Below are 288,358 nucleotides of genomic sequence, written 5' to 3'. Positions count from 1 at the left end.
GCTTGGAACCGGGTAACCTCCGATCCGTGGATACTAGCCACGGTCCAGGGTTTTCGTATAGATCTGGTGGTATCTCACATGTCGCTCCCAGATCCTCATCCACTAGTTCTGTCAGAATCGGCCCAATCTTGCATGGACCGAGAGCTCCGTTCCCTGTTGGACAAAGGAGCAATAGAGGAAGCGCCTCCTCACTCCTGCGGGGTGGTCAGCAATATGTTTTTGGTGGAGAAGAAAGGGGGCCAATTCCGGCCGGTAATCAACTTGCGGAATCTGAACAGGTTTGTGTGTTACCGCCATTTCAAAATGGAAGGGATTCACTTGCTCAGGGACCTTTTGCTTCCAGGAGACTGGATGGTGAAGTTGGACCTGAAAGACGCTTATCTGACGGTCCCTGTGTCCCCTCAGTCCAGAGCGCTCCTTCAATTCCGTTGGCACGGCCTTCTGTGGCAATTCACGTGTCTTCCATTTGGCCTCTCGTCGGCCCCCTGGTGTTTCACCAAGTTGATGCGGCCGGTGGTGGCTTGGCTTCGCAGGCAGGGAATTCGTCTTGTGATTTACCTAGACGATATCCTCTTCATGGCTCAATCTCCAGGGGAACTGTCAACTCACCTACAGGCTGCGATGTCTCTTATTACAGGTCTGGGATTCGTTATCAACGCCGAGAAGTCCTGCCTACATCCTTCCAGATCGATGGAATTCCTGGGTTTTGTGGTGAACTCCAGCGAGCAGACCCTTTGCCTCCCTGGATCCAAAATCAGGTCCATACGCAAGGAACTACGACACGTCCTGAGGCTTCCGCGGATGTCGCTCCGTCACCTGGCACGCATTATCGGTCTTCTGTCCTCGTCCATCCAGGCGATCTTTCCGGCACCTCTTCACTATCGGGCGTTGCAACGACTGAAGATCGCGCATCTCCAGGCGGGTGCGTCCTACGCCGACTTGGTGACTCTGGACCACGAGACGAGGGACGAACTCATGTGGTGGATCGCCAACCTCGACGCGTGGAATGGCAAGGCCATCGTGGGTCCTCAGCCGGATCTGATCGTGGAGTCGGATGCCAGTCTCCTCGGCTGGGGTGCATACTGCAATGGGGTTTCCACCGGAGGGCCCTGGTCAGGCAACGAGTCCCATCTCCACATAAACGCTCTGGAGTTGTTAGCAGGTTCCTTCGCAATCCGCAGCTTCACCAGCGACAGAGTGTCGGCTTGTATCAGACTCAGGATGGACAATGTGTCGGCCGTGCGTTATGTCAACGCCATGGGGGGCACCTATTCATCAATCCTAACCCATCTAGCGAAGGATTTTTGGTCCTTTTGCCTGGACAAAGGCTTTACGGTGATCGCGGAATATATCCCAGGGCTACACAATACTTTCGCGGACTGGAGTTCTCGTCATTCTTCGGACTTCAGCGATTGGAGATTAGATCCAGCCGTTTTCTCCTCCATCAGATCACTGTGGGGACCTCTCTCTATGGATCTCTTTGCTTCACGTTGGAACGCCCAGCTTCCGCACTTCTACAGTTGGAGGCCGGATCCTCTGTCGGTGGCTGTAGACGCCCTTCTGCAGGATTGGTCGGGTCAACTGGCTTACGCTTTTCCCCCATTTGCGCTCATCCCGAGGGTGTTGTCTCAGGTCCGTCGCCAACTCGCGGACTTAGTACTGGTAGTTCCCTTTTGGCAAGCCCAATCTTGGTTCCCTCAGCTCCTGGAACTTCTAGTGGAGGACCCTCGTCTTCTTCCATCATTTCCAGAGCTTCTCCGCGGGCCTCTGGACCAACTTCACCCGCTGGTGGCGGACGGCTCTCTTCATCTACTGGTGTGCAGAATCTCAGGGACCATTGGGGCGTCGCAAGCTTATCGGGAACGACTCGTACCCTTCTGGAGAACGCGTGGGCCCCCGGAACCCGACGCGCTTATCAGTCAGCCTGGAAACGTTGGTCTGGCTGGTGCGTGGGGCGGAGTCTGGATCCCCTTTCAGCTCCTGTGACTGACATCCTGGAGTTCTTGACGTCTCTTTATGAGGAGGGTAAAGCTTATAGGTCCATTAACCTTTTCCGTTCGGCCATATCCTCTCAACACCAAGGGTTTGCGGGTTGCCCGGCTGGTCAACATCCTTTAGTGTGTCGCCTCCTGAAAGGGTCACGTTTATCTCGCCCTCCTAGACCCCGGTTCACGAGTTCTTGGGACGTTACGTTGGTGCTTCAATTTTTCTCTAGTTGGCCCCTCAATTCTTCTTTAAGTCTACGTCAACTCTCGGCGAAGCTGGTCACCCTGCTGTGTTTGGTCTCCTGCAAAAGGGTTTCGGATGTGCGGGCTTTAGACTTCGATGCTCTGTCTTTTACTCCAGGCGGTGTCTTGTTTAATATATCACGCCGCACGAAGACTAATATTCGAGCGGTGTCTTACCCGGCTTTTCCTGACAATCAAGCCCTTTGCCCGGTGCTATGTTTAAAGGAGTACTTGAACCGCACGATTTCCTTACGTGAACCTTCTAATCCGCAATTGTTCATTTCGTTCCGCAGGCCTTTTCTCCCGGTTGCTAGTGTCACTTTATCCCGTTGGGTTAAGTGGATCCTTTCCCTAGCTGGAGTTGATACGTCAATTTTCACGGCTCATTCGGTGAGGGGAGCTTCGGCTACCTCCATGACCATTGCAGGGGCACGTCTGGAGGATGTTCTTCGTTTGGCCGATTGGTCTAGAGCTTCTACGTTTCGGGAGTTTTGTTTCAGGCCACCTCCACATGCTTTTTCTGCGGTGATTTCGACGCTTTAAACTTGCAATACGAAGCCTCCGTGTCTTGTTATAAAATTGCATGATTTTCCTATTTTATGACGTAAAGTCATGATTTTATTAAAGACACGGAGGCGAGTATTGCCCACCCTGTTTTGTTTTGCCCTCCCTATTTTGCTTGCTTATATGTTATTTATGTATGATAACCAAAGGATTGTGTTATATTATTTATTGCGTTATTTATGATTGACACTTGTTTTCTCCCACATGCTTGGAATGGACTTTGGGTCTAGGAATTACCTTGTATTATCCTGTTTTTTCTTTTCCGTAGGTTGATTCCCGATGCAGACCTAGTGTGCGGTCCAGGAAGTTCTTGGGACCTGTTGGCCGTTGTTCCGGTTGAGCTTGGGTTCCAGTTTCTCGGTTCATGGTTTCCGGTTGGAGTTTCTGTTACAGGATGTTTCGGTCCAGTATTCTAGTGGTCGACATCAAAGAAAGAGGAAGAGATGACGGAGGAGGACCTATTTATGGACTGTATAGTGGGAGGGACTGTTTGGGGTTGTCCTTCATTTTTTATGTTAACTCTTTGCTGCTGTGGTTTTCAGTAAAGAAGGAGTTATGCAATACTCGCCTCCGTGTCTTTAATAAAATCATGACTTTACGTCATAAAATAGGAAAATCATGCAATTCAACAACCATGTGTGCTCTGTGCCTGTTCTGCGGACCACAAATCGGGGTCTGCAGTGCACTGCCACTGGTTGTGTGAATCACGAATTGCGGCACGAACCCATTGACATCAATAGGTCCGCGATCTGATCCATACGGCAAAAGGTAGTTCATGTCCTATCTTTTGTGGTCCGGAGGCATAGAGCGGAAAGCCCATGGAAATGCTTTGTAGTGTTTCCATGAGCTTCAGATATGTGCCTCCGTTTTGCACTGTGCCATATCTTGCGGATTGCGGACCTGTTCAAGTCAATGATATGGGATTCACACGGCTGGTGCCCGTATATTGCGGACCCACTATTTGCGGTCCACAATATGTGCACAGACGGCCTATGGTCTTGTGAATGAGCCCTAATTCACATTGAGAATGCAATCTCACAAGTATTGGATAAGTGATCATGATCCAAATCAAAAACTGTTCCTTGACATTTGCTGATCAAGCATCAAGCAACTGCCTTTCAAAACGGTGATGAGTGCCTCTTCAGCATCCTCAGCCAGCTTCCCTTTCTTCTCCGCCCCTCCTTACCACAATCAGACACTTATTGTCTATCACTCAGCTATACTGAAAAAGGAATGTCAGTGTTCCCGCTTCTAAACTATGTGATCTTGTTTTATGATGCACATTATGTATGGAAAACTATTTTAAGAAAAGTAAATACTGCAATACAAATATTCCTATATGGGTTCGGCTGTGTATTATTTGCTACACCCAACAGAAATGTAGTACATGCAGTCACTATCACACAAGCAACATTGCCATTTCCCTCTGCCTGTTTTTAATGGCATTTATGTTTCCTAGCTCCCGACGGGCGATACGATCCCGGCCAGTGAGGGTGCCGGGCGCATGCGCTGAAGATGGCCGGGGACACTAGTACAGCGCTTCAGAGTAGCCGCCCAGCTCAGTGAATATTGATGAGCTGGGCGGCGCTTCAAACGGCAGTTGTGGCGAGGCTGGCTGGGCGCAAATTGATATGAAGCACCGCCTCTTGGGCAGATTGAACACCAGGAAAGCAGGTTATAAAACGTATTTTTACTGTATTTATGAGGTGGACAGGGGGGATACTTAGATGATTCTAATACCCTTTATAAGACCTATACTGTCATAGATACCCCTAAATATGCTTTTTGGGCCTGTCAGTGTCCCTTTAAGGAGTTTAAGGGGAGACAGCGACCTGAATTGTGTGGACTTGGACTAGAACCAGTGGTGTACATTGAACTGACTGGGCCCCACAGCAAATTTTTGAACAGCCCCCTCCTCCTGTGCAACTCTCACTCCTGTGGCTAGTCAAGATAGCTCTATTAGACCAGGCTAGGCAGCTTCCTTCTGTCCATTTCCTACAAGTATATTGTGTATACTGTCACTATATGTAATGTATTATATAATACTGTTGAGGGAGTCCTGACCTGAACGGGTCCCTTCTGAGTTCAAACCCTGTAGCAGCCGCTTCCCCTATAGCTATGCCCTTGACTAGAATTCTTACTGCCCTGATGTATGTTTAGCATTTTTCACAGCTGTGAGGGCAGGAAAGGCAGTTGCATAGCAGCCACAAAAACCCCTGGAAGAGCAGTGTAATACCCTAAATTTAACAGAAGCACCACCATATGTGGCAAATAGGTGGGGCAGACTGTAGCACTGGGGAGCCCCTCAGAGACCCACAGTGGCATAGTAGTGCAAGATGCAAAGCCTACAAGAACTGTTGTCATACCACCCAAATTCAATAAATGTGTTGAGCTACAATATCTGTGTCTTATTAAGGAGCCACCAACTACATGCCTACTGGACTGGTCATTTTGAAAGGGGCCTTTATTTTTCTATACAAGAAAAGGGAATGTCAGGCAGAAATCATCAGTTCACAACAGAAAACCCATGAGAGACATGGAAAAAAATTATGTAATATTTTTACAGCCTCCAAAAGGTGGATGGACTGAACCATATCTCCATAGAGAAGAGCAGGGACTCCTTACAGCATCAGAAAGGAGGTGAGGCAACAAAAACCCGGCAGTCTCCATAGAAAGCACATGGTCTACCTCCATTCATTCCATACCATTTATGGTGTCCTCAATATTGAGAAAAACAGGCAGATACTTATCCATCATGCAATACCATCAGGGAGACATCTGAATGACTCAAAATGTATTGTGAAGCTGGACAATGACTCCAAACATACAGCCAATGTCATTATGAATTATCTTCAGCATAAAGAAGAACAAGAAGTCCTGTAGTGATGATGTGGCCCCCACCAAGCCTGAGTCTGTCTGGGATTATAGGGAGAGGAACAAGCATTTGAGCAAGCCTACATTTACAGAAGATCTGTGGTTAGTTCTCCAATATGTTTGGAACAACCTCCCTGTCAAGTTCCTTCAAAAACTGTGTGCAAGTGTACATAGAAGAACTCATGCTGTTTTGAAGGAAAGGTTGGTCACACCAATTATCGTGTTGCTTTATCTTTTGTTCATTCATTTTGCATTTTAATTTAAAAAAATAAACTCTTTACACTTCTATTTTTTAAAGCATTTACACTTTACAGCATTTTTCCATACCAGCCTAAAAGTTTTGCATAGCAAGCACTGTATAAAATTAACCACCCAGCTATAGAAAAAAGAAACAAAATCAATGTACGTTCACACAATAAAACGCATGCAGCATCCTACATTAAAATCGTTCAAAACCATTCCATAAAACTGGTTTCAAAATAAGTGCCTTATTAAGTCCATCCAGAGCCACTGTTTTTTAACATCACAATCCACTTGGTTTCCTTTTACAGAAGAGTAGAGATGGCCTTGCGGTTCGCCCGGCGGTTGTTTCGCAGCAAACTGTGCGTGCTCGCGATTCGACGAACATGCGAACATATGGAGATATTCACGCCTGCCATATTCTTTTACATTGTGAAAAACTTTGACCCATGACACATCCATCAGGTGGTACAGGACAGCCAATTGAGATGTTTCAGCACATGGACATACCCCCTACCTTATAAATAAACCCGATCTGGCCGCCATTTTACATTCAGTGTTTTGCCAGTGTAGGGAGAGGTTGCTGTGTGGAGCAGGGACAGGCTGTTAGGGACACCAAACGCTAGCTAATAGGGCCACAAAAGTCCTTTTAAGGACTGGTATATGTGTGCTATCGATAGGTGTGATACACAGAGGGGTGCGATATACCTCTAATATACTTTTATAATGAGTCAAAAACACATAGATCTATATAGTGATCACCTGGAAGTCAGGGGCCTAGGGTCTTACTAGGGTCATTTTTATATAGGGTAAGGTTCCGGACGGGGTCGCTCTTATCAGGGCGGGTGGTCTGTGGTTAGGCTATCAGGGCCAGAATAGCACCCCCTGTAGGGCAATATCAGGGACAATTCTTTGCCCACCCTGTCCTTCAATACCACATCATCATCTAGCCCAGGGATAGATGTTTTTGATTTCCCTCCAGGATTCATGGATGTGCACTGGAACCCCCCGGATTGTGGTAGGACATATGGTTTCTGATTTGGTGCCGCCGAGCACTTGTTATTGCCTACCACATCTATGCTTTTTGCTTAACTTTAATAATTTAATTTATTTTCATTTTGAGGGATATCTTTTCCATTTACACGTCCACAAAATGGGTCCGCATCCATTCTGCAATTTTGCGGAACGGGTGCAGACCCAATCATTTTCAATTGGGCCGGAATGTGCTGTCTGCATCCGCATTTGTGCATCCACACTTCCGCATCCGTGGCTAGGCATTTTCTATTATAGTGCCGGCGATGTGTGGTCCGCAAATTGCGGAATGCACATTGCCAGTGTCCGTGTTTTGCGGATTCGCAAAACACTTACGGACGTGTGAATGGACCCTCATAGTAACATTATTAAAGGTTACGTTTTATCTTTATGTATATTCTAATGGATTGCCTTCCTTGTACAATGTTATAATATACTTTGTATGTTAGAAAGTATATTATAGTGCATTTGTATTGTGTGGCAGTTGTGTGCGGTTCTGCTGCGATACTGCAGGTATATAGAGGGACAAGCGTTATTGGAACAAATAATTTCTACTGGTGATATATACCAGTCGCCCCCCAAAAAAACTGATTGAAGCGGGGTGTTATATACCAATTTACTTTATTTATAGCGCATTTGGGTACTGTATAGTGCATTTGTATTGTGCGGCAGTTGTGTGCGGTTCTGCTGCGATACTGCAGGTATATAGAGGGCCAAGCGTTATTGGAACAAAGAATTTCTACTGGTTTGATATACCAGTCGCCCCCACAAAGAATATATGGAGGTCACTGTTAAAAGGACGGGCACTGTGGAGGTCATTTTTAAAGGGGCGGGTGCTGTAGGGGTCACTGTTATGGGGGAAACTGTTGATATCTTCTTTATGACACACGGAAACATAAAATGAAATAGATGAAATATACCCTGGTGAAACTTATTTACACAGACTAATACCGTGTCAATAAACAGAAAAAAACAAAAACAAAAAATAAACAGATTTCTTCTTTATCACAGGTCGGATTACAAGGGAAAAGGTATAGGTGACACTGGTACAAGTATGTGGGTTACTGATGTAAAAGGGATCAATATGTCCCTAGTTACAACCCTATAGCTAACTCAGCCCAGGGACACCTCCTTATGGTGGGGGTGCCCTGTCCTCGTGCCTAGACCTATTATACCCCTAGAGCGACCCTATATCCCATTTTGTGGGCTGGACTATTTGTTGTTAGTCTCTAAATATACGTATACAGGATACTAAATACATATATAAAAATATACACACCCCAACGCGTTTCTGCCGCAACAACGGCTCATCAGGGGGTAATGATCAAGATGCGTAGCATAGATCATAGATGAAGATCAAAGAAAAAAGAAAGAAAAATGATACTTAGCTCCCATGAGGTTATGGTCAGTTGCAAGTGTCCACATCAGAGTGATGTATGCTGATGGGGACTCTGACCGAGCTTACGCCGTCCGATGGACGAGCTAGCACATTATCATGAACAAAAAAATTAATCGTTTGCATTATAGGTGTGGATCCGTCTGTGCAGATACCAGACGGATCCACACCTTACGCAGGTGTGAAAGTAGCCTTAGCTTGTCACTAGAGACTAGAAAACCTAGAACTCAGAAACCCTCCTACTGGGGATGGTGCCTTAAATAACCAGAGACCACCAGCCATTGGGGAAGGATTTGGATGCACGCACTGACTGTTTAAGAGGCTGTGAGCGAGAGCACGCCCTAAGGAACCAGGCCCGGATGCCTGCAAGAGGCTAGCAGACCAGGCCAGGAGGCTGGCAGAGGAGACATTTAGGCCGCCGCCTGCAGAGGACACTGGCAACCAGGAGCACTACTACCAGTGAGAGGCGAATAGTATCAGACACTAGGGTGAGTAGCACAGTGCCTGTGCCCGCAGGAGTGGTGTAGTGAAGGTCACGGGATGCTAATGCAACAGTATCCACCTACATGTCCCTCACTTTGGCGCTGAATTTTTGAAGAAACTTCTTCAAAAGCAGTGGCATAAAAATATTCTCCAGAGGTTTCCAGGATCTTTCCTCAGTGCCAAAGTCCTCCCAGTCCACCAGAAAGAAAAAGTCTTGCCTCTAACCTTCTTCATATCATGGATATCCTCAGAGACATTTTCAACACTCACCGGTGAGACAGCAGGATAGAACCTCTGGAAAATTGATTAAAGATCACAGGTTTGAGGAGAAAAACACAGAAGGAATTAAGTATTTGCAGAGAGCCAAGAAGATGTAGTTTATAAAAAAAAAACCAGGATTTAATTTCTTGAGAACCTTAAATGGACCAAGGGAACAAGGCGCCAGCTTGTAAGATGGTACTCTGAGCATGATGTTCTTAGAGGAAAGTCAGACTTTTTCACCAGAGAGAACTGAAGGGGAGGTCTGCATTTACGATCAGCAAATTTTTTCATCTGAACAGTAGCTTTCACAAGAGTTGCCTTTATCTCCTGCCAGAGCTGAGAACATTTTTCCACAAAAAAATCAGCCGCTGGTACGCCTGATGAAACAGAAACTGGAAGAGGAATTCTGAGCTGATGGCTATACACAATGGAAAAAGATTTGCCTGTAGATGCGCTAATATGATTATTGTGAAAAAACTCTGCCCCTGGAAGCAAAGCAACCCAGTCATCATGATGTGCATTAGTAAAGTAGAGTATATAGTTAGTCAGAATTTGATTGGTGCACCTGACTTCCCCATTGAACTGGGAATAGTAAGCAGGGGAAAAGTCCAAGGTCACATCCAGAAGTTTACAGACTGCTCTCCAGAACTTTGCAGAGAAGATCCATGGAGATTTAAGATGTGGTTAAAGGGGTTGGCCACTTTCCTGTGAGTGTTAACCAATGTGTTTGTGAGATGGTTATGTGGCACTATAATAGTCTTTGTTGAAATTCTGCACCTTTTTATATTTCATAAGATATGTCCCCTTATTTACAAAGTCTTTTCTGCTGTGCACACAGAAGTCCTGTCCATAAAATGGCTGCTGATGGAGGGTTACGTGACCAGGCAAATCACCTTCATGCAATGCCTCCTCCATTCAGATACACTGCACCTACCGTCTGTACCTGTTCTGTTGGGAGTTTAGTGCAGGTGAAGTATATGTGGATAGAGGAGACATCACATAGAGGTGATTTGCAAAAGCACCACTGCTACCTTGGCACCACTCACATCCTCAAAAAAGCTGCCTAGTGGTGGGATATGGCAGCACCGCCTATGACCTTAGAGAGTGGCATTTATTCTTCCAGGGTGGCTCTGTTCCCTCATCATGCAGGACTGGGATTTATCAACATCCAGTAAATAGAATACATGTTTCTGGGTGGAATACAAATAAACAAGTGTTGATCCATCAGTATTATGCATTAATATGTCCAAAACACAGAAGCCATGGAAATCTTTCTATTTATTTTTTTCTCTGTAGGTTTTACTTTAGATACTTTAGCAGAATAATGGGGTCAAAGTGATGTAACTGCGTGTTTAGAACAAAAAAAAATCTTTCTGTACTGTTGTGTTTGCCCTGTATTTACTAGATGTGCAGCTGTATGTGGGTGGTATTGGAGTGTGATAGGAACTGAACAACCCCTTTAAATTATACTGTAATATAGGAAGCAGCAAACCCGCCACTGTTTCTGCCAGCTGTGTGTGTACATTCATGTGAAGCTTTAAAACAGGGCTAGACATCAACTCACAACCACTTCATATTTGTTGTTTTATGTAACTAAAATGATAACTGTAAGGGCTCATCCATGCAAACATGTGCACCCCATGCCGTGCTGTGAACCGCAAATAGCCGCGTGCCCGTCATTTGCGGATGTGGACCCATTCACTTGAATGGGTCTGCAATCCGCGATATTCAGTCCGCACAGCAAAAAAATAGAACATGTTCTTTTTTTTTTTGCAGTGCGGAGGCACGGACCGAAATCCCACTGAAGCACTCCGTAGTGCTTTCATGGCCTTCCGCTCCGTGCCTCCACTCTGCACAGCTCCGTATCTTGCAGATTAACCACTTCAGCCCCGCTAGCAGAAACCCCCTTCATGACCAGAGCACTTTTTACACTTTGGCACTACATTCCTTTCACCGTTTATCGCTCGGTCATGCAACTTACCACCCAAATGAATTTTACCTCCTTTTCTTCTCACTAATGGAGCTTTCATTTGGTGGTATTTTATTGCTGCTGACATTTTTACTTTTTTTGTTATTAATCAAAATGTAACGATTTTTTTGCAAAAAAAAGAAATTTTTCACTTTCAGCTGTAAAATTTAGCAAAAAAAACGACATCCATATATAAATTTTTCGCCAAATTTATTGTTCCACATGTCTTTGATAAAAAAAAATGTTTGGGCAAAAAAAAAAATGGTTTGGGTAAAAGTTATAGCGTTTACAAACTATGGTACAAAAATGTGAATTTCCGCTTTTTGAAACAGCTCTGACTTTCTGAGCACCTGTCATGTTTCCTGAGGTTCTACAATCCCCAGACAATAGAAAACCCCCACAAATGACCCCATTTCGGAAAGTAGACACCCTAAGGTATTCGCTGATGGGCATAGTGAGTTCATAGAACTTTTTATTTTTTGTCACAAGTTAGCGGAAAATGACGATGATTTATTATATATTTTTTTTTCTTACAAAGTCTCATATTCCACTAACTTGCGACAAAAAATAAAAAATTCTAGGAACTCACCATGCCCCTCACGGAATACCTTGGGGTGTCTTCTTTCCAAAATGGGGTCACTTGTGGCGTAGTTATACTGCCCTGGCAATTTAGGGGCCCAAATGTGTGAGAAGAACTTTGCAATCAAAATCTGTAAAAAAATGACCGGCGAAACCCGAAAGGTGCACTTTGGAATATGTGCCCCTTTGCCCACCTTGGCATCAAAAAAGTGTCACACATCTGGTATCGCCGTACTCAGGAGAAGTTGGGGAATGTGTTTTGGGGTGTCATTTTACATATACCCATGCTGGGTGAGAGAAATATCTTGGCAAAAGACAACTTTTCCCATTTTTTTATACAAAGTTGGCATTTGACCAAGATATTTCTCTCACCCAGCATGGGTATATGTAAAATGACACCCCAAAACACATTCCCCAACTTCTCCTGAGTACGGCGATACCAGATGTGTCACACTTTTTTGCTGCCAAGGTGGGCAAAGGGGCACATATTCCAAAGTGCACCTTTCGGGTTTCGCCGGTCATTTTTTACACATTTTGATTGCAAAGTACTTCTCACACATTTGGGCCCCTAAATTGCCAGGGCAGTATAACTACCCCACAAGTGACCCCATTTTGGAAAGAAGACACCCCAAGGTATTCCGTGAGGGGCACTGCGAGTTCCTAGAATTTATTTATTTTTGTCACAAGTTAGCGGAAAATGATGATTTTTTTTTTTTCTCTTTTTTCCTTACAAAGTCTCATATTCCACTAACTTGCGACAAAAAATAAAAAATTCTAGGAACTCGCCATGCCCCTCACGGAATACCTTAGGGTGTCTTCTTTCCAAAATGGGGTCACTTTTGGCGTAGTTATACTGCCCTGGCAATTTAGGGGCCCAAATGTGTGAGAAGTACCTTGCAATCAAAATGTGTAAAAAATGGCCTGCGAAATCCGAAAGGTGCACTTTGGAATATGTGCCCCTTTGCCCACCTAGGCTGCAAAAAAGTGTCACACATCTGGTATCGCCGTACTCAGGAGAAGTTGGGGAATGTGTTTTGGGGTGTCATTTTACATATACCCATGCTGGGTGAGAGAAATATCTTGGCAAAAGACAACTTTTCCAATTTTTTTTATACAAAGTTGGCATTTGACCAAGATATTTCTCTCACTCAGTATGGGTATATGTAAAATGACACCCCAAAACACATTCCCCAACTTCTCCTGAGTACGGCGATACCAGATGTGTCACACTTTTTTGCAGCCTAGATGCGCAAAGCAGCCCAAATTCCTTTTAGGAGGGCATTTTTAGACATTTGGATCCCAGACTTCTTCTCACGCTTTAGGGCCCCTAAAAAGCCAGGGCAGTATAAATACCCCACATGTGACCCCACTTTGGAAAGAAGACACCCCAAGGTATTCAATGAGGGGCCTGGCGAGTTCATAGAATTTTTATTTTTTTGCATAAGTTAGCGGAAATTGATTTTTTTTGTTTTTTTCTCACAAAGTCTCACTTTCCGCTAACTTAGGACAAAAATTTCAATCTTTCATGGACTCAATATGCCCCTCAGCGAATACCTTGGGGTGTCTTCTTTCTGAAGTGGGGTCACATGTGGGGTATTTATACTGCCCTGGCTTTTTAGGGGCCCTAAAGCGTGAGAAGAAGTCTGGAATATAAATGTCTAAAAATGTTTACGCATTTGGATTCCGTGAGGGGTATGGCGAGTTCATGTGAGATTTTATTTTTTGACACAAGTTAGTGGAACATGAGACTTTGTAAGAAAAAACAAACAAAAAAAATATATATTTCCGCTAACTTGAGCCAAAAAAATGTCTGAATGGAGCCTTACGGGGGGGGGGGGGGGGGTGATCAATGACAGGGGGGTGATCACCCATATAGACTCCCTGATCACCTCCATCATTGATCACCCCCCTGTAAGGCTCCATTCAGACGTCCGTATGATTTTTACGGATCCATGGATAAATAGATCGGATCCGCAAAACACATGCGGACGTCTGAATGGAGCCTTACAGGGGGGTGATCAATGACAGGGGGTGATCAGGGAGTGTATATGGGTGATCACCCCCTGTAATTGATCACCCCCCTGGTAAGGCTCCATTCAGACGTCCGTATGATTTTTACGGATACATGGATACATGGATCGGATCCGCAAAACACATGCGGACGTCTGAATGGAGCCTTACAGGGGGGTGATCAATGACAGGGGGTGATCAGAGAATCTATATGGGTGATCACCCGCCTGTCATTGATCACCCCCCTGTAAGGCTCCATTCAGACGTCCGTATGTGTTTTGCAGATCCGATCCATGTATCTGTGGATCCGTAAAAATCATACGGACGTCTGAACGGAGCCTGACAGGGGGGTGATCAATGACAGGGGGGGTGATCAGGGAGTTTATATGGGGTGATCAGGGGTTTATAAGGGGTTAATAAGTGACGGGGGGGTGTAGTGTAGTGTTTGGTGCGACTTTACTGACCTACCTGTGTCCTCTGGTGGTCGATCCTAACAAAAGGGACCACCAGAGGACCAGGTAGTAGGTATATTAGACGCTGTTATCAAAACAGCGTCTAATATACCTTTAGGGGTTAAAAAAAAAATCACATCTCCAGCCTGCCAGCGAACGAATCGCCGCTGGCAGGCTGGAGATCCACTCGTTTACCTTCTGTTCCTGTGAGCGCACGCGCCTGCGTGCGATATGACGCGTTGATGCGTCCAGGAGGAACAAATCAACCACCTCCCGGACGCATCGGCGCGTTAGGCGGTCGGGAGGTGGATAAAGAAATGCTTATTCTTGTCCGCAAAATGGACAAGAATAGGACATGATCTATAATTTTTGCTGAGCCATGGAACAGAGCAACGGATGCGGACAGCACACAGAGTGCTATCCGCATCTTTTGCGGCCCCATTGAAGTGAATGGGTCCACACCCGAGCCGCAAAAAATGCGGCTCGGATGGGGACCAAAACCACGGTCGTGTGAATGAGCCCTAAGGGAAATATCTGCGCCTGTTCTGTGTTTAGAGCCGCACCTGGCGGCACTAATGAAAATCACTGACCGAAAGCAGACTGTGTGAATAAGGCATTAGGCTGGGTTCAAGCGAAAAAAAACCAAAAAAAAAAAACCAAAAAAAAAAAACCTTTTTGGTTGTGGAAAAGCCAGCAGATTTCATCCTCTTCATTGAGAAGGATGAATTCTGCAAGCGAAATCCACTGTATAAATTTAAATGCCGCAGATTTCAAATCTACAATACTGCAGCTTTTTTTATGCAGTGTGTGGATACTGTACAACACTGTGGACTTGCCACATGAAAATACATGGCAGCAAATCCACAGCATTTCAGTCACATACCCTAAAACTGTATTTTATGTATATATACATAGAAAAAAAAAAGGGATAGATAGATTGCCATTTATTGAAAAAAAAAAAAAGAATGAAAGAAAGAAAGAAAGAAAGAAAGGTGTTTACAGTAAGTGTTCTGTACATACCAGTCTCCCTCACTAGCAGGCTGTGAGGAGAGGGAGATGATAGTAAGTTATTGTTTACTCACAAACTTCTGCATAATTACTGTGACTGGATGTTACAGTAATCACATGCCCTGGAGACCATTCTGATTCTGGAGGCAGCAGGAGTCACAGAGGTACTATGGGGCTATTGCGATCTCCCTCAGCCCTCCCTCCCAAACAGCTGAGTGCTGTAACTGGATACTACCGAGCTCACATGTCCTGGAGACCATGCTGATTGGTCTCCAGGTGAAATCAGCTGCTGGGGGGATCGCTGCTGCAGTGTAAGTGTACCGATCTCCCTCTCCTGCCAGCACTAATGAGAGGGAGACAGTACAAGCATGTCAGAGTGCTGTAACTGGCAATTACAGCGCTCACATGCCCAGGAGACCATACTGATCGGTCTCCAGGTGAAATCAGCTGCTGGGGGGATCGCTGCTGCAGTGTAAATGTACCGATCTCCCTCTCCTGCCAGCAGGGGTCAAGTCCTGGGAAAAAAAGTGTGGGAACTCACCCAAGATCCACTGCAACCCCCCCCCCCCCCTCCAAAAAATAAAAAAGCACAGAAAATCTAGCATGCTGTAATTTGTGTCGCTGCGGACTAAAAAATAAATTAAAAAAATAGCACTTTTAGAAAAGTTTGTCCTGGGATTCGATCTCATGACCTCTACACAGCAGAAGCAAGGCATATGCCCTCACAGCTATGAAAGCTGTCTAGCTTGCTACTTAAAAAAAAATATATATAAGACTTCTACTGTAGGTAACTTTGCCCACTGTGTATGGATGTAGCAGAGCTGGGTGTGTTGGGGCAGCTGTCATGTGTATGGTTGTACACTAGGTATCAGTACACAAGGTATCAGTAGAAGTATCAGAAAAAGAAAAAAAAAACACTTTTAGTTTGTCCTGGGATTCGAACTCATGACCTCTACACATTACAGGCAAGGCATTTACCCTCACAGCCATAAAAGCTGTTGAGGTAGTTGCTTAAAAAAAAAAAAACTAAGACTTCTACTTATACCTAGTGTACTGATACCTAGTGTACAACCATACACATGACAGCTGCCCCAACACACCCAGCCCTGCTACATCCATACACAGTGGGCAGCTGTTATGTGTATGGTTGTACACTTGGTATCAGTAAACTAGGTATCAGTAGAAGTCTTATAAAAAAAAAAAAACACTTTTAGAAAAGTTTGTCCTGGGATTCGAACTCATGACCTCTACACATCAGAGGCAAGGCATTTACCCTCACAGCCATAAAAGCTGTCAAGGTAGCTGTTTAAAAAAAAAAAAATAAGACTTCTACTTATACCTAGTGTACTGATACCTAGTGTACAACCATACACCTGACAGCTGCCCCAACACACCCAGCTCTGCTACATCCATACACAGTGGGCAGCTGTCATGTGTATGGTTGTACACTAGATATCAGTACACTAGGTATAATTAGAAGTCTTATATTTTTTTTTTTTAAGCATTTACCTAGACGGCTTTCATGGCTGTGAGGGTAAATGCCTTCCTCTGATGTGTAGAGGTCGTGAGTTCGAATCCCAGGACAAACTTTTCTAAAAGACATTCTAAATGATCTCGTAGTGAAGGAGATGATGTCATTAGGGGGCGGGGCGCCATGAGAGGAGTCGCAGGCAGCGGCACCGCACAGACAGCTTCCTCTCAACTGAAGCCGCCCCTCCTCCCTTAACCTGTGCGCTCCGTCTCCCCCTGTGAATCTGATTCAGCCGTGTTCTCCTGGCTTGAGGCTGAAAGGGAACGGCGTTCCTGCCATGAAAAAAGTGCAGGAACGCCGTTCCCATGCGTTCCCCCTCCACTCGACCCCTGCCTGCCAGCACTAATGAGAGGGAGATGGTAGATGCATTTGTGATCGCTCTGACTGCTTGTCAGAGCGATCAAAAGAACAGAGACCAGGAAAAAAGGTCTCAGGGTAAAGCTCCATGTTCTTGGCTGTCAGGAGGCAGCTGAGTCACGGAGTTTCTGTGTACAGGGGCGGAGCACAGGGGGGAAAGGAGCACAGGGGGGAAAGCTGCAGGACGTTTTAAAACGTGCTGTCAGAAATAGAGATCCACCTCCTGGACGTTTATAGTCAATGGGCAGACGGGAGGTGGTTAAGGACCTATTCAAGCTGTTTGAGGGCTGCAATACAGGCTTGGGCCTCACACGTTTGTGAGCATGAGCTCTAATAATGATTTTTTATTTTTATTATGTGCGCTCCTGCGACTATAATCACTATGGCCGGCTAATAATAGATCTGGTATATATTGTAGAGGGATGTTCATGGACAGTTTTCTTGATGCATCATTTAATATATTTTGTGACCTTATGGGGTAATGTATTAAAGTCTCTATGCAGGTTTTCTGGCACAGAAGAGTCGCAAACGTACATATTTTGGGCAAACATTTTCAAGTTTTTCCTGGTTACACTGTTCTCAGCACTTTTTTTCAAATTCAAAAGTATTATAGAATTTTTAAGAGATAATAATATACAAAATGCAAAATATAAGAATGCAAATACAAACCGGATTCCCAAAAAGTTGGGACACTATACAAATTGTGAATAAAAACTGAATGCAATGATGTGGAGGTGCCAACTTCTAATATTTTATTCAGAATAGAACATAAATCGCGGAACAAAAGTTTAAACTGAGAAAATGTACAATTTTAAGGGAAAAATATGTTGAATCAGAATTTCATGGTGTCAACAAATCCCCAAAAAGTTGGGACAAGGCCATTTTCACCACTGTGTGGCATCTCCCCTTCTTCTTACAACACTCAACAGACATCTGGGGACCGAGGAGACCAGTTTCTCAAGTTTAGAAATAGGAATGCTCTCCCATTCTTGTCTAATACAGGCCTCTAACTGTTCAATTGTCTTGGGCCTTCTTTGTTGCACCTTCCTCTTTATGATGCGCCAAATGTTCTCTATAGGTGAGAGATCTGGACTGCAGACTGGCCATTTCAGTACCCGGATCCTTCTTCTACGCAGCCATGATGTTGTGATTGATGCAGAATGTGGTCTGGCATTATCTTGTTGAAAAATGCAGGGTCTTCCCTGAAAGAGATGACGTCTGGATGGGAGCATATGTTGTTCTAGAACCTGAATATATTTTTCTGCATTGATGGTGCCTTTCCAGACATGCAAGCTGCCCATGCCACACGCACTCATGCAACCCCATACCATCAGAGATGCAGGCTTCTGAACTGAGCGTTGATAACAACTTGGGTTGTCCTTGTCCTCTTTGGTCCGGATGACATGGCGTCCCAGATTTCCAAAAAGAACTTCGAATCGTGACTCGTCTGACCACAGAACAGTCTTCCATTTTGCCACACTCCATTTTAAATGATCCCTGGCCCAGTGAAAACGCCTGAGCTTGTGGATCTTGCTTAGAAATGGCTTCTTCTTTGCACTGTAGAGTTTCAGCTGGCAACGGCGGATGGCACGGTGGATTGTGTTCACTGACAATGGTTTCTGGAAGCATTCCTGAGCCCATTCTGTGATTTCCTTTACAGTAGCATTCCTGTTTGTGGTGCAGTGTCGTTTAAGGGCCCGGAGATCACGGGCATCCAGTATGGTTTTATGGCCTTGACGCTTACGCAGAGATTGTTCCAGATTCTCTGAATCTTCGGATGATGTTATGCACAGTTGATGATGATAGATGCAAAGTCTTTGCAATTTTTCTCTGGGTAACACCTTTCTGATATTGCTCCACTATCTTTCTGCGCAACATTGTGGGAATTGGTGATCCTCTACCCATCTTGGCTTCTGAGAGACACTGCCACTCTGAGAAGCTCTTTTTATACCCAATCATGTTGCCAATTGACCTAATTAGTGTTAATTGGTCTTCCAGCTCTTCGTTATGCTCAAATTTACTTTTTCCAGCCTCTTATTGCTACTTGTCCCAACTTTTTTGGGATTTGTTGACACCGTGAAAATTTGAATCAACTTATTTTTCCTTTAAAATGATACATTTATTCGGATTAAACGTTTGATCTGTCATCTACGTTCTATTACAAATAAAATATTGACATTTGCCATCTCCACATCATTGCATTCAGTTTTTATTCACAATTTGTTTAGTGTCCCAACTTTTTGGGAATCCGGTTTGTAAATGATGTACAAACCTAGAGTCTCTTCTATTTTTTCAAAGTGCAGAAAACCTTGGAAAGGTATATTAATATATAAGAAGGATGTTCATACTGTAATGCAGGCATAGTATGAGTAAAATAAAAAAACATGTTAAATATAGCAACATTAAGAAAAAATTAATAGACAAGCAAGTGTAAGAAAGATACCATAATAGAAAGGGGGATCATGTTTGAATAGATAGAGATAAGGATGTGGAGCACAATGCATCCCAGGCAGACCAAATATGTATTTATAGCTGTCTCCAGGAGTGATAGCGATGAGCTCCTCCATCCGCTGGGTTGCAGCTATTTTCTCAAACCACTAGGAGGCACAGAGGAGCGCGAATGACGGGGAATAGCTATTTTGGCTACTTGCAGTAGATGGCAAGAGATTTCTTGAAGGAAGAGGTGGACATTGGAAAACATAAAAAATAAGAATGTTTCAGGCTCTTTGGGAATGTGAGTCTCATTAACCACTTTAACCCCGCTAGCTGAAACCCCCTTAATGACCAGGCCACTTTTTACACTTCTGCACTACACTACTTTCACCGTTTATCGCTCGGTCATGCAACTTACCACCCAAATGAATTTTACCTCCTTTTCTTCTCACTAATGGAGCTTTTATTTGGTGGTATTTCATTGCTGCTGACATTTTTACTTTTTTTGTTATTAATCGAAATGTAACGATTTTTTTGCAAAAAAATGACATTTTTCACTTTCAGCTGTAAAATTTAGCAAAAAAAACGACATCCATATATACATTTTTCGCTAAATTTATTGTTCGACATGTTTTTGATAAAAAAAAATGTTTGGGCAAAAAAGAATTGTTTAGGTAAAAGTTATAGCGTTTACAAACTATGGTACAATAATGTGAATTTCCGCTTTTTGAAGCAGCTCTGACTTTCTGAGCACCTGTCATGTTTCCTGAGCTTCTACAATGCCCAGACAGTAGAAAACCCCCACGAATGAGCCCATTTTGGAAAGTAGACACCCTAAGGTATTCGCTGATGGGCATAGTGAGTTCATAGAACTTTTTATTTTTTGTCACAAGTTAGCGTAAAATGATGATTTTTTTTTTTTTCTTACAAAGTCTCATATTCCACTAACTTGCGACAAAAAATAAAAAATTCTAGGAACTCGCCATGCCCCTCACGGAATACCTTGGGGTGTCTTCTTTCCAAAATGGGGTCACTTGTGGCGTAGTTATACTGCCCTGGCAATTTAGGGGCCCATATGTGTGAGAAGTAGTTTGCAATCAAAATCTGTAAAAAATGACCGGTGAAATCCGAAAGGTGCACTTTGGAATGTGGGTCCCTTTGCCCACCTTGGCTGCAAAAAAGTGTCACACATCTGGTATCGCCGTACTCAGGAGAAGTTGGGGAATGTGTTTTGGGGTGTCATTTTACATATACCCATGCTGGGTGAGAGAAATATCTTGGCAAAAGACAACTTTTCCAATTTTTTTATACAAAGTTGGCATTTGACCAAGATATTTATCTCACCCAGCATGGGTATATGTAAAATGACACCCCAAAACACATTCCCCAACTTCTCCCGAGTACGGCGATACCAGATGTGTGACACTTTTTTGCAGCCAAGGTGGGCAAAGGGGCACATATTCCAAAGTGCACTTTTCGGATTTCGCAGGCCATTTTTTACACATTTTGATTGCAAAGTACTTCTCACACATTTGGGCCCCTAGAATGCCAGGGCAGTATAACTACGCCACAAGTGACCCCATTTTGGAAAGAAGACACCCCAAGGTATTCCGTGAGGGGCATGGCGAGTTCCTAGAATTTTTTATTTTTTGTCACAAGTTAGCGGAAAATGATGATTTATTTATTTTTTATTTTTTTCTTACAAAGTGTCATATTCCACTAACTTGCGACAAAAAATAAAAAATTCTAGGAACTCGCCATGCCCCTCACGGAATACCTTGGGGTGTCTTCTTTCCAAAATGGGGTCACTTGTGGTGTAGTTATACTGCCCTGGCAATTTAGGGGCCCAAATGTGTGAGAAGTACTTTGCAATCAAAATGTGTAAAAAATGGCCTGCGAAATCCGAAAGGTGCTCTTTGGAATGTGTGCCCTTTTGCCCACCTAGACTGCAATAAATGTAGTGTCCCACTAGGTAGGGGTGGGCACTACACAAGGGTCAATTGGTGTGCGCGTTACTCCTACTCACAAGGAACAGAAATGTCATATTTAATTGTGCATTTAATGTATGTTCTAATGTGGTTTTTATATGCAATGTTCCCCTGTATGATGCAATAGCAGGCCTAGTTGGGTGTAGTTAGACATCCCAGACACTAGAGGGAGATAGGGAGCCCCTAGTATAAATGTCCAGGCCCAGACAGGGAGAGGGAGTGCAGAGTCAGGAGTCTGAGAAGACAGAGGTTAGAAAGCCTGCTCCTGACATGCAGCTTGATAGCCCTGGCTGCTAGCTATGACCAGGAGGCTAGTGAGGAGATCCAGCCTGCCTGAAGCCAAGAGAGCCTTAGTTAGCTCTGAAGTCACCCCAGTAGCAGGACAGAACCTCCTGGGAGAAACCCACAGTCATTCACCGGACAAGTAAAGAAATCACAGGGAAAGATAAGTAACCCTGATGGGCAGATGCATTAGGAAGTAAAGCAAGGATTTAATTAATACCAGAGGAAGAGATATTTACCAAGGATTTAAGCCACCATTTAGGCATCCGGGCCTTGGGATAGAAAGCCAGACAGGAGTTCTAGAAAGAACAGTGTACGCTATTTCTGAGGAAAGGTACAACCTGATTCTGAGTGCATTGTGGATTTACCCTCTGAGTATCTTGCATAATTAATACCTGCCATTTTGTGGAGTAAGCCTACTTGTGAAGCTGTGATCTAAGAGACTGTGTTACCATCTGATGTACAAAGTTGGACTGTTTAGTAAAGCAACGTTTGGTTCACTATACTACCTGTGTACCTCAATTATTCCAACTATCAACCGGTGTGCCACCGTCAAAGGCACTGGCGTCACGAACCTTAAAGGGACCTTGCCCCAGGCACTCAAAATACCCGTAACATCCAGGGCACTTCATCCACCATCAGGCCTGGTCCCTACATACAGGGTGTGCCCCAGAGGAACCGTGTCTACCTCTCCTTCACTGCCGCATGCCTGCCCAGGGTTCTCCAATACAGTGAGCAACCCTCGATTGCCCATAACCGTGACCTCACTTCGCTATACCCTGCAGGTCTGGCGTGTTGCATAAAGTGTCACACATCTGGTATCGCCGTACTCAGGAGAAGTTGGGGAATGTGTTTTGGGTTGTCATTTTACATATACCCATGCTGGGTGAGAGAAATATCTTGGCAAAAGACAACTTTTCCAATTTTTTTATACAAAGTTGGCATTTGACCAAGATATTTATCTCACCCAGCATGGGTATATGTAAAATGACACCCCAAAACACATTCCCCAACTTCTCCTGAGTACGGAAATACCACATGTGTGACACTTTTTTGCAGCCTAGATGCGCAAAGGTGCCCAAATTCCTTTTAGGAGGGCATTTTTAGACATTTGGATCCCAGACTTCTTCTCATGCTTTAGGGCCCCTAAAAAGCCAGGGTAGTATAAATACCCCACATGTGACCCCACTTTGGAAAGAAGACACCCCAAGGTATTCAATGAGGGGCCTGGCAAGTTCATAGAATTTTTTTTTTGGGCATAAGTTAGCGGAAATTGATATTTATTTATTTTTTCTCACAAAGTCTCACTTTCCGCTAACTTGGGACAAAAATTTAAATCTTTCATGGACTCAATATGCCCCTCAGCGAATACCTTGGGGTGTCTTCTTTCCAAAATGGGGTCAGTTGTGGGGTGTTTGTACTGCCCTGGCATTTGAGGGTCTCCGCAATCATTACATGTATGGCCAGCATTAGGAGTTTCTGCTATTCTCCTTATATTGAGCATACAGGTAATGAGATTTTTTTTTTCCGTTCAGCCTCTGGGCTGAAAGAAAAAAATGAACGGCACAGATTTCTTCATTCGCATCGATCAATGTGGATGGAAAAATCTCTGCCAAAAAAAAGGAGGGGAAAGGCGTCTGCCAGGACATAGGAGCTCCGCCCAACATCCATACCCACTTAGCTCGTATGCCCTGGCAAACCAGATTTCTCCATTCACATCAATCGATGTGGATGAATAAATCATTGCCGGGATTTTTTTTTATTTTTTTTTATATACAAAGTGTTTGCCAAAGCATAGGAACGCCGCCTCCTCCTCAGCTCGTATGCCTTGGCGAACGTATCTTTTACTGCAAAGTAGAAATCTCGTCTTGCAGCGCCGACTTGCGTGTAATCTGACAGCAGCGCAATGCTTCTGTCAGAATGCACATCAGTGCTGCAGCTGGTCGATCGGTTGGTCCACCTGGAAGGTAAAAAAATAAAAATAAAAACAGGCTGCAACGCAATAATTTTATTAACTTTGGAACAGAATATATAAACTTTAACTTTTTGAACTAAACATTAACCTTTTTGCTGACTGGTGTTTTTTTTTATTTTTTTTACCTTTATAGAACAAACCTCTCCTTCCCCATGGGTCAATGTGCAAAGCGCAAATCGCCCAAAGATGTGGCGAAGTGCGTTATGCACTTTGTCCCAGGTGAAAGGAGACGTTTGCAGCAGCTGTATGTGAATGGGCCCTAATAGCCCTGTGTGCCTGTCCTGGTGAGATGTGATCCCTATGCTAGGTGTACCTGTGTGTGGTACTTCCGGAAACACTCTCCAAAGCATAGGGCAGGGTGGTCAGGACAGTCAGGACAGAAATAGCGGGTGTCACGCCTTATTCCACTCCTGCTACAGACACGACATCTTTTTAGGGGTGACGGTTGGGTTGAGGTACCAGGAATGACATTGGGGAAATGTCGCTCGTGTAGACGGCTAACTACACTGGTGGATGGGGCCACGGAACCTCCTGGGTACAGGAGGTTCTCGATGATCTCTTCCTGAAATTTGAGGAAGGATCCAGTTCTCCCAGCCTTACTGTAGAGAACAAAACTATTATACAGAGCCAATTGAATTAGGTATACAGACACCTTCTTATACCAGCGTCTGGTTCTGCGGGAAACTAAATACGGAGACAACATCTGGTCATTGAAGTCCACCCCTCCCATGTGAAGGTTATAGTCGTGGACTGAGAGGGGCTTTTCAATGACATGGGTTGCTCGCTCAATTTGTATTGTCGTGTCTGCGTGAATGGAGGAGAGCATGTAAACGTCACGCTTGTCTCTCCATTTCACCGCGAGCAGTTCTTCGTTACACAATGCAGCCCTCTGCCCCCTTGCAAGACAGGTGGTAACGAGCCGTTGGGGGAAGCCCGCGTGACTAGTTCGCGCGGTGCCACAGGCGCCAATCTGTTCTAGAAACAAATGCCTAAAGAGGGCCACACTTGTGTAGAAATTGTCCACATAAAGATGGTACCCCTTGCCGAATAAGGGTGACACCAAGTCCCAGACTGTCTTCCCACTGCTCCCCAGGTAGTCAGGGCAACCGACCGGCTCCAGGGTCTGATCTTTTCCCTCATAGATCCGAAATTTGTGGGTATAGCCTGTGGCCCTTTCACAGAGCTTATACAATTTGACCCCATACCGGGCGCGCTTGCTTGGGATGTATTGTTTGAAGCCAAGGCGCCCGGTAAAATGTATTAGGGACTCGTCTATGCAGATGTTTTGCTCTGGGGTATACAAATCTGCAAATTTCTGGTTGAAATGGTCTATGAGGGGCCTGAATTTTGTGGAGCCGGTCAAAAGCTGGGTGGCCTCTGGGACGGGAGGCGGTGTTGTCGCTAAAGTGCATACCTGTTTGTTTCGGCCACAACTAAGTCTAAGAGCTCCGCAGTCAAGAACAGCTCAAAAAATCCCAGGGCCGAACCGATCTGAGCTGTCTCAACCCGAACTCCAGACTGGGCGGTGAAAGGGGGAACTACAGATGCGGCTGAAGTTGGGGACTGCCAATCAGGGTTTGCCAGCACCTCAGGGATTCTAGGGGCTCTACGGGCCCGTCTTTGCGGTGGCTGCGACGGGGTCACTACTGCTCGTGCCACCGTACCAGCTTCAACTGCCCTTCTGGTGCTCGCCACTTCACCAGGTTATACGGCAGTGCTGGTACTAGGTCCAGGGAGGGCTGCGCTGCTGGTGTATGCCTCACCACGTAATCCGACAGCGCCAGCCCCACTCTGCTGCCCTTGAAGCGGATCCTGCGCAACCTGTGGTCTAGCGACACGGGGCCGGGTACGCCTGGTGCTATCAGGGACCTCAGCCTCCTCGTCCGAACTTTGGGTCAGAGAGCCACTGCTTTCTACAGGTTCGTATTCTGACCCGCTAGATTCATCAGATGAGGGTTCCCATTCCTCATCCGACTGGGTCAGAAGCCTGTAGGCCTCTTCAGAAGAATACCCCCTGTTTGACATTTGGGCAACAAAATTTAGGGGTATTCCCTGAGACTACCCAAGAAAAAAAAGCAAGCCTGTCTTACAAATGGGAGGCTAGCGAAGTACCGGAGGCCGCTGCCGTTGATAAAAAATATCAAAACGGAATTTTTTTTATCGCCGCAGCGCGTGTAAAGTGAATGTGCAGTGATCAAAAAAATATAATTTTTTGTCACTGCGGTGGGGCGGGTGTGGGCGAACGCACGTGTGGGCGACCGATCAGGCCTGATCGGGCAAACACTGCGTTTTGGGTGGAGGGCGAACTAAAGTGACACTAATACTATTATAGATCTGACTGTGATCAGTTTTGATCACTTCCAGATACTATAAAAGTACAAATGCTGATTAGCGATACGCTAATCAGCGAATCAGTGACTGCGGTGCGGTGGGCTGGGCGCTAACTGATCCCTAAACTACCTAACCAAGGGGCCTAAACTATCCTAAAACCTAACGGTCAATACCAGTGGAAAAAAAAGTGACAGTTTGCACTGATCACTTTTTTCCTTTCACTAGTGATTGACAGGGGAGATCAAAGGAGTGATCAAAGGGTTAATTGGGGTGCAGGGGGTGATCTGGGGCTAAAGTGTGGTGTTGGTGCTACTCACTGTGAAGCCTGCTCCTCTGCTGGATCCAACCGACGAAAAGGACCAGCAGAGGAGCAGGGCAGCCATATAACAGATCATATTTAGTAATATGATCTGTTATGTGGCTTCTGATTGGATTTTTTTAAAATCATCAGCTTGCCAGCCGCGATCATTGGCTGGCAATCTGATGACGCGACCCCCCTTGACGAAATGCTGGCCCGAACTGCGCATGCGCGAGCCGGCAAAGTGCGTCATCTCGCGTCTCGCGAGATGACGTGTATATGCGTGACTCTGCGCAGCGCTGCCACCTCCGGACCGCAGATCTGCGTTAGGCGGTCCGAAGGTGGTTAAAAGGGGTATTACCATCTCAGACAATGGGGGCATATTGCTAGGATATGCCCCCATTGTCTGATAGGTGAGGGTCCCACTGCTGGGACCCGCACCTATAACGAGAACAAAGCGGGGAGCGCTGTGGCTGGAGGACCCCAGATTTCCCGGGGTCCGTCCACCACCAAGCGCTGCTCCCATAGAAGTGAATGGGAGCGTACCACGATATGCCCCCATTGTCTGAGATGGGACAACCCCTTTTTAAGTACAATATCGCAAAAAATCGCAAGGGATGGGAAGCTCCACCAGATGTGGGTGATACTACCTTCTGATAAGTCACATCTCCAACACATGGGGGAAGTTGCAGGGAATGATGGAGAAGTGTAGGAACTGTATACCATCAGATATTATCTTATAGAAGAAAAAGATTTTGACCACTGTATCTTAGAAACTGTTTACCCAATTGCTCCTCCCATGCTTGGCAAAATAATGGGGGAAGTGTAGTGCGGTACGAAGTGAGAAATTGCATGTGGGAGGATGAGTGGGGATAGGCACAAGCACTCAAACAGCGTGAAAGGATGTGCAAAAGATAACTCAAGAACTACGTAAGTGGCATAATATACCTCTCTCACTCTTGGGGAGGATACATCTAATTAAAATGATGAGCTTCTCCACACTCTTATAGCCCCTCCAATCCCTATCTTTATTGATAAATGACACATTTTCCTTGGCAAGGTAGGCGCCCCAGAATAGGCATAAAAAACTTATGGCCCTCAAAATAAAGGGGGGAATGAATCTACCAAATGTACCACTGTATAATCTGTCTTGCCTACTTAGACATATAATAGATTGGGTGCGCCACTCGAGCTTCCACTCTGATTATGAGCTGGAGAGCAACTTCTGTTCCCCTTGGGACCCCTGCACGCTACTTCACACAAGGTTGAAGGACTTACCTATGTGTTTCAGAATTGCTATTAGCCTTCAGTAAGGGTAGAGAGGGGAGGTAACAAGTTGGGGGGGGGGGTCCCCGCAGAGTCTGGATAGAGTGAGTCTGAGCAGGTACACATCCCCAACTTGTTACCTCCCCTCTGTACCCTTACTGAAGGCTAATAGCAATTAATTCATAACTTCTAGTAGAAATGATAAAGGAATGGCACAACATAGAGCCATAAGAATAGATGCTCCAGAATTGTTATTACATGGGGAATGCATAAAGCTATTAAAACACACAAGGCCTGCACATTGTCATAAATGTGGTGCATCCTCTGACAGTGCAGGGGATAGCAAGACTGTCTTGATAAATCTCCCCCTGACTTTCTACCTATGCAAAGGTTTGGAGGAAAAAAACTGACACAATGACCTTTTGACCGTCTGTTGTAGTTCTGTTGCTTTTGTCCGGAAAAGCTGTTTTCTATATACTTGCACTGAAACTATATAGAAGTCTATGATAGACAGAAATTGTAACAATGTTTCTGTTTAGGCTGTGCTTCTCCTCCAATCCACCCCTCTCACTAGAAAGTTCTAGTTCAGCCAGAATGTGTATATAGGAGGAGCAGTCAGAGCGCCTAGATGTCTACACATAGGGACTTTTTCTTAGTAGAATAAACTCTGCCAGTGGCGTACAAGAAACAAAAACAGAACAACTAGAAGTAGTTGATCGGCTTGAGGCGGAAATCACAAAACGTACAACACAGATGAATATGCTTCACCAGTGATTTGAATTCCTTCAAATCCAGACTTTGCTGGCGAGGATGTCATAAAAAGAGGCACTTACAACTTTTTTCCCCCAAAAAAGTCGCACGTTAACACACAACTTGCCACTTTTACAGTCTAGTGCAGACATAATGTAATAACAGTGCAAATGAAACAGGATATATTACAATGAACATAGAAATGCAGTTCAACAATATGAAACAGTATAAGTGCACAAAACACATAATCACTGTGCAAGTTAACCGTTCAAAGTGCAATAAAGTAGGGAGTTGATGGCTTTGCATAGCAGCAATAAGGGCAAATGTCCACAAATGCCCATAGTCCACAGTACCCTTGCTCCAGTGCACTACAGATGCAGCACTATCTGGTTCTCTTGAAGGCTGCAGGCCTAAACCAGCTTGTGGCCTGCAAGACTGAATGGCAGGGCTAGGAGCATGGAGCCTAGTGGGACTAAAAAATAACAAAATAAAAAATCCCATAAAATATTGTTTCATTTTGGTAAAGTGCTAAAAAATATACACAAATGTTACAGCTTTGGAATGCAGCAACATAACAACAATGGTGTTTTTCTTCCATGACATCCCATCTTTTTGTGTAAAAGTAGTAAAACACAATGGTGGAATTGCTGTATATCCCCCCCCCCCCCCTTCCCTCCAGGTTTTCACATTGACGTAATCGCAACCTCCTTTCCCAGGTCTCAGACATTTTAGTGCAGGTGTTCGTGATCAAGTCATCGCGGTTCCTGTTACCCAGCACAGAAGGTTGCAGTGATGTCATCATACCCAGGGCCGTCTTTACCAAGGGGCAAAAGGGGCAGCTGCCCTGGGCCCAGTTGCTCCTGGGGGGCCCAAGGCAGCTGCCTCTTGAGCCCTGCTAGCTACTGCCCCGGGTGTCAGGCTGTCGGCTACACAGGCATCATGATCGTACTGTGTTAATGATCTTAATTCTAGGACCTTAATGAGTTTTGCTCTAGGACCTTAATGACATCATTACCATGTGACCAGTAACCTAGCAATTACTGGTCACATGGCTATGAGGTCATCACAGGTCCTGTGGAGTGTTGCAGAAGTTAACTATGGAGCTTTTTTGTGTAAAGATTACATCAGAAAAAGGTGACAGGGGCTGTTATGTTAATATACTGTAAACTACTGTATAGTGGGGTGCTGTATACTGTGTGGTGGGCTGTATACTGTGTGGTGGGCTGTATATTGTGTGGTGGGCTATATATTGTGTAATGGGCTGTATATTGTGTGGTGGGCTGTATACTGTGGGGGGGGGGGGGGGGGGGTGGGTGGCCTGTATAATGTGTGGGGGCCTGTATACTGTGTGGTGGGCTGTATACTGTGGGGGGCCTGTATAGTGTGGGGGGGCCTGTATATAGTGGGGGGGAGTGCTATACTGCTGTACTGTATAGTGTGGGGGGCTGTATACTGTGGGTGCGGTATAGTGTGGAGTGCTATACTGCTGTACTGTATAGTGTGGGGGGCTGTATCGTGTATAGTTTGGGGTGCTGTATACAGTGAGGTGTTGTATACCGTGAGGTGCTGTATACTGTGGGCTGCTATACTGCTCTACTATATACTGTGGGGTACTGTATAGTGTGGGGTGCTAAACTGCATACTGTGTGGTGCTGTATACTATAGGGTGCTATACTGCATACTGTGGGGTGCTGGGGTGCACTGTAACACTAGGGTGAGCCGAGCCCTGGTCTCCTTCCTGCCCACTTCCAGCCTGAGCCCAGCTGCCCAGAGCACTGATCCTGAGCCGCTGGAGTCTTTTTTTTTTGCCCAGGGTCCAATCAATATTAAAGACGGCCCTGATCATACCCACTTGCACAGAACACAGCAACTCAGACCACAGGCTGGAAGAGACTTATGGCCTGCATCGCAAACAAACAACAACATGGAGCAGGAGTTAGGTGAGGTTTATTTATATATACATATACATATATATATATATATATATATATATATAGATATATATATATATATATATATATCTGTCTGTACTACTGGGGTCACTACAGGGGGGCATTATACATACTGGCAATACAGGGGGGATTATGATACAGAAGGCACTGTAGGAGGACATTGCATATTGTCCCTACAGGGGGCATTATAATACAAGGGGGACTACAGAGGGGTTATAACTACAGGGGGTATTAGAACTATAGGGACCACTATAAATATGGAGGGCACTACAGACAGCGATAGAATTACAGAAGGGACTGCAGAGGAGCATTATAACTACTGGGACAATATAAGGTGAGCATTATATATACTGAGAGCACGACTAAGGGCATTATAACTACAAGGAGAGCATTATAAATACTGGGGGGCACTGCAAGGGACATTATAAATACTGGGGACATTACAGAGGGCATTATAACTACAGGAAGCACTGCAGGGGAGCATTAGAATTACAGAGGGTACTGCAGCAGGTGGGACATTATAACTACAGGGGGCACTGTAGGTGAGCATTATGACTACTGGGGTACTACAGGGTGAGCATTATGTATACTAGGAATACTATTGTGGTGGACATTATAACTACAGAAAGCATTCTAACTACTCGGGGCACTACAGGGGGAGCATTATAAATACTGGGGGCACTGCAGGGCGGCAAAAAAAAAAACTGGGGCATTATTAGTACTGTGGTATCTATCAAAGTATCTTATAGATTGGCCTTATTACTACTGGGATTCCTAAAGGGATGCCTTATAGAGGGGCCTTGTTTCTACTGAGAAACTATAGAGGAGCCTTATTTCTACAGGGCACTATAGGGGCTTTATTACTACTGTGAGGGCATTATTATTACTGGACATAATACAGACAGCATTGCTACTTATTGTGGAAACATTGGGGAGCATATCTGGGGTACTGTGGGGGCACTATTACTAATGAGGGCACCCTGGGAAATAATTATTACTATGGGTGTGACTTTGGGGAGCACTATTACAATAGGAAGGACTATCTGTATGACTATTATTTCTGGAGTATAGGGGGCATTAGGGAGCACAGTGGATACCGTATTGGGGGTAGCAGCAGAATTACAATATTGGGGCATCAGGAAGGGGAGGAGGATGAAAAAGTGAATAACCTAAGATGTCTGTGTGGCAAACTATGCAGAATCGAGATGCATCTGAAAGAAGTTGTCATGGCGGTCTAGTCCAAATAGAAAAGATGAGGAATTAAAAAGTACACATCAGAGAGACATCACTGAGGGTGGATTGAGAATTTGACAGGGGGTTTGCCATTAAAATTTTTGTCTCAGGTTTCAGAGAAGCTACAATCGGTTCTGGTTATGAAAAATATATATGTAGTCTATGTATACAATATGACTGAAGCACTCTGAATATAAAGTCACATCCTTTATGTAACATAGTTTAACATAGTTTATGGGGTTGTGTCACTTCAACAAATAGCATTTATTATGTAGAGAAAGTTAATACAAGCCACTTACTAATATATTGTTATTATCCATATTGCCTCCTTTGCTGGCTGAATTCATTTTCTATCACATTATACACTGCTTGTTTCCGTGGTTACAACCACCCTGCAATCCATCAGCGGTGGCCAGGATTGCAGGGTGGTCATAAACATGGAAATGAACAGTGTATAATGCAATGGAAAAATGAATCCAGCCAGCAAAGGGGGCAATATGGACAATCACAATACATTAGTACCGTATCTCACAAAAGGGAGTACACCCCTCACATTTTTGTAAATATTTTATATCTTTTTATGGCACAACTTAAGATATGACAGTTTGATACAGTGTAAAGTATGTTGGTGTGCCCTCAAAATAACTCAACACACAGCCATTAATGTCTTAACCACTGGCAACAAAAGCGAGTACACCCCTAAGTGAAAATGGCCAAATCGTGCCCAAAGTGTCAATATTTTGTGTGGTCATCATTATTTTCCAGCACTGCCTTAACTCTCTTGGGCATGGAGTTCACTAGAGCTTCACAGGTTGCCACTAGAATCCTCTTCCACTTGACAACATCCTGACATCATGACGACATCCTGGAGCTGGTGGATGTTAGATACATCGCGCTCTTCCACCTTCCATTTGTGTAATAGGGTTTAGGTTTGGAGACATGCTTGGCCAGTCCAGCACCTTTACACTCAGTGTATTGGGGTCGTTATCATGCTGGAATACTACCCTGCGGCCCAGTTTCTGAAGGGAGGGGGATCATGCTCTGCTTCAGTATGTCATAGTACATGTTGGCATTCATGGTTCCCTCAATGAACTGTAGCTCCCCACAGCCGGCAGCACTAATGCATCCCCAAACCATGACACTCCCACCACTATGCTTGACTGTAGGCAAGACATACTTGTCTGTACTCCTCACCTGGTTGCCGCCAGGCAAGTCTGACATCATCTGAACCAAATAAGTTTATCTTGGTCTCACCAGACCACAGAAATGGTTCTAGTAATCCATGTCCTTAGTCTGTTTGTCTTCAGCAAACTGTTTGCGGGCTTTCTTGTGCATCATCTTTAGAAGAAGCTTCCTTCTGGGACGACAGCCATGCAGACCAGTTTGAATGCGGCTGCATGAATAAAGCATTGCATCCAGATGCAGAGCGTTGCGTTCTGTTTTTAACGCATGTTACTTAGCAACAGTTGAAGGTAGATTCCACAGGAAATGAGCATTTTCTGTGCCTGACTCCTACTACCTGTGCAGAGCTGCTTTATTGGACATATTGCTGCCCTTGATGAGCCACAGCCAAGATGCCAAGACAACCTACCAAGCCTATGAATGTGGAGAAGCTTATAGTGATGGTCGAGGAGAGGCCGTGCATTTGGGACATCAGGTCGGGGGACTACCATGACCGATACAAAAAGGATGCCACCTGGGTGGAAGTAACACAGGAGGTGTTCTCAAGTGTTTGGTCAAAAACCCCAGAACCAAAGCGCATGACTTTAAGTAAGTGAACTGTTCATATATACATACATGTGTGATATTAAAGTTTCTGTTAAGTAGCATAGCACATGTCTAATGTTGTACTCCATTACATAGCACATGTTAAATGAAAACATTGTTGGACACAGGGCCGGCCTTAGGTGTTCAGGCGCCCTGTGCGAGATAACCTTGTGGCGCCCCCCCCCCCCCCAAAAAAAAAAAAACACTGCTTGTTGCTGGCATCATGGCATAGGCTGGCTGACTATCCAACCAAGTAGTTACCAGCCCTCACACCCCAAAGGCCGGTGTAATGTTATACTTCCCTAGTTCGTGAGATTTCCCTACCCTCGTCACTTCCGGTCGCACCGGACATGACGTGAGGAGGTGTGCCGCGCAGGCGCACAACGACAGGTTAGGGAAATTTCACAGCAGAGTGCGCATGCGCCAGGAGCCTCGCCGGCGGTTAGGGTAGGGAAAAACTATGGGCCAATGCGCAGGCGCAGTGATCGGATGGATGTTCTCAGCTGAACACCGGCCGACACTGCGCATGCATCGGGAGCCTCACCAGCGGTTAGGGAAGGGAAAAATTACGTACGGGCCAGTGCTTTTTCCCTACCCTAACCGCTGGTGAGGCCCCCAGCGCAGTGTCGGCCGGTGTCCAGCTGAGAAAATTCGTTTCCAATGTAGTATTAATAACTAAACAATTAAATAATAAACATATTGCATTGTCTACTTACCGCCAGGACAATTAGATGATCTGGACTCTGGCTGCAGTCTGGCTCTGGGGACTCCATTGTCACTCTCTTCCCCCCCCCTCCCTCTCTTGTCACTCTTCCCCCCCCCCCTTCCCTTGTCACTCTCATTATCCCCCCTCTCCCTTGTCACTCTCATTATTCCACCCGCCCTCCCTTGTCACGCTCATTATTCCCCCCCCCATCACTCTCATTATTCCCCCCCATCACTCTCATTATTTCCCCCCCCCCATCACTCATTATTTCCCCCCCCCCCATCACTCATTATTTCCCCCCCCATCACTCATTATTTCCCCCCCCCATCACTCATTATTCCCCCCCCATCACTCATTATTTCCCCCCCCCATCACTCATTATTCCCCCCCCCATCACTCATTATTCCCCCCATCACTCATTATTCCCCCCCCCATCACTCATTATTCCCCCCCCCCCATCACTCATTATTCCCCCCCCCCATCACTCTCATTATTTCCCCCCCATCACTCTCATTATTTCCCCCCCCATGTCACTCTCTTTCTTTCCCCCCCCCATGTCACTCTCTTTCTTTCCTCCCCCATGTCACTCTCTTTCTTTCCTCCCCCCTCCCCCCTTGTCACTCTCTTTCTTTCCTCCCCCCTTGTCACTCTCTTTCTTTCCTCCCCCCTCCCCCCTCCCCCCTTGTCACTCTCTTTCTTTCCTCCCCCCTCCCCCCTTGTCACTCTCTTTCTACTCCCACCTCCACCTCTAGTGTAGCGTGGCCGAGCTCTGTTAGGTCCGCGGTACAGGAGCATTTGTTTCCTGTACCCGGCCGGACTGAAAGGAAGTGCACACTAAGTGAGCACTTCCTGTCAGTCCGGCCGGGTACAGGAAACAAAAGCTCCTGTACCGCGGACCTAACAGAGCTCGGCCACGCTACATTAACAGGCGCAGGATTCTTTAGAGCGGCAAGCGCTCAGCCTCAGCCACTCAGGCGGCGCAGAATGAGGGGCGCCGCCAGCCGCCCCCAACTTATATAAGTAACTTTTTTTTTTTTAAACCGCAACGGGCGCCGGGCGCCCCCTGCTGAATATAGGGGGGGGGGGGGGGGGGGGGGGGGGAGAAAACATAAGTGCCGCCTCGCCTGCCCATATTACATTGCGGGCTGTCGGCCGCCCGGCGCCCCTGTTGCTATGGCGCCCTGTGCGGCCGCACAGCCCGCACACCCCAAAGGCCGGCCCTGGTTGGACATGTGCTATGCTACAGAGGCCATTATTTGACATGTACTATGCTACAGAGGACATAGATTGACATGTGTTTGGCCGACACCCCTAGGTTAGCACATGGTAGTGATACCGTATTTCATTTTTTCAAAAATGGTTGTTTTAAATTGTTTGTAGTTGAAGAAGTCAAGAATAGATGGAGGAGCTGCCGGGACCAATTTCGTAAAGAAATGACCCATCAAGGCCGCAGTGGGTCGGGCCCACTTAAGAAAAGGCCCTATATACCTGTATTTAAGGAACAGCTAATGTTCCTTCATACTGGACCTGCGCCCTTAAGTATATATATATATAATGTATATTAAATTATTGGATTGACCAAAATTAAACGCGTAATTATTAAAACATGTTTTTAAAATGCTTTCTCTATTGAAGAATGGAGGACAACCTGGAGGAGGAGAGTGACTAGGCTGCCCAGAAGCATTCTTCCGCAGCTGAGGAGGAGAATCCCCCTTCACAGGCTAGGGAAGATATGGCAGAAGCAGGACCTTCCACCATTTCCAGGCCCCACATCCCTCCTGCAGTGTAGTCGGCACCTTCACTTCAGCTGCTGACACGTCAGAAAACGGTCGTTGCCATCAGCTGAAGTGGAGGTGAATAGCCGGGTGCTCGACTACCATGCATGAGGACCATTATGAGATGTATGGTCGTACTCTGGGTCCTCTTTTGAAGAGAGTGCCAGAGGATCTTTACCTGCGGACCCAAGGCGCACTTGGGATTGTTCTGGAGGCAGCCACTCCTCCAAATGACCCCACGGATGTAATTCGTGCCCTTGAAAACTGGTGATTACATCGGAACATCAATGGGCCACCACCTAGGGCTTCCCACTACCCTCCTCCTCGCCAAACAACCCTCCACCCCAACAATATGGGCAGCAATACCTTGGTGACACATCCTATGTGCACCAAGGTCCCTCCACATCTAAGGCTGGGTTCAGACCTGAGCGTTTTACAGCGCATTCCTACACGCTGTAAAACGCTCAACAGGCAAGAACCAATGATTTCCTATGTGAATGGTTCTCACCTGAGCGTTTTACAGCGCGTACGATCGCGCTGTAAAACGCCCGACGCCCCAAGAAGTACATGAGCTTCTTTGGGGCGTCTTGTCGCGCGTTCCCGTACATAGACTTCAGCGGGAACGCGGGACAATGGGCGTTCGCTTGTCTCTGTATGCGCGATTGCAAACGCCCGTACAATCGCGCATACAGAGCGCTCCATCGTGAACGCTCAGGTCTGAACCCAGCATCAGGCTACTCCACCCCAGCACTTAGGACCCTCTTCTCAGGGCACTTACCAGCCCTCTCAATGTGAAGTTCCCCCGGCCACACCAGGACATTATTATAATTTGTCATTATGTTTTGTATATTGTAAGATATTTTCTTTTCATTGTCAGATCAGACTCTGGTTTTTCATTTGTTTATTTTTCAACAAAAAAAACTGTCAGAAAATATAACAGTTTTTTTATTATTTTTTATTATTACACTAATTTAAGTTAAAGAAAGTTGTAAAGATGACTTATATTGTAATAATGAGGGATTAGTTTATATTTCACATGCATTTCTACTTACATTATGCATGCAAAATATGTAAGCTCGCAACTCACGTCAAGGGTCCTTATTGTTTAGCGATTCCCAACTAAAAAAATGTAAATATACTAACAAAAAAATGTATCCATCCAGGATACATACACTGTGTAGTCAGCTTGAGGGGACGGAAAACAAATTTTGTTGCTCCACGTGTAGAGTGCTGTTGCTGAAAAGGGAATGAACCAACTGGAGACATAAAACAGTATGAAAATAATTCCCTCACTCTCAATCCTGCTGAACCAGCTCCTCCAAGTTGAGAGAGGTCTCCATGGGCTGCTGCTAAAAAGACATCCGCATCTTCATCAGGAGTGGCCTCATACATGCGAATGAAGTTATGGAGAACTACACAAGCTGATAACATTATTCACATTTGCTGGCTAGGATCCCAAAGGCACACTCCACAAACCTTCTGGCCCTGCTTAACTGATAGTTGAATGTGTGCCTTTTCTCATCAAATCCTCGCCTGGGGAAAGGACGCATGAGGTTTGGCGATAGGGCAAACCCTTCATTGCAAACTATCACAATATGGTGCAGGTGGGCCAGAGGAGCTGGCTTGGGAATGTCCAGTTGGTTGGACTGAAGCCACCGACCCATTCTGGAAGCCTGGAAGATGCGAGCATCAGCCGAACTTCCATAGGTCCCGATATCTACAATTATAAACCTGTAGTTTGTGTCAGCCAAGGCCAACAAAACTACAGAGAAAAACTGTTTATAATTATAGAATCAGGAGCCTGAGTTCGGTGGCTTCTTCACCCGTATGTGCTTCCCGTCAAGGGCACCAATACAGTTCGGGAATTGTGCCCTTTCCAGGAAGCCCTGGGCAATCTGCCTTGTTGGTTGTGGTAGCACAGCAGCTCGCAGTCGCAACCAAATGGTGGCACAGGTTGCCCTCACTATGGTTGCCCTCACTATCCCAGCAATTGTGAAAAAGTAGTGATCGACATTCAACAATAATAATAAAATTTTGCAGGTTGCTCACGTAGGTCTGCATACAGACTTGTAAACTGAACTTTGCAACCCCTCTGCAAAATAATAGGATGAACCCACATCCTCTTCCTCCTCAAGCATTTCTCTCCGCTCTCCAAAGCATTGGTACACCAGCCAGTGCAAGAGCACATGGTCAGGATTTGATAAGGGGAAAGCGGACATCCTGCAAAGGAACAAATGATAACACTCCACACACTAGATTATATCCTCACAAAATTGAGCTTTCCCAAACAGAAGAGCATGCTGTTTTTTTTTATATGCGTTTCAAATGAACATGTGACTATAGAGGATGGTTGCGTTTTTTTTCACGCGCGTTCAAAATGCATGCCATCTGGATGTAATCAGCGCAGAAAAACCGCAAACACTGAACGCAATCGCAGACAAAACTGACTCAATTTGCTACCAAAATCACGTGTTTTTAACTAAACACATCCTGAACGCATCTGGACCTAATCAATCATGCTCTTGTGAAAGAAGCCTAAAATGCACCCCCATATGCCCAGGCCCCTCACAATGAATATACTTACCTAGCTCTCCGCGCCATTTCTGGTCCTCGTACTGCCGCTGCAGCTCCTCCCTGTGCGAGCCAAAAAGAGAATGAATATTTCTCTTCTATGACATATCCTTCAGCTAAAACATCCCAAATAAATAAAGACAGAGGTTTCGTTCCATTATTAGAAATGAGCAGCGGCATAAAAGAAACTTCAGTAAAAGAAATTATGCCCTGCCAATTATTTGATTTGGGCTTTCATCTTTCAAGTCAGATAAAAGAAAAAATTTGGAATAAAGAATTCATTGATATTTTTTCTCTCCTCCCATCGGCAACGGCAAAAGAAATGTTAAAATCAGACAATAAAGATGAAGATGAGAGAAAAAAGAATTCAACAAAAAACTTTAATTGGCTACAAGCCTTTTGTATATACTCAGCGGTTCTAGGTGAGAAACATCCAGACCTTTGTTGTGGATTGTTTCATCATTTAGACAGCATATTGGAAGCTAGGGATCGACTGTTTATCGGAAGTACCAATGTCAGCCAATATTCAGGATTTTGTACATTATCGATATCGGTATCTAACCTTGCTGATATACCGATAATGCGTATAAAGCGAATACTAGTGAGCGCTTCCATTATGGAAGCACGCACTACTATGCATCGGGTGCAGAAAGCGGAAGAGAAGCACAACAAGCACTTCCGATACTCACCCTCCCTGTTCTTCTTTGATGGGGCCCGCGCTGCACTGTCCTGACCCTGTACAGTGTCAGGACGTAGTGCGCGCACTATGGCCTGACGCTGCACGCTGTCAGGTGACAGTGCAGCGCGAGCCGGAGAACACAGGGGAGCGAGACCCCGGACCCGGAGATGAATAGGAACAGCGGCGCAGGAGAGGTGAGGAGTTTTTTATTTTATTCATCTGAGGTCTGATAGAAGTTAATAAAGGTCTGATCTGACATCTGATAGGGGTTAATAATGGTCTCATCTGACGTCTGATAGGGGTTAATAAAGGTCTGATCTGAGGTCTGATAGGGGATAATAAAAGTCTGATAGGGGTTAATAAAGGGCTGATCTGAGGTCTGATAGGGGTTAATAAAGTCAGTGAGGAGGGGGGGGTGGTGTGGAAATTGGCATTTGATTGATAGTAGCTCCATTGCCCCTGAAGACACCACAATAGTGGTGAAACATGTCGGGGAAGCTGCAAGTTTAGGTTTTAGATCAGTGCGGCGTGCTTGGTGTTCGGCCCCCGGTGTGCTGCAGACACTGGGCTAGCCGATACAAACAGTTACACTCTATCCTTTAAGAGGAATTAAGGGACAGAGTTATATACACTCGATTCACTCCGATGCAGGGTTGACAGAGATTTTCATCTCGTCATACTCTTATCAAATCAGAGCAGGGAAATACAGTTGGATTCAGTCCTCAGGATGCAGTTGTAAGACACACTAAGGATAGAGACTGCAAATAAAGGCAGTAACAATCAATCAAATAGAGTATTCACTGCTGCCAAGCACAAGAGCACTTGAACTTTTATAACTTGTTTTCTTTTCTATTTTCCCGTAATTTTTAAAGAATACCAAGTAAATGTTATATTTTAAATCAGACCTTAAACGGGAACCTACTAGCCGTTTGGCTATTTGAACCTTAACAATTTAAATCCCTGGTCCAAAGGGTCCCTGAAGGGAAATTGGCATTTGGCACTAGTATATTATAAATGTAAATTATAAATTGACTACCAACTAAGGGCTTTATTAATTTATAATTTATATTTATAATATACTAGTGCCAAATGCAAATTTCCACCACCTCAGTGACTACCTACTAATATAATATATATTTTAAGATATAAAATATCTGTATAAATTATCGGCTATCGGCCTGAAAGTTCAGATTATCGGTATCGGCTCTAAGCAATAGGTCGAACCCTAATGGAAAGCGTACAAAAATTTCGGAGGTACCGCATGGTAAAAATCCGTCAAAAACTTGCAGTATATCCAGAATTAACTTGGGGGGTGAAAGACGCAGCTGCATCGGTGGGTTACGGGGCATTTTACAAAAAACTGTTGTCAGCTGAAATATGGCCAAAAAATTGTCTAGATCATACAATTATAAAAAACATTGTTTTATTAGAACTCGTTTCAGTCTTGTTTTAATTATCAATTTGGCACAATGAATTCAGAAATAAACAAAGGAGTTGTTTTTGCCATAAACTGTTTAGCCGCTGAATCCCAAGCAGTCATAAATGTGTTGAGACATATTACTTTAACCTGCCTAAATAATAACATATGGCTGAAAGCCAAATATATAGAAGGTAAGAACAATATAATAGCATATTCTTTATCCCGGCAGAACTATTCAGGCAATTGGTAGCAGACGCAGGGGCGACAGGAATCCCCTGCCCTCAACAGCTTTGGAAGGAAATCTGGAATTAATCTATGAGTTAGTCAGTAAATCTTTAGTTCCTAATACATAGGCTGCGTATACATATACGTATACATATATGGAACAATTGGAGAAAATTTTGTTCCGCCAATGATATAAAGGTATTAGATAACAAGATTGTACACAACAGCCAATTCGTTGGAGACTTATTTAAAAAGGGCCGTAAAGCCGAATACATACAAAAAAAATCCTAGCTGGTATTTCTTTTTTTCAAAAAACTTACAACACTGAACCTATTACATAAAATGTTTTACTCAAACAGATAATTAAAGGCATGAAAAGATGTAATACTAACAATAATAAAACCAGGTCAATTTCATTAGAACTGCTAAATAAATTCTTAATTACCTACCTTCGATTTGTTCTTCGGATTTCGAAGTTATCCTGTTCAAATCCTGTTTTACTTGCTTTCTTTGGAGCACTCCATGTCAATGAAATTGCAGCTGTGAATAAGAATTCAGAAGCACCATTATCAATTAATGATTTGTCGATCCATTCAAATTACATCAAATTATTAATAAGAAGGTCAAAAACAGACCAATCAGGAATTGGGAATTGGATAAGGCTAAATTAATTCTCTTCATCTACTCTTTGTCTAGTTTAAGCCATGAAAAAATGGTTAATGGTACATTCAAGGCCCTCTATTTGTTCATTCTAATAATAATAACCTTTAACAAAATTCCAGTTCAACTTTATTCTACATGAATGTAAAAACAAAGCTGGCTTACAAAATGAAAAAAAATTCAGCTCATTCAGAAATGGAGCAGCTACTTTGGCAGCAAAAATTGGTTTAAAAGAAAAAACAATAAAGAAAATAGGGAGATGGAGCTCAAACAGATATAAACTGTATGTAAGACCTGATTTATTATTATTATTTCTTTCCAGATTCGGTTCAGATAATCTGGATTATTGGAAATGAACTCATTTCGGCAGCTAAAAAAACGAACTTCAATAAAATTTAAATCAGACAACTTAGGCCTCGACGACAAGGTTAAAATATTTTGGAAAAGTTCAGTTGGAATGCAAATAAAAAACATTTACTCAGAATGTATATCTGTATAAAAAATATGGCCGTTAGCTAACTTGTTGACTATACATTGGCAGGAACAACGCTCCAGCCAATGGCAGCGCTATAGCTGCACAGGAAGAGGCTGAACTTTCCCTGCATGCAGCCATTCTAGCTTGTGACTGCATGCAGAGAGGTTCTGTGCCTTTCTGTGCTGCTGTGGCTCGCTGGGATTTGTGGTGTACTAGCACAGCGAATTTAACCCTTTTGCTGCTGCAAAGAAGAAAGAAGAAGTACATCTGGAATAGCTGCACAGATTTTTTTTTCCATTTGCAGCTGTTCCAGATCTCTCCGTCCCTGTCCCTTCCCACCCCAAGATTTTTTTGAGCAGAAAATACTTTTTTTCTGTGCAGAAGACTTTTTTTTTGCAAGAAAGTTTTTTTTTATTACAACTTTTCTTCTAAATTTAATTAAAAATTTTCTCCAAGCCCCTTCACGTGTGAAAACACTACTTACACACCCCAAACTAAATAAAGATTTACACGTTTCACACTTCACACCCCAATAAAATAAAAATGGCCCGTCCATCCCATCGACTATACTCAGCTGAAGAGGCATACGCCATGCTTGCTTCCGATACTGAGTCTGCCAGTGAGGGAGAAGAGGATGCCACTTTCCTCTATTCCTCTAACCCCTCATCATCATAATCATCTGCTGATGAGGGACCTGCTAGAAGGCGCCCCAGGGTAGCAGAGGAGGCAGCCCCAAATTCCTGAGTTTGTGGGCAACTCAGGAATCCTGATAGATTGTGTGGACTTCACTGAGCTAGACTGTTTCTAAATCTTCTGTAAATTTTATGGTGGCCCAAACCAATTTGTACGCCCAACAATTCATTGCTCAGAACCCTAGTTCGCCATATGCTAGACCCCTAGGTTGGACCCCAGTAGATGCAGCAGAGATGATGAAGTTTTGGGGACTTGTGCTGCATATGGGCGTAATAAAAAAACTAAACGTTAGGCAATATTGAAGTTCTGACATTTTCTACCAGACTCCAATTTACAGTCAGACCATGATCCGGAAGCGATTTGAATCAATCCGAAAATTCCTACACTACAATGACAATTCACAGTGCCCACCCCAAAACAACCCAACATTTGACCGACTGTTCAAGGTTAGGCCTGTCATTGACCACTTCAGCAACAAGTTTGCTGAGGTGTACAACTCAGAGAAAAATGTCAGTGTAGATAAGTCCCTATTAGGCCCCTTTCACACGGGCAAGTTTTCCGCGCAGGTGCAATGCGTGAAGTGAACGCATTGCACCCGCACTGAATCCAGGCCCATTCACTTCAATGGGGCTGTGCACATAAGCGGTGATTTTCACGCATCACTTGTGCATTGCGTGAAAATCGCAGCAAGCTCTATTTTGTGTGTTTTTCACGCAACGCAGGCCCCATAGAAGTGAATGGGGCTGCGTGAAAATCGCAAGCATCCGCAAACAAGTGCGGATGTGGTGCGATTTTCACGCACGGTTGCTAGGAGACGATCGGGATGGGGACCCGATCATTATTATTTTCCCTTATAACATGGCTATAAAGGGAAAATAATAGCATTCTGAATACAGAATGCATAGTACAATAGGGCTGGAGGGGTTAAAAGAAATAAAAAATAATTTAACTCACCTTAATCCACTTGTTCGCGCAGCCAGCATCTCTTCTGTCTTCTTCTTTGAGGAATAGGACCTTTGATGACGTCACTACGCTCATCACATGGTCCGTCACATGATCCATCGCCATGGTAAAAGATCATGTGACGGTCCATGTGATGAGCGTAGAAGTGTATTAAGGTGAGTTAAATTTTTATTTTTATTTTTTTAACCTCTCCAGACCTATTGTACTATGCATTCTGTATTCAGAATGCTATTATTTTCCCTTATAACCATGTTATAAGGGAAAATAATACAATCTACACAACCCCGATCCCAAACCTGAACTTATGTGAAGAAGTTCGGGTCTGGGTACCACATTCAGTTTTTTATCACGCGCGTGCAAAACGCATTGCACCCGCGCGATAAAAACTGAACAACGGAACGCAATCGCAGTCAAAACTGACTGCAATTGCGTACCTACTCGCGCGGGTTTGCCGCAACACATCCAGACCTTATCCGGACACGCTCGTGTGAAAGAGGCCTTATTGTTCAAAGGATTAGATTCCGCCAATACCTGCCTAGCAAACGGGCAAGATATGACATAAAAATATACAAACTCTGTGAGAGTTCCGCATTTACGAAGAGAAAGATTCCCGGATAGAACCCACAGAATGCCCCCCCCCCCCCATCCTAGGAGTTAGTGGGAAGATTGTGTGGGAATTACTGCACCCACTGCTGGATAAGGGTTACCACCTCTATGTGGATAACTATTAGGCCCCTTTCACACGGGCGAGTTTTCCGTGCGGGTGCGATCCGTGCGGCGAACGTATGGCACCCGCACTAAATCCTGACCCATTCATTTCTATGGGGCTGTGCACATGAGCGATGTTTTTAACGCATCACTTGTGCGTTCAGTTGAAATTGCAGCATGCTCTATATTTTCCGATTTACGGACGCAGGCCCCATAGAAGTGAATGGGGTGTGTGAAAATCGGATGGCATCCGCAAGCAAGTACGGATGCCGTGCGATTTGCACGCATGGTTGCTAGGAGACCATCGGGATGGAGACCCGATCATTATTATTTTCCCTTATAACATGGTTATAAGGGAAAATAATAGCATTCTGAATACAGAATGCATAGTAAACCAGCGCTAGAGGGGTTAAAAAATAATAATAAATAATTTAACTCACCTTAGTCCACTTGCTCGCGAAGCCCGGCATCTCCTTGTGTCTCCGCTGCTGATGAACAGGACCTGGGGTGAGCTGCTCCATTAAATAGAGCTTAAGGACCTTCGATGACGTCACTCCGGTCATCACATGGTCTTTTACCATGGTGAATCACCATGGTAAAAGATCATGTGACGTACCATGTGATGACCGGAGTGACGTCATCAAAGGTCCTTAACCGATATTTAATGGAGCAGCTCACCCCAGGTCCTGTTCAACTTCAGCGCAGAGGAGACACAAGGAGATGCCGGGCTTCGCGAGCAAGTGGACTAAGGTGAGTTAAATTTTTTTTAATTTTTTTTAATTTTTTTTAACCCCTCTAGCGCTGGTTTACTATGCATTCTGTATTCAGAATGCTATTATTTTCCCTTATAACCATGTTATAAGGGAAAATAATACAATCTTCAGAACATCAATCCCAAGGCCGAACTTCTATGAAGAAGTTCGGGTTTGGGTACCAAACATGCGCGATTTTTCTCACGCGAGTGCAACGCATGACAATGTTTTGCACTTGCGCAGAAAAAATCGCGCATTTTCCCACAACGCACCCGGCTCTTATCCGGGCAAAAAAACTGACGCCCGTGTGAAAGAGGCCTTATACCAGCATACCACTATTCAGGTCCCTAACTGCCAGGGGTACTGTGGTTGCGGCACAGTACGCAAAAATCATAGAGGCCTCCCTAGATCCCTTGTAGTGCAACCACTGAGAATGAACGAAAGTAGGGCTCTCCGTAATGAGAATATGCTGGTGGTTAAGTACAAGGACAAGAGGGACGTCCTTGTACTGACCACTATTCACACAAGCGCCATGTCCCCTGCCATCCTTGATTACAACAGGCACATGGGAGGGGTGGATCTTGCAGATCAACTTATGAAGCCCTACAGTGCCACACAAAAAGCAAAAGTGTGGCACTGGCCGTACACATTGTACAGATGGCAATGTGCAATGCGTACATCCTATTTCCATCTTCAGGCCACAGAGGAACTTTCCTTCAGTTCCAAGAGGTGGTTATCAAGGCCCTAATTTATCAAACCCAGGCAGGGGAGGGTCCCAGTACTTCTGAAAGTCATGGTGCCCGTGTCGTACCAGGGCAACATTTTCCAGGTCAAGTCCCACAGACAGCAAGGAAGGGAAGGACCCAAAAAAGATGCAGGGTGTGACACAAAAGAGGGATAATGAAAAAAAACATTTACCAATGCGAAACCTGCCCTGAAAAACCTGACCTGCGCATGCAGGAGTGTTTCAGAATCTACCATTCTTGCATGGAATATTAATTTCATCCTTTATGCTCCCTGTAATATTTTCACTTTATATCTGATTTAGTCCACCTCGCTTGCATATCTACTTTCCAACAACCACTACATATTCTTTTCTGTGAGACACCCGTTTGCTAAAAAGTACCCTTTCCACCACTTAAAATGTTCGTACGGGGGTGCTCTTTCCGAAATTGGGTCACTTCTTGATGTTTTTGATTTCTGGGGACCTCAGGAAATTTTTGAATTGCGACATGGCAGCTAAAATCCATGTCTGCCAATTCAGGCCTGCAAAAAACATATTTTGCACTTTGCCTGTAGAGGCCTGCTGTACGCCAATACAGCAGGCTACGAGCACATATGGGGTGTTTGCAAAATGGGGAGAAAATGGGGAACATATACTGGGGTGCATTTTCTCCTTTAACCCCTTGTGAACGTGAAAAAATTGGGGTCTGCTAGTAATTTTTCATTTTTACAAATGTGTGCTTTATAATGCTTTCTCTAGTATTTCTGCCTTCTGTGAGTCACCTGTTTGCTGAAAAGTGCCCTTTCCACCACTTAAAATGATCGTACGGGGGTGCTCATTCAGAAATGGGGTCACTTCTTTTTTTTTCTGGAGACCTCAGAAATTTATTGAATGCGTCATAGCACCTAAAATCTATGTCGGGGGGGGGGGGGGGGGGCGGAGCTTGCCAATGGGGGAGTGAGCAGCATACCGCCAGAGCTCCTGAACATCTCCGGCAAAATCCTACATTACAGGACGAATACAAGCTCACAGCATACCTCATGGGACGCAAGAAGGCCCCAGTTTCCATCCCGGCACAAGCTGAATGGGATCCGGGAGCCCTGGAGCGATATTTCAGCTCCTCCAGCCAACAAGGGGCAGATGCAGCGGGAAGCACCGAGCCTAAGATGGCGGCGGCGGCGCAGCTCCGGACACTAGCAGAAGCCAGACGCCCGCTCCTGATTTCAATGCACGGGGGGGGTGGCAAGCACAAAGAGACTCCAGCCACCTACGCGGCAGCGGTGAGTCCATGGTCCGTGGGACCCTCTTCCCCCGCTCCTTCCAGAGCCACTGGGACATCTATTAGCTCCTCACCGGGCCAGACCCCATCCATCACCATGTCGCCCCAGAACAGAGGGTCACCTCTCTCCCACCACCAGACAGAGGAGTGGGACTGGAAATCCCACCTGCGAGCCCTCCCTACTAAAAATGAAGTGGATGCCCTCCTGAGCAGAAGGGTGCTTCCCATAAGCAGGACTTAGCCATGCTCCATCAGGATATCAAACATGTAGGACACAGAGTGGAGGAGGTTGAGCACACTCAAGAGTGTATCTTTAAAACGCTGGATGCACACGAAACAGCTATAAATGAGCAAACAGCCCAGCTGCAAGACGTGCTGGCACACTTGGAAGACATTGAAAATAGGAACAGGAGAAACAACCTCCGCATTAGAGGGGTTCCTGAATCCATTGAAGTGCCTGACCTAGAACCGTGGGCCCAGAGTTACTTTAGCAAACTATTAAACAAAGGAGACGACAGCCCTATAGAAATAGACCGTATACACAGAGCACTAGGTCTGAAACCCGCGGACCCTTCCCGTCCACGGGACATTATATGTCGGATCCACTTTTACAAAGAGAAAGAAGCTATTCTCAGAGCTGCCAGGGTAGCAGGAAAATCTTCCACCATGTCTTTTGACTGTATCATTCTGCCAGATCTCGCCCGGCGCACCGTGACGCTGCGGAAAGCCACGAAACCACTCCTGAACACTCTGCGAGATAACGCTATCATCTACAGATGGGGTTTCCCGTTCCAACTGATCACCGAAAAGGAAGGGAAATCAACGGTCTTCAGATCTCCTGCGGACCTCCTGAAGTTCCTGTCCACCTTTGACCTCCTAGTGATGGACTTACCTGACTGGCCCCGTGCTCCAATTGTGCCTCCCGTCCAGAGTCGAGAAACTTGGCAGATGGCGGGCCCGAAGCCACAGAGGTCTTCTAGACGATCCCAGAAACCTGCGGACTGAGGTCTTCCCACATTATTCACTTTCACAAGGTGTAACAGGACAAAATGCACCCCACATTTTGTTCCCCATTTCCCCCGAATACGCCAACACCCCAAATGTGCTCAAAAAATGATGTATGGCCGCACGGCAGGCTTCAGAGTGGAAGAGGGACGCTTAGAATCTTTATACAGACCATGAGACAAATTATCTCCCGCAGATGGTGGTCCACGGACAGCTTGCAGAGAATAACCTGGACCTCAGCCCTGGACACCCTGGTTCATATGGAGGAACTTGGGTCAGAATCCCATAACCAAGTACAGATTTTCTCACGCTCTTGGGAGCCATGGTTCCAATTTCAAAACTCATCCCGTTTCGCAAACTGGTTGGCTACTGATACTATTGAGACCCATAGTTCCTGATGTGGTTCCAGGGATACTAGGTAGTACGGAACATCCTCAGCTTCCTTACCGGCTATTCTATGGCCTTTCCCCCTCCCTCTGATCTTGTGTGCCTGCTATCCCTGATTCCATGCAGCGGGTAAATTGAACAGCACTACGCTACTCATACAATATACGTGTTAACTGACTTTTTTTGCCTAATGATTGAACCATAAAATCCATGTCTGCCAATTCAGATCAGCAAAATCCATGATTAGCTGTTTGTATCTAGAGCCCTGAAATGCACCCATACATCATTTTTTGAACACATTTGGGGTGTTGGCGTATTCGGGGGGAAATGTGGAACAAAATGTGGGGTGCATTTTGTCCTGTTACCCCTTGTGAAAGTGAAAAATGTGGGTGTAAAGCAACTTTTTCTGAGAAAAAATTGATATTTTTATTTTCACAGCCAAGTGTTCCCTAATTCTGTGAAACGTTTGATGGGTCAAAGTGCTCACTAGACACCTTGAAATATTCCTTGAGGGGTGTAGTTTCCAGAATGTGGTCACTTTTGGGGGGGTTTCCATTGTAGGGCCACCTCAGGGTGTCTTCATATGCGACATAGCTCCCAATTACCAATCCAGCTAAATCCGCTCTCCAAAAGCCATATGGTGCTTCTTCCAATCTGAAGCCTGCTGTGCGCCCATACTTCAGTTTGTGAGCACATATGGGGTGTTTCTGTAAACTCCAGATTCAGGGTAATAGATTTTGAGCTTTGTTTGGCTTTTAACCCTTGATGTTTTGCATAAAAAAATGATTAAAATGTAAAATCTACTAAAAAAAAAGTGAAATTTTGAAATTTCATTCCGATTTTCATTTAATTCTCGTGGGGCTCCTAAAGGGTTAACAAAGTTTGTAAAATCAGTTTTGAATAGCTTGAGGGGTGTAGTTTCTAAATATGTAATCCCCAAAAAGTGACTTCCTAACTAAACTAGTCCTGTAAAAATTTGGGTTTGAAAATGTTCTTAAAAAGTTTGAGATTTGCTTCTAAACCTCTAAGCCTTCTAACGTCCCCAAAAAATAACATGTCATTTTCAAAATGATCCAAACATGAAGTAGACATATGGGGAATGTAAAGTAATAACTACTTTTGGAGGTATTACTATTTATTATAAAAGTAGAGAACTTGAAATTAGGAAATTTGGTAATTTTTCAATTTTTTTTGGTAATTATAATTTTTTTTTATAAATTAAAATAAACAATTTCGACTCCGTTTTACCACTGTCTTGAAGTACAATATGTGACGATATGTGGTCTGGATAAGTAAAAGCTTTTAAAGTTATCTCCACATAAAGTGAGACATGTCAGTTTTGCTAAAAATGGCCTGGTCCTTAAGGTGAAAAATGGCAGGGTCCTTAAGGAGTTAATTGTTTATGGTTTTAACAATGGAGTTTTAATGTAATAAGTACAGGTGACATTAGGCACCGTGGCCAATTATATTCCACTAATAAACTTTAATATTTCTTCAAGATGTTTCTAATCTATAAATTAATGACAACAAGGATAGGTTATTATTGGGTTATATGACACCATGACAAATCCATATTTGGGGATGCAAATGGAGGGACATGGCGTCATGAACCCACTATTTACATGTGCAAGTATTACAGTTATTTTATTACTCACCTATATACAGATAGGGATGGTACAGACAGAAGACACCACTGGAGAAACTTGATTGGAGGAGACAGCAACAGACGATCACAAGAAGGTACCTATAAAAGAAGAGAAAAGACCGTTACTGCGCACTCACGTAAGTGGCTGTAAAGAAACCCCCTCCCAAGCCCCCCCCCCCCCCTCTTTTTATCCCTCAGAAATGTCATGTTGCTGAGGATGGGGTAAAGTCCCATCCCGCCTTGTGGGCGGACGAATTGTTTTTGGTTATTCATATATATTAATGGTTTTAAGGCTACTTTCACACCTGCGTTCAGGTGTCCGCTCGTGAGCTCCGTTTGAAGGGGCTCACGAGCGGCCTTGAACGCAGCCGTCTGGCCCTAATGCATTCTCAGTGGAGGCGGATCCACTGAGAATGCATCCGCCTGCCAGCGCTCAGCCTCCGCTCCGCTCAGTGAGCGGACACCTGAACGCTGCAAGCAGCGTTCGGGTGTCCGCCTGGCCGTGCGGAGGCGAGCGGATCCGTTCCGACTTATAATGGAAGTCAATGGGGACGGATCCGCTTGAAGATGACACCATATGGCTCAATCTTCAAGCGGATCCGTCCCCCATTGACTTTCAATGTAAAGTCTGAACGGATCCGCTCAGGCTACTTTCACACTTAGAAAAATTTTCTAAGTTATAATGCAGACGGATCGGTTCTGAACGGAGCCACCGTCTGCATTAATATGAGCGAATCCGTTCAGAACGGATCCGATCGAACGCTAGTGTGAAAGTAGCCTAACAATGGAGTTTTAATGTAATAAGAACAGGTGACATTAGGCACCGTGGCCAATTATATTCCACTAATAAACTTTAATATTTCTTCAAGATGTGTCTAAAAAAGGATAGGTGATAATTGGGTTATATGACACCATGGAAAACGAAACATGATGTGAACTTAGGAGATGTAAACACACCAGTAGGGAGTGTGATACACTTTCTTGTCATTGTCCCCCTCACCCACCCACTGTCACATATACACTATGTAGTCACCGTCACATATACACAATATACACTATGTAGTCACCGTCACATATACACAATATACACTATGTAGTCACCGTTACATATACACTATGTAGTCACCGTTACATATACACAATATACACTATGTAGTCACCGTTACATATACACAATATACACTATGTAGTCACCGTCACATATACACAATATACACTATGTAGTCACCGTCACATATACACAATATACACTATGTAGTCACCGTCACATATACACAATATACACTATGTAGTCACCGTCACATATACACAATATACGCTATGTAGTCACCGTCACATATACACAATATACGCTATGTAGTCACCGCCACATATACACAATATACACTATGCAGTCACCGTCACATATACACAATATACACTATGTAGTCACCGTCACATATACACAATATACACTATGTAGTCACCGTCACATATACACAATATACACTATGTAGTCACCGTCACATATACACAATATACGCTATGTAGTCACCGTCACATATACACAATATACACTATGTAGTCACCGTTACATATACACTATGTAGTCACCGTTACATATACACAATATACACTATGTAGTCACCGTTACATATACACAATATACACTATGTAGTCACCGTCACATATACACAATATACACTATGTAGTCACCGTCACATATACACAATATACACTATGTAGTCACCGTCACATATACACAATATACACTATGTAGTCACCGTCACATATACACAATATACACTATGTAGTCACCGTCACATATACACAATATACACTATGTAGTCACCGTTACATATACACTATGTAGTCACCGTTACATATACACAATATACACTATGTAGTCACCGTTACATATACACAATATACACTATGTAGTCACCGTCACATATACACAATATACACTATGTAGTCACCGTCACATATACACAATATACACTATGTAGTCACCGTCACATATACACAATATACGCTATGTAGTCACCGTCACATATACACAATATACACTATGTCGTCACCGTCACATATACACAATATACACTATGCAGTCACCGTCACATATACACAATATACACTATATAGTCACCGTCACATATACACAATATACACTATGCAGTCACCGCCACCTCCCCCCATACACACAATATACACTATGCAGTGTCCCCCCACCTTCCTCTTCCTGGGAAACCTAAGCCCAGGCAGAAGCACATGTCTTTACTCTCCGTATAAACTGCAGACATGAGGGTCTTCCATCTGATTGGCTGTCCTGACTCGCCTTCTCTCTTTTATTGGCTGAGCTTCTGTCCTTCATTCCTGCTGCCCTGGATCACAAAAATACAGCAAGTGGCAGCGCCTGGGTTAGGGTACTTTCACACTTGCGGCAGGACGGATCCGGCAGGCTGGTCTCCCTGTCGGATCCGTCCTTCCGCTGTTTCGCCGCTCCGTCCCCATTCACTATAAATGGGACGGGGGTCGAAGCTCCGGCGCAGCATGGCGAAAGCCGCCAGACTAAAAGTCCTGCATGTCCGACTATTTAGTCCGGTCGCCTTTCGCCGTGCACCGCCGGAGCTCCGCCCCCGTCCCCATTCTAGTCAATGAGGACTGAGAGGCGGTCCGACGAAACAGCAGAAGGACGGATCCGACAGGGAGACCAGCCTGCCGGATCCGTCCTGCCGCAAGTGTGAAAGTACCCTAACCCTTTCCAGATCAGAGCTGTCCTGTTAACTCTTTCAGTGTAACACAGGAGCTTCTAATAACCTGTTTTGCACAGTAAGGCTACATGCACACGACCGTTATGTGTTTTGGTGTCAGCAAACCGCAGATACGCAAAACACGGATGGGGCAATTTGCGGAACAGCATTGACAGCCTTTAATATAACTGCCTATTCTTGTCTGCAAAGCGCGGACAAGAATAGGACATATTATATATTTTTTTGTGAGGTCACAGAACGGAGCAACGGTCCTGGATAGCACACGGAGTGCTGTCTGCATCTTTTGCGGCCCTATTGAAGTGAATGGGTCTGCACCCGAGCCGTAAAAACTGCGGTTCGGATGCGGACTTAAGCAACTGTTGTGTGCATGAGGCCTTATGCTGCTAATACTATCGGCCCTGCTGTGCTGTCATTATCATACAGCGCAGCAGGGGCATAGCTATAGGGGGTGCAGAGGTAGCAGTTGCTACCGGGCCCAGGAGCCTGAGGGGGCCCAATTGTACCACATAAGAAGACACTGGTATTATAGAAAGTGCATGCTGGTCAAGTCATACCTCTGGCTAGTGGGTCAAGAATTTGGCATGGGGTGGTGGGGGGGGGTTGCCATTTCAATTTTTGCTTCAGGCAGCACAAAGGCTATGTACTTCCCTGCCCCTGGCCACAAAGCACTGAGGGAAGAGGGGCCCAAGCTGAGCTCTTGCACCAGGGCCCCTGAGCCTTTAGCTACTAGCCCCTGGTCAGCAGCCTGCGAAGTGTATTACAGACTGCAGCACACAGCGCAGGCCAGGGATGCCATGGTCATTGCCACAGTGTATGGCAATGACAGCGCAGCAGGGCAGGCCCATTGCCATTCCGCCCCTGGGCATGTCCCATACATGACGTGAGGTCAGTAGCAGGGTCCAGAGCACACACATGAAGCATACAGTGTGAGGGAATGCAGAGGAAGACGTGGAGGCCCACATACATGAGGCGGGAACTGGGGGCTGGACCATACCACCGGGGGGAGGGGTCAGCAGAGAGACGTGGGACAGAGAGACTTCTCCTGAATGAGAACGAGATAGAGGAGAGAGCCGGTGGCCACAGGCACTGCAGGACCCAGTGAGGAGGGCAGAGAGCTGCAGCCATGCCCGGGAACGGGATGGAGCCGAGGGCTCTGAAATACGAGCAGACACTGGTGAGTGGCATGTGCATGGCAGAGCGGGCACTATGATGTCCCTGCTCCTCAGTTTTTCTCTTAAATGCTGCCGTTACATCCCAGCCCTCCCCATCCTGCAGCGCTCCTGTCACAGCAAGTTCCCTGTCATCTGCAACCCTCGGCGCTCCAGATGTTTTTCTGAAACTACATCTCCCAGTATGCCCTGCAGCTGGTGCTGGGAGAGCCACCGGTTGCAGACCACAGAGAAAACTTGAGCTGTCCAATGCAAGTAGTGTCAGAGCATGATGGGATTTGTAGTTCCACATCAGCTGTGTTGTGCAGGGTCAGCTGTCATATGCTAGCAGCATGTTGTAATTGCAGGGTGCCCTTTGACCCCCTCATATCTGGGGGAGTCCTGTAGTAGAAGGACTTTGTCCTGTTGCATACAGTACGTGTCCTTTGAGGAATTGTTTGACATGTCCAGATGCTTTCTGTATACAGGGTACATTAGGTATGACCGCAGGGGGTGCACAAGTCGCACCCCGGACCTGATACCTTGCCAGCTCCATCGCCCCATAACTGGAGAGCTACAGTGGTGTTTGTTTTACTGTATTCACAGTAGCATATACTTTGCTGTTCTATTTCACATACTTTGCACGTTTTCTGCTTGCTGTTACTGAATGGAAACACTGCTAGGGTCCATTCACATGGTATCTTTTGTAGGCAGAATTTGATGCGGGTTATGTGACAAAAAAGCACGGAATCTGCCTCCCATTCTTTTCAGTGAGAAGCCACGCTGCCGTTCATGTGGCCACGGTTTATTGCCATGACTGCATTAAGAAAGGACATGTCCGCTCACAGCCATACGCCTCATTTAGATAGGACATGTCTACTCGCAGCAATACGCGTCACCAAGAAAGGACATGTCCACTCGCAGCCATACGCGTCACCAAGATAGGACATGTCCACTCACAGCCATACGCCTCACCAAGATAGGACATGTCCACTCGCAGCAATACGCGTCACCAAGAAAGGACATGTCCGCTCACAGCCATAAGCCTCACCAAGATAGGACATGTCCACTCACAGCCATACGCATCACCAAGATAGGATATGTCCGCTCACGGCCATAAGCCTCACCAAGATAGGATATGTCCGCTCACAGCCATATTCGTCACCAAGATAGGACATGTCCACTCACAGCCATACACCTCACCAAGATAGGACATGTCCACTCACAGCCATACGCCTCACCAAGATAGGACATGTCCACTCACAGCCATACGCGTCACCAAGATAGGACATGTCCACTCACAGCCATACGCGTCACCAAGATAGGACATGTCCACTCACAGCCATACGCGTCACCAAGAAAGGACATGTCCGCTCACAGCCATAAGCCTCACCAAGATAGGACATGTCCACTCACAGCCATACACATCACCAAGATAGGATATGTCCGCTCACGGCCATAAGCCTCACCAAGATAGGACATGTCCGCTCACAGCCATAAGCCTCACCAAGATAGGACACAGAGGTTGCACTCCATTTTTTCCAGAAGAGTAAAAATACTCCTCCTAACAATTTTGAGGAGTATTTTTATCCGAGGAGGAGTATGAATTTTGCGGTAATTCATATATATAATGCATAGGCTCACATAACGTTATGAGGCTGACATTTCTGCAGGGAACCATTGCTAGTCTCCCATGCAGAAATAAATGTAGACAATTTTACATTTATCCAACATTATACACTAAACATAAGACTGCTGCTGCCACACACTGCGCCCACCTGACGCTGCCACACACTGCACCCACCTGATGCTGCCACACACTGCGCCCCCCTTGCGCGGCCACACACTGCGCCCCCCTTGCGCGGCCACACACTGCGCCCACCTGATGCTGCCACACACTGCGCCCACCTGACGCTGCCACACACTGCGCCCACCTGAAGCTGCCACACACTGCGCCCACCTGAAGCTGCCACACACTGCGCCCACCTGACGCTGCCACACACTGCGCCCACCTGACGCTGCCACACACTGCGCCCACCTGAAGCTGCCGTACACAGGACCCACCTGACGCTGCCGTACACAGGACCCACCTGACGCTGCCGTACACAGGGCACACCTTGCGCTGCCTTACAAAGCACTCAAATGACACTACTATATACATATTACATACACAGCTCTACCACATGCCCATTACACAGATAGTTTACTATATACACATTGCACACACAGCCCTGCTACATGTCCATTACACAGATGGAACTACTGTGCACAGTACACACAGAAAACTGTACAATAGACTGGTTACACTGACATACCCCTGCTTTATACACACCTTCCATACATAAAGTATCTCTGCATTCTCCACCAGCACAGTCCTACGCGGAGCCTGTGTTCCCCTAACTCCTCCCACACACATGGCTGATCACATGACTGTGACATCACCACAGGTCCTGTAACCACAATGTAGTCTGGAGCTGCTCCTGGTGACAGAGTTGTCCATGAGGGGCGAGGCTTCTCGTGAGATAGGCGTGGCTTTGTGTGCCGAATCTGGCAGCTTCTGACTAGAAAGAGACCATGTGTATGACTCTTTTTCCAGGGAGTAAAATGGCCTGAACAGGCGTCTATGATGCTTGTACAGGTGTTATTGTGACCTCTGATAGGACATGTCCACTAACAGCCATAAGCAACACCAAGATAGGACATGTCTGCTCACAGCTATAAGCCTCACCAAGATAGGACATGTATGCTCATAGCCATAAGCCTCACCAAGATAGGACATGTCTGCTCACAGCCATAAGCCACACCAAGAAAGACATGTCCATTCACAGCCATAAGCCTCACCAAAATAGGACATGTCCACTCTCAGCCATAAGCTTCACCAAAATAGGACATGTCCACTCACAGCCATACGCCTCACCAAGATAGGACATGTCTGCTCACTGCCATAAGCCTCACCAAGAAAAGACATGTCCGCTCACAGCCATAAGCCACACCAAGAAGGGACATGTCTGCTCACAGCCATAAGCCTTACCAAGATAGGACATGTCTACTCACAGCCATAAGCCTCGCCAATATAGGACATGTCCACTCACAGTGATAAGCCTCACCAAGACATGTCCACTCACTGCCATTAGCCTCACTAAGATAGGACATGTCCACTCACTGCCATTAGCCTCACCAAGATAGGACATGTCCACTCACAGCCATAAGTCTCACCAAGAAGGGACATGTCTGCTCACAGCCATAAGCCTCACCAAGATAGAACATGTCTACTCACAGCCATAAGCCTAACCAAGATAGGACATGTCTGCTCATAGCCATAAGCCTCGCCAAGATAGGACATGTCCACTCACAGCCATAAGCCTGACCAAGAAAAGACATGTCCACTCACTGCCATTAGCCTCACCAAGATAGGACATGTCCACTCACAGCCATACGCGTCACCAAGATAGGACATGTCCACTCATAACCATAAGTCTCACCAAGATAGGACATGTCCACTCGCAGCCATACTCCTCACTAAGATAGGACATGTCCACTCGCAGCCATACGCCTCACCAAGATAGGACATGTCTGCTCACAGCCATAAGCCTCACCAAGAAAAGACATGTCCGTTCACAGCCATAAGCCACACCAAGAAAGGACATGTCCACTCACAGCCATAAGCCACACCAAGATAATACATGTCCACTCACAGCCATACGCGTCACCAAGATAGGATATGTCTGCTCACAGCCATACGCGTCACCAAGATAGGACATGTCCTCTCGCAGCCATATGCGTCACCAAGATAGGACATGTCCACTCACAGCCATAAGATAATATATCTATAAAATGCTGCTTCCCATTGGAAACAGAGGGAGGCAGTTTCCGCGTGGCCACTCAGCAGGTTTTAGATGTAGAATCTCCACAAAATTCTGCTTGCAGAAGCTGCCATGAGAACTGCCCCTTAAAGGGCATCTGTCAGCAGATTTGTGCTGTGAATCTGGCTGACCTATTACATGTGCACTTGGCAGCAGAAGGCATCTCTGTTGGTCCCATGTTCATATGTGTCCGCATTGCCGAGAAAAATTACGTTTTAATATATGCAAATGAGCCTCAGGGGCGTTGCCATTGCACCTAGAGGCTCTTCTCTCTCTGCAACTCCACGGCTCTCTGCACTTTGATTGACAAGACCAGGGAGAGTAAAAGTGATCATGTCTGCCTGGCCCTGTGAAAGTGCAGAGAGCATGGCAGTTGAAGAGAGAGCTGAGCCTCTAGGTCAGGGATCAGCAACCTCTGGCACACCAGCTGTTCTGAAACTACCCTCCATTTACTTGTATAGAAGTTACTAGAACAGCAAAGCAAGTATGCACGCTGGGAGTTGTAGTTTCACTGCAGCTGGAGTGGCGAAGGTTGCTGATCCCTGCTCGAGGTGGTGACCACGTTCACACAGGTTGATAGCTCCAGTGTATCAGATAGGATTGGGTTGCGATTTTCTGATGTAAAATAGAATGTTGCACCCCTGGGAGGCAGTATCTGCGCTGTTTTTGGCGCTGAAATCCTCCCACAAAAAGCATTGTATGAATGAGCCAGTAAGCAGAAATTTTGGAAACTGTGAAGAAGTATCTGTTGTGTGCTTTCCCTAAGCATAAGCTGAACACAATCCTAATTTTTTGTGGGGGAAGCTAGCCGCTGAACTTAAAGGGCACTTTGAATGTGTGCCTTTGTTTTGCTACCACAAATCAGCAACCGTCTTGTCTTTCTTTTACCTATTTTCGGGCACTTTCTGCAAGGTATTACCTTGCAGAAGAGGCTTCTGTGCTAAAATATACACATCTTGTGAAGTTCTGACCACCAGGAAGATTGACTCGCCTAGACCTGGGACTAAACTAGCGGTCAGACTGCAGCCTCGCTGGAGCTCCAGCTCATAGCAGCGCCGGTTCAGCTTGCTTTGCTCACCGGACACCGAGTTGTGATCGGCTCTTCCATCGTCTGGAACCTATATCTTATCTCTTCTGCTGCTGGTCTGGGATGATGCAGCCTCTTCATTTTGCTAGTCCATCGCCAAGGCCTCTATCTCAACCTCTTTCCGCCTCAGACAGCATTTCCTAGTCTCTCTAATGGCACATTAGCAAGTGGAGGCATTGCTTCAGTTTTTTAGGGTCTCAGGTTGGTGACTTATTTTCTCTCACAGACCCTCATACATAGGATTTTTTTTTTGTCCAGTTTATTTTAGCTCTGTCCCAAGCAGAGTGTGTTGATCCAAAATCACCCAAGGTGAACTTGACAAGTTCTTAAAGGGAATATGGCACAGATTTTTTTTTTCTATTTCCTGAACAGAATTATGGGGCGGCCATCTTGCCTGAGCTGTACTTAAAGGGAACCTGTCACCGGGATTTTGTGCATAGAGCTGAGGACATGGGCTGCTAGATGGCCGCTAGCACATCCGCAATACCCAGTCCCCATAGCTCTGTGTGCTTTTATTGTGTAAAAAAAACGATTTGATACAAATGCAAATTAACCTGAGATGAGTCCTGTATGTGAGATGAGTCAGGGACAGGACTCATCTCAGGTTAATTTGCATATGTATCAAATCTGTTTTTTTGCACAATAAAAGCACACAGAGCTATGGGGACTGGATATTGTGGATGTGCTAGCGGCCATCTAGCAACCCATGTCCTCAGCTCTATACCCAAAATCCCGGTGACAGGTTCCTTTTAAGCATGTAGAGAATTTCTTTACAGCAGCCATAGGTGCTATAGACACAATAGACTGGGGTGGGGGGGGGGGGGGGGGATTTACTTATATGGGAGAGTTTTTTAGGCATGCTCTATGACCTGTGCAAAGGTAAGGAGGGAGGAGATAAGCTGTGATATTACCTTTTGTAAATGGTGGATCTTGTCTTATCTATATAGAAGTATATCTGTCACTGTAATACTGCGTGTAATGATAAGCAGATAACTGCAGTAATGTGATCTCTACAGAACAAGACGTGGCACCTATTATTAGGCTTAGTAGCCATTGCGAAAACTGCAGCATGTTATGGTTTTTGTTGATCTTTTAGGATGAATTAAACATAAATAAATCTTCTAGTGAATAGGAAGTAGCCGTTCTATTGAAGTGAATGGGGCAGCTTAGGTGTAATTACACCCGCTCACTGTTGCGGTTACGATGGCGATCAGGTAAACACTGAAGAGAAGGCAGCGCCAGTACAAGCACTGATTTCTCTTCAAACAGCTGATCGGCAGAGGTGTCAGGAGTCGGTCTGCTGAGGATAGGTCATCAATATAAGAAAAGCGGACAACCCCTTTAATGTTTGTGGCTCTGCCACTTGCGTGAGATTGGAGACATGGTCACCATATCTTCTGTTTTCCCTTACACCTTCATTTGTGGTGGCCAGACCACTGACTTTTCAATTTGAGTTGGTTCATTATATGCTTCGATGGTGAATCTATGATAATATGGTTGCTACCTGGGTGCACTATGTCCCTCACACCTACAAATGTTTACTTTCACTTATTGAGTGCAGTATGTTATGTTATACACCTTAAAGGGGTTCTCCGGGAATTAAGAAAATGAAAATACCTAAATATTACTTTATTATAAATATATTCCCAAATACCTTTCATTAGTTATAATGGCTCATTATGTCTAGGGAGCAATTATTAGGAGAAAATGGCCACTGTCCTATCAGTAAACACAAAACCTGTCCTAATCAGACAGGGGGACAAGTTACTTCAGAGCAGTGAGATAAAGAGCTGCCTCATCCTCCTCTCTGCTCTACTTGTCAGGAATTATCATAATGAACTCAGTTTAATATGATCTATGTCTGATGCATGATGAATCTCTGTAGGAATAAAGTTCATGAGGAGATGTGAACCACAGAGGACGGACAGGACAGACTGTGGTAATATGAGGCTGTGGTAATGGAGACCATACAAGTGCTGCTGCTTATTAGCCACATCCTCACCTCCTCTCTGTATTTCATGTGTCCTCATGATGAACAGTGATGGCCAGTTCGCTGTGTTCGCCCGCGAACACATGTGGGCTGCCATCTTAAATCACAAGTCTGGCGAGGCACAGGTAAGTCCTTACCTGTGCCTGCACCGCGAGCCGTTCTGAAACAAATGCGGTCACCGGGCCAGGCAGTTCCGAGAACAGCCACCGGGGGCCTTCATCGGGCTGTTCTCGGAACTGTCTGCTCCCGGTGACCGCATTTGTTTCAGACCGGCTCGCCGGACTTACCCGTGCCTCGCCGGACTTGTGAGAAACGATGGCAGCCCGCATGTGTTTGTGGACAAACACAGCGAACTAGCCATCACTGCTCATGAACGCCATTCCTACAGAGATTCAGATGAAGATCTTATCATCTGTATTCAGGACCATAATCCCTAACAAGCAGAGAAGAGGATGAGGCACCTATTTACCTCAGTGTTCTGAAGTAACTTATCCTGCTGTGTGATGAGGACAGGGGGTCCAAACCTCTACTGATTTTTCTTACTTATAGTTTCGGATCTGTTTTTCCGGATGACACCAGAGAGACAGATCTGGTATTTCAATGCATTTGTCAGACGGATCCAGATCCGGAAACAAATGACCTCCGTTTGCATACGGATTTCCGGATCTGGCAGGCAGTTGTGAAAGTACCCTTAGAGTCAATGGTACCCTCTCCGGTTACTTCAATATACACAAAGTAAGTGACCCCTTTCTACACCATTCCCATGTCACACAAGAATGCACAAAGTTCATTGACAAAAATTTGCCTACAAGTGAGACCTAACTCTGTTTGAAAGTGTGCTACTGTCCCCACAAACTCCCCCAAAATACTATCTTTCCTTTCTAACGCATCGGCCTCCCTGACTGTAGGACACAAGCCTTCATAACTACCTTCATGGGAAAAAGAATTGAACACAGCCTTCTCTCAATCTGAGGTGTAATCAATACTTAGTTTTTCCATGGGTTTCTTAAGATGCGTTTTATTACAGGAAAATGCTTACAAATTGACTTTGCGCTGTTACAGAACTATTGCATCACCTCCACTTGGCAGACTATTATCTATGTTGGCATTGTGGTGATTAAGTGGGCTCTTTATCACATACTAGGTGGCACTGCCCAGCTCTGACTCATGTCTTTTAGGAGATTGAATCTGTCCTGCTACAGATGGGTGTCCTAACCACTAAACTATCAGCTGCAGAGGTGCTGCTATCTAAGCCCTCTGCAAATTATCACCCCTCCGTAAACCACATTCCCGCTCTCCGACTGGCAGCAGCAAAACATTTAATTCTCCTTCATTAGCTCCAGTCATCACCTCCCTTGGTTCCTGAATGGTTCAATAAAGTTAGACAACTCACAGAAGCGCCATTGCCTTCTCAAAACAGCTGATCGGCGGGGGTCCCAGGTGTCGGACCCCCAGCGATTAGATACTGATGACCTATTCAGAGGTCAGGTAATCAGTAAAAAAAATCTTGGAAAACCCCTTTAAAGGGACACTGACAGGGCCAATAAGCATATTGAGGTATATATATGGCACTACAGGTCTTATAATGGGTATTACAATCATATAAGTATCCCCCCTGTCCACATTATACAAACAGTAAACTTTAAGTTTTATAACCTGCTCCAACGGTCTGCAATCTGCCCAAGGGGCGGCGTTTCACTTCTCTTGCGCCCAGCCAGCCTCCCAAACTGCCGATTTGAAGCGCCGCCCAGCTCATGAATATTCAGTTTGCTGGGCGGCTTCTGCGGTCCCCGCTCTGAAGCGCTTCGCTTAACAGTGCCCTGCGCATGCGCCGGATCTTGTGAAGTCGGGGACAGTAAGCGCCGCCCAGCGAAGTGAATATTGATGAGCTGGGCGGCGCTTACTGTACCGGACTTCACAAGATCCGACGCATGTGCAGGGCACTGTTAAGCGAAGCGCTTCAGAGCGGGGACCGCAGAAGCCGCCCAGCAAACTGAATATTCATGAGCTGGGCGGCGCTTCAAATCGGCAGTTTGGGAGGCTGGCTGGGCGCAAGAGAAGTGAAACGCCGCCCCTTGGGCAGATTGCAGACCGTTGGAGCAGGTTATAAAACTTAAAGTTTACTGTTTGTATAATGTGGACAGGGGGGATACTTATATGATTGTAATACCCATTATAAGACCTGTAGTGCCATATATATACCTCAATATGCTTATTGGCCCTGTCAGTGTCCCTTTAAGTACCGCCCCTCATTTTGTCTGTAAATCCCTCTAGTGATTACGTAGCAGTTGCCAAACAATGCTGACCTCCACTTTTACCTTTTCTCTCATGTATTTTTATGTATGACATATGTCTCCTCATACAACTGTGGGTACTTGCATTATTTTTCTACTGCTTTTATCGTTCTCTATTGTTTTCACATTTCTTTACTGTGTCTCATTGTTCTAGAGTAGTCTACCTATACTGCATTGATCTGTTACTTCTGTATTGAAAATATCTGAAAATAAAGAATTATATAAAAAAAAATCTAGAGTCTTTTTATTACTGTTTGTGGTTACTTTTAGCTGGTATATTTATGCCATCAACATGCCCCTGGTCAATGTAGCCATGGTTACATATGTGCACTGCTGCTTCAATCGGTGTCTGTGGGGCTGAAAGAGAGAGGCGAGTACAGTACTTGGAGCAGTAGTGCGCCTGTGTGACCACCAGCACTTTATTCGGACAGGGACATGGGACTCCCAGCGGTCAAATGATTATCACGTATCCTGTTGCCCCTTTAGGGCTCCGACACACACAAATTTGTTCTGCCATTTTTTTGCAGTAAAAAAAAATGCATAAAACTGTGTGCATTAAAAAAAAATTTGGACAGTTTTTTATGGTGTTTTTTTTTTCTTTCCCTGTGGCTTTTTTTTTAAACTTTACTGATAATATCCGGAGTCAACCCAGCTTTTAAGGGTCACTGAGTTTTCAGCAAGATTTTCATGTCATAGAGACATATCAAAGGTTTTAATCGGCGGTGATGGTGTCTGAGCACTAAGACCCACACCGATCCCTAGAACGAGGAGATAGAAGTGCTTGCATAGCTGACTTGATTACATATCAAAAGTTTTCTGAAAATTTATTTAGTGACCCTTTAAGGAGCAACTGCATATTTATATGAGCCATAATTAGAAAAAAATAAAATAAAACCATCACTGTACCTGTCACCAGAAATAAGTAAATGACAAAGATGCTACATTTCTCATATACTGACTCGTTCATCATTCCCCCCCACGCCAATTTTCTTGCCTAAAAAAGTAGCAAACCCTGATTTTGCGACTTTTAAACACCACTGACAAAATTTTGTCGCAAGTGACGTTCCTACTCTGCTTCGCCACTTTCCAAAAAGAGGCGCAGAGAGGGGGCAGGGCCAGCTTCCACAGCTTTCTGTTTAAACTGTCGGAAGATGTGCCTAATTTATGAGGAAATGATGCATCCTTTGGCAGCGCAGGGATTATTATAGAGCGGTGTAAAATGCCAATCTGTCATAAATTCCACACTACATATATATTTAGTGCGGGTAATGAGGTTGTGCAGTGGCATGATATTCTCAGGATAGGTCATAGATATCAGATCGTCGGGGGGCTGACAGCGCTTCAGGTGAATGGGATGTGCGGTTGTAATTACACTGTACCACTGCTACAAGGAAAACGGATTGCAACTGATTGGCAAGGGTACCCGGAGGTGGACCACTATCTGGAGGGTACGTCATTAGTGTTATACAACCGCACAACCCCTTTAAAGAAGTTGTAGAGTGGAGCTTCTATCAGATCTCACTCATTGAACACTGAGCCATATTTTGGCATTTGTCACCTGTCCTGAATGTATTTCTGTCTCTGGATGGACTGCACATCTTCCATGTGGAATACAAAGGACCTCATCACAGGCCATGGGGGAGCATTTCTATGTTGTGTGACTGAGCAGACAGAGAGCACTTCTCCTTCTGTGTGCTCTGAGGTGGATGTGAGAAGAACACTTCCATCTTACTTTCCACTGATTATTTGCTTGAATAATTAGCTATGTGCTCCCAGCTAATAATTCACCAGGTCTGGTCAAGACTTTGTTCTTGCTGATAGATTTCATAGTTCAACATCTTCATATCTTCGGGACTGATCACATCACGTTTTCTTCTCACGTTTACTATACATGCGGGGGGGGGGGGGGGGTGCAGAAGCGTAGTACACCATGCTTTTCTATCCTGCAGAGTCCAGAAAAAAAAGGGGATAACTGATAGATCGTAGGGGTGCTACTGCAGCGTGCCCCACTGATCACATGAACAAAAGCCTCATACCCCTTGCAGCCACTTGAAATGAACAATAAACGGAGTGGCCGATCGGGCATGTGTACTGCTGCTCCATTCATTTCTATGGGAATTCCAGCGATAGATGAGTACAGAATTGCCATAGAAATGAATGGAGCAGCCCTGCTCATTACCCACTGCCTGCTGTGTTCATTTCATGGGGCTGCAGGGGGTACGGGGCCCCCACTGATCCAATAGGTATCCTCTATCCTGTGGATAGGAGATAACTAGGGATGATCGAATCAACTTCGGATAAAACATCCGAATTTGATTTGCATAAAACTTTGTTCTAATACTGTATGGAGTACTGTATTGGCTCCGATGAGCCAAAGTTATTGCTTTGCGAAGTCTGGCGAGACTTCGTGCAATAACTTCGTAAATTAATTTATACTGTAAAATAAACATTTCCCGAACTCAGTTTTGTTTTCACGTGTACTCCTGCTCCGTACAGTATTAGAACAAAGTTTTATGCGAATCGACTTTGGATGTTTCATCCGAAGTGGATTCGCTCATCTCTAGAGATAACCTAATGTAACACAGTCTTAGTGGTGTCGCCATCAGAACTTAGAATACCAGGCTATGTGAGGTCTTCCCAGCATAGCATGTTAGTGGTATTATATTGAAAATATCATATCAGGGACCGACTGCATGGGTAGCATTCTCTGCTGATAGGATCCTTCCATTGGTATTGCAACCGCCCATCTTCTTTAAGGTCCCTTCTCCCTTTCCCATTGGTATTGCAACCGTCCATCTTCTTTAAGGTCCCTTCTCCCTTTCCCAGAGAAAGGGAGAAGGGACCTTAAAGAAGATGGACGGTTGCAATACCAATGGAAGGATCCTATCAGCAGAGAATGCTACCCATGCAGTCAGTCCCTGATATGATATTTTCAATATAATACCACTAACATGCTATGCTGGGAAGACCTCACATAGCCTGGTATTTGTAAAAAGTCTCCCCTTTTGTACTGTAACACTAGAAAGAAGGGACCTAATCGAGGAGGTCCACACTTCTTTTTTTCTTTTTACAAGGTTTGGGAGAGACAACTTGATTTTCCTAGGCTGGCCATGCACATGAGATATGTCAGCCACCAGCTATCTCTCCTGATCCCCCATACACACGTCTATTTGGCTCAGCCGGGTAAGGTACCTCTTGTGCCATGCATCTATATTTTCATCTATTCTGTGTACCTGTTCTTTGATGTTGGACATTGAATACACTCTAAGTAATGCCCATAAACATTAGGTATCTCCTTAGAATCATACACATATCTGAGCCATGACAGAACAGCCAGGACAGGTACTATCTGTACAATCCTCTTTCAGTTGTGTGGAGCTCTAAAGTGTCAGGTGCCAAGGAGAAACATTAATAGCCCTCTTGTCCCATAGAATCAAGAAGAGTTCCCTCACCCATGTGACTTTACTGAGAGGGGCATTTGGGGGCCCTGACTATTTTCAACTTACCATGGACATCAGATAGATTCAATTGAAATATTATTCCTGACCTAAGTGAAAATGCTTGTTCGGCTTGACTAAGTGAAAATGCTGTTTCTAAGGGAGGGTTGGGGTGGAGTGAGAAGGTCTGCCAGGCAGGTCTGTTGGGAAAGCAGCAAGATTGACCTCAAGCCTGCCTGATTCCTGTTTCAAATAATAGCAAGTGCTGAAGAACAGTCACTCTGTCCCCATTGACATCTATGGCATACTTTAGAAGGTGAGGGACTTTTGATAGCCCTCCTATTGAAATTAATGGGAAGCAGCTTTCTGAATGCTGAAGTTGAGTTTCCTGACAGGATCCCATTAGTTCCATGACAACTAATTCCAAAACCTAATTTTTGGTTTAGCATGGATATATTGTTTAACAATTGCCCGTGCACCTTTTTACAGTGGTCGCGAAGCTGACCTATTCTGTCCTATTATGAAATCACAGCTCAAAGCTGCTGGCTCTGCCCAGACCAGTGATCCCCAACCTTATGACCAGGCAAGAAAGCTGGGTGAAGCATTGTATAATTCTTGCCCAGAGATGTAGTATGGCTGAGATATGTTAACTTCTTTGACCAGTCAGTTTGCCTTTTTTGTTTTAAAAGTGACAGGTTTTAGTGTCCCATAATCCACAAGAATAGGTGATAAATGTCTGGTTGCAGGGGGTTCGACTCTGAGACCCCCACCAATCACAGAATTGGGGGCCCTGTGTTCCTTCTTTGAATATGCCTGCAGTTCCGCATGCGTATTGCTGCGCTACGCCATTGTATTGGACTGTGGAAGATAGCTGAGCATTGTTCACAGTTGTGTCCGTCAGTCCTTTAAACCTTGAATGTACCTCTAGTACATTCAGTCATGGACCACACATTGGACCAGTGTTCTTGTATACATGGCAGACAATGGTGGAAATAAATATACATTTTATTTTAGAGTTTATGATACGTTGTTAATTTGTCCATGTTCAGGGCAGACAGGAGGTGGAAACTTTTTCGTTGCGATACCCTAGCGTAGGGCTTTTAGTCAACAGAGCACGTCATAAGCAAACATCTATTTCTAACTGTGCTTTTGTAAAACGTTCCGTGTTGTCTGTTACTCCATGGAATAATACTCATTGTGTAATGTTACTAATGTAAACATAGCAGCCAGATGACCCCTGACCACGCATTTTCATCTCCCTAAATACAGCAAGCCATAGTTATTTTAGTAATGGCAGGATATTCATTGACTCATAAATGTTTGATTTCAATGTCTGTTGGAGGTTAGAGGAAGCTTATGGTTTGTTTGATGCTTTCTATGTGGCAATTAACATTGATCTGATTCTGTACATGGCACATAAACTATACTGTATGCGTCTTTCGGTAGAAAAAAATAGCCGCCTCGCATCTTTCAAGTCCTGTTTCATCTTATCAAGCCAAGTCCTTAGCTTTAGGCTACTTTTACACTAGCGTTTTTGCTGGATCCGGCAGGGTTTAGCAAAAACGCTTCCATTACTGATAATACATCCATCTGCGTCCGTTATGAACAGAGACGGTTGTATTATCTGTAACATTGTCAAGACGGAACCGTCATGAACTCCATTGAAAGTCAATGGGGGACGGATCCGTTTTCTATTGTGTCAGACTGTGTCCTCATTGACTTGCATTGTGGGTCACGACAGATACGTCTTTCTCCGCATCCCAGGACGTAAAGCAAACCGCAGAATGCTGTGAACGCAATGGAATGCATTTTGGAGCATTCAGTTCTGTGCAGTTACGTTTTGTACCCATTGACAATGAATGGGGACAAAACGGAAGCGTTTTTTCCTGTATTGAGACCCTATGACGGATCTTAATACTGGAAAATATTAACGCTAGGTGAAAGTAGCCTTAAACTATTTGGCATTTACAGTTGTTATCTGTCAAGTTCTCACAATCCAGCACATATAAATCACCTTTGCCCTTCTCTAGAAATTAGGGGAGGGGTGGAAAATAAAGAATTAATAATCCATTGTTTTATCTTTCCAACAAACTGATAAAGGAAAGTTTATATACTAGGGATCAATGAAAAACATGTTATCTGCTTGGATCCTGTCCTGCTATTAAACAGGTTAATTCAGACGGTTTCCACAACAGCTAGCACTGTACATTATTACATGTGAGAATCGGAGCAGTATCTGTAAAATGTCCTTGACATGGCCTCCTCTGTCAAATGGGACTTTCCTTATGTTTCTCGGAAAAGCTAGGTGACAGTCATTAGGGAAAACTCTAGTCATCCCTTACATTTCTGAATGGAAAATCTGCTTAATTCAAGAAAGGTGACAGATATTAAGACCAGTGTATTACATGCTGGTCTTAAAGAGGATCTGTCACCGCTCCTGACATGCCTGCTTAATAGCTCCATGCATTCCCCATGTAATAACAATTCTGGATCATCTATTCTTATGGCTCTATGTTGTGCTATTCCTGTATTATTTCTACTAGAAGTTATCAGTGAACAGCTAGCAGTCTGCAGTAAGGGTACAGAGGGGAGGTAACCAGTTAGGAGGGGTGTACCTACACAGTCTGAAAATGACAGCACTGATTCAGGTACATCCCCCCCAACTGGTTACCTCCCGACTGTACCCTTACTGCAGACTGCTAGCTATTCATAACTTCTAGTGGAAATAATAGAGGAATGGCACAACATACAGAACTAAGAATAGAAGCTCCAGAATTTTTTATTACATGGGGAATGCATGAAGCTATTAAAACAGACATGTCAGGAGTGGTGACAGGTCCTCTTTTATCCAACCCCTGCTGGCGTCAGATGCACCACAATTATTAATAGGGGCACACCAAAATTAAGATGTACACTAGCAAATAGTTGGTCTAGATTTCCACTATATTCTACACCATTTTCCTGGCATAAATTAGATTAAAAGTGCCCGGCTGCCTATAGCCACCCCTGCACTGTTCATTTAGCTCACCACTCTACCCATATTTTGGAAAAGTGACATGCGAGGCTCTAAACTGCCAAAAGTTGCAATCTTTGCAGTTTTTTTAACTTTAGTTTTGTAGTGTACAGGGAACATTAATGTAAAAAAAATTCCAGCACCCAACATAGTATTGTAATGTGTGCATTTTATAGAATTGGTTTCCTAATGCTGCTAAAAACACATTACCAATATGCCACTTTCTTTTTTTGGGCATAGCAATTCAAAATGTTAACTCAGCCTTAATGGGGTTGTCTCATCATGAACAATGGGGGCATATGGCTAGGATACACCCCCATTGTCTTACAGGTGCGGGTCCCTATATCGAGAACGGAGCCCAGCAAGGTGGTGGCTAGAGGACTCCGGTTCGGCCACCACCAAGCCAGCTCCTCATAGAAGTGAATGGGAGCGTACCGCGCCGACGGAAATAGCTGAGCTAGCGCTTGGCTATTTTCACCGGCCCCATAGAAAATGAATGGAGGGCGGCTGCGCATGTGCAGTGCGCCCTCCTTCACTTGCGGGGCTCCGTTCTCGATATAGGTGCGGGTCCCAGTGGTTGTACCCGCACCTATAAGACAATGGGGGTATATCCTAGCGATATGCCCCCATTGTCCATGATGAGACAACCCCTTTAATATTTTTTTATTAAACTAAAGGTTAATCGGGCTAATTATTGGGGTTGTTGTTTCCGATAATTAACCTGTGTAAAAGGTGCCTGCAATCACCCAATGAATGAACGAGCGCTCATTAATCGGGTGATCTGCCGGCACCAAAAGGCATTGGGGGTCATTTGCAATATATGTATTTCGGGCTCAGATTGCATCAGGTTATTTGCGCCGTAATCTGCGACTTTTCCGTGCTCACGCCAGGTCTAAAAAAGTAGGCGTAGAAAATTACATTTAAGCAGGCGCAGGATATGCTGAGGTTATGTAGAGGCCAGTGCCTCTACATAACATTTTCTGATCCTTAGCCAGTGCAGGGGCTTATTAAGATCAGTCTCTAAAACGCCGGTCTTAATAAATGACCCCCATTGTTTATGTGCAGCAGATTGTTCTCTTTAAACAATGATCTGCAACCCAGGAACAGTGATTTTCTATGGGGATAGGCAATCTCTGTATTGTTCTCTTGTCCCCAGCCTGGTTGACTGCATCCTTGAGGATCAGGCAATTATGGGGAACGTTTAGTTTGTTCCCGATAATTGTCTGATACTGTATATCGGTCCATATAATAGGAGCTTTATATCCATTCAGCTATCGTGCATTTGTGTGGATGAAATTCTGTGTAATTCTTGTCTGCCCAGATTAAAATTTCAGCCTCTTAACCGAGGGGGAAAAAAGCAAATCTCCTTGTGTCACTGGTGTTTTTCAGAGATTTTAAGAGATTACCTTTTGTTGTTTGAATAGTTACTGGTTTGTGAATTAGTTCACAGTTGGAGCTGGGACTGTAAACTTTCAGTAATCTAATAGATCCCTGTGAGAAATAGGTGACAGAGCTCATAAGATTTAATCGAATAGTTTAGTAATTGAAGTCAGCAACATATTTTAGAGATGTAGGATAGTTGGCCTGCATTCACATCACTATATTGTAGTATACTATGCTTTCCATTACCCCCCCCCCCCCCCGACTTATGTTAAACATGGGACCAAAACATGATGTGAACACAGCCTTAAAGGGCTTATCCCATGATTTATGTAAAAAATGAAAATCTGACATCAGCTAGTACAATCTCTTTCTAATAAAGCTAGACCCAGCCCTGTACCTCATTCATTGCTTTGCTTATTCGAAGCTGGCAACTCAGGGGTTGTGAAACCGCCCATGTGCCTACCACAATTTGCGGAATGGAGTGCTGTCCGCATCTTTTACGGCCCCATTGAAGTGAATGGGTCCGCACCCGAGCCGCAAAAAATGCGGCTTGGGTGCGGACCACAACAACTGCCGTTTGCATGAGGCCTAACTGTCACAGCCTCTAACAGATGATAGGGCTTGTGGCAGTTGAAGGATGGAACTGAGCATGTGTGTCCACCTCAGTGACCTGGACAGTGAAATAAGAAAAATAACAAACAGCAGGTGGTGCTATACTAATATATTTCATTGAATAACTCAGTGGCTATACTAAATTTTTAATTACATGCAATTACAAAAGTAGTCAGATCCAGAAGCTGGTTTGAAAAACGCTGAATATTCTTCATAGCACAACCTTTTTAACTATAATAAAATAGCCTTTTAGAATACTAACCGTTCTCATTGTATACTGTAGTCTGCACCACAGTACTCTCATTGAAATCAATGGAATATGCTCTGATTTGGACATGTGAAAAATTATCTGTGTGAACATACACCGAGAGTAGTTAGAATAGCAGTACGGTTCCTCAAATCGGATTTAAGGCTGTAGGTCACTCAGTCCTGTGAAAAATATGTGCAGAGTATCTGAAGAAGAGCCCTTTAAAGTTTCTTCTCCTGTCAGGGATGCCAATACGTTCTAGTGCCACCAATGGAGGGCCATTGGTGGCACTAGAACGTATTGGCATCAGAGACACTTTCCTTAGGCGTATTATAGCTGCCACTGTCTCATGACAGTAGCCCATAGAGCCAGAATTTTCATGCCACATGGCTCAAAGAAAGATGATGCTGTATACATACAAATGAAAGTCCTCTAACATTGCAGCAGAAGGAGCGATGACCCTTCATATCGTATATGATCTACCTGTGTGGTGACGCTGGCCGATAAATCAGCCAGTAACACAAAGCACTGGAGGCGGCAGGTCCTATTGCATTCTGTGCATGCACAATCTTTCAGTTTTTTGTGTGAAAAAGTCATTGTGCTTACTTTGGTGAACGGCCAGAAGCCATGAATGCCTGAGAGAAACCCTGGAGGTTTTGTTTGTGCGATTAATGGACCTTTTAGGACTGCTGTCATTGGTGGGGTCCCGGATACTTGTGTATTAGCTACGCAAAGAAGCAAGGACAAGATGAATATGTGTTTTGTTTCCCTGCAGCACAGCTACAGCACCACCCCGTAAAAGAAATCTTCTAAGAAAACTTTATGGAAGGGATTGCAAGCTGCTGTAATAGTCGTTCTTTATGACAGTTTGGTTATTGAATATAAGCAGAATACAACCGGAAGACAGAAAGCACTAATCATAATTGGCAAATGTCAAAGTACAGAAATGGAACTCGTGTTGTGGCGCTTAGCAAAAGGCCTTGGTATTTGCCAGTGTGTAAGTTGGCACAGATTGAGGGAAGAAGCTGCAAATTCAGACTAAGGGGGTCATTTATTATCCAGAATCACACCAATATCAGGCGTAATTCTGGCACAGAACCATCTCGCCGCAATCTGTGACTTTTCACTGCTCCCCCCAGGTCGAAAAAAGTTGGCATAGCGTGACCGGGAAAGGGGATCCCATCTCAGTAATCATTTTCTACGCCTAGAAAATGGTCTAAATGTAACACAGCAGCAAGGGAGTTGTCTTACATTTGGACTGGATGCGCCAAGGTTATGGAGAGGCCTGCATCTCTTCAGAACTTCGCTGATCTACAGCCAGGTATAGGGGTTATTAACACCGGCGTCTAATATGCCGGTCTGAATAAATGACCCCCTCAATGTCTGCCTTATTTGCTATTTGTAGTGCAGTTTATAAAATTTAATTTTAAAGACAAAAATATGTAAAAATCTAAGATTTACAATTTTTTTCTTCACACTGCTCGTTACAACCCACATATAGGGCACTGAAGGTTGACAGTTGCAGTTCACTCGGGGTCAGGGATCAGCAACCTTCCGCACTCCAGCTGCTGTGAAAATACAATTCAAGAAGGAATATCAATAGTGGATGTTGAAGGATAAACGGCACGTAATGAATTAATTAGAAAATAAACGTGCTTCTAAAATTACCTTTATTTCAATTTGGGGGTAACAGGGCAAAATACCCTCATAATAACCAAAACATGTGACAAAAAGGGCTCTCGTCTGACAAAACAAAATAAATGCAAATATCCTAACAGGGCTGATACAGGTAATGATAGGCGTGTCTGGGGTGGCAAGGCTGAGCCTAACCCTGCTTTCACACCTGAGCGTTTCTCAAACGCGCGTTTTACGCGCGTTTTTGTCACGCGTTTTTATGCGCGTTTTTTGTAATAGTAAACGCGCGTTTGACGCGCGTTTGTGTGATTGACTGCAGTGTTGTCCAATGAGTCTATGGCCCAAACGCGCGACAAACGCCCCCAAAAAAGCTCATGAACTTGTTTATGCGTCGGGCGTTTTACGCGCTGTAAAACGCTCAAGTGTGAACCAGGGCCATAGGGAAGCATTGGTTTTCACGTGTTGAGCGTTTTACAGCGCGTTTGAACGCGCTGTAAAATGCTCAGGTGTGAACTTAGGGTAAGGGTAGAGAAGAAATCTATCTATCCCTATTTTGGCCCTTAAATTTAATCTCTGCTCAGGGAAGCCCCCTGATGGTGGAGGCCCCCTGTCCCCGTGCCTAAAGCCTGACAGAAACCCTGTTAAAACCCTACACTGGTGTAAATATCTGATGTGTACATAATTGTTTGGGTAAAAACCCTATAAGCATATCTGGATGACGCAGACAGTAATAACCCTGACACGTTTCCTCTGCACCTGGCGGTTCATCAGGGGGTAGCAAATACGAATATTTGTATGGAATGATATAATAAGCAAAATGATAATAGTAATGATAAAATACTTAGCTCCCTGAAGTCACATGTGGGATCGAAATATTCAAAAGACCATGTCAGCAGATACTGGCATGGAATGCCCACAGCTCCTCGTACGCCAATGTTTGGGGAGCTATTGCCTGCATGCTCCATTCATTTCTATGGGAGTTTGGAGAAGAGCATGCTGGGAGTTGTAGTATCACAACAGCTGAAGTGCTGAAGGTTGCCTACCCCTGTTCTAGCTGGTGATATTGTCTGAATGCTCAAGAACAATGTTAACTGTTGTAACCCTCAAAGGGGCTGTTCACATCTCGTTTTTGCTTTAAGTCAAGCATCTGCGTTTGAGTACAGTACAAGTGTATTGAAACATATTGGCCAATATACCCATAGACTATAATTGGGAAAATGTAATTCAAAAGTGCATACCAAATAGTGTAGTATGCCAAACCATTCTGCCCTGCAAAAAAAATAAATAAATATAGAAACATATATTTATGAATGGAAACGTTAAACAATTGTATAAGTTAAATGTATTTATATATTTTTTCTTCAGATGATGTCTTCAAATCTTTATTTAAAAAAAGAAAGTGTTCACCAAAAAACAGATAAATTTAAAACAAAAACAATAAACGAAATAGACGCATTGAAACGCAAGCACATCCGTTAGTATATACATTAAAAAAAACTACAGAAAGATATAACCTTCAAATTGCATACATTTGTATACGTTTTAATATTAGATTGGTTGAGGATCAGACTCTTAGCTGTTTAAAGAAGCACTCCCGTGTTTTTTCCTTTGCCTATATAGTGCAGGATAGGTCATAATTAAAGAATAATTAATTCCTTCTCCCCTCAGATATGGTTATCGTAATGAATCCTACCTTGCTTTGCAGAGACAGGGGGCAGAGTCTCACCACACTCTAATGCTCTGTGTAATGGCAGCCATGGCAGATTAGTGACACAGCTGCTATCTCCTCGTACTGTAGAATCCACATGTATCCCTGTGTGATGCAGCTTCAGACTGTCCACCCTCTCTGCCCTGTCATCTCTCTCCTGTCAGCTCTTACATGCTGGATGCAGGTAGACCAGTGTGAAGTTCATCTCATAGAACTACACTGGAGAGTCAGCACACACAGATGGTACAGACAGGCAGTGTTACATCTGGTGTTTGGCTAGCACACTATTTCACAGTAAGATTATAAAGGTAGAAAAAGTGGTGTCTGTTTAATGGTGCAGGGGTGCTTATAAGAGTACTTTCACACTCGCGTCAGAGAGATCCGGCAAGCAGTTCCATCGCCGGAACTGCCTGCCGGATCAGGCAAAACGTATGCCAACTGATGGCATTAGTAAGACTGATCAGGATCCTTATCAGTCTTAAAAATGCCTGACTAGTCGGAAAAATGCATTGAAATGCCGGATCCGTCTTTCCGGTGTCATCCGGCAAAACAGATCCGACATTAATTTTTTTCACCTTTTTTTCAGTCTGCGCATGCGCAGACCGGAAGGACGGATCCGACATTCCGGTATTTTGAAAGCCAGATCCGGCACTAATACATTCCTATGGGAAAAAATGCCGGCATTCAGGCAAGTCTTCAGTTTTTTTCGCCGGAGATAAAACCGTAGCATGCTACGGTTTTATCTTTTGCCTGATCAGTCAAAACGACTAAACTGAAGACAATAGGGCTCTTTCACACCTGCGTTCTTTTCTTCCGGCATAGAGTTCCGTCGTCGGGGCTCTATGCCGGAAGAATCCTGATCAGTTTTATCCTAATGCATTCTGAATGGAGAGAAATCCGTTCAGGATGCATCAGGATGTCTTCAGTTCCGGACCGGAACGTTTTTTGGCCGGAGAAAATACCGCAGCATGCTGCGCTTTTTGCTCCGGCCAAAAATCCTGACGATTTGCCGCAAGGCCGGATCCGGAATTAATGCCCATTGAAAGGCATTGATCCGTATTCGGCCTTAAGCTAAACGTCGTTTCGGCGCATTGCCGGATCCGACGTTTAGCTTTTTCTGAATGGTTACCATGGCTGCCGGGACGCTAAAGTCCTGGCAGCCATGGTAAAGTGTAGTGGGGAGCGGGGGAGCAGTATACTTACCATCCGTGCGGCTCCCGGGGCGCTCCAGAGTGACGTCAGGGCGCCCCACGCACATGGATGACGTGATCGCATGGCACGTCATCCATGCGCATGGGGCGCTCTGACGTCACTCTGGAGCGCCCCGGGAGCCGCGCGGACTGTAAGTTTACCGCTCCCCCACTCCCCACTACTACTATGGCAACCAGGATTTTAATAGCGTCCTGGCTGCCATAGTAACACTGAAAGCATTTTGAAGACGGATCCGTCTTCAAATGCTTTCAGTTCACTTGCATTTTTCCGGATCCGGCGTGTAATTCCGGCAAGTGGAGTACACGCCGGATCCGGACAACGCAAGTGTGAAAGAGGCCTTACTCTCTATTCAGAATGCATGGGGATAAAACTGACCAGTTCTTTTCCGATATAGAGCCCCTAGGACGGAACTCTATGCCGGAAAAAAGAAAAACGCGAGTGCGAAAGTACCCTTACTACTTCAGAGTCTAAGCAACTCCCCATAATTAAGGTTGCCACCTTTCCCTACAACAATTACCAACCATGTTTGCATGGATAAAACATAGGGTGTTATTTGGCACCAATCGTTTGATCATATTTTTATTAAACTTAATTTTTTTTCTTGTTAGGAACACCCCTGTGTATTTAACATTTATTAAACTAATAATTTAATATTGCCTCTTCTGCATTAAAGGAAAAAGACTCTAGCCACTGAGCCATAGATCTCAATGCTTGCAAATGACATATTTTGTCTAAAAACATCAGTAGTATTTTTCTCATGTATGATGTATTCACATGTACAATGCACATCAGGTTATGTGTGCAGGCCCAGCATGTGAAGTAGTTGATTTGCCAGCTGGGGTGACATACATGTAGAATGCATGTCACACTTCTCGGGCTCAGAGAATCACTTTAAAGTATTTAAAGCAAATGAGGATTAGGTAGCGAACAAAAAAGTTTTACCGGTATTTATTTATTTTTTTGTTCCAGACATATACTGTAAATTACAAACTTGCACAGCAAGCAGAGGTCTTGAAAATACCAAATAAATGAAACAAAATATATCAGAAAGTTGTGTAACTTTATTGTAGGCTGTCATCTATTTTGTAGTAAATGCTTCTCATTGTGAAGGCCAAGGCTGGATCAAGGATGCAGGAGGCCCATGAGCAAAAACACTGTGAGGTCTGTGGCAATTTACAGTACATGCTGGAGGGTAGGATTTTCAAAACCCCATCCATATGTGGAGATGAGAATATACTGGACATTTTCAAATCTCCAGTATGTTTGTTCCTTTTCACAGCAGATTTTACCCTTTGCATAGTTTGAAATCTGGTGCAAATCCACAGCAAAATCCATGATGGTACATGGTCTCTGCATACACGTACCCTTACCTAGACATTATAATATATTTTTTTTAAGTAAAGCCACTTCTATGAATATCTAATCTGACATGCAAACCTATATGTGACAACCAAAGTATCTCTGGAAAGATGTACAGCATTTTAGTCGGACATAACCAATGAGACATTTTGGGCTGATCCTATGTAAATTGGTCGGCAAATTCTAAATATCCCAGGAGATGAGCAGAGCTTATGTAAAAAAAATGAAAGAAAAGCTATAGACCAGAAGTTATATCAAAACTGAGCTCAAGTGTAGCGTGACAGAAGCAGATAAAACATGAACAAGATAACCGTGGAAATGGTATCTTTTACACAATGTATTCGCCGAGCAACTTGTAAAAACATGAAAACAGAGATAAGGAGCGATCCATACTATACTATAAGGGTCCATTCACACATCCACAACTGTTTTGCGGTCCGCAAATTGCGGATACACAAAACACGGACACCGGCCATGTGCGTTCCGCATTTTGCAGACCGCACATGGCCGGCGCTATGAAAGAAATGCCTTTTCTTGTCCATGGCTGCGGACAAGAATAGGACATGTTCTATTTTTTTGCAGGGCCGCTGAACGGAATGCGGATGCGGACAGCACATAGATTGCTGTCCGCATCTTTTGTGGGCCCATTAAAAATGAATGGGTCCGCACCCGTTCCACAAAATTGCGGAACGGATGCTGACCAATTTTGCGAACATGTGAATGGAGCCTTAACATGATACATATATAAAGCCCAGCAAGAGAACGTTACTTCAGTTATGTAATCCATCCTCCAGAGTCTCTTTCTGGCAGAAATATACATTAGTCCTTCCTTTTTGTTTTACAGAATGGTCCTTGGCAGACAGATGACATAACTGGTGAAAAACTTGTAGCATATAATAATTCACTTCTGTAGTCTTACAAACAAAGCAGTGGACCAGATTTGGGTGGAATTGTTGCACAGACAACTATATACCGTACTTGTAGTTAGCGTTTTATATACTATGGCCGACATTTATTAATAATAGTGTGGCATATGTCACTTCCACCAAATTTATTGAAAGACTAGAAAATGCTCCACCATATGCCGGGCCCCTCACAATGAGTATACTTACCTGGCTCCTCGCTCCCTACGCTACTCCTGGTCCCCGCACCGCCGCTGCTACTTCTCCCCGTGGGCGGATGAAAACATGCGATGATCAAGAGGCTCGTCCCTGTCAAAGCCTACCATTGGCTGCAGCCCGACGCCTGATGTTTTCATCGGAGCACAGAGAGAAGCAGCAGCGACAGTGAGGGGACCGGCCTACAGGGGAGAATTTTAAACTCTTGGATAACCCCATTCAAAGGGGTTGTTTCACGTCAGCAAATGGCTTTTATAATGTAGAGAGAGTTAATACAAGGCACTTACTAATGTATAGTGATTGTCCATATTGCCTCCTTTGCTGGCTGGATTCATTTTTCCATCACAGTTTACACTGCTCGTATCCAGGGGTTATGGCGACGACTGCAGAGCAGATATCACGTGGCCAGGATGGGAGCTGCTGCGTATGTGTGCTGCAGCCACCAGAGAGGCCAGTGTTTTTTCCTGTAGTGTGCAAGCACGACCACTACTGCTGGATTGCAAGGTGGTCATAACCAGGGAAACGAGCAGTGTGTAATGCGATGGAAAAATTAATGAAGCCAGCAAACAATACATTAGTAAGTGGTGGTATTAACTTTCTCTACATGATAAATGTCATTTGCTGAAGTGTGACAACTCCTTTAATACATTCAGAAAATGAAATCTGCTATGAGCAGGCATAGATTTGCCCCAAGAATTGCACCATTGTTTTTGCTTTTTAATTAATAAATCCATCTAAAAGATAAAGAAAACCCCAGGAAATCACTTCCAGTTGTTCAACTTTGGTGAACATTGCATAAAAAGTGCCATAAATTGCTTCTTTGAAAGCAAAAATCTTGCCGCAAGGCTGTTTATAAATCCCCCTACTCTTGCACGTTAAGGTTTCATGCACACAAACATATTTTCATTCCATGTCTGTTCAGTTTTTTTTTCAATGGGTCCGCAAAAAAAAAAACGGTAAGTACTCCGTGTGCATTCCGTTTCTGTATGTCCGTATTTCCGTTCTGCAAAAAAAATAGAACATGTCCTATTATTGTCCACATTACGGACAGAATAGGACTGTTCTATTAGGGGCCAGCTGTTCCGTTCCGCAAAATACGGAATGCACACGGACGTCATCTGTATTTGTTGCGGATCCTTTTTTTGTAGACCGCAAAAGACATACGGTCGGGTGCATGAGGCGTAATTCTAATACCTATACCCATACCAGTCATATCCTCTCTAAGCTTTCCATATATGAATCACACAAAAAATGTAATGTGTACAGTAGCTTGTGCATCCAAGGACATATAGAGAGCGAGCTTGGAATGCAAGATCTGCGCTATGGTTTGTTGACTGAAAGCTGAATTTAAATGGGTTTTCTGGGATTACTGTGCTTTTAACCCCTTCCTGCCACAGTCTGTTTTGACCTTCCTGACGAGCCACTTTATATGATATTAACTTGGGAATGCTTTTACGAATCTGAGCAATTCTGATACTGTTTTTTCGTGACACATCACACTTCATGTTAGTGGTAAATTTAGATTAATGTTATATATCTAAAAATTTGCATTTTCTAAATAAGAAATGCTCTGCTTTTAAGACAGATAGCGACACCTGATAAAATAGTTATTAATTTTCACCATATGCCTACTTTATGTTGGCATCATTTTGTAAATGTCTTTTTATTTTATTTTTAGGACTTAAGGACCAGTTCAGTTCTGAAGTGACTTTAAAGGGGTTCTCCAGGAATTAAGAAAATTTAAATATTTAAATATTCCTTTCTGATAAATATATTCCCAAATACCTTTCATGAGTTACAATGGCTCATTATGTCTAGAGAGCAATCATTAGGAGAAATAAATTGACCTCCATCCAATTAGTACACACAAAATCTGTCCTAATCACGCAGCAGGACAAGTTACTTCACAGCACTGAGCTAAAGAGCTGCCTCATCCTCCTCTCTGCTCTGCTTGTCAGAGATTATGATCCTGAATACAGGTGAGTCTCTGGAGGAATGGAGGTGATGAGGAGACATGAGAGGATGAGCAGCAGCATTTGTATGCAGTCTCCATTACCTCAGACTGCCCTATCCATCCTCTCTGTACTAAATTCCCGAGATTCGGCTAAAGTTCTTATCTAATGTATTCAGGATCATAATCCCTGACCAGTAGGGAAGAGAGCAGGATGAGGCAGCTCTTTAGCTGAGTGTTGTGAAGTAACTTTTCCTGCTGTGTGATTAGGACAGGTTCTGTGTGTACTAATAAGACAGAGGCCATTTTGTTTCCCCTGATGACTGCGCCCCAAACAAAATGAGCCATTATAACTAATGTAAGGTATTTGGGAAAATATTTATTATAAAATAATATTTAAGTATTTTTATTTTCTTAATTCCCAGAGAACCCCTTTAAGGAGCTCACATAATAGAAGCAACAGTAAATGACCCCATTTTAGAATTGTATATACTCTTCAAATTAAGGTTTTCCATAGGAATTAAAGGAAATGGAGCTGAAATTAAAAATTTTGGGGGAGAGTTATCAAACTGGTATAAAGTAGAACTGTCTTAGTTTCCACTGGCAACCAATCAGATTCCACCTTCCATTTTTCACTGCTCCTTTGGAAAATGAAAGGTGGAACCTGATTGGTTGTTACCAGGCAACTAAGCCAGTTCTACTTTACACCAGTATGATAAAAGACACCATTAATTATTTTTCAGAAATTCCATTTCAATACATTTTGTACCTGTAACACAACCAGGGTTAATAAGAAAACAAACCTGAACATTTATTACTCTCATTCTGCTGTTTTCAGAAACATACCATATGTATTTGTAAACTGCTGTATGGGCACACAGCACGGTTCACCCCTCAAGGAATATAACGAGGGGTGTAGTGAGTGCTTTGACCCAACAAGTGTTTCATAGAATGTAAAAACACTTGTCTGTGAAAATGCAAAGAAAATGATTAATGAGATGGGCCTGCCGGCCCTTCCCCTTCCCCGCCCACATGACACCCACTTTTTTAGATCTGTCATGAGCAGGGAAAAGTGGCAGACTGCGGCACAAAGGTTTATTTAATCTGCGCCCGAAATATGCCTAAAATGAATGTACTGGATAATAAATGACCCCCTAATTTTTTTCCAGTAAAATATTGCTTTAGCCCTAGATTTTTCATTTTCACAAGGGGTAACAGGACAAAAAGCACCCCACAATTTGTTAAAATTTTTTCCTTAATATGTGGCCTTAAATTTGCCGAAAAGGTTTTTAGGAGCCATAACTTTTTTTTTTGAGCTGCGTGAAGGATCATTTTTTGCGGGATAAACTGTAGTTCTTGGGGTACAAATTATTTTTTTTATTGCTTTTTATACCATTGTTTTTGAGAGTTAAGTTGGGCAAAAGTTGCAATTCTGTCAGTGTTTATTATAAAAAAAAAAATTATGGGGTGTTCCATGTGATATTTGCAATATGATAACTTTATTCTGTGGGTCAATACAATTATGGCAAAAATAAATTTATATACCATATTTTTCAGCCATATAAGACGCACCTGCTCATAAGATGCACCTAGGTTTCAGAGGAGGAAAATAAGAAAACAAATCTTTTTTTTATCAGATCTCAGATCAGACCCCAATGTTAATCAATCCTCAGCTCAATGCCCCAGTCAAACCCCCCAGTGTTATTCAGACCTCAATGTTATGGCTGTCTCATAGTAATGAATAGAGAAGTAACTGACGTCCTTTCCTGTGTCAGTTGGAGATCAGAGTGCTGGTCACATGATACAGCTGAGGATCAGAATGGAGGTTATAACTCACAAATACAGTCACCGGTATAAATACAGTTTACATCAGGTCAGGTTATAGAATTTTTGTGGGAGTGCTACTTTAATTAAAAGCTGCTCAGACCCCCAATCATAACTCAGACCAGACCCCCATACAGACCTCAGATCAGACCACCAATTAGACTGCAGCTCAGACCCGAAATCAGACACTAGATCAGACCCCCAATGTTAATCAGACTTCAAATCAGACCTCCAATGTTAATTAGACCGCAGCTCAGACCACCAATATTAATCAGACTTCAAATCAGATCCCCAATGTTAATTAGACCGCAGCTCAGACGCCAAATCAGACCTCAGATCAGACAAAAAAATAAACTAATTTCTCCTGTTCCTGCCGCGCTGTGCTGTGACCTGACGTTTTGCCCCGCGTTAAAGACGGCCCTGGAGTAGATATGCTCATGTAGTTGCTTACTTCATTAACATCTTCCATTTACATCTTACTCATGTTTGTTTTTTCCAGTTTTGCTCTGCTGACCAGTTTTCACCATGTAAACCAATCCCTCTGGATTGTTTCTATCCTGTATGTAGTATTTCCTGTTCCCGTATCTAACCAAACCCATGATGCACGTCTCCTTCATCTTTCTTTGCCACAGCTTCTCCCACCCAACTAGTTACATAGACACTCCCCTATCACTGCTCCTGTTGCTGCATGGACAGCCCAGAAAGATAGACATTAGCAATAAAGGTAAAAGAAATAGATCACAAAATTACAGCTACGTTTATAAATTATTATTTTAAAGAATGTTGAAGCAAATCGGAAAACTCCCTTTAAGGCCGTTTTACACAGTAGTTATCAGGAATGAACTGTTCTTATTCTATAATTGCCTGCTCATCAGAGGAGGTGAGAGCTGCATTTACATATAACAGTCACCTCCTTCCTAAATTATGATTTTAAAGGATGTAAAGCCTTTATGTGACTTTATTCTTGTTCAAGACACTTTTTTGTATTTAGGTATTTTATTGGGCTTATACAAATTAGAATGTAAATGTATACATGTATATAAAGTAATGCCTCATATTGGTAATAATGGGATTAGAAGGCACAACTTTGTGGAACGTAACTGTACTTAAAAAAAAAGTCGTGCTTCATTCTGAAACAGCAGGAATTGGGATAATGAATACATTTACTCAAATTTACTGTTCTTCAGATGTGATCTAGGCAAGACCTCTGCTAATGTCAATCGTGATACTTAACCCCTTAAGGACCAGGCTCATTTTCACCTTAAGGACCAGGCCATTTTTTGCAAATCTGACCAGTGTCACTTTAAGTGCTCATAACTTTAAAACGCTTCGACTTACCCAGGCCGTTCTGAGATTGTTTTTTCGTCACATATTGTACTTCATGACACTGCTAAAATTGGGTCAAAAAAGTTAATTTTTTTGCATAAAAAAATAAATTTTTTACCAAAAATTTTGAAAAATTAGCAAATTTCAAAGTTTCAGTTTCTCTACTTCTGTAATACATAGTAATACCCCCAAAAATTGTGATGACTTTACATTCCCCATATGTCTACTTCATGTTTGAATTGTTTTGGGAATGATATTTTATTTTTTGGGGATGTTACAATGCTTAGAAGTTTAGAAGCAAAATTTGAAATTTTTGAGAAATCTTCAAAATCCCACTTTTTATGGACCAGTTCAGGTTTGCAGTCATATTGTGAGGCTTAGATAATAGAAACCTCCCAAAAATGACCCCATTCTAGAAACTACACCCCTCAAGGTATTCAAAACTGTTTTTTCAAACTTTATTAACCCTTTAGGTCTTCCACAAGAGTTGATGGCAGATGGAGAAACAATTTAGAAATTTCTATTTTTTGGAAAATTTTCCAATATAATCAATTTTTTCCAGGAGTAAAACAAGGGTTAACTGCCAAACAACACTCAAAATGGGTTGCCCTGATTCTGTAGTTTGCAGAAACACCCCATATGTGGTCGTAAACTACTGTTTGGCCGAACGGTAGCACATAGAAGGAGGGGAACACCATATGGGTTTTGGAAGGCAGATTTTGCAGGACTGGTTTTGTTTATACCATGTCCCATTTGAAGCCCCCTGTTGCACCCCTAGAATAGAAATTTCAAAAAAGTGACTCCATCTAAGAAAGTACACCCCTCAAGGTATTCAAAACTGGGTTTACAAACTTTGTTAACCCTTTAGGTGTTCCACAAGAGTTAATGGCAGATGGAGAAACAATTTTGAAATTTCTATTTTTTGGAAAATTTTCCAATATAATCAATTTTTTCCAGGAGTAAAACAAGGGTTAACTGCCAAACAACACTCAAAATGGGTTGCCCTGATTCTGTAGTTTGCAAAAACACCCCATATGTGGTCGTAAACTACTGTTTGGCCGAACGGTAGCACATAGAAGGAGGGGAACACCATATGGGTTTTGGAAGGCAGATTTTGCAGGACTGGTTTTGTTTATACCATGTCCCATTTGAAGCCCCCTGTTGCACCCCTAGAATAGAAATTTCAAAAAAGTGACTCCATCTAAGAAAGTACACCCCTCAAGGTATTCAAAACTGGGTTTACAAACTTTGTTAACCCTTTAGGTGTTCCACAAGAGTTAATGGCAGATGGAGAAACAATTTTGAAATTTCTATTTTTTGGAAAATTTTCCAATATAATCAATTTTTTCCAGGAGTAAAACAAGGGTTAACTGCCAAACAACACTCAAAATGGGTTGCCCTGATTCTGTAGTTTGCAAAAACACCCCATATGTGGTCGTAAACTACTGTTTGGCCGAACGGTAGCACATAGAAGGAGGGGAACACCATATGGGTTTTGGAAGGCAGATTTTGCAGGACTGGTTTTGTTTATACCATGTCCCATTTGAAGCCCCCTGTTGCACCCCTAGAATAGAAATTTCAAAAAAGTGACTCCATCTAAGAAAGTACACCCCTCAAGGTATTCAAAACTGGGTTTACAAACTTTGTTAACCCTTTAGGTGTTCCACAAGAGTTAATGGCAGATGGAGAAACAATTTTGAAATTTCTATTTTTTGGAAAATTTTCCAATATAATCAATTTTTTCCAGGAGTAAAACAAGGGTTAACTGCCAAACAACACTCAAAATGGGTTGCCCTGATTCTGTAGTTTGCAAAAACACCCCATATGTGGTCGTAAACTACTGTTTGGCCGAACGGTAGCACATAGAAGGAGGGGAACACCATATGGGTTTTGGAAGGCAGATTTTGCAGGACTGGTTTTGTTTATACCATGTCCCATTTGAAGCCCCCTGTTGCACCCCTAGAATAGAAATTTCAAAAAAGTGACTCCATCTAAGAAAGTACACCCCTCAAGGTATTCAAAACTGGGTTTACAAACTTTGTTAACCCTTTAGGTGTTCCACAAGAGTTAATGGCAGATGGAGAAACAATTTTGAAATTTCTATTTTTTGGAAAATTTTCCAATATAATCAATTTTTTCCAGGAGTAAAACAAGGGTTAACTGCCAAACAACACTCAAAATGGGTTGCCCTGATTCTGTAGTTTGCAAAAACACCCCATATGTGGTCGTAAACTACTGTTTGGCCGAACGGTAGCACATAGAAGGAGGGGAACACCATATGGGTTTTGGAAGGCAGATTTTGCAGGACTGGTTTTGTTTATACCATGTCCCATTTGAAGCCCCCTGTTGCACCCCTAGAATAGAAATTTCAAAAAAGTGACTCCATCTAAGAAAGTACACCCCTCAAGGTATTCAAAACTGGGTTTACAAACTTTGTTAACCCTTTAGGTGTTCCACAAGAGTTAATGGCAGATGGAGAAACAATTTTGAAATTTCTATTTTTTGGAAAATTTTCCAATATAATCAATTTTTTCCAGGAGTAAAACAAGGGTTAACTGTCAAACAACACTCAAAATGGGTTGCCCTGATTCTGTAGTTTGCAAAAACACCCCATATGTGGTCGTAAACTACTGTTTGGCTAAACGGCAGGACATAGAAGAAGGGGAACGCCATACGGTTTTTGGAAGGCAGATTTTGCTGGACTGGTTTATTTACACCATGTACCCTTTCAAGCCCCCTGATGCACCCCTAGAGTAGAAACTCCATAAAAGTGACCCCATCTAGGAAACTACGGGATAAGGTGGTTGTTGTTTTGGGACAATTTTTGGGGTAAATTAGATTTTTGGTTGCTCTATATTACTCTTTTTTGAGGCAATGTAACAAAAAATTTAATTCTAAAATTGTTTCTACATTCGCTATTTAGTTTTGTGGAACACCTAAAGGGTTAACATAGTTTGTAAAGTAATTTTTGAATACCTTGAGGGGTGTAGTTTCTTAGATGGGGTCACTTTTTTGGAGTTTCTAGTCTAGGCTACATCAGGGGGGGCTTCTAATGGGACATGGTGTAAAAAAAAAAAACTGTCCATCAAAATCTGCCTTCCAGAAACCGTATGGAGTTCCCTTCGTTCTATGCCCTGCCGTGCGGCTATATAGCCATTTACGACCACATATGGGGTGTTTCTGCAAACTACAGAATTGGGGCAATAAATGTTTAGTTTTGTTTGGCTGTTAACCCTTGCTTTATTACCGGCAAAATGGATTTAAATTTAAATTTTGCCCAAAAATAGGTGTTTTGGCACCGTTTTTATTTTATATTTTTAACACCGTTCATCCGAGGCGTTTGGTAAAAAGTTATTTTTATAGCGACGACTTTTACGCACGCGACGATGCCCAATATGTATGGCTCTCAGACTTTAGAGACACTAAGCAGGCATCCTAAAACTGCGGCCCTCCAGATGTTGTAAAACTACAATTCCCACCATGCCCTGATGATGGCTGTAGGTTGTCTGGGCATGCTGGGAGTTATAGTTTTACAACATCTGGAGGGCCGCAGTTTGAGGATGCCTGCACTAAAACTAATATTTTTTGGGGAAAGAAAAATTGTTTTCGTGTCTCCAAAGTCTGAGAGCCATAGTGTTTTATGTTCTCTAGTGAACTGTTGGGGATTATAAAAATTTAGTACTCCATGGAAGTGTGATACTCCCTGAAGCAATCGATAATGCAGAGGCCCGGATGATCGGGGCACGTGTCACATTGAGTTGTGGTGTCCTTCCGTATCCCCCTCTTGTGACACACTCTGCACTTTTTTTGGGTTCGTCCCTTCTTTCCAGTATGGGGGACCACACCTGGAAAGTGTTGGCCAGGGACGATCCGGGCGCCTCCAGTTCCCGAGGTACTCCGGCCTGCTCTTTCCCGGTCCGAAAAGATCAGGTCTTTGAGGACTGCCTCATAGAATTGGAGGAATGTCCCTGTGCTGCCAGCGCTTCGGGATAGTACAAAAGAGTTGTACATGGCAACCTGCACCATGTAGACCGCAACTTTTTTGTACCATGCCCGGGTTTTGCGCATGGCGTTATATGGCGTGAGGACTTGATCAGAGAGATCAACTCCTCCCATATACCGATTGTAGTCGACGATACAATCGGGCTTGAGGACCGTTGCCGCGGTACCTCGCACAGGGACTGGGGTGGTGCTGTTACCGTGGATTGTGGACAGCATAAGGACATCCCTCTTGTCCTTATACCTGACCAGCAACAGGTTTCCACTGGTAAGTGCACGGGTCTCACCCCTGGGGATAGGTACCTGGAGGGGGTAGGCAGGGAGGCCGCGTTGATTTTTCCGCACGGTCCCACAAGCGAACGTGGATCTGGCGGCAAGGGACCTGAACAAGGGAATGCTGGTATAAAAGTTGTCCACGTACAAGTGGTAACCCTTATCCAGCAGTGGGTACATAAGGTCCCACACGAGTTTCCCGGTAACACCCAGAGTGGGGGGACATTCTGGTGGTTGAATCCGGGAATCTCGCCCCTCGTACACACGAAATTTGTAAGTGTACCCTGAGGTACTCTCACAAATTTTGTATAGCTTCACGCCATACCTCGCCCGCTTTGTGGGAATGTATTGGCGGAAACTGAGTCTCCCCTTGAACGCAACGAGAGACTCATCAACCGCGACCTCCCTTCCAGGTACGTAGGCCTGCTGAAATGTGGCCCCAAAGTGATCGATGACCGGCCGTATCTTGTACAGCCGGTCATAGGCAGGATCACCTCGGGGGGGACATGCTGCATTATCGGAATAATGCAGACATTTCCGGATGGCCTCAAACCGGTGACGTGTCATGACCATACTGTACAGTGGGGTCTGGTATAGGACGTCCCCACTCCAGTATTGCCTGACACTGGGTTTTTGGACTAGACCCATATGCAGCACGAGGCCCCAAAATGTCCTCATCTCGGCTGCACTGACCGGCGTCCAGCCACCGGGTCTAGCCAAAACTGAGCCTGGGTTTTGAGCGACGAACTGTTGGGCGTACAGATTCGTCTGCTCCACCATCAAATTCACCAGCGGGTTACTGAAAAAAAAACTAAAAAAGTCTATTTCAGTAAACCCCACTGTGGGAATCTGGATTCCAGGATTGCCAGCGAAATCCGGAATCTCAGGCTCAAAGTCCACTGGGGGACACCAGCTAAGTTCATCGGCAGGGGGCTCCGGTGAACTTATTTGGTGGGCCGGGAAACCAGTACGAACCCCAGGGCGGCTCGTACTAGGGTGGGCCACAGGATCCCTAGCATGTGTGGCCCCTGGCTCCGCCTGGCGGCGTCTCCGCTGCCTTGGTGGCTCATCGTCATCCGATGATGATGAGGAGGATGCGGATGACAAAAGGAACGTGGGGTCATCCTCATCCTCACTGGGGCTCTCAGAGTCGGAGGCAATCTGGGCATATGCCTCCTCGGCTGAGAACACCCGGCGGGCCATGGGTGTGTGTGTGTGCGTGTGTATGTGCGTGCGTGTAAACCTTTATTCTATGTGCGTGTGTGTGGGGGCACGGGTGTTCACGTACTAAAAAGTCCAGGCAAAAAAAATGGGCAAGTGTTAGGAAAAAAAAAAAAAAAAAAAGTTCAAACTTGCTGATCTGCGGTTCAACGCTGATCAGCGGTCGGTGGGGTGGTGGGGCGGGCGATGCGCTAACAGTGGACGGACGCTAAAAAGTGCCGGCCAGTCAGCGCACGCAGAAAAAAAAAAATGTGGTGGTGGGGGAAGGGTCTGGTGGTGGGGGGAGGGGGTTGGTGGGTGAAGGGGGGGGGCTGGTGGGTGGGGGGGGGCTGGTGGTGGGGGGGATGCGGGGGGGGGCAAGTGGCAGGGGGGGTCTGGGGTCTGAAAGTTGAAAAAAAAAAGTTTGGAATAAATGTGCTTTTTTTTTTTTTTTTTTTTCTAACTTTTCCCTTCTTTCCCTGCCTAACGGTGCCTCTCCCTCACTGACCCTAACCTACCTGGGTGGCGATGGGTGCAGGAGGGTGATGGATGCCGATTTAGGGGGACACAGGAGCTGGTGCTGGACGATGCTGCACGGTCAGGGTGCTGGACAGGAAGAGGAGGGGAGAGAGGAGCGCAGGAAGTTTGAATCTCGCGCCTCTCTCCCCTGCACCAATCAGCACCCTGGACAGCGGCGTTCAGCACCAGGGCCAGCTCCGCCTCTGCAAATCCTCGGACTGCGATTGGTGGTGTAAAATTACGCCACCGATCGCAGTCTTTTTCCGGTTCATCGGGTCACAGGACACCCGAATGGACCGGAAACGCAGAAAACCGCAGGTCTGAATTGACCTGCGGTTTTCTGCGATCGCCGATACGGGGGGGTCCAATGACCCCCCCCTGCGTTGTTACGGGATGCCGGCTGAATGATTTCAGCCGGCGTCCCGTTCCGATTAACCCCTGCGGCGCCGGAATGCAGATTTTAAGTCAGGACGTACCGGTACGTCCTCGGTCCTTAAGGACTCGGGAAATAGGGCGTACCGGTACGTCCTCGGTCCTTAAGGGGTTAAAAGGAACCTGTCATGTGGATATTTGATTATAATCTAACTAATTATATACAATCAATAACTACTAAAAAGTGCCTTAGATGTATTCACTTACTGGTGTGACAGATGGTTACCTCTTAATATACACTAGGGATGTCCCGATACCATTTTTTTTAGACCGAGTACGAGTACCGATACTTTTATTTAAGTACTCACCGATACCAATTACCAATACCAATTATACCAATTAAATAAATAACACATTTATTTTGTGACCACTGACCAACCAAAAGTCCAAAAAACAGCCCCCAGCCTCTCATCAGCACCCCAGCCTCTCATCAGCACCCCCAGCCTCCCATCAGCACCCCAGCCTCTCCCTCTTATCAGCCCCCTCTGGTTACTCAACCCCCCCCTTTAGTATTAGTAGCCACAGGGTCCCCCCCCCCCCCCATCATTGGTGGCAGTGGGCAGTGCACCACCCCCTCCCTCCCTCCCTCCCCAGTATTAATCATTGGTGGCAGTGGCCACAGGGTCCCCCTCCTCCCCCCCCCCCCCATCATTGGTGACAGTGGGCAGTTCCGATCGAAGTCCCAGCAGTGTAATGCTGGGGCTCCGATTGGTTACCATGGCAGCCAGGACGCTACAGAAGTCCTAGCTGCCATGGTATGTCAGTGAGCAGCATTATACTCACGTGCGCGGTGGCCGCCGGGCGCTCCTTCTGTCTGTGCGGCGCACTGCTAATGCTTATAGCTCACGTGCGCCATGGCCGCCGGGCGCTCCTTCTTCTGTCTGTGCGGCACATTGCTAATGCTTATAGCATTAGCAATGTGCCGCACAGACCTATGAGAAGAAGGAGCGCCCGGCGGCCACGGCGCATGTGAGTATAATGCTGCTCACTAACATACAATGATTAATACTGTGGAGGGGGGCGCACTGCCCACTGCCACCAATGCAGAGACTGAAGAACATTACCGGCACCCGACCTCTGAGAGGACACTGCGATCCGCGCAATTAACCCCTCAGGTGCCACACCTGAGGGGTTAATTGCGCGGATCACAGAGTCCTCTCAGAGGTCGGGTGCCGGTAATGCGAGTCACAGAATTCCTTCCCCCACGCCGAACTGCTGAGAGCGCCACCGCATGCGGCCAGCAGGTATCGGCAGTGGTATCGGGGACATTTGCACGAGTACAAGTACTCTGCAAATGTCCAGTATCGGTCCCAATACCGATACTGGTATCGGTATCAGGACATCCCTAATATACACACAAAGATGACGCATGCTAATGAGCTGATTTGAGTCCAGCGTATATTTAATTCAGAGCTATAGCCACTCCCCTGCCCACCTGCTGCTGATTCATATGGAAAATAACTGTCAATCAGCAGCAGGTGGGCGGTGAGAGTCAGGAGCTCATGAATATTCAGGACTCATTATTATCAGCTGGAGCATTTCAATACAAGATGTTGGCAGATTGACTGGGTCAATTAAAGAAAGTGACCCAGCATTTTGCTAAGAGAATTAGTCACTTATTTTTATTGCCCTTAGTTAGGACACCATAAAACTGGTGACAGGTTCCCTTTAAAGCCCACCTACCTCTCTCAGAATAACCTCAACTGTCAGATAAGGGGGCTGCAGATTGAGCTGTCGGAGCGGTTCTGACAGATTCACTAAAAAGAGGAAAGCAATAGTCTGCAGATGCGCTGAAAGTGAAAGCTGTGGAGTAAGAACTGTTGGAAATTTTTAATAAAGACCAACAGAAAAAATATATTTTTAACCCAAAATTAGTAGAATGCATTAGTAAACAGTGTTTTAGGAGCTTTGTCATGAAAATGATTCATGGAATAAGACCTTTAAAGGCATCTGTCAGCAGATTTGTACCAATGACACTGTCTGACCTGTTACATGTGCATTTGGCAGCTGAAGGCATCCGTGTTGGTCCCATGTTCATTGCTGAGAAAAATTATATTTTAATACATGCAAACGAGCCTCTAGGAGCAACGGGGGTGTTGCCATTACACTTAGAGGCTCTGCTTTCTCTGCAACTGCTGCGACCTCTGCACTTTGATTGACTTTAAGAGAAGTCAGGGTCAGGGGACGGGCGTGATCACATTTAGGCCGCTTTCACACAACTGTATGGCTTTTTCAGTGTTTTGCGGTCCCTTTTTCATGGATCTGTTATGTTTCCGTTTCTGTTCAGTGTTTCCGTATGGCATATACAGTATACAGTAGGGATCGACCGATATTGATTTTTTAGGGCCGATACCGATAATTTGTGAACTTTCAGGCCGATAGCCGATAATTTATACCGATATTCTGGGAATTTTCATTTTTGAAAAAATATAAAAATTCCTACACAAATCTGCTAAAAATTAATGTTTATTGTTAATGTGTAGTTATTTTTTTTTGTAAATCTTTCTTTTTCATTTATACTTAATATTTTGGTGTTTTATTTTTTTCGGAGGAGCAGGGGAGAGGGGATCCTGGGGGGGGGGCTTGGGTGGGGGGGCGCACTGCGCCACCAATGTTTTTAATACTGGGGTGGGGGTGGGGGGCGCACTGCGCCACCAATGATTAATACTGGGGGGCTTGGGGGGGGCGCACTGCACCACCAATGTCTAATACTGGGGTTGGGGGGGGCGCACTTCACCACCAATGAAGAGAAATCTCTCATTTATTCATATACAGAAGGCGGGAGCTGGCTGCAGAATCACATCGCCGACAGCGGTAGCTGCGATCCGCGGCACCTGAGGGGTTAACTACCGCAGATCACAGTTACCGCTCATAGAGGTCGGGAGTCGGCAATGTGATTCTGCAGCCAGCTCCCGCCTCCTGTTCAATTTGAAATTAGAATGAATGAGAGAGTTCTCTTCATTGGTGGCGCAGTGGCCACAGCCCCTCCCCTTCTCTTGTCCCCTGTCCTATTATTGGCGGCAGCGGCAGCAGCAGCACAGGGGGAGGGAGACGCTGCTTCCTTCTCCCCTGTGCTGCTGAGGGAACACGGAGAGCGCTGACAGCAGTGCGATCTGTATTCCCTATAAGCTTTTGGAATATCGGCAAAATAGATGCCGATACCGATAGCGGTCAAAATCCTGAATATCAGCCGATAATATCGGTAAAACCGATAATCGGTCGATCCCTAGTATACAGTAATTACATAGAAAAAAATTGGGCTGGGCATAAAATTAACAGTAGATGATTCTGCAAAAACGGATACGGAAAACATACGGATGCATTTCCATATGTGTTCCGTTTTTTTTTTTGCAGACCCATTGACTTGAATGGAGCCACGGAACATGATTTGCGGGCAATAATAGGACATGTTCTATCTTTCAACGTAACAGAAGAACGGAAATACGGAAACGGAATGCATACGGAGTACATTCTGGTTTTTTTTGCGGAACCATTGAAATGAATGGTTCCGGTTATGGACCGCAAAAAACGGCAAAAAAAATAAACGGTCATGTGAAAGAGGCCTTCCACTGCCCTGTCAATCAAAGTGCAGAGGACGCGGCTGAGACTCTAGGTGTAATAACACCCCGCCTCTCCCCCCTACCTTTGCTCCTAGAGGCTCATTTGCATGTATAGTAAACCATCATTTTTCTCAGCAATGCGGGCACATATGAACATGGGACCAACACAGATGTCTTCAGCTGTTAAGTCCATTTTACTTATTTTTTGCCTAATTCTCAGCCGTCCTCTGTACGTAAATGAATACCTGCGGTAATATAACATTTTTATCAGTATTTGTTAGGGGATCCACACTGACTTCTGGTCTCCCGTTCTTAGTAGACTATACTGCATTTTGGAAAGTGCTGTAGTGTTAGGGGTTAATGTTCTCCCACAAATGTAATTATGAGCAGAATTTTAAGTTGTAAGAGATCATTAAGTCATTGTTAAACTCTAGCTTGTTCTCTCTGTGCACTGCTAACTGGATTTTTTCACAAGGAGTGTTGCTCCCTGCTGACTTTGGCCCTATTTGCTTCCTGTATTCCTTTCCTATGAACTCTTCTTTTCCTCTTTTTATTGCAGCAGGAGAAACTTGCTTGTATAGCTGTGTTTTGTGGGTGCGTCACTGTAGTCTGTGTTCCTGTAGTGCCCAGTCTGTGCCGACACGGTTTGTTTAGGCGCCATCACACGTGGTAGAAAAATCCACCAGAATATGAGTACCCCCACCCCCATTGAAATGAATGGAGATATTGGGGGATATAGGCCATATTTGCAGCATAATTTGTGACTTTTTAAGCTTCTTGCCACTTTTCTAAACTGGCATAAGTTATAGCTGAAGTCATGCCAGCCGCTAGCTGGTGTTGACGTCAGTTTTTTGCACGTGAACTGTCAGAGATGCGCCTAATGTATTAGGAGGCATCTTAATAAATGAATCGCATCTCACTCCGGTGTAGAGGGATCAAGACTGGAGTATGGGAACGGCAGTCTCAACTGTCCCTCACTGTGCTTTGGAAAAGCCGCAACACATGTTTTACGCTGGAATGTTATTCCATGGTGGAACTTTTCAACCCAATAGCATAACATAGGAGAAGTCTTTATGCTGCATACTTTCTAGTAGATTTCTCCAGGACTGTGGAGTCGGTGTGTTCTGACTCCAACTCCTGCACTATTTTACACTCCAACTAAGGGTCCATTCACGCGTTCACAGAATGGGTTGCATCCGTTCCGCAAATTGCGGAACGGGTGCAGACCCATTCATTCTCTATGGGGCAGGAATGGATGCGAACAGCGCACAGTATGCTGTCCGCATCCGCATTTCCGGAGCACGCCCCCGATCTTTGGGTTCGCGGCTCCGGAAAAAAATAGAACATGTCCCATTCTTGTCCGCAATTGCAGACAAGAATAGGCAGTTCTATGGGGGTGCCGGCTGGGTGTATTGCGGATCATACACTACGGACGTGTAAATGGACCCTAAATGGCTAATAATTTAGTAATGACAAACTTACTGTAGTAAATTGGTAACATCGGCCTTTTAGCGTGTAAGTAATCAGGTTTGATAGATCTTGAACCATATTCATTGGAATACAATTTCTAAAATTCCTGACATTTTCTAAATTCCTGTAAGTACATATGCAATGCACTAAGCACTTAAAGGGGTTGTCCGGGTTCAGAGCTGAACCCGGACATACCCTTATTTTCACCCCGGCAGCCCCCCTGAGCCTCGCATCGGAGCATCTCATGCTCCGATGCGCTCCCGTGCCCTGCGCTAGATCGCGCAGGGCACGGGCTCTTGTGTTTTCAATAACACACTGCCGGGCGGTAACTTCCGCCCAGCAGTGTGTTCGGTGACGTCACCGGCTCTGAGGGGCGTGCTTTAGCTCTGCCCTAGCCGTTTTACTGGCTAGGGCAGAGCCAAATCCCGCCCATCAGTGCCGGTGACGTCACCGGGCTGCCTGTCAGCCCCATAGAGAGCCCCGGTACGTCACCGTAACTCAGAAAAATGCCTTTGCCCTGTGCAATTTAGCGCAGGGCAAAGGAGAGCATCGGAGCATGAACTGCTCCGATGCTCATGTCAGGGGGGCTGCCGGGGTGAAAATGGAGGGATGTCCAGGTTCAGCTCTGAACCTGGACAACCCCTTTAATAACTGGAAAACACTATTATGTATTTGTCCTCAGATAAAGACCTCATGCACACGACCGTTTTTTTTTAAGGTCCGCAAAAACGTGGTCCGTAGGTCCGTGATCTAAGTCAAGTTTGCCATTGAAATGATAGGAAAAAACGGACACGGATCACGGACGCGGATGACAATCTTGTGTGCATTCGTGTTTTTTCACGGACCCATTGACTTGAATGGGTCCGTGAACCGTTGGCCGTGAAAAAAATAGGACAGGTCATATTTTTTTCACGGCCAGGAAAAACGGATCACGGATGCGGCTGCTAAACGGTGCATTTTCCGATTTTTCCACGGACCCATTGAAAGTCAATGGGTCCGCGAAAAAAAACTGAAAACGGCACAACGGCCACGGATGCACACAACGGTCGTGTGCATGAGGCCTAAGTTAGAACGCCTCTATATGTCTGTCCTGGAAATGCAGAGAATCATGTCCAATTGTAAATAGGTATAAAAGGAACGTGTAGCTGCTATATTCAGTGCTCGCCAGAAAAGGATTGTCCAGGAATAGATAACTTTTCACAGGTGCCCGCAGTCTGCCTCTGCTTTGCAGAGATTCATACTTAGGGTACTTTAACACGACCACCTGTATTTTACGGTCCACAAATCACGAATCTGCATTACATTTATACCGGTCAGCCCTATATTTTTTGCAAGGCCGCGGAATGGAAGTACAGATGGGGACAGCACATGGTGTGCAGTCCACATCTTTTGCTGCCCCATTGAAATGAATGGGTCTGCATTACTGATGCGGACCCATAAATACGGTCGTGTGAATGTACCCTTATCTGCTATCTGCAGCTCCAATCCTGCGCTCTGGCTCCTATGTGTTTATCTTCTATTCTGCGGCTTGTTTACTTCCTTTCTGCCATGGGCACGATGATCTGCTCCGCTGCAGCCAATCACTGGGTTCAGCAGTGACGTGTCCACAAGAGACACTTTAGCACTGTAGCTAGTTATTGGCTTCAGCGAAGCAGGTGACCATGCCTGTGCTGGGGATGAGTTAAACAAGACGCGGACCAGAAGATGGACACACAGAAGCCGGTACACAGGACCAGATTGGCGGGGAGTAAGTATAATTCTTTCCCCCTGACCTCCCTTCGACTGACAGGATCGCACAGCATTATACTGATTTAAAATGCAGTGTAATTCACTGAAACAGGATAAAAAAGGTTTATGGCCCACTTTATATTGATCAATCACTGCCTTAAGGAACTTTTAAAAATAAAACAAAAAATGTTTGTTTTATTACTGATATAAAATATATAAAGAGAAAAAGAACCCAGTGAACCTGGTATGTATAGGCAGCCTTTCCTATACATTCCTGGGTTCACCAAGTTTTTTAGGCAGTGATTGATAATGCAGAGTAACCCTTACAGTTCTGAAATCTTTGGTATTATACTGACAGTATTACGTCAGTGTAATACAATAGATTTCAGGACTCTCAGGGTTACACAGCATTATAAATCCGTATAATGCTCTGCGATCTTGTCAAGAGGAGCAAGGTCAGGATAGGACCATTGAACTCACTTGTATGTCTCTGGCCTTGAAGGAGTTATCTAACCCCTATAATGCCTTCCCCCCAACGCCCAGGCACCTCATATAGGTTATACTTACCCTGCTCCCCGACACTCGCATCACTCCTCCTCCCCGCACGGCTGCCGCTGCATCTCACTTTCATTCAGATCCAAAAATCAGGCACCTCGCAGGGGTAAGTATAACCTATATGAGGTGACCAGGCATTGGAGGGTCATTATAGGGTTTGGATAACCCGTTTAATGCTGTCTTCTTGTTCTGTCTTGCAGTTCTGAGATGACTGCAGGTATGCCTAGTAGTGCATGTCCTCTTCTGGTCTTTAGACGAGAAACTTACTGTCACGAAATCGACTTGTGAACGACGAAGCTAGGCACTAAGCAAAACACATCCGCCCATCCCCTGTCTGTACTATCACTAGCAGGAAGCCAGCATTCACTACCCCCGCGGAGAGGAAAGCTTTAAAGCACAGCCAGACCACTGAGACCCCTGTAAAAGTGTACAGTTCCCAAACCTGACATTTCCTGAGGGTTGCAGAGGTCATCAGCGTACCTTATCTCTGATACTCTGAAGACCGTCACTACAACTCCCAATATCTGATACAACACTTTATGTCTAATACAGCACACACTGACTAATAGATGAAGCACATTGACCAGCTATATACAAGGTTATAGGAACATGACAGTCCACTGTGACACTTACCACTGAGCATGTCCTGCTTAGTTTCAGGCATTGTACCTAAAGGCCTTGGAGCAGCATGAAGACACCTAAGGGACAGGAGAGGTGAGAACTGATTTTCTATCACCACTAGAACACCCTGATTATTACTTTTTATAGTATAAGGACAGGAGAGAACACAAGAGAGGTGAGAACTGATTATCTGTCACCACTAGAGCACCCTGTTTATCACTGTTTTATAACATCAGGACAGGGGAGAACACAGGAGAGTCAAGAACTGATTTTCTAAAGATTTTTTTTTTTTTGTGGTGTGGTATTGGTACATCTTTCTTATTTTTTTTTTACTACCACTGCATTTGAAGTTACCCAAATACTTTTAGTTTTAAAGATCATTTATTGGGTTTTTGTGAGCAAAAGTAAGCAGGTAAACTTACAAAAGGTAATACTTCAATAGAGTTACAGACGATGATCCATCTAATATGAGTAGGACCAACATTTATCAGAGAGGTGCCCTTCACTCTGGGGGGTATCAATATATCAATTATAATGAGATACTGTAGCGTATGTCTGAGACATAAGAAGAGGACAGCCAAGGTTCCCACACTTTCTCAAATGTACTGAATGTATCGGTGCGTATACCTGACATTTTTTCGCATTGGAGAATCTAATCCTGTCAAGGACCGTTTGGAAACAGAGAGAATCAGTACGCCACTTAAAAGCTATGTGAATTCTGGCAGCCATCAATATGTGCTGCGATAGCCTAAATTTGGCAAATGTCAACCAATGAGGTTTGTCACCTAATAAAAAACATAGAATGTGTCGGCAGATAAGAACCATTTGGCCCATCTAGTCTGCCCAATATACTAAATACTATGGATAGCCCCTGGCCCTATCTTATATGAAGGATGGCCTTATGCCTATTCCATGCATGCTTAAACTCCTCCACTGTATTTGCAGCTACCACTTCTGCAGGAAGGCTATTCCATGCATCCACTACTCTCTCAGTAAAGTAATACCTCCTGATATTACTTTTAAACCTTTGCCCCTCTAATTTAAAGCTATGTCCTCTTGTAACAGTTTTTCTTCTTTTAAATATTCTCTCCTCTTATAGAAACATAGAATAAACATAGGGGTAGCGTCGTAGGGAAATTACACTGAAGAACTGTAGACAGCAACGAGGTTGTTTGAGCCCACAGCCGTCTAACAATTGGGCAAGACCACCAAATGTGATGCATAGATCCTTCATCCTCGCAACCTCTAAAGCAGTTGGGAGAAATCTCTGGATAAATACGATGGAGTCTGGCAGGTACCATATAGGTTCTGTGTAGTATTTTAATTGAGGTTTCAGCTAATGTGACCTGCCAGGATCCTTTCGTAAGCGTTTGGGATCTCTGGTACCATTTGGAGGGCGGGGATTCCTGTTGCATGTCCTCCTCCCAGGCTCTCATATAAGGCAATTTGTCACCTTCAGGTAAGTTACATAGTGATCCATAGATACGAGATAGCAATCCCTGTCTGTATAAGGAGTAGGTAATAGATCGCTCAAACGGGGAGAGCGTAGTAATCCTATCCGGTGTTTGTAAAGACTTCAGGAAGGAGAACACTTGATTTTTATGAAGATATTCCCCTACTGGAGGGGAATGGGTATCCTTGAAGTCGTCGATTGAAATCAGTTTACCCCTAGTTAGGAATTTATTTAATGTGCATAATCGGTTATTCAACCACCACATAAAGTTATGACGTTGAAGACCCGGAGAGAATTGGGGGTTCCCTATAAAGTAAACCAGGGGGGATGGTTCGGATTGGAGATTATGCTTAAATCGAACCGATCTCCACAGGAGTAGTGAGTAGTACGATAACAGTGAGGCAGAGCGTATGGAGTGTGGGACAGTGCCCTCGTTCCAGATTAATGCTCTCCAGGAATAAGGGGAGATACTAGAAGCCTCCATTTCAATCCACATTGGATGTAACTTTGGATCTAGGTGGGTCAGGAACATTTGTGCTAGTCTAGCCGCTTTGTAGTACTTCATAAAGTCTGGGACAGACAACCCCCCTACCGACTTATGCCTACACATGATTGATTTGGAGATACGGGGGCGTTTATGCGCCCATATGAACCTAAGTACATCACCCTGGAGAGATTTCAAGTCCAGTAAAGAGGCCGGGACTGGGAGGGCTCTAAACAGGTATAATAATCTTGGAAGTATCACCATCCTGGTGATGTTAATCCTCCCCACCCAAGACACTGGAAGTTTCTGCCAAGTAACTAGGTCCTGACGTATTTTACGGTACATTGGTAGGTAGTTTATTTTGTACGTACTCTCCAGAGTACTTGGAATTGAAACCCCTAGGTAGGAGATGTGCTGTGGTTTGTATTGAAAGGGTACCCAAATACTTTTAGCAAAGGCAAAGCCTTAAAGGGTTTGTCTGGGAATTTACAATTGATGGCCTATCCTCAGCATAGGCTAACAATATCTGATTGCTGGGTGAATCCAACACCTCGCACCCCTGACAATCAGCTCTTTTGGGATAGCTGGTTACTGCAGTGCAGCTCCCTTGAAGTGGCACCATGTTCATTGTTATTACCCCCTGTTCAGTAATGATCACAGGGGTCTCCCTTCCTTCCCCAGCTGGGTTTTATTGCAGCACTGGCTCCACGCCTTCTTTGACACAAAAGTCTTATTGTATAAGGGCACGTGGTGTTGAGTATAGCGAGCCTGCATCGCTCGTTTTCATCTCCAGGAGACCAACTCCAGAGTAGCTCGTCTCCACTGAGAAGTTCTGCCTCATTTTACCCCAAAACATTTTCCTTCTCACAGTCACTCCATCTCACGTTCTTATTGTTTTGTCCTTCTCTTCTTGAACTTATTGTTCTATCTTTTTATCGCAAACATTTCTATGTATCAGATTTAGACAATCATATTTTTACCTGGGATGCTTTTCTGCTATGTGCTGATCTGTAACTACAAAATCATTTGTCGTGTAAAAGGGTGCAATGAAGTTTGTATGTTCTCCGCAAGCACGGCCACCGCTCCGTTCACTTCTAAGGGGCTTATGGAAACAGCCAGGCCAGCGCTCGGCTATTTTCAGCAGCATAGAACTGAATGGAGGGAGGCAGCTAGCCACACATGAGAAGTTAGCCCTCCAGCACATTGCTGGGACCCTCACCTATCAGACATTGAGGGCATTTCATAGTGATATGCCCCCCAATGTTCAAAATGAGAATACCCCTTTAATATCTGATGTTACTAATTAATATTAATAATCATCACTTGTAGCTAATGGTCCCTAGGGGTAAAACTTGTTTTCCTACCTTTTCCTTGTATAAACGTACTTTCTGTTTCCTATCACTATACGGTGTTCGCAGTGATTCATAACACTGTGTATAATAGTAAAATAAATGTATTATCTACCAAAATAACACAACACAATATAATATAGGCTATATATATATATATATATATATATATATATATATGTTCAAAAATCACTATAGGTTTATAGGTTAATGTATAGTTGTATGTCAATATGTATGGGAATGCTCTATAAAAATATCATCTTATCTAACCCATCAGCTATACTCCGTAAAAAATATATACATTAAAATATAAAAAAAGTTGTATGTACCCTTAAATGGTGGTAATGAACTTTATCTTGCAAAAAACAAGCCCTCACATAAGACCATCACCCAAAAAATGTGGTTAAGAAAATGGCAACAGACAAATATGATTATTTTTTTTTATTCTTTTATTTTGTGAGAAAAAATATATATATTTGGTATTGCCAATATAACCATGAATGTTGTAAAAAAAACTATGCCAGAACAGCTATTTTTTGTTCAGTTCATCTCACAAAAAAAACATTTATTAGGAGTCATGTGTGCCATTTTTCTGGTGCATATAATGGTAAAAGTGACAACATTAAAGGCATCTATAAAATAAAGGCATTCCTTGCAGCAGAATATGCACAGCATCACACGAGTAAAAAAGTCATCTATGGGCAGTCTCGTCAAAATACTGCATATGTTGACCACACAGCATGCCACGTTTCAATGAGCCCTTTGCGAGTTCAGAGACCACGTTTCTGCTCTTTTCTGTGTCCCTTAGGCTTGATGAACTAAAATCTGATTTATTGTGGGTACATAAGGATAGATTCACACACAGTGGATTTGGAGCAGACATTTCTAGGATTGAAAAACGGTTTCATTCATCTAAATTTTGTTCTGCTGGCAAGCAGATGGATTACTGCAGACCCCATTTCCATCACTGCAACAAGGTTGGCTCCTGGGATTTCACCCTAAACCATCCACAATACAGTGCTCTGGTCACCCAAATAGGATTGAAATTATGTTTGGTGTCACCATATAAATCAAATTTTCCATGGGTGAGACATCAGGCTGTCCCAGAACCACTGGTGGCCTTTACCCTGACCAAAAATGAAGGATAAAGCAGTATTTCAGAAGTGCTAGGCCCTATTTCCCTAAGCAGCTGGGCATGGACGGTTGTTGGATCATACAGACATATTAAACTGTATGCCACCAGCATTCATCATGTGTTTGTTAGACCAGATATGGCCCTCAGCAGCAGTCAGTATCTTCACATTTACATATATGTGCCTAAGACTGGTAGCATCATGTCCGTGCGTCCAACTATTCCTCAGTATTCCAGCTTAGTATGACCTTGCTGCCAGTCTATAGCTCCAGGCTGCTGATCTCTGGTATAGGAAACGCACCCTTAGCAGTAGTGGTTGACCTTTTTCTGTGCAGTCCTGTGAAAGGCCAGATCTGTGCGCTGTTTACCGCCGTCAGTTCTTGGGGCAGTGTATTGAGTGAGCTCCCTTATACGTGTGAATGTTTGCTCTGAATGCCCCTGGTCTGGCAGCGGTGCCCTTTCAGTCACTCCTTTTGTTTTCAGCAGACAGTTATATATGTGTTTCTCTGCCTTGGTCTGTTTGTGAGGGATCTAGCTTGGCAGTGTGGAGACTTATCTGGCAGTGGGTGTTCTTGCCTGGCAGTGCCCACATTTTTTTCAGTGAGAAGAATTATGCAGTACACGACTCTGTTGTTCATTGTGCTCCTGATTAAAGTCTCAGTATCTATGCGGGTGGAGGGGTGTGCTTTCTATTAATACAATTCTCCCCACATGCAGGCGTGGGAGCAGCTGATGTACTTTACAGATGGAAAATCTATCTATTTATCTATCTATCTATCTATCTATCTATCTATCTATCTATCTATCTATCTATCATTTTGCTATAACATACATGATGCAAATGACCTAATCAGTTGACTTTCGGACATGAACCTGCATCAACTTTGTGTGTCAGGTATCAGAAACTTCTGATCTTCAGTTCCTTAGGGGATATGGCCTTTCTATCGGCTACATTGAGGTCACATTGTGAGTGATTCAGACATAAGATTAGAGTACTGGATTTTAACGCCTTTGCTACATCGCAGCACAAGATGCATTAGCAGTGGGGAATGAATACATAGAGGAGAATACTCATTGAGCACCAGACAAAACTAAAGTTGCAGATGATTAGCAAAAAACCCACATGTAATTTGGGGTGAAATCCACACTGGATTTTTTTTCTTTTCCATAAGTATCACTTACAGATATGCATATTGAATACATGACTGTGACATACTATGAGCTGCAGTTTAGAATAGAGCTTTCCTGCCCACAATACAGAATAAGAGGGGATTTTTTGTATTATTATTTTTTACTTCCACTGTACAGTTGCTGCTTTATAATATGGTATAATGCAGACACCGTCTTCACTATGACCTGTATACTGGTAATGAACAGACAAGGAAAGAATGTGGTCCATACTAAAGCTCTGGATGACTGTAGAAGAACTGGTTCTTCCTTCTTACATCCGTCTTCGTTGCACATGGCTTGACTTATCACCTTGGGGAAACTTGTTTACAAAAAGGCACTTTTCTCAGTTTGCATACATTTAAAGGAGTTGTCCAGCTGTAGTGTGCTAAGTGTGCTAAAAAAAACCAAAAAAACTCTCACTCGCCTTTTTCAGCTGCCATCTGTTCAAGCAACTTGGCTCTTGGAGCTCCTCATCAGATTGGAACTGACGCGGGACCATTCTTGGTCATAAGACTGCTGTAGGCAATCAGTTGACTTCAGTCACATCAGCAGCCTGACTCAGATTACTTCAAACCTTCTTTTCAACTTAGACTACCAAACAACTAAGCACAGTAACTGATTATAGCTTTCTTCAAAGGGAGCAGAGCTAAAAAGCAGCCAACACTAAATACATGTGTTGCTAGCACCAGGCATCCAGGGGAACATGCCCCACACCTCTAGCTGGTGCCCTGAAACCTTGGATGAGCACCATTCTTAACTGCAATGGTGTCAGCAGGGCTGAAACCTATGGTAAAGCTAGGAACCATAGGATCTCTGCCCTACCAGTATGTGTCTTTTGGCCTGCACCCTACAGGATCCTGGGTCAAGGCACAGAATATCAATGTGCAGTCACTGCATTGCACCAGTAACTGTGCAGGTCAGCAGATAACCCAGTTGCTGTACTCGGGCCATCGGCAATAGATGAGTATAAGTTTTATTTTTTTGTGTGGCACAAAGGTGGCACTATTGTTTGGTGGGTAATTATAGGTATTATTTGTGATGTAGAGTATTTAGGGTCATCGAACACCCAGCAGGTACAGTAATAGGTACGGATGGGGCATCAACAACTGGGGGTAGCATAAGGATGTGAAGTTTGTGTAGGTTGGCCAAAGGTAGGGAGCTTGTTGGTAAAGAGCCAGAGATGTCTGTGTTGCAACTCTGCAGACACAAAATTGTGGCTGGAAGAAGTCTTCATGAAAGCTTGGGCCAGATGAAAAAGATGGGAAAAGACACCACCAGCAAGTCAGTGGAATTTACTATAATCACCTATATGGTTTGCATATTGTCTGTGTAGAACTGTTATCTAAGGCTAGAATCTTCCAGCAGAGGAACAGCCTGCCGGAGCTCATCATATCGAATGCCACCAAATACTACCTTTTCCTGCCCACTGGCTATAATGGGACTGGGCGGAGATCCAGCCTGTTTCCGGTATTAGTACTAGGATTTGGCTGGGCAAGAACTGCTGCTTGCTAAAATTCCGGAAACAGGCCGGATTCCCACTGGGTCCCATAATAGTCAGGAGGGTCAGGCGGTGCTCCGAGGCTTTTTGGCTATGCTGGATATATTAAATGTTTTATAATGGCAGCATTGGTAATATTGGTCTTTATACAGTATTTTCTGTTCAGTAACACATGGTAGGCAGTATTTACCTCTTAGTGACCACCGATAAGTGTTTTTACGGCGGTCACTAAGTTGGGCCGCCAATCCGCCTGCCGCATGTAAAGTGCTGACAGAGGGAGCAGACTCCCTCTGTCTCCCATCGGTACCCCGCAAATGCGATTGCGGGGTGCCGATGTGTGTGAAGGCTGCCTGAGGTCTGATGTAGGCCCCAGACCAGCCTTCAATAATTTACAGCAGGCTGTGCCTCTCTGGCGCAGCCTGCTGGTCAATGTTAGAATAATGAGCAACTATCCATCAACCTGGCGGTAAGGTCTGATACCTACAGTGCGAATTAGGCACTTGACAACTGGCCTACAATCCGGGGGTGATGTATGACGTTAACCGCATGTCTTTCTGATATTATATACTTGAGATACGGACATAGTTTTGCAATTGATTTACCTTATAAGATATATATCAAAGGAGACACGCTCCTAAGAGTCATGTTTTCGCTTTTAGTTTTCCATCCGAGATCCATCCTCGTATAGGACAATTGTCTGCAGCGTCCCCTGATCGGGTAGCATGTTTCCCATCACGCTCCATAGGGACCCATTAGCCTTCCATCCAGGGTTCTATATGACTATTTACAGAGCCACAGATTTGGTATACCACTGCGCATGATTATATGGATATACTACTAAACTTTTGATCTGCTCATGAACATTATTCAGCAATTTTTTATGCAAGTTTTATGTCATTTTTATGTAATTTTTATGCAATGTATTTGATCTCGTTTTATTGAAATCTATTAAATGCTTTATTTTCCACGTACTTGCTGTCCGAGGCTCCTTGATATTTGAGTTCCCCTCTACTACAATTTATACTTTTAATGTTAGAATAGCATTGCTATTAAAATGCAATGCACTATATAGATAGTGCATTGCATTTTAAAAGCAATCAAAAAACTGTTAGAGTCCGCTTGTGGAACTATTAAGTGGTAAAAAAAAGTTGAAAAAAAACACCTCATTTATTCTATTTAAAAAATCTCTTAAGCTTTTTTTCCCATTTAAAATACGCTTTTCAATGAAAAAAATTGCAAAAAAAAATCTTCCCCATATGTTTGGTTTTGAAGAGTCCATAACAACCTGGACTACATAAATTTCATGTAAATTATCCCCTACGGTGAACGCCGTAAAAACTAAAAAAAATACAGAATTGCTCATTTATTCTTAGTTGCCACGGAAAAAATGTAATAACAAGCGATCAAAAAGCACCATTTACTCCAAAATGATACCAATGAAAAATACAAGTTGCCTCTCAAAAATCAAGCCCTCACACAACTCCATAGAAAGAAAATTAAAAAAAGTTATGGGCCTTGGGAAGCTGCAATGCAAAAAACATTTTTTTATTTTACAAAAAGGGGTTTTATTGCAAAAAAGTAGTAAAATGTAAAAAAAACTATATGTATTTGGTATCACTGTAATTGTACTGACCCATAGAATAAAGATATTATGTTATTTATACCAAAAAAGGAACGCCGTCAAATTTATAATATAAAAACACTGTGGCAATATTGCTGTTTTTCCCATCTCCCTCCCAGAAAGAGTTAATAAAAGTTAATCAGAAAGTTATGTGTATGTGTATTTTTCAGTACCATCTTCAGCGCTTACTCATCGTTTAAGCGCTGAATCAGAGTCCCCTGATGAACCATGTGGACATCGCCACTTGGGGAAACGTGTCGGGAAGTGTGAAGAAGTCAGCAGGGACATCTAGGGTCTCTCAGGGTTCAGCCACCGATAAGTGGGGTCGCCCCTCTCGGGGCGGGTGCTCAGCTTTTAGGCAGGGGTAGAGCCATAGGGACATCCTAGGGATTGTACATCTTCCCCACCCCATCTTGTCTGCTGCTACCCCTGGAGACAGTCTGGTATCAAGTAACTGGGAGTTTTATAGCGGCAACCTCTAGTTATTTTCTGCATTATTATGTTATACCAAAAAATGCAGTTGTAATGTTATTTTCGTCCTTGTTGTCTTCCTTTGTGGTACGTGCACTATACTGACCATTCATCCTGAGTGTAGGCACGAGTCATCATTTTTGTATTATCTTATTGCTATCTATGTTCTGGGGTTTATTTGATATTTTAATGTCTATATTAAAGGTTATATTTTAAGGGTTTTTTGTTCGCTCAGTGATAGTTGTTAATTTTCCCCTATTGTGCCTTAACTCCTTCCCGACATATGACGTAATAGTACGTCATGGCGGGAGGTGCGTTCCCGCATTTTGATGTACTATTACCTCTTGGTGATCGGGCGGGCACCGGAGCGGTGCGCGCCCAATCACTGCAGGGGTCTGACAGTCCCTGATAGCCGGGCCCCTGCTGTATCCGCCAGCATCGCTGTAGAAGCCGATGCCAATGGATTAACCCCTTCTATGCCGCGATCAGCGGTGACAGCGACATAGAAGGGATTTGAGGCAGGTGAGGGAGCCCATTGAGTCCCCGCGCTCACCCAATGGGTGAGAAGGCAGCCCGGTGCCGTGCAGAGGCTGCCCAATGCCCTGCAAGTCATGGGGACCTGCCTTCTACGGGTGCCCAGGAGATACAGCCTCAGGCTTGGTCTCTTGGGCAACCTGTTAGTGTATTACTCTGTGTAATACACTAACAGGCAATGCATTACAATACAGATACCTAAGACAATCGCCAAAAAAAAAAAAAAAAAACTATAACTCTCAGAAAATGGAGACACTAAAACATCATTTTTTATTTTTATTTTTTGTTAAAAAAATTGAAAAAATGCAATTATTGTGTTAAAGTGAAATAAAAAAAAAAATTATACATACAGTGCCATCAAATCTATCATAACCAAATGGAAAGAACATGGCATAACAGGAAACCTGTCAAGAAACGGCCATCCACCAAAACTCATGAATCGGGCAAGGAGGGCATTAATCAGGCAGCACAGAGACCTAAGGTAACCCTGGAGGAGCTGCAGAGTTCCACAGCAGAGACTGGAGTATCTGTACATAGGATGCCAATAAGCCGTACGCTCCATAGAGTTGGGCTTTATGGCAGAGTGAGAAGAAAGCCATTACTTTCAGCTAGAAACAAAAAGGCACGTTGTGAGTTTGCGAAAATGCATGTGGGAGACTCCCAAAATGTATGGAGGAAGGTGCTCTGGTCTGATGAGACTAAAATTGAACTTTTCGGCCATCAAAGAAAACGTTATGTCTGGCACAAACCCAACACATCACATCACCCAAAGAACACCATCCCCGTAGTGAAACATGGTGGTGGCAGCATCATACTGTGGGGATGTTTCTCAGCAGCCGGAACTGGGAAACTGGTCAGAGTTCAGGGAAAGATGGATGGTGCTAAATACAGGGATATTCTTGAGCAAAACCTGTCCCACTCTCTGGGTGATTTGAGGCTAGGACAGAGGTTCACCTTCCAGCAGGACAATGACCCCAAACACACTGCTAAAGCAACACTTGAGTGGTTTAAGGGGAAACATGTAAATGTGTTGGAATGGCCTAGTCAAAGCCTCCGATCTCAATCCAATAGAAAATCTGTGGTCAGACTTAGATTGCTGTTCACAAGCGCAAACATCCAACTTGAAGGAGCTGGAGCAGTTTTGCAAGGAGAAATGGGCAAAAACCCCAATGGTAAGATGTGGCAAGCTCAGAGAGACTTATCCAAAGTGACTTGGAGCTGTGATTGCCGCAAAAGGTGGCTCTACAAAGTATTGACTTTAGGGCGGTGAAAAGTTATGCACATTGACTTTTTCTGTTATTTTGTCCTATTTGTTGTTTGCTTCACAATTAAAAAAAAAAAAAAAAAAAAAAACATCTTCAAAGTTGTGGGCATGTTCTGTAAATTACATGCTGCAAATCCTAAAACAATCCATGTTATCCAGGTTGTGAGGCACCAAAATACGAAATAAGTCAAGGGGTGTGAATACTTTTGCAAGGTACTGTATTAGGTATCGTTGCATCTGTGACAACCAGCTCTATAAAAATATCACATGAATTAACCCCTCAGGTGAACACAGTAAAAAAATACAAAATAAAAACAGTGCCATAAAAAGCTATTTTTTGTCACCTTACATCACAAAAATTGCAACACCAAGCAATCAAAAAGGCATATGCCCCCCAAAATAGTACCAATCAAACCATCACCTCACCCCTCAAAAAATAAGATTCTACCTAAGACAATCGCCCAAAAAATAAAAAACTATGACTCTCAAACAATGGAGACACTAAAATATGATTTATTTATTTTTTGCTTCAAAAAAGCTGTTATTGTGTTAAAGTGAAAAAAATAAAATAAAAGTAGACATGTTAGATATCGCTGTGTCCGTAACAACCAGCTCTAAAAAAATATCACATGACCTAACTCCTCAGGTTAACACAGTAAAAAATAAAAATAAAAACAGTGCCAAAAAAAACATTTTTTGTCACCTAACATCATTTAAAGTGCAACACGAAGCGATTAAAAAGGCGTATGCCCCACAAAATAGATCAAATCAAACTGTCATCTCATCCCACAAAAAATGAGCCCCTACCTAAGACAATCGGTCAAAAAAATAAAAAAAGCTATGGCTCTCAAACTATGGAGACACTGAAACATCATTTTTTTTATTAAAAAATGCTATTATTGTGTAAAACTTAAATAAATAAGAAAAAGTATACATATTAGGTATTGCCACTTTCGTAATGACCTGCTCTATAAAAATCTCACATGACCTAACCCCTCAGTTGAACGCTGTAAAAATAAATAAATAAATAAAAACTGTGCCAAAACAACCAATTTTTTGGCTCACCTTGCCTCATAAAGTGTAATAATGAATGATCCAAAAATCATATGTACCCAAAAATGGCACCAATAAAAACGTCAACTCTTCCTGCAAAAAATGAGCCCCTGCACAAGACGATTGGCAGAAAAATAAAAAAAAGTGGTGTTCAGAAAATGTAGACACAAAAACATATTTTTTTCAAAAATGCTTTATTATGTAAAACTGAAACTAACAAAGTAGACATATTTGATATCACCGCATCCGTAACAGCCTGCTCTATAAAAATAGCGCATGATCTAACCTCTAACCCGTCAGATGAACGTTGTAAAAAATAAAAAACAGTGCCAAAACAGCCATTTTTGGGTTATTTTGCCTCACAAAAAATGTAATATAGAGCGGTTAAAAATCATATGTACCCCAAAATAGTACCAATAAAACTGTCTCCTCTTCCCCTAGTTTACAAAATGGTTTTTTTGGGGGAGTTTCTACTGTTAGGGTTCATGAGGGGGCTTCAAATGGGACATGGTGTCTAAAAACCAGTCCAGCAAATTCTGCCTTCTTCACTCTGCCGTGTGCCCTTACATCAGTTTACGACCACATGTGGGGTGTTTCTGTAAACCTCCAAATCAGGGAAATAAATGTTGAGTTTTGTTTGGCTGTAAACCCTCGATGTGTCAAAGAAAAAAATTGATTAAATAGAAAATCTGCCCAAAAAGTTTAATTTAGACATTTTATGTCCATTTTCCTTTAATTCTTGTGGATCACCTAAAGGGTTAACAAAGTTAGTAAAATCTGTTTGAGTACATTGACGGGTGTAGTTTCTACAATGGGGTAATTTTTTGGGGGAATCTATTATGTAAGCCCCACAAAGTGACTTCAGACCTGAACTGGTCCTTAGAAAGTGGGTTTTGGAAATTTTCTTAATTTTTTTTAGAATTGCTTCTAAAATTCTAAGCCTTCTAACGTCCCCCAAAAATAAAATGACATTTACAAAATAATGCAAACATATAGTAGACATATGGGGAATGTTAAGTAATAAATATTTTATGAGGTATCACTTTCTGTTTTAAAAGCAGAGAACCTGAAATTTTGAAAATTGTGAATTTTTCTAAATTTTGGGTAAATTTGTGATTTTTTAATAAATAAAGGTGAACTATATTGACTCAAATTTATGACTAGGAGAAAAGAGACCGGCAATCGCTTTTTTAGATAATCTTGCTGTGATTTATTGTCAGATTCCAGTGACGCGTTTCAGCATACAATCTGCCTTGCAGATTGTATGCTGAAACGGTCACTGAAATGTGACAATAAATCACAGCAAGATTATCGAAACAAGCGAGTGCCGGTCTCTTTTCTCCTCATTTACAAGGGACGCCGGCCCTGAGACACGTGCACCGCTACTCTACTTCAAACCGCAGTGCCGATTAATATATTGTATTATCAAATTTATGACTGTCATGAAGTACAATGTGTCACGAGAACACACTCTCAGAATGGCTTGGATAAGTTTCCAAAGTTATTGCAACACATGTCAGATTAGCAAAAAATGGCCTGGGCAGGAAGGTGAAAACTGGCCTGGGGTAGAAGGGGTTAACGCCATATTTTCTGTGAGGTCTTTATTTATTATTAAGATCCATGGAATGAGAGAATGTACTCAAATATGCGGCTTCACCTTTTAGTGCACTATTGATTATTGTATTGAAACTATGAATCCAAACATCATTGTCTGTCTGTGGCGTCTCTGTAGGAGACTGAGAGTACCTGCCTCCGGTTGTCACCTTACAACAATGTAGAAATATTAAGCAGCGTACTTATCGTCATTCCGGTTTGTGTAAAATGACTCTTCAAATGATTGACTGTGACCTGACAGGTAGTGTAAGAGGGCACCATGCCCTGGGCAACATCGTAGTCTGGAACACATAATCAGAAAGAGATTTACAGACTGTTGTGAGGTGTTTTAGCTAGGGATATATGGGCACTGCCACTTCTGTAGCTTTAGCTGATTGTCCTGGTTTTTTTAAGGTGCTCACCCTGTGAAATAATATTAATGTAGTCTCTTAGATCATGCAAAATGAGCAATTGTTCAACTGGACTCATTAAAGCAAATGTTCCTGTGTCTAGATGTTGCTGTTTCATACTTGTTATGGCGCCCCCTGGTGTTCTTTTAGTTACATCTCAGAATGTCCACCTACAGTGTTCAGTGCTGGTGGTCACACGTGCTCAGTCCTTCTACCCAGGCCCTCTTGTATATTGGGGAAAGCGTTTATGTCAGCCAATAACGATCAGACTGCTATTATTTATTTTTCTTGCTTTTATAAGAATGACGTATTCTGCAGCTCTTTACAGACATTGACATCACTCACTGGCCTACATTTCACTGGAAAGGAGATATGACCTAAGCTGTAACATTTTACATCAACATTGTGCCGAGATTCTGGTGTAAAATTCTGTCTCAATCTACGCCATCCTATAGACCAAAGTATCTATCCATGTACCAGATTTACCATTCAGCCTGAGGCACTGTGATAAATCTGGTGAAGGTCTAGACAGCCTGGCTAGGTTTACGCCATCTATAGGATTAGTTTATCTGACCTGTGTCTGCAGTAGAGCTCACAATCTAAATTCTCTATCAGTATGTTTTCAGAGTGTGGGGGCGCACACACACACACATAGGGAGATAATAAAATTGCTTCAATTGCTTCATAATACAGTGTGTATATATAGAACAGAGCTTCTCACCCAGTATGGCACCCAAGGAACAGAAAAATAGAGAGTAAAAAGCGCAGCTGACATCCAGGATTGTGGATAGTAACTTTATTGTAGATAAAATGGCTATGCGTTTCAGAACTCGACTAGTGCCTTCATCAGGCTATAATTTATTGCTTGGGATATCAGGAGCGCTATCCTCTCCATTTTTCTTTCCATCAGGCGCTGTACATGCGGCGATGATGCATTGCAACTGGTCCTGAGAGAAGTTGCAGCTGACTTTTCATTACATATCATCACATGCTTCTACCAGGGTTGTGCCTGTGTTAAAGGGGTATACCAATCTTGGAAATTGGGGGCATATCGCTAGGATATGCCCACAATATCTGATAGGTGTGGGTCCTACCTCTTTACTTAGAATGGAGCCCGCAAAGTGCAGGAGTGTGCACATTTTTTTCTGTCTTGGCTCACTGGTTTGGCCATTTCTGTGGGTAAAAGTAAATGAAACTTCTGAAAATAGCCGAGCGCGCCAGCCACCAGATACTATTGTGCACCAGTGTACTGGGAAGTCATAGCATTATTAGAACTTGGTGTCATGATGAAAATAATTTCTTTTAATAGACATTTTCCCTTTTAATATTTTGTGTTGCTCAACACTGCCTGTCATATTTTAAAGTAGCTTGTAACCTCCAAAATGTTGGAGGTTACAAGCTACAGAAAATTATAAGATTACAAAGCTACCTTTGCTACAGAAATTTATAAGATTACTCTGTATATTAGTAAATTGTCTATACTTCATGATGAACCATTACTAAAATGGGAAAATAAAGGGTCCCAATGGTAGCCTGACGGGGTTAATCTGCTCTTTTTAGTGACATATCTTTTGGAGTTACAGCCATGTAAGTGCAAGGCTGAGAAGGCATCTTAAAGGGTTCACTGCATTGTGTGGATGGCAGTGGCAGTCAGGTGAGGAGAAGGACTAAGGGGTTGAGAGGCAGAACACAGCTAATAATGATAATCTAGCAGTAAACGGCATTCCATTGTAGCCTGGTTACATAATGTGCTTATGTCTAAGGATGACCTGTGTCCTGTCCAGTAGCCAACAGTGGGACTAATATGTCATTACAACTCTCCAACCTTTGTCAAGAGTGAAAAGAAACCCCACAGGAGACCAAAAACGATTCACTCACTGCGCTGGGCTCATCACCAGATCCTGGAGTCTTTACCCTGTTTAACCCAGGCGATACAGGCAATTTGTGGTTGGAATGCAGTGTCCAATAGTCATGTGCTGTGCTACCTGGCTATTAAAGGAGAAACTGTAAAATATCCATTCTGATTCTTCATGCACAAACATACACAGCTAATTGAAGTTTAGACACATTGATGTGAAAGTAAATGGCGCAATTTAGCATATTTATCGTTAGAAAATGTTTCCATGCCTAGCCTGAAAAGAGGGTGGGACTTTCTTGGAAAGGGGTGTGGCCTGAGGTGTGACTTTTGCATCCAAAATTGTGCCACGATTCTGGCATAAGCCCACCAATAGTTGGCATAGAGTTAGACAAATGTCTCTATCCATGTACAAAATTTATCATTTTACCCCTTTACATTGGTCAGTGATCAGAGCAATTATTAGTAAGGAGCATTCCTCAGAACTGTTCATTCCTGATAATTGCCCGCCGTGTCGGCCCATGTAAAGGGGCCTGAAAGGGCTTCATTCATTAGGAACATGGTTATTAAGCTGGCTGATTTTAGACATGTGCTAATGTCAGCTGAAGCTAACAGGCTTTGTTCCTTCTTTCTATGTGCCTCCGTTTTAGTGAAAAATACACTTTCATTTTATACAAATAAGCCTCTAAAGAGCAATGAGGGTGTTGCCACTGCTCCTAGAGACTCTTTTCTCCCTCCTCTGTCCACATCCTCATCATGCTGAAGGACATATCCAGACAGGATGATGTGAACACTGCCTGGTCCTGTCATTCAGCATGATGAGGGCGCGACCAGAGGAGGGAGAGCAGAGCCGCTAGGAGTCGGGGCATCACCATCATTGCTCATCTGACATTAGCACATGTCTAAGGTCAGCCAGCCAAGGCAACTTTCACACACGCGTTTGGTGCAGATCCCTCATGGATCTGCACAGACAGATCCGAACCGATAATACAACCGCATGCATCTTTTCAGAACGGATCCGTTTGTATTGTCTTTAATATTGTCGAAACGGATCCGTCTTAAACACCATTGAAAGTCAATGGGGGCGGATCCGTTTTGCATTGTGTCAGTGAAAACGGAGCCGTCCCCATTGACTTACATTGTGTGTCAGGACGGATCCGTTTGCCTACGCATCATCAGGCGGACACCAAAACGCTGCAAGCACTGTTTGGCTGTCCGCCTCCAGAGCGGAATGGTGACTGAACGGAGGCAAACTGATGCATTCTGAGCGGATCCTTATCCATTCAGAATGCATTAGGGCAAAACTGATCCGTTTTGGACCGCTTGTGAGACCCCTGAATGGATCTCACAAACGGAAACCAAAACGCCAGTGTGAAAGTAGCCTTAATAATCATGTTCCTGATGACTGAAACCCTTTAAAGGGCTTCTGTCACTCCACTAAACTCATTTATTTTTTTTGGTCTCCCTACAATCCTTATGCTGCGATTTCTTAATATATAGGGCTATTACACTGTTTGGTTCAGTAGTTCTATCAAAAAACTGACTTTTATATTATGCAAATTACCTCTCTAGCAGCAGGTAGGGCGGCTACCTGCTGCTAGCAGCCGTATCCTCCATTCATAATGACGCCCCCTCCTCATGTTGATTGACAGGGCCAGCGGACGCGCTCGTCCTCTGACTGGCCCTGTCTTCGTTTTAAATCTCGCGCCGGTCTTCAGTTGGCGCAGGCGCACTCAGAGGAGGACGCTCGCTCGGCCGCTCCATCCTCAGTGCGCCTGCGCCGGGTGTACATGTGACGTCATCGGCACAGGCGCGCTGAGGATGGAGCGGCTGAGCGAGCGTCCTCCTCTGAGTGCGCCTGCGCCAACTGAAGACCGGCGCGAGATTTAAAACGAAGACAGGGCCAGTCAGAGGACGAGCGCGTCCGCTGGCCCTGTCAATCAACATGAGGAGGGGGCGTCATTATGAATGGAGGATACGGCTGCTAGCAGCAGGTAGCCGCCCTACCTGCTGCTAGAGAGGTAATTTGCATAATATAAAAGTCAGTTTTTTGATAGAACTACTGAACCAAACAGTGTAATAGCTATATATATTAAGAAATCGCAGCATAAGGATTGTAGGGAGACCAAAAAAAAATATATGAATTTAGTGGAGTGACAGAAGCCCTTTAAAGGGGTTTTCCAGTCTGCATCAACATCTTTTAAAATAATCATTTATGAAGCTTCAATTTTCTAATGTACAAAACCTCTGCAAAAAAACCCCACTGTTTTTAGTATGTAATAATCTTCCTAGCTAAACTGTGTGGATCATGCCTCGTGTAGGTTTACGAGCAGTCAGATGTGGTGTCTGAACAGTAATGCTATTACCAGTTATGTAAGCTGGCTGTAACTTCCCATGATCTTAAAGATCCCTATCTGGGTGCTCTGGGCATGAAATGCCATCCTGATATATTAATAAATCTTGTTTTTACTGGTACAATAACTTTAATGACAGATAAGCTGTGTGTGCAGCTATCAGCATGTTGTTAATGTTTATCACTGCATTAATGGAGTCCTAATGGCCCTGCATGTCAGTAAATGAGCAGGGTGAGATGCTGGCCACTATTCTTATATTATGCAATATCAGCTCTTAAAGGGACACTAAACCCTGAAAAACAATGTCCCTTCATGGACATCTGCAAGCTGCTGCAGAAAGCGGTTAATCAGTGAAGGGTCTCCTTACTTTCTCCGTGTTGGGCTGGAGACAGACTCTGGGTACCAGCAGAGCTCACAGGCCGACAGCAAGTTCACCCAGGGGCCGGGGCTTAACACTGCACTCACTTTAAGGCCTCTTGCACATGACCGTATGCCCTCCGAGACATACGGTCCATGAGCGGGCCATTTGTCCCGGAGCGGCATTGATTGTACTCATATGATCTTATGAGTGCCGCGGGTGGCCCGACATGCACAGCATCATTGCAATCTATGATGCTGTGTACCCCCGTGCGCACGATCAATTCCGTTCCGGGACATATGGCCCGCTCACGGACTGTATATCTCGGAGGGCATACGGTTGTGTGCAAGAGGCCTAAGAGCTGTATTACATTAAAAGATCAGGAACACAATTGTTTGGATGGAAGCTTTGCTTCTCGCCAATCGACTGCTTGTTAGCGGAGAAGACCGCTTCTATTACATGCAGTGATCTCCCTCCACTGTATGAGGAGGAGCGATCGGTATTGCCATCACTCGTCTCCATACTAAAAAGTTATTTGCCGACAGCACATTCTGCCACCGGCAAACAATGAGCTTGATGAATAAGTGCTCGTTCATTGGTAATCGGCAGCAGTATTACACTGCCAGATCATCTCCAACAAGCTTTACTACAAAGGCTTGTCAGCGGTGATCTGGCCGACAGTCGACCAGCGTAATACTAGTTCCTTACAAAACCTCCCAGCCTTTTCATTGTCACTCCACTCCAGCTAATTTCACCCCATTTACCCATTGAGAGAGAGCTCAGCAGTGCAGAGAAGTGGTGAAGGACCTGTAAGGACCTGAGTGATGTCACCATATGGGCAGAGCTCCTGTACTGGGTATATGTAACAGGTTAGTGGTTTCCCTCTATAAGTTGTCAAATTCTAGGAGATGTAGTTCTTTCCTTCTCACTGTAATGTCATCTAATAGCCCATAATAACATCCTGGGAGTTGTCGTTCTCTCTTATATCCCTTTTGATGTAATAACCACTGATGCCCCATAATAACAGTCTGAACATGCCGGGAGTTGTAGTTCTCACATATTTTATCCCTCACCATGTAATGGCCATCGATGCCCAATACCAGTGATGGCTAACCTATGGCATGGGTGCCAGAGGCGGCACTCAGAGCCCTCTATGTGGACACCCACACCCTGGAAAAGTATATGGCGTACCAATATGCTTTAGACTTTTCCTGCCATTCATCATCCCCAGGACACACTATAAACAGCACAGGCAGCGCATTAAATGTAGGCTGTTAATCTATTATAGATAAATGATAAAGTACATGAAAGATATATTATATTGGTATTCAGGTTAAATTGCCGTGTTGGCACTTTGTGATAAATAAGTGGGTATTTGGTTGCAGTTTTGGGCACTCGGTCTCTGAAAGGTTCACCATCACTGCCCTATACTAACAATCTGGTCATGCAGAAAGTTGTAGTACTTTCATCTTTTACCCCTCTCCATATAACACTTAACAGTCTGGACATGCTGGGAGTTGTAGTTTTCTCCTATATCCCTTTTCATGTAATAACCACTGATGCCCTAGACCTAGCCTAACAATCTTGTCATGCTAAAAGTTGTAGTTCTTTCCTCTTATTCCCCTCTTCATGTAACGCTTAACAGTCTGGAAATACTGGGAGTTCTCTCCTCTTATACCTACTCCCTGTAATGTGCTCTGATATCACATAATAACAGCCTGGACATGCAGAGAGTTGTAGTCCTCTCCTCTCATAGCCCTTTCCCAATGATGTCCACTGTTGCCCCACAATAACAGATTTAGGGTATGTTCACACAGAGGATTTTCAGTGCTGAAAAAACTTAGAGTTTTTTTTTTTTGCATGCATTTTTTTCATGTTTCATTTTTTTAGATGGAAATTCTGGAAGCAGATTCCGTTTATAATTGGCGCAAGACAGGACAGGACACTTATTTTTTCCACTGTGCAGTTTTTAAAATTGCAGGTGAAAAAAATATTGCAGTATGGTTTAACATATGGATGCCCTATTGAAATAAATGGGGAATTTCTGCAATTGTTTTTTGCTCAGAGTTTTGGCGTAAAAAATAAAATAAAAATCTGTGCCCAAAATACTCCATGTGAACCTAGCCTTACATGATTGAGTAATAATGACTATCACTACTGTAGAGAGGAAGATCTGATAGATTTCTGAACAGGCATTTTGTCTCTGACTTACTGCACTGTTGTCTAGGTTGTATTTGTATATATTTGAGTGAAGAGGGAAATTTTTCTTGGTAGATTTAGTATTCTGTAGTATTTTTTTGCCGCTCCACATGGAAGTAACCAAATATATTTGCACTATTAGTAACTAGGATATTCCTTCCGGCAAAATGGTCACTCTCGCTGTATGTGACAAAAGTTATCCAGAGTAAACTCAGCCTATACTCCTATACTTCCTGTCTTACGTGCACCAGCATAAGGGGGGGAGAAAGAGGTATAGACATGGCTGCAGCATGAGAGAACAATGCACTACTTTTCTACTTTAGGGTCCATTCACACGTCCATGTGTGTTTTGCGGATCCGCAAAACACGGACATCGGCGATGTGCGTTCCGCATTTTGCGGACCGCACATCACCGGCACTTAATAGAAAATGCCTAATCTTGTCCGAAATTGTGGACAAGAATAGGACATGTTCTATATTTTTCGGGATCGGAATTGCGGACCCGGAAGTGCGGATCCGCAATTCAGGATCCGGGCAGCACATCGTGCTGCCCCATAGGAATAAATGGGTCCGCAATTCCGTTCCACAAATTGTGGATAGAAATTGCGGACGTGTGAATGGAGCCTTATTTGTCATGCTCTGCATTTGTTATTTCTGATGAGATAAGGGCAAATAACAAAGATTTTTATTACATTTTGTTGCTTGTTCAATTTTTTTGCGTGTGTGTGGTGTATTTTTGCTTTTATTTTCCTTTAAATGGTTCCGGGCATACACACATTTCAGGTCACGCGGATGGTCCAGATTTCAGATTAGACTTTGGAGAGCCTTTCTTCTACACCTGGTACCTTGGCTTATTATATAGTAATGCAATAAAGTGTATTCATTGGAAAAAGAGCTGTCATTTTTGTATTGCTCCTTTCACTTCAGTACAAATTGCATTAATTATTTCCATCTAGTGATGTCCGGATCATGAACGAATCGTTCTTTTGAACCGATTCAGTTCACTGATCCGGAAGAGTCGGTTCCTCTGACTGAGCCGATCTGAATGAAACGGCTCAGTCAGATCAGCATACAGGCAGCAGCAGCCAGTGTAATAGCCCCGCCCTCCAACCAATCAGAGGCAGCCAGTGGACGCTAGCCCCGCCCCCTCCCGCCCTCCAACCAATCAGAGGCTACCAGCACAGGGGGAGTCGCAGGGACTCAGGAATCGTCTGAGTCTATTAGTTAAAAGAATCGAATGAGTCAGAGACTCATTCGATTCTTTTGAGTTAAAAGAACCGTGAGTCACCGAGTCCCTGCCAGGCTCCCTGCTCTGCGGCTCCCTGTAAGTCCGTCCGGGGGGGGGGGGGGGAGCTGAGCTGTGTGTGTACAGGGTACATGCAGCCGTGTAGCATCATGGTAGCAGAGCAGGAAGTCTGGTAGGGACTCGGTGACAATTCTTTTAACTAAAACTCTCAATTATCACAGTCTGCTCCACTGCAGCAGAGCTGTGTTTGCCAGAGCCAGTCCCTCCTGACCTTCGGTTCACTTGAGAGCCGACTCAGCAAGTGAACCGAAGATTCGATGAGCTGAACATGCGCATTGATCTTCAGTTCACTTGCTTCTGCCCTCTCAGGAAGTGAACCGAAGATCCGATTCATGAACCGATTCATTTGAAAGATCCGAACTTCCCATCACTATTTCCATCTGGTGGTTAAAAATCTGTCCTATTAATTTGCAGCTCCTTCAAAAATAAAAGGCGTTAAAATACCAGGTGTTTAAGGCTACTTTCATACTTGTGGCAGAGTGATCCAGCAAACAGTTCCATCACCGGAACTGCCTGTCGGATCTGGCAAAACATATGCCAACTGATGGCATTTCAAACAAAACAATAGCTGATCTAAAGAAAACACTGTGGAGCCTCATTGAGGAGTCTCAACACAGCAATCCAAAGTGCAAAGCTCCCTGGGAAATAGTAATATGCAAAATAACTGTGGAGCCCCAGTTATGGGTCTTCAACACAGAGTAAGGCCTCTTTCACACTTGCGTTGTCCGGATCCGGCGTGTACTCCACTTGCCGGAATTACACGCCGGATCCGGAAAAACGCAAGTGTACTGAAAGCATTTGAAGACGGATCCGTCTTCAAAATGCTTTCAGTGTTACTATGGCACCGAGGACGCTATTAAAGTCCTGGTTGCCATAGTAGTAGTGGGGAGCGGGGGAGCGGCATACTTACCATCCGTGCGGCTCCCGGGGCGCTCCAGAATGACGTCAGAGCGCCCCAGGCGCACGGATGACGTGTACATGCGATCACGTGATCCATGCGCTTGGGGCGCCCTGACGTCACTCTGGAGCGCCCCGGGAGCCGCACGGACGGTAAGTATGCTGCTCCCCGCTCCCCACTACACTTTACCATGGCTGCCAGGACTTTAGCGTCCCGGCAGCCATGGTAACCATTGAGAAAAAGCTAAACGTCGCATCCGGCAATGCGCCGAAACGACGTTTAGCTTAAGGCCGGATCCGGATCAATGCCTTTCAATGGGCATTCATTCCGGATCCGGCCTTGCGGCAAGTGTTCCGGATTTTTGGCCGGAGCAAAAAGCGCAGCATGCTGCGCTATTTGCTGCGGCCAAAAAACGTTCCGTTCCGGAACGGAAGACATCCTGATGCATCCTGAAGGACGGACTGTCCATTCAGAATGCATTAGGAAAATCCTGATCAGTATTCTTCCGGCATAGAGCCCCGACGACGGAACTCTATGCCGGAAGACTATAACGCAGGTGTGAAAGAGCCCTTAGCCAGATATCCTTCAAAGGAAGGAAAACCAAGCAAAGGGGTGTCTCCATTACAGAGATCACCAGATCCACCATATTAAGTGGTCCCTATGTCAAGATCCCGCTCTTTTACAAGCTTTAAGGATGTGACAGGTAAGACCTAAGCCAGTTATCCATCCACAGACATCTGTTTCAGGGTGTTGCCCCTCATCAGTGTGGAGTAGGATTCTGGCTAACCAGGAGCAATGCCTTGGAGACTACTCAAACAAAACAATAGCTAATCTTGGGGAGACCAACCACTAAAAACACAGTGGAGCATCATTTAGGAGTCTCAACACAGCAATCCAAAGTGCAAAGCTCCCTGGGAAACTGATCCGGCATTCAGGCAAGTCTTCAGTTTTTTTCGCCGGAGATAAAACCGCAGCATGCTGCGGTTTTATCTTTTGCCTGATCAGTCAGAAAGACTGAACTGAAGACATCCTGATGCATCCTGAATGGATTACTCTCCATTCAGAATGTATGGGGATATGACTGATCAGTTATTTTCCGACATTGAGCTCCTTTGACGGAACTCAGTGCCGGAAAAGAAAAACGCTAGTGTGAAAGTAACCTAAGCACACTCTTTTTAGGCAAAAACACCAGAAAAATGCCCCAGAAAAGGCTATAAAAACACATAACAAGTCAGGCAGATTTTGTTGGAAAAGGTTTTCTGTGACTGAAAGTCGATTCCATTAATTAGATTCCCCCTAAAAACAACTGTCACATAAAATTTTCTGCCATGTGTAGCAGCACCCTAAAAGCTGTTTTCTAATAGGCTAGGTTCACACCTGTGAAAAGCTAAATGGATACGTTCACCGACAGACTATAACGGGGTCCGGTCAAGATCCGTCTGGTTTCTGGCATGCGCGCCGGGTTTCAGCTGGACAAAAATTGGTTCACGCATCCTACTGCAGGCACTACTGTATGTAAATAATTATGTTTTCATTCATTGACATAAGGATAAAGATCTTGGAAACTGGGGAATTGAAACAAAAAGTGTACTAGAAAGTTGTATAACTCTTTTTGCATTGATTATTGGTCCAGGTTTGAAAGGTTACTTTGACAAAAACAGAAAAAATTTAATATAAGACAATATTATAAGAAATGTGTCAGTTTTTTCCTGCTTGTCATAGCCATCCTTCAACTAAGGTAGCTTATTACACTGGCAAGACTGTATTTCATTCCATTTACAGTAAGTTACCACTGGGGGGAGCTGTTGCTCAGCTGAGGCTTATTTCTCTTATATAAATTTGTGCCGATTATTATAGATATAAAGGCTTTGTCTTGTCAGTATTCTATGGTTTGGAATATAAAGACTGCTCATATATTGTACTTTTATAATATAAGAGAGCCATGTTTAGTATAAAGGCAAGAATATGAAACTAGTAAAATGTTGATTTTTTTATTTTACATTTTTTTATACAAAAAAAAACAGAAAGAATATTACAAGACGTGATTGCATTGAAAACCGGTATTGATACCTGTATACCGGTATTGATGCCCCTCCGTTGCTGTATTGCGGCCCGCATACGGCGGGTCCGCAATACACTGGCACCGGCCGTGTTCATTCCGCATCACAGATGCGGACCCATTCACTTGAATGGGTCCGCAAATCCGGAGATGCGGTGCGGAACGGAAGCACGGAACAGTACCCTACAGAAGCACTACGGAGAGCAAGTTCTATCTTTTTGGGTAACGGGCGGATCGCGGACCCCATTCAAGTGAATGGGGTCGCGATCCGCATGTGGTGCATTGTGGACCACAATTTACGGTCCACGGCATGGGCACTCAGGAGCAATAGTCGCGTGAAAAAGCCCTAAAGGAGAAACTGTGAGAAATAATTAACCCACAAGAAATTGCTCCTTCACAGGACAAGAAGATCTGCTGAAATGTCAGTGAGGTGGAAGTGGGGGGCTGAGGTTAATTATATAATATGCCATAGTAGGGGGTAGAATATCTTCACTAGGAGAACAAATGGAGCAGCCATGACTACTGTCACTCACAATTTTACTGGGGTAAAAGGTGAACTAAGAACTGAGGTCTTACCAAGCAGCCTGTGGAGTGACTGGAAGCACAGGAGTGTCCAGTTGTCCAAGGTAGCTGATTGGCAAAAATGGTTTAATACAAGTTGAACTGTCATGGCTGAACGAGCACTGACTGCTACATTAACTCCATTCGAGTCCCCAACCAGAAAGGGGAGAATTGGAGCAATTACCCTGAAAAAGAACCCTTTTCAGCAATTCTGCTGTTCCTGTCCATTTCCCCACTGTAAGTCATGGTGACATAGCTGTTACTCCCAATCGTTGCAAAAAAGATCCTTTCCCTAGTTACTTGGTCTCTTGCCTGTGTCTATAACATAATTGGGCAAATTTACTAATCCTGCAGACAGTGTAAACTTAAGGAGGATTTATACCGCACATTTCTCAGACCGTATCGGGAACAATCGTGGCTGCAATAATAGGCCCACGATCACCCCTCGTTCATCAAGGAAAGTGATCTTTCATGCAGCACATTAAATGATGGTTTCTGGGCAGCAGATCGTGATTTGCTGCACAGAAACAATGGATCTGTATGAGAACGAGCAATGGCGATGGATTACCAATATGTTTTTAGTTCTTTTCAAAAATGCTATATGATTTTCCATCTATGTAGTACAACTTGCAGGTTTGTGTATATACTGCAGACATTACTGATCAGTGTAACTTTTCTTAGATGTATGGACGGTACACTCAGGACCTTGGAGTTTATGCTAAAAAGGAAGCTGCTCGAATTCAGAAAGAAAGAGAACACCTTAAGCCAGGCAGAGAAGAACAACCACGGGTGGCAGAGCTGAGGGAATATGATGAGAGTCGCTGTGCCAAGTGTAGAAGTAAGTATGTCTGCAAAGAGTATGTGCTTTGGTAATGGTAGATGGTAGGACATGCCTGTTAGATATCTGTGACTGTGAGTACTCTGTGTATATGGAATCATTCCATGGACTGATTTATATCCACTGCTCAAAGAATCCATATGAGATCCCGTAGGACATTCTGTATCAGTGCATCCATTGCCGCCAAGTAGTGCAACAGACTGTCCTGGAGCTCACTGATGTCATAATACAGGTCTGGGAGAAGATCCCCCAGGACACCATCTGCCATCTCATCAGGAGCATGCCTAGACATTGTTGAAGGTGCATACAGGAATGTTGGGATTGTACATAATACCGTGTCACAATATTAGTTGCGGTGAAATTCGCAAAAACTGTGATTTGATTTTCAGGGTGATATAGAATCCACCTCACTATTGGTGTAACGGGGTGCCGAAGGCGCACTCGGTCTCCCATCAGCCGCAGACCTGCTGCTTAGCTTCGGGAGCGAGGATCTGTGTTTGACCTCGTTCCCAGGGCGGCTTTGCTAGCTGGGAGGCTCCCTGCTCCTAGGTCTGCCTTGAGCGCCGAGCTGATCACTCGGTGCTCGACTGGTCGGTCTGTCGGTCATGTGAAGCTGGCCATGTCACATGACCCTCACTCCCCACTATAAATACAGGCAGCCTGCTGGCCACAGGTTGCCTGTTAATTTCTAGGTTCCTGGCTATTTGTTGGATACCTGTGTACTTACCTGATCCTGTTCCCTGACGATCCTTTGCCTGCTCCTCCTGTACTGCGCATCCATCCTGGTATTATGACCTTGGCTCCCACCTGACTACTCTTTGTGGACTCCTCTGCTACTTCTCTACTCTCCTGGTATTTAACCCCGGCTTCTCCTGACCATTCTTTGCTTAACCCTTTGTACTGCGTAGCTCTCTTGGTTCTGACCCGGTCCGTTCACGTTCCGTATTTTGTCTTGTCTGTCTTGCCTGCACATATCCTAAGTAAGGGACTGTTGTCCAGTTGTCCCCTGTCATCAGGACTCGTGAGGCAAGTAGGCAGGGCCAGGGGTGAGGGTGGAGCGCAGTGGTCACTATCCTTCCCCCTGTGTGTGTGTGGACGTGACCGTTACAATTGGTTGATGGTTTTGGTTTTCATTGACTGTTAATAATTTATATAAGTAAAGAGGTGAACCCGGACATATCCCCTTTTTACACTCAGGCAGCCCCTGTGATATGAGCATCGAAGCATAGGGCAAGGGCTGTTTCTTTATATTTTCTACACTGCTAGGCGGAGGCTTCCGCCTAGCAATGTTCCCTGTGACATTACTGGCACTGATGGGCGGGCTTTAGCGCTGCCCTGGCCGTTTTACAGGCTAGGGCAGCTCTAAAGCCCGCCCATTAGTGCCGGTGATGTCACCAGGCTCCGCCTAGCTTTAACCATGGAGAGCCCGGTATGTCACCAGATCTCCAGAAAAAGCCTTTGCCTGCACAAGGAGAGCATGGTAGCATGAAATGCACCGATGCTCATGTAGGAGGGGCTGCCTGGGTGAAAACGGGGATATTTCTGGGTTCACCTCTGAACTCAGACAACCCCTTTTAACTCTTGCTATAGTATGGCTATGAGTTTGTGTTGGTCCTCGTACTTACATTAAAGGGGATCTGTCACCAGTAATCTCCCTATCCAACTCTTTGCATAGACACATAGCTGAAATACTTGCAGTTATATTGTTCATACTTATAGAGGCATTGTGGAAAATTGTGGAGCCCCTATAAAGTATAACACAGTGATGATCGTTGTACAAAAACACATTTCTCAGTCAGCTCTTCAGCTCTTGAGCAGATGTCCATTATAAGTGGGTATCTTTAAGGCCCCTTTCACACGTGAACGCATTGCACCCGCACTGAATCCGGACCCAATCATTTCAATGGGGCTGTGTACATGAGCAATGTTTTTCACGCAACGCAGGCCCCATAGAAATGAGAAGTGATAACTGGCATCCCTGTCGAGTTCGGTTTCTGATCGATATTGGAGGGGATAAAAGCCCATTCACTCTCACTTTGGCTGTAGGATTAGAGTATAGGGCGCTGATTTTATGTAGAAGCTTGGGTCCTAATCCGATTTGCTGTAATGTGGAATCTAGGAAGGTCCAGTGGACCTGGCAAAAGCCTTTTCGGCATCTACTGAAAGCAGGCATATCGGGGAAACATCAGATATTGCAATACTGGTGAGGATTAGGGTTTTGATCGTGTTATCTCATGCCTCCCTTAATCAATGAGATTGGCCTATAGTTAGCGGATATAGTGGGGTCTTTTCCTGATTTAGTTATAACACTGATATGAGCCTCCAGCATTGAGTAGTAAACTGGAACTCTGAGCTAATGCTTTTAAAGACCTTTGTCAAAAAGGGGGAAATGAGGTCGTTGAAGCGTTTGTAGAAAGTGGTTGTAAATCCATCGGGCCCTGGGCTTTTCCCAGACGGTGAATTCTTGATAATGGTCATCACTTCTCTGTCAGAAAAGTCCATGTCTAGTCCTTCTCTATCCTGTTTGGGTAATGTGGGTAGCGCTGTTTCGGAGATATATTCATCTATGCATGTAGAAAGGGCAGAATGTGACATGTCTGAGAATTGCCCTTTGATGTTATAAAGATGCAAGTAATAAGATCGAAATACCTCTAATATCTCTATGGAGTTGTGTGTGGCTTTGCCTCTAGATTTCTTGATATGAGGAATAAAAGTTAGTGATGATTGAGGATGTAAAAGGTGGGCTAGCGGTCTGCCACATTTGTTAGAGTATTCATAAAAGAAACGTTTCCCCTGATCCTGAATTTTTTATATTGTTGGTCTATCAAATCTTTAATGGAATCTCTGACTTTAAGTAATTCTACATGCGTCACAGGTGACAGTGTTTGTTTATGCAGTGCGTCTAGGCTGTGAGCCTGGGCGAGGAGGTTAGTGATTTTATGAGCTCTTTTTTCAACCGTGTGCCATGTTTTATAAAGATTCCACTAAGGACGCACTTCAGTGCTTCCCACTGCAAGGGTAGAGAAGTAGCATCAGTGGCATGAATCTGCAAAAAGTCTTCAATAGTTTTTTGAATGTCTGCCGCACATACTACATCCTTAAGGAAGTTGTCTTTTAGCCTCCAGTTCCATGGCTTAGGGGCTGTATCGGGTAGTTCTACCGCCAGGTAAATCGGTGCATGTTCAGAGAGCAGTATGTCCCTGATAGAGGCCTGCAGTTTCCATGCTAGGGTGTGGTGACTAACAACGGAGAGGTCTATGCGGCTATAGGGTTGGTCGGGGGGAAGGGGAGAGAAAATAATGTATAATCTTTACCTTGTGGATGAAGAATCCGCCAAATATCTACAAGCTGGAGAGAGTGTGGATGCAAAAGTAAGGATCTCAGTTGCTGGCACTCTGACCTGTAGAGGAATCCATAAGTGGATCCATTGTAAAGTTAAAGGCTCCACCGACTATCACCTGTCCCTCAGCAAACTAGGACAGTTGGCATAGGAAATATCTGCAAGTAGAAAGCTGTCTCTGGTTAGGCAGGTACCAATTAACCACAATGATTAAGGTTGAGTAAATCTGCAACTTAAGAAAAATAAAGCTCCCCTCTCCATCCATCGCCACGTCCACCACAGTCCCGTGAAGGGATTTGTGCAAGCCCACAGAGACTCCCCTCAAACTCGAGTCGGAGATCGGGTTATGATGCCATTGTGTAAAGTACTTATCCTGTAGCACCGGCACATGCCCTTTTTTAAAATGTGTTTCCTGCAGGAGCACGATGTGTGTTCTCTGTTTATGCATATGGTAGAGGATCTGAGACCTATTTTGAGGAGTGCTGAATCCCTGAACATTCAGGGATCCTATTTTTAAGGAGGTAATCTTTCTTAGATACAAGTGTGATAAAATAAATGGATAAAGTGAAAAAGAGAGGAGAAAAAAAGGGGGGGGGAGAAGAGGGAGGGTGGAAGCATTAAAAAGTGGAAAGAAAGAAAGATGGAAAGAAAGCAGGTAAGAAAGAAAAAAGGAAAGGAAACGTTAAGACGGGTAAAGATGAAGAGTAAGACTTGGGAGATATTGAATTGAAGAGAAAATGGCAGGAGAGATTTCCAAGTCAAGTCCAATACTTAGATTGGAGATTTCAGGATAATGCTAAGGACATAGAAAGGAGCGAAAAGTATATCTCACATCAAGAGAGACGTGAGTCCCTATGTGGAATCAAGCTTTTAACAGAGGAGCTGCCTCTTCAGAACAGGAGGGACCCTGTATGATAATCTGCAGAATAATAATAAAATATGAACATCACTATATGACCATTAACATCTAGCGAGCCATAAGCCCTTACTCATAAAGTTATTCTATTAAGATAAACATGTCTTAAGGGCTAGTAACATCTATATGATTTTTGACACTGTGCCTATTAGGGCTAAACCCCAAGGGACCGGGCCCCCCAAAGAAGGAAGCTGCGTCCCCCGAATCCAACCAACACAGAGGGGCCATGCAAACATCTCAACATTTGCGAACATATAACAGGTCCGAACCAAGGCCCCACTTCGAATTTTGCTGTTAAATTCAACGACAAATTCAAATCCAGGCGTATGTATCAACAACACATACATCTATGTCTAGAATGTTTGGCGAGGGCCCTGAGCGGCCTCAGTACGTGGAGCCCTCAGCCCCAGCATCCCCCCCAAGCCGGCCACCCACCACATCTCCCCTCCAGGGCCTAGCTCGGCTAAACCAAGCATCAACAATAAACATTATTTTAAAACTCTGAGACAGCTTCTAAAGTAAACGTATTGAGCAAATTGCCGGAGTATCCTCCAACAGGCCCGGACGGCTATGTTTCCTGACAGTCTCCCTCCATGAGGGCACCAGCCAACCCAGCTTGTTTGCTGGTAGTGCGACACGCTTTCAATCGTGGTGGTTTGGCTTCCATCTGAGGCATTGGTGCTGTATCCCTCAGGATTCTGTTGGGAAGAGAGGGCCATTCCGAGATCTCAGCTAATGCAATATTTAACGCTGCAGAGAAGGTTGGTAAACCACTGGGGTGTCGCAGGACCACCATCTGACCATTTACGCGGGCTTGTAGGAGGGAAAGGTATGGGCATAAGGCTTTCCGTTTTAGTAAAGTAGAGCGTGAAAAGTCTGACAGAAGTTGTATGGTGGAATCTCTAAATTGCACTTGACCAGCTTCTCTGGCTTTCTTCATTATGGCTTTCTTTTGTTGGTAGTGGTGCACTCGGCAAATCACATCTGTAACTCTGTTTGGAGAAGTAGGTTTAGGCCGCAGGGCGCGATGGATTCTATCTAGCTCCAGGGGTGTATCTGGAGGGACCCTTAAGAGGTTGTCAAAGATAGAGCGTAGTGTGCTCTCTAAGTCCCCCTTGGTGCCACTTCTTCAGAAAGGCCTCGCACTCTGATATTATTACGGCTCCCTCTGTTCTCAGCATCGTCTAACATGTCTGCAGGGTGCTGTATTTGGAAAGCATGTGAGGTTATGGAAGCATCTTGAGCTTCTTGTTTAGCAGCCACTGCTGTTACAGATTGTGCCATGGATGTCACTTTTGCCTCCAGGGAATGCAACTCGTTCCTAATATTTTTAACTTCTGCCCTATAGGCCCTTTCTAATCTGGAAATATATGACCCCATGTCATCCCTGGTTGGAATGGTGGAAATGCATGCATGTAAATCTCTTGTTCAGTGAGGGTCGAGGTCTACGTGGCAGCCTGTGTAGCCATGATGTTTGTGGTCGGAGATTTACCCACAGGGAATACTGGAGTGGTATCATGGGCTGTGGGACTCGGCGAGTGTTGTTCAAATAAGGGAGATTTTTCCCATTCCCCATCTCCCCACTCACTTGGTGTAGCCGAGGAAATGGCGGCTTCCCGCGCTGAGGGTTAAATAATAATAAAAAAATTACTTACTGCATCCACTTGATCGCGCTGCTGTTACTGTCTTCTTTCTTCTTCTTGCAGGACCTGCAAAAGGACCTGCGGTGACATCAGCACAGGTCCTGCTGAATGAATGGAAGGATCTTCTATCTTCATTCAGCAGGACCTGCACTGACGTCACCGGGCTCACCAGGTAGTGAGCGCGATGACGTCAGCGCAGGTCCTTTTGCAGGTCCTGCAAAAAGAAGAAAGAAGACGATAATGGCTGCGTGATCAAGTGGATGAGGTCTTTTTTTATTATTTTTTAACCCTTAATGGACCTTTTACTTAGCATTCTGTATTAAAGAATGCTATTATTTTCCATTATAACCATGTTATAATGGAAAATAATAAAGTAAATTGACTTTAATGGGGTCCCGGGGCTCATCTCATCATCTCCTTAGCAACTATCCGTGAAAATCGCATTGCATTCGCACTTGCTTCCGGAAGCAATGCCATTTTCACGCAGCCCCATTCACTTCTATGGGGCCTGCGTTGCTTGAAAAACGCAGAATATAGAGCATGCTGCGATTTTCACGCAACGCACAAGTGATGTGTGAAAAATATTGCTCATGTACACAGCCCTATTGAAATGAATGGGTCAGAATTCAGTGCGGGTGCAACGTGTGCACGTCGCGCATTGCACCTGCATGGAAAACTCGCCCGTGTGAAAGGGGCCTTAGAAAGTGAAAATTGAGCCATGGCTGGAGTTTTTAGCAGAGGTGGAACTTGAAGCTCCTGTGTGCCAGTTCAATATCTGTAACAGGGCCCCCACCTACCATGTACAACACTAGTGTCTTCTTCTGACGCATATGTTGGCCCCTCTCAGGCACTCCCATATAGCTATGGCCCTTGTTTTCAGTTTTGATTATTTTGTCAACGGCCAACGTTCGCACCTTGTATTAGTACATATGTAGGCTAAATCTGGAGGGAGGCCTCATGGGATATCGAATGCAAACTTTGGGGGTCTCTGAGCAAAAGAGGCACAGCTTAAGCGGATCCAATCTTTGTGCTCTTGGTGCATGTCATCGGGTGGGCTTGGTCCGTCACAACAACACTCCTATATAGAAATCTACAGGGAGTCAGCATTGGGTGAAATGATCAGATGTGGAGCAGAGTTTTCTTTAATCCAACATTCAGTTTTTCAGCTAATAACAAGACTAGGTACATAGTGACTTTGACCCTGATCACATTTGTTTGCATCACATTACGATGCAGCGTCTCGATACAGCCAAAGGCGTTTACAAGCATTGCATGAGATGGGCTTATACTGCTTGTTGTTAACTGAAATGACACAAATTGGATTAAAGGAACTGACTATTTACAGTAACTGCTGTCGCCCATCCCCTGACTTTATGGTAGACTTTAACTCTTCATTTTCCGCCTTTTTCCAGTCTGCTGTGTACACTCACAACGGATTATTCTGTCTCGTATTGGAGAAGACTGGATTTTCCTTATTTTGCTGGGTTTACTGATGGCTTTGGTCAGCTGGGTCATGGATTTCACAATTGCAGTGTGTTTACAAGGTGAGAGAATTGTGATATATCTATTCTGATATTGAAAGGGATTGTCTCACTTCATCAAACAGCATTTATTATGCAGAGCAAGTTAATACCAGACACTTACTTATGTGTTATTATTATCCATGTTACAATCACATTATACACTGCTCGTTTCCATGGTTACGACCACCCTGCAATCTATCATTGGTGGTCATGCTTGCACACTATCAGAAAAAGCAGTAGCCTATGTGCGATCCCACAGTCCCAGCATGCTTTTTTCTATAGTGTGCCACCACTGATGGATTGCAGGGTGGTCGTAACCATGGAAACGAGCAGTGTATAATGTGATGGAAAAATGAATGAAGACCGCAAAGGAGGCAATATGGACAATCACAATACATTAGTAAGTGGCTTGTATTAACTTTCTCTACATAATAAATGCTATTTGCTGAAGTGAGACAACCACTTTAATGTTTCTTTTTTCCAAGCTATTCACAAATTCCTGCAAGCAAAATATCAATTAATAAAAAATACACTTGTTTTTTTAAATGCATGTCCACGGTAAACTACCTTTTGGGAAGAGACAATTTTCATTTCTTAGCCTACCCGCAGATTTTTTTTTTATTACAGGAACATTTTCCTGTGTCATCGAATAGCTTTAAAAAAAATAAAATTTAACCTTTTATTAAACATTGTTTTATAAGTACATGAAATGAAATACATGGAAAGGTCATGAATATCCGATCGGTGGGGGTCCGACACCTGCTGCTTGAGGAGACTTTCATCTTTTACCAGGCACAGTGCCATGCATTATTTAGCGCCTGTGCTTGATATTGCAACTTAGGGCTCATTCAGACGGCCGTATGCTGTCCGCAAAAATGTGGATCCGTTTTTTTGCGGATTAGATGCTGTCCCATTCACTTCTATGGGGCCTTTTCTTCCATTGCACGGCTCAGAAAAAAAAATTAAACATGTCCTATACTTGTCAGTGAAAATCAGGACAGTCTTATTAAAGTCTATAGATCAGCAAAAAAACGGAATGCAATCGTTTTTTTGCGGACATGCTGAACTGTCCGCAAAAAAAGATCTACATTTTTGCAGACATAATATGGCCCTCTGAATGAGCCCTTAGTCCCATTCACTTGAATGGGCTTCAGCTGCAGAAAGGCCATGTGACCAATGGACATGACAGGCCGTGAAAGAGGCCACAGTGCTACCTGAGTACTGCTGCCCCTTCCAACAGCTGATCAGCGGGGGTGCTGGGAGTCAGACCCCCACCAATCAGATATCAATGATCTATCTTGAGGAAGGGTTATCTACATTTAGCTCCCAGAAAAACCATAACATTTTAAAAGTACTGTAATATAGTTATTTCTGATCTTGTCCGGGACTGGCGGTTGCAGTTGACAAGAAAATAGAATGTATCTGGAGGTGGTCAGATATCCCCCCATATAAACAGCCACTGGCCAGTTACCAGCATCGGTTAAAAGTCGGACATGCAGTACTTTTAGTCCGGCGGCCTTTCGCCGTGCTGCATTGGAGCTCCGCCCCCCATCCCCATTATAGCCAATGGGGACGGAGCGGCGGCACGTCCTGCCGCTAGTGTGAAAGTAACCTAATTCTAGTCCTAGTCATGTCTTTTGATTTGTACATGGACCCTCTGAACTGTAAACCGCAGCTGAATATGGTGGTGCTATATAAATTGTTATAATATTATTATTAAAAAACAATACAATTGAAAAGCCAGAAATATACGGTACATTGGAAAAATCTGCTGTGTATTTGCCGTGGATTCCTCTGCATAAAATCCAAGTCTGACCCACTGATTTCTGCCATGGGTTCGTACTTTGAGTGATGTGGATCCAATGCAGCGACTTGAGGCTCATTCAGGAAGGGGCATGAAATTTATGGCCATATTAATGGCAGCCAAGATAGCTACTGTGTGGACCACGCACTGAAATACACATTGAAATATTTGCTGTGTGAACATGCCCTAACCATTGATGCTATCTGTTGTCCAACTCTGAAAGCTGCATTAATTGTGTTTTCTCTGTGGCAGGGCCCCTGCGCACAAATTTGGTGTGATGTTTTTTGCCCACTGAAAAAACGCCATAGAAACCGCTTGTAGTTTTATGGGGTTTTTTTTGTTTTGTTTTTGGGACTGCTTTCCCTATAGAGGAGATGGAAACACAACATGGTACATTCTGACACATACACTGGAGAGACAAAAATGCCACAAATTAGAAAAAATTATGCCACTGTTGTCCGCCCTGATTATGCCACTTCTGTGGTTTTAGTGATTATTTTTTTTTGCTATTTTTTGGGTTGTTTTTTCTTTCTAATTTGTGGCATTTTTGTCTCTCCAGTGTATGTGTCAGAATGCACCATGTTAAATCTTTTGGCGTCTTTTCTGTCGTGTTTCGGTCTCCTGTATAAAAAAAATACAATAAAACTACAAGCGGTTTCTATGGCGTTTTTTCAGTGGGCAAAAAACATCACACCAAATTTGTGCACAGAGAAAACATCATTAATGCAGCTTTCAGAGTTGGGCATTTTGGGTACCTGGAGAGGGTCACTGTAGGCAGTGATGTGAATGAGCTGAGCCAAGCACCAGGATCTCACCAGGCACTTCAATCTGGTGTATTGTCCTAATCTTGGATCTTGTCCATCCATTTATAGTCTGCATGTTATGAGCTATTTGTTCTACCTTTTTATAACTTTGTCTTGCTTCTGTCATATCTTCCTTCACAGCTCACAAATGGATGTACGGCGGTTTAGAGAGCAATGTCTTTCTGCAGTACTTGGCCTGGATCACATATCCCGTTGTCCTCATCACTTTCTCTGCAGGCTTCACACAGATTCTGGCACCTCAGGCTGTAGGTACGTGCAAACACCTCATTTGTACCCTTGTGTCACATATTGACAGGCACTCTGCGAGGTTTCTGCTGAAATATTAGCAAAATTCTCGCAGACTGAGGTTTTGATGTACAGTTTTCATCAATGTTTGAGAACCAGAGGTCCAATTTCTTAGCAGTTTATTCTTGCTATGTAAATATTTATTAGACAGCCTTGACTTCCTACTTCCACATTGTCCTTAGCTAACCATATAGTTTCATCAAATCTCTGAAAGTTTTAGGTTCTGAAATATGCAAAAAAAGTGATTTCCACCCCCGACAGCTGTAGCTGGCTTCTTTTTTCCCCCCTTTTAGCAGGTATTTATCTGTCTATTGTGATAAAATAACCACTAGTCAAAAGCATCAGTCCATTATCTGCATTGAGACCGTTCACCCCTGCTGCGCAATCTGACATTTTCCTTCTTATATTTATAGTACTGTTATTTTCTGACTTTTTCCACCATGTTCCACCTAGCCTTTCAGGTTGAACAAGTCCTGTTCAATAATAGAATCTCCTGTTCTTTGAATTTCATAGTTAATTTGTCATGTCTTAAGCAATGGTTTCCTAAAGAGCTTCCGTCTTCTTCAGATTTGTACCTATGAGACTGTCTGACCTGTTACATGTGCGCTTAGCAGCTGAAGGCATCTATGTTGGTCCCATGTTCATATGTGTCTGCATTTCTGAGAAAAAGTATGTTTTATTATATGCAAATAAGACTTCAAGAGCAACGGGGGCGTTGTCATTACACCTAGACGCCCAGCTATCTCTGGAACTGCCGCACTACCAGCACTTTGATTGACAGGGCCAGATGTGATCATGTTTACACTGCCTGGCCCTGTCAATAAAAGTGCAGAGGGGTGCAGCCTTTACAGAGAGAGCAGAGCCTCTAGGTGTAATGGCAACGCCCCCGTTGCTCCCAAAGGCTCATTTGCATATGTTAAAATATAATTTTTCTCAGTAATGCGGACATGTATGAACATAGGACCAACACAGATGTCTTCAGCTGCCACGTGCACATGTAACAGGTCAGACAGTGTCATAGGTACAAATCTACTGACAGATCCCTTTAAGTGATTGTGTTATACAGCAATTGTCTATATGAACCAGGAGTTTCATTTGATATCTCACAGGGTCTGGCATACCAGAAATGAAGACTATCCTACGTGGTGTGGTGCTCAAGGAATATCTAACACTTAAAACATTTGTTGCTAAAGTCATTGGACTGACTTGTGCCCTTGGAAGTGGAATGCCATTAGGAAAGGAAGTGAGTATGGAGTTCCAGGGAACGTGTCGGGCTTTACTCCCGTAAACCAGCACCACCAAGTTACTCTGCTCTTTAATAGCTTTACCTCATGCTTTTTGATAAATTATATGCCATAGCTTTATGGATAATTATTGTAATCATGCACATTCTTTATGGTAGTTACCCACAAATACTCCAAACAGTTTACAGGCTTTATCTTGGTTCCAGCAGGTGTAAGCATTAACTTTGGCAGGCAAACCCCTCTCTGCTGCATCTGTTGCTCTCTGGCTCTACTGTGCTGACAGGTTAGCTGTATAATTTAGATTTCTCTGGGTGCTGCAACTTCTCTCTGTAGTCTGAATCTAGACTGGTCCAGGGAACTTTACTTCTGGCTTCAGATGCTTCAAGCTGTGGCCTCCACATCCAGCAGAGCTGAAGGGGCGACATGCCCAGCCCTTGCTTCCTTACCCTAGCAGGTTGTAAGCTAGACTTTCCCCTAGCAGTAACTCTAGTAACTCTAACTAACTAGTCTCCACCCTCCCTGCAGCAAGCGAGACACGCCCACCACACCACAGAGGGGGGTGTTAGAATGGAAGGGAAAGCCCCATTCTATATACCTGTAACTCTGCCATTTATGCTGCCACCTGCTGGTGAACCAGGCATATTACATTTGAACATAACAGTTGCAAAATAGATAATGCACATTGTTTGGACCTGGAATAAATACATAGGATGACACTATATTAGTCCATTAAAGATAGTAGAAAGGTGCAGAAGTAGTAATGCCACCCTGCGGCGTTACACTTAGGCTCCTTTCACACTAGCGTTCGTCGGTCCGCTCGTGAGCTCCATTTGAAGGAGCTCACGAGCGGACCCGAACGCCTCCGTCCAGCCCTGATGCAGTCTGAATGGAGCGGATCCGCTCAGACTGCATCAGTCTGGCGGCGTTCAGCCTCCGCTCCGCTCGCCTCCGCACGGACAGGCGGACAGCTGAACGCTGCTTGCAGCGTTCAGCTGTCCGCCTGGCCGTGCGGAGGCGAGCGGATCCGTTTAGACTTACAATGTAAGTCAATGGGAACGGATCCGCTTGAAGATGTCACCATATGGCTCAATCTTCAAGCGGATCCGTCCCCCATTGACTTTACATTGAAAGTCTGAACGGATCCGCTCAGGCTACTTTCACACTTAGAATTTTTTCTAAGTTATTAATGCAGACGGATCCGTACTGAACGGAGCCTCCGTCTGCATTAATATGATCGGATCCGTTCAGAACGGATCCGATCGAACGCTAGTGTGAAAGTAGCCTTATCTGTAGTCCTACTTATGTATTACCTCAGATAATAGTCCAAGATTGTGGTGACAGAGAAGGCTGACTGCTAGCTTTTGTGTATAACCAGCTTTAGGCTACTTTCACACTTGCGATTTTGCCTGATCCGGCAGGGCTCAGCAAAAAACGCATCTGTTCTGATAATACAACCGTCTGCATCCGTTATTAATGGATCTGGTTGCATTATCTTTAAAATAGCAATGTCGGATCCGTCAGGAACACCATTGAAAGTCAATGGGGGGACGGATCCGTTTACTATTGTGTCCGCGAAAACTCTGCATCCCATGACGGAAAGAAAACCGCAGCTTGCTGCAGTTTGCTCTCTACGGTATGGGAACGCAACCAAATGGAACGGAATGCTTTTCGGAGCATTCCATTCTGTTCTGTTCCATTTTGTCCCTATTGACAATGAATGGGGACAAAACAGAAGCGTTTTTGTCCGGTATTGAGATTCTCTGCCGGATCTCGATACCGGAAAAGAGAAACGCTAGTATGAAAGTAGCCTTAGCTTAATAATTGAGACTTCTGTGGATGTGGCTTCTAGATGTAATGAACACGTTATTCTTCTATCCATCCACAATACATTTTCCTTGTATCCTTCGATGAGGGCCCATTACAGTGGAATACATTTGCGTGTTTGAGTTCGCCTCTTCATGAAAAAACAATTACACTAAACTGCTACTGGTGGGGGCTAATATTCACATGAATCCTTAATGATCTGTAGCCAATGTTACGGCTGCATCACCAGTGACTGGGAGATGATGGTATTAGCAGATGTGCGGGGAGCGGTGGGCCTCATGCATGACAGATAAATGCAGCTGCTAATACCAACACACCGAGCACAAATGGCGCATGCAGAATCCGCAAATAGGATTACCTGCAAAAGTAATTCAAGACTGCATTTATTTGTCACTCAGCGATCCGCCAGCGCAGCACATGCACTTACATTATGTATCAGTGACTGAATAGAAGCTGACATTTCTCCTTCTCATCTCCTCAGGGCCCGTTTGTGCATGTTGCCAGTATGTGCGCTGCTCTGCTCAGCAAGTTCATGTCTCTCTTTGGAGGAATATACGAGGTGAGTACATAAGGTGACGCTCCCCGGTGGCTTTTTTTTTTTTTTTTTTTTACTCTCGTGGAAGAGTTTCTGGTGCACGAAGCAGACCTGGGCTATTATGCAGAATGGTGTCACTGTCCTATTATTGGCTGCCAGTCACAGCTTGCGTCATTTTCCATGGGCTTTCACCTTTTCCGTAACTAGGAGAAATGACAGAATTCAGAAACAAGTACGGCTGAATCTTATTTCTAATGACAGTCTTATGAAACTTACAGCTGTGTCCTGCCATGTCCTAAGATGTGGGGAACGAGATGACCAGATTTGAAAATGGGTCTGATTTTGCAATACTGTCCCTGTCTATATGTAGCCACCCAGTGGTTGTAATGTGAATTGCAGCTTCTCCAGGGTTTTGCTAGCTTGTCCAAATTATATATTAAATTTGTATCATGGGAAATTGGGGTTCTTAACAAAATTAGTGTACAGGTAGCAGTGGACACGTGTGTAGCTGTGGAAGTATTGAGCTAGAGCTGCACAAGTGACCCTACTGAGGTACTTGCGTGCAGCACTGTTGACGTCACCTGCTGTTGGCAGGGAATTAATAACTCAATGGGATTGATTAGGTAATATCATCATCACTCACTACAGATTGCCCTTATGGGGATTATTGAAGGTTTGTGTGACCCTGCCTTGTTTAATCTCTTGCCATTCACTTTCTCCAGCCCCACCATAGTCCTGCTGCAGCACCAACTACAGCACATAAGGCTACTTTATCAGTAGGATGCCTTTCATGGCTTTGGAATTCTACTTGCCCTACTGCATTAAAGGGGTTGGCCCATCTCATACATTGGGGACATATCAAAGTCTGATAGGTACTGGTCCCACCACTGGGACCCTTACTTATCTCTAGAACGGACCCCACAAAGTGAAGGAAAGTGGACCGTGCATGCGCAGCCAGAACTACCGAAAATAGCTGAGTGCTGCTCGGCTATTTCCGTCAGCCCCATAGAAGTGAATGGACTGGTGGCTGCTCTTCAGCGGCGCTTCCCATTATTTTCTATGGGACTTCCGAAAATAGCCAAGGGTGCTGTTCTGCTATTTTCGCCACTCCCATAGAAATGAATGGAGAGCGTCCGTGCGTGCCCAGTTGGCTCTCCTTCACTTTGCGGGCTCCATTCTAGAGATAGGTGCGGGTCCCAGAGGGGGGACCCGCACCTATCAGACATTGGGAGCATATCCTAGCGATATGCCCGCAATGTACGAGATGCGCCAACCCCTTTAAGAGTACTGTGAGTCACAATGTACTGACTGTAGAATCTCTAGGAATAAGTGTTATGTATCAGCTAAACGTGATAAATAGTTGTTATGTGGTGGTGTGTAGTCTTATGTTTAGCAGACAACAGACACGTTGAAATCCGTCTACATTGCGAATCTGTGCAGCTTACGTAGACTTTCTTGCAGAGACTGTCTGATATTGCTGTTGTTCTTTACATGGTAGAATGAGTCCCGGAACATCGAGATGCTGGCTGCTGCTTGTGCTGTTGGAGTTGGGTGCTGCTTCGCTGCCCCTATTGGAGGTAAGAGGGTTGAGTGATTCATAGGGATCTGGGAGAAGAGACAAGCTATGGGAAAGGCTCGTGACGAGCATGTAAATGATTTGTGAGTGGGAAGATCCAGACTGCTTGAAGCATATGCGTGACATTTACCTAATTCTATAATTATGTAATGATAACAATGAAAAATACATTGGCGGTTTGGAAATGTAACCATAAACTCATGTTCCCTTACTTAATGTTGGCTTGTAAAAGGGCGACCTTTGCACTGAGATGTGAAGTGAGCGTAGAATTGTCTTAATAATACTGCATTTGATTAAGTGTTTGAAGCTTCTGTGTCATTTTTCTTTCAAATACATATTTTCTGTTATGAAAAAGGTAGAATTTCGTGCAACTTTTAGGTGTGTATGTTTAGGTCCTGGTAAGGTTATATTGATTCATTACTTTTCTCCTTCTTTCTAATCTAGGGGTCCTGTTTAGCATTGAGGTCACCTCCACGTTTTTTGCTGTAAGAAATTACTGGCGTGGTTTCTTTGCGGCTACCTTTAGTGCTTTTATATTTCGCGTCCTCGCCGTATGGAACAAAGATGAAGGTAAACATTGCCAGAATGAGATGTATGCAGGAGAGTTTTGGGATTAGGGCCCAGCCTATTAGTGCATAACTTGCCAAATGAAAAATTAAAGGGGTTTTTCAGTTGTTAGATATTGATGACCTTTCCTCAGGATACCATATCTGTGGGGGTTCAACACACAGCACACCCACCGATCAGCTGTTTTAGGCAGCCACAGTGCCGGAACGTATAGGGTGACAGAAGGCTCTGTGTACTGTGTAGTTTCCAGAGCCGTGTACTGCTGCTCTGCACCTGTTCACCTGAATGGGAGCTGATCTACAGTATCCTGACACAGCCACTACACAGTGGGCAGAACCTTGTGCTTTCTAGCTTAATCCACAATATAATTTCCAGCACTGGCAGCTGCCCGAAACAGTTGATCGTTGAATTTGCGGGCTGTTGGACCACCACCAGTCTGATATTGTTGATCAGGATGAGGATAGGCGATCAGTATCCAAGTACTGGGAAACCCGCTATTCTCCAAAAGTAAGAAAACTGTCTGTCATGTGCCAGGTACAGGTAACTACATCAGACAAACCAGAGATACCCATCTATTGGCAGCACTGTTTCTGCCATTGCCCCTCATCGGTCCAGCGTAGGGTTCTGGTTGGCTGAGTGAGATGCTCTTAAAGCAGCTGTTGGAGGATACAGAGTCTCCTTGCAGAGATCCAACTTACAGGCAATTTTCCTGGGGATTATTACCTGTAATAATCCATACACTCACTGGATCTCCACATGGAAAGCCAATACCTTCCAAAATCAAGTCAAGAAACATAGGAACATAGATGTGTAAATAGCAACTTGCTGTGTGTCAGTAAGGTTGTCATAAAAGCACAAATGAAGTGCATAAAACACCATTCTAGTGCCAAATAGCATTTTGGTTTTTTACTAAAAGTGACTATAGCTTCCCTTATGGCAAGACATGCATTGTATGACGTCTATTCACAATCTCATCTCCTTTCCTCTGCACAACCTTGTCAGTATCATATTCAGGTCTGGTTATTAGTTTGGCTGCAAGTGTGCATGTGGTTTTTGTTAATATGGTGGTAGGTCAGACTGGTGAACATAAGGTGGTAGGTCACACCGGTGGAATATAGGCTTAATATTAGTAAACAAAGCAAATGTGAGGCTCAGAACACAAATTCTTTTAGTAGCATGCATGGCAGGTAGACTTGAGCCATGGCGTGAGAGGGCAAGGTAAATAAATGAATTAATACCAGTATGGGTATCACCAGGAGGCAAACCCACTGGGGATGCTGATATAGTAATTTATGATGTGTGGATGTTTGTTGTCAACCAGAAGAGACACAGTAGTTGGTTCAAAGAGGAACTCCAACAAAAATGACAGACCAGTCAAAAGCCGCCTGCGATGAAGGTCCTTATATTCCCAAAGTAAAGACACCACGGTCCCTTTATATATTCACTGTGATTCTTCTGCACAATTATCCTGCTACCACTTTTGAATTACCTCCGTTGTGATCCTTTCCAATGTTTTGGTTAAAAAAAAATGTATAGGTAAACGGACCTGTCTAGTGGTAGTGTGAATGAGCACTAATAAGTGTTCTGGTATATGTGTGACATGTGTGATCTTTGGTTTACTGATGATTATAATGATATATTTTGCAGAGGGAGGCTAAGCACATGAAATACTTCCTGTCACCATTGCTGTAAAGCATTTGATGAATTTGTCTGTGATACACAATGACAGGAGGTACCGCTGCTGGAATAGTGCCCACATTCTGACCAATTGCATATCGCAATACTTACTCCTTCTAGCATGCACTGTTCTAATAAAAACCTTGGCACTGTGTGGTTAGTGACATGAGTTGTCTTGTTATTCATTTCCATAGGCAAAGGATTGCTTGGGGGAGCCCTCCCGATGAAGCCACTTATGTCGATCATTTGACCATGTTCTCTGTGCTCTTCGTTTCACTGATGTTCATTCAGCTCTATCTTGTTCTTTATCCTCACAGAGACGATCACTGCATTGTTTAAAACCCGTTTTCGCCTGGACTTTCCCTTTGACCTCCAAGAACTTCCAGCATTTGCAGTAATTGGGTGAGTGTCAGTCGTTTTGGATCAGAAGGGACTATCTGTGGTCTTAACCTAAAGCAAGGATACTCAAGGACATTTTGTAAAGGTCCACATACCTGGTTCTGACGTCAGGTGAATGTCCGAGCCGCAAAAAAATGGAGGGACACCACCAGTGGCATGTAGCGCCGCAGAAATGTTTTCTTACAATAGACCACACCTCTAATCCCCTTTCTGACGACCACACAGTAATAGTGCCCCCTTAGTGCCTCCCTTCACAGTAAGAATGTCCTCAGTGCCACCTAACATTAATGATGCCCCTTAGTGCCTCTCAGACAGTATGATATTCCTTTAGTATCCCCCACAAAGTATCATGTCTCCCTCTCAGTAAGGTGATCCTGTGGTGCCCCCACACAATGTGATGCTCCTTTAGTGCCCCTAACACAGTGTGATACCTCCTTAATGCCTTCCCACACAGTATGATGTCCCAAAGTGCCACTGCACAATCGTATGATCCCTTATATGCCCGACCACACATAACAAGGCACCTCAAGTGTCCCCAGAATAAAGTGATTTACTCTAAGTGCCCACTCGCATAGTAAATGTTCTCTTAAGTGGCTGACACACAGTATGATGCTATCTTAAGTGCACCCTACACAATGTGATGGTCCCTTAAGTGGCCGCCCCACACATAGATTAACCCCCCCCCCCTTAGATGGCTCCCCCACACAAAGTTATGCCTTCTAGATGGCCCCCCTCACACGGTTATGCGCCCTTAGATGGCCCCCACAAAATTATGCCCCCCTCATACTTATGTTCCCTTTAGTGGCCCCACACACAGTTATGTCCCCTAAATGCCCCAAACACAGTGATGCCCCTTTAGATGGCACCTTCTGAGTTATGCCCCCTTTGGTGGCCCCCTCATAGAGTTATGGCCATCCACTATGTTATGTCCCCTAGTTGGGCCACCTCACAGAGTTTTGCCCCCTTAGATGGCCCCCGCACAGTTAAGCCATTTAATGGCCCAACGTTCCCCCGATGAACAGAGCGGAGCATATCTTCTTTGCGCTGTGCTGTTTATGGCTAAGAACAGCAGGCGCAATGACATCAAAACATGACGTCTGCTTGCGCTGAACTCCGGGCAGCAGGGAATTGTGAAGCAGGGTACCGATGGCTCCCTACTTCACCATTGTATTCAACTGTATCCACATTCTGAGTATTCGGACTGTTGTCTGCCAGTTGAGTACCCTTGCCCTAAAGCCTAATTATTCCAAACACTCTTTCCACTTATGACCCATTATTCTGATATACTCTTTTTCTAAATGTCTGAGCAGTTTTTCTGTTATTCTGATTAGTTACTGGTATGATTATAGCGTAAAGCCACGTGGAATCAACTACGCAAAGGGCTGGTAAAGAAAGAGGCTACATTTGTTCCTCTTATATAAAACGAAGCCTACTCTGTCTGTGAGCAGCTGCAAAAACAAAAGTATTGTTGTATGTCCCATTGACCAGTTTTTTGGGGCAGGCTGGAATGCAATCCAATCTGATCTGGCAAACATCCTAAATTGTCACACTTCCCACTTATTTTTCTCCACCCATGAACAGAGGAATTTACTGAAATGTTCAGTTGTTATCCTAAATGTCAGTCTTGCAGATTTACACATCGTGGTATAAACTCAAGCCAGCCTAAGGAAAGCCGTGCATGCAGACTTAATTTTGTTTTGCCATTCGAATGCCCCTTCTGCCACTCTGATGACCTTACTCTTCCCCAAATCATAATGTAGAATACATAGAGCAAATAATGCAGTTTTTATTTTGGCAGCCAAACACATGTTCATTAAATGAGTAATTCCAACTAGACCACCTCTTTCCTAAAGCAAGCATTCTGTCGATAAGCTTGACTTCCACAGATCTGGTTGCTGAATCCCCAGTGACCAGCTGTGATTGTTTGGGTTTGGTTATGTAGAGCAAATGTATTCATTCTCTAGTTTTTGCAGCAGCTCCATTCTGTGGTAGAAGGACAACAAGCAGGAGACACCCTCTATGATGTCCATATGTCCTAACAAGGTACATAGATGGGGAACATCCTGTTGGGACAGGATGTTTTCTGAAATCCTGTTTAGAATCACATTCAAGTAACATTAAAAAAAACAGTGTATATACAGTATGGTACATATGTTGCAGATTTTTTTTTTGCAGATTTCACTCTTTGCAATGCAAATTGTGTCAAATCCAAGGACAAATCTACAGCTAAATCCACAGATAGCACATTCTGATTTTGCTGAAGGTTTTTGTGGCTTATACTCAGTAGAAACCTTCCACTACATATTATACTATCTATGGGTAATTGGTAGTAAGGGGTTAATAGGAACATCCCTGGTGGTGTATGGAAGTGAATGGGTAGTGGACACATTATTTGTCAAGTAACTGGTGTACTCACTAGTGTTGATGGAGCACCAAAGTGCTCGGGTGCTCGAGTAGAACACTTTGGGATGCTTGGGTGCTCTACTGTGCACCAGAGTACAATGGAAGTCAATGGGAGAACCCGAGCATTAAACCAGGCACCCCCTGCTCGGAAGAGGGGAGGGTGCCTGGTTCATAGGAAAAGGTCAGAAATTGATGGAAACACCATGGGGCGGATGTCTGGATGCATCTTGGACTCCCAGGTCGCTGCTGGGAACGATGTTGTCCGAGTAGTACGCCACTTTTACAGACTGACAATAATGCGCACAAAACTAAAGATAAAATCGATTTTAGAGGAAAAATTGTTAGGAAACATTCTTTCCTGTATATTTACTTGTATATAAAGTGCTGCCAAAAATTACAAGGAAGAGGCACTCCGAATACAACATGTATATCACATAAAGTAGGGCCTTATTCACATTGTGGTAGAATTGTTCAGGTAGTTTGAGAGTATCATACACACCCTTAAAAAATTATGATTGATAGCCTGCTAGTGACCCTGAAAAACATTAGGAGCAAGGGCCTGCTGGTGACCCTTTAAAACATTAGGGGAGAGGGCCTGCTGCTGAGCTGACCATCTAAAAAATTAGCTATTAAGCTAGGTATCATGGATTAGTGTGTATTTCTTGTGCTCTGGTAGCAGGCACAGTTTCACCGCGCCCAGGCCCACAGCCTCTTCGTGCACCATCAGCAGCACGGCCACTTCCCCGTCCCTTACTGCTTGCCTTGAGCATATTAAATGGTATATATGCAAGTATGTCACACGTTCAGTAGCGCAGGTTTTGTAAGTGTATGCGCAAATAAATTAAACTGAATGTCACAGATATTTATGATGCGCAAACGTTATACAGGAGATGTAGCACAGGTAATGTCGCTGTCACCAGCAGCGAAACAATTTAACTGAATGTCACAGATATTTAGGATGCGCAAGCATTATACAGAAAATGTAGCGCAGGTAATGTCGCTGCTGTCACCACCGGCTAACGTTATACAGGAGATGTAGCGCAGGTAATGTCACTGCTGTCACCAGCGGCTAACGTTATACAGGAGATGTAGCGCAGGTAATGTCACTGCTGTCACCAGCGGCTAACGTTATACAGGAGATGTAGCGCAGGTAATGCCGCTGCTTTCACCAGCGGCTTACGTTATACAGAAGATGTAGCGCAGGTATTGTCGCTGCTGTCACCAGCTGCCAAACAATTGCACGCAATTAAGTGCACGTTGCGCTAATATATTTCCCAGCAAGATAAAACTAACTCTGTCTCTAATACCTTTCAACACTCAAAACTCCCTAAAAAAAAAAAATATTCCTCTCCCTACACTATCTGTCCCTTCTGCTGCAGCTCACCCTGACTAAGTCTGAGCCGAACCATGTGTCATCGGGTGCTATATAGCACCCGATGACGCATTCTGGCCAGCCAATAACTGTAATGCCAGTAGCCAACATGGCTACGGCATTAGTGAGTGGCACTACTTCCCTGCACGTTTATTGGCTGCATAGCAGTGTCACGGCTGAGGATGGGGAAAACCCTCAGCCGTGCGATGATGGAAGATGGTCGCTGCTTGACCAGGACAACAGGATTAGGGAGCAGGTCACCTCCTATCGCGTCCCTAACCTGACCCTAACTCCTAGCTGCATGGGCCGACCTTTAAGGTAGGAGGACCCATGCTCAGGAACCTCGGAGCCCTGACTCACCCTCCGACCGGTCCCTGGACTAGGAGTCAGGGTAAGACAACCTGTTCCTTCTGGATACGGAGGAACAGGAGTCTCACTGGCCAAGCTGCAAGGAAGGGAGAACAAATACAACCTATGGCAATGGCAGGTACTTGCCACAAACATAACTCTCACCTGCCACAGACACAAAGCCTGGAACCCATGTGGAAGTACAGCCCACAGACAACAGGACTCAGCACACAACACACAGGAACCCAGGACCATAGGTGCAATAAAGAAACATAAAACCAAACCCATCTTCAAGACACCAAACTACATTATTATTTTGCTATGACCAGAAGGATGGCCCCCACTGGCAGTTGGTAAGTAACCAGGAGGATGTCTCCAGCCAGCATGGCTGAAGCACCCCACTCTGGCTACTGCCTACAACTGTGGCTATATAGGGCCAAGAGGCCACACCCAACAGTCAGACACACCCCGTGACTCACACACACAGAAAGGGAGTTAACCCTTCCAATACCACAGAAGGGAAAACACAACTTAAAGGGGAAGTGTCCAACTCAAGAACACACTGTGGCTGTTGCCGCAGGCAACGACATGGGTGGCATCCATGTCCTGGGAGTCAGCCCGAAGGCCGGGACACTGCCACCACATGTACACAATACAACCAAACGTTGCCACGGACAGCCACAGTGAAGGGAAGATGTCAGAGCACACAAAGCATAAACAGAGTGCACACAGACATACAAAAGTGCATACATACACGCACACAAACTCCAAGGGAACCGCACACATAGCTGTTGTCCGCGGCAACCTCACTTGAGGCCAACAACATTATGCCTCCAGCTGCGGTTGACACTACAACCCAAACCGCGGGCAACTGTATGCGGCTCCCAAGGAGTCACGGCCATAACATGGTCGTGACAAGCAGCCAACAAACACTAGTACTAGTACTACACTAGTACTCACCTCTTTAGGCTTCAGTACCGTCTTGTGCCACAAATGGGCTGGCAGCAGCTAAAGGTCAATTTAGATGGGATAATTCAGCAGGCGATTTCCAGGAAGGAACTGTTCCTTCCTGGCAAGAACCTGCTCATCAGTGGAGGAGACTGCTGCATTTACATGCAGCGATCTCATCCACAGTATGGGGACAAGTGATAGCTAATGCTGTATAGGGACAAGTGATAGCTAATGCACTTTTCCCCTCATTGCTTGCCAACAGTAGAGCTTGTTTAGACAGCACGATCTGCTGCTGGCAAACGACGATTTAGGTGCCTGCACAAACTATTCAATTACCCAACCAACGAGCTTTACGTTCATTTATTGGAAAATCGGTGGCACCTTTACACCGGCAGATAATAGCTAACAAGCATTCCTATGAATGCTAATTAGCGATTATCTGACGGATTCTCAGCCCATGTAAAGGGACTTTAAAGCCTCATTCACACGTCAGTGTTTGGTCAGTGATTTCCATCAGTGATTGTGAACCAAAACCAGGAGTGGAGCCTCCACAGACATAAGGAATAAGGGAACGATCTTTGTTTAGAGTCGCTCCTGGTTTTGGCTCATAATAACTGATGGAAATCACTGACTGTGTGAATGAGGCCTAAGAGTGCTGGAACCTTGCTGCAAGCAATACAGTGGAGAGGCACTAAGGAGGCATCACACTGTGTCAGGGGCACTAAAGGAGCATCACATTGTGTGGGGGCACCAAGGATTCATCCTGCTGTGAGGGGGACATCATTTATAATGTGATCCTTCAGGACCCCATGCATACTATACAGCAAAAAATGAGACAATTGTTAATGGAGGGTGTGTCTTTGGGGGTTTTGAATTTCATGGTCGCAGGGCAAGGGCTTTTTTCTTTACATTTTTACACTAACTGCTAGGCGCAGGCTTCTGCCTTGCAGTGTTCCCGGTGATGTCACCGGGACTGATGGGTGGGCTTTAGCGCTGCCCTAGCTTACCCATGATGAGCCTGGTACATCACTGGATCTCCAGAAAAAGCCCTTGCCCTGCGGAATTCAGCGCAGGGCAAGGGAGAGCATCGGAGCATGAATATCGAGGGGCTGAGTGGGGGAAGAGATGAACCCTGATAACCCCTTTAATCACGAGTAAGGGCTCATTCATACAACTGTATATTTGTTTCTGCATAGCAGAACGGATGCGGACCTATTCATTTTTGCGGACAAGAATATTCATTTCTATCATAGGGCTGGCCATTCCTTTCCACAAAATGCAGAACGCACATGGCTGGCATCCGTTTTTTGCGACTGCAAAATGGATAAGGTTGTCTGAATGAGCCCCAAGACTGTGTAGCAGTTGATGAAATGCTTATCCTTGGCCTGAAGACCAGAAAAGATATGGTTGTGTCAGGGGTCCACCTAGCCTATTGGCTGCCTGAGGCGAAAATTGAAACGCCCACTCCACCCCCTTCCAATGTCAATTTCTTAACCTAACCCCTTCGCCACAATGAAAGCGCTCCTTGCCCATGGCCCTTCCGCTGCCCCCCTCTTGCCCCTACCTGGTTCCTCCTGAGGCAATCGCCTCACCTGGCCTCATTGGTGATGCACCCCAGGTTGTGTATACTTATCTGTTCAAATCCTCCTTCATCTCTTGCGTACTTCCTTTCCTAGGGAACAATGCATGATTGGTCTAATTTTTTGCCAGTCTGGTAAAAAACACAACAAGCTGCAATGAGAAATAGTCTCCTTGACACACGTGCAGTAAAGAAGTATTGCCTGCTCTCACTGCTGTTCATATATCTTTATTTTTTTTCAGGCAAGGTACATAGGGTACAATAGCAGGGCACCTTGAAAAACGGAGTCACATACTACTATTGTACTGTATGTACTATGCCTGAAAATAATTATAGATTGTGACAAAACCCTTGTTTTAGGAATGCCCAGACTCTTGTATTTCGTCTGCTGTTAATGTAGTTAACCCTATTTCGCCCTTTAAATGTACACAAACCACCTCATCTGCCTGTGACGCAGTTAGTGAACACAATGGACATTAGCAAACACAATGGATATTGCCGGTGATACATTTAGCAAACACAATGGTCTTGGCCATCGACCGCATAGAACTATGTCCGGCCCCTTTATTCAATTATCTCCAGGATAGAGAGAAGAGATTTTACTGTTCATGTGCGAGTGTGTTATAGCTTACTGTATATTGATTGGTCACTGTATTTTGTGTGCCTGTTCGCCACAAGGGCCCCGTGGGAGTAACCCTTGCTGGAGGACTTAATAAAAGGCTGAGCTGTGGCCACCTATCAATAAAGTTGATCGTTTTTACCCCCATCCTGTTTGTGGGGAATTGGGAGCTATATATTCACAACACCTTGGTTTTCAGGAGATGCTGTACGGATTTACTCAGCTGGAGTGTAAAATATCTGTAACATAGATATATGAGTAGTAGCAAGTCCCAGGAATGCATCTTTACCACTGTTGGATTTGCCAATCCACAAGCACCACACCAGTGTAAGAGTGCCAACCAGTTCTGAATACTGACATGGGCAGAGCTGGGCTAGAATGCAGGGCTAAAGGCTAATCTGCCACCTCTGCAGATGTGATTGTGATCTATGTACAGGGCTGTGGAACATGTAGGTAGGATATGAATATAGCTTTGATATGCCATCACCTTCTCTTCTGAGAGGGTCCAGCTTTTGGCACTCCCACCAATCCTCAGAAATTTTGTATTGTCAACATTGTATTTCTTTCCAAATTCTTTCACATTCTTTTTTAGCTTGCATCCTTGTTGATCTACTGAGCTTTTTTCCTCCAGGATCGCTAGTGGATTTGGAGGTGCGCTATTTGTCTACCTCAATCGCAAGATTGTACAATTCATGAGGAAACAGAAGGCAATTAACAAATTCCTTATGAAAAAGTGAGTATGTCTGGAAATTTCTTTCACCCGAGCTCTGATCCTTGACCTGGATAGGACAATTCTAACATGAGATCAATTACTGTTTTATACCAAAATAAAACACATTGCACCCATTTCCTACACCAAGTGTGACTTCCGTGGAAATATATTGCAGACACAAATCCACGTAAGGACAAGATTTCAAACCCAGAAAGAAACTGGAACAAAAAGACTTCTCAATTATACTTAATATTAAAAATTCTTCTCCGGCCCCCTCTCCACTAATCTTCATCAGCTCATGTAGACCTCACTGACTTTGGTGGAGATTTATCAAAACTGGTGTAAAGGAAAACTGGCTAAGTTGCCTATAGCAACCAATCAGATTCCACCTTTTATTTACCAAAAGAGCTCTGAAAAATGAGGTGGAATCTAATTGTGGTTGCTATGGGCAACTGAGCCAGTTCTCCATTATACCAGTTTTGATAAATCTCCCCCTTTGTGTCCACTGTGATATCATGTGGCTGTGATTATGTTTCATCCACAGTGACATGACATCCCATAGTTTTTTTTTTTAAAGAGTCACTGTTCTTTCGCACATTTTATTTATTATAGAATTGTGTGAGTAGCAAATTTCTAAATGACTTCATTTAAAAAATATGCCTGCATCCACCTGACAAAAAGCTGTAAAATCATGGCCACCAGGGGTCTCCCTTCCACCTTATTTGCAGTCCACTTCTTGTTGTCAGGCGTGATCCATTCCTAGTAACAGAGACTCAGAAGATGGCTCACAGAAAATGGGGTCATGTCAGAGTTAGCTGAGATCCTGAACCTGCTTCTGAGGAGCAGAGAAGCTCCTGCATATCTGTAGGTCTGATCTCTCCCTCCTTAGCAGCTTCCTGAGGTTCCTAGAAGAAGACAAGGAGTAAAGAAAGGGGAGTCAATGCACACAGTAATGGCAGATTGAACAGTAGGGAGAAACCCACTGCATCTGAGTGAAATGCATCTAGCTGTGCAGCTGAAACTGGGAATAATATGGTTGAAAGAGACAGAGGGAAGCCCTAAAAACACCAATGCCTTCACATTTATCAATGTGCAAAGATACATAGCCATTATGCAAACTTTTTGGGGAAACTCAGGAATGCTTAAGGCTACTTTCACACTAGCGTTCGGGCGGATCCGTTCTGAACGGATCCGCGCATAATAATGCAGACGGAGGCTCCGTTCAGAACGGATCCGTCTGCATTAAAATGGCAAAAAAAAAAACTAAGTGTGAAAATAGCCTCGGACGGATCCGTCCAGACTTTCAATGTAAAGTCAATGGGGGACGGATCCGCTTGAAGATTGAGCCACATTGTGGCATCTTCAAACGGATCCGTCCCCATTGACTTACATTGTAAGTCTGGACGGATCCGCACGGATCCGCACGCCTCCGCACGGCCAGGCGGACACCCGAACGCTGCAAGCAGCGTTCAGCTGTCCGCCTGTCCGTGCGGAGGCGAGCGGAGCGGAGGCTGAACGCCGCCAGACTGATGCAGTCTGAGCGGATCCGCTCCATTCAGACTGCATCAGGGCTGGACGGCTGCGTTCGGGTCCGCTCGTGAGCTTCTTCAAACGGAGCTCACGAACGGACCTATGAACGCTAGTGTGAAAGAAGCCTTAGATATTCATTTCAGACTTCGGGTTTTTAATAAAAGAAAAATAAAGTTAGCCAGTCATGATAAAAAAAAAACAGAAAGACAATGTATTATTTCAGCTAAGTACTGATCTGGTTACATTTGTAAGAGCTAATCAGTATAAATTATAGCTGGATCATCTGCTTGGATCCAAACAAAGTAGAGTAAGAATTCATTTTTAGTAGGTTTGTATATTTATTTGTCATTTATGACTTTATATTTTGTTATTCATTTCTGCGATGTCATATAACATGAAAACAACAGTAAGTTGTATCTTCTGCATTACTGCCGTGAGGGTGATAGCTTTGCTAAAATAAAGACAAGAGGTCTAAAGAAAAAAAGAAAACAGGTCTGAAAGACTGGGTTAATAAATGGCAGCTCGAACTGCCATATCTAGTGCCATTTTATGGTTGTTAAAAGCGCAGTGTTTACCAGTGGTGAATTTTTTTAATTCACCACTGGTAAACACTGCACGTTTGACTTTTTTGAACACCAAGGTGCAGAATAATCTAGGTATGGCTTCTTAAGCCATTCCATCCATAGATTAGAATTTTAAAGAGCACACGTCAGCAGGAGCAGCCCTATCAAACAAGGCAAACTACCTGGTAGGGTTGATCCTGCTGAATAAAATGATGCCCAACTTGTGAAAATCAGCTGTTGCATTCCTTAGAAAAAATACTTTATTGTTTATGCAATTAAAGGTTTCGCTACACGGAGGGATAGAGCTTAGCAACTCTGATTCTCAGCTTTATTTTTTTATTTTTTCAACTGCAGATTCACCTTTTTTTTTTTTTTATATCAGGAGGTAGTTAGAAACTTTGGAAAGTGCAGTTTCTTTAGAGTGAAAGGCAGGTTGTTAGGGGTCAAGAGGAGAGTTTGCAGAAAGCTTATTAAGCGAGAGTAGACAAGATGTTCCAGAAGTTTGGCGATGAAGGGGAGGTTAGAAACAGGTTAGTAGTTAGAAGCGCAGGTTGGGTCAATAGATTTTAGTTTTTTTAGTAGTGGGGTTATAACAGAATGTTTGAAAGAGGAGGGAAAGATGCAAGAAGAGAGAGGTTAAATATTTGTAGTTAGGTGAGTAATGACAGTCGGGGAGAGGGACTGGAGGAGAGGTAAGGGAATGGGATCACTGCTGCAGGTGATAGGTCCTGAAGAAGAGGAAAGCCTGGAGACTTCTTCCGATATAGGGACAAATGAGGAAAGGGACCATGAGGAAGTGTGGGAGGGAGGAGGATCGAAGGGGACTGGGAGATTATTTGTTATTGTTCTTTGATCATGCAATATCACATTGCACATGAGTTTTTTAGGGTTACAGTTATTCAGTTTTGATCTCTTTACACACTATGGGTTAGTAAATTAATTGGATGGAATTAGTAATACAGTATTTTATTATCGTCTATTTATTATTGCTATTTCTTTATTGTATCTTATACACCTGATTTATTAGTGTATTTGACCTCTGTAACTATTTAATGCATTGTGCTGCGGGGGAGGTTCTCATACATATTCAGTTTGAGACCTCCAGGTGTGTTGTGCTTTTGGTATCTTTTAGGCCTCTTTCACACTACCGTATGGCTATTTCAGTGTTTTGCGGTCCGGTTTTTACGGATCCGTTCAGTTTTTTTTTGCTTCCGTTGTGTTTCCGTTCCGTTGTTCCGTTCCGTTTTTCCGTTCCGTTTTCCGTATGGCATATACAGTATACAGTAATTACATAGAAAAAATTGGGCTGGGCATAACATTTTCAATAGATGGTTCAGAAAAAACGGAACGGAAACGGAAGACATACGGATGCATTTCCGTATGTGTTCTGTTTTTGTGGACCCATTGACTTGAATAGAGCCACTGAACATGATTTGCGGGCAATAATAGGACATGTTCTATCTTTCAACGGAATGGAAAAACGGAAATACAGAAACGTAATGCATACGGAGTACATTCCGTTTTTTTTTTTTTGCGGAACCATTGAAATGAATGGTACAGTATACGGAACGCAAAAAACGGCCCGCCAAACGGAAACAAAAAACGGTAGTGTGAAAGAGGCCTTAAGGCTACTTTCACACTCGCATTTGGTGTAGATCCGTCATGGATCTGCACAAACACATCCATTCAGATAATACAACCACATGCATCAGTTCAGAACGGATCTGTTTGTATTATCTTTAACATAGCCAAAACGGATCCGTCTTGAACACCATTGAATGTCAATGTGGGACAAATCCGTTTTCTATTGTGCCAAATTGTGTCAGTGAAAACTGATCCGTCCCTATTGACTTACATTGTGTGTCAGGGCGGATCCAGTTTGGCTCAGTTTTGTCAGACGGTCACCAAAACGCTGCAAAGCGGAATGGAGGCAGAACGGAGGCAAACTGATGCATTCTGAGCAGATCCTTATCCATTCAGAATACATTAAGAGCAAAATTGATCTGTTTTGGACCGCTTGTGAGAGCCCTGAACGGATCTCGCAAATGGAAACCAAAACGCTAGTGTGAAAGTAGCCTAACTTGTCCAATAAAGCTTTATCTTTTTGTCATACAGTGTGCATCAGTTTTTGACATGTAGTTTGCTTTTTTCATCTACTTTCCTATACTTACATGCTGATAGCATCTTTATGAATTAGTGGTGCCCATCCCATGATGTTTAATAAACCCTTGAAATCATTGAATGTAATTCCACTATGCAATGCATAACATGCCGTGTATTGTAATGGAACAGAAATGGAGATATTTGGCTTTACCCCTAGGCTAATTTTACATGGAGCGTGTATGGTCTGGGAAACACGTTCTGTGTCATGGCCGCATTTTCTGAACCAAACACTGCTCCTCTGAACTGAATAATGATTTATGGTCTGTGAGTTCCTGTCTGACCACAGGTCTGTTGTAATACTTATGGTATTATGCGAGTACAGTACAGTAGACCTTTGGTTGGGCAGTCATTCACTGTATCATAAATCATTATGATGCTGTGAGTTCAGGTCAGAGGAGCAGTGGTCGTTTGGGAAATGTGGCCATCACACTGAGTGTTTCCAGGACAGGACCCATTCATGTGAAATTAGCCTAAGGGTCCATTCACACGTCCGAAAAATGGGTCCGGATGGGGAACTGAGCCAGACCCATTCATTTTCAATGGGGCCGCAAAAGATGCGGACAGCACACAGTGTGCTGTCTGCATCCTCACTTCCGTTCTGCAAAAAAATAGAACATGTCCTATTCTTGTCCGCAGACACGGACAAGAAAAGGCATTTCTATTTAAAGTGCTGGCCAGGTGCGGACCGCAAAATGCGTAATGCACATGGCCGGTGTCCGTGTAACATGGATACCGTGTAGCCAGCCCTATGACAGAAATGCCTATTCTTAGACATGACCTATCTTTTTTGTGGTGCCGCGAATCGGAATTGCGGGGCACAGTGTCCTGTCCGCATCTTTTGCGACCCCATTGAAATGAATTGGTCCGCACCCATTCCGAAAAATTGCAGAACGGATGCAGACCCAAAAATACGGTAATGTGAATGCACCCTTAAAGTGAGATTTGCAGATTTCTTATTGAGTAGCACACTGATTGCTGAAACTTAACCTGCAGGCGTCTTCTGTTTCCTGCTGTGGTCACTTTACTCATATCTACTCTGACTTTCCCACCAGGATTTGGTCAGTTCATGGCTGGTCAGGTAAGTCTGCTGGTGGTGAATGGTGGTAGTATTATAACAACACAGTTGAAAAGTCTAATAAGTATTACACTTATTATATCCTCCTTTCTCCTCAGCTAACACAAAAAGAGACTTTGGTATCACTGTTTGATAACTGTACATGGGCTCAACAAGGGGTCTCTGAGGACTTCATGTTTAGAGGTGCTTCCAACGCATGGAAAAGCCCGAGAACCAATGTGTTTGTCACTCTGGTGGTCTTCATTCTAATGAAGGTAGGTTGAACTTGGTATAAATATGTACCATGTGTTCAATATTTTGTTTACTCTTTGCTTCTTGTTTTCTTTGTTACTTTTTTTGTCTTACCCTTGTGTTTGCAACCATCTTTCTCTCTCAGTTTTGGATGTCTGCACTAGCCACTACACTTCCAGTTCCATGTGGAGCGTTCATGCCAGTATTTGTAATTGGTGAGTTTCACAATGTTTTTTTAGCAGCAACATAGTTGGTCAGGAGAAAGTTGTGATCGGACATTTATGAAAATCACTAACTGACGTATGATTAATAACCTTTATTTTGTTATCTGTAATTAAAATGAAATAAATCAGACTGACAGCTGCCAGTGGAGCTCTAATGCGTGGTTTTATATCACTGGCCTCCAAGCCATTGGTATACACCCGCCATCTGTACTGGGGGTAATGGATAAATGCACTGAAAGACTACCTCTTTGAAAAGAACGTCCCTGAAGTAGACCAGATTTTTCTGTGGCTTTTTTTTCAATTCCTTTATATCTTTTGTGTATTTCCGCTATTCTTTGAGAGAATCCTACTTCTAGAAAAACATTTTTCACTGCTGATTTGTGTAGCTGTGTCAAGGAGTATACCTTTAAAGATGTATGTGATGTCCAGACTAATGCCTCAGTCTAGTAACAAGTGGGATTTTAGGGAGTCTGTCATCTCCAAAATAGATTTTAACTAGGTTTGAGCGAACACCTGGAAGTTTGGGTTCGCCGCAAAGTTCTGGTTGGGGACCCGTACTTGACCTGAACTTGACCCGTAAACCCATTGAAGTCCATGGGTATGGGGACCCAAACTTTGGGGCACTAAAATGGCTCTAAAAAAGTCATAGAAAGGGCTAGAGGGCTGCAAACGGAAGCAAAATAGGGATAAGAGCAGGACAATTGCCCAACAAACAAATGTGGATAGGGAAATGAATTAAAATAACATAGAATAAAAAATAAAACAAAAGTTAAAAATAATGATCTGATAATGGCGGTGTAGGTGGAAGCGGTGGTGGAGGAGGAGGAGGAGGTAGCCACTACTATTTTTGTAGTTGTTTTTTGTCATAAATTTTTGTTATAAATATTTCCCAAGACATTGGGAAATATAAAAAAGAAAACAAAGAGCTGGAGTATAACAATGGCTGGGTGCGGCCAGTATACTTGTCTATTCTGCACAAGGTACGGACAAGTCCCGAGGGATCCATGCCTGGTTCATTTTAACGTGAGCTTGTCCATATTGGCCATGGATAGGCGGCTGCGCTGGTCTGTGATCACCCCCCCCTGCCGTGCTGAACACACGTTCGGACAATACACTGGCCGCAGGGCAGGTCAGCACCTCCAAGGCATAAAGGGCAAGCTTAGAACATGTGCCCATTTTGGAGACCCAACAGTTAAAGGGGGCAGACCCATCAGTCAGTAGGTGTAGGCGTGTGCACACGTACTGTTCCGCTATGTTGCTGAAATGCTGCTTCCTGCTAAGACGTTCCGTATCAGCTGGTGGTGCTGGTTGTTGTGGCGTGCTGACAAAGCTTTTCCACATTTTGGCCATACTAACCCTCCCTTCTGAGGTGCTGGCAATGCCCCAGTTGCGTTGGCGACTTCATCCTCCTCTTCTGCCTTCGCCTTGTGCTTCCACTGTCAGGTGGGAATGCCATCAGCAGCATGTCTACCAACGTGCGCTTGTACTCTCACATCTTCCGATCACGCTCCAGTGACGGAATTAAGGACGGTACGTTGTCCGTGTAGCGGGGATCCAGCAGCGTGGCCACCCAGTAATCAGCACTGGTTAGAATGTGGGCAACTGGCAGTCCTTGCGCAGGCACTGCAGCATGTAGTCGCTCATGTGTGCCAGGCTGCCCAGAGGCAACGACAAGCTGTCCTCTGTGGGAGGTGTATCGTCTGTGTCCTCTGTATCCCCCCAGCCACCCTCCAATGATGCCCATGAGCTGCTTTGGGTGCCACCCTACTGTGAACATGGTTCCTCCTCCTCATCATCCTCCAGAACTGTGCCGTGGCTGGACAATTGTGTACCTGGCCTCTGTTGGTGCAGGAACCCACCCGCCGAGCCACTTGTAAATGACTTCCCTCTTCCTCCTGCTTTTCCTCCTGTGCTACATCCTCTTCCATCATCGCCCGAAGTGTTTTTTTCAAGGAGACATAGAAGTGGGATAGTAACGCTGAGGACTGCATCATCGGCACTGGCCATGTTGGTGGAGTACTCGAAACAACACAACACGGCACACACGTCCCGCATGAAGGACCACTCGTTGGTGGTGAAGTGGTGCTGTCCTGCAGAGCGACTCACCCGTGTGTGCTGCAGCTGAAACTCCACTATTACCTGCTGCTGCTCGCACAGTCTCTCTTGCATGTGCAAGGTCGAGCTCCACCTTCTGGGCACGTCGCATATGAGGCGGTGAGCGGGAAGGCCGAATTTACGCTGCAGCACAGACAGGCGAGCAGCAGCAGGGTGAGAAAGCCGAAAGCGTGCACAAACGGACCGCTCTTTCTGCAGCAGCTCTGACATATCGAGGTCATTTTTCAGGAACCTCTGCACCACCAAATTCAGCACATGCGCCAGGCAAGGGATGTGCGTCAAACTGGCTAGTTCCAGAGCTGCTACGAGATTTTGCCCATTATCGCACACCACCAGGCCGGGTTTGGGGCTCACTGGCACCAAACACTCATCGGTCTGTTGTTCCATGCCCGTCCACAGCTCCTGCGCGGTGTGGAGTTTGTCCCCCAAACAGATAAGTTTCAAAACATCCTGCTGTCTTTTCCCCCTGGCTGTTCTGAAGTTGGTGGTGAAGCTGTTACGCTGACCAGATGAGGAGGCGGTAGAGGGGGAAGTGGAGTAGAAGGAGGAGGCAACAGGAGGCAAAGAGAAAGGTCCTGCAATCCTCGGTGGCGGAAGGGCATGCGCCAAACTGCTATCCGCCTCAGGCCCAGTCACCAGTGCATTTACCCAGTGTGCAGTTAGTCCACGTATTGGTGGTTATGTGGACCTTGCCACAGATGGCGTTGCGCAGTGCACACCTACTTTTGTCCACCACTTTGTTGTGCAGGGCGAGGATGGCTCACCTGGAAAAGTAGAGGTGGCTGGGAACCACGTACTGTGGGACAGCCACCGCCATAAGTTTTTTTTAAAGTTTCCGTCTCCACCAGACGGAATGACAGCATTTTAAAAGCCAGGAATTTTGAAATGCTGGCATTCAGGGCCAGGGATCATGGGTGGGTAGGGGGGTACTTCCTCTTTCTCTCCAGTGTTTGGGAGATGGACAGCTGAACGCTTCCATGGGACATTGAGGAGATGCTTGGTGACAGTGACAGACGTGGGGGCGTTGCTGCCACATCCTCTGTTTGCAGGGTGGCAGGTGTAACTGTCACTCCAGAGGGGGCTGAAGAGGCCGAGACTGCAGCAGAAGATGGACCAGGAGAAGCCTGAGATCTTTCATGGTTTTTGAGGTGTTTACTCCACTGTGGCTCATGCTTTGCATTTAGATGCCTGGTCATGCAGGTGGTGCTCAGGTTTAGAACATTTATGCCTCGCTTCAGGCTCTGATTGCACAGCGTGCAAACCACTCATGTCTTGTCGTCAGCTCATTGTCTGAAGAACTGCCATGCCAGGGAACTCCTTGGAGCTGGCTTTGGTGTGTTCAGTCCCTGGATGCGGGGGGCAGTAGCAGGCGTACTGGCTAGGGGACGGCCACTCTGCTTTTGCACACTGCTCCCTCTTTTGCTGTGCGGCTGGTGCTGTGTGACCACCACCTCTTTCTCCGAACTGCACACATCACTCGCATGACCTTGATTTTTATGTAGGGTCTAGGACCTCATCATCCTCCACATCATCTTCCACCCACTCTTCACCCCTGCCCTCCTTTCTAGTCTGCACACTGCAAAAAGCTGCCACAGTTGACAGCTGTGTTTTTGTCATCATCATAGACGTGCTGCGGTGGTCCTCCCATGTCCACATCCTGAAACATATGTGGTTGGGCATCAGTGCACTCAATCTCTTCCACTTCTGGAGCAGAGCTATGCGGACGGCCCTTGGAAACCGTGCCAGCTGAGTCATCAAAAAGCATAAGAGACTGCTGCATGACTTGGGGCTCAAACTGCTTGGCTGATTTGCAAGGGGGTGAGGTGAAAGACAGATGCCCATGGGCTGCAGGTGCCAATTCTGCGCTTTCAGCAGGGGACAGGGTGGGAGACAATGTGAAGGAACTGTAGGCACTGTCAGCCACCCAATATACTACCGCCTCTACTTGTTCTCGCCTCACCATTCGTACACCGGTATTCGGGCCTACAAAATAACGCTGAACGTTCTGTCACAGGTGTTTCATTTGGGCGTGTAGCTGGCACAGATTGACCACGTCCTCTCCCTGCAACAGGAGCTCCACCAACCCCAGCAGCACCACGACCACATCCCTTATTTGATGCTCTCCTCATTCTTTGAGGTCACCCACTGAACTAACAGACAAATTAACTATATTATTTTCCCTGTCACATATGCAGTCAGGTGTACTTCATGCAATAAATGGGCATATGACGTGCACCTAACTAACAGACGGATTAACTATTATATTTTTGTGTCAGGGGTACAAAGTACAATGTTGCATTGCACTCACAAAAAAAAATCGCTGTAGGTCACCCACTGTCACGGCCTATGGTGTACGCTATGACACTGTTGCCACACTTCTTGCTGTGAGAGCATGCAGTGGCAGTGTCTCGGCCTTCTGGGTGATTGCCGTGACATGGTTGCCACGCATGCTGTTGCCGGTGGTTACGTGTTTGGTACGCTTGTGTGTGTGTTGTGGAATCATATATCTAGTATCAAATGTATACTTGCTTGTATTATATCTAACAGTTTGCTTAACAAAATGGCCCCTGAAGTAGCAGCCAGCTCCCTTAATAATCCCTTACTAATCACTTTATGATATTGAAATTGCTGACATATTGCTGACATAATGCTGACTTTTGCTAAAGTATGGAGTGATAATGTGATACGTTATCATGGGACTTAGTAATGTGACAATTAGATCATTAAATTAGCCGAGTCATAAAGTTCCCCTTTTTCTGCTATAAAAAATCATGTAATCTGAATAAACGGAACATCTAGCATTGACTTCTCTGTGACAGTCTGTGTGTGATCTCTCGAGGCGTACGTATGCCAATCATTTCATACCATTCGGAGCAGTGCATCAACCTTACCTGACTATTAGGTCAGATCCAGAATCAGAACCATATCATGTGCACTTCCCCTTTAAGTGGTATCCTCCCTCTTTCTGGTGCTGTAAGGGTTAACTCCCTGACTGGGTGTGGTCACTTGGCTTTTCTTCTGTGGTTTCCTGGCTGGAGTCAGTTGTACTTCAGCTGTCGTTGGTGCTGGAGCTCTGCTCCAGTCCAGGGTGTTCCATCAGTCCAGTGAGGGCCACCCTTGTGGTCATCAATGTCATCCCGGTGTCTCCTTCTCTTCCTGTCCCTATTTGTATGGAGTGGGTTATGTTCAGGGTGTTTGTATGTCTAGTTTGGTGTTACATGTTTGGTGTCATGTTTACTAGACATTCCCCTGTCTCATGTTTTTGCTGCTATGGGTGTCCTGGGTTCCTGTGTGGTTTGTGGTGTGTGCTGTGTCCTTTAATGTTGGTGTGGACAGCAGCACTAGTGCACCGGTTCCATTCAGTGTGTCTGTGGCAGGTAAGTGTGTTATTGGTTTTGCTTACCTGCCATCTCCTTTTGCTGTATGTGTTCCCCCCTCCTTGCAGCCTGGCCTCAGATAGAAACCCCTGTTCCTCCATTACTGGGATGAACAGGTTGTCTCTTCCCTGCTCCTTGGTGAGGGATTATCAGGGCGACTCGGGGTCCGGGGTATCCTGGGTATGAGCCGTCCTACCATCCAGGTCCGCTCATACGGTGAGGAGTTAGGGCGAGGATTAGGGACTCTTTAGGAGGTGACCTGCTCCCTTATTACTCCTTTTGGCCACGCTGATCCTCTTTTATCTTTTGACACCACATGGTGGGGGGTTTCCCCCACTCCCCGCCGTGACAGTATGAGCGGACCTGGATGGTAGGACGGCTCATACCCAGGATACATAACCCACTCCATACAAATGGGGACAGGAAGGGAAGGAGACACCGGGATGACAGTGATGACCACAAGGGTGGCCCTCACTGGACAGATGGAACACCCTGGACTGGAGCAGAGCTCCAGCACCAACGACAGCATTTTGCGGAACGGAATTGCGGACCCATTCATTTCTATGGGGCAGTTCCGGGTCTGCAATTCCGTTCCCGAAAAAAAAAGAACATGTCCTATTTTTGTCCGCAATTGCAAATCTGGTCCTCTATTCCTGGGAAATGTTTTTACAGGTTTATGCAAATAAGGTTTTCGGTGCACTGTGGGCAGCTCCATTTGGTGCACTATTGCTTTGCCATAATGTCGCCCAGCTGCTTCTACTCTTGTTTAGCCAATCCCTATCTTACATGGTACAACAGAGATGCTCCCCAACTTTCTCATAGCATCCCAGTTACATTTTATTGCAAAAAAAAATCTGGAAATTTCCCTTTTTGTTTATGAGTTACCTAAGAATTTCAGACATAACAGCAGTCATCTATGCTCGGACCTCCTACACAAATGATTACTACGTCCAATTTGGCAGCTCGGCAGTACCCATTGTTTTCTACAATAACATCTGTCACAACCGAGCCTGATTTAAGAAAACACTTCAACCCAGAGTTCTTATTGTCAGGGATACTTTCACATAGTACTCAAATTTCTCTCAAATAAGTCAGACTGGAGTGATAAAATAAGCCATTAGCAAAAAGAAGCGATGGACTTTCTTCAGGCGTTCCAGAGTGTTGGGGTAGGTTCATATGGAGGGGTTTTTGGAGGAGGATTTGGGGACAATTTTTCTGCAGGTTTTAAGCCAAAGCCAGAAGTGGATTCAAAAAGATTTGGAAGTACAAAAGAAGGACTTATATTTCTCCCCCTTACTGCCTCAACGCCTCCTCCAAAAACTGTACATGGACCTACCCTTAGACTAAAACACTAGCTACAGTGGATAGACATAAGGAGGACTTAACCTAATGTGCGGTGTATATATCTTATGTCCCACACATTCCCATACAAAAGGTTTCTTGGCAGATATACCATTTGAAAAGGAATTTGACAATATCGTTATTCTGCATTGAAATTGCTGGGAGCCTGACTGTTTCCGACAGAGGGGCAATTAGTAAGAAATGCCATCGTATCTTCACATACCTTGACATTTCTTTTTCATTATGAGCCAAGTAACTTAGGATTAGTGATTGCCTACAAGACACAATAATGGTCACCATATAAAGTCATCCAGACATGGGATTCTCTGTTACCGGGCTCACTAAAATGTTGGCAAACCATTCAACTAGAAGTAATTGGCAGATGATGATCAACGAGTCTTGTTCAGTACATTTAGTCCATAGTGCAGTATTTCTTTGGCTTCAGAGGAACTAGGCCCACCCTGACTTAAGATACTTTTCAGTCTTGTGATCATATTTATACTGCAAAATATTTCATACTTCATACACCCTAAAATATAATCAAATCAACTTTATACTAGGTGCTGCATTTGGCAGGCTAGTTGGTGAGAGCATGGCAGCTTGGTTCCCAGATGGTATTCACAGTGATGGCAGCACATATCGGATTGTCCCTGGTGGCTATGCAGTTGTAGGTAAGAAATCTCTTTGTGTCTCATTGCATTATTATTCTCCAGGTTTAGCTCTTATACCTCTGCCTCCTTCCCTCCATCAGGTGCCGCAGCGCTCTCAGGAGCAGTCACTCATACTGTGTCTACAGCAGTGATTGTTTTTGAACTGACCGGACAGATTTCTCATATATTACCAGTGATGATTGCCGTCATTCTGGCTAATGCAGTGGCTCAGAGTCTGCAGCCATCCCTGTATGACAGTATTATTCGCATCAAAAAATTGCCTTATCTTCCAGAGCTGGGCTTTGGGCACCAAGAGTGAGTATTGAATGTGTTGTATTAAATTATACTGTCTTGTTTGCAGTAAATTGGGAACCAGTTTCCACATCAGAACAAAATGCAGAGAAGCCCTTGTTATGTTAGAACCAGCAGAATGATTGCCAGATCGCCTATTATCCTTAGGGAAACTCCAGCTGAGCATCCATTTTTCCAGCAGCAGCGGAAACACAGTATTACCCACAGACAATGAATATGATAGGCTGGGTCCACCTGAACTAGAGCCTCTGTCATGAGCAAGGATACCGCCTCTGATATGACATCAGGTTACTCTCAAACGCATATGTCAAGGGGTATGAGTAAGCAACCCCTTTAAGTTTAAATAATTGATTATATATAGGTCCTCAAATAGGACCAAAAATAGTAGTGCAAGTCATATTTAAAGGGATTTTTCTCTCTAATAACTTGATAGCATATCAATATTGATTATCTAAGATTTAGGCTACATGCACACGAACGTAAGGGCTCCGTGCCCATTCTTCGGACCACAAATTGCTGTCCACAATGCACTGGCACAGACCGCGGGGAAGCCGCATGCGGATCGCGGACCTATTCACTTGAATGGGGTCCACGATTCACATCCAACGGTCCGCATTGCGGAGGCACAGCCACAACCACCACGGAAGCACAAAGGGATGGAGCGCAAACCAGCGCTGACCGTGGCATATAAGGGGTTGGCCTAATCACCGATGCTGGTGGATGCAGCAGGGATCCGTCTGTCAGTAATAGCACACATGGGGGGAGGGAGGATAAGAGTGTTCGTCCGGGGGAACAAAGTACCGGCCATTTAGGATGAGCATTCACGCCCTTGGTCCTTAAGGGGTTAATTAATCCGCCTCAGGTCTGGACATATTTATCATTGCTAACCTGCTATCATGCTGTTTTAATGTGCTGTGTACATTAGTAAGACTCTGTTGAAAAATAATTTATTCTTTACATTCGACATATTTGATACCTTATGTGAAAAAGCACTTCAGAATGTACGCCACATCTCAGCTTTAAGCCCCCCCCCCCCCCCCCGACTACCATATCCCATACATCTCATATATCAAAATGACCAAGAGACATAAGTAAAAAGATATATATTTAAGTTCCATGTTGGGTTGCTAAAAAAAATGTGAAAAGCAGACATTTTTTTTCCTGTTTTTCACATCTTCAAGGTTATAAAAAATAAAAACAAAATATACTAAAATAAAAATGACCTAAAAATAAAGTCCCATGTTTGACTGAAAAAAGGCCCAAAAATGATTTACATAACCCCAAAAAAAAAGTTAAGGCTTTTAAAAACGCATTGACTGGGAAAAAAAGCTGAAAATGCGCCTGGTCGGGGTAAATGGCCCTGTCTTGAACTTGTTAAACCTGCCTGTATCTATCCTAAGAGCAAAATAACAAGGAAATAATATAAGGGCCAACTAGATGTGGTCGTTTCTGCCCTCAGTCTTCTGTGTTTCTAAAATAGCTGAGTGTTTGAATAGAAAATCAGATTTTCTTTTTCACTGACACGTAACATCTGGATACAGTTTTTTTGGCATGGACTCTGAACAGACTTGCTTAGTATTGCATATGCAGTGTCACAGTGAATAAATAGAAATGTGATATTGGCCAAAATGAACCCAAATAAATATACTTATGTAACTGGGTGTGCCACCTTAAATAGATAGGGGTCATAGGAAAAACGTCTCTACATGAAGGGAAAATAACGATACTGTCTTTTGTCAATAATTGGCAGAGCTGCTCCAGTTCAGATATATTGGTAGCTTTTTGTGCATGTATTGCTAATTTCAGGTCCAACCACAATTTAGCTACATGGATAATTGTGTGAGTTATAACTAGGGATGAGCAAATTTCATATTTCGAAGTACGTATATGGGTTTCGTGTTGTGGTATTTACTGAATTGCATTATGGATTCCGTTACCACGGACCATAACGCAATTCCATGACTGAATGATTTTAGAGGCATTCCGTTAACCATTCCGTCATAATAGAAATCTATGGCCTGCATAATGGATCCATCCGGTTTACGTTATGCTGGAGTCCTGTCCTGCATAACGTAAACCGCACGGATCCATTATGCAGGCCATAGACTTCTATTATGACAGAATGAATAACGGAATGCCTCTAAAGGCTTTCCGTTATGCATTCCGTCATGGAATTGCGTTATGGTCTGTGGTAACGGAATCCATAACGCAATTCAGTAAATACCACAACACGAACCCGCACACGAACTTCAAAATATGAAATTTGCTCATCCCTAGTTTTAATCCATCAGCACCTTATTTATTCCCTCTTCCTTCATCCAGTACTGACATAGGAAAAGACGCACTGCCTAATAGCCAAAACCATGTGTTTAACGCAGTCTACCAGATAGATTATTCTTTTATATTTCTGTTCCAGGAGGTACAATGTACGGGTTGAGGACATTATGCTGAGAAATATTCCCTTTTTATCGTTAAACACCAAGTACCGAGAGCTTCAAGAACTGCTAACGGACTGTCGGTTGAAGAACCTGGCTTTGGTGGAATCTGCAGGTAAAATGATTAGAGAGTTAGGCCTCATGCACACGACCGTAGTTCTGGTCAGCATCCAAGCAGCAGTTTTCGCGGCTCGGGTGCGGATCTATTCACTTCAGTGGGGCTGCCAAAGATGCATCCGCATCCGTTGCATCGTTCCGTGGCCCCGCAAAAAAAAAAAATAACATGTCCTATTCTTGTCTGTTTTGCGAACAAGAATAGGCATTTCTACAATGGTCCACCCGTACGGGCGGCTTATGTTTTTTGCGGATCCGCGGTTTGCGGACCGCAAAAAAACTGAACGGTCATGTGCATGAGGCCTTAGGGAGAGTTAGGGCGTTATGTGTGCAAAATTTTACATTTAGACTACTGAAATCACAACATGTCTACATAGCGTGTGTTTATCTTTTATGAATTACTGTGGAGCACAAAATAAAAAGGTGAAAAAGATTGTGGAGACTATAAAAAGCTAAAGTTAAAGAAACTTAAAGGGATTGTGCAGCATTTTCTATGTGATGGCCTGTCTTCAGGATAGGCCATCACTAGCTGATGGGTGGGGGTCTGACACTCTTCACTCCTGCCAATCAGATCAGGTATGCCTCCGTCACTGGAAGTCAGGCCAGAACTTCACAGCACTGCCAACATTGTAGTGGACAGTGCTCATCACTGCAGTGCTGCTCCCATTAATACCAAATTTGTATGTTTTATATATATATATATATATATATATATATTTTTTTTTTTTTTCTAAAAATAAAATACTATTTTTGCACTTTAACTTTTTGCTTTAGGGTTCATGCACATAACCGTTGTCGGCTGGTGCCTGTATTGCGGCCCAGCTAAATGGGTCCGCAATCTAGAAGGCGCGATGCGGTCTTCTGTCCGTGCCTCCACACCTTTCACATACAGTTGGTGCCTGTGCATTGCATACCACAATTTGCCTACACAAACGATCCAATTATTAGATGAACAAGCTTTTTGCTCATTCATCAGGTAATCGGCGGCCTCTTGCCCACGACCGTATGCCCTCCGAGATATATGGTCCGTGAACAGGCCATATGTCCCGCAGCGGCATTGATCGGGTGCACGGTAGCGCACAGCATCATAGATTACAATGATGCTGTGCACGTTGAGCCGCCCGCGGGACTATTGTCCCGCACTCATATGATCATATGTAATTGGGCAGGCTTTCTTTTATAGAATTTTTTTTTATTTTTTTAATCTTATTATTGATGCTTGCCCACATTTTTTCTAGAACATCCCTCTAGATCAAGTTGATAATAAATTTGGCATTTCAGGATGTGCAAAAAAAAAATTCCAGTCCACATTGGCTCTTAGTGGGAAATTGCAAGCCTTGAAATTTATTTCAAACAACTAGTATACAGAAGACTATGTATCCCCACATCCTCAAATTAGTTTAAAGAGGATAACAAACTTATATGGGCATGAGAACATCAATGGGCAGCCGCTCTGCCAGCCCACTACAAAGCAATCTCACCACAAGGCATCGTTGAAGGTGGGTTCACACAGCTTGATCAAATGTGCAAGTATAGTAAATGTACCTTAGCAGTACAGCAGTTTAGAGCGGTGATGCTAGCATGTAGCACACTAGACTGCTGAGGCCAGCGATTGGCTGCAGTGGTCATGTGGCTGTATAGCAGGTCATCACTGCATGAAAATAAACATAAAGACCAAAGGGGACCACAGGAGCATTGGTGCTTGAGTCATAGCGAATTTATCAGGGGCAACAGTTTTTTCCCCCCTCATTTTCTAACATTTTCTGCTTTTAGGTGAAGTTAGAAAACTCCCAGACAACCCCTTTAAAATTATGAAAATATTACACATTAGTGTCTGTAGAGTGCTGGTACATTTGGTGTTTGGTCACTTTTTCATTGCAGTCACACACATGAGCCTACTTGCTAGGAGGTGCTGACTAAGGGAGAATTCTCATCTCTGTTTAATTTCCGTTCCGAAAAAAAACAGATTGTGTAAAAAAAAAAAAAACCCAGATCCTGTGCATCAGTTTTCCACAGGATCCGTTTTATTAAAGGATCCTGTTGCACATTTGGCATTTGTTTGAGCCATTTTGTCAGAGATCCGTTATTTTATATGGATAAAAAGTCCTGCATGCAGGACGTTTTTTCCATCTAAAATATGGACCTCAGACAGAAATGGCTCAAACGGATGCCAAATGTGCAACAGGATCCTTTAATAAAACGGATCCTGTGGATAACTGATGCACAGGATCTGGGTTTTTGTTTTTTACAGGATCCAGATTTTTGTTTTGTGACAGATCAGAAGAACGGAAAATGAAATGGAAATGTGAACGCCACCACTGTCTTTTACAGAAAAGTTTTGCCCGTTACTATTCTGAATAGTTACTTAAGATTCACATGCAAGACGATAGCAGGACATTGGCTAATTGGTATCTGGATGAGAGTAATAATTTTAATACACCACTAATATGAGCTCATTAAAATACTTATCCGCTGTTCTATTATTTGCTTGTCCACATGGTAACAGCATATTCTGAATACGCTCTCATCTCCCTAGCAACTATTTGACAGCACGTTGCGTCAGCCATTCTTTCAGTATTACAGTGTGCCACATGGTGATAGCACTATTCTTATTACCAGAAGAGAGAACAGTATGAACATCACTGTGTAACCCGTGCAAGAGCCTGTTTAGCCATTCACTGACAGTTACTCGTTCAGGTGCATGATACTTGGAGGAAGTGGTCACAAATGGATACTGCAAGGTGTGAACCACCAAGTAATTTGGAATAATTGATGCAATGACTTTAAAATGGGGAAATACACATAACACTAAGGCCTCATGCACACAACCATATGGCTTTTTCAGTATTTTGCGGTCCGCAAAAAATACGGATGACCTCCGTGTGCATTCCGTTTTTTGTGGAACAGAACACCTGGCCCCTGATAGAACATGTCCTAGGGGACAGTACTGTTCTATCTTTGAACAGAATGAAAAAACGGAAATACGGAACAGAAGGCATACGGAGTACCTTCCTTTTTTTGCTGATCCATTGAAATGACCGTATACAGAACACAAAAAAACTGAACGTAAACAGAAAAAATAAAAACGTTTGTGTGCATGAGGCCTAAACATGAGATAGTATGCTAAGCATTTCATGATAGTCATCCTCCGCAATGTGCAGGAAACCTTGAGCATGTGATTACGCTTGTCCACTACCAAGTATAAAATACAGTGTATGTTAGGCTACTTTCACACTGCCGTTTTGGCTTTCCATAATAATAATTTGCCCTGCTGTAAATATTTGACTTTATTTGCAGCATGTAGTCGTAATCCCTAATTATGTAGAACTCCTGTACCTGGTGTGGCTGAAGAGCAGTTATGTGGTTTTGCTAAAGCTACAGGTGAAGCATGTGATTTTTATGTGCTTCACCTGTACTTGCACAGAAATCATTGCAATTAGTGCCACACGGGTTTGCTATAGAAGGGTCTTGTCACGCGGCTAGGATGCTGCTAGGAGCGGCAGGTCCTTGCAGATTACTATTGCAAGAGGTTACAGCTCATTGCAGTTTAATGGAGGACTTTTAGCAAACCTTGCTGTCCTTGGCAAACTAGAAGGGGTTACCGCTTCTTCCATTAGTAGTCTGCGTGGCTTTGCTGCTTTTAGCTGCATCGGGACAGCAGCTCCGCCATGCAGACACAGGCTCAAACTGTCCCACAGGAAAGGGCCCCTGAGCCTGGGTGGGCCCCTAGCACAAGTGGAACATGCCAAAGTACATACAGATATTCTGTGCCAGCCTATGCCTCCATATAAAAACTGGGTAGAGTATTTAAGAAGCCACCCAGTTTGTTATATTAGATGCATCGGGCGGCTGAGACGGCAGGGTCTCCAGGACAAAGAGACCACCATTAGGAGTATATTTAATTCTGTCTGAAACGACGTCACGGAATTCCATGGCGATCTACAGCATTTTATACAGTAGTTCATAAGCTCGAAGGAAATGGATTTCTGATCACTCTACTGGGTGAAGGAATCATTGCTGAGGGGGAGCAGGACGGAGAAACCGCAGATCCAGTAACAGACACTTCTTTCAGGCTGCATCAGGATTGGCTAATGGAGAATATTGATTAGTATTTGTACAGAAGAGCCGCAGGGGGATTCTGTCACCTCGTTTTCGGTTATAGAGCTGCGGACATGCACGGCTAGATCATGTCCGCAATATACCGGTCCTATAGGGCTGTGCTTTTATTTAGTTTAAAAAATTATTTTAGAGATATGTAAATGAGCTTTGTAAGGTGCCCAAGGGGCTGTACTAACCTTCCTGGTACCCAGCCACACCTGCCTGTGAAGGAGCCCAGCACCGCCTATGTCCTCCGAATCTTCTCCTTTCTTCACAGATTGCCGTAATATCACGATGCACGAGCTCGCACATGCGCAGTTCCTTCCCTGAGGCTGATGCCAGCACAGGGAAGGAACACTATAACCGGCACTGCGCATGCACGAGCTCGCGGCAATCTAACTTGGGCACCCTACAAGGCTCATTTACATATCTCTAAAATTATTTTTTAAACAAATTATTTTTTAAACAAATGTGCCCCCATTGAAGTGAATGGGTCCGCATCCGAGCCGCCAAAACTGCGGCTCGGATGCGGACCAAAACAACGGCCGTGTGCATAATTTACTCTAGAAACTGATATAAATCATAGCGCCAATATGTGCCAGCTCATAGTTGGCATGGATTTATTTTTTGGGTGCATGGGCTCCAGTAAGATGCGGCATATTTATAAAGAGGCCTTTATAATGCGCCACTTCTTACTCCAGTTTATATTTTCTTTATTAAGGCCTCATGCACACAACCGTATCTGTTTTCTGCGTCTGATCTGCATTTTTCAGATGCAAACCTCATTTCAATCGGGCCGCAAATATTGCAGACAGCACACTGTGTGCGGTCTGCATCGGTATGTCTGCGTGGCTGTTACGCAAAAAAGATGGAACATGTCCTTTTCTTGCCCATTTTGCACACAAGAATGGGCAGTTCTACAATAGGGATTAATGCAAAATGGATACGGTCATGTGCATGTGGCCTAAGACTGGAGGTCCTAATAAATTTCCCCCTAAGGCTGAGTTCACACGGTCGAGATTTCCGCGCGGGTGCAATGCGTGAGGTGAACGCATTGCACCCGCACTGAATCCGGACCCATTCACTTCTATGGGGCTGTGCACATGAGCAGTGATTTTCACGCATCACTTATGCGTTGCGTGAAAATCGCAGCATGCTCTATATTGTGCATTTATCACGCAACGCAGGCCCCTTAGAAGTGAATGGGGCTGAGTGAAAATCGCAAACATCCGCAATCAAGTGCGGATGCGGTGTGATTTTCACGCATGGTTGCTAAGATGACAGTCTATTCACTGTATTATTTTTTGTTTTATTGTATTAAAAAATAAAAAATAATTAACTCACCTCCTCTCCTTGATCGCGTAGCTGCCGGTCTCTTCTTACTTCTTTAATCATGAGCTGCCGGCTAAAGGACCTGTGGTGACATCACATCACATGGTCCAATCACATATCACCACAGGTCCTTTAGCCGGCAGCTCATGATTAAAGAAGAAAGAAGAGTCCGGCAGCTACGCGATCAAGGGGAAGAGGTGAGTTAATTATTTTTTTATTTTTTAACCCTCAATTGACCACCTACTAAGCATTCTGGGCATAACCATGTTATAAGGGAAAATAATAACATCTACACAACACCGAACCCAAACCTGAACTTCAGTGAAGAATTTCAGGTCTGGGTACCACAGTCAGTTTTTTATCACGCGCGTTCAAAACGCATTGCACCAGCGCGATAAAAACTGAACAACGTAACGCAATCGCAGTCAAAACTGACTGAAATTGGGTGCCTACTCGAGCGGGTTTGTTGCAGTACACCCGGGATGCATCCTGAACAAATCCGTCACGCCCGTGTGAACTCAGCCTAAGGCCTCCTGCACACGAACGTTGTGTGCATCCGTGGCCGTTGTGCCGTTTTCCATTTTTTTTCACGGACCCATTGACTTTCAATGGGTCCGTGGAAAAATCGGAAAATGCACCGTTTGGCAGCCGCATCCGTGAGCCGTGTTTCCTGGCCGTGAAAAAAATATGACCTGTCCTATTTTTTTCACGGCCAACGGTTCACGGGCCCATTCAAGTCAATGGGTCCGTGAAAGAACACGGATGCACACAAGATTGGCATCCGTGTCCGTGATCCGTGGCCGTAGGTTAGTTTCATACAGACGGATCCGAAGATCCGTCTGCATAAAAGCTTTTTCAGAGCTGAGTTTTCACTTCGTGAAAACTCAGATCCGACAGTATATTCTAACACAGAAGCGTTCCCATGGTGATGGGACGCTTCTAGTTAGAATACACTACAAACTGTGTACAAGACTGCCCCCTGCTGCCTGGCAGCACCCGATCTCTTACAGGGGGATATGATAGTGCGGCACCTGAAGGGGTTAATTGTACTATCATATCCCCCTGTAAGAGATCAGGGCTGCCAGGCAGCAGGGGGCAGACCCCCCCCCCTCCCCAGTTTGAATATCATTGTGCGGCCCCCCCCTCCCCTGTTGTTAACTCGTTGGTGGCCAGTGTGCGCACCCCCCTCCCTCCCTCCCTCTATTGTTTTAATACATTGGGGCCAGTGTGCGCGCGCCCCCAACCCCCCCCTCCCTCCCTCTATTGTTTTAATACATTGGGGCCAGTGTGCGCACCCCCCAACCCCCCCCCCCCCCTCCCTCCCTCTATTGTAATAATAGCATTGGGGCCAGTGTGCGCACAACCCCCCCCCCCCCACAGCCCCCCCCCCCCCGATCATCGGTGGCAGCGGAGTAGAAGATTTTCATACTTACCTGGCTGCTGGCTGCTGCGATGTCTGCGTCCGGCCGGGAGCTCCTCCTACTGGTAAGTGACAGCAATGCGCCGCACAGACCTGTCACTTACCAGTAGGAGGAGCTCCCGGCCGGACACAGAGATCGCAGCAGCCAGCAGCCAGGTAAGTATGAATCTTCTACTCCGCTGCCACCGATGATCGGGGGGGGGGGGGGGGCACACTGGCCCCAATGCTATTATTACAATAGAGGGAGGGAGGGGGTTGGGGGGGCGCGCACACTGGCCCCAATGCTATTATTACAATAGAGGGAGGGAGGGGGGGGGTGGGGGGGCGCGCACACTGGCCCCAATGCTATTATTACAATAGAGGGAGGGAGGGGGGTGCGCACACTGGCCACCAACGAGTTAACAATAGGGGAGGGGGGGCCCACTGGCCACCAATGAGTTAAAAACAGGGGGGGGGGGGGTCTGCCCCCTGCTGCCTGGCAGCACCTGCCAGGCAGCAGGGGACAGTCATGTACACAGTTTTTTTGTATATTCTAACCTGAAGCGTCTCCATCACCATGGGAACGCCTCTGTGTTAGAATATACTGTCGGAAATGAGTTTCACGATGTAGCTCATATCCGACAGTATATTCTAACATAGAGGCGTTCCCATGGTGATGGGGACGCTACAAGTTAAAATATACCATCGGATTGGAGAAAACTCCAATCCGATGGTATAACAGAACTCCAGACTTTACATTGAAAGTCAATGGGGACGGATCCGTTTGAAATGGCACCATATTGTGTCAACATCAAACGGATCCGTCCCCATTGACTTGCATTGTAATTCAGGACGGATCCGTTTGGCTCCGCACGGCCAGGCGGACACCAAAATGACTTTTTTTTCATGTCCGTGGATCCTCCAAAAATCAAGGAAGACCCACGGACGGAAAAACGGTCACGGATCACGGACCCACGGACCCCGTTTTTGCGGGCCGTGAAAAAAAACTGTCGTGTGCATGAGGCCTAAGACTTCTCTTTTTGAATGTGCTCCTGACTCCATCAAGAAACCTGAACATGAAAACCCAGCCTATAAATTGTCATTTTCTTCAGTGAACTGACGCCTATGAGTTACCAGCACCCAAACATATAATGGCAGGCAAAACTAAAATTATTCGTACACAAAATGCCATGAGGCTTACTTGCAAATGCCAGGTAATGACGCTATTCACTCCTTCACAAGTAACAAGTCTGGGGTAATGATATAATATTCCGCCGGTCACACCATCTCTGTGGTCAGGGAAGTGCCAATTTCCAGTATCACCCTCATTTCTCTTTTACCTAACCAATTTCATAACCATAGCAACTGAAGATGCCTAGTTTCCACAGCAACAAGAAACGAGGGAAGTAAAATAAGGATAAGATGGCCTGTGCCATTAGATCCATTGTGATGTTGTGAGATTTAGCACACGGATAAATCGGGAGGACGCCACTGTTAACCATTCAGTGAATCGGTAAAATATTACTAAAGTGTTAAATACGTAGGTTGTAAGGGGAGAGTACGTGCCTAGCAGTGCTGAGAACAGCGTGATGATGCCGTATCCAGGGCCCTGCAATTTATTGGAAAACTTCATGTATTTTCTCACCAAAAGTGAAAGAGGTGTCATTGAGACGTCATCATTTGTCTCTTCATCAGTTTGTCTAATAAAATAAAAATATGTAGCAAAATGAAATGTGAACAGAGCCAAATCAGAACCATCTTGGATTAATGAGGCACTAAACATTTAAAGGGAGTCTGCCACCAACCTGACCAGTTTTAAACTGATCTCATAGTACCTTTGTTTAGTTTTTCAGATTCTCCAAATCGTTTTTGTCATATGCTAATGAGCCATCGCAAGTGCCCAGGGGCGCATGCGCTGATTACTGGTGCAAAATCGGAGTGACAGAAGTGGCGCAGCACTAGCAGACAAGAGTAACCGACACATGCTGACTGCATATCTCTGTGCCCACAGTGGGCAGAACACTGCGCATGCTCGAGAGCGGCGGTGACGCTCTAAGGGACTACAGGGAAATATGATGTCACACAGACACAGGGCTGGCCGGGCACTTGCAGCAAACTCTCCGCCCAGGACACTTGCGATGGCTCATTAGCAAATGATAAAAAATGTTTTTGGGGCAATTCTGAAAAATCTGAAAAACTAAACAAAGGTAACATTTGGGTCCCAAGGAACTATGTGATCGGTTTAAAACTGGTCAGGTTGGTGGCAGGCTCCCTTTAAACACTAAATAATTAGACACACATATAAAAATGTCCCTTGGATATGCCTGCGAGACTGCCAGCAAGCTGCAACAGCAAGCAGTTTAGCTGAAATCTTGCAGGTAGAGAGGAGTCCTTTTCTCCTTGCTTCCACCATCTTCGGCTGGAGACGGACTGTGTGCACCAGCATAACATCACAAAACCAGAAAAGGGGCGGGGCTAAGTCACCATTGACTATAATTGAGTCCATAACATGTATAGTGATGAAGGATCTGCAGGAGGGGACCAGAGGAAGCAACAATGACAACAGAGATTGGATTGTATGTTTGTTATTTTGTAGTCAGATGTAGGGGGAAAAAAAGACCTGCAGTGAAATTGCTGAGAAAATGGCCTTATGCACACGACTGTATGTATTTTGCGGTCCGCAAAAAATACAGATGACGTCCGTGTGCATTCCGTATTTTGCGGAATGGGACAGCTAGCCCCTAATAGAACAATACTGTCCTTTTTTTGCGGAACGGAAATACGGACATATGGAAACTGAATGCACACGGAATAACTTAAATTTTTTTGCAGACCTATTGATATGAATGGTTCCGCATACAGTCCGCCAAAAAAATGGAACGGACACGGAAAGAAAATACCTTGTGTACATGAGCACTTAGTATTAGGGTCCATTCACATGTCCGCAATTTCGTTCCGCATCTTGCGGAACGAAATTGCAGACCCATTCATTTCTATGGGGCAGCACGATGTGCTGCCCGGATCCGGAATTGCGGATCCACGCTTCCGGGTCCGCAATTCCGTTCCCCCAAAAAATAAAACTTGTCCTATTCTTGTCCGCAATTGCGGACAAGAATAGGCATTTTCTATTAAGTGCCGGCGATGTGCGGCCCACAAAATGCGGAACACACATCGCCGATGTCCGTGTTTTGCGGATCCACAAAACACACACGGACGTGTGATTGGACCCTTACTTTTACCTTCTGCAAGCTACCGAACTTTACCATTACCATGGTGTGACTAGCTGTGGCACAACTGGCAACTAGAAGGGGGATTTGTTTAGGTACATTTAGTAGTCCCTATAACAGCTCCACATGCCATGTTACCCAGCTTTCCAGGGATCCTAAAAGGCTAATTTTGCAACATTTGGGAGCAAGAATGGGGATTTATTTAGGTACATTTAGCATTTAGCAGCCCCTAAAACAGGTCTGCATGCTATGTTACCTAGCATTTCTGGGATCCTGAAAGAAAAATATGGGATGCTACTACATATTGTGATTGTGGGAATAGGAATTTATTTAGCTATATTTTGTATCCAGAAGTCAATATTACAGCTTCCCATGTTACAGTTGTGTCCAAAATAATAGCAGTAAGGCCTCTTTCACACTTGCTGGAATTACACGCCGGATCCGGAAAAAACGCAAGTGAACTGAAAGCATTTGAAGACTGATCCGTCTTCAAAATGCTTTCAGTGTTACTATGGCAGCCAGGACACTATTAAAGTCCTGGTTGCCATAGTAGTAGTGGGGAGCGGTATACTTACAGTCCGTGCGGCTCCCGGGGCGCTCCAGAATGACGTCAGAGCGCCCCATGTGCATGGATGACGTGCCATGCGATCACGTGATCCATGCGCTTGGGGCGCCCTGACGTCACTCTGGAGCGCCCCGGGAGCCGCACGGACGGTAAGTATACTGCTCCCCACTACACTTTACCATGGCTGCCAGGACTTTAGCGTCCCGGCAGCCATGGTAACCATTGAGAAAAAGCTAAACGTCAGATCCTGCAATGCGCCGAAACAACGTTTAGCTTAAGGCCGGATCAATGCCTTTCAATGGGCATTAATTCCGGATCCGGCCTTGCGGCAAGTCTTCAGGATTTTTGGCCAGAGCAAAAAGCGCAGCATGCTGCGGTATTTTCTCCAGCCAAAAAACGTTCCGTTCCGGAACTGAAGACATCCTGATGCATCCTTAACGGATTTCACTCCATTAAGAATGCATTAGGATAAAACTGATCAGGATTCTTCCGGCATAGAGCCCCGACGACGGAACTCTATGCCGGAAGAAAAGAATGCAGGTGTGAAAGAGCCCTTAAGACATCACTAACCTGATCAATCACTGTTTTTGATAGAAATGATATGTCTGCATGGCAAATAATGTACTATCAGGTGTAGTAGAGTAATAGAAATCCAACAGACCCAACAGTCATGACATGCATGCTGCTGATTCTCTATAATTCAATCACTTGAAAGGGGCATGTTCAAAATAATAGCAGTGTGGAGTTCAATTAGTGAGGTCATTCATTCTTTGAAAAACAGGTGGCAATTATTGCCCTTAATGATAGGCTGCTCAGCTAAAACGATCGCAAATGCTTTAAAATGGCAACCAAAACCTGAAAGACGTGGAAGAAAGCGAAAAACTACCATTCGAATGGATAGAAGAACAGCCAAAATGGCAAGGACTCAGCCAACAATCAGCTCCAGGAAGATCAAAGAAGGTCTAAAGTTACCTGTGAGTACTGTTACAATTAGAAGATGCCTATGTGAAGCCAAGCTATCTGCAAGAAGCCCCCGCAAAGTCCCACTGTTGAAAAAAAGACATGTGCTAAAGAGGTTACAATTTGCCAAAGAGCACAATGACTGGCCTAAAGAGAAATGGTGCAACAGTATGTGGACTGATGAAAGTAAGATTGTTCTTTTTGGGTCTAGTGGCCGGAGACAGTTTGTCAGACGACCCCCAAAAACTGAATTCAAGCCACAGTACATTGTGAAGACAGTGAAGCATGGTGGCGCAAGCATCATGATATGGGGATGTTTCTCATACTACGGTGTTGGGCCTATTTATCGCATACCAGGGATCATGGATCAGTTTGAATACATCAGATTACTTGAAGAGGTCATACTGCCTTATGCTGAAGAGGAAATGCCCTTGAAATGAGTGTTCCAACAAGACAACGACCCCAAACACACCAGTAAATGTGCAACATCTTGGTTCCAGACCAACAAGATTGACGTTATGTAGTGGCCAGCCCAATCCCCGGATCTTAATCCAATAGAAAACTTGTGGGGTGACATCAAAAATGCCGTTTCTGAGGCAAAACCAAGAACTAGAGAAGAACTGTGGAATGTAGTCCAATCATCCTGGGCTGGAATACCTGTTCAGATATGCCAGAAGTTGGTTGACTCCATGCAACACAGATGTACAGCAGTTCTCAGAAACACTGGTTATACAACTCAATATTAGTTAAGTGATTCAAAGGAAAGCAAAATCTTCAAACATTTTTCAGTTTATATAGTGAATGTTTGAGTTTGTAAAGAAGAATACAAACACTGCTATTTTTTTTTAACAGTCTAATATTCACTTTTCTTCAATTTTTTTAGAGGAACAACACAAATTAGATATATTTTTCTTCATGTTTTGATTTGGAATAGAATGTGTAGTGTTCCCAATTCATTTGTGTGTATGGAAATAAAAGCTATAAGGGTCCATTCACACGTCCGTAAGTGTTTTGCTGATCCGCAAAACACGGACACCGGCAATGTGCATTCCGCATTTTGCGGACCGCACATCGCTGGCACTATAATAGAAAATGCCTAATCTTGTCCGCAATTGCGGATAAAAATAGGACATGCTCTATTTTTTTGTGGAAACGGAAGCACGGATGCAGAAGTGCAGATCCGCAAATGCGGACAGTACATTCCAGCCCCATTGAAAATGAATGGGTCTGCCCCCGTTCCGCAAAATTGTGAATGGACCCATAGAAGGATTTTGAGCTTTATTCACTTTTAAACACACTGCTATTATTTTTAACACAACTGTATATTACCCAGCTTTCCTGGGATAGTGAAAGTAACTATGGCACTCAACTTTAGGCCCCTTTTAGGCGATTGAGTTCCACACTCTGGACTCGCAGCGTGAGCATGCAGCAGCTCCCGTCCTGACCTCCCAGGACTGAAGGGATCGCATAACATTATATTGATTTATGATGCTATGTAACCCTTAGAGGTTTAGAATGTATTGTATAACACTGCCAGTATTATGTCAGTGTTATCCAATACATTCCAGAACTGTAAAGTTACATAGCATCATAAATCAATATAATGTTATGCGACTCCGGCAGTGCTTGGAGGTCCGGATGGGAGCTGCTGCATGCTCACGCTGCGAGTCCAGAGCGTAGAACTCGCTCGTCTGAAAGGGGCTTTAGGCCTCTTTCACACGAGCGTGACGGATTAGGTCCGGATGCGTTCAGGGTGCGTTCAGTGAAACTCGCACTATTTTGCAAGAAAGTTCAGTCAGTTTTGTCTGCGATTGCGTTCAGTTGTTCGTTTTTTTTCCGCGCGGGTGCAATGCGTTTTCATGCGTTTTTCACGCGCGTGATAAAAAACTGGAGGTTTACAAACAACATCTCTTAGCAACCATCAGTGAACAACGCATCGCACCCGCACTTGCTTGCGGATGCAATGCGTTTTTCACGCTGCCCCATTCACTTCTATGGGGCCAGGGCTGCGTGAAAAACGCTGAATATAGAACATGCTGCGATTTTTACGCAACGCAGAACTGAGGCTCATGTACACAGACCCATTGAAATGAATGGGTCAGAATTCAGTGTGGGTGCTATGCGTTCACATCACGCATTGCACCCGCGCGGAAAACTCGCTCGTGTTAAAGGGGCCTTAGAGTGAGAATTGGGTTTTATTTAGGTAAATTTGTGTTTAGTAGTCCCCAGTACAGCTCCACATGGTATGATACTCGGCTTTGTCAGGGCCATGAAAGACAAATATGGGAAACTATGGCATGGTATTCTGGAGTAAGAATAGGGATTTATTTAGGTACGTCACATGATCTTGGTACGTCACATGATCTTTTACCATGGTGATTCACCATGGTAAAAGACCATGTGATGACCGGAGTGACGTCATAAAAGGTCCTTTACCTCTATTTAATGCTCACCACAGGTCCTAGTCAACAAAGGAGACACAAGGAGATGCTGGGCTTCGCGATCAAGTGGACTAAGGTGAGTTAAAAAAAATTTATTTATTTTTTTAACCCCTCCAGCCCTATTGTACTATGCATTCTGTATTCAGAATGCTATTATTTTCCCTTATAACCATGTTATAAGGGAAAATAATACAATCTACAGAACACCAATCCCAGACCCGAACTTCTGTGAAAAAGTTCGGGTTTGGGTACCAAACATGCGCGATTTTTCTCACGCAAGTGCAAAACGCATTACAATGTTTTGCACTCGCACGGAAAAATCGCGCATTTTCCCGCAACGCACCCGCCTCTTATCCGGCCAAAAAAAACTGACGCCCGTGTGAAAGAGGCCTAAAGGATACTTCCAGCCAGAAACAGTTAAAAAAGATCTTATCTCGTGACCTAGATGTTTGTGTGGAATTGTATTTGAATTATACATACACGGTAACATTTTAGATCCTATTACTGTTCTGTGAGGCTATGTAACGGGGATGGGGCTGGGACAACCTCTCATTCATTTTCATGGTACAACTCGGCACCAGAAAATGTGAAACTGTTGAACCAAGGACAGTATAAAAACAAGATGATAATAGAATACATATAATACATTTAAGGATAAGGGCTTTTTTGGTTACTTTCCAAGCCAAAACACTACTTTTTTACACTTACACTACTGTTTTATATACAAGTTGTACCTGGGTGATTTTAATGGAACTGTGCTTGCTTCTTTTGTATATTAGTATAGAAGTATGCTTATACGTCTCTGGCTATTGGGTGATATGCAGTCTCTTACTTCTGACAGTCCTGTTCAAATAAAGGTTGTATTTTGTTGTAGTTCTTGGTAATTTACCTGGCTCCAGAACACTTCTTATGTCCTTATGTCCTTATGTCCCATCTATTGCTTACATTACTGTTCTTGTGAATCCAAATCATTGCCTTCCTCTGGCTTTTTTTTTTTTTGTTCTACATCATTAATATTAAGGATGTGAAAGTGTGTGCAGTGAAAGAGGGAGTAATTAAATATTGATGCAGTGATTGTCTCTTTCTCCAGAGTCCATGGTGTTGCTGGGCTCCATTGACTGCGCTCAGCTGGTGTCTTTGCTGCGCTTTCAGCTCAGCAGAAAACGTCGCCTGCAGCAGCTGAGAGAGAAAGAGAATGGGGGAAAGAAAGAAGTAGAGAGCAGTGTGCGATTCCAGGTGAAGAGATGCAATTTATACTGATGGTGTCAATGCTTAGAGGAATCTGTCACCAGGAAATTCACTGTTAGACTAGGCACAATGTCTTGTAGGGCTAGCTCAGCGGAATGCAATGATACCTTTCGCTTAGTGATCCATTGCTCTATTCTGGAGAAAAAGTAATTTTAATCTATATGCAGATGTGCACCAAGGGCAGGCACAAGGAACCTGATAACATTCCAAAAAGAGAGAAAAAAAGCATTGCACGTACACGAGCTCTGCATTGATCTGTTGCTTCTCAGCATAATTACTAGTATACAGCGCCATAGTCCACCTAATGTATACAGAACCATTTGCATACATTTTGATCAACGTGCATAAGCCCACTCACCACATCAAGCTTGCCTCTTTTGAAAGGGACCTACTCTAATTTGGCACAGCACCACGTGGCAATCGTCACCGCCAAAACGCAGCACCCACAGGCGGCGAGACCCAACAGCCTAACAGCACCCCTGCTGTCAAACTGAGCCCCCTCAGCACTGGATCCCACTAACCCCCACAAACACAGCATCAAAGCCACAGCAACAACCACGCAGTACTGCGCCATGTGAAAAGATGTCTAGAACTCACCTGTCCATGTGGTCTCAGAACTTAAACTGAGACCAAGTAGCCTTCAACCTATATGTAGTCTCCTGGTAATGGTGGTATTGCACAAAGCACTGAATTCTCCATTGGAAGCAATGCTCCATATAGAATCAGACACACACAGATGCAGTAATGACAGACACACTGGTCTATTACTTAGGGCTGTTTCACACGAGCGGATGCCATGCGTGTCATCCGCTCCGTGAAAGAGTGCCAAGACCCGATGCAGACTGCAGAGGCACGGAGCATTATCAGTCATGTTGATGCTCCGTGCCTCTGCAGTCTGCATCGGGTCTTGGCACTCTTTCACGGAGTGGATGCCACGCACGGCATCCGCTCGTGTGAAACAGCCCTTACAGGTGAAACTTGAAAAATTAGAATATCGTGCAAAAGTCCATTTATTTCAGTAATGCAACTTAAAAGGAATTGGATTATTGCAGCTTAAAATTAAAATATTGTGAAAAGATTCAGTATTCGAGGCTCAAAGTGTCACACTCTAGTCAGCTAATAATCCATACCCCCTGAGCAAAGGGTACCTCAAAATTGGGACTTTGGGGTTTCATAAACTGTAAGCCGTAATCATCCAAATTGTAACAAATAAAGGCTTGAGATATCTCGCTTTGCATGTAATGAGTCTCATATGTTAGTTTCACCTGTTTAGTTGCATTACTGAACTTTGCACGATATTCTAATTTTTCGAGTTTCACCTGTATGTGCTGGAGTTATAACGCTGCTGAGAACTGATGAATAAGCCGGACTCTTCTCTGGCAGCACATACCTTTTCTTCCGCATGCATTGCCAGGATTAACCAGTAAGTTCTCAGCAGCGGTGCTTCTTCAGCAGACCGCGGATTTCAGTCACTACTTTATGTTGTCCCCTGTCCCTTTTTGGCCAATCCAAGCAGTAATGACCTTTTGATTGATAATCTAAATATCTGTACTAAAGAAGCTGTCTTCTCGGTCACAGTATTGTTTCATACTCAGAACTTTTAGGATTCTGTATGTGCTGTACAAGTACCCTTTCTTCCATGTTTTAGTGGAGTCGTTTATTGAAATGCTGTTGTTCTTTAGATAGAAACAGAGGAGTCCTCATTTTCTCCACCACCAGTAGGGGAAAGTCGAAAACCCCTTAAACCAGCTCTGAAACGCAACCAGAGTAGCGTGACGGAACATTCTCAAGGTACTTTATTTTCAGTAGGTATGATTTGTAGCAAGAAAGGAACAGTGGAAGATCTATTATCTTTTACTTACAGATGAATCCGATAATTCCGTAGCCGCCTTGAAAAATATATTCTGTGCCAAAGACTTCAGTGAAACTATGGAGGTAAGGAGGCATCCACACATCTGCTCTCACCCTCCTTGTGCCGCATGTTGAGCGCAGAGCATGTATTCACTATGTACTCCCTGCTTCTGACTCTGTGATACTCACCCATTAACCATCCCTCTTTGCCCTTTCACTCCATTGTGTTACTCACCATGCAGTGCTCATATTTGTTTTCTATGTTGTTGCTAACCTAAGTCTGCCAAGAATCCTGCATCACCCTTAAAGATTAAGTTGAAACGGAAGCGGCCACGTAGGACGGTAGGTAAACGACTAACCTGTACCATGTGCCTCTACTTCACATTGCCGCTAATCAACAGTAACTTCTGGTATGTGCTTGTTTAGTGCATGGAAACGCACGCTGCCTGCATCACTAATGTGATGGATCAAATTGTAATCATTACTCACTATTATGAAATCATCTACGGAAGAGAAGTGTTCAGTTTTTTTTCTCCTTCCTTAAATATGTATGTGATACCCCATGTGACTTATTGTAAGATATCTTTTGTTTTAGGGGGAAGATATGGACGAGATAGATACAATGACACCATCACAGGTGAGTCTGCATCGGGTTGGTTGTTCCAGTAAGAAGTTCTGTTGCAGGATATAAAACTGTCTACACTTTTACATCAATTCAGTGGGTCTTAATAAAAAATTCCCTATAGATCAGTTTTGCAGCATCTATGCAGTGTGCATACACGGTGACAGCAAACTAATTCTGTGTAGTGCAACCCATACTTTCTTCCATTTTCCCCCGCCATTGTGATAATATACATTTGGGTAGGTTAGCCAAAATAGAGAACAGATAGAAGGGAGTATGACCACAGGATCAGACTACACAGAATTCATGTGTTGTCTGTTACCATGGAGATGCATAGTCTGCTAGTCTACATTAGGGTGTCCACTAGCTTTACCTCACCGACCACGCCCCCAAACCGATAAACCACGCTCACCTCCGTGAAGCCAAAGGGGATGAGAGAAGACTCAGTCAGTTGCTGTAGCTCACGCTCAGACAGCGCAGTGCTGCTGTCTGAGCGTGAGCTACTGCAAGGGTGGACATCCCTGTGTCTGTCCAAGCCCTGAGCCGGACAGAGCACAGGGAGCCAGAAAATCGGACTGCCTGGCCTAAAACTGGACGTCTAGCCACCCTAGTCTACATAGGAACTCTAGAAACAATCCGGCAGGAAATTTTTAATTGTTACCGTTGGGAATCATAGACCTGCTGGACAGTTACACGCAGAACCCATATACAAGTAGAGAGAAAACCTTTATATACAATAACCTGATAATGAATCATGTATGAGATACTAATAGGATAATACACCCTTATTATATAATAGCAAGTCACCAAGTACATCTGTGACCATGTGAAAGAGGCCACAATCAGAACATGGACCATTGTGAATACTGCTGCATTTGATACTAGATTTTCACTGTAAAGGTTGTCTTCATTTTATTAAATTGTGTTTTAGATAAATTGCCTTCCTGCTTTTGTATGCTTATGAATGAAGGATAGGATTACTGTCATATTCCTTAGTCATTCTGTATGTATTGAGGTTGCTCAATACAGGAATAGTGTTAGGTTAAGGGTCCATTCACACGTCCGCAATTTCGTTCCGCATTTTGCAGAACGGAATTGCGGACCCATCCAATTCCGGATACGGAATTGCGGACCCGCACTTCCGGGTCCGCAGTTCCGTTCCTGAAAAAAAAAGAACATGTCCTATTCTTGTCCACAATTGCGGACAAGAATAGGCATATTCTATTTGTGCCGGCGATGTGCGGAACGCACATTGCCGTGTCCGAGTTTTGCGGATCGATCGGTGGATCCGCAAAATACGTTACGGACGTGTGAATGGACCCTTAATGTGGGAAATGCAAATTTCACTGGATGTTGCACCAGTAAAGTACACAGCATGATACCGTTCCCTTGTTCATACTCTAAACAGCATTGGCTGAAGGTACTCATTGCAATATGGCAAATATTGAAGCAAATTTACTAATCCCATAGATAGCTTAAACTTAGACGGGCTGTCCAGACCTGTACCACATTTATCATAGTGGCTCGGGCTGGGTGGTAAATTTGTTGCATAGCGAGGCACCTTTAGGGCTCTTTCACATCTGCGTTATAGTCTTCCGGCATAGAGTTCCGTCGTCGGGGCTCTATGCCGGAAGAATACTGATCAGGATTTTCCTAATGCATTCTGAATGGACAGTCCGTCCTTCAGGATGTCTTCCGTTCCGGAACGGAACGTTTTTTGGCCGCAGCAAATAGCGCAGCATGCTGCGCTTTTTGCTCCGGCCAAAAATCCGGAACACTTGCCGCAAGGCCGGATCCGGAATGAATGCCCATTGAAAGGCATTGATCCGGATCCGGCCTTAAGCTAAACGTCGTTTCGGCGCATTGCCGGATGCGACGTTTAGCTTTTTCTCAATGGTTACCATGTCTGCCGGGACGCTAAAGTCCCGGCAGCCATGGTAAAGTGCAGTGGGGAGCGGGGAGCAGCATACTTACCGTCCGTGCGGCTCCCGGGGCGCTCCAGAGTGACGTCAGGGCGCCCCAAGCGCATGGATCACGTGATCGCATGGACACGTCATCCATGCGCATGGGGCGCTCTGACGTCATTCTGGAGCGCCCCGGGAGCCGCACGGCTGGTAAGTATGCTGCTCCCCCGCTCCCCACTACTACTATGGCAACCAGGACTTTAATAGCGTCCTGGGTGCCATAGTAACACTGAAAGCATTTTGAAGACGGATCCGTCTTCAAATGCTTTCAGTACACTTGCGTTTTTCCGGATCCGGCGTGTAATTCCGGCAAGTGGAGTACACGCCGGATCCGGACAACGCAAGTGTGAAAGAGGCCTTATTTAGATTTATACCAACTATTGGTTGACTTAATTTAAGACGTCAGAATTGTGGTGCAATTTCGGTGTCACATAAATGTCACAAATTAGGCCATGCCCCATTTCCCACACCACAGCATTTTGCTGGTAAGTCACTTTTCAGGCTAAGGCAACAATAATTTCTGTAAACCTAGATTCGCCAACTTGTTCCACATTTTGGCACAATTTACTGCATAATCTCCGTGCACTCACATTAGTAAATGTGGGGCAATATATTAGTATTGCATGTGCAATGTAAGGCTGGGTTCACATCTGCGCTGTGAACTCTGGCAGTTTGTTTCGGCAGAGGAACAGACTGCCGGAGTTCACTGTATCCGGCATAGTCAGTTGCGCTCCGCCAGATCCCCATTCACTGTAATGGGATCTGGCGGTAATCCGTCTGCTTTACGGCATATATGCCAACTTTTGTCCGGACAAAAAATGTTGCATCCGGATTACAGTGTCGGGGTTCACAACGCAGTTGTGAACCTGGCTTAAGTTATCTGCAGGTTTGTATTTACACAAAAAAATATGATAGCATAAAACCAATTGAACACCTTCCCTGTGCTTTCTGATGGATGTAGCTTGTCACATGCATGCATGAAATTGCATTGAATCACATTGTATGGACTTAATCATTGTGGAGCCCAGACCTTAAAGGGGTTTTCCATCTAGGAAAAATCTATTAGAAAACAGGTTAGAATGTTGAACAAAAAAAGTTATACTCCCCCGTACTAATCCTTTACCGCTCTCGTACTGGTGCTTCCCAGGTCGCACCTCTTCCTTGGCCTTAATGGACCTTGATGTTTTAATGCTACTGCTTTCTAAATAGTTCATAAATGAAGTTCACAAACAGCAGATTTGTCATAGAAACCCTTGTATAGGACCAGAATAAACATCTAGAAAAGATAGTCATGCATGTGCCAATTCCAGCAAGGTCTGTGGTTGCTATGGACACAACCAAGCCAAAAACTGAGACTTCAGTAGAGTGAGGCACATGCATCTCATCAGGTACATAGCTACAAAGTGTTGGTCACCAACCATGACAGTCTTTTGAAAAGCATCCATAGATCAGCATCGAGCAGTGCAGCCTACAAGGTCTGGCTGGCTGCAACTGTGCACAAGCAGATGTAATGCCATCACAGCATGGAGGTATCCTGCATGATAAGAGAGCACCTGGTATCCCACACGCTAAAACTGGCCTGTGGAATATCGAAGATGTGATATTTTCACACATGCATTTCTTGATGGACAAAGTATTTAAAAATGCAATACTAATTTGTTCTCTGTAGTTGACATACAACATATCCCAGAAATACCCTTATTTCCTTTTGTTGATTTTTATAACCTCCAAAAATCACTTTTGATTCATATGCAAATTAGAAGTAAAGAGCCCAAGGGGCAGTACCCATCACTGATAGAGCCAGCCGCTCCCATTTAAATCGAGCCCTGCACCTTTTCTCTATATTCCTCCACTCCCAACATCATTGAGCCACTACTTGAACTCTCACGCCACTGGATCTCCTCTTCCAGATTGTCTGTGCTGTAGTAGACTTGATGATGCCGCGTCCACAGAGCATCGATGTACACCTGATGCCAGGAGTGGTCGGAGGTGAAGAGGAGGCACATAGGGAAGGAGCGGAGCTTGATTCAAATGGGAGCAGCTGGGTTCCATTGGTGATGGTTACTACCACTATGGCTTTTATTTATTTTTTTGTATGTGAATCAAAGGTTGTTTTATTGGAGGCTATATAAATCAACAAAAGGAAATAAAGGTATGTTTGGGATATGTTCGATGTCAACTACACGGCACTGGGAATAGTTTTAAATGTGGTGTATGTGCTGACAGACTCATTTTAATAGAGGAAGCCTGCATATTGTTAAGCTGAGATGCTATAATTGGGAAGCTATCACTTCTTTTTCGTTTTATTAGATTTTAGAATGGGAAGAGCTTCAGCTGGATGAAACAATCAATTTCAACAACTTAAAAATTGACCCTGCACCATTCCAGTTGGTGGAAAGAACATCTCTACATAAAGTACAATGCATCTATCTGTTTTTCTATCTCTGTCTGTCAGTTCAAAATAGACCAGAGTTTTCCAGTCTACAAAGTTAAATATCTGGGAAAGATATCATAAGTCAAGTACCTATAGATCTAGTAGTTACTTCACCAAGTATTCTGCATTCTTCTTGCAGTTTTGGGGCGCCACAGATACATTGAATGTGGTAATTTGCTTATATCCCACATGCCCTGGCACAAATAACTCCTGGTGCTTACCCTGCATTTGATACTCTGTTAGTTTACCATGTAGATGTGGTCTACAACATCTGGTCACAAGTATCTTATTAAGTGCAGAACTTATACAAATGAGAATATTTTTTATTATTGCATTCTTATTTTGAGTTAACAATTTTTTTTCTAGTTGAACTTTATTTAAAAAATCAATAGTTTGTATTCTGCAGACTGTTCTTTCTGCTTTTCACTGAATTCCGTCAGAATGCTTCTATGTCATCTTGATCTATAGCACTTATATCTTTACTCCTAACAGCTTATAAACACCCATTTAACCTGAAGTCTTATTAGTATGGTCATAATTTAGCTAAAGTGAGTGTTTGTGAGCTGTCAGAGAAGATATAAGGGCTATAGATTAAGATGACGTATAAACGGCACTGTCTTATCCTCTTTTTTTTGGTGCATGTTCCTAAGGCTCCATTCACACGTCCATGGTGTGTTTCGGACCCGCAAATTGCGGATCCGCAACACAACGGCCCGGCACCCCTATAGAAATGCCTATACGGGTTCGCAGCTGCGGACAAGAATACAAGAATGGGACATGTTCTATCTTTTGCGGAGCTGCGGACCCGAAGAATAGGGACGCTGTCCGCATTCATTCGGTCCCCATAGAGAATGAATAGGTCCGCACCCGTTCCGCAAAATTGCAGAACGTATGCGGACCCATTTGCGGACGTGTGAATGGAGCCTATTTGATCCCTCCTGCAGCTGGATAAGTATCTTACTAATCCACCTCACAATAATGGGACAGCCCTCATATTTCAGATGCAGTTAAAAGTTGTCTTTATTGAAGAACTGCCTCGTTCAGAATTTCACATTAAGCAAAAGTAAGTGTCACGGAAGGTGTACAGGAAACTAGAAGACACAAAATGAAGATCCGACTGACTGGATCCAAAACTAAGGAACAAAAGGGATAGCCCTGCATCAGACCTGGCTCTCTCCCTAACTGCTCAGCCTATGCGAAAATCCCAATGGTAGATGATCGCATATCCTCGTACCTCGACTGTATAACACCTGAACATCCTATAATAGTGAGGGGACACGACCACCGGCTCCCTACACTTGATACGGAGGGAGTCAGGGTCATCTGGGATCCAGCAAACAGGAAAACACAAATGAACGAACAAAACTTATCTGTAGAAGACTCAGTAGTAGGATCAGCATGCACACACTCCAGGAAGGAATATAAACCGCAAAGTGATGCAGTATGGTAAGGGATTTAAAGGGATGCAATCAGTGCAACTACATGACAGCTGAGAGAGGCTAACGAGATGAGACAATGAAAGCAAAACAAAAGGAACCTCAAGGAGGAGGATCTGAAGGACGTCTGTCAGAGCTTCTCAGATGTCTGGTGGTGACAGTAAGTTTGAAGTTTCGGGCAGGTTGTGCCCTGTGTGAAGCCAAAAATAGCATTTGCTACAGGTAAATACCAAACAGTATGGATATTCACAGATCTCGCACACCTAGCGTACTAAGTATATTACATATCTCTTACGGAGAATGGGTCTCTCATTAAATTAGGCCATTCTGAATCTAATAGTACTGAAGCTTGTACCTGGGCTCATTTTGGAGCCAAGCTATTCAGAGCCAGCGATATATGTGAATATATATACAGCAGTTGTATTTTGGATATTAATGATTACCATATAGCATACTGAGCGGAGGGATCCCTTACATCCGTTAAAGGACTAAAGGGTGTCATTTATGATGCTGAAATACGCCTATATTAGGCATATTTCAGGTGCAGATTGTGGCACAAAGGTTAGTTGCGCCGCAATCTGCAACTTCTGCCCAGTCACGCCAGGTCTACAAAAGTGGGTATGGCAGGGAAGGGGCCGGCAGGCCCGTCTGATTTACCACTTTCTATGCCTGTATCAGGTGTAGAAAAGGTCTAAATATAAGACAGCTCGGAAGCATTTAGAACTGGCGGAGTATCTGCCAAAGTTATGAAGAGGCTGTCGACTCTTCATAACTTCGGCAGATGCACTGCCAGCTTAGGGGTTTATTAAGACTGGCATCTAAAAAGCCGGTCTTAATAAGTGTTGCCCCTAAGTGTCAGCTAGTACAGAATTTTTACATTGCAGCACCTCTATCACATGTTCTGCACTGTATATTAACACAAAAATGAAAGCGACATCCACAAAATAACATGCTACATATCCATGATTTGGTTATTGGAATATATGTCTGGGCTAGATATACAGATTACAACTAGCTAGATAAACTGGATATACAGAACAAGAAAATGTGAGTGACCGTAACACCATATGTGACTTAGTTACTGTGTTAATGCGATTAGGCAAGTTGATTCCTCCATTTCATGAAAGACCCCTTCTCCTTAAGGCCTCCTGCACATGACCCTATCCATTTAGCGGTCCGCAAAACACAGATACCAGCTGAGCGCATGGCGCCATTTTTTTTTTTTTTTTTTACTCCTGCAGAAATGTCCTATATTTGTCTGAAAAACAGACAAGTACCAGACATGTATCATTTTTGCAGGGCCGTAGAACGGACATACGGATGAAGACTGAACATAAAGTCATGTGCATGAGCCTTAAGTGATAGGATATACAGCATACGCCAGGTGTGCGATATCTGTGAATATGCATTCACTTTAATGTGCCTCGTGTTTTATACTTTCCAATACTTGCCTGTATCATATACTATTTTCAGCCTGACAAAGGGCATAACCTGTACGGCCCGAAACGTCACACTTACGTTTGTTTAGTGTGAAATTCTGAATGTGGGGTTTCTTCAATAAAGACGACTTTTAATTGCATCTGAAGTATGAGTGCTGTACTGTGATTGTGAGAATAATTGTACAGATGAAGATGGCAGAGCAGCTTTCAGAGAGGGAAAGCTGAAAACTGCAGAGGACAAACTGTTGACTGGAAAATATGATTGTTAGCCCAAGATAAGGAGAATGCAATGATAAATACCCCCTAAAGTGCCCATAGCCTATAAAGAACCCCCTTTCCCTTACTTTTGCTGATATCAAGCTGGTGGATGCAATTCATATTAACAGATATTGTGCAGGTTTTTTTTTTGTATTCCTCACTTTGTTCATTCTCTTCTCAGGCACACACCGTTTTCTCCTTGCTTGGCATGGACCATGCTTATGTCACCTCCATAGGAAGACTCATTGGGATGGTGACATTGAGAGAGGTAACTGCTGCCAATAGATATAGTAGAGGCATTTTGACAACAAGTATATTTATGTTTTCTAAGAGTCCAAATTGTCTTGTTTTTGTCAGCTTCGTAAGGCTATTGAAGGCTCAGTGAACGCTAAAGGTGCTAAAGTGCGCCCTCCGTTAGCCAGCTTCAGAGACAGTTTCACAAGCAGTAGCGAGACAGAGACTGCCAATATAAGTAAATTGTGGGAAAGAAGCCACCGGCATCTACTACCTCGTGAATCCAGTCCCTCTGATAGTGATGACAAGTGACCTTAATCATACGTCAGCCATCAAGCAACATACTGTACACCTGGAGGATTCTGGGATTTCATATCAGCACTGCCATCTGTTTCATACAGAAAACCTTGAATGCACAAGCTGAACATTTGAATCGTGAGTCTTCCATTCCAACTCTAGAAGAAAAAGCAGGAGTTGGGGTATTTTTAATGTGGCCTTTATTGGCCTTCTTTTTAGAAGTGCCCTGCACCTTCTCAATAATGTGAACTCTAACCTTGTGATGATCACTGGAACTGGGTGCAATGTACCGACTAGACAGACTGGACTGCCATAAATCAGTAGTGATATTTTTTTAATTTCCAGTTATGACCCTCTTGGGGTTAACGCTGCCACTAATTTTATGTGCCATTAAAATAAATTAATGTTGTGTTTGTACAAAGGTCTAGCTGCATCATTGATGTCAACCAATTTAACCATGTTAGCCTCCCATTAGGCCTTATTCACCAAAAATGCAGTTTTGATTGTGTTTTCTATAGAGAAAACTAGGTCTGGGTTTTAAATGTTATAAATTTATTCATCTTCGCATTGCAAGAGTCATAACTTTTTTTTTTTTTTTTTGGGGGGGGGGGGGGGAAATTGGCAATGGCATCATTTTAGGATACTTATAATTAATTATTTAAAGGGGTTATCTGAGACAAAAAATGTCCCCTATATGCCCGGGCCCCTCACACTGAATATACTTACCGGTACCTGGCTCCCCGCGCTGCAACACAGCTGCTTCTCCCCGTTCTCGGATTAAAACATCCAGTGTCGGGGGCGCAGCCAATGGCAGGCGGTGACGGGAACGAGCCTTCCTAGTATTACGAGTGACGCTAGGGAGGCTCATCCCCATCACCGCCTGCCAGTGGCTGCTCGCCCCAACACCAGATGTTTTCATCTGTGCACGGGAAAAAGCTGCAGTGGCAGTGTGGGGACCAGGAGCGGCGCGGGGAGCGGTGTAAGTATATTCAGTGTGTTTCTATTTTTGGGGGTTTCATTTTTGCAGCATTCACCTGTATGTATAGATGACAACTTCATTAATTTCATTGGATCATGATAATTATGGCTATAGATTATGTTTTTTACAACTTTTGCACAATAAAACACTTTTTGATCAAACATTCTTCAAAATATTTTTTTTGTGTCATCAGTTTCTGACATAACTTATTTTTTTTTTTTTTCATACAGCTTATTTTTTTGCACAACAATTGCATTGGTACCATTTTAGCATACTTTTGAGTTTTTGATTGCTTTTTATTCCATTTTTTGGGGTGGCAAGGTAACTAAAAAACTGTAACTATTATTTATTTAATTTTTTTACAGTGTTCACTTTGCAGGTTAAATAACATGATCATTTTAAAGTTCATGTGGTTACAGACACAAAAATTACAGTTATGTTTTTTTTATTATGTAACATAATACACCATTTTACAGGGTAAAGTGTTTTTTGGAGGGGGTAGTTTTCTTTTTTAAATTCTTTTAAACATTTTATTTCACATATTTTTTCCTAAAAGTCACTCAGTGAACAGTAAGTGACTTAATCACTTCTGTAATACACAGTAATACTGTCACGGCCTTTGGTGTGTGCTGTGACACTTATGCCACACTTGCTGTTGCCCGTGGCAACGTGTTGCTGTTTCAGCTTGCGGGGGCAGTGTCACGGCCTCTGTGGTGTGTGCCGTGACATGGTTGCCTTGCATGTTGTTGCCTGCGGCAACGTGTAGCTTTTTATGCTGGTGTGTGCACTTCCCCTTTCAGTTGTTTCCTCCTCTGTCCGGTGCTGGAGGAGTTAACCACCTTGTTGGGCGTGGTCACTAGGTGCTTCATCTTAGGCTAGGTCTACACGACGACATTTGTTGCGCGACAAAAAGTCGCGCGACATTTTGTTGCACTAATGTCGCGCGACAATTTTTATAATGGCAGTCTATGGTGTCGCACTGAAACATGCGACATGCTGCGACTGCGACGCGACAGTCGCAGAAAAATCCATCTCGGATGGATTTTCTGCGACTGTCGCAGTCGCAGCATGTTGCATGTTGCAGTGCGACACCATAGACTGCCATTATAAAAATTGTTGCGCGACATTAGCGCAACAAAATGTCGTGCGACAAATGTCGTCGTGTAGACCTAGCCTAACCTGTGGCTAGAAGCCAGGAGTTGGGTGCCATAACAGCGACCATGGGCTGATTTTAATTAGCATGAGTACATAGTTTGCTCAGCATGCATGCTGGTATTTGTAGTCCCTGGATTCATTGGAGGCCATTTTGGCACCATAGAGATATAAACCAAAAGGGCCCAGCATGCATGTGGGACCTACACTTCCTGAATTTCATGGTCGCTGTTATGGCACCCAACAGGTGAGTTTAGTGTTAGGACCCGTCTTACAGAAATCGCCTTGGCGTGCGGCAGACGGGCTCAAATAATTTTGTACAAACTGTATTTGCTAAGCATCTCTAATTTATTAGCATAGCATTTGCAATACAATATACCTTTGTACTTTATTTGGTTTGTAGAGTGCTGTTGCATTATGTGTTGTTCTATATGTCTAAGGCCTCATGCACACGGACGTTTTTTTTCACGGTCCGCAAAACGGGGTTCCGTTGGTCCGTGATCCGTGACCGTTTTTCCGTCCGTGGGTCTTCCTTGATTTTTGGAGGATCCACGGACATGAAAAAAAAGTCATTTTGGTGTCCGCCTGGCCGTGCGGAGCCAAACGGATCCGTCCTGAATTACAATGCAAGTCAATGGGGACGGATCCGTTTGATGTTGACACAATATGGTGCCATTTCAAACGGATCCGTCCCCATTGACTTTCAATGTAAAGTCTGGAGTTCTGTTATACCATCGGATTGGAGTTTTCTCCAATCCGATGGTATATTTTAACTTGTAGCGTCCCCATCACCATGGGAACGCCTCTATGTTAGAATATACTGTCGGATATGAGCTACATCGTGAAACTCATTTCCGACAGTATATTCTAACACAGAGGCGTTCCCATGGTGATGGAGACGCTTCAGGTTAGAATATACAAAAAAACTGTGTACATGACTGTCCCCTGCTGCCTGGCAGGTGCTGCCAGGCAGCAGGGGGCAGACCCCCCCCCCCCTGTTTTTAACTCATTGGTGGCCAGTGGGCCCCCCCTCCCCTGTTGTTAACTCGTTGGTGGCCAGTGTGCGCACCCCCCTCCCTCCCTCCCTCTATTGTAATAATAGCATTGGGGCCAGTGTGCGCGCCTCCCCAACCCCCCCCCCCCTCCCTCCCTCTATTGTAATAATAGCATTGGGGCCAGTGTGCGCGCCCCCCCAACCCCCCCCTCCCTCCCTCTATTGTAATAATAGCATTGGGGCCAGTGTGCCCCCCCCCCCCATCATCGGTGGCAACGGAGTAGAAGATTCATACTTACCTGGCTGCTGGCTGCTGCGATCTCTGTGTCCGGCCGGGAGCTCCTCCTACTGGTAAGTGACAGGTCTGTGCGGCGCATTGCTGTCACTTACCAGTAGGAGGAGCTCCCGGCCGGACGCAGACATCGCAGCAGCCGATCGGGGGGGGGGGGGGGTGTGCGCACACTGGCCCCAATGCTATTATTACAATAGAGGGAGGGAGGGGGGGGGTGGGGGGGTGCGCACACTGGCCCCAATGTATTAAAACAATAGAGGGAGGGAGGGGGGGGGTTGGGGGGGGGCGCGCACACTGGCCCCAATGTATTAAAACAATAGAGGGAGGGAGGGAGGGGGGTGCGCACACTGGCCACCAACGAGTTAACAACAGGGGAGGGGGGGGCCGCACAATGATATTCAAACTGGGGAGGGGGGGGGTCTGCCCCCTGCTGCCTGGCAGCCCTGATCTCTTACAGGAGAATATGATAGTACAATTAACCCCTTGAGGTGCCGCACCTGAAGAGGTTAATTGTGCTATCATATCCCCCTGTAAGAGATCGGGTGCTGCCAGGCAGCAGGGGGCAGTCTTGTACACAGTTTGTAGATGTATTCTAACTAGAAGCGTCCCATCACCATGGGAACGCCTCTGTGTTAGAATATACTGTCGGATCTGAGTTTTCACGAAGTGAAAACTCAGCTCTGAAAAAGCTTTTATGCAGACGGATCTTCGGATCCGTCTGTATGAAACTAAAACCTACGGCCACGGATCACGGACACGGATGCCAATCTTGTGTGCATCCGTGTTCTTTCACGGACCCATTGACTTGAATGGGCCCGTGAACCGTTGGCCGTGAAAAAAATAGGACAGGTCATATTTTTTTCACGGCCAGGAAACACGGCTCATGGATGCGGCTGCCAAACGGTGCATTTTCCGATTTTTCCACGGACCCATTGAAAGTCAATGGGTCCGTGAAAAAAAACGGAAAACGGCACAACGGCCACGGATGCACACAACGGTCGTGTGCATGAGGCCTAATAGTCATGTTTTCGTAGCAGACCTGAGGAACCATAGCAAATATCTGCACCCTGCAATCATTTCCAAGGGGGTTACAGCATGGCAGTGGGATCTTCCTCACTCTGTCTAGCTACTTATGTGCCACAGTTTCTATCAACTGTAATACTTAAGGGGTTAAACTGCTGGGATCAGAGTTATGGCTGATCCCTGTAGTTGCAGTAGAAGTAGAGCTGTGTATTACAGCCCAGTTACGGCAGCTGATCCCATGAGTGTACCCAGGAAGTCACCAGGACCACTGCATTTTTGTCATAGGTCAGAAAGTTGAAAAACTGAGGAGATTAATAAATCTTTGCTTTCTGCTTCTTCTCCATTTCGGTTTCATTGCTGGGTTTGGCTACAGAACAAGCATTCAGCAGAAAACGCATTGAAAAACTGCACTGTTTGAATGAGGCCCTTACTTACCTACTAGTGTCTGATTCTACCTCAACGATAGGAGACCTTTTATTAAATAGGTACATTTTCATAGATTGGAAAGTTAAAGGTCTTATCTCACAAATCCCAAAACAAGAAAAAACTTCTCTGCATTAACATCAATTATAAATGTACCACTAATGACATGAAAATATCTGTTCTAAAACCTTTTTGTCATCAATTTAGCCTGTGTACTCACACCTGTGCACCTCAGCTCCGTGAGTGGGCAGCCTGCTTACACGATTCTTAGGCCTCGTGCTCACGACCGTTTTTCGGGTCCGCATCGAAGCCGCAGTTTTTGCGGCTCGGGTGCGGACCCATTAACTTTGATGGGGCTGCAAAAGATGCGGACAGCACTCCATGTGCTGTCCACATCCGTTGCTCCGTTCGAAGGCCCCGCAAAAAAAAATATAGCATGTCCTATTCTTGTCCGTTTTGCGGACAAGAATAGGCATGTCTACAATGGGCCGCCCGTTCCGTAAATTGCGGAAGGCACACAGGCAGCTTCTGTTTTTTGCGGATACGCGGACCACAAAAAATGTAACGGTGGTGTGCATGAGGCCTAAAGCTGCTTCCTCCCCCAACACTGCTTCGTAGTTTGGCTTCTTTTAATGCTGCTATTGTTAAAGATGTGTGAATTTTATTCTATATTTTGTATATCTAGGATTGTAATGAGTTAACTTTTTCTACTTCCAAGTGCCCACCCACCCCCCTCTTTGTTTCAAGACTGGAGAGGAGAGGGGGGGGGCAAAGAGCTGTGCTGTGGGAAGTGTCTGATTTCTCATCTTTCTACAGGTGTCCCATAGAGGGTGGTGGAATGCGTAAGCCAATCATATGGCTTGATGATATGTATATATTATTCACTGCTTATAGAGAAGCACCTCTTTGAAGTGTCACATATGACGTAGGCAGTATTCTTGTTAGAATAAACTCCATTACAAAATGGCGATGGTAACCAGATGTTTACATTAGTTCACATTCCAAAGTAGGACCCAGTGCGCAGAAGCCAGGGTGCTATCTCCTCTCTCTTATCTCTTCTTCCTTTTTGACCAATGAAACAATGTTTTAGCCTCAGTGAGGACTGCCCTCTTCTGAAAATGTAAATACGCTTACCCCATGTAATTAAAGTTAGAGATTGCTTTGACCAACTTCTGTGTCAGTGTCTAGTCTCTCAGCCACGCGTGGATATTAACCCCTGGGAGGGGGGGGGGGTACATTGATTTGGAACACCAGAGTGTATCTTAAATGCCCTAATTTAGGGCGGTTTTAACAAATGGCACCCCAGATGGCACTCTGAGCGAATGTAGCGTCAAACAGCTGACAAGACGGGCCCCTGAGCTTGACGAACGGCAGAGGATAGAGGATTGCAACCTCAAAGAAAGGTGAGAATTTTTTTTATCTCATCTGCCTTTCTGCTAGTTACTTCGTCATGCTCAGATAGCTCAGTCTGCTGTAAGGTGGCACCCATGTAAGTATAGTAGTCGGCTGTAATGCTGAAAGCTTGGAGTCTATAGAACCAATAGTCTGAAATTATAGATCACTCTGGTGTGTATATGTTTTGTGTGTGTCTGTGATTTATGTGAGGAGTGAGTTGAGCACAGACGGTAAAACCACAGACAAAGGAAGGGGACAGTAACCTCCTGGTTGGGAAGGGAGCGCTGTAGCGCCGAGGTGTGGGACAAAGTAAACTCCGGCTGACCTGGCCAGGGAGACGAGTGTGAGCCGTATGACCCTTTGACCTAAGGGAAGACTGCGGAGACTACCTGACCTGACCCCAGGAAGATGGTAGATTCTCATGACCCTTTGCCCTAAGGGAAGACTGCGGAGATATTCTCCACCTGACCTGACCCCAGGAAGATGCGACGGAGCCCGTCTGACCCCTGGTCTTGGGGAAGATGTGCGGGGAGTCCCAGCTGACTGGTCAGACGTGATAGTCAGATTTGAGCCAACCAGAGGGGAGGGTGAATCCTTTGTCTGCGGAGGAAAGGGTTAAAGGTGCTGATCACTCCTCTGTTTTGTGTGTGTGTCAGTCTGAAATACTGTTATTTTGATATGGGTCAGTCCCAGTATTATGAAGGAGAAAATACAGCCCCTAGCTAGTAGTGAGGGAAGAATTAAAAGTTAAAATGTGAAAAAGAATGTTAGAGAAAGTGTAGACTCGGACAGAGGTCGACCCCTGGCAACAGGGATGAAGATCTGTAAGAATCTGTGAAGTTAGAGCTTACAGACTGTGGGCATCAGAACTCCCGTGATTTTGAGGGGGGGGGGGGTTCTAATGAGTGAAGAAAACAGAGCAATGTCAGGATGTTAATTGATCTTTCATTAACAAGAAAGAAAGAAAGTGCCCCAGTGTCTGCAGTCAGAACGGCGCTTGTGTTAAATGTTCCGAAATGAACCGGTTAAGTTTTGTTACCCTAATAATGTGTGTGATTAACTAGGGAATATCCTAGAGATTACAGCAGTAAAAGATGGTCAGTTAATGGATAGGTGTTGTATCCAGTGTGAGCTACAGAGACTCACTTCCCCCCACCTTAACAGAAACATTCCTGAGATAAGGGGAGCAGGCGAAGGAAAAAGGGGGGAGGGAATGATGCAGAGTAAGTGATGTGTAATATATTATACAAGACAAAGAATTGTTCAATAATTTTCTTTCTTCTTTCCCAAGCAGTGTACTGTGGGAATCCAGCTTTTAACAAAATGACTGTATGATTATAACATGTATATTGTCTTACAGCAACAGACCATCAGCAATTCTGGGTGTGGTGTGGCTATCTGTTTCCAGGAAAGCTGTGTTTGTCTGTGCTGCAAGTTTTGGGATAAAACAATGTGGGTTGGAAGACATAAATGATTCAGTGGAATGTGAATGGGTGTGGCTTTGAGTTGAGGCAAATATGTGTGAAGACTGATGGAGGTTTTTAGCAGAGCTGTGAATGCAATTCAGTTTTTATGTATGAGGGCGTGGTTATGAGCTGCTTGTGAAAATGAGTACATGAAAATATGAATGCGTATAGAGTACGGTATTTATTTTTTTTTTTTTAAATATGCGCATTGAGTACTTTATTTTTCTTGGCAGTTTTTGGTTTTTTTATTGGTGCAAACAGCATTGATCAAGCTGTACATTTTTATTTATTTTATTTTTAAATTGAAGTCAATGAAAAGTTTCTTATGGGTCCTTTGTGTGTTCGTGTCTGTATTGTCAGATCTGTTTGTTTCAATGTTTGAAGTTACGTGTTACATGTTAAGTGTTGTGCTTCACATCAGAGCTCTGTTCTCATGAGCGGCTGGGACACTAATGACAGAAAGAAGGAGGACCACAGCATCCGACTGAAGGGGGTGGACTTAGATGATTCAGAGCGGAGGGACGAGGATAGGGGTGGACGTTACAGACAACGACAGCCCGTGTGCCCATCCCCTAGTTACAGACACTCCCATGGAAGTGTTTTGTTTTCTAGTCTTAAGATGCGCTTGCCCGTTTGCTGGTCAGTGGTAACGCTCCTTGTTGCCTCCTAGGTGCAGATTTGTTTGCAAAAGTACATGCTGGTATCTCACATCAGGAGGAGGGCACTGTGACGCTTACATGTGCCCTCAATGACCAGGAACTTTGTTTGTTGGCCATTAGTGATAAAATTCCATGTTTGTATCAGTACTCCCAGAAGCTGAGAAAAGCAAACCACTCCCCATTGGATGGTACATGACCTACATGACGTTAATAAAGCCACAGTTTCTGAGACCCACATCGTGCCCAACACACACACACCTTGTCGGCTCAGGTTCTCACTACCCCTACTCACTCCACTGTGATTGATTTGTCCTTTAGTCCCTACCGCCTCACAGATGAGGTGGTAGATGTTTTTATGCCTAGAACTGGCAATTTTGTGTTCCCCCACACTGAGCCTATCAGATTATTACATTTAGATTGTATTATTATGAAGTGAGTGGCCATGACTCAGCAGTCCTCACCCAACTGCATGGCCAGCAATAACGCCCCGTAGCATATTATTCAGTCAGACTTGATCCCGTGGCCAGAGGTGCCCCTTTCTGCATCAGAGCTGTAGTAGTTGTACTAGCTATGCTTGATGAAAGCTCTGAGATAGTTCTGAACCACAAAGTGATGGTGATTATTACATCTATCCTCATGAACGTACAATCCAAATGATTGTTTTGTTGCCCATTATTGTTCCATTTTGTTGCCTGACAGTGTTGCTCTCCAAAGGTGTAATACTTTGGACCCAGCCACCCTGTTGCCTCTGGATCAAGGGGGGAGGGAAGAGTTAGGGCACCGCACTTTAAACTTTTCTTCCAGATTCAAAGGAAGAGGCTCCGGACTGTTTGCAGATGATGTCACAAGAGGTAGTGGGATTTGGTAAATCAGCCATTAGGTAATCTAGATCATGTGCTCTTTGTGGATGGATCGAGGTATGGCCAGTATGGCAGGTACTACACAGGTTGGGCAGTGGTGATTAAACGTGAGCTACCACACATGTCTGCTCAAGAAGTGGAGCTAAAAGACTCTGAAGAAGGCTTGCAGATATGCAGATGGAAAAACAGCCACCATTTACACTGATTCCAGGTGTGCTTTGGGATAGCCCATGACTATGGGCCCATATGGAAAGCCAGAGACTCCTTGATCGCTTCAGGTAAACCCATCGAAAATGGGGAAGCAGTGAGGTCTCTGATGGAAGTCCTCTTGTCACTAACATGAGGGGTGATGATAGCAACGAAAGTCCACTGTAAACGGATGCAGAGGAGGCAAAGGGGAAAGCCACGGCAGTTCAGGCGGCAAAATGGCTGCCAAATTACCTAAGCAGACCCCTGTCTTAAGTGGCCACAGTTCAGGTCCCTGAAATAACTCCTTCTGTCTCCCGAAAGTTCTTAAGACCTTACAGAACCAGATGGGGAAGGAGGAAAGGGACTGGTGGATGAAAAAGGGGGGGACTACAAATAAGAAGGGAAACTTTACCTTCCCAGGTCCCGCTACTCCATGATGGCACAGGCAACCCATGGAGTGATGCACCAGACAAAAACTGCTATGTGTGATTTAGTACGTAGCATATGGTACGCCCCAGGGTTCAGCACTGTAACAGTCAGACATACTCAAATATAAATGGTTTGTGCCCAGAACAACGTGGGCAAGGTGGTTAAGGTACCCAAGAAACACGTCTTGCTTTTTGTATCTGTTTCAACGTTTGCAGACTACCTTCAAATACCCAAGGTGGGCATGTATGAGTATGTATTGATATGTGATGACTTGTTTTCAGGATGGCCAAAACCGTACCCAAAGAAATAAAGAAGATTATGGCTGAAGTTGTGTGCAAGTATGGGGTACCTTAGATCATTGAAAGTGACACAGGTGTTCACTTCACAGGTGAAGTGATGCAGGAGATGACGAAGGTTTTGGGTGTAGGACAGGCCTTACATGGTTCGTACCATCCACAAAGCAGCAGTAGAGTAGGAAAAAGGAACTGAACGGGACACTAAGTTAAAGATTTAAAGCCTTGATAGAGTGCCTGCTGGTAGCCCTCTTTTAGTAAGGTATACGCCTAACCGTGAGACAGGCCTTTGTCCCTATCAGGTCCTTTTTGGGTCAGCCCCTAGAATAGGATTTTATTTCCCACAGCAGCTCCAGATGCAACATGGTTGTCTGACAGATTATGTGATCAGTTTTGTATAAGCATTTGACTAAAGTACATTTTAGAGTTTTTGCTTCACTTCCAGGTTTTGATAAAGTACCAGGAACCCACCCACTTGTGTCTGGAGATTGGGTGGTAGAAAAAGACACGTTAGAAAAGTCCTAAAACCCTGGTTTGATGGTCCATTCCGTTGTTGACCACATGCACAGTGAAGCTCAAAGACAAGGATAATTGGATTGATTTCAAGGAAGTGTTGAGACTGGTTTTCCCTTGTGTGACTGTTGATCATGACTCAAAAGAATATGGAAAATTTGTATGAAAACTTCGATCCAGAAAATCAGTGATGACCTCCAGTCCCCCCATATAATGTCAACGCCAGTTAGGGAAAGATCATCTGACTTCCCTGTGCTCAAATCCAGTGTCACGGGAGGCTGTTCGTTAGGTATGGCTTGTCGTGGAAGCTGGTGAAGAGGATGTCGGAGCATTGGGACAGATGTTTAGGTTTAGGGAGAGAATGAAATTCAAGGGGGGGACTGTTAAAGATGTGTGAATTTTATTCTATATTTTGTATATCTAGGATTGTAATGAGTTAACTTTTTCTACTTCCAAGTGCCCACCCACCCCCCTCTTTGTTTCAAGACTGGAGAGAAGAGAGGGGGGGGGTGCAAAGAGCTGTGCTGTGGGAAGTGTCTGATTTCTCATCTTTCTACAGGTGTCCCATAGAGTGTGGTGGAATGCGTAAGCCAATCATATGGCTTGATGATATATATATATATATATATATATATATATATATTATTCACTGCCTATAGAGAAGCACCTCTTTGAAGTGTCACATATGACGTAGGCAGTATTCTTGTTAGAATAAACTCCATTACAAAATGGCAATGGTAACCAGATGTTTACATTAGTTCACATTCCAAAGTAGGACCCAGTGTGCAGAAGCCAGGGTGCTATCTCCTCTCTCTTATCTCTTCTTCCTTTTTGACCAATAAAACAATGTTTTAGCCTCAGTGAGGACTGCCCTCTTCTGAAAATGTATATACGCTTACCCCATGTAATTAAAGTTAGAGATTGCTTTGACCAACTTCTGTGTCAGTGTCTAGTCTCAGCCACGCGTGGATATTAACCCCTGGGGGGTGGGGTACATTGATTTGGAACACCAGAGTGTATCTTAAATGCCCTAATTTAGGGCGGTTTTAACACTATCCTAGTTGCTGGAGCTCATGTGTAATTTAGACATCTTCCTTCTCCATCTTGCATGGAATAGTCCCTCCGCAGCCCCAGCGATCTATCTAATAAGTGATTGAGGACCCATAGATTAAGAATGAGCCGCTTCCATGACAGATCAATGCAGGGGACAGAAAGATGGGTAGTTACTATACATGTATGTCCACTTCTGCCCGAGGGAAAAGTTGGATGGATATTTCAGGCAAAGATGAAACTATAGAGGGTACTAACACTGATGCCAAGGTAGGATATCTAAGCACAGAAACAGAATTTTTAACAGATTTTACAAACATACTTATTTTTTAATGTTCTGTTGAGTTTAAAACAATACTTTTCAATGGATAACCTAACCCTTGAAGAGAAGGTGTGACTTGCACACATTCTGATATTGCCATAGGAGCTGGTGTCATTTTGGTTGTCATTGTGATATGCCTGAATGTGAATAAAGCAAATATTCAACTGTCACATCTACAAACTACTAAAATAAATTATTGCATTTCTTGATATAAAAATAAGGAAACCTTTTATCCCAGAATATGTCGTTGGGACTCTATTGTTGAATTATTGAATGGTAAAAATACAAGGTTAATAAGAGACCAACTCTGTCATGTATAATCATTAGGTTTGTTAGTATGATATGTTTATTTCAAGGAGATTTTTACAAACCAGAAATGGGAGAAACTAAATATTCAGGTATAATTATGCAACTTTTAGAAAATGGAGCAAAAGACAAAAATGCTTAACAGAAGGATGCAACATTCTTGAAATTGTCAAACTGTTGAGGCACAAAGACTTTACAATAAAATGCACTGCAAATAATAGAGAAACACATGTTAAAAAGAAAAGGAACGCACAATGAAACCTACAACTATGTTCTCCAGAAATATAACATTCCTGGAAAACCTTAAGGACACTAAGCAGGTTCAGGCTTTTACATGTGCTTTTTATAATGCCGAAACAGGACTGAACCCTGAAGAGATGCATCAAAGTTTGAGCTTGGTATAACAATAATATTTTAAAGGTATCAAAAACTGATAAGGTGGAAGTGACTTGTCATGAACAGAATTTGGGCACAAGTCACATGCCATAATGGCAGGGAAGGGGAAATTGAATGAGTTGTTATAATATTCTCAAAAATCTCTCAAAATCACTGCCAGTTTCTAGAAGATACTTTCTTCAAAGGTCTGTCACGGTGGGGAGTGGGGAAACTCCCCACCGTACGATAATAGGTAAGGTGGGAAGCAGCTAGGTCAGGATGCCAGGATAAGGGAGCAGGTCACCTCCTAAAGCGTCCCTAATCCTCACCCTAACTCCTCACCGTATGAGGGGACCTGCATGGTAGGACGGCTCATACCCAGGATACCTAGGACCCTGAGTTGCCCTGACAATCCCTCACATAGGAGCAGGGGAGAGATGACCTGTTCTTCCAAGACACAAGAACCAGAGTCTCCCAAAGGCCTAGCAACAAAGGAAAAGGACACCAAGTGGAATGACAGGTAAGTAACCAGTGGCCAGAGACAACTGAACCAAGAACAACAGTAAACCTGGTCACTTACCTGCCGCAGCTGCTGGAAGGCACCGAAGAAGAACACACCGTAGAAAACTGGAACTCCTACAAACGCACTGCAATCCAACACCATAAGGCTGCAGTACGTACAGACACACAGGAACCAGCACTCCAGCAACTGCACATGCTAGACTTCTGGTTTACCCCTCCGGAAAACCAATGGGGCACCCCTTCGGAGGAAACAACAGACAGGGGAAATGTCTAGCAGACATGCTGGACACAACATCAACGTACTAGACATACACCAGACCCTGAACATAAACCCACACCAGACATACAACAAGAGAGGTGAGGGTACATTAGGGAGACAATCTATGTCCAACGAGGTGGCCCTCAAGGACTGGGCAAGTTCACCCAGGAAAGGAGCAGAGCTCCATCACCAAACAAGGCTGGAGTACCACTGACTCCAGCCAGGAAGCCCCAGGTAATATCCACATAGTGGCCACACCCAGGACACACCTAAATTGGGGAAGTGCGCGTGCAAACCGAAAACTACACATTGCTCCAGGCAACCAGTCTGCACAGCAAACGTGTCACTGTGAAACAACAATACAACTATGACAAGGTCCTACAAGAAGTCAGCAGCATTTAAGTATGTTATAATATTTATGCAGAACCCTTTATATCTGTCCAAGTATTGTGCAGCTAGGCTGGTGATAAAATTTTCAAAGGTTGTAAGTTTATAGGCTATTATAGGTTGTTTGAGCCCAAAAATATCTTCATCACCCTTAACCTCTACAAGAAGTTATGAACTGTGGTATAATAATAATCTTTATATACCACTTTACTAATCAGAAGGAACATGTACAAGCAAAATCAGACAGTACATCGTAACCCGACTAATCAACAATTAAAACAAAAAGGAGTGAGGGCCCTGCTCACAAGAGTTTACAATCTATGAGGAAGTAGTGGTGACCAAAACATGCTTGTTTTGTACAATGATCCAGCCATCTTAACTAAATAATGAAATATATTTAAAGCTGTATGAGCCAGCATACAGTATGTATATGTAGTGCTTTTGAGTGTTTGGGGTGTGGTGTATACTGTTGAATGGAGAGATCAGATTTTCAGTGATAGCATTTAGAGGATGTTCAGAAGAGTTAAATTAGAGAATCTGATAAGCCATCTTAAAAAGATGCGTTTTTAGGAAGTGTCTACAACTGTGGTTGTTGGGAGTTAACCTGATTGTCTGGGTTTTGCATTCCAGAGAACTGGGGCTGCATGAGAGAACACTTGTAGACAGGTGTGAGAGGTTCAAATTTGGAGGATGTCATAAATCACTAACAGAGTAGAGAACACACTACAGGGAATCGCCAGACATCAGATTCCATAACAGTTTTTAATAATAACAGTTGACAAAGGACAGACTGGGATACTAGGAATCCATTATACAATCAGTGTCCAAAATTGTCTGGCAGAATATGTGCGAAAACAGCCTCCCTTTGTTATCAGTAGGAAGCCATACCGCTGTCTATGTCTTTTCTTGGAAACTGCGATGGTAGTCCACTGGTGTACTGGGCACACTGACTAGGGCATAAGGTGCAGTCTCAGGTTTCTGCTGTGGGTTCTAAGGCAGATCTTTCTGGTGGAAAAATGTGCCACGTGAACTTATCCTAAAAGGTGCCAAAGCTTTATACTAAGAGGTTTATGGATGCTTGTGGTAGACCATTAACACAACAATCTTGGCACTTACGGCAGAGTAAAATTTTAAACCAGTTGTGTTATAGTATCCTGGAGATAAAAATTCATGCTAAATATTGGAAGAATATAGTTAAAGTGATGGGCGAGCACACTTCATTTGGATCATAGAATAAAATTTAATTAAATCACGATGTTCAAACGTAACGGTCCAATTAAATAAAATACAATAAAATACAATGTTAGTAACAAATAAATCTTACACGAATGAGGATAATAAATGGGGCAATTAATTCATGTGAACCCTTTAGGTCTAGTGTGACCAGAGTGCTAGACAGTATCAGTGTCTTCTCAAATCCACAGATGTTCCAATGGTTTTGGATAGCATTAATCCAGCATCAATGTAGATGAATATATAAAGATGTCCAGAACAGTTCAATCTCTGGTCAACTAGTTAGCTCAGATTCGTTCAAAAAAACACGTGTAGAAACGTTGGGTACAGATCTTGTGCACCTATTATTAAATGGTGATAAACAGTCCCGTAGCTACTGTACTGACTTGGCTTTGTGAGTTAAATAACTCCTTACCTCCCTCGTTGTATGCGGTCGCTTGTAGTTGCTTTCAAACGTGAGTCGGGCAGCGCGGGATGCTTCCGGCGTCTTACTTCATTCAGCTGCAGCTGACTTACCCGAAGTCTCACGAGATTTCCAAGCGAAGTTACCGTCCTCGAGGGAATACAGTATGTCTTTGGTATCGTTGCAATGAATATCAAAGTCCTGTGATCTAGTTGTATAGCATGGCCATGCTTAAGGTGCTTTTCTTACAGGTGTGCGATCCGGCCCATACGCGTTTCGGGAACACTCTTTCCCTTCATCAGTGGTCACGCCTCACCTGTTGACCTACTCCTTATATATCCTGGATAGCACCAAGAAATGGACAACTGGATTTCTTATTTCCTGAATTTTCATGCGTTATAATACATGCGTTTTTTGATGCGGTTTTTTTCTACTTATGCGTTTTTCAGCCCATACATTCAGATTATCAGTCTGAACATAACTATGTAATCAGAATTAATAAAATCGATTGCATATGTGAGTTATGGAATTATTAAGTTCTCTTTGTCTATGGGATCATTCATATAGCATTCTATATTCCTCTGCTTCGGGTTCTAACCCTTTCATCAAAAATGAATAATAATAAAATATTAAGATTGGACCTTTTATTAAAAATAATAAAATAGAATATCAGATAACTCCGTAATGTATTAACCAATTGTCAAAATTTTTCATTTTTATTCTTTACTAAGGATTTCAAGTGAGAAAACTAGACATAGGGATTGCCATTTTTCTAATGATTGATGTCATGTGAGGGTCTATGTAGTAAAGGGCTGGGGGCCCCCGTCCGAGTACAGGACGCTGTGCCGATCAACGGCCAAACAGCGGCCTGCAGTCAGTTGAGGGGCACCCAGCCTACAAAAACCCGAACAATTCCAGTTCTGCATTTAGACCCGCTGGTATCATTGTTCCAAATTCATATATGCGTCTCGATTCTAGTTTCGACATTTGTTTGATATAGTTGCCTCCTCGCCAATGTCTCTCTACCTTTTCCAGTGCCATGAAGATTAATTTAGAGGGGTCTTTATTATGTACGTCCCTGAAGTGTCTCGATAGACAATGTTTGTCATACCCCTTTCTTATGTTGGCTACATGTTCTGCCAGTCTCGTTTTCATGGGACGTTTGGTTCTTCCTATATATTGTTTTTTACAGGGACACTGGATCAGGTAGATGACACCGGTAGTGTTGCAAGTGAGGCAATCTTTTATTTCCCATTTATGTGTATTTTGGGTTGAGGAGATTGTGGTTGTTTTCTTGGGTGTAGGATTAATTTTACAAGCCATACACTTGCCACATTTAAAGAAGCCTGTAAGTTTCATCCAGGTCCCCATAATTGTATTTTCTTTTTTCTTTGATTTTACAGAGGGGGCTATCTTTAAACCTAGATTTGGGGCTCTAGTAAATGTCAGAGACGGTATATTTGGCAAGAGATGACCTATCACTCTATCTCCCTGAATATGATGCCAATGTGTTTGAATGATTTTTCGCATTTCCTTGTGTTTATTGTTAAAAGGAAGAATGATTCTAGTATTTAATGTTGTACTATCTGTTTTGGTTTCTATCTCGTTATCTTTCTTTGAGAAGAATGTTTGTCTATCTAAAATCTTTGTCTTCTCCAATGCTATATCCAAAATTTTTTCAGGGTAGTGTTTATCCAAAAATTCATTCTTCATTTTTAATGCTTCTATCTCAAAATCTTCGTCATAAGTACAGTTTCTCTTAATCCTTCGAAACTGACCAAACGGGACATTTATCAACCAGTTGGGAAGGTGACAACTAGAATATTGTATGAAGCTATTTTTGGATATCGACTTAGAGAATGTATTACATATATATTTGTTGCCCACCTGTTTGATCTTTAAATCTAAAAATTCAGTTATTTCTGTAACATTCGAGGTGAACTTCAAATTTAATTGATTCTGATTGATATCATGCAAGAATATTTCAAGTTCTTCTTTACTATGTTTCCAGATGAAAATGATATCATCTATATATCTACGCCATAGGGCCAGATCCGCCCCTAGTTTGGGCCGAATGTAGTTGGCCTCCCATTCTGCCAAAAATAAATTGGCATAACTAGGGGCGAATCTGGTCCCCATGGCGGTACCTCGTTTTTGTAGGTAGAAGTTCCCCTCGAAATAAAAATAATTATGGGTTAGAATGTAATTAATTCCATCTATAATAAAATTAATATGTGCCTCATCTAATGTCTTGTCTTTCTTAAGTTGTTGTTTAATCGCTGATGTACCTTGTTGGTGGTCAATTATAGTATATAATGACTGTACATCCAGTGTACCCATAATCCAGTCGGGTTCCACTATTAGTTCCTCTAGAGTTTGTATAATATGGGTAGTATCTTTGATATAAGAGCTGGTCTTTTTCACAACTGGTTGTATCAATATATCTATATATTTTGATAAATTAGAGGATAATGACTCTATGCCCGAAACTATTGGTCTCCCTGGTGGTTTCTCCAGGGATTTATGGATTTTGGGGAGACAATAGAAGACAGGTAGTCTCCCTTGTGTCCCCAAAATAAAGTCATATTCTTGATTAGAGATTAATGATAATTCTAAACCTTTCTTACACAATCCTTTTAGTTCTAGATCAAATTCTGCCAACGGGTCTTTTTGAGCCTCATGTAGGTCTCTGTATCATTAAGTTGTCGGAGGCACTCCTCATTGTAGTCTATCGTATTCAATATGACTACCGCGCCCCCTTTATCAGCGGGGCGTATAGTGATAGCTTCATTTTTTTGGAATTCTTTAATGGCATTAAATTCCCGTTTGGTCAGATTTTTCCGACTTGAAGATCCTATTTTAATCTTGCGTACATCTGTTTCTACATTTTTATAAAAGGTAGACATTTCCACACTAATTTCATTCCTCGGAAATAGAGTTGATTTCTTTTTCAATAGAGGTTTGTCTACTTGCCCTATAGTGTCAGTACTTATTGTTGGGTTTTTTATAAAATGTTTCTTTAAACATAAGTTTCTTATATATTTCTGAATCCCTATGTAGACAGAAAATTTGTCCAATTGCTCAGTGGGGGCAAATTTCAGGCCCTTCTCCAATAAACTAATCTGTGGGTGAGTGAGGTTAATTGTGCTTAAATTTATTATTATTGTATCTTTCTGTGTTGTTGTTACTGTCTCCTGTGTTGTCTTGTTCTTCCTGTGACTTCTTCTTGTCTTCTTATTCCCTCTGTGTGTTCGTGTTGGTAATGATTGTGATGCTTCCTGTGATTCCTTAAAGGGTAAGTTACCTGTTCTCTTTCTTGAGTGTTGTGATAAGAATAATTTTCTACTGTTTGAGCCGGGTAGTGATGTTTGTGTCTCAAGTTGTATTGGTGTGTCGGTGATGTTTGATTGTGTATAGGAGATGTACGTTCTTTGCGTCTCATCCTGGTTCTGTGATGTGCTGGAGTATGGTCTAAAAAATGCTGCTGACTGGACAATTGGTCATATCTGTTGCTCACTGGAACCATATATTGGCTCTGGACATCTTCCTCTCTCGTTTCTCTATTTGAGGGAGTATTATCATTAGGTTTATTTGGATTCCCTTTATTTTCTTCTATCTGGGGTTTTTTTTGGGAATTTGTATATTTTTTCCCTTTCCTATTTATTATTTCATTCTCAATTCGATCCAAACTCTTACATAGTCTCTCCTGCCAATTTTCATATTCTTCATTTTTGGGAAATTTATCTATTAGTTCTTTCAATTTCAGTATCTTGTTATTTAGAAGCTCCTGCATTTCTGTACGTCTTTTAATAATTAATTTAATCAGTGACATAGATTGTGTAAACAATAATGCATTCCATTCTTCTTCAAACTTGTCACTGAGTAAATCATAAGCCGGAACCTTTTGCAACAATAGACCTTTCGGTATTTTATTACTGTCCACATATTGTTGTAGGGATCTAATCTCCCAATACTGTTTTAACTGTTTAAGTAATAGACTTTCTAGGTCACGAAAAGTCTCAGTCATATCTCTATTGACTGGTACTTCATTCTCAATAGCATTAAAATCATAAGTTTCTGCTCTAATCCTTTTAGTTTCTAGATGATGCCAAATGTCCATAGTGTCGTCCAGAGGAGCTCACACAGTTGGGTGATAGTAACAAAAAGGTGTATAAAGTAAGGCGGTGGCTCACTGTGGACGGAACTCAGGAACAGGTGCTGCTAGCCCAAAATGAGGGACACCCTCCCTCTAAAGCAAAATGGATTTATATAGTTAAAGTGATGGGCGAGCACACTTCATTTGGATCATAGAATAAAATTTAATTAAATCACGATGTTCAAACGTAACGGTCCAATTAAATAAAATACAATAAAATACAATGTTAGTAACAAATAAATCTTACACGAATGAGGATAATAAATGGGGCAATTAATTCATGTGAACCCTTTAGGTCTAGTGTGACCAGAGTGCTAGACAGTATCAGTGTCTTCTCAAATCCACAGATGTTCCAATGGTTTTGGATAGCATTAATCCAGCATCAATGTAGATGAATATATAAAGATGTCCAGAACAGTTCAATCTCTGGTCAACTAGTTAGCTCAGATTCGTTCAAAAAAACACGTGTAGAAACGTTGGGTACAGATCTTGTGCACCTATTATTAAATGGTGATAAACAGTCCCGTAGCTACTGTACTGACTTGGCTTTGTGAGTTAAATAACTCCTTACCTCCCTCGTTGTATGCGGTCGCTTGTAGTTGCTTTCAAACGTGAGTCGGGCAGCGCGGGATGCTTCCGGCGTCTTACTTCATTCAGCTGCAGCTGACTTACCCGAAGTCTCACGAGATTTCCAAGCGAAGTTACCGTCCTCGAGGGAATACAGTATGTCTTTGGTATCGTTGCAATGAATATCAAAGTCCTGTGATCTAGTTGTATAGCATGGCCATGCTTAAGGTGCTTTTCTTACAGGTGTGCGATCCGGCCCATACGCGTTTCGGGAACACTCTTTCCCTTCATCAGTGGTCACGCCTCACCTGTTGACCTACTCCTTATATATCCTGGATAGCACCAAGAAATGGACAACTGGATTTCTTATTTCCTGAATTTTCATGCGTTATAATACATGCGTTTTTTGATGCGGTTTTTTTCTACTTATGCGTTTTTCAGCCCATACATTCAGATTATCAGTCTGAACATAACTATGTAATCAGAATTAATAAAATCGATTGCATATGGGCTAGCAGCACCTGTTCCTGAGTTCCGTCCACAGTGAGCCACCGCCTTACTTTATACAAATATTGGAAGAGTTGATTGATAAAAATACTCTTTACATCGATGAAAAGCTTTAAGGAGTTTTCTAGGAGTTTAGTATTGTGGCCTCCTCTCAGCAAATGAACCACAACACCATACTTTGTATATTAGGCCGCGTTGGGTTTTGCAGCCCAGGAATATTCACTTAATTGGAACTAAGCTGTAAATAGGTCATGTGACGGATGAATGTGATGTCACTGGCCTAGGAAGAAACAGTGGAGCTCACCAAATGACCACAGCCTTTTAAACCCCTTTCAGACCTCCGCTGTACATGTACAGCAGAAGTGTGGTCTTTAAAGATGGCGCCCACTCTCAATAACAGCGGGTTCCATATCCACTGGGTTTCTGCTGTTTTAAACAGCAGAGACACAGGGCTAATTTCTGTGACTGGTGCTAATGCCTATCACAAACATTTACCCCTCAGATGGCATGGTCAAATGTGACCACAGCATCTTAGAGCACTAAAGCCGGAACCAGGGATGCCTTCCCGTGGTGGAGATCGAGGAAAGCATCCCATACTAGTAATAGGCCTGAGCCTATACAAGGCTCCCATGCTGGTTACTAGTATATTCCAATACAAGCCTGCAGGTGGCAGCACTGCATTGGAATACTGAATCCTGTATTCTGTAATGCATATCTAGATAGATATCCTTTACAGAATACAAGTAGCAATCTAATGATTCTTTGTTATAGTCACAAAAAAGTAAAGAAAAGTTTTAAAAAATATATAAAACTTAAAATTACCCCCCTTTACCTAGAATGAAAAATAAACAATAAAATTAATCATGGGCATCATTGCCCCCAAAAACTCCCATACTATTAAAATATATTGTTGATCGAGCACCAAAGTGCTTGTGTGCTTGAGTAGAACACTTCGCAATGCCGAACACAATGGAAGTCAATGGGAGAACCCCAGGTCCCCCCTTGCTCTGAAGAGGGGAGGGTGTCGGGACTCTAGTTCGGCTTAGGAGTCCCTGCTCTGACTCCATATATAGCTATGTCCATATATGGTTCAATGAGAGTAATGACTGGGATATAACAATACCAGGGTTCTCTCTATATAGGAAAGACAGAGAAGGCAAGAAAGGGGAGGGGTGGGCCTGTATGTGAAAGATAGCATGAAATCTAATTTAATACAAGTTAGCGAGACCAATTTAGAGTCAGTTTGGGTTACCTTGCAGCTTGATAATCATAAGGTAACTCGTGTAGGTGTGATATATAGACCACCTAGCCAAGTCAAAGAATTAGATGATCTACTAGTTGAGGAAATAGCTAAAATTACATTGACAGGGGAAGTTATCATTATGGGAGACTTTAATCTTCCTGATGTAAACTGGTAAACCAAAATGGCTAGTTCTGAGGAGTACAGATATTCTAAATTCCCTACTGGGATTATCTTTACAGCAAGTAGTTGAGGAACCAACCCAGAAGGAGGCCATTTTAGATTTAGTATTCACAAATGGGAATTTGGTATCTGATATTACTGTGGGGGAAAGCTTGGGATCTAGTGATCACCAGTCAGTGTGGTTTACTATAAGTACAGTGACTGAGGCTACTTTCACACTAGCGTTCGGGGCTCCGCTTGTGAGTTCCGTTTGAAGGGGCTCACAAGCGGACCCGAACGCTTCCATCCAGCACTAATGCATTCTGAGTGGACGCAGATCCGCTCAGAATGCATCAGTCTGGCAGCGTTCAGCCTCCGCTCCGCTCAGCAGGCGGACACTTGAACGCTGCTTGCAGCGTTCGGGTGTCCGCCTGGCCGTGCGGATCCGTCCAGACTTACAATGTAAGTCAATGGGGACGGATCCGTTTGAAGATGACACACTATGGCTCAATCTTCAAACGGATCCGTCCCCCATTGACTTTACATTGAAAGTCTGGACGGATCCTTCTGAGGCTATTTTCACACTTAGAAATATTTTAACAATATAATGCAGACGGATCCGTACTGAACGGAGCCACCGTCTGCATTATATGAGCGGATCCGTCTGAGACGGATCCGCTCTGAACGCAAGTGTGAAAGTAGCCTTAGTCACACCACACAAAAACAAAAGTTTTAGATTTTAGAAAAACTGACTTTTCTAAAATTAGATTAATGGTATACAAGTCCCTATCAGATTGAAACAGTTTCAATGGAGTCCAGGAGTAATGGGACTACTTAAAAGTGGCACTATTGAAGGCAACAGATAATTGCATTAGGCTTGTCAGTAAAAGCAAAAAAAGGAAGAGACCAATGTGGTACTCAGCAAAAGCGGCCAAAATCATTAAAAACAAAAAGATAGCATTTAGTAATTATAAAAAAAAAAAAAAACGAGGATGACAGGCAAATTTATAAGATTAGGCAGAGATAGGCCAAACAAGTTTTAAGAGCTTCTAAAGCACAGGCAGAAGAGAAATTAGCTCAGTCAGTGAAAAAAGGTGATAAGACATTCTTCAGATACATAAATGAAAAAAAAAAAAAAAAAAGAAGGAAGGTATATGGAAGAAGATAAATAACTAGCTGCCTGCCTCAATGAATACTTCTGTTCAGTTTTTACAAAGGAAAATGAAGGAAAAGGACATCAGTTAGGAAGGAAGACTAATGAATCTTTTGATGCATGTGTCTTTACACAAGAAGAGGTTCTAAGTCAGCTGTCTAAAATTAATACAAATAAGTCACAGGGGCCTGATGGGATACTCCCAAAGCTATTAAAAGAGCTTAGCGGTTAACTAGCAAAACCATTAACAGATTTATTTAACCAATCACTTGTAACAGGAGTAGTCCCAGAACATTGGAAATTAGCAAATGTTGTGCCCATTCACAAGAACGGTAGTAGGGAGGAATCGGTCGGGCAACTATAGGCCAGTAAGCTTGACATCAATAGTGGGGAAATTAATGGAAACCATACTTAAGGAGAGGATTGTGGGACATCTAAAATCCCATGGATTGAAAGATGAAAAACAGCATGGGTTTACTTCAGGGAGATTGTGTAAAACTAATCTTATTGATTTTTTTGATTGGGTGACTAAAATAATAGATGGAGGAGGTGCAGTAGACATCGCTTATCTAGACTTTAGTAAGGCTTTTGATAATGTCCCACATAGAAGGCTTATCAATAAATTGCAGTCTTTGTGCTTGGACTCCCATATTGTTGAATGGATTAGGCAGTGGCTGAGGGACAGACAACAGAGGGTTGTAGTCAATGGAGTATATTCAGACCATGGTCTTGTTACCAGCGGGGTACCTCAGGGATCTGTTCTGGGACCCATATTGTTTAATATCTTTATCAGCAAAATTGCAGAAGGCCTCGATGGTAAGGTGTGTCTTTTTGCTGATGACACAAAGATTTGGAACAGGGTTGATGTTCCTGGAGGGATACACCAAATGGAAAAGGGTTTAGGAAAACTAGAGGAATAGTCAAAAATCTGGCAACTAAAATTTAATGTTGATAAGTGCAAGATAATGCACCTGGGGCGTAAAAACCCAAGAGCAGAATATAAAATCAGTGATACAGTCCTAACCTCAGTATCTGAGGAAAGGGATTTAGGGGTCATTATTTCAGAAGACTTAAAGGTAGGCAGACAATGTCACAGAGCAGCAGGACATGCTAGCAGAATGCTTGGGTGCATAGGGAGAGGAATTACCAGTAGAAAGAGGGAGGTGCTCATGCCGCTCTACAGAGCACTAGTGAGACCTTATTTGGAGTATTGTGCTCAGTACTGGAGACCATATCTCCAGAAGGATATTGATACTTTGGAGAGAGTTCAGAGAAGAGCTACTAAACTAGTACATGGATTGCAGGATAAAACTTACCAGGAAAGATTAAAGGACCTTAACCTGTATAGCTTGGAAGAAAGACGAGAGAGAGGGGATATGATAGAAAATGTTAAATACATAAAGGGAATCAACAAGGTAAAAGAGGAGAGAATATTTAAAAGAACAAAAAGTGCTACAAGAGGACATAGTTTTAAATTAGAGGGGCAAGGGTTTAAAAGTAATATCAGGAAGTATTATTTTACTGAGAGAGTAGAGGATGCATGGAATAGCCTTCCTGCAGAAGTGGTAGCTGCAAATACAGTGAAAGAGTTTAAGCATGCATGGGATAGGCATATATAGTATTCAGTATATTGGGCAGACTAGATGGGCCAAATGGTTCTTATATGCCGACACATTCTATGTTTCTATATATATCATAAGTATGATTTTTATTTACATATATATATATATATATATATATATATATAGTAATTACACTTTTTTTGTGCCATACATTTTTTACAATTACAAAAGAACTTTAACCACTACACTATATAGCTGCATAGCCAGTCACAAAAAAAAGTAACATAAGACTTCTACTATATAGGTCTCAGTAGAAGTACAGTACAGTAGAAGTCTCATTTTTTAGTCTGCAAGCAGCGTTTTGGTGTCCGCCTCCAAAGCGGAACGGAGCCAAACTGATGCATTGTGAGAAGATCCTCATCTATTCAGACTGCATTAAGGGCAAAACTGATCAGTTTTTGGACCGCTTGTGAGATCCATAAACGGATCTCACAAATGGAAACCAAAACGCCAGTGTGAAAGTAGCCTTAAACTGCAGGGTCATTTTAAGCATAGTATATATTCTGAATACATAACACATTTATACAGAGTGTTCAGTGAAATTCTGCGAAAACTAAACTGTGCCCTTTGCCAGTATTCAAACCAGTTTTCTACTTCTCATCATATTTCACATGGATTAAGTTATACACCTCTCTTAAGCTTGGCTTAGTAAAAATTTTGGCTCCTTTATTTGAGTACTTGGCAATATATACATTGCAAGTTGGAGCCTTTGTGTTATTTTATCATGTAAAGCAGGCATGTCCAAACTGCGGCCCTTCAGCTGTTGCAAAACTACAACTCCCAGCATGCTCTAATAGCTGTAAGCTATCCAGGCATGCTGGGAATTGTAGTTTTGGAACAGCTGGAGGGCCGCAGTTTGGACATGCCTGATGTAAAGCATGCCGTTTCTATAAACTGGCTGTCCCAAAAAAAAAGTTGCCACCAAAGAAAAGCCTTTAGCTTTGATTACGGCACGCATTCGCTGTGGCATTGTTTCGATAAGCTTCTGCAATGTCACAAGGTTTATTTCCATCCAGTGTTGCATTAATCTTTCACCAAGATCTTGCATTGATGATGGTTGAGTCTGACTGCTGCGCAAAGCCTTCTCCAGCACATCCCAAAGATTCTCAATGGGGTTAAGGTCTCATGCTCCCTGAACCATTCTTTCACAATTTGAGCCCGATGAATCCTGGCATTGTCATCTTGGAAAATGCCCATGCCATCAGGGAAGAAAAAAATCCATTGATGGAATAACCTGGTCATTCAGTATGATCTGGTAGTCGGCTGACCTCATTCTTGGAGCACATACTGTTGCTGAACCTAGACCTGACCAACTGCAGCAACCCCAGATCATAGTGCTGCCCCCACAGGCTTGTACAGTAGGCACTAGGCATGATGGATGCAGCACTTCATCTGCCTCTCTTCTTACCCTGATGCACCCATCACTCTGGAACAGGTTAAATCTTGACTCATCAGACCACATGACCTTCTTCCATTGCTCCAGAGTCCATTATTTATGCTCCCTAGCAAATTGAAGCCTTTTTTTCTGGTTAAGAATACAAAATAGCAATAGATGATTCAGAGGAGCTCACCAGCAACCTACTGGAGCCCAGTCTTTCAGATACCAACTGAGAACCAAAATATTTGTAAAAACGATCAGACTGGCTCACAGTATTTTTGCATTTATTACAATTGATAAAATTACAGTTATTGAAACAACAATTATAAAAATAAATTGCCCACTAAATATTAGACATATCCTAATTGCATATCAGCTCATTAGCATAAATAAATAGGTACTTTGGATGCACACATATACCTAAATAATAGGAGTACTCCAAAAAATAATAAGACCACTTGATTGTGCCTTGAGTTCCTTCCTCAGTAGGAAAATGTGAAATGCTTTGCCTACTGAGGAAGGAACTACGGTTCCGAAACACGTCTAGTGCGAACTAGTGTGAATTGGACCCAGCTAGTGGTGTGTTATCTCTGTCTTGGCAGAAAAAGGACTTTTGCTCTTTTCTATCTAGAACCTATATATAACGCACTATATGTTCAATCTTCATTATATTCTAGAAATACAACCATCAGAAATGCAGCTCTAAGTTGAATTCGCTATGCAATTAATTTAACCTGTATTAATCGCATTGTGATTACAACTTAGATCTTAGAGTGGCTGGAATGTGTCTGCTGACTGTGAGGTACAGGGTCAAAGTTTGCTCAATGATGATGTATAGGGGGCGGACCGAACATCGCATATGTTCGCCCACCGCGGCAAACACAAACAAGCTATGTTCGCCGGCAAATAGTTTGGGACATCTCTATTTAAGAAATGAGAAGCAACTCATTGCACCAGTTGGGGTTAAATAACGTATTGCCAGCTAAAAGATAATCACCCATGCAGTAATTATCCAATAATGGGCTCATAACTGTTTGCTTATTTAACTCAGGGTGGCGACTTTATTTTTTGGACAGGCAGTGTAGATATATATATAATATATATATATATATATATATATATATATATATATATGTATAAAGCGAAGAAGTAGGACTGCACTCCAAATGTGGTAAAATAGCAGTGATTTATTCACCCATCTATGGGTGAATAAATCACTGCTATTTTACCACATTTGGAGTGCAGTCCTACTTCTTCGCTTTATACAAATTTTGGGGTTTGCCGCTGCCCTGTGTTGGACCTGCACCCACACTCTGGTTGGTGCTCCCATTGGACTTTTTCTTTTTCTATATATCTATATATATATATATATATATATATATATATATATATATATATATATATATATATATATATACACACAGTACAGACCAAAAGCTTTCCTGAGTAAACAAAACTTCAGGATTTTCTTGTTCTTTCTGGTTGCAAAGAGATCCCATTCTTGATGGCCCCATTTCTCCACTATTTGGGCAAAATATTTTGGGTTCAATTCCCATTCTCCTGGACACACCCTCTGTCGACTGAGCCGATCTGCCTTGACATTCTCGGAGCCCTTGATGTGAACTGCCATTAGGCTGTGTAGGACTGGTTCTGCCCAAGACATTATTTTGTCGCAGACAGACTGAAGAGAGAGACAACACGTGCCCCCTTGTTTGTTTACATAATATGCTGCCGCCGCGTTGTCTGTCTGCAGGAGAACTGCTCTGTGATAGAGATAGGGCTCAAAATGCTGCAGAGCTAGTTGAATGGCTATCAACTCCCTGAAGTTTGAGGACCATTCCCCCTGAATCCACCGTTCTCCCATGTGCGCACCCCAACCTCTTTGTATAACGCGGAATTCTCTTCCTTGTATCAGATTTTCTTCTCTTGTCCACCAAAGAAGCCCTCTGCGCGTTGTATACGATATCTTCATCATAGTGGTCAGAGACTTGGGATTCTTGTCCCAACAGTGGAGAATTTCTCTTTGCAGGTCTCTCATATGAGCTTTCGCCCATGGAACCGCTTCTATGGCATCCGTCAACAGACCGAGGGTGCTCATTGCCGAACGAATAGAGGTTTTCGTTGTTGAGATCAATAATTGAATTCTCTGAATAATCTGAGCCACTTTGAGGGGAGGAAGAAATACCCTCATTAACTCTGAGTCTATTAAAAGACCCAGGAACTGGATTCTCGTAGTGGGAACAAGCTGTGACTTCTTTAGGTTGACAATGAACCCAACTTGCTGAAGTAGATTCAGGGCACTGTGTAGATCCGACCTCAGATGTTCCTCGGAGGCTGCTATAAGCAACCAGTCGTCCAGATATGGCACTATCCTTAGGCCTTGAATTCTCAGAGCTGCTATTAGAACGACCACAACCTTCGTGAAGATACGAGGGGCCGGATATAGCCCGAAGGGAAGAGCTTTGAATTGATAGTGCCAAGTCTGACCTAGGGACCTGACCGCCACCCTGAGAAATCTCCTTGAATCTTAGTGGATAGGTATGTGAAGGTACGCATCCTTTAGATCTATGGATGCCATCACCTCCCCCGGTTTCAGGATGCTCAGAACAGATCGTTTGTTGTCCATTTTGAATTTTATCTTTTTCAAATGGTTGTTTAGAAACCTTAAATCTATGATGAGACGCCACCTGCCGTCTGGTTTCGGAACAGGAAACACTCTTGAATAGACCCCTGAATAGTCTTCTTCTTCTGGCACCCTCTCCAGAGCTTCCATCTGTAGGAACTCCTGAAGAAGAAGCATAATTCTTTGATCCTCCAAGGTATTTAACAGGAACCTTTCTCTTGGCTGATGAACAAATTCAAGTGAATAGCCGTTCTTGATGAGATTCCGAACCCAATTGTCTCTCCCATTCTGTATAAAAGTTTCTCAACCTTGCGCCAACAGCAAGGGCAGGCCTGACGTCAGAATTTTGAACTGGAGGCAGGGGCTTTAGAAGGTTTCTTCTTTTCCTTGTCATGGTAGCGGAAGCGAAATTTCTTCCCCTGCTCTTGTCTATTACTGACCCCAAAAGGAAGATCTTCGCCTCTGGGTATGAAACCTAGTAGATCGGGGCCTGAAAATTTGCGGAAATGCTAAAGCTTTCTCTTTTTTTTTTTTCCTCCAGGATCTTATCCAACTGGGATCCTATAAATGTTCCCGGTTCAAATGGGAGAACGCAAAAATTGGATTTAGAGGAAGCATCTCCCGTCCAAGGTTTTAACCATATCGATCTTCTTGTAGAATTCGCTAAAGCCATGTTTTTGGCTGAGATCTTTATAACATCAAGGAGAAACATCACAAAGAAATTCCGCAGCCGTCTTTAAGGTCGATACTTGATCCAGAAGCTCATGCCTGGATACCCCCACCGTCTGAATGTCTCTGGTTAGTTCGCTGAGCCAGACTCTTAAAGCTCTTGCAACAGGCACTGAGGACATTGCTGCCTTCTGAAGCAAGGTTGCAATTACCTCTTTTTAGGAAAGTGTCAGCTTTACGATCCATAGGGTCTTTTAATAGGGAGGAATCATCTGACGGAAAAAAGGATCTTTTGGACAGCCGCGCGATCGCCGGATCAACTTTAGAAGGCAATTCCCATTCCTCCGATGCTGCTGGGTCTAACTTGTATAGAGACTTGAAGCGAGGTCCTAAGTCCAGGCGTTTATTGGGTCGTTTCCATTCCCTTTCCATGATGGTCTTTAAAACCGGATGAGCAGGAAGAACTCTGGATTTCTTCTTAGGGAAGTAATACAGGTTACCCTTATCCTGAACTAAATCTTCTTCATCATTCGTTTCCAGACAACATTTTACGCGTCTGATGAGTTTTTCTGCTGAATCCTTTTTCAATAGGAAAAATTCTTCACTGCCTGTATCTGAATCCGAAGATAGGTCATATTGAGAAAAAATTGCTGACGAATGAGACCGGTCATCTGAATGATGATGATGATGGCTTTTTTTCCTTTTTGCTACCAGAATAAGAAGGCAAATTCTGCATATTTTTTCTGAACCAGGAATAAAACTTTTTTGCTTCTTGTGCTAACGAGTCCTGTGGGGTACAATCCATACAGATATTGGATCCCGCTTCTGGTGATAAAGGCTGTAGACAAGTGATGCATAGCTTAGATCTTGCCGGCTGCGGAACAGGCGTGCGTAACTTCTCTGCACAGAGAGCACATATGTAATCATGTAAATCATCTGGAAGCGGCAATTTACAACCTGCACAAACACGGTGCTTTATCTTTTTATGGCTCTTCCGGCTCGACATCTATAGAAATTTTTTTTTTTTATTAGATGCACATATATGGAGCATAAGGGAGGCAGACAGGGCAGCAATACCTTTAGTAATACCTTTAGAGACTCAGAACTCGGCTGCCCCGCACAGCAGACATGTGCACACAGTTTCTGAGCCTCTAAATAGGAACCAGAGTTTGAATTTGCCGCCCAAGACACGCCCCCCACTTGATGACGACACAGGACCTAGATGCCGCACAGGAAGAGGAACGAGGCTTAGGTATAAGGGGACGTGCGTGCGCAGCCAGGCAGACCTGAGCCAGGCAGCGCCGACAGACAGCCTAATACTCCCCCGGCTGTAACAGTCTGTATACCGGGAACCAGGTCAGCCAGGCAGACGCACTGGACACCGACCGGCGACCTGCTACAGGTATTACCAGGCAAACGCACTGGTAGGCAACAGCCACAATACACTATAGCAGGTCTGGGCTAGGAACACACTAGCCAGACCGAAGGAGCCTGAACAAGGCAAGGCTCAAGTCCTTTCTAGGTGGGCAGCAAAGTGAGACAATCACCTGCTAGAGTAAGGACTAGAAAAAACACAATTGGTGCAGTGCCTGGGCGTCCTATATATAGAGTACCTAGGGTATTGTCAATTCTGTTAATTGTTAATTGATTAATTGTTAGATTTCTTTCTAGGTGGGCGGTCCTATAATAGAGTGACTGGGACGGGAAATATCCCTTCTGTGCTGCTGCAGGACGAAGAAGAAGTATTTATTTCAAATTTTTTGACATCTGCAAAAAGAATTGTCTTTTATTTATTTTTTGTGTTTTCTTCTTTGCATTATAAGCTCTAATTATCATGTGCTAGTTTCAATGGCTGTTGTACTAATTAAAAATGTAATAGTCTATGTAATTTTCATTTGTGTGTACTGCTTTCCTCTGATTGTATGGCTCTGTGGGATGTAGTTGAAGTAGTAGTAACAGCAATAATAATGATAATTCATTGGATTAAACAGTGCATGATTTATTTTCCTCTGACATCCATTCTTCGGAACAGTTCAGCACTTTCTGCCTTGAATCATTGTCCAGAAATTCACCATTCATATTTGTATCTTTTAGCAGTTTATTACTTTTGGAAGCTTTGATAATAATCTCACAATTATTATTTTTCATGTTTTTTTTTCTGTTTTCATTTTCCCCTAAGAGAATCTGGCCCATAGTCTGCTGGAGTGGCCCACTTATAATATTTCAAAGGTTGGCAGCTACACAGTGTGTGTGGGTGTAGAGTATGTATTATGTAAGAGTATATTATTTGTTTCATATCGTGCTGTGCATTTATAAATACTTTATAACAGCTCTCTTCAAGATTTCCAAGAGGTGGCCCACTTATATGTTCCATGGGCTCGGTTTTCTGGTTAAACTGACATAGAATAAGTTATGCAGTCTTCTTTTTCAGGTTATCACTACTCTTGCTCAATAAGATAAAAACGTTTTCTGATATGCCAGTCCATTAATAGATCTGGTTAGTTAAGAAATATTTTTCTCAACTCTACATCCCCACTACACATATAATTGTCCAATTAGTGAGGACCCATGGCATTTTCAACAAGATGTGACACATAACAATATGTGATGACCTATCTCCTACCCAGAAAGGCCAAGGTTCTAAGATCCTTAGGGATTTCTAATCATCTCAGATATGACATCTGCAGTGTAACTATGAAGAAATAATAGAAATGTAGAGGTCTTGACACTTTAAAATGCATAGCAACCACCACCTTAGCAACCATCTTCATATCTAAGAAAATACTAGTAGCTTGTTTTTTCTGATGATTTTCTGTATCGTTTTCTACTATAGATATAGTACATATATTGTACTATTCTACTGTAGGCCCATTTACACGGACAGACACACTCGGGAAAGTATTGGGAACAATCTGCTAATAATTGCCTGCTCATCAGAGGGGGTAAGAGCTGCATTTCCATACAGCAATCACCTCTTCTATGTAATTGCCTGTCCCCATAGAAAATTATAGTTTTTGGGCAGAAAATCGCTGTTTGCACAGCATGATATGCTGCCCAGAATCAATTATTTTTGTGACCACATAAGCAATGCTTTCGTCCGTTAAAACCTGATGTGCATTTGCTTGTTCGTTGGGCGATTGCTGGCATCTTTACACATGGTCATTATCGGGAACAAGCATTCCTAGCAACACTCCTTCCCAATAATTGCCCCAATTGTTGGCCGGCGAAAAGGAACCTTTAGCCTCTGGTAAGATTTTGCTTTTCATTTATATCTGTCACTACTAAATACAGTGCAATTTGTACAACTATCAGTGAATGACAGCTATCTATGTATACACACTTACACAGAGAATGCCATCAATGACTGATAACATCTCCCCCATACACAACTATTAGTGACTGACAGCTATCTATGTATACACACACAGAGAATGCTATCCATCTCTGATAACACCTCCGTTGTGTACAACTATCAGTGACTGACAGCTATCTATGTATACACACTTACACAGAGAATACTATCAATCACTGATAACACATGTCCCATGTGCAACTATCAGTGAATGACAGCTATCTATGTATACACACTTACACAGAGAATGCCATCAATCTCTGATAACACCTCCCCATGTACAGCTATCAGTGACTGACAGCTATCTATGTATACACACTTACACAGAGAACACTATCAATCACTGATAACAGTTCCCCTGTGTGCAACTATCAGTGATTGGCAGCTATCTGTATACACACTTACACAGAGAATACTATCAATCACTGATAACACCTCTCCTGTGTACAGCTATCAGTGACTGACAGCAATCTATGTATACACACTTACGTTGACAATGCTATCAATCACTGATAAGATGGCTTCTGTGTACAATTGAACTCAGAAAGAGAAGAGATATACAGTAAATGCATAAACTGTAAGTTTTACAGATTTTTCCCCCACAAAACGATGTATCAATCTTCTCAGCTCCTCCTGCTCTACAACAAGCTGCTTGCGGATTGCACTGCAATGCACTGGTGTCAGGTGATCTTTAATGTAATCTCATTTACAGTAGCAGTTTTAATGCATTTTAGTGCTAACATTCTCATCAGTTGGAATGGCAATTTGTTTGATTGCATACTTTCAGTTTGTAACTTCATTTTTATCATCTACGTTTTTATTGGTTTTATTGGGGAAAATCAAATTGGTAGGCAAACTTTTTCAGTCACCACAACTTCTTCAGGCCCTCTGATTGCACAGACATGGGGAAAGCATTGAGATGTAACCTCTGTGGTAAGCCATGGTTTCCTCCGGATTTTCCTCACCAGTGTTCAATTATCTTAATGCCAGTGGTTTGTACCCACTGTTGCCCCTCTATTCCCGGTGGGCACAGTCGCTGGGTTACTCCTACAGTGTCTGCTACGGTACACTGGCAGTCCATGTCTGCTGAGGCTCGCCTGGTGCTTGGTTCTCCTGCTGGAGACAGGCAGAAGCAGAAAGGCTGACACAGAGGCTGCTACTGAGGGTGTGCTGCAGAGAAATAGGGAGCAGGATCCCATTGCTCCATGTGCTATGTGTGGGCAGACATGATCCCAGCTTTTCTATACCCACTGGCTCTGAAAAACCTTGGAATGACAGAGAAAAGACAGAGAAAAGCTGCTAAAATATCAGATACATCTCATATAATGGCCAGAAATTGTGTTACTTTACATCTACACACAGTGCCGTTTCTAGAGCCGGGCGAGGGGTGCATCACATCAACAAGCAAAAGGGGGTGCTGGTCACTGGTGTTTACAGCTGATCAGCAGCAGGACCAGGACACAACTAATGAGCGCTTCTATTGTGGAAGCGCTCAGTAGTAAAGGAGGCTGAAGGAACAGTGAGTACAGCGCTCCCAGCACTAGCTGTACTCACCGCTGGCCCTCTTCTCTATGGCTGCAGTATTTTCAGGGATAGAGCAGCCTGTGCAGTGTGTGAGGGAGGAGGAAGGGCCTGTGGGAGTGTGTCAGGCATGGAGGCGGGGCTAGTGTGAGAAGAGGACAAGGCACTGAGGGCTGTGTGGAGCTGCATGAGGGAGGAGAAGAAGCTTATCTGGGGAGGAGTCAGGTAGCTGACCTGTGAGGGACTTTCTTCACAGCGAGTACAAACTATAATGTAAATGTGCTGGAGCCTGTGCATGAGGGATGTTCAGTGTATGAGGGAGATGCTGGGGGTGCTCAGTACATGAGGGGTGATGCTGGGGGGGGGGGGGGTGCTCAGTGTATAAGGGGAGATACTGTGGAGGATGGAAGTGCTCAGTGTATGAGGGGAGATACTGTGGAGGATGGAAGTGCTCAGTATATGAGGGGAGATGCTGTGGAGGATGGGGTGCTCAGTGTATGAGGGGAGATGCTGTGGAGGATGGGGTGCTCAGTGTATAAGGGGATATACTGTGGAGGATGGGGTGCTCAGTGTATAAGGGGAGATACAGTGGAGGATGGAAGTGCTCAGTATATGAGGGGAGATGCTGTGGAGGATGGGGTGCTCAATGTATGAGGGGAGATGCTGTGGAGGATGGGGTGCTCAGTGTATAAGGGGATATACTGTGGAGGATGGGGTGCTCAGTGTATAAGGGGAGATACAGTGTGGAGGATGATGGTGCTCAGTGTATGAGGGGATATGCTGAGGAGGATGGGGTGCTCAGTGTATGAGGGGAGATGCTGTGGAGGATGGGGTGCTCAGTGTATGAGGGGAGATGCTGTGGAGGATGGGGTGCTCAGTGTATAAGGGGAGATGCTGTGGAGGATGAGGGTACTCAGTGTATGAGGGGAGATGCTGTGGAGGATGGGGTGCTCAGTGTATGAGGGGAGATGCTGTGGAGGATGGGGTGCTCAGTGTATGAGGGAAGATGCTGTGGAGGATGGGGTAGTCAGTGTATGAGGGGAGATGCTGTGGAGGATGGGGGTAGTCAGTGTATGAGGGGAGATGCTGTGGAGGATGGGGGTAGTCAGTGTATGAGGGGAGATGCTGTGGAGGATGGGGATGCTCAATGTATGAGGGGAGATGCTGTGGAGGATGGGGTGCTCAGTGTATGAGGGGAGATGCTGTGGGGGATGGGGTGCTCAGTGTATAAGGGGATATGCTGTGGAGGATGGGGTGCTCAGTGTATAAGGGGAGATACAGTGTGGAGGATGATGGTGCTCAGTGTATGAGGGGATATGCTGTGGAGGATGGGGTGCTCAGTGTATGAGGGGAGATGCTGTGGAGGATGGGGTGCTCAGTGTATGAGGGGAGATGCTGTGGAGGATGGGGTCCTCAGTGTATAAGGGGAGATACAGTGTGGAGGATGATGGTGCTCAGTGTATGAGGGGATATGCTGTGGAGGATGGGGTGCTCAGTGTATGAGGGGAGATGCTGTGGAGGATGGGGTAGTCAGTGTATGAGGGGAGATGCTGTGGGGGATGGGGTGGTCAGTGTATGAGGGGAGATGCTGTGGAGGATGGGGTGCTCAGTGTATAAGGGGAGATGCTGTGGAGGATGGGGGTACTCAGTGTATGAGGGTAGATGCTGTGGAGGATGGGGTGCTCAGTGTATGAGGGGAGATGCTGTGGAGGATGGGGTAGTCAGTGTATGAGGGGAGATGCTGTGGAGGATGGGGTAGTCAGTGTATGAGGGGAGATGCTGTAGAGGATGGGGGTGCTCACTATATGAGGGGATATGCTGTGGAGGATGGTGGTGCTCAGTGTATGAGGGGAGATGCTGTGGAGGATGGTGGTGCTCAGTGTATGAGGGGAGATGCTGTGGAGGATGGTGGTGCTCAGTGTATAAGGGGAGATGCTGTGGAGGATGGTGGTGCTCAATGTATGAGGGGAGATGCTGTAGAGGATGGGGGTGCTTAGTGTATGAGGGGAGATGCTGTGGAGGATGGGGGTAGTCAGTGTATGAGGGGAGATGCTGTGGAGGATGGGGTAGTCAGTGTATGAGGGGAGATGCTGTGGAGGATGGGGGTGCTCAATGTATGAGGGGAGATGCTGTAGAGGATGGGGGTGCTCAGTGTATGAGGGGAGATGCTGTGGAGGATGGGGGTGCTCAGTGTATGAGGGGGAGATGCTGTGGAGGATGGGGTGCTCAGTGTATAAGGGGATATGCTGTGGAAGATGGGGGTGCTCAGTGTATGAGGGGAAATATTGTGGAGGATGGGGGTGCTCAGTGTATGAGGGAAGATGCTATGGAGGATAGGGGTGTTCAGTGTATGAGGGGAGATGCTGTGGAGGATGGGGGTGCTCAATGTATGAGGGGAGATGCTGTAGAGGATAGGGGTGCTTAGTGTATGAGGGGAGATGCTGTGGAGGATGGGGGTAGTCAGTGTATGAGGGGAGATGCTGTGGAGGATGGGGTAGTCAGTGTATGAGGGGAGATGCTGTGGAGGATGGGGGTGCTCAATGTATGAGGGGAGATGCTGTAGAGGATGGGGGTGCTCAGTGTATGAGGGGAGATGCTGTGGAGGATGGGGGTAGTCAGTGTATGAGGGGAGATGCTGTGGAGGATGGGGGTGCTCAATGTATGAGGGGAGATGCTGTAGAGGATGGGGGTGCTCAGTGTATGAGGGGAGATGCTGTGGAGGATGGGTGTAGTCAGTGTATGAGGGGAGATACTGTGGAGGATGGGGGTAGTCAGTGTATGAGGGGAGATGCTGTGGAGGATGGGGGTGCTCAATGTATGAGGGGAGATGCTGTAGAGGATGGGGGTGCTCAGTGTATGAGGGGAGATGCTGTGGAGGATGGGGGTGCTCAATGTATGAGGGGAGATGCTGTGGAGGATGGGGTGCTCAGTGTATGAGGGGAGATGATGTGGAGGATGGGGTGCTCAGTGTATGAGGGGAGATGCTGTGGAGGATGGGGGTGCTCAGTGTATGAGGGGATATGCTGTGGAGGATGGTGGTGCTCAGTGTATGAGGGGAGATGCTGTGGAGGATGGGGTGATCAGTGTATAAGGGGAGATGCTGTGGAGGATGGGGTGCTCAGTGTATAAGGGGAGATACAGTGTGGAGGATGATGGTGCTCAGTGTATGAGGGGATATGCTGTGGAGGATGGGGTGCTCAGTGTATGAGGGGAGATGCTGTGGAGGATGGTGGTGCTCAGTGTATGAGGGGAGATGCTGTGGAGGATGGTGGTGCTCAGTGTATGAGGGGAGATGCTGTGGAGGATGGTGGTGCTCAGTGTATGAGGGGAGATGCTGTGGAGGATGGTGGTGCTCAGTGTATGAGGGGAGATGCTGTGGAGGATGGTGGTGCTCAGTGTATGAGGGGAGATGCTGTAGAGGATGGGGTGCTCAGTGTATGAGGGGAGATGCTGTGGAGGATGGGGTGCTCAGTGTATGAGGGGAGATGCTGTGGAAGATGGGGGTGCTCAGTGTATGAGGGGAAATATTGTGGAGGATGGGGGTGCTCAGTGTATGAGGGAAGATGCTATGGAGGATAGGGGTGTTCAGTGTATGAGGGGAGATGCTGTGGAGGATGGGGGTGCTTAATGTATGAGGGGAGATGCTGTAGAGGATGGGGGTGCTTAGTGTATGAGGGGAGATGCTGTGGAGGATGGGGGTAGTCAGTGTATGAGGGGAGATGCTGTGGAGGATGGGGTAGTCAGTGTATGAGGGGAGATGCTGTGGAAGATGGGGGTGCTCAATGTATGAGGGGAGATGATGTGGAGGATGGGGTGCTCAGTGTATGAGGGGGAGATGCTGTGGAGGATGGGGTGCTCAGTGTATAAGGGGATATGCTGTGGAGGATGGGGTGCTCAGTGTATAAGGGGAGATACAGTGTGGAGGATGAGGGTGCTCAGTGTATGAGGGGATATGCTGTGGAGGATGGTGGTGCTCAGTGTATGAGGGGAGATGCTGTGGAGGATGATGGTGCTCAGTGTATGAGGGGATATGCTGTGGAGGATGGGGTACTCAGTGTATGAGGGGAGATGCTGTGGAGGATGGGGTGCTCAGTGTATGAGGGGAGATGCTGTGGAGGATGGGGTGCTCAGTGTATAAGGGGAGATGCTGTGGAGGATGGGGGTACTCAGTGTATGAGGAGAGATGCTGTGGAGGATGGGGTGCTCAGTGTATGAGGGGAGATGCTGTGGAGGATGGGGTAGTCAGTGTATGAGGGGAGATGCTGTAGAGGATGGGGGGTGCTCACTATATGAGGGGATATGCTGTGGAGGATGGTGGTGCTCAGTGTATGAGGGGAAATGCTGTGGAGGATGGTGGTGCTCAGTGTATGAGGGGAGATGCTGTGGAGGATGGTGGTGCTCAGTGTATGAGGGGAGATGCTGTGGAGGATGGTGGTGCTCAGTGTATGAGGGGAGATGCTGTGGAGGATGGTGGTGCTCAGTGTATGAGGGGAGATGCTGTGGAGGATGGTGGTGCTCAGTGTATGAGGGGAGATGCTGTGGAGGATGGGGTGCTCAGTGTATGAGGGGAGATGCTGTGGAGGATGGGGTGCTCAGTGTATGAGGGGAGATGCTGTGGAAGATGGGGGTGCTCAGTGTATGAGGGGAAATATTGTGGAGGATGGGGGTGCTCAGTGTATGAGGGAAGATGCTATGGAGGATAGGGGTGTTCAGTGTATGAGGGGAGATGCTGTGGAGGATGGGGGTGCTTAATGTATGAGGGGAGATGCTGTAGAGGATGGGGGTGCTTAGTGTATGAGGGGAGATGCTGTGGAGGATGGGGGTAGTCAGTGTATGAGGGGAGATGCTGTGGAGGATGGGGTAGTCAGTGTATGAGGGGAGATGCTGTGGAGGATGGGGGTGCTCAATGTATGAGGGGAGATGATGTGGAGGATGGGGTGCTCAGTGTATGAGGGGGAGATGCTGTGGAGGATGGGGTGCTCAGTGTATAAGGGGATATGCTGTGGAGGATGGGGTGCTCAGTGTATAAGGGGAGATACAGTGTGGAGGATGAGGGTGCTCAGTGTATGAGGGGATATGCTGTGGAGGATGGTGGTGCTCAATGTATGAGGGGAGATGCTGTGGAGGATGGGGTGATCAGTGTATAAGGGGAGATGCTGTGGAGGATGGGGTGCTCAGTGTATAAGGGGAGATACAGTGTGGAGGATGATGGTGCTCAGTGTATGAGGGGATATGCTGTGGAGGATGGGGTGCTCAGTGTATGAGGGGAGATGCTGTGGAGGATGGGGTGCTCAGTGTATGAGGGGAGATGCTGTGGAGGATGGGGTGCTCAGTGTATAAGGGGAGATGCTGTGGAGGATGGGGGTATTCAGTGTATGAGGAGAGATGCTGTGGAGGATGGGGTGCTCAGTGTATGAGGGGAGATGCTGTGGAGGATGGGGTAGTCAGTGTATGAGGGGAGATGCTGTAGAGGATGGGGGGTGCTCACTATATGAGGGGATATGCTGTGGAGGATGGTGGTGCTCAGTGTATGAGGGGAAATGCTGTGGAGGATGGTGGTGCTCAGTGTATGAGGGGAGATGCTGTGGAGGATGGTGGTGCTCAGTGTATGAGGGGAGATGCTGTGGAAGATGGGGGTGCTCAGTGTATGAGGGGAAATATTGTGGAGGATGGGGGTGCTCAGTGTATGAGGGGAGATGCTATGGAGGATAGGGGTGTTCAGTGTATGAGGGGAGATGCTGTGGAGGATGGGGGTGCTCAATGTATGAGGGGAGATGCTGTAGAGGATGGGGGTGCTCAGTGTATGAGGGGAGATGCTGTGGAGGATGGGTGTAGTCAGTGTATGAGGGGAGATACTGTGGAGAATGGGGGTAGTCAGTGTATGAGGGGAGATGCTGTGGAGGATGGGGGTGCTCAGTGCATGTGGGGAGATGCTGTGGAGGATGGGGGTGCTCAGTGCATGAGGGGAGATGCTGTGGAGGATGGGGGTAGTCAGTGTATGAGGGGAGATGCTGTGGAGGATGGGGGTGTTCAGTGTATGAGGGGAGATACTGTGGCGGCACTAGTGCTGCACTATGTCTTGGCAGCGCACAGCGCTTATTTACCCCAGTGGGAGATGCGACGTTTCGGCTCTAGACAGGAGCCTTCCTCAAGCAGTGTACAGAGACAAAATGCCAGGAATATATAGCAACATAGACATTCATTCAAATTGACAACACAGGTGCAATTAATTCATAATAATTAATAAATAACAAAACACGTGCAATTAATTGATAATGATATACAATAAATATTCGGATCCGATCCGTGGATCCGCAAAACACATACGGACCTCTGAATGGAGCCTTACAGGGGGGTGATCAGGGAGTCTATATGGGGCGATCACCCCTCTGTCATTGATCACCCCCCTGTAAGGCTCCATTCAGACATGCGTATGTGTTTTGTGGATCCGCAAAACACGGACACCGCGGCTCCGCAAAACACATACGGACGTCTGAATGGAGCCTTACAGGGGGGTGATCAATGACAGGGTAGTGATCACCCCATATAGACTCCCTGATCACCCCCCTGTCATTGATTACCCCCCTGTAAGGCTCCATTTAGACATTTTTTTGCCACAAGTTAGCGGAAATTGATTATATTTTTTCTTTTTTTCTTACAAAGTCTCATATTCCACTAACTTGTGTCAAAAAATAAAATCTCACATGAACTCACCATACCCCTCCCGGAATCCAAATGCGTAATTTTTTTTCGACATTTATATTCCAGGCTTCTTTTCACACTTTAGGTCCCCTAAAATGCCAGGGCAGTATAAATACCCCACATGTGACCTCATTTCGGAAAGAAGACACCCCAAGGTATTCGCTGAGGGGCATATTGAGTCCATGAAAGATTGAACTTTTTGTCCCAAGTTAGCGGAAAGGGAGACTTTGTGAGAATTATTTTTTTTTTTAAATCAATTTCCGCTAACTTGTGCCCAAAAAAAATCTTCTATGAACTCGCCATGCCCCTCATTGAATACCTTGGGGTGTCTTCTTTCCAAAATGGGGTCACTTGTGGGGTATTTATACTGCCCTGGCATTTTAGGGGCCCTAAAGCATGAGAAGTCTGGGATCCAAATGTCTAAAAATGACTTCCTAAAAGGAATTTGGGCCCCTTTGCGCATCTAGGCTGCAAAAAAGTGTCACACATGTGGTATCGCCGTACTCAGGAGAAGTTGGGCAATGTGTTTTGGGGTGTCATTTTACATATACCCATGCTGGGTGAGAGAAATATCTCGGCAAAAGACAACTTTTCCCATTTTTTTTATATAAAGTTGGCATTTGACCGAGATATTTATCTCATCCAGCATGGGTATATGTAAAATGACACCCCAAAACACTTTGCCCAACTTCTCCTGAGTACGGCGATACCACATGTGTGACACTCTTTTGCAGCCTAGGTGGGCAAAGGGGCCCAAATTCCAAAGAGCACCTTTAGGATTTCACAGGGCATTTTTTACACATTTTGATTTCTAACTACTTCTCACACATTAGGGCCCCTAAAATGCCAGGGCAGTATAACTACCCCACAAGTGACCCCATTTTGGAAAGAAGACCACCGTGATGGGCATAGTGAGTTCATGGAAGTTTTTATTTTTTGTCACAAGTTAGTAGAATATGAGACTTTGTAAGGAAAAAAAAATCATCATTTTCTGCTAACTTGTGACAAAAAATAAAAAGTTCTATGAACTCACTATGCCCATCAGCGAATACCTTAGGATGTCTACTTTCCAAAATGGGGTCATTTAAGGGGGTTTTCTACTGTCTGGGCATTGTAGAACCTCAGGAAACATGACAGGTGCTCAGAAAGTCAGAGCTGCTTCAAAAAGCGGGAAATTCACATTTTTGTACCATAGTTTGTAAACGCTATAACTTTTACCCAAACCATTATTTTTTTTTACCCAAACATTTTTTTTTATCAAAGACATGTAGAACAATAAATTTTGAGAAAAATTTATATATAGATGTCGTTTTTAAAAAAACCTTTTACAACTGAAAGTGAAAAATTTAATTTTTTTGCAAAAAAAAAAATCGGTAAATTTCGATTAATAACAAAAAAGTAAAAATGTCAGCAGTAATGAAATACCACCAAATGAAAGCTCTTTCAGTGAGAAGAAAAGGAGGTAAAATGTATTTGAGTGGTAAGTTGCATGACCGAGCAATAAACGGTGAAAGTAGTGTAGTGCAGAATTGTAAAAAGTGGTCTGGTCATTAAGGGTGTTTAAGCTAGGGGGGCTGAGATGGTTAATACTGGTGTCTTTTTATGTGGCAGAGGGGGCTGCTCACCCCTGGCCGAAGATGTGTGCGCATGAGCTTCTGGAAACAAACTGAAAAGAAAAGGAAAGTGAACCAACTGCAAACTGAGATCTGCTTTTGTAATGTTCGCCCTATTGGCAAAATTCCCTAGAAACTGCCCTGTCTACACACACGGTAGCTTATTTTGAAAAAATACTTCAAGCAACAGTTACACTTTCATGGCTATGAACACCCTTGCTGACATTGTTTATTGCCCCAATATGCAGTACCCATACATATCAATCTAAAGTTGATCAAAATGGAGGATTTCAATTAAAACAATTGTTGGGTGAAACTTAACACCAAATAGTTGTTATAGCTGATCAATGATAGACCTTTATTGTCTTAAAAGAAGTTGATAGTGTTTTAAATTTTTGGTCTATAGATGGACGAAAGATCTTTTGTTCAAAGAAAGATTATTTGCAGACAAAAGATTGCTTTCCTCCATTAACAGGTATGGTCAGTTTGAACTACTGTGACAGTCAGTTTGGTCTAAAGCATGTATGGTTATATATGCAAATTGGTCACTCACCACATAACTGTACAATGGTTAAGCTCTTACCGTCCAATATCCCTCTTAAACACAGATTTTAAGATATGTGCAAAAATATTTGCAATCCGATTTAAAAAAAGTGATAGGAAAATTGATTCACTCAGATCAAACCGGTTTCATACCTAATAGACATGCCCACACTAATATTCGTAGGGCTATGACTAACATCCAGGTGGGGAAAGGTGAGGACCGCTCCATCCTGTCATTGGATGCCGTGACTGCCTTTGACAGGGTGGAGTGGAACTTCCTTTGGAGGGTGATGGCTGAAATGAATCTGGGGAAAGAATGTATTTGCTGGATAAAGCTGTTGTATAGCTCTCCTACAGCGCAAATTAGTATTGATGGGTCTTGCTCATCCACATTTGGGTACCAGACAGGGATGACCCCTCTCTCCTCCTCTTTTCGCATTATTCCTAGAACTTCTCGCTTGCTTAATTAGGCAGGATGAACGTATCTCTGGGTTTGGGATCAGAGGCTCTCAGGATAAAATCAGTCTTTATGCGGATGATATTCAATTTTTTTAAAAGAGGGAGGAGCAATCACGGCTCATGTTATGAAGGTAATTAATGGGTTTTGTTTTCTCTCAGGTCTTCAGATTAATTGGGCAAAGTCAGTATATCTCCCAATAAGACTTCGGAATGCAGAAAGAATAGAGGAATATGGAAAACTACTCGCTGCCACAGAGATAATTTACCTCGGGGTAAAGATTAGTGCCTTTGCAGGGGATTTTAACAAACGTAATCTAGCTCCGCTGGAGGATAAAATAAAAAACTAAATTAGAGTCTGGCAGAAATTGTCTCTCGGGCAAGCAGATAGAATAGCACTTGATCTGGATCATTGATGCTTACTTTAATCATAATGATAAGCTTTTCAACGACCTGATATGGGGCCGGAAAAGAGTCCGAATTAACCAGAGGTTCCTGTGGCTGACGGAGGAGGGGGGGGGGGGGATATCCCTTTCATATATCCAAAGTTACTATATGGCCGGCACAAATCCAATGGTGCATGGGACAAAGAGAGAACTGCAGTGTCCCAGGGGGTCAGTAGTGTATGCTGGGCTTTGTAGTGCAGATTGACTCACTAACCTGGGATCCACTGTCGTCTTCAATTGGGGCAAATACTGGAACAGGCAGGTATTTAAGAGTTCGTGACGCCAGTGTCAATTAAACGGTGACACGCCGTGTATGGTATTGTAGAAGAATGAAGCAAGCATAGGATAGCCAACAAAAACTGGAACTTTACTGAATATCAGCGATAATAATACATGGACGCAGTTGGAAGCGCCGTTCCATGAAAGACAGTTGGTTTTCCATAAGAATACAGGTGGTTCTTGGAATTACAGAATGGCCGGTCTTAGCAATGTTTTATACAGAGTGTTGATTACAGGAGATGCAGTACAGGCGGCTTGCACACTATTCCTGACTGGTCCTGAAACATGTGACTTTTTCCTCCAAGGTCTAATGCCCTTTATCTGGCGTACCCTTGAAGCTGTCCTTATCTAGTACCTCCTCTGTTATCTTGAGTACCTCTTGCTTTATCTGATCGGCCTCTGTGGTATTCTGTGTCTTGGCTGGTGGCTTGCTTATGCTGCTTCAGCTAAACGGATGATGACTCAGGAGGGGAACCTTTTCCTTGGATCCGGAACCCGGTTACAGGGCCTTTACTACCCTCTCCTAGCCGGCAGGCTTCAGGCCTGCTATGCTCTCACAGGCCCATAGCCTGGCCTTCACTCAGACACAGGATCATTTCTGACCTCTGCTCCCACTGTCTGTCTCTCCCTGCTACTACTTCCTGACTGGGCCTTATATAACCTAGGGCTCCCTAGCTCCCTCTAGTGACTCAGAGCTGGAATGACACCCTAGCCGGCCTGCACATGCACCTTTCACAGTAACAGGAAAATACATAGCAGTACATTGACAAGATATTCTATACCAACCTCCCCATAAATACAGGGGGAACGTCAATACCCAAGTGACCCTTCTGTAGTGACGGGGTATTACTCTCCCGTACACTACATACCCCGCTGCTTTAAGCTGAGTACGACCTCGTACTCCATCAGGGCCCGCCCAACTGGAATCATTACCTGAAATAGAGAAAGACACATGCATGCATATATGTCAATTACACTCATATCAGACCCAATTGGCAAAGGTGAAGTCTGGTGACAAGGGGCGTAGTGAGTGGAACGGGGGCGCTGACCTGGCACAGCGGATGTTTAAAGAACCAGGATAGTCCATGACAATAAATAAGTCCATAATAAAATTAACCTCTCAGAGGCTTGCACATAGGAAGTCCATCTCTGGGCACATAGACGTGAATAAAAAACCGGTTACTAAATACAGTCAGCAGCACATATATAAAATGACAATACAGGACTCTAACAATACCAGGGCCATGTTATCCTGGCAAGTCCTGCTTACCCTTTAAAATAGTGCTGACATAAAAATGTCTTTTCAACCTGAAATGGGGGTAAAAAGGGAAAAACAGTGCAAAATAAGGCACAACTGGGATTATAGCAGCAAACCGGATGTCCCAAACATAACAAGGGCAGCTGGAAGCAGTGGTATAAAGTGGCACATTATTCAGTTAGGATGCCACCGGCCGTGTATAACTGGCAGCGAGCTTCACCAGCTCTGCCAACTGGAGGGACAAAACGGCCATTAAGGAGATGGACATGAGGGCAGGAGTACTCACAAGCGAGTGTCATATTCTTCCTCGGATGACGAGTCGACGTACGGAACCTGCAGCAATTGTTCTGGCAAGGCCGGCCACATCTGAAAACCATCTCCCCTGACAATCTTTAGAGGGGGAGGCTTGTCCTTCATGGCCTCCATTTCGGCCTCCGTCCTAGGAAACGGGAACCACCGCACGCCTCCTGCGCACCCAAGGTCCGCCACCCAATACACCCTCTTGCGTAGGGCCTCTAGTTCAGCTTTGGTGCAGGGGGTCGGAGCTACCGGAGGTTCAGGGACAGTGGCCTCTGGGGTAACGGTGGCAGCTGCTGCTTGACGTCGGGCCTCCGCACATTCTTCTGCCCGCCGGCAGCTGTCCTGCCGCTCTCTCTCCTCCTCTCGCCTTACCGCATCCGGAGGGGGATATCGTTCCTCCAGCCCCTGCAGCACGATGGGCTCCCAGAAGACATCGGGACTTAGGTAAGACTGGCTATGCAGGTGGGTGGTTCGGGCCGATTCCACTTTTACTCCCTCTGGCTCACCCGGATCTGTCCCCTCTTTCTCAGGGTCCCAGGTCTCAGCCGGCGCCTTCGGGCGAGTGACTGCGGTAGCGTAGGGGCCCCGTAGACTTTCGGCGGGGGTGTACTCCACGATCTCTCCCACAGTCAAATTATGGAGATGCTCCGGGAGGTAGTGCCGCTTCACCGACCGCCGGTTCACATAGAAGTCCCGGCCAGTTCCCAACTCCTGGATAAACCCGTAGCCTTTTTCCTTATCAAAGGACACCACGATCCCGCGGCGCCTTTCTAGCTGGGGCTTACCCGGAAAGGAGTCGCCTTGTATGGACTTGGCCATTTCTTCAAACCGCTTTTTCCGGCTGGTGTTCTTTTTAGCCACCGCGGCTCTCAATTCTTCCATAATAGCCGGCCATTCTGCGTGCCGGCGACGGATCGGTGGGGACTCAGGACGGGTGATGCTCAAGTCCATGGCCTGGGCCCAGGGGGTGGCCGTCCAGGCTAGAGGGTCCCATGGCCCCAACTCGGGAAAGTCCGGTGGAGTGGCGCCCCACTCGCACGTGGTCTCGACTTCCAGCTCCGGCTCTTCCGCGTACGCCATCTCTTCACTCACTGGGTGCAGAGTCGACACTGACTCCTCCCACACACGGGGCCGGTCTACCTCAATCTGAGGCCCGCCTCCCAGGCGTAACTCTTCAAAGTAGTCAGCCGCGTCGTCACTCCTCAAGGTGGGTGGCGCACCAGGGCAATCGTCTCCTCCTTCTTCTTGGAAGGTTTCGGCGCCAAATCTTCGCGCCTCTGCACATCCTGATGGCGCAGTAAAAAGCCTCATGGCGTCGGCGGCCATTTTAGATGTCCTGATGCTGCAATTCACTGACAGCAAGCAGGATGATGAAAAGTCCAATAAAACACAGTCCACAAATGCGATTTTCTCTCTGGGGGTAGCGCAACACAGTACAGCTCCTCTGATTCCTCCCAGGCACAATTTTAATCCACAGATTTGGGAATAAAGGTTACAGTCTTTGCAATACGGTGGTGGAATAGTTAAAGCACACAGTTCACACTTCTCTGCACTTTAGAAGTATGCGGATCCTGTTCGTGACGCCAAAAAGAGCGATGCAGTGTCCCAGGGGGTCAGTAGTGTATGCTGGGCTTTGTAGTGCAGATTGACTCACTAACCTGGGATCCACTGTCGTCTTCAATTGGGGCAAATACTGGAACAGGCAGGTATTTAAGAGTTCGTGACGCCAGTGTCAATTAAACGGTGACACGCCGTGTATGGTATTGTAGAAGAATGAAGCAAGCATAGGATAGCCAACAAAAACTGGAACTTTACTGAATATCAGCGATAATAATACATGGACGCAGTTGGAAGCGCCGTTCCATGAAAGACAGTTGGTTTTCCATAAGAATACAGGTGGTTCTTGGAATTACAGAATGGCCAGTCTTAGCAATGTTTTATACAGAGTGTTGATTACAGGAGATGCAGTACAGGCGGCTTGCACACTATTCCTGACTGGTCCTGAAACATGTGACTTTTTCCTCCAAGGTCTAATGCCCTTTATCTGGCGTACCCTTGAAGCTGTCCTTATCTAGTACCTCCTCTGTTATCTTGAGTACCTCTTGCTTTATCTGATCGGCCTCTGTGGTATTCTGTGTCTTGGCTGGTGGCTTGCTTATGCTGCTTCAGCTAAACGGATGATGACTCAGGAGGGGAACCTTTTCCTTGGATCCGGAACCCGGTTACAGGGCCTTTACTACCCTCTCCTAGCCGGCAGGCTTCAGGCCTGCTATGCTCTCACAGGCCCATAGCCTGGCCTTCACTCAGACACAGGATCATTTCTGACCTCTGCTCCCACTGTCTGTCTCTCCCTGCTACTACTTCCTGACTGGGCCTTATATAACCTAGGGCTCCCTAGCTCCCTCTAGTGACTCAGAGCTGGAATGACACCCTAGCCGGCCTGCACATGCACCTTTCACAGTAACAGGAAAATACATAGCAGTACATTGACAAGATATTCTATACCAACCTCCCCATAAATACAGGGGGAACGTCAATACCCAAGTGACCCTTCTGTAGTGACGGGGTATTACTCTCCCGTACACTACAGAACGACCTAGTGCAATATCTTATTAGAGACTATGAGGGGTCCCAGAGAGACATTTTTAGTATTTTAGAAACGGGGTACTTAGCTACCCGAGGGAAAGACTGCCCCATAAGTGAAATGCTACAACTGGTTTGGTATAAAATTAAAAAGGTGTTAGGGTTTACACAGGGTTTAAGTTTCACTCCACTCTGGCATAACTTTAATTTAAAGGAACTTTTGAAAATTTGCACATATTGGCAAAAAAAAGGGGAATAGTGCTCGTTTCGCACGTAACTGAAGCTGGGAGTATTAGAACCGCTAAAGAAATCCTTCACGGCTCTCAATTAGATAACGACATGTTCTGGTTCAGGTACACACAATTACAACACATTTTTCTTAGTATTAAGAATAAGCACTTTTTAAACATAGTAGACAATAGTTTCACAGATTTTTGCTTCCACTGGAAAGATGTAAAAACGTCTATATCACAGATTTATAAGCAAATTAATGATGGATTAGCTAATATGATACACTTTAAAAGTGAAAAGAAGTAGGAACGGGAGACCGGAGGAGACACGAGACACTAATATTAATTGGGTAAGGGTATATAAAAATATAAATTGGGTAACCACTTCTGCTAATTTTAGACCTATACAATTTAAAATAGTACACCGATTGTATCTTTCCCCACAACAGATAGCGAATATGTACGGGAAAATGGAAGCCCAGTGCCCAAAATGTCGATCTGGACAGGCCGATTTTTACCACATGATCTGGAGCTGCCCAAAAATACAGCAATATTGGGCAGAAATTAATGAATTATTGGTTAACAAACTGGGCAACAGCCCTGAAATGGGAATGGAGCTCGCTATTCTGGGAACACTGGGACCTGATAACCTTAATAGGCAGGATCTTATAGTCTGGCTGAAGAGCATGTTACTAGCTAGAGTAATAATTGCAAGAAAATGGGGATCAGCTGACACCCTTCCCTTGCAGAATGGAAAAAACTGATGGATAAGGTGAAGCAATATGAAAAAAATCGCATGCATATTGAAAAAACTGTTGGCACGATGGGAAAGGTCATGGGCAAAATGGTCATAGCTTGAGTGCTGGGCCGGTCGGGATCCCTCTCCTTAAGTGATGCATCTAATCCAGTCGGGTGTTCAAGGAGGCTGCACGTTCAACGGGTTTACCACCGTTTCCGCCGGGCTCCGGAGACACCAAGACATCATAAAAGGAAAGAGGGGGGGGGGGGGGATTAGGGAGAAAAACAATACTCCTTTTTTATATTGGATATAGGAACAGAGAGTGGTAACATTGACGGTCCTTTTAGTGAAGATATATCTGTCTCTACCATAATTGTATGAAATGTTTGAATGTATTAATTTTAAATGAGATACTGTCGTCATGTACCCCCCACTGTACTCGTATTATATGGAAAAATAAAGAAAGTAAAAAAAAACTACAAAAAACTGTACAATGGGGGCGGAGCCTGGACTGAGAGCATGGTGGACGTGTGTTAGCTCGCTCCACCACACTAGGCCCGTGCATAGCTCATACCTTGGCTGTAACAGCTACCAGAATGGTCAAATCCGGCAAGGATAAAGCCAAAGACCCGAGAGAACCCGCGAAACCAGAGTTGAAGAGTGCTGACATGGAGAAGTTTCTCAGTAAAGCGCCCGTCTCGGCGGGAGACCGCGCGCGCAAGATGGCGCCGGAGAGACCAATCACTTGAATTAGATGCAGGCAGCGTCTCTGACTCTACTGTGGCTAGCGGTAATGGGGCGCAAGACCGTATCACAAAGCGGTTTCTCAAGCAAGCGCTATCCCACGCTATAACCTCGGTGATGAAAGAACTGGCAGATATAAAAGGCGACCTGAAACAGATTGGGCACAGGGTCGAGGCCTTGGAACATAATCAAGCCGACATGGTTGCCTTCAGCTCTCACCTGGAGAAACGAACTGCCTTGCAGGCTGAATCTATTAACACGGCCTTCATCCTCTTGGAAGACCAAGAGAATCGCAGCCGATGGAGGAATGTTAGGATCCGAGGAGTCACTGAGGCTGTCCTGCCTGACCAGATACTGGAAGCGGTCTCCTCCATTTTTTCGGATCTCCTGGGGGAAGACAGAGCAGCTACGATAGTAGTGGAAAGAGCCCACAGGGCCCTGAGACTGGTGCCTAAGCCAAACGATCCCCCCCAGGGACATTGTGTGCGGTTTGTTAAATTATCTGGAGACTGTGGCTTTGCTCAAGGAGGCCAGGAGCCGCACTGATTTGCACCATGGCGGAGAACGGATCCAGCTTTTTCAAGACATCTCGCCGGCTACCCTCAACAAGAGGAGATTACTACGTCCTCTAACAGACCACCTGAAGGCCAACAACATCATGTACAGGTGGCTTTTTCCGTTTGGCCTGGCATTTTCCAGCAATGGCCGACGGTGCATAATCAAGAACCCGACCGACTTGCCAGCTGCTTGGCTCATCCTCCAGATCGCGCCTATTGAGATACCTTCTTGGCTCCAGATCGATACTTCGGAGGATTTGCTGCCGGACTTACCTGACCCGGGATCCTGGTCGCAGCCGAAGAAGAAGAAATCCACCAGCCGGGACATTGCTAGCACGTGAGAGGTCTCAGCATAGGCCAGCACTATAGGTGCCGGTATGGCGTATTATGTGGCCTCCAGTTTGTAGTCGCTTGTTTTCTGCGACGTGATTGTTTTCTTGCAGCGGGTCTTGCTTGTTTGATCGGTGCAGTAATGTGATGGGGAGTTCTGCTCCATCATGAAAGATTTCTTTACACGAGAGTGGAATCGCAGGGCAGGCAGTAATTGTATGAGCAATGGCTCCACCACACCACCCTGTGCTTCCATCTCGGGTACGATATATTTTACACTGCCTACACATGTTATTTATCTGCTTGCAATGTGTTCCCTGATTTACAGTTTGATTGTGCCTGTGAGGCACGGGCCTGATGGACCTCTTCCAGGCCCATATGTTATTCCCAGTTCTGCTTCGTCTGGCTACCCCCACTCCCAGACGAGGCCTAGGTATAGGAGTGAATTTCCATTTATGGGCTTACTTCTATTGCCCTTTGTCATTTTACTTACACTCCATACTACCATTCAGTTTTGGTAGTTCACTGATGTGGATCGTATGTTTCTGTGTGTTTCTGTACCCCTCCCTTGTTCTTGTCTCCCCTGGCTTTTCCGTCCTCCTCTCTCCTTTCCCCTTTTCCCTCCCCCACCCTCACCGCATAGGGTTGTGTGTCGCCGGGTTGGGCTCTAGAAACCTAACACTATGACTCAAGTAATCTGTACTACTTTTAATGTTAGAGGCATGAATACACCGCAGAAACGCTCACAAGTTTGTAGATTGTTACGTCAGTCCAAAACGGACATATGCTTTTTACAGGAAACTCATTTTAAGGTGGGCCGTATTCCCTGCATGACGAGACTTCACTTTAAAATGTGGTTCCATAGCACCTTTGAGAAGTCATCAAGAGGAGTGAGCATTGCTATTGCAAACACCATACCCTTTTCACATATCTTGACGCAGGCGGACCTGGAAGGGTGATTCTTGTTTGTGAAGGGCAAGATAGGGTCAGATATGGTTACACTAGTGAATTTATATGCCCCCAATAAGGGTCAAGGGCTCTGGCTCAAGAGGACATTGTCCAAACTTGATACCTTTGCTGAAGGGGTCAGAATTGTGGGAGGGGACATTAACTTAGCTCTGTCACCAGCGCTAGACACTTCGTCTGGTTTGTCCAGTCATTCTCAACGCTCTCTGGGAGGTGTCTATAGTACGCTGAAGAGAACTGGCCTAGCGGATGTTTGGAGGCTATTACACCCCACGGCTAAGGATTTTACGTTCCTCTCGGCTGTACATGGCACCTTCCAGAGACTTGATTATATGTTTGCTTCTGAGCAGCACCTAGAGCTAGTACGTTCTGCTAATATAGGCCCGGTGACTGTTTCTGATCATGCACCGGTATCGGTCTCTATATGTCTTACTGGCCTTTCTGCATGGGCGAAAACCTGGCGCTTAAACGAAACCCTTCTAGATAGGGATGCTGATTGTAAGTCATTACTTCAAAAACTCACATTGTTTTTTCAAGAGAATCCCCCGGAAGACACCTCTATGAAGACAGTTTGGGAGACGCACAAAGCTGTAATCCGGGGTGAGCTCATTTCCCTAGGTTGTAAGATCAAACGTGATAGGCAAAAACAACTGCAATCCTTATTATCCCAGATCACTAGCTTAGAGGTTTTATGGACTGATGAAATGAGAGTGAGTCTTGATGGGCCCGTGGCTGGATTAGTAAAGGGCAGAGAGCTCCAGTCCGACTCAGACGCCAGCAAGGTGGAGGTGGAGTACTGGTTTGGGCTGGTATCATCAAAGATGAGCTTGTGGGGCCTTTTCGGGTTGAGGATGGAGTCAAGCTCAACTCCCAGTCCTACTGCCAGTTTCTGGAAGACACCTTCTTCAAGCAGTGGTACAGGAAGAAGTCTGCATCCTTCAAGAAAAACATGATTTTCATGCAGGACAATGCTCCATCACACGCGTCCAAGTACTCCACAGCGTGGCTGGCAAAAAGGGTATAAAAGAAGAAAATCTAATGACATGGCCTCCTTGTTCACCTGATCTGAACCCCATTGAGAACCTGTGGTCCATCATCAAATGTGAGATTTACAAGGAGGGAAAACAGTACACCTCTCTGAACAGTGTCTGGGAGGCTGTGGTTGCTGCTGCACGCAATGTTGATGGTGAACAGATCAAAACACTGACAGAATCCATGGATGGCAGGCTTTTGAGTGTCCTTGCAAAGAAAGGTGGCTATATTGGTCACTGATTTGTTTTTGTTTTGTTTTTGAATGTCAGAAATGTATATTTGTGAATGTTGAGATGTTATATTGGTTTCACTGGTAAAAATAAATAATTTAAATGGGTATATATTTGTTTTTTGTTAAGTTGCCTAATAATTATGCACAGTAATAGTCACCTGCACACACAGATATCCCCCTAAAATAGCTAAAACTAAAAACAAACTAAAAACTACTTCCAAAAATATTCAGCTTTGATATTAATGAGTTTTTTGGGTTCATTGAGAACATGGTTGTTGTTCAATAATAAAATTAATCCTCAAAAATACAAACTTGCCTAATAATTCTGCACTCCCTGTAAGACGTTCCTCCCTCATATGACTAAATGGTGTGGCTCATTGCTAGCGGGGGGCTCTCTGCATTCCCAGTCCCTTGAAGCTATTATAACCATACTGCCGAAAGAAGGTAAGGACTTGGAGCAATGTGGAAGCTATAGGCCGATATCCTTACTGAATGTCGACGTCAAGGTATGGGCAAAAATTCTAGCTTCCAGATTGAGCCGACTCCTACCCGAATTAATACATCCTGAACAGGCTGGCTTTGTTTCGGGGCGGGAAGGCAACCATAACCATGTAGAATCTTATCAGCCATGGCATATGCTAAAAAATGTTCTCAACCCCTAGTATTCCTTAGTGTTGATGCTGAAAAAGCATTTGACCGGGTGGACTGGGCATTTATGCGGAGAGCTCTCGGCCGCTTTGGCATACCTACAGCATTTATTCAGGCGATCATGTCACTATATTCCTCACCAGAGGGGGCCAGAGTGAGGGTGAACGGCACTCTTTCAGCGGCGCTTTCCATTACTAATGGAACCCGCCAGGGGTGTCCGTTGTCGCCTTCGCTCTTCATACTGGTGATGGAGACGTTAATCCAGGCAATTCGGGAACATCCTAATATTCAGGGATTGAAGTTGCCGGACCCATTGCCCCAACAGCACACTGCTGCCTTTGCGGACGATCTGTTGATCTTCGTCACCAATCCTTTGGAAGCATTCCCGCATCTGTTAGACGTATTTGATAAGTTTGGTGTGCTTTCTAATTTTAAAGTAAATTGCACTAAATCTGAAGCCATGAATGGTTCGGCTCATCCCTCAGTAGTTACCAAACTTCAGGGTCTTACCCCCTTTAAGTGGCAACCGTCATACCTTACTTATCTAGGAATCAAAATCCCCCGGGAACTTGGTAATGCTTACAAAATTAACTTTCCTCCTATGGTGACTAAACTTCAAAGCCAGCTGGCATCCCTGACGGTCCCGTATATCTCTTGGATGGGTCGTAAAAATCTTCTTAAGACCTTTATCATGCCCCAACTATTATACGTCTTACAGATGCTCCCTATTTTTATTCCCAAGAGTTTCTTTCAGCAAATTAAGTCCTCCTTTTCGAAGTTCCTATGGAATAAGAAAAGAGCAAGATTACCCTATGCTAGACTGTCTATGAGGAAGGAGCATGGCGGATTCGGGCTTCCAGACCCATATGTGTATTACAAGGCAATAATTATGAGAAGGTGGCTCCAACTCAACTCCAAAAATCAGCACATTTACGGAGTGGACATGGATCTCATCTCTGTTACCCCTCCTCAATTAGCAGGTCTCTGGGGTCTGAAGATGACTATACCTCCCTTCACTAACCCGATACTGCAGGGAATAATAGCTATGGTAAGATCAGTGGCTGAGGATAGGGATGTCTTAGGTTCCCCCTCACCTTTAATGCCAGCCTCACTGATCCCGTTCCTTTTGAGACCACTATCCCTAAATGCGCCTCAGATTTGGAGTAAGTTCAGCGACCAGACTTGGGCTAGTTTTTATGCGGACCTGGTTCATAGAGATGGGGTTCCTCAGCCGCCAGATGTGGATAGGCTCTCGTCAAATTTTTTAGACAGGGCAGAAAAGCTATCAGCTTGTAAGATCCTGCATTCCAAGAATGTGAGGGCTGGAGATTTGACTTGGTTCGAGAAAATCTTGGCTAAACCTGATTTACCCAAGAAGTTAGTCTCATTCCTTTACAATTCTTTCTTAACAGGGCAAAGTAAAGGTACGCCTGCATATATAGCCCAATGGTCAAAGGAGTTAGGTAGATCATTCGCAGAGAGAGATATAATACGGATGCATTCATGTTCACATGGGTTCTCGCGTTGTTCCAGAGTCCAGGAGCTTTCTTATAAGGTTCTAACACGCTGGTACAGAACCCCGCAATATTTATATTCAATAGGTCTTGCCCCGACCGGGAACTGCTGGCGATGGGAAGACTCAGGCACGTTGAGCCACATTTTCTGGTTCTGCCCTAGAATTACTGAGTTTTGGCATAAAGTGGCTGTGGAAATTGAGAAGATCGTGGGCAAACGATTACTGTTGTCTCCTGAATCCATTTTGCTCTGGCTCCCTAATGAATCCTGGTGCCCGGGCAAGAAGGATCTTGCGACGCAGCTAATTCAAGCAGCTAGACTACTTATTCCTCTTAAATGGTTGGACACTAATCCCCCGACGTTAGACATGTGGATTGACAAATTTACAGATTAGAGGAACTAGTGAGTTGGGAGTTGCGGAAACACCAGGGGTTTCTGAAGTTCTGAGCTCCTTGGAAACAGTACAAGACCCAATTCTCTCTGGTTGGTTAGTGCAGTGTATTCATGTACTCTAGAGTCCGCAGTTATATCGCACACGCTTGACGAGCTCTAGTGATGTAAATGGTCACAACCTTTGTCCTTTTAACATCAGCATCTACCCGCCTTCCCTACTCTCCCTTCCCCCCTCTTTCCCTTGTGGCCCCCCCCCCCCATGTCCATTTGTCTCTGAGGCACGTGTTTCCACACGGCTTCCATATTTGAGATGATGTATGTGCCTTAATTGATGTGTACTGTACTGTTATTGGATGTTTCATATTTCAAGGCGCGTGTGAACTGTTATGTATATCTTATGTATGTACACTGCCTATGCCGGCGGTCATTCAGTGTTGTTCATACAAATTGAACTTATACCTTGATGCGACACTATTTGCATTTTACTTTCAATAAAAAGAAATTTGAAAGAAAACTGTACAATGGTTCTTCAACCATTAACCTACTTCTAATTCTCCATTATAACTGACAAACCAATTCTGTGTAGTATAATTCTGCAGTCTTACCTTCTTCCATTTGTCACAATTTTGTGCAAAGAAACATTTGATAGCTTAGTCAAAGTAAACAGATAAAGGAAATGTAATGGCAGGATCAGACTACATGTAATTTGTTTGCTGTCTGTTACTATGGAGACAGTCTGCAGAACTACAAAAACAAAATGGTAGGATATTTTTAATTAATACCTATTGCCTTTTCATTTTATATGCATTGAGAGAATTACAATAATGTTTGTGAAAGTGAACATAGATTTTGTTTTTTTACATAGAGAGAGAAGCTTGACGTGCACATGCATTTGCAACCTATAAGCAATGAACTTGAGCTTATGATTCGAATGAACTGTTATTAAAGATGTGTGATAAAAGGAACAATGTGATTAGACAGTTACAGTATATCTACTAGAGATTAGTTATTTTTTGCTGGCAGAAATAAATATAATCGAAATGTTGTTAAATAGCATAAAACATCACAATTCTATTAAAACATGCTCAGAAATATGCTCAGTTTGTCTCTAACAGATGAAAGCAACTTTGTTGAATTGTATAGTCATCTGGTTCTATTCTTATCTTATGAGCTAAAGTAGAGAGAATTTGGCCAATTACACAACTAATGAGATACTAGCTGTGCGACTCAGAGCTCCATGGAGATGGCTTTATCTATAAAGGAGTAAGAGCTTAAAATAACAGTATCACATAGACAGAAAAAAGCTCATATGCATAGAGATAGTACATGGCAGCTGACATGAGACATTTCATCTTCTCCCTTTCACTCTTGTTAAGAGAATTAAGTAATAGATTCCAATGAGCATTTTCTTTAATTAGCGTTTTTGAAATTAAATTATCAACTTAATTTTCCTTCAAAAAAGCAGCAAACTCAATACATTCCATCTGTAGTCTGATACACAGGACGGCGATCTAGCACTAGTAACACTGGTTAGCGATGGTCCGTTCAATTGTCAGCCAGTGTAAAGTAAAGAATAATAACACTTGACCTACTGCAGAGCAATTGCCACCACAACCAGAGAACCCAATAACATACACCTGTACAAGCAGTTTTACACTTTGCAAAGAGCCTGATGCATATTTCTATGCATGAGACTTTCCTTGTATTGAGGAGTACTCCGACCAGCTCAGTGATAATAATAGTGCCTGACATGGCTAATAATAATAAAGCTCCTTATTCTTAGCTAATGGTAGGCGGTGACAGTACTAACCCCTTAATGCAAAATGATGCAACGTTACTTCATTTGCGTGCAAGGGAAGTATGAAACGGGGGATCCTATGGAAACTGTTAAGCCCTGAGTTGTGCTAGGATAGGCACAACTCTCTTGTAGACTTGTTAAAGTTGAAGTTCAGTATGCATGGAGTGCTGCCGTAAGTCCAATGCCTCTGGGGTAGATGCCCAGTCCCCTCCAGAGGATAGGTATAGAGAAAAAGAAAGGTACTGCTTCGGCGCACAATGATCCAAGACAGCTGGAGGATATTTTCAGAGCTTCTCTTTAACCCTTTTGCTACCAGCGCCGTACATGTACGGTGCTGGTGCGATCCTTAAACAGGTGTGATCCTTTCAAACAGCAGAGGCCCATGGTTAATGTCCATGACCGGCCGCAATGCCAATCGCGGACATTACAGCCTTTAGATGCTATGATCAAGTGTGATCACAACATCTAAATGGTGAAAAACACAGAAGTGCGTGCTTCAGGTTTAATACCGGCATCCCCGTGCAACAATTGGGGATTCCAGTAATTAAATCTAATAGGCTGGGTCTCTCTGAAGAGACCCAGTGTATTAGAGCTGCAATTTCTATGTTGGGAGGCCAAGCATTTGGGAGGCCAACATAAGAAATCAGCAATCTAAGCTTTTCTACATTCCCTCTGGGAATATTGAAGTATTAAAAAAACTAAGTATTGGAGATTGTAGCCTTCTAAGGAGGCTACAAAAAAAATGTAATATGGTTTGTGGCAGGTCCTCCAGATGGACCCTTGAGGGCGCTCTGCTTTCTATGTTCCCTAGCACTTTTTTATCTACTCTGAAAAAGGGTCTCCTGAGGTTCTTTGTTCAGGCTGCACGTTTGGTTATTCCTAGATTTTGGAAATCCACGCGCGCCCCTCTCCCTGGGGACTGGCTCGCCACCTTTGAAAAAATATATAGAATGGAGGAACTATGGGCGGAGGACATGGGCAATACTAATAAGTTCCTGAAAATCTGGACCCCTTGGATTCTATTTAAGGGTTCTCCTGACTTTCTCACGTGGCTAAATGGGAGGTCGCCAGTCCCTAGGGAGATTGCACACCCCATTGGATCTTAACCCACATGTATTTGGCACGCCATATCAAGCTATACTTCACACAGTCCTTTCTACCTCGACTTGTTTGGTCAGGGATTCTCCCTCCCCCCCCCCCCCCCTCCTCTTTGTTCCTCCTGTAGCCCTGTCTCGTTTGTCTAAATTTGTTGTGTGTCCTTTGTAGGAGCTCTCGATACCGCTTTCCCGCAACTGGGTCTTTGAGATGCTTTTATTCTGTTGTTGGGATCATATGTTATTTCTTTGCTCATTTTCATGTTTACACGATGTCTGCTTATATTTGCTGTGATCATCTACCTGTATGATGATATTTTATATGGTCCCGTTTTATGTTCGGGCTATTCTTAATGTGAAGTGATTATTTTGGCTCTTGCTAATAAAAGTATTTGAACAACAAAAAAAATGTAAAATAATATAAAAAATATAAAAATTTAAATCAACTTTCCTTAGAATTAAAAAAATATATATACATAATAAAAAATATAAACATCATGGGCATTTACCTGGTCCAAAAACGCCCGTACTATCAAAATATAAAAATATTTTTACAATACGGCCAATGGTGTAACGAAAAAAAAAGTATCAAAATGGCCTAGTCGCCATTTTTTCATAGTCCCATGGTCATGGACTATCACTCAGAACACTGCCAGTGCATAAACCACACATGCTGTCAGTGTTTTTTCAAATAAATTATGTTAGTTCATTCACCAACCATGCTTGCTATGGTCTTCACCTCCTTTTGTATGTGTTTCTACCTGTATTTTGTGTATTCTAATTATTATTCATAAGAGGGAGGATCCCTGGAAATAAGAATGACCCCTCATTGAGACCTTTTTTATATCCATATAATTGTATGAACCAGTATGCAACCTTAACCTGAAGAGGACTTGTAGATCCCTGAAACACATTGTTTTACTTAACTTATATATTTTTTTCAACTTCCAATAAAAAGAAGCTCTGAAAATTTTCTCCAGCCGTCTTAGATCATTGTGCGTCAAAGCGGATAATCAGCCATTTTTGAGACCAGAGACTGATTATGTAAATTGCTTAAATCTACACCATTGCCTCTATGTAACTTTGGCACTTCCTCCAGCAGTACAGACATGGTGTGGGAAAACACTGGTCTTAATAAATAAGCCCCATAGTAAATTCCTTCACCACCAAATTTTACGGTACTGTGAAATAGAAAAAAGCACACATATATGACTTCACAGACCGCATTAACCATGAACTTAATTTAAGTGTATTTCTGTTTAATAAATGACCCCCTATATATTCTGGTAACTAGCGCCCTCCAGCATCTTTCAAATCCAGATTTGTCTATTAGACTTCCAGGGTGAAACATAATTTATCCAGAGAACATACATCCATAGTCCAGTGGTGCTGTCCTATTTCCCACTCCAGATAACTCTTGACATTGTGCATGGTGATCTTTGATTAAACAATTAAAGTCAATAATTAGCAGAACTGGACAAATATTTGTGTGCCTTTGTAGACAGTAGATCAGGGGTGCACAACGTTTCCTGGTTGGGGGCCACATTGCCAGACTGAACCAATGACGAGGGCCGAAATAAAAATTTAAAGGTGTATTAACAACTGAAATATTGTACTTATGGCATATTGAACACACATTATATACCATGAATGTCTAGTTACACTTCCAGGACTCCCATCTAATGGGAGAAATACATGAAAAATGCATGTGAGCAGCCACAAGACATAGGCATACATGTCTGTTACCAGATGGTTGGGGGCCACACAGAATGGTATCAAGGGCCGCATGTGGCCCCCGAGCCGCAGGTTGTGCACCCCTGCAGTAGATTTACATCATTCTTACCAAAAAGTTCTCATAGTAGGGAAAAAGAGGTGACTCAGAAAACAGTTGTCACCTTTTAAAGGAATCGGTCACCCCTGACAGGGCCGTAATTAATACAGTAATACATACATAGAACCCCTGCCACTGGGCATGGCTATTGGAAAGAAACATTAGTCCTATCTGGCTGATGTGGCTGACAGGAAGACTCTTCTTTATATTTAAGAAAAAGAAGATATGATAAGTCTGGAGAACTTCTGGATAAGTCTGCAGTTCAAAGACAGTTAGGCAGGACAAGGTAGCGCAGCGGTAAGGGGAGGCCGGTCATGAAGAGGGTTTGGGTGTGAGGTAGGGGTTAGGGTTAGGAGGCAGGGTTCTAGGAAAAGGCGCGTGTCGCCATGTAAACGGGGGGATGGCGGGCGGTTAGAGCTGAGGAGGAGGCGGGGCTAGGGGCAGTCGTCCAGGGGAAAGCAAACAGAGCAGTCAGGCTGTACAATGGCGACGCAGGCTTTATCAGTGGAGGAGTTATTGGAGCGGCTGCGTCGGGAGGCGGAGGTTAGGGGGCCTGGCTGGTTGCAGGAGCAGGTTGGTGCGTGCGTTCAGTCGCCTGCTCCTGTAGCTACCCCCACTGAACGGGCGGTCCGGCCGCGGCGGGGGATCCCACCGGCGCGCCTGAGCCCTGAGAGCACCCCCCGGGTCCGGCGCAGAGTAGGGAGCCCCTCAAGGGACCCTCCGCGGTGGAGGGTGCCTGCTAAGCCTGTGGCAGGGCGCTCTCGTCGTGGGAGGAATCCCACTGCACAGCGGGGCCCTGAGCAGAGCGGGACGCCCCTTCCCCCGCTCTCTGCTGCCAGACTTGGGGACGCAGGACCTGGAACGGTGGACCGGCCCAGTCCTGGCTCTAGCGGGCGGTCTACTCAGCGTAGTGAGGAGATCTGGGTGCCTCGGGCTGCACAGAGTGGTGGAGAAGAGCTGTGCAGGCTCAGTGAAGTGCCGTGCGGAGTGGAAGAATATTCCCCTGGGTTGGCGGGTGCCGTGCCGTCGTGCCAGAGGCCTGCCAGCGTCATCCGTGCAAGTCGTCCGGGAGGCTTTGCCGTCAACGTCCAGGAGCTACGCCGTGGGAGAAGTCCGTGCAGCGGGAGTCAGGATCTGCGGCAGCGGGAGTCACAGCGCCCGTGGTGCCTGGTGAGACTACTTGGGGTCCCTTGTTAGCGCAGGGCTTCCCGGTGGGAAGTGTTGGGGGGGGGGGGGTGGCCATGGGTGAGTTAGGAAAAGGGTTGGGGCAGTTGTTGGGGGGTTTGGCGGGTTGGTTGTCCAGTTTGGGGGCAGCAGGGGATTCGCCATTGCCGGCGTGGGGTGTGTTGTCAGGGCCGGTGGCCGGATCGAGTGGGGGGTCGGTGTCTGTGGAGACGCAGGTAGGAGGGGAGGAGAAGGGGCAGCGGCTGGATGACAGAGCGCGTGGGGAGGTGTATGTGTGCTTTGAGGGCCCTTTGGGGGCCCATTTGAAGCAGGAGGTAAAAGAGAAGATCTGGAAAGGGGATTATGTGGAAATATTTTCACTGCTCCCCTTGGAAAGGTTTAATTTGGATAGGGGTAAGAAGGATGAGGGAAAAAGGAGGAGGAGGAGAAGCGGCGGCATAGGTTGATTCCCCGTACATTTGCTAAATGGCTGCAAGCGTTTGCCATATTAGTGTCATTGGGGAGAGGTCCCCAGAATGTTGTTCGGCGTTGTTCTGTTACTAGGATGCCATAGGGGAGGCGTATCGGGTATACGGCGGGGTGGGATGGCACAGTTCCGGCAGCGTAAGGCGGTTAGGTCTGATATCCGGTGGGACCACAAGGATATTGGGTTATGGTTGAAGGTAACGGCACCGCTGAGGGCGGGGCAGTCCTTTCAAGGGGAGCCCGGGGGGTCGTCTCCGGGAGCATCGGCGAAAGGGTTGTGTTTCCTCTTTAACGAGGGAAGCTGCAGGTTCGGTGTTAAGTGCAAGTTCAAGCACGAATGCACAGTGTGTGGGGGGTCACATGGAGCTAGCCGTTGCTTTAAGGGGGTAGACAGAGGGGGGGCGATGAGGTTGGAAAGGGGTCGGACGTCAGTACGGGTGGAAAGGATGCAGGAGTTCCTAGATAGGTATCCGGACCGGGCGGCGGCCAGGTTGTTGGGGGATGGTTTTCGTTTTGGTTTTCGCATTCCTGCGGTGGTAACAGCGGGGCCTGTGGTTCATCGGAATCTTAGGTCTGCGCTTGAGCATGTGGAGGTGGTGAATGAGAAATTGAAAAAAGAGGTGGAATTGGGGCGGATGGCGGGCACATTCAGGGATCCGCCGCTTCCGAACCTTACAGTGTCTCCACTGGGGGTGGTTCCAAAGAAAGAGCCGAACAAGTTCCGGCTCATTCATCATTTGTCTTACCCGAAAGGAGCGTCGGTCAATGATGGTATAGATCCCGAACTTTGTTCGGTGGTGTATACGTCGTTTGATGCGGCTGTTAGGTGGGTAAGGCAGTTTGGGCGGGGGACGCTATTGGCAAAAGTGGATGTTGAAGCGGCTTTTCGGATGCTTCCGGTGCATGTTGAGAGCATGGGTTTGTTGGGGTGTTGTTGGGAGGGGGAGTATTTTGTGGACAGGTATTTGCCTATGGGGTGCTCTCTCTCGTGTGCATATTTTGAGACTTTTAGCTCGTTTTTGGAGTGGGTGGTGGTGGAAGTTTTGGGTTGTTCGTCGGTGATTCATTATTTGGATGATTTTTTGTGTTTGGGGCCGGCGGAGTCTCGGGTTTGTTTGTTGTTGTTGCACATGGTGCAGTCGGTTTTTGCGCGTTTTGGGGTGCCGTTAACGACGGAAAAGACGTTAGGTCCGGTGACGGAATTGTGTTTTCTGGGGATCGTCATAGACACTGAGAGGATGGAGTGTAGGCTTCCTGAGGATAAGTTGCTGGATCTTCGGCGGGACATTGATAAGGCCATAGGGCGGGAGAAGATTAGGTTGAGGGATTTACAGTCGGTGCCTTATCACTTCATTAGGTTGCGTAATGAGTTAAAAGGGGATTTACGTGTTTGGGCAGAATTTTTGGGGCAGTATAATGGACGGACATTAGTCATGGGAGAGGTGTGTGATACGGCGGATTTTGAGTTATATACGGATGCGTCGGGGGGAGTGGGTTTTGGAGCTTATTGTCAGGGGCAATGGTGTGCGGGCGGTTGGCCAGGGTCGTGGGTGGTTTGGGGTTGGGTGAAGAATATTGCATTGTTGGAGTTGTTTCCCATTGTCATGACGGTGGTGTTGTGGGGGGACAGATTTCAGAATAGGAAGGTGCGCTTCCATTGTGATAATTTGGGGGTAGTCCAGGCTATCAACAGTTTGTCAGCGTCTTCCCCTCCGGTGATCAGGCTTTTGCAGTTTTTGGTTTTGCGTTGCTTGTCAATTAACGTGTGGTTGGTGGCAGAGCATGATGCTGGAGTGTCTAATTCTGTGGCGGACTCTCTTTCTCGTTCACAGTGGGATCGGTTCCGGCTTCTAGCACCAGAAGCGGAGTTGGAGGGCCTGGAGTGTCCGTCATGGCTGTGGGGGATCTTGGAGGAGAGGTGAAAGGGTTGCTGAGGGATTCACTGAGTCCGGGGACGTGGAGGGAGTATGGTAAGGCATGGGAAATTTGGTGGATCAGTAACTGGGGTGCAGGTGGGGAGGATGGGGGGGTTAAGTTGGTGATGCTGTTGGGGCACTTAAAGAGTGAGGGTTGGTCGGTGTCTAGAGTAAATCATTTGGTTGCGGGGTGGCGTTTGGTTTCAAGATGCAGGGACAGGTGGATTTGACAAAAGGGTTTTTAGTGCGACAGGTTTTGAGGGGATGGCGTAGGGGGGCCGGTAAGGTAAAGGATTGGAGGAGGCCGGTGTCTTTTGAGTTATTGGTACGGATGGGTGAGAAGTTGAGCGATGTGTGTAGCTCGGGATGGGAGTTGGTGTTGTTTTGGGCGGCATTTGCATTAGCATTTTTTTGGGCGTTTAGATTGGGGGAGTTGGTGAGTAGTAGTAGCAACCATGCGGGGGGGTTGAGGGGTGAGGCTGTGGAGGTGTGCGAGGATAGGGTTTTGGTGCGGATTAGCAGGTCTAAAACGGATCAGGAGGGCAGGGGGCATCAGTTTGCATTGTTTTCTGTTCCGGGATGTGGCATGTGCCCAGTCTTGTGCGTGGGGCGGTATGGGTTGGGTGTAGGGAGGGATTCATGGCCGTTTTTCCGGCATGAGGATGGTTCGTTTTTGTCTAGATTTAAGTTTTTGGCTGTGTTTAGAAAGTGTTTGAAGGCGTTGGGGGTTCCGGATAAGGAATATTTGGGATAATCTTTTCGGATTGGACTGAGGCGGCTAGATTGGGGGTCAGTGAGGATGTGATTATGAGGATCGGGCGCTAGGAGTCAGTGCGATTTAAATCTTATGTTAGGGTGGGGCTGTTGTAGTAAGGTAGCGGTATGCAGGGGGCTGAGTTAATTATGTTTTTGTTTGTTTGCAGGTTTTCCGGCGGCCTTGGTGTGGATTTTAGGCCACTCCTATGTTTTTTGGGGGGGCAATCAGAGCAGATGTTAGGCCGAACGGGTGGCAGCTTAGGTTGAGTTCGGAGGTGGCTACAGTTGGGTGGTTAGGGGTTAGAGGTATGTTGTGGGGAGGTGTGTTGCGGGAGGTGCAGCGGTTTGCGCGGTTGGATCGGCCTCTGGATGTGTTGGTGCTCCATGTTGGGGGCAATGACTTGGGGAGGCGTCCATTTAGGGAGTTGATTAGGGATGTGACGTTTAACCTGCTGAGAATCTGGGCGTTGTATCCTGGTGTGGTTACAGTCTGGTCGGACATTGTGCCGCGTAAGGCATGGAGGGAGGCTAGGTCTGTGGAGAGCATTAATAAGGCACGGATAAAAGTGAATAGGGCGGTGGGCCGGTTTATGGTGAAGAATGGGGCTGTGGTGGTGCGTCATGAAGACTTGGAGAAAGGAGTTGGTGCATTTTGGAGAATGGATGGGGTGCATCTGAACGCGGTGGGGACGGATTTATGGTCTTTGGGGATCCAGAGTGGAGTGGAGATAGCGTTGAGGATGTGGAGGGACGCGCAGGTTTGAGGAGGTCAATCTGCGCGTTCTTGGAGGCAGGGGAGGTCCTTGAAGTGGGAAAATATGGTGGTATCTGAGGTTTGGAGGGCCCCGCGGGAGGGGCTGGGCTCTTATGGAGGAGCTGGTATTAACGAACTAGGCGTCCATCAGTTGCTGCCTCTGAGCTGGGTTCAACGGCTGGGGGCAAGATGGAGTCGCAGGTTTGTTACCGGTTTTTATGAGGTTATTGGGGCTTCTAGGACCTCCCTCGTCATTGGTTAATTTATGGTTATTAAGTTAATTATGTTATGTATTTATTCAATAAACGGATGATGTTAGGGACCGAACAATTAGCCAATTCCCTCTTCATGTAGATATGGCTAGCGCATAAACTGATTCGAAATGCATCGGTAACTTTTATTTTTGACTGGAGGTATAATTTATCAGCTCCTTCTGTGACTGCATGAAACCACTCTAAAAATAAATATGTAGTGATTGTAGCTATATACAACTTCTGGTGGTGTGGACCACAATGTCTGCACAATGTGAATTTTCTTCTTTAAACCCACCATTATCTCAATTGTTCACAGTGTGCATGAATTTTCCAATGTGATTATATGTACTGTATTTTCCGGCGTATAAGACGACTGGGCGTATAAGACGACCCACAACTTTTACAGTTAAAATATAGGGTTTGGGGTATACTCGCCGTAAAAGACTACCCCTCCATCACTATTTACTTTGGCATCAAGATCTGCAGGTAATTGTTGTGCAATTTCCGTCTTTTGTCTCAGTACCATATTATGCCTTCCCAAGAATCTAGTACACCAGGGTACAGTGGCCTTAAATCTGTTGCTGTGATCTGGGTTAGATTTGGCCCACTGAAGTGCAAACAAACGTGTTTTATTTCGTGTCACTACATAACCATTTTGGCGATGCTCATTCACCATGTCTGCTACATGTTTTCATGTTTTTCAATTTCTGGCCAATGTGGGATGCGCCTTCTTAATGCACACTTACCCCTTGGCATACTCTTTAATGCTTTTTTCATTTGCTTTCCAGTCCCGAATCATCTTTTCTGTTACTCCATATTGTCTTGCAGCAGCGCAGTTATTATGTTCCATGGTAAAGTTTACAACTTTAAGTTTCAAACTGACTTCATATTTCTTTCTTCTTGCTGGTAGAGCCATGATGGGGTCTTGACTGTTAGCCATTTGTATACTGTACTGTATGTACTAGTGCTGTACTGTATGAACCGGTACAGATACTGGTGCTGTACTGTATGTACAGATACTGGTGTTGTACTGTATTCACCACCACATGTATCTGCTCCCCAGATAGACTCTGTTTTTTCACCACAGATAAGATGGACACCAAACTTCATTAGAGATCCGCCGTTCCAACATTAGAATTGGCTGAAGTGCAGATGCTCCTGCTTCCCCCTGCCTTCCCTCAGAATCGCCAATCCAACCCAGTATACAACAACCAGCCAATCACAGCAAGTGATGTACCGGTATTTTCTGTGCACACTGCATACAAAGCCTGCTTGGATTGGGTGGGTCAGCTCTCCCTGCCTGCCCAGCCTTCCCTGTCTTCAAGACGATCTGAGCGGTAGTACGCAATGTGATACTGCCGGCATGAGAAAACCACTGAGAGCAGAGACAGGGGGCTGCTTCAGGACCGGCTGGCTGGGATGCAGCGCACAGTGGCTCAGCTAGAGGGCGCCTGTCCCTGAAGCTGGAGAAGGACAGCTTCTCCAGTCCGGATAGGAAGTACGTTTCAGCACGCCGTATACCGGCATATAAGACGACACCCGGCGTATAGGACGACACCCGAATTTTGAGAAGATTTTCATGTGTTAAAAAGTAGTCTTATACGCAGGAAAATACAGTATGTAAACTATACATAAAGGCCATAAACTACTGGATTGGAAAGGACTGACACATAGAACACTACTGATTCTTTATGTTCTGAGGTTTGTTTCTTTTGCGGCTCGTTAACTCTTGGCCACATTAATTGTCAGATTAGGCAGTCACGATATCCTATACGGGTACATTCCCATGACAGTTAAAAACCAGACATTAAAACTGGATAAGCTGTCAGTTTTTTATGGTCATTTTCCATCAGTGCGTGCATGCATTATGTCATTTAAAAATGGACGTTAAAAACTGATTAATTTCACTGACTTTTTTAAACCCTAAAGCCCAGTATATACAGTCAGGTCCATAAATACTGGGACGTCGAGACAATTCTAAAATTTTTGACTCTATACACCACCACAATGGATTTGAAATGAAACGAACAAGATGTGCTTTAACTGCAGACTGTCAGCTTTTATTTGAGGGTATTTACATCCAAATCAGGTGAACGGTGTAGGAATTACAAAAGTTTGCATATGTGCCTCACACTTGTTATGGGACCAAAAGTAATGGAACAGAATAATAATCATAAATAAAACTTTCACTTTTTAATACTGGGTAACAAATTCTTTGAAGTCAATTTCAGCCTGAAGTCTGGAACGCATAGACATCACCAGACGCTAGGTTTCATCCCTGGTGATGCTCTGCTGCCAGGCCTCTACTGCAACTGTCTTCAGTTCCTGCTTGTTCTTGGGGCATTTCCCCTTCAGTTTTGTATTCAGCAAGTGAAATGCATGCTCAATTGAATTCAGGTCAGGGGATGGACTTGGCCATTGCATAACATTCCACTTCTTTCCCTTAAAAAACTCTTTGGTTGCTTTTGCAGTATGCTTTGGGCAATTGTCCATCTGCACTGTGAAGCGCCGTCCAATGAGTTCTGAAGCATTTGGCTGAATATGAGCAGATAATATTGCCCGAAACATTTCAGAATTCATCCTGCTGCTTTTGCCAGCAGTCACCTCATCAATAAATACAAGAGAACCAGTTCCATTGGCAGCCATACATGCCCACGCCATGACACTACCACCACCATGCTTTACTGATGAGGTGGTAAGCTTAGGATCATGAGCAGTTCCTTTCCTTCTCCATACTCTTCTCTTCCCATCACTCTGGTACAAGTTGATCTTGGTCTCATCTGTCCATAGGATGTTGTTCCAGAACTGTGAAGGCTTTTTTAGATGTCATTTGGCAAACTCTAATCTGGTCTTCCTGTTTTTGAGGCTCACCAATGGTTTACATCTTGTGGTGAACCCTCTGTATTCACTCTGGTGAAGTCTTCTCTTGATTGTTGACTTTGACACACATACACCTACCTCCTTGAGTGTTCTTGATCTTGCCAACTGTTGTGAAGGGTGTTTTCTTCACAAGGAAAATAATTCTTCGGTCATCCACCACAGTTGTTTTCCGTGGTCTTCCGGGTCTTTTGGTGTTGCTGAGCTCACCAATGCGTTCCTTCTTTTTAAGAATGTTCCAAACAGCTGTTTTGGCCACGCCTAATGTTTTTGCTATCTCTCTGATGGGTTTGTTGTGTTTTTTCAGCTTAATGATGGCTTGCTTCCCTGATAGTGACAGCTCTTTGGATTTCATCTTGAGAGTTGACAGCAACAGATTCCAAATGCAAATAGCACACTTGAAATAATCTCTGGGACAATGAGGGAATAAGACACACCTGGCCATGGAACAGCTGAGAAGACAATTGTCCCATTACTTCTGGTTCCTTAACAAGTGGGAGGCACATATGCAAACTGTTGTAATTCCTGCACCGTTCACCTGATTTGGATGTAAATACCCTCAAAATAAAGCCGACAGTCTGCAGGTAAAGCACATCTGGTTCATTTCATTTCAAATCCATTGTGGTGGTGTCACAATGAGCCACAAATGTTACAATTGTGTTGATGTCCTTAGCTTATATTATTTGCTCCCTTTGTGCCTATATATATATATATATATATATATATATATATATATATATATATATATATATATATTTCATGGTGACAAAAAAAAAATACACTTGGCACTGGCTTCCCACTGGTGGCAGCAAGACCTGCATGATCATGTGAAGTCACAATCCTGGAAGCCTCAGGTTCTGCTGCCTCCCGTGTGGAGCTAGAGTTCCTGTAGTAAGTTTTTTTTCCATTGTAATAATGGGCCCATTGATTTTAACGGGTTCCGTCTGGCTGTCAAAAATGACCAAAGATAGTGTACATCCTATTTTTTGACTGCTACTATTCACTGGCAGTAAAAAAAAACAATAAACAATATGAATCCCCCCATAGACTGCAATGCTTCTGAAAACGTGTGAATACACCCTTATCTATAATAATAAAATCTCTGTGTGAGTGCACTGTGTCCGTGTGTGTGTCACCAGTTTTGCACTGGGCATGCGCGGTCTCCAATCAGGACACAGCGCTCCACACGGACACAGCGCTGCACACAAGTTTCCCTGCAGGGTGTCACACTATAGGCAGGCCACAGCTCCCCCGCCGCCGTCCGCTCCTGCCACAGTTCCTCCGCCACCATCCATTGCGCAGTCCAGCCAGTGTGCATGCGCCGCCTTTGCCGCACGGGGTGTGGTCTGTGTGGATGGTGGGCGGTGCGGATGGCGTGTGGGGGGTGGCGTTGATCGTCTGGAGCACAGTGTGATGATCGCTCTGCGCGCCGGCCAATTCTAGCGCCAATTATTGTAACTGGCATAATGTCTAGTACATTTATAATGTCGTAAACAAAGTATCATAAAGGTAGGTGTAACAGATCTCCTGGCACCCCGACTGCGTACCTCTATTGATAGATGCTCCTAGTGCTTCCCGAGGGCTCCAAGCACTCCACTTGACACCGTAAGCACTGCCGACCCCATGAACCGCCGCAGCTTGGTTGGGATCTCGCCGTCTTCTACCCACCCTGGGCCTACAACAAGGCCTCCAGGTTCCAGTGGGTGAGCCTCTCTTCCTTCAGAAAGCGATGCAGGAACAAGTTCTTAAAAGAGCTCAGGGATTTTAGCCAGGGGAGTATACAGCATATAGCATTCCCCAGTGTAGATGCAGCCTTTTCCCCACAGACATGAGACAAGGCTCTATGTTGAGGGTAAAACAGGAACTCTTTAATGGGGCTACATGTCAGCCTTTTATGCAGGTCTTCCAGCAAGGGACACTCCCCTGGGGACCTTGTGGAAAACTAAGACAGTTTTTACATTAACCAATCACATGCATTTACAGTATGGAAACACTCCCAGCAATTGTACACAAACCCCTTTCCCCCTGCCTGTGATACAATTAACAAACACAATGGGCTCTGCCTATGATACAATTAACAAACACAATGGGCTCTGCCTGTGATACAATTAACAAACACAATGGGCTCTGCCTGTGATACAATTACCAATCACAATGGGCTAACTGAAGCACTCACAGGCAGAAAACACTTTTTTTTTAACAAAACACTGAAAATACCACAAAGCCCCACATATCCCAATAAATTATATATTCCTGGATAGCTCTGATCTGGGTTAACAACATATCCAGAAATCAACCAGATCCGAGCAGGGGTTCCCGAATTCCATGGAAGTCACATTTGACCAACCGCAAGCATGGCTTTCCTGCCCAAAACAGTTCCACAGATTTAGGCTGTACAGCCGGTCTACCTTCTCCTTCAAAGTTTTAGTATATGGGCCATAATCCTGAGGCAAAAGGCTGGCAAACAGGGCCCTCCAAAACCCAGTGGTAAGGTTATTTCCGCCACAGTAGGTTTTGACCCTGTCATTCTGGAAACATTTCTTAAATCTCTAATTACCTCATTTGAGTAGCTCTCCCTCAGGTGGCCCTCCTTTTCTCCAGGGATGCTTTTTTCCATTCTCCTTGAAGAGAGCACTGATGTCCTATCAGACAGACTGCTAACAAGAAAATATTTGTTGGTCAAGGCAGTTTAATGTTATAAGGAGACACCCTATAGCAGCTGTCAGGCACCTCTCTTCCCACTTTATACACTGTACCAGAGAACATAGGAATGCGGATGTGAAATTCCATCATGCCAGATCTTGTTTTCCTGAAGAGAAAATGTATTTTTTACATAAATCCCATTAAAACAAGCATTGGCCTTTTAGGTATTATACCCTAGGAAATGTAATTATTTGCTAGAGGGTCTGTTAATACAGAATGTCTACATCCTTTGGAATTAAAATTCTTGGTACTCAACTAATCTTCAACTTGACATGCTTATCTAATAAATCCAGTTAAAGTTGTGACTAGAAAGAAATGTTCTGCCTCACAAATGATTTAAGGGCCCTTCACACGGGCCGAAAATCTTAAAGATAATGACTAATGAGCGTTCACAGCATTCGATTATCTGACGGTGTAAATGTACAATCAAAATGAGAAAATGGATATGAACTAGGCACGAAACAGGGGTGTAGCTATCATGGAAGCAGGGGAATCTTCTGCTATGGGGACCAAACTCAGAAGGGGCCTGCCCAGGAGGAGAACTAAAAGATTTTATTCTCAGAGCCCCCTCAACAGTCTTATACAATGAGATTATATAAAATGATAGTATGTACAGTGACATGGCATACAGTATATACGTGTAGGAAACGGATGGCCTGAGAGTTATCTCGATTAGCCACAGGAGTGAGGGTTGCATGGGAGGTGGTGGTTGCTGGGAGCGGCCAGAACAAAGATATAATTGTCATATTTAAAGGGTTATGGCACGTCCAGAGGTCACATGACCGGGAAGCGCAGTCAAAGAGTGCGGTCTTTTTAAACTGGCAATTTGCTAGTCACGGGTTGCCTGTAATTGGTATTATCTGCTGGATAATATCACTAGTAGAGTTGAGCGAACCTGCCTTTTGGTGGATTCGGGTTTTAAGTGAATTATCACGTAATTCAATGCTGGTATACTGCATAATACAAGTGAATGGCCAGCAGAACGGAACCCTCAGAGCTGGCCATACACTTGTATTATGCGGTATGCCGGCATTCAATTACGTGATAATTCACTTAAAACCCGACCCCAAACCTGCCAAAAGGCAGGTTCACTCAACTCTACTCACTAGCCTTCTACTGAATTCTTGACCTCTGATTTGGACCCTGACTATAGCTTGACAATTTGGACCTTGATGTTTCTTCCTGGTTTTGACCCTACCTTGGTATTGTATTTGGTTTTTCCACTTCTGGTTTACCCTGTCCACTCTCCTGGTTTTGACACAGTTCTGACTCCGATTTATAGTTCTTGATTCAGGTTGGTTTTGTCTCTCTTGGTCTGACCCAGCTCTGTTTGTGCCGTTTTCCTAGTGTTGTGGCTGCCGATCTGTCACTAGTTTATTTTGTTCCTGGCCTGTCCTGTTCTATAGACCTCTGCTTTTATTTACGAAGGGACTGTCGACCAGTTGTGGTCACTGCTTAGGGTGGGTTGTGCTAGTGGACAGTGAGACGGGAGAGTTCAGTGTTCACTGCTCCCTATCATGACAGCAGAGTTCTAAGACTAGGTGCTTCCGAATCATTTTTTTTATAGAGAATGCAAGTGCTTACGAAAACAAACATGTCAGGGGAGCTGACAGGATCTCTTTAAACTCAGTAATATCTAATCTTTCAATCTCACTAGATAGACCCCTAGTTTTCTGCGGTATAAGACATTTTTTATAACTGAGCAATGTACAATGGCAGTAAGTGATACTTAATATTGTAAACTGGCTCTGTGTTAAGTGTATAAAAGTGTCAGAAGTACACTAATGAGGCTCTTTGTAGCTGGAACTAGCTGTAAATTTATTGGAGCTTGAAATGTGAATGTCGTACTTCAATTGAAAAAAATTAAATGAGTTATTTCAGTAGTGTGGGCTGTGTATAAATTGGCTGATGCACACAAAATAAGTTTCTTTCTGATGCATTTACATGATTTATTCTGGTACATAAATCTGCTGAGCTTGTGAAAGACATACTCATCAGTAGCAGATACTGCAGGGATCAGGCGTGGTCCCTGGCTATAATGGTAATGGCCCATTACCTACCTCCATAATTATAACACATGTGAGCTGGATTAACACACTATACCTTTGAGCAGTAATTATCTCTGGATTCACTTGTATTTTTGAACACAAAGGGGTTGTTTTTATGATTAAATATTCAATCAATCTCTTAATCACACACAAAACAATTACCATATTCAATTGAAATCTATATTTTTAATGCTTCTATGTCTAGATGTTGCTGTTGCATATTTGTTCTGGTGCCGTCTGGTGTTCCTTGGATTCACTTCCAGAACATCCAACTAATGTACCAGGTGCTATTGGTCATGCTCTGTACTTGAGTCTACTACTGGGATTCTCTTGTACCCAGCCAAGGGGGGCAGTGTAGGCCAGTCAATAAGAATCAACTCACTAGAAATTACAGCTTCTCACCTGCACTAGACACACTGGGACAGGTTTATCATCCAAAAAATTTTGGGCACATTCTTTTTCCATTTACTATGCCACTCGATTCCTAGAGTGAGATTGCAGCCATTTTTTAAACTGTTTTTATGTTTAACTTGCAGTTGGTAAATCTGGCTTCAATTAAATCAACAGGCTAGCCATGACCACTTTCCCACTCTAGTTTTCAAAAGAGTGGTGTAAAAATGCAAAATGTGAGTGACAGGGCCGGGCATCCTTAATGTCGTTTTGGAGTATTCACCGCTTAAGGCCGTATTTTGCAGAATGGAACAGCTGGCCCCTAAGGGTCCATTCACATGTCCGCAAAATGGGTCCGCATCCGTTCTGCAAAATTGCGGGCCCATTTTTAATGGGGCCGCAAAAGATGCGGACAGCACACAGTGTGCTGTCCGCATTTGCACTTCCGTTCCACGGCCCCCGCAGAAAAATAGAACATGTCCTATTCTTGTCCACAGACACGAAAAAGCATTTCTATTATAGTGCCGGCCATGTGCGGACCGCAAAACAGTTTCGGACGTGTGAATGGACCCTAATAGAACAGTCCTATCCTTGTCCGTTCTATTTTTTGGTAGAACGGAAATACAGACATACGGAAATGAATTGCACAGAGTAAGTTCCGTTTTATGGTTCCGCATATGGTCCGCAAAAAAATGGAACGGACACGGAAAGCAAATACGTTCGTGTGCATGAACCCTTTAAGCTGTAAATCCTGGACAAATCTTCTGGTACTTGTGGTTAAAATCTTTATTTCAAGCGCATAAAAACATCATCATGCAATACAAAAAAAAAACAGCTACGTGTTTCAGATGAAACATATCATCCTTCCTCATGGCATCGATCTTTACTGCACATGCATCGATTAAACATTCAACAGCATTTCGGATCTCAGCATCACTGAAAGTTACTTTCCCCAATGCTGAGATCTGATCTGCATGCATCAGATCTCAGCATTGGGGAAAGTAACTTTCAGTGATGCCGAGATCCGAAATGCTGGTGAGTGTTGAATCGATGCATGTGCAGTAAAGATCGATGCCATGAGGACGAATACAGGTCAGGCAATAAGGCAGTAAGAATGCCTGCCTCAGTCACTCAGTGAAGTGGTGCTCCAAAGGGCTAGGTCCAACCCTCGCCGCTCCAAACACCTAATTAGCATATTGAATAATGTGCATATTTCTCCACAACAGGGCTACAGATTTGAACTACTAAGGGATGCTGTTAGTGGGCGCGTAGGCATATGCCGGTCACCACCATGGTGACATTGAGCATATTGAGGGTTGTACTGCATACTGTTATTGCCCCCCCCCCCCCTTTTTCTCTTCCTCTTTTTTTCGCTATTTTTTTCGCTTTTACTTCTACATCTTGTCTGAGGTGAATTCTAGTGAGAGGCTGTGATTGGTGCTTTGGTTGCCTGCTGGGTACCTGTTTTCTGCCAATCAATGATTGGTCATTCAAGTTCCAGTGGCGGGAAAATCGGGTATTTATACAAGTGGTCAGCAGGTTCGGAGCTTGTCCGTCGCTCAACACTTGAAGACGTTGTTCCAGCCCACCCTCCCCATTTGCTTTGCTGGGGGAACAGCTGTGGAAGTACTGGTTTTTAATGGTTATTTATTAATTTGATTAATTATTTATGAGTTTATTATGGTATGTAAATGAACCCTTAATAAAAAGGACTGCCATTATTTTACCACACTACGATTAAGTGTCATTATTTTATCTTTAAAGTTAAAGTGTAACTGTCATATTTTTTATTATTTGCTAGTTTATTAGAGCTAGGCATGTATACCTGAGTTAGTCTGTCAATGGTTGCCAAACGATCTGTAATTACCTTATAATAACAAGCTTTCATTAATGTGCTCTGTCCATTTCCACTGCTCCCTTAAAAGACAGTTGCTATGGCTCGTCTGTCTCTGGCTAGAATGACGGAGGGGCGGTCCTTCACACTGCATGCTTGCATTAGGCTTCAGAGTGAGGAGGCGTGTCTCTCAGTAATCCAATCTGATTGGCTGGCAGGGAGCTGCTGGCTACAGAAAATGTGTATGGGAAGTAAGGGAAAGCAGTTTTGGCCTCTGGCAGAGAAGCCATCTTGAGAAAGTCCTGATATTGTAAATGTTTACACAGCCGTAACTAAGGGAAAAACTCAAGAAAAACAGTGGTATGCGAAGAAACTAAAGATTGCTTTATGCATAATGCTGCTTGCAGCAGTAATATATGCTAAAATTTATTTTTTTATTTATGAAAACATGACAGTTACTGTGTGGAATATGGATTATTATTTACTGTCAGCCATGCTCCCACACCAACCATCTGCTGATAGGTAGCAGAGGTAGTGAGCTTCACGGGGGGGGGGGGGGGGGGAGAGTCCACCTTTGTTTACATTTCTCACCTCCATTCAGCCAGCCAGGAACCCAGCTAATGGAACAGGAAAAACTTCCCTGCAGGGGACATCATGGAACCGACAGTTAATAAGGAATTATGAATCGCCTGTCCATCACAGACATAAACCAAATACACATTTGTGTCCCTGTGGCCACAATGAACAGGCCTGTGGTCATAGCTTGGTGGTGGGATGCCAGGGAGGGGAGATATACATATCTCCCCACAGAAACCAAATAACGGTACCATACTTAGACTCTAATGGTAGCTACAGGTTAAAAGGTTTGTGCCATAAAGCGGGTGTGTCTTTTCTGAAGGGAGGTCACATCGTGCCATGTGTTTAGAGGGACCTGCAACCAGCTGACATCACTGCTTCCCATGTGACCACAGCTAAGAACTCATCACAACCCAAAGGACTCCTATACCTGGTAAACTGAAATTTTGTTCTGCTTAATCCTGTTTGTACCACGCCATCTGTATTTGTAACTTTAGACCACTGTATATATTCTGTGTGTATAGTGTTATTTCTAGTGAGCCCTTAAAGCGATTAAATATATAATTTAATCTTGTGCTGTTCTTGTATCTCAATCACGAATCCCCACGTTCATGTTTCGGCCTAGTTATACGCTACCGCGGGTTGGTTTCTTACCCTATAGAATCCCATTAGCGGAATGGGCTTATATCAAACAAGAAACTGGTATCAGTCTTCCCGGGATGAGAACACGCTGTTTCACTGGGGCAGTGAAAAGGCTTCTCTCAGCTTGTTGCCTCTCTGTGCCCAAGTGGACAGGAGTAGTCTGTGAAAACTGTACCAAGACTGACCTTACCTCCATGAGGGTGTAACATCACGCCTTGGTAACCAGAGACCATACCATATCTCTCTGGCTCAACGTATTTGACGTCCGACGTCAGTCAGGGTATGGTATTCATCACAGTTACCTTTTAAGGTTAATTCTGTATAGGAGTTATTGCTCATATGGTGCCATATAAAGAGCCTTTGTCAGTATGATCAAGCCTAATAAACCAGGTATACTGCCTCGTAGGTTTGGTTATGCAGATTAAGAAGATACCTTTCTTTTGTCTGTATGTTAAACAGCTGCAGAGACATCTGTCCTTTTATTCATAAGCAAATGAGGATGTCGGAGCACCAAGGGGAGGGCTGAATCCTTGGAGCAGTGCTTTTGTAACACCCTTGTGCTCTGTACAATCCCCCCTTCAATTGATTGATGGGGCTTGACATCAGCATATTGAAGGTAGAGCTATGTCCTAGCATGTACATATCATATACACCAGTCACTACAGCCATACCATGTTGAGAATAGAGGTTTCCTATACTTAGAAAGCTAATGCATATTACTGGTTTATTAACAGACACAATATATGATTATAAAGACACCAGTATTATGTATTAGCTTTCTAAGTATAGAAAACCACTCTTAATATGATAAGGCTGTAGCGTGGAGGTAAATGGTCAGCCTTGTATGAAAATCTAGATTATTTTCTTTAGTTATTTTTTTCTCCCTAATTTAACCCATAATAAAAGGTTTTAGCCCTAAAATATTGAGAATAGAGGCTTTCTATCCTTAGAATGCTAATATATATTGCTGGTTTATTCACAGGCACAATATATGATTATAAAGACACCAGTAATATGTATTAGTTTTCTAAGTATAGCATGATCAATCCTACCAGACAGTATGCTTGGTTTAATGGGGTCGATCATGCTGACAGAGGCTCTTTAACCCTGTTATTCCTCTTGCAAGGCCTGAGAGGAGGGTGCATGACACAGAGATTCAAAGAAAATAAAAGAATAAATACCAGTCATGCACCATCCACTCAGACTTAACAAGATAACACATGAAAGAAGCACTACAGTTATTTTTTGACCTCAATAAATCATAAACTGGCAGTTTAATCAAATAACAGCATTTTCCATGATTGAAGCAGTCCACACAATTACCACAAATTTTTCAACTGCACAACTGGCTTCCATTTTTTGACCTTTTTCTTCCTCTCTATCCCTGATGTGCTCGCTCTTGCATCCTGATGCTGTATCACGCCACCCCATTAATCCTGTCATCCTGAGCATAAGAAGGCAGTGAATAACACAAGTTTGTGGGCTGCAAAAAGAGGGCTGCACAGGCAGGGGGTGATCACCAACTTTTACCAAAAGAACCTAAAAGCTGAGAGCCCCATCAGTCCTAAGAATGTGGGTCCTGTTCCACCGTATAAATGGAAGGTCATGCTTGCCCATTGCTGCTCCATTCACTGTCTATGAGACAGCCTAATATAGACGAGCACTCTATTCGGCTATCTCTGGAAGTGCCAAATAGAATGAATTGAGCAGCAGTGCGCATTCTTATGAAGACTCAGGACCCCCATTCTCGAGATGGGCAACAAAGACAACATTACATAAATCTGTGCAACAAATGTATCAGTTGTGCCCAATATTCCTTTAATGTCATTAGTTATGGTGCATGAATATGGATGTGTATTGCATCTGTGGTGGCTATACAAGTTGTGTGTGTAGAACAGTATACATGAGCTATAAAATGGATAGATAAGACAGCCCCACAGTCCTGCCCTGCAGTCAAAAGATTTCCAAATTAGCATTATTTAATGAAATTGTTAATGTATTTTAATTAGCGCAATGACATGTTGTATGCCTACAATGACTGTCATACTCATTTTTCAATGAAATAATGTTTGTACACTCTGTAATTCTTGCACTGTTCTGCAAGTGACTGTCTCCAATTCTTTCGCTCTTGTCCCTCCCAATGCGATTTTATTTTCCATTGCTGGGAATCTATGTGGCTGAAAAATATTGAAGATAAGACGTGAATATCCAATTATCCTCTGGAGTCATAAGTAACCATGGAGACAGTCACTGCAGTCCATCCTTTGTCAACCTGGTTCTAGATTACGCTACGGTATGTCAAACACTAATACTAAGGGCTGATTGACACAAACGTGATGAGGAAACATGGTCTATGTTGGCCGCATCTCCTGGGCCAACTGCGGCTCCCCTAACCCAAACTGACTGTATCTCTATCTAATAATGGGGCTATTACAGTGTACTCACATGAGAGTTCACAGCAATAGCCCCATGATCCAATATGGACTGTGTTTCCTGGGCCGATCACGATCATGTCCATGAGTCCTAACACAATTCCAGGTTATGTTATAAAGTCACAAAAGTCATGGTGGACTGCAAATAGATTCTAACTAAAAACATACCCCAGAAAGTAGACAAGTATATCTAGACTGGAGTACCTACAGCGCACCTACTGGCACAGAGGACAAGACAAATTTGTATGTGTCCAGATTCATGAATGCTACTCACACGTAAGGCATATTTGAGTCTTGACCACTAGTGTCAGTTGGCTGACCACTCTGGTCAGCTACTGGTTACAGAGGTCACGTGTGGTAACCAATGCCGGGCAGGCAGAACAGCTACAGTCGTGCTGTATCTACTAGGTCAGTAATTCTGCATTTATTCTTCTAAGCCAAGGGTCAGCAACCTCCAGCACTCCAGCTCTTGTGAAACTACAACTCCCTGAATGCTCTATTTACTTCTACAGGAGTTCTGAGAACAGCCAAGCAAAGGGGCATCTTGGGAGTCATTGTTTTACCACAGCCAGAGTGCCGGAGGTTAGCCATCATTGTTCTAGGCCATTTCCTAGTATTGTCTACTTTTGCTGCCACAGAACAACCCTTTTGATGTGGTTCTAAGTTTTTTTTTGTAAACATTCTCATTAAGAGAAGAGTAGGGTTCAACTCTTAAAAATCAAGCAAAATACTGGTTTAGTTTACCGGTAAATCCTTTTCCAGGAGTCCGACATGACAGCACCCATGGAGGAGGTTGTCCTATTGGTCTCTGTAGGGACAGGAAGCGAGAGAGATTAAAAGGCCCCCTCCCCTCCCACTCTCCAGTGTTTTTCCAAATTACTACACCGGATAGGATCCAACACCTTTATTAATACAATGTTATATTCACACTGCTTACAAGGCTGGAACCAGCATAACAGGGAGGGTAGTACAGGGTGCTGTCATGTCGGACTCCTGGAAAAGGATTTACCGGTAAACTAAACCAGTATTTCCAGGACGTCCCTCCATGACAGCACCCATGGAGAACTAACAACTGAATCTCCTAGGGGGGGGGGGGGGGGGGGGACTACTGCCTGAAGGACTTTCCGCCCAAAGGCCAAGTCCTGTCCGGCCAATACATCAAGCCTGTAATGCTTAGCAAAAGTCAGGAAGTTAGACCAGGTTGCAGCCTTGCAAATCTGGTCAATTGTAGCGTCGACCCTTTCGGCCCAGGAAGTTGCCATCGCTCTCGTGGAATGTGCCTTCAGATTTAAGGGGCAGGTCATTTCCTGCAGTCTGTATGCTTCTCTGATGGTGTCCTTAATCCACCGTGCCAGCGTCTGTTTTGATGCTTTCAAGCCTCTATTCTTCCCACCGAACTGGATGAACAGATTACTTGATCTCCTCCAGGAACTGGTTCTGTCCAGATAGGCTAGGATTGTTCTTCTAACGTCCAGCCTCTGGAATCTTTCCTCCTGTATATTTTTGGGGAAGGAACAAAATGAAAGGAGTGTTAGCTCCTGTTCTCTATGGAAAGTAGAGACCACCTTGGGAAGAAAAGCTGGATCGGGCCTCAAGATTATGCGGTCATCCAGGATCCTTAGATAAGGTTGTTTAATTGATAAGGCCTGGATTTCCCCTATCCTGCGGGCCGTGGTTATAGCCAGAAGAAACACTGCTTTTAGAGACAGAAATTTTTCAGATATCTGCCCAATCGGCTCAAAAGGAGGATCGCATAACCCTTCTAAAACTATGTTTAGACTCCAGGGGGGGACCGACTGTCTCAAGGTGGGTCTCAACCTAGAAGCTGCTCTTAGAAAGCTTTTAATCCACCTATGATCTGCAAGGGGAGTATCGAGACAACAGCTGAGAGCCGAAATCTGTACTCTGAGTGTGCTGGGTTTCAGACCTGCATCGAACCCCTCCTGAAGGAACTCTAAAATACAACCCACCGTGGGGGATCTGGAATCTGTATGGTTCTGTGACAACCAGGATGAGAACTTCTTCCAAATTTTGTTGTATATTGCTCTTGTGACAGGTTTGCGGCAGCTCTGTAAAGTTGAAATTACCTTGTCCGAGAGCCCCTTATTTCTTAAGGTCTGCCTCTCAGGATCCAAGCTGTAAGGTTCAGTTTGTCCAGGTTGGGGTGAAATAGAGGACCTTGCGATAGAAGATCCTGTCTTTTTGGAAGGGAAATTGGATCCCTGACGGACATGGTCTCTAGAACAGAAAACCAGGCTCTCTTGGGCCAGGCTGGGGCTATCAAAATCAGCGTAGATGGGCACCCTCTCAGTTTCTTCAGGATCTGCGGTATGAGGAGAAGTGGGGGAAAGGCGTAGGCTAGGCTCATGTCCCAAGGTTGGGAAAGAGCATCCACCGCCAGTGGACCTCCTCTTGGGTCTAGAGAGAAGAAATAGTCCAGCTGAGTATTTCTGCTGGACGCGAATAAATCCACTTGAGGTCTCCCCCACTGCTGGCAAATCAACTGGAAAACCTCCTGGTTCAATTTCCATTCCCCTGGCCTGACTAACTGTCGGCTGAGAAAGTCCGCTGTGTGATTGAGAGATCCCTTCAGGTGTGTGGCCGAAATGGATAAGATCTTTTCCTCTGACCAGCTGAAGATGAGATCCGCTAGCTGCTGGAGATGAGGATTCTTCGTCCCACCTTGTCTCTTTATGTAGCAAACAGTTGTTACGTTGTCTGATAGTACTCGGACATGATGACCTATGAGGAGATGTTCTGCCGCCCTCAGGGACTCCCAGACCGCTTTTAACTCCCGGTAGTTTGAGGATCGTAGGGCGTCTGTATTGGACCAACTGCCCTGAAAGAACTGATCCTCTACGTGAGCCCCCCAACCCTGGCTGCTTGCGTCCGTGGTTAACGTTCTGAGCGGTAACGTGTTCCAGGAAATCCCCCGGGACAGGTTTTCTGCTAACAACCACCAGGAGAGGGAGTTTACTGCCCTGTCTGAAAGAGATATCCTGGCGTTCAGAGATCTGTGGTCCTTGTCCCAAGAAGTGAGGACCTCCGCCTGGAGAGTTCTTGAATGGAACTGGGCCCAAGGAACTGTTGTGATGCATGAGGTCATCAGACCTAGGACCTGCATGGCTTCCCGTAGAGTCCGTTTTTTCTTTAGTTTGAAGGCTCTTATTCTTTCCCTTATACTGACCTGCTTGTCCTGGGGAAGAAGGGAATATTGGGTCACGGAGTTTAGGAGGGTTCCTAGGAACTTCTTTTGTGTTGCTGGATGTAGGTCTGATTTTTCCAGGTTTATTTTCAATCCTAGACGTGTGAGTAAAGATAGAGTCCTTCCTTTGTGAAGCTCTAACTCCTCCTCTGAGTCTGCCACAAGCAGAAAATCGTCTAGGTAGGGAATTATAGTTACCTGTCTCTGTCTTAGATAGGCAACTATCTCCGCCACTACCTTTGTAAAGATGCGTGGGGCTGAGGAGATCCCAAACGGGAGACATTGGAACTGGAAATGCATAATCCTGCCGTCTTTCTTGATTGCGAACCTCAAGTATTGCTGGTATTGAGGGTGAATGGGGACGTGGTAATAAGCGTCCTTTAGATCCAGGGTGCATAGGAACGCCCCTGGGCTTATCAACGGAATTGCAGATGTTATTGATTCCATCTTGAAGTGGTGATGTGTTATCCATTTGTTTAGGAATTTCAGGTTGATGATGGTTCTCTTGGAGCCATCCGGTTTGGTTATGAGGAAGAGTTTTGAATAGTGACCCTTGAATTCTTCTGAAGGAGGGACTTGTACTATTGCGCCCAAACTCAGAAGTTTTTGGATGTCCGCCAGAAGTTGATTCTGCAGGGAGGTCGACTGAAAAATTGTGGCCTGAAAAAGATGAGGAGGGGGAAGGTGAAACTCTATCTTGAACCCTTTCTGGATGGATTCCAGGATGTATTGGTTCTTGGTTATCCGGGTCCATTCTTCCCAAAAAAACTGGAGTCTGCCCCCTACTGGTCTGGCGTGATTGTTTCTCAGGCTTGGAGTTGGGATTAAAGAGGAAACCCCGACCTTTTCCCCCTTTGGGGTAGCTCCACCTTCCCGTCTTCCCTTTACCTCTGGGAGTGCCCTGGAAGCTGCTGGTCGTCTTACGAAAGGGCAAAGGTTTCTTGCCTTTTTCCTCCGGAAAACCCTTCTTTCTGTCCGCTGTTTTCTCCAGGATCTCGTCCAGTACCGGACCAAAGAGGTGAGAACCTTTAAGGGGTAAGGCGCATAATTTATTCTTGGAGGCTATATCCCCTGACCAGGATTTTAGCCACAGGGCTCTCCTCGCCGTATTGGTTAGGGAGTCTGTTTTTGCTGCAAACCTTATGGACTCTGCCGAGGCGTCTGCTACAAAGGATGCGGCCATCTTAAAGAGAGGCAGTGATGCCAGAATTTCTTCCTTAGGGGTGTCCCGCTTAAGATTTTCCTCCAGCTGGTTCACCCATAAACACAGGGATCTGGCCACGGAGGTAGCAGCAATATTGGTATTTATGCTGTTGGCCGAAACTTCCCATGCTCTTTTGAGCAAACCGTCGATCTTCCGATCCATTGGTTCCTTTAGCTGGGCTGAGTCTTCAAAGGGGAGAGTGGTTCTCTTTACCACCTTTGCCACTTGAATATCAACTTTAGGAACTATATCCCACAGTTTTGTGTCCTCTGAGTTGAACAATAGTCTGTTCTTAAACTCCCGTGGAATGTACAATTTTCTATCGGCATCTGCCCACTCGTCTATGACTAGGTCCTTTAAGGTCTCGTTTACCGGGAACAACTTTTTCTTCTTAGCTTTTAAGCCGCCGAACATCTCGTCCTGTATCGAGCGAGTTTGTTCTTCCTCCTCTATATCCATTGTCTGCCTTACGGCCGACAGGAGGGGATCTAGATCTTCTTGCGAGAAGAGATATCTTCTCTGGTCGTCGGCCATATAAGACGAACCCTGATCGTCATCCCCCTTTGAGGCTTCCCCTTCTGACAGATATAAGCCTTCTTCCTCAGAATCTGACTCCCTAAGAACACGGGGTCTCTTGGGGGGAGGGGAGACGGCACAGGGTTTCGTGCTATACTAGAGCTGGCCGCTTGGATCTCCTCTTTCACAATCACTCTCAGATCAGCCAAAAGGGAGGATTGTTCGTCTCTGAGAATCTTTGCCAGGCAGTCACTACACAGGGCTTTTATATGTGCGTCCCCCAGTCTCTTTGAGCATAGAGCACATCTTCTGGGTTTCTTTCTAGGTTCTCCCAGCGATTTAACCGTGGTGTCTTTCTCTCCCTGGTATGGAAGAGAGAGAGACCATTAGTCCAGTGCAAAGAAGAGAGAGAGGGACCGGGATACAAGCCTCACTTACTTACATGACTCGGGGTAGGGATGTCTGCGCTAGTGTCCTGCATAGCTGACATCTGGACCTCCATACCACGCTTGGACAACAAACTGACACACAATTTATGTCCTACCTGGTCCACCCGTTGCCGCGCGGCTCCGCCTCCTTAAATCCAGGTGGGGGGGGGACTCATTCAAACGAAGAGTCGACCCCCCCTTGCGTGCATTCCACCGGGCTCAGCGTTCCCTGGGCGCCGCCATCTTTCTTCCGCCCATGTGACCCGCACTTCCGGTCACATGGGCTGCACGTTAAACGGGAGGAGCGCCGAGTGCAGGAGCCGCAGCCGATCCCAGAGCTTCCCGAACCCGGAAGAAGCGGCTTCGGCTCCCTGATACCGCGGTCACCCACAGAGCTTGATGCGGGAAAGAAACAGGTATCGGGGGAAGCTAGGGGACCCCTACCCAGAGAGGTGCTAACCCTAGGGCCCTCCAGAGCCTGAAGAGGAGAGGGAGACCCCCCCGACCAGGCTCGGCCCTGAAATAGATTCCCAGGGTAGGGAAAGATTCTCTCTGCTCCGATCCCTGTAGGAACAGGAAGAACACTGGAGAGTGGGCCTTTTAATCTCTCTCACTTCCTGTCCCTACAGAGACCAATAGGACAACCTCCTCCATGGGTGCTGTCATGGAGGGACGTCCTGGAAATATACTTTAAAATTGGTGGCAATAATCAACAGCGTCCCATTCTTGTTGGAACGCAACGACATCACAGCGCCATGGGATCACGGCAGTGAGTTGTTCGATGCAATGGTGAGCTGACAGAGGGAGGCTGTGGCTTTCTGTGAGTGAAGAAATGAGATTTTAGGTCCATGAGAGCTATAATGGCTGTGATATGGATTAGGTCCGGATGCGTTCACGGTGCATTCAGTGAAACTCGCACCATTTTGCAAGGGACCTCAGTCAGTTTTGTCTGCGATTGCGTTCAGTTTTTTCCGCGCGCGTGCAATGAATTTTGATGCATTTTTCACGCGTGTGATAAAAAAACTAAAGGTTTACATACAACATCTCCTAGCAACCATCAGTGAAAAACGCATTGCATCCGTACTTGCTTGCCAATTCACTTCTATGGGGCCAGGGCTGTGTGAAAAACGCAGAATATAGAACATGCTGCGTTTTTCATGCAACTCAGAACTGATGGGTGAAAAAAAAAGTCTCATGTGCACAGACCCATTGAAATAAATGGGTCAGGATTCAGTGCAGGTGCTATGCGTTCACGTCACACATTACACCCGTGCGGAAAACTCACTTGTGTGAAAGGGGCCTGAAGCTGCTTCTTGTCTCAGGAACTGAAGCCTGGGGTAAAAGCTGCACATACCACACATATTTCAAAAGCACTGTCAAGTGTAATATTGGGTGGAGATATACTTTAAGGGTAGCAATGTAACAGAAAGGGCCTTGTAGGCATGGGGGCCCCATATCCACCATAACACAAAAACACAAATAAATAGCAACACTTCCAACTTTCTTCTAGATCACATGCATCAGGCTGGTGGATTGTGAGCAAGCAGATAAACTGGTGAAATATTTTCTGGGAAACCAAGTGTAAAAAGCTGCACAATGATCATGTCAATTGGCTGTTATATAGCAAGGGGTCCACATACTGTATCCAATTGATATCTACTTTTTAATAGCTGATCCGGTAATTTAATTTCTAACATTAAATATGATATTTTTGTGGTCAGACTAAACACTCACCATCCTAACCAACATACTGACAGCCAGGTTCATGTGGGCCCTTGGGCAATAAAGTCTCAGTGGGCCCCCTTGTGGCATTTTGCACGGCGCTTACAGCAATGAAACTGCATGTATTATAGATTAAATACCTTACACAGATATGTGCCCCATTCACAGTAGATATCCCAAAATATGTGCCCCCTCACAGTAGTTATGACCACATTGTGCCCTCTCACAGTAATGCCCTCTCTGTGCCCCTTTCACAGTTGTAATATCCCATCTGTGCCCACTTACAGTAATAATCTCCATTGTGCCCCCTTCACAGTAATAATCTCCATTGTGCCCCCTTCATAGTAGAAATCCCTATTGTGCCCCCTTCATAGTAGAAATCCCTATTGTGCCCCCTTCATAGTAGAAATCCCTATTGTCCCCCCTTCATTGTAGTAATGCCTTCTGGCTCTGTGCCCCCTCCAGAGTAGTAATGCCCTCTGGCTCTGTGCCCCCTCCAGAGTAGTAATGCCCTCTGGCTCTGTGCCCTCTCCATAGTAGAAATGCCCATTGTGCCCCCTTCACATTAGTAATGCCCTCCATGCCTCCTCCAGAGCAGAAATGCCCTTCGTGCCCCCTCCATAGTAATAAAGTCCTCTGTGCCCCTTCCATAGTAATAAAGACTTCTGTGCCCCCTCCAGAGTAGTAATGCCCTCTGTGTCCCCTACATAGTAATAAAGTCGTCTGTGACCTCTCTGTATTAAAAACAAAAAAGCACAGTAACTACTCACCTTGTCCCGCTCCTAAAGCTCACAGTCCTCTCTCCCTTGCAGGCACAGATCGCTCTGCAGCACTGTGTGGGCGGAGCTTATGCAGATTTCCATGCTGCAGGCTCCAACCACACATGCCAGCAGTGCGATCCGTGCCTGCAGCATGAATGGTGGAGCGGGGAGAAGTCTTCCTGCTTTACTATTCAGAGCGCCGCCGGACTAAAGGAGGGGAGAAGCACGGGGAGCTGAGCGGTGAGTGACAGGACTGCAGCTCCCAGCAATGAGCGCTTTCATCTATATTGATGGAAGCGCTCATTGCTTCTAGCCTCGCAGCTGTGCTGTGGGCCCCAGCACTTGTCAGGTGCTGACAGCCCATATAAGAAACTTTATATGTGTGAATGTAATGCTGAAAAGTGATTTTAGAGCGAAAGGATAAGTGTATTGGGGAAAACTGTACAAATAAAAGGAGGCTCTAGTACCCTTTTGGACGCCTTTAGACTGGGTACAAGATGAGATATGGTTGGGCATGGAGGCATACAGGTTCTGTATGGGATCCTGCGGTCCATTTGCCCACAAATGTTGCAGCTGGGTCTGCAGATTCTGCACATTCATAGGTTGCTGAAGTCGGCATCTCAGCTGGTCCCATACATGCTTGATTGGCAATAAATTTCAGCACCAGACAGGCCAAGGAGGTGTTACAATCTGGCTGAGACATTCCTGGGAATGTGTGTGGGCGCGCATTATCCTGCTGAAAAATTCCACCTGGAAGCAGTGTCGGGCTGGGGTACTTAGGGCCCACCATTGTAACCGATTCTGGGGGCCCACCTTAGGGCTCCTGCACACTAACCTATTTATTTATTTTTTTCCATGTCTGTACCATTCACTTCACTTCAATGAGGCCGCAAAAAAAAAAAAAAAAATAAAAAAAAGACTCCATGTGCATTCTGTGTCTGTATGACCGCATGACCGTTTCGCAAAATGACAGAACATGTCCTATTATTGTGGGCATTACAGACAAGGACAGGACTGTTCTATCAGAGGCCAGCTGTTCTGTTCCGCATAATGTGGAATGCACTCACCTGGTATCCATGTTTTGCGGATCCGCAATTTGCAGACTGCAAAACTTCCAACGATCGTGTTCATGAGCCCTTACAGTGATAACAAAGATATTAAAGATGAAGTATGATGGCAGACATTCACAGCAAAATGCACAAACATACATGTGGCAGAATTTACACATATGTGGATATCCTGGACTTAAGTCAGAAACAAGACACATGCAGCACACACCAATCAATCACTCATTGGACACATGGCACACAAGAAACTTATACATGGCACATACTGCACATACATCACTGATACATAGAACATACAGTATATGGCCTCATGCACACGACCGTATGTATTTTGCGGTCCGCAAAAAATACAGATGACGTCCGTTTGCATTTCATATTTTGCAGAACGGAGCAGCTGACCCCTAATAGAACAGTACTATCCTTGTCTGTTATGCGGACAATAATAAGACATGTTCTATCGATTTACAGAACGGACATACGGAAACGGAATACACAGAGTAACTTTTTTTTTTTTTTTGCAGACCCATTGAAATTAATGGTTCCGTATATGGTCCGCAAACAAAACCGAACGGACACGGAAAGAAAATATGTTTGTGTACATGAGGCCTATAGCACACACCAATCATACATAGGAAACACGCAATGCACACACATTAATGCCTAACCCTATTAAGTGTAGAACACTTAAAGGAGTTGTCTCACTTCAGCAACTGGCATTTATCATGTAGAGAAAGTTAATACAGGGCACTTACTACAAGGTATTGCGATTGTCCATATTGACTCTTTTCCATCACATTATACACAGCACGTATCCGTGGTTATTACCACAGTGTAATCCAGCAGCGGTGGTCATGCTTGCACACTATAGGTAAAGGCGTTGGCCTATGCACACTTTCAGCCTTTCCCTATAGTGTGTAAGCACGCCACCGCTGCTGGATTACATGGTGGTAATAACCACGGATACGTGCGGTGAAAAATGTGATGGAAAGGAGGCAATATGGACAATCACATTAGTAAGTGCCTTGTATTAACTGCATGATAAATGCCATTTACTCAAGTGAGACAAACCCTTTAACCCCTTTAAGCATAAATGTCTGGCATGAAATTTACCAAATCGTAACCTCCTCAGGTTGCAGATGATCTACAGTATATTTAAAAGGGTTGTCCTAACATAATGACCTATTGCCTATCTACAGGATAGGTGATAAATATCAGATTGCTGGGATCTGACTGCTGGAACACCAACTGATCATGAAAAAAGGGGTAAACAAGGATCTTAAGACCACGTTCCCTTGATCATGGGGGTCCCAGCAGTCAGACCCCCATCAGACACTTATCACCTGTCGTGTCATAGCTGTTGTACCTTTTCACACTCCCCATCCTTAAAAGGTTTTCTTTGGGTGTAAAAAAAATTAATAAAAATTAAAAATCTGGCCTCAAATATGTCAAACTAAAATAGAAATGCTCACCTGTTAAAAGGGCCTGTGTCCACTTGTCTAGTTATCCCCCTTGTTGATCGAGGGGCAGGTCGAGCATATGCCCTGCCTCTCCATCCCTTCTCTATGGGGTCGCTTGAGCTGGCGGAGTACAGTGCTGGCTATTTCCAGTAGTCCCAAAGAGAATAAATTGAGCAGCAGAGCATATGTGTGTCCTGCCACACTAACAAAGAGGGGGAAGAAGACCCATTCCTAGGATCAGTAGGGGTTCGCATTATCAGACCCCACTAATCATATCGTTATGCCCTATGGTGTAGAGAGGATAAACTTGAAAACCTGGACAACCCCTTTAAATCCTCCACCACCAGTATATCTTTACATGGCAGCAGTAATGCCGGCAAATACGGAATATCATCACTACCACCATGTAAACCAATTGTGTCAATACTGGAGAATGTGACGCACTGTGCAGAATTTTTCAGTCACAAGTCCAACCTCCTTTGCAGGTCATAACATTTAACAAAGCCCAAGCAAAGGTGCTAGACGAGCAACGTGAGCAAAAGGCACAAACGCAGGGTCATAACTGAAGCAGAGACATTAGGGTCACCTGAGGCAAGGTAGTAGTGTGGATCCTCGAGTAGGGGTAACTGGAGAAGAGGCAATATTAGCGGTGCATTTAGAGTGGGGCATTTATGGGGGTGCACCTAAAGCAGAGGCATTAGGGTCGCCTGATGCAGAGTAATAGTGGTGATCCTGGAGCAGAGGTATTAGGGGGGCAACTGGAGAAGAGACAATAATAGGGGTGCATTTAAAGTGGGGGCATCTGGAGCTGAGGCACTAATAGGGGTGCACCTAAATGAAAGGTATTGGGGGGACCTAGGGCAGAGTTCCCCAATGCCACTCTGAACTCTGCAGAGAGCAGCACACATTCATAGATCTGTGTCTGCTACAAACAAATCCCCTAAATCTCCTTTACAGTCTCCTACAGCTCACTACTGTCACACATCTGAGAAATCAGCTCAGCACCGCAGAGGGGTCCTTCTCTCCAGCAACCACAGTTTTCTGACAGCAGGGAGGGCAAGAGATGTTTTCTCCTCCTTCACTGCCAGCAGCCCGGGAAGTTTAGAAGATACTGCGGGGCCTCCTGTACAATTTACACCAGTAGGAGACTCCATTCCTGTGCGATACTGCCACCTAGTGGTTAAAATAATTCTCTCTCCTGAGAAAGGAGAAATAATTACTCCTCTGTCTTATCTCCGGGCGCAGGAGACTGGGGGCCTACCGAGGACTCCCCCACCTCTCTGGTGGGCCAGTCCTAGCCTGGTTGGAAGACTTGCCATGAGACACAACACATGTGGCCACAGGATGTCCCGACCATATTGTTGAGCTGTTAGTGTCCTTCATATGCAATGACGCCCCAGATCAATACACCAGCATTTGTAGCAGTGTGTCGTTCCACAGCAAAGGCAGGATTAAAGCACTCACCATGAGGCCTCTATACTTGAACGGTCATAAAAGCAGATATAAATTAAAAAAATATAATGCTGTTAATACCTTAAAACTGGAATAAAAATGCAGTACTAAATACTGAACTTGCATCCTCAAGGAACAGAAACAGGTGTAATGTTATATGTAGACCATGAATTATATGGTGGTTCATGTAGGTAAAATTATATAATTACGTTATACAGATCTGTGAAAATAAGGAAAATTACATCTTCGGAGCATTTGCCTTCTTATAATCTCCCATCATCAATACAAAACAAACAAATAAAAACACCATTGTTTGCTTTTTATATATATTTATATATACACAGCCGGTCGTATATTTTCATAGACGCAGGAAAATGAGTTACAAACTTGGATGTTACCGCACAAGACCTTCCAAGAGCAGCAAACAGACACGTACAAAATGCTAGAAAAGAAGGGTCTCCCCTGCACAAAGCATGCGCCCACAGAGCCCACAGGGAGAAGGGTCCCCACAGTGTCACCGGAGCTCTACGAGTCCTTGTACAGTCCTGAGGCTGCACTAATGTCTCAGAATCCATAACATAACCCCATGTTCCTCACATCTGGTACCTGGATTCTGAGGTGCAGTGGGAACCAAAGAATTGCGAGCAGATCCAGGAGATGACAGGGACAAGCCGTGCTGCCACTGTTCCTAACCCAAAATCCACCAACCAACACATAAATCAGGCTGGAGGTGGCATTAGTTGGAGGTGGCATAAGATGGGGTGCAAGACATGCAAACAACAGCTTTAAGGCCCTCCACTGAACCAGCACGCTGCCCTAGGGCAAAGATCATGCAAAATAGACCAAACAGGCAATTCATTGTGGGTATATAAATAAAAACATAAAAGGAGAGGAAAAAAAATAAAAAATTAAATACAGTAAAAGGGAAAAAAAAAATATTGAAATACAGTAAAAGGAAAAAAAATTCTAAGAGAGAAATCAAGATGGCTGGATTTAATAAACCATAATAATTAAATTAAGCATGTGGAGAGAATGGTTTAATGAGTTAATGCCCTCTGTTAGTCCATGATTCTCTGAAATCAAGGCATACTGTAATTCAGAAAAAAAGGAGACTGGAAAAGTGATAGGGTGGCAGTGGCAGTTTGATTTTAGGTCAGGGTTGTTCCTCCTCATCTTCATCTAGTGATACCACACCAGAAGACACCACATCAGAGCCCTTCCTACGCAGAGTGAGAACCCCAGAACCTCGACTCAGTGTAGGGAAAGAAATCAACTCGTCTTCGCTTGGACTTAAACAGGATTCAGAAAAGGACATGGAATATGAAGAGTCCTCACATTCCAGATCTTGGAGACGATCGTATGGACCTAGACCTGTACTGTGGTTTCATTAGTAAAGACTCTTCAACCGTCTGAGCTGGAGATCCCAAGAGGAGCTGTTCCTCATCTAAGCTGCAGAGACTGGAGCAAAGAGTTTCAGGAGACAGGGTACGTGAGGAGTCGCTGTCACAGCAGCATATACGAGAAGACACCAAATCCTTCTGTACTGGACTGAGGAAATCTACATAGATTAAAAAAGAAAATTCTAAAAACACCAACACAAAAAAGAAAGTCTTATCTGTTAAAGGGAACCTGTCACCGGGATTTTGTGTATAGAGCTGAGGACATGGGTTGCTAGATGGCCGCTCGCACATCCGCAATATCCAGTGCCCATAGCTCTGTGTGCTTTTATTGTGTCAAAAAAACGATTTGATTCATATGCAAATTAACCTGAGATAACTCCTGTACCTGACTCATCTCACGTACAGGACTCATCTCAGGTTAATTTGCATATGTATCAAATCGTTTTTTTTTACACAATAAAAGCACACAGAGCTATGCGAACTGGGTATTGCGGTTGTGCTAGCGGCCATCTAGCAACTCATGTCCTCAGCTCTATACACAAAATCCCAGTGACAGGTTCCCTTTAAGTTCCATTACCTACATGAATACCAGCTACATGATATATAGATGAAGAAAAACAATGTTTAATTATAGTATAAGTGCAACAATCAAAGCATGAGACATTTTCCTCAGTCAACATGAGTCTGTAATATGCCACCGTGCCTTTCTTATAATTAAACACTGAAAAAAATTGAACTAGGACAAATCTCCCAATTACACCGATTTGCCCATAGACTTTAGTTGGCATACATCTGCCCAAATTTATCTTTTGTTAATACCCATTTATAGGGCACATCGGGCCCAACTGCATTAAAAAGCATAGCTGACTGCACTTTTCAATACAATATTTGAAATTATAATTTTTTTTTCTAATAGCACATGCATGCAACTGTATAAGCATACAGTTACATAGGTCTGTCTACGTGTTTAGCAGTACCATCCTCACTTTCATGCTGGCATGTGAACGATTTCATTCATGAATTGTGTTTTGGAGGAGGGGACATTGTAAAGTGTGTAAAGAAAATAATATTCCCTTCTCAGGCATTCATGACGAAGATTGGAATACCCACTGTATGTGGTGGGCAGGGTGGTCAGAGTTACAGAAAAAGAAACCTCGTAGGACAGCCCCTTAGGCTAACTGCTATAGAAGTTGACGGGATTTACACGGTTTCTGTAGCTCCCCATCCACTTCTATGGGGGATATGGAAACAGAATGATGCCCGTCGCCATAATCCCGACTAACTGGCTGCTGCATAAGACGGCTATTCTGATCGTAGCCATGAATTGCTGAAATGAGAATAACCCTTTAAAGGCTATGTACACCTTACACAATTTTTGTTCACGATTGCATTTTACTCATTTTTGACATAAAATTATATTTTCAATTGGCCTTTGGCCTTTATTAAAAATATGGAGCTGGTCTGTCATAAAGGGTTAACTGTTCCATAATTAGAAAGTACAAACAGAATTTTAGCTTTTCTTTTGCTAATTTATTAAAAAGGGGAAAATACAGTTTTGCATTCAGGCCCTTTGCGATGACACTTGAAATCTAGCTCTGGGAGCCTTCCATCTCTCTTGATCATCTTTGAGATGGTTCTGCACCTTGATTGGAGTCCACTTGTGGTTAATTTAGTTGGTTGGACACGATTTGGAAAGACATACCCCCTGTCTATATTAGGTATCAAAGCTGACAATGCATATCAGAGCAAAAACCAAGCAACAGGGAAGAAAGGACTGCCTGTAGTGATTGGAGACAGGATTGTGTGGACAGGATCACAGATCTGGAAAAAGAGTACAACACATTTTCTACTGCACTTAAAAGTTTCCAAGAATGACTCCATAATTCTTAAATGGAAGAAGTTTGGAACAACCCGGACTCTTTCTAGAGCTGGCTGACCCACCAAACCCAGTAAATCAGGGAGAAGGAAGCGATCAAGAACCCAATGGTCATTCTGGATGAGCTCCAAAGATCCTGTATGCAGATGGGAGAAACTTCCAGAAGGTCAACCACCACTGCAGCACTCCACCAATTTGGCCTTTATGGCAGTGGCTAGAAAGAAGCTTCTGCCCACCTGGAGTTTGCAAAAAAAAAACAACAACTCTAAAAGGTCTCTCAGACTGTGAGAAAAACAGTCTGACGAAACCAAACACTGGACTTTTTGGCCTCAGTTCTAAGCATCATATATAGAGGAAATCAGGCACTGTTCATCACCTGCCCAATACCATCCCTACAGTGAAGCATGGTAATTGCAGCATCATGCTGTGGGGGGTGTTTTTTGGCACCTGAGACAGGGAGACTGGTCAGGGATGAGTTAAAGCTGAATGGAGCAAAGTAGAGAGATAGTCTTAATGAAAACCTAATCCATAGTGCTTCAGACTGGGCCAAAGGTTCACCTTCTAACAAGACAACTAGGGATCAACCGATATTATCGGACGATATTCAGGATTTTGACCGTTATCGGTATCAGCATCTATTTTGCAGATATTACAATAACGTATGGGGAACACAGATCGCGCTGCTGACAACGCTCTCTCCGTGTTCCCTCAGCAGCACAGGGGAGAAGAAAGCAGTGTCTCCCTCCTCCCCTGTGCTGCCGCCAATGAAGAGACAGATGGGAAGAGGAGGGGCAGTGGCCACTGTGCCACCAATGAAGAGAAATCTCTCATTAAAATTCATATACAGGAGGCGAGAGCTGGCTGCAGAATCACATAGCCGACTCCCGACCTCTATG

At 44.4% G+C, this 288,358-nt stretch overlaps 2 protein-coding genes across 3 annotated transcripts in view; one reads left to right on the top strand and one right to left on the bottom strand.

The window, feature by feature from the left end:
• Positions 1 to 53,721: 53,721 nt before the first annotated feature.
• On the top strand, positions 53,722 to 193,370 carry CLCN2 (chloride voltage-gated channel 2). 2 transcript variants are annotated; one of them, XM_044289948.1, is made up of 24 exons: positions 53,722 to 53,853; positions 124,547 to 124,703; positions 132,015 to 132,146; positions 134,874 to 135,002; positions 136,148 to 136,281; positions 138,588 to 138,665; positions 140,140 to 140,218; positions 140,662 to 140,787; positions 142,779 to 142,863; positions 150,764 to 150,865; positions 156,094 to 156,178; positions 156,274 to 156,429; positions 156,552 to 156,621; positions 164,024 to 164,134; positions 164,215 to 164,428; positions 166,842 to 166,975; positions 182,087 to 182,232; positions 183,927 to 184,035; positions 184,109 to 184,179; positions 184,375 to 184,437; positions 184,691 to 184,732; positions 188,992 to 189,096; positions 192,430 to 192,516; positions 192,606 to 193,370. In XM_044289948.1, exons 1-24 carry the CDS (start codon positions 53,803 to 53,805, stop codon positions 192,792 to 192,794), a joined length of 2,655 nt encoding a protein of 884 aa, XP_044145883.1. In that variant the 5' UTR covers positions 53,722 to 53,802; the 3' UTR covers positions 192,795 to 193,370. The 2 variants fall into 2 exon arrangements, with proteins under 2 accessions (XP_044145883.1, XP_044145884.1); XM_044289949.1 differs by lacking the exon at positions 184,375 to 184,437.
• A 91,133-nt stretch (positions 193,371 to 284,503) lies between these two features.
• Positions 284,504 to 288,358, bottom strand: part of FAM131A (family with sequence similarity 131 member A) — an 8,073-nt gene continuing 4,218 nt past the window's right edge. Inside the window, 2 exon segments of the mRNA XM_044290319.1 lie at positions 284,504 to 285,561; positions 285,563 to 285,744. Of these exon segments, the coding sequence (XP_044146254.1) occupies positions 285,340 to 285,561; positions 285,563 to 285,744 (404 nt within the window). The 3' untranslated portion in view covers positions 284,504 to 285,339.

Source organism: Bufo gargarizans, chromosome 4 (genome assembly GCF_014858855.1).
Source record: "Bufo gargarizans isolate SCDJY-AF-19 chromosome 4, ASM1485885v1, whole genome shotgun sequence".
In the NCBI taxonomy this organism is placed as follows: Eukaryota; Metazoa; Chordata; class Amphibia; order Anura; family Bufonidae; genus Bufo; species Bufo gargarizans.
This window is presented reverse-complemented; position numbering and strand designations above follow the sequence as displayed.

Coding starts and splice junctions, on each gene's coding strand:
- CLCN2 (XM_044289948.1), top strand. CDS start 53,803: ATGCCCGGGAACGGGATGGAGCCGAGGGCTCTGAAATACGAGCAGACA. Junction 184,438..184,690: donor GGAAGCGGCCACGTAGGACG/GTAGGTAAACGA, acceptor CTTTTGTTTTAG/GGGGAAGATATGGACGAGAT. Junction 189,097..192,429: donor AAAGAACATCTCTACATAAA/GTACAATGCATC, acceptor TTCTCTTCTCAG/GCACACACCGTTTTCTCCTT.